Genomic DNA, 288,358 nt, shown 5'->3' with positions numbered 1-288,358 from the left:
AGCTGCTGGGTAAATGGATAAAACAACGTATATAAAATAGTACTGATTGGTGGCCCTCTATTGATAGTACAACCCTGCGCTTTAGGAGTAAGCTACAAAGTCTAGGCAATAAAAATTCTAATCACGATAAAACACAATAAATAAAATAATAGTAAAAGCAGCTGCTTAAAAATAAAAGTCACTTGTTAAAAGCAGAAAAATAAAAACAGCCCGCACAGAGCATGTAAATAGTCCTGCAGCAGCGCTGCAAACCCCTGGTTTGGAAAAAGATAAAAGCTGTGTGGGATGACTCGATCAGATGTAGTTTAGGTATGTGCTCCAATCACCAAAAGGCATTCACCACGTGGGGGGATATGGGGTCCCCTTCGGGGGAAACACTCACCAGATGGTTTCTTTATACTCGCATTTCCATATAAATCACCTCACGTATCACCTTCAGATGTTTGGAAACTGCATACCCCTCTCCTATCTTGATCACCGTTATTGTATTCACTTTCCGGGTGTAGTGTCCGCAGATGTATGAGGAAATGAAAAAACCATATGGTGCAATATCGTTTTTGAATATTTAATGTTACCCCAAAAACAGATATACAATGGTCCCCTCATAAAAACGTGCGTACCAAAAAATACATTAAATCAGGCATATAAAGGTTTCTTTAGCATTTCTCACTGTTAGGTGTAGACCCCTGAAGACCGCTCTATAGGCTTTCCTGTGGCTGTCACTTCCTGGTTTCTCCCACAGTGGAACGCATACGTCACTTCCGGTCGGGTGCTGGATAGCAACGCTCTGACGTTTCGTCCGTTCGGACTTTTTCCAAGAGCGTGCTATTCCTCTGCACCCGCCGGAGTTATATTGTGTGGTGCTACACGCCCACCTGTGACGATACTATAGATGGGAGTGGCCCTCCATCCATGCATCACTTAATCCTCACTCCGAGCGCCGCGCTAAGTCACGCCCCCCGGAGAGGAGGAGGTCACTCGGGCTTGTTTTGTTGTTGTACTCCGCTCGCTGACATACACTGTTGCCACCATAGGGCTGTCAGATGGGTTTACGTCCGCGTGCGGCCATACATGCACTATTTATTTCATAATTGGGCTCTGTACCTGTGAAAGCTGTGAAATATGTATATAGCCCAGCACCCGACCGGAAGTGACGTATGCGTTCCACTGTGGGAGAAACCAGGAAGTGACAGCCACAGGAAAGCCTATAGAGCGGTCTTCAGGGGTCTACACCTAACAGTGAGAAATGCTAAAGAAACCTTTATATGCCTGATTTAATGTATTTTTTGGTACGCACGTTTTTATGAGGGGACCATTGTATATCTGTTTTTGGGGTAACATTAAATATTCAAAAACGATATTGCACCATATGGTTTTTTCATTTCCTCATACATCTGCGGACACTACACCCGGAAAGTGAATACAATAACGGTGATCAAGATAGGAGAGGGGTATGCAGTTTCCAAACATCTGAAGGTGATACGTGAGGTGATTTATATGGAAATGCGAGTATAAAGAAACCATCTGGTGAGTGTTTCCCCCGAAGGGGACCCCATATCCCCCCACGTGGTGAATGCCTTTTGGTGATTGGAGCACATACCTAAACTACATCTGATCGAGTCATCCCACACAGCTTTTATCTTTTTCCAAACCAGGGGTTTGCAGCGCTGCTGCAGGACTATTTACATGCTCTGTGCGGGCTGTTTTTATTTTTCTGCTTTTAACAAGTGACTTTTATTTTTAAGCAGCTGCTTTTACTATTATTTTATTCATTGTGTTTTATCGTGATTAGAATTTTTATTGCCTAGACTTTGTAGCTTACTCCTAAAGCGCAGGGTTGTACTATCAATAGAGGGCCACCAATCAGTACTATTTTATATACGTTGTTTTATCCATTTACCCAGCAGCTATGGATGCCCTCAAATTTTTAAGCAATAGAAATCTAGATATGAACACTTTATTTACAGCTAGTGGACCAACCGCCAGTCAGGTGAACTATAATGGGGCAATGTCAGCACTAGGTAACACATTAGAGAGACAAGTGAGAACCTGGTGGGACATATGCACTCTGGAACAATATGTGAAGGACAAAATCACCATTAGAAGTCTGAGATGGGAAATTACCCCCCAAGATGGATTGGATGATGCCAATTCCATTCGTGAATGGTTTGATTTTTTTAATGGGGTATCCGCTAAGCTTCAGGATCTTATACTATTAAGGAAAAAACGCAAAATGAAAATGTTAGAGAATAAAATTAATGAATTACAGGCACAATTAGATCCAATCAAGGACACTCAACCCATCATTGACTTCAATACTAGAACCAATAAAAGATTGGAAAAAGTAGATAAGGACACACAAAAAAAGAAGATTAAGAAATATCACAGAGACATGAATGATTATACCACCAATAATTTATATGCATGGCAATCAACTTTACCAGACAAATTAAATTTAATTATTAAACTGGCAGATGACGAAACAGTAATCAATGTGGGTGACACCACACAGTCACAGCCAGAAAGAAGACAAGAGAACAAAAGTGAAGAAGAGATAGTGATTGATTCCCCAGCTCAATTCTCCACACCTATAAGAAGGGGCAGGGGAAAACCCAGAGGAACAAGAGGTAGAGGATCAAACCACAACCAACAACCAATACCTTATCCAACCCCTATTTATAATTATTATCAACCTCTAAATACGCAACAGAATAATGACGCGCCCCCACCACGTCCTTTTTTAGGGAGGGGAGGAGGGTCGCAGAGGAGAGGGAGAGGTTACCCACATCCCAGGGGGAGGCCTCAACAGTACCCACCACAACAATACAGAGAACAAGAATGGAGACCACAACAACCACAAACCTATTGGACCAGAGAACAAACCCAACACCCCCAACTAAGAAACCCAACACAAGAGGATGTAGGGCAGGAAGGAGGATCCAGGAAAAGAAGTCGACACCAGTAGCAGATGGGATCTTCAATCTGAGCAAAGTGGAATTGACGCGCAAAGAGTTAAATATTTTGAATATGGGGCTCAAATGTGGTAAGAAAAAACCGATAAATAAGTTTGACGTGTACATAGATGTACATAAATATATTAGGAAACTAAATATAAAAAAATATTTTGTGGGCTTAAACACACAGAGAGCACCCATTGATAACCATCAAGGAGTGATTAATAGTGGCTTAAAAAACAAATCTCTGTTTAACCCACCGAACAACCCCAACCATCAAATTGAGGTATTTAAAGGATTAGTTCTGCGAGATCTGAATCAATTGAAGCCCAAAAAGAATGTGAGTGCTCAACACATAAATGATGGTATTAAACTGTTAGAGAAAAGGAAAGATATAGTAGTGAGATCTGCTGACAAAGGAGGAGGAGTCGTGATACTATCCAAAGAGTATTATCAAAATCAGATTGAGGACATGCTATCAGACCAAAACACATACGGTTTGTTAGAACATGATCCAACACAATCATATAGAAACCAATTAGAAATATTAATACAAATTGGCTCATCTTCAGGAGTATTGTCGACGAAAGAAAAAATGTATCTATTACCAGCGAGTAGCAAAATACCGACGATCTACACCCTGCCAAAGATACATAAGGACCCGGTTAATCCACCAGCACGCCCAATTGTGAACAGCATAGACTCTATATCGTCCAGAATGGGCCAATATCTTGACAAATTTTTGCAGAAGAGTGTGAAATCGACAAGATCCTATTTGAAAGATACAAAGGATTTTCTAAATTGTTTGCACAACGTCACTTTAATTGAAAATCAGCAAGTGCTATTAGTAACAGCAGATGTGTCCTCACTATATTCCATAATTCAACATGATGATGCCACTTTAGCCCTCAATTGGGCTCTAAGTCAAAGGGATGATCTTCCACATAATCAAAAAGTCTTTATAGGCCACGCATTAAATTTTTGTTTATCACATAATTATTTTTGGTTTGGGAACAAATTCTACACTCAAAAACGCGGTGTCGCAATGGGAGCAAAGTTCGCCCCGAGCATTGCGAATTTGTTCATGGCCGAGTGGGAAGATAAATCCATTTTTAAAGAAAGAAAAGCCGAGTTAATTTTTTATAAACGTTTTATCGACGATCTGTTTTTTATTTGGGCGGGAACAGAAGAATCTTTAAATATGTTTTTAAGTATTTTAAATAATAATAACAACAACATCAGGCTTACATCGGAATGGCATCATGACACAATCAATTTTTTAGATGTAACTATTTATCGGAAAAATAACAAATTGGAAACTATGGTCTATTTTAAACAAACGGACAGAAACAGTTACCTGCCAACAACCAGTGGACACCACCCAAGATGGTTAAAAAACATCCCAAAGGGGCAGATAATGCGGGTCAGACGGAACTGCTCAGAAACCAACAACTTCCTCAACCAATCAAGAATCCTCACAGAAAGATTTAAAGCTAAGGGATATAACCCTCATTTTTTAGACACAATCGTGGAGGAGGTGGGAATGATACCGAGAAATAAATGTCTAGAAGAAAAGAATGTTGGAAATATACAGGAAGTTCAAGAGTCAAATCCCAATGAATGGGGATTTATTTCCCAATTCCACAGTCAATATAAAGAGGTGGAATCCATTTTCACAAAGCATTGGCACATTCTGTCGTTAGATAAGAAAATAGGACCTGTAATACCACAGAAACCCCAATTTATTTATAGAAAGGCATCTGCATATGGTGACACCATAGTGAAGAAAATCTTAGATCTCCCAGAAAAACCTCAAAGTTTTTGGAATAAGAACGTTTTTTTCTCGTGCAGAAAATGCAAGCCTTGCAAAGAGGTGAGAAAATTACAGAGGAATTTAGATCATTTCACATCACCGTCGAACCAGCAAGATTTTGAAATAAAACATTTTATCACCTGCAATAGTACTCATGTGGTATATGCATTAAGGTGCCCATGCGGTTTACTCTACATTGGTCGCACAAAAAGGAAACTAAAAATTAGGATAGGGGAACACATAAAGAACATCTACCTGGGAAATGTGGATCATAATGTATCCCTCCATTTCAAAATCAAACATAATCAAGACCCATCGGGCCTGGAATTCTGGGGCATTGAACAAGTGGAAGCACATTGGAGGGGCTCCCACAGAGTACGCGAGTTGTCCAAAAGAGAAACTCATTGGATTTTCCTGACTGACGTCTTGGTGCCTAAAGGACTCAATGTGGAACTCGATATCAATTGTTTCATCAGTGACACCTAACAATGACCATCTGAACCAGGGCCTGAATGCCAGCCTAAGTAATAGGATGAAAGTGGTTACACAATATAAATGCCATCAAGAAAAGATTAGTGTAAATATTATCCACACCCATCTAACAAATAACGAAATATGACCACTATTGTACAAGGGTGGGTGTTCAATCATCAACCAGAAATGGCCCCTGGGGGGTAAAGAAAACCAAGCCCATCATACTATTATGGGAGACAATACACGGTGGAGTGATACCAAACACATGGGATAATAGGTCTCTTCCCCCAGCAACGTATGTGATCAGGGTTGGGATGTGGTTTTTGATATTTGCACAACACACCTTATCTAATCTCCATAAATATATCTGTGTATAATGCATAGAATAATTTTAGCCATGTCTCTGTGATGACATAGGAATATGTATTTATATATTTATATTTCTATTTATTTTTTTCTACATTTCTATATAATCTGTGTTTTTTAATCTGTGCTGTATTAATGTTTATATATTTTTATAGTAAGATTTTTTTATATTCTTATTTTAATATGAATGGATTTTATAGTTATCCATAGGTGTGTAGTTAGGGTAGTTTTATACACGTGTGATGTGTACATATATTTATTTATGTATGTACACATAGTGTCTTAAATCTATTTATATTTAACACCCGATTCTTATACATTTTCTGTTTTTTCCTAATGGACTTTGGCTCTGCTGAGTATGTAAGAACCAATGTCTATGAATGAGCTAGTCAGCCACTCATGTATAGTCCCATTAAAATTGCAGCACATTGTGTTGTGACACAAAGGGTATATTGATCCTATTGTAGCACAATGTACGGGCTACAATGTGTGTTTATCAATATATACCAGTATAAGAAGTAACACTTCTGACCACTGGGCTATATACATATTTCACAGCTTTCACAGGTACAGAGCCCAATTATGAAATAAATAGTGCATGTATGGCCGCACGCGGACGTAAACCCATCTGACAGCCCTATGGTGGCAACAGTGTATGTCAGCGAGCGGAGTACAACAACAAAACAAGCCCGAGTGACCTCCTCCTCTCCGGGGGGCGTGACTTAGCGCGGCGCTCGGAGTGAGGATTAAGTGATGCATGGATGGAGGGCCACTCCCATCTATAGTATCGTCACAGGTGGGCGTGTAGCACCACACAATATAACTCCGGCGGGTGCAGAGGAATAGCACGCTCTTGGAAAAAGTCCGAACGGACGAAACGTCAGAGCGTTGCTATCCAGCACCCGACCGGAAGTGACGTATGCGTTCCACTGTGGGAGAAACCAGGAAGTGACAGCCACAGGAAAGCCTATAGAGCGGTCTTCAGGGGTCTACACCTAACAGTGAGAAATGCTAAAGAAACCTTTATATGCCTGATTTAATGTATTTTTTGGTACGCACGTTTTTTTGAGGGGACCATTGTATATCTGTTTTTGGGGTAACATTAAATATTCAAAAACGATATTGCACCATATGGTTTTTTCATTTCCTCATACATCTGCGGACACTACACCCGGAAAGTGAATACAATAACGGTGATCAAGATAGGAGAGGGGTATGCAGTTTCCAAACATCTGAAGGTGATACGTGAGGTGATTTATATGGAAATGCGAGTATAAAGAAACCATCTGGTGAGTGTTTCCCCCGAAGGGGACCCCATATCCCCCCACGTGGTGAATGCCTTTTGGTGATTGGAGCACATACCTAAACTACATCTGATCGAGTCATCCCACACAGCTTTTATCTTTTTCCAAACCAGGGGTTTGCAGCGCTGCTGCAGGACTATTTACATGCTCTGTGCGGGCTGTTTTTATTTTTCTGCTTTTAACAAGTGACTTTTATTTTTAAGCAGCTGCTTTTACTATTATTTTATTTATTGTGTTTTATCGTGATTAGAATTTTTATTGCCTAGACTTTGTAGCTTACTCCTAAAGCGCAGGGTTGTACTATCAATAGAGGGCCACCAATCAGTACTATTTTAAAAACCAAAACCTGCTGTGTTGGCTACCTCCTCCTCCTACTACATATGGACCTCGTCAGGGCTTTTTTTCAGGGGGAACTCAGTTCCACCACCTCTGGCTCAGACCCTTTGGTGCCTGCTCACCACAATCACTTGTAAACACAGAAGTCTGGTTTCTGTGTTTACAAGTGACAGCTCTGCACTCTGTATGTAACCCCCTGAATTCTGCACTGTATGAAATGCAATCCTGGTATTTAATGCCCCTTTAAGACCCTTCTACTGTTTGTGAAATATGAACGGGGTCGTGGTTGAGTTCCTGCACCTATTTTCTGAGAAAAAAAGCTCTGGACCTCGTCCTCCTAGGTCAAAATGATTTTATTTTTTATTTTTATTTTTTTTATGTTATTTTAAGTTATTTCCCTATCCACATTTATTTCCAGAGTACTTGCCATGCTCTTCCTGACATTTTGCTGCCATTTGCAGCCCTCCAGCCCTTTCCCTTAGTTTTTTAGAGACATTTTAGTAGTCAAAAGTCCGGGTCCCCATTGACTTCAATGGGGTTCGGGTTCGGGTCAAAGTTCAGGTCGGGTTCGGTCCCGAACCCGAACTTTTTTTTCAAAGTCTGGGTTCGGGTCCGAACCCGAACATCTAGGTATCCGCTCAACTCTAGTTAGCTGCTTTAATCGCAGCATTTTCACAGAGCAGTAGAAAGCAAGGTAGGTCCCCTTCTCCCGCTCCAAACCCTCAATCAGAGTATCGTCAATCTGATGATAAAGAATCACCACCTTCAGGGAACAGGAGCAATCCGATGAATCAGAGGAGTCAGAAGAGTTTTTTTCAGCCTCACGGACTCTGAAGTTGCAGGTGCAATCTTTTACAGAGGCCATTCGTGCCACGTATAAGTTGCCCTTAGCCGAGATGGTTGAAACTCCCACCTCCTCTTTGGGGTCTTTAAGGTCCCCGCAGGCTTTATATACTCTCCCAGTCCACCCATTACTGGAAAAACTTATTTATGCTGATTGGGAACACCCAGATAAGCTTTTTTCTCCTCCAAAGTAGTTTTCCTTGCTTTATCCCATGGAGGAGAAATTCTCCAAGAGATGGAGTGTACCAGCTGTAGACGCTGCTGTCTCTTGTGTGAATAAGAGTCTAACCTGTCCAGTAGACAATGTTCAGGTGTTTAGAAATCCAGCGGAGAAAAAGCTGGAATCCTTACTTATTACTTATTTTGATATGGCTGCCGCTGTAGCTCAGCCAGCGGTGGCAGCGATTGGCATGTGTCAGTCCCTAAAGGATAAAATGAAGCAGGTCATCAAAGTTGTTCCTGCTCAGCAGGCCAAAGTTTTAGCAGGCTATCCCAAGACCTTATGTTTTGCGGAGGATGCTATCAAAGATTCTATTCAGCAAGCATCTCGCCTTGCTCTCCTGCTAGTTCATATGTGTAGCTGAAGGCTGAAGCATTGGTCAGCTGAAGCATCATGCAAGAAGCTCCTGGCTGGTTTTCCTTTTCATGGAGAACGCCTATTTGGAGATGATTCGGACAAATACATCCAAAAAATTTCAAGTGGCAAAACGACTCTTTTACCAGTTAAAAGAAAGAATAAACATCCTTCTATTAAGTGTTCTCTTTCCCCAGTCCCGGGGGCAACAGCGACGAACTCCTCAGCCAGGTTCAAGAGGTAAATCCCAAGGCCAAGCTCAGGGGCAGAGAAAACCCTGGGGATAGAAGTCTGCAAAACAGAGCCTCAAGGCCTCCTTATGCAGAAGCACCCCCGCTCGATCGAGTGGGGGGAAGGCTTCTGCGATTCTCAAGGGCTTGGCAGGAAGAGATTCAGGACAGATGGGTCATCTCCACAGTATCTCAGTACAAGCTGGAATTTCGGGAACTTCCGCCATCTCGTTTTCTAAGATTGAGCATTACCAAGGACTCGGAAAAAAAAGGGCCTTATTCCTAGCATTAGACCACTTGTTATCCCAAGGGGTAATCATAGAGATTCCCTCAAAAGAGCAGGGCGTGGGGTTTTATTCAAACCTCTTTACGGGTTCCAAAACCAAACGGAGATGTCAGACCCATTCTAGATCTCAAGGATCTAAATTAATTTCTGAACATCTGCTCCTTTCGCATGGATTCAATGCGCTCAGTGGTTTCCACCCTATAAGGGGAAGAACTTATAGCTTCAATAGACATCAAAGATGTGTACCTGCATGTGCCTACGCTTTGCAGTAGAACAACAGCACTTTCAATCTGTGGCTCTACCCTTCGGTCTAGCCATCGCACCCCGGGTATTTACAAAAGTTCTGGCCCTGCTCCAGGCAATGTTAAGGTTCCAGGGCATAGCAGTAACGGCATATCTGGATGACTTACTACTGGTGGATCAGTCAGTGGCACGTTTGGACCAGAGTGTGCTTAGCACAGTCAAATATCTAGAACACCTGGGCTGGGTTCTCAACTTGGAAAAATCATCCTTACAGCCAGTGAAAAGTACCTGGGTTTGGTCATAGACACAGCCCAAAAAAAGAGTGTTTCTCCCCCCAGTCAAAAGTCAATTCTATAAGGGACCTGGTTCAGGGAGTCAAGGCAAGAAAAATCCTTCCGTTTGCCTTTGCATGAGGTTATTAGGGAAGATAGTAGCTTCATTCAAGGCTGTTCCTTATGCCCAGTTTCATTCAAGGCCATTGCAAAACGGCATCTTGTCTTCTTGGAACAAAAGGATCCAAGCTTTGGACTTACCAATATATCTGGCACCAGAGGTGCGCCGGAGCCTCAGTTGGTGGTTAGTAACCAAAAATTTGCAGAAGGGAAGATCCTTCATCCCAGTTGCCTGGAAGGTTGTGACAAAGGATGCCAGCCTTTTGGGCTGGGGAGCAGTCCCAGAAGAGGCTTCGGTGCAGGGGAAATGGTTCGAAGCCGAAAGAACCTTGACCATCAATATCCAAAAAACCTGGGCAGTAGGTGCCCTGAGGGCCTGGACGCACAGGTTACAAGATTGTCCTGTCAGAATACAATCCAACAATGCCACAGCAGTGGCTTATATCAATCACAAAGGAGGCACCAGAAGTCTTGCCGCCCAGAGGGAAGTGAGCCATATTCTGGTATGGACAGAGAGGCATGTACCCTGCCTATCGGCGGTCTTCATTCCAGGAGTGGAGAATAGGCAGGCGGACTATTTAAGCCGCCAGCAGCTGTTCCCAGGGGAATGGTCCCTCCATCCAGACATCTTTCTGGACATATGCCAAAAGTGGTGTACCCCGGACGTAGATCTATTGGTCTCTAGATTCAACAAGAAGTTGGACAGCTTTGTGTCAAGGACAAGGGACCCACTCGAATGCGGGACGGATGCGTTAGTAATCCCTTGGGATCAGTTTTCACTGATCTATGCATTCCCTCCGGTTCAGCTTCTACCACGACTTCTTCGCAGGATCAAGAAGGAGAGAAAGCTAGTGGTCCTCATAGCCCCAGCGTGGCCCAAACGACCCTGTAATACAGAAATCTTGAGAATCGCAGTTGGGGACCTATGGGTCCTCCTGCTGCATCCAGACCTGCTTTCGCAGGGTCCAGTATTCCATCCTTCCTTACAAAGTCTAAATTTGACAGTTTGGCTGTTAAAATCTACGTCTTAAAGAGTCGAGGGCTCTCAGGTTCAGTCCTCTCAACTTGTGTTAATTCTAGGAAGCCGGCCTCTAGGCTCATTTATTTACAGAATCTGGAAGACATATGTTTCCTGGTGTGAATCCAAGGGTTGGCACCCTTGAAAATATGTCATTGGTAGAATCCTTGCTTTTCTACAGTTTGGGTGGAAATGAAGCTGGCCTGAGTACCATCAAGGGGCAGGTTTCGGCCTTATCAATGTTTTTCCAAAGACATTAACTGATCCAGGCCTTTATTCAAGGGGTGATGCACTTGAATCCACCAGTTAAATCCCCCTTGTGCCCGTGGGATTTGAATTTAGTCAGCCTTTTGAACCAATACGTCACATTTCCCTGGTCCTTTTGACAAGGATATTGTTTTTTCTGGTTGCTATATCCTCTGCTAGAAGGGTATCAGAATTGGCAGCTTTTTCTTGTAAAGAGCCATATTTAATAATCCCCAGAGACAGAGTAGGGTTTTGTCCTCACTCAACCTTTCTGCCTAAAGTGGTGTCAGGGTTCCATCTGAACCAGGATGTAGCCCTGCCTTCTTTTTTTCCAGAAAAATTACACTCCTTTGATGTAGTGAGAGCAATCGATGTCTATCTGAAAGCAACGGCTCAGATACGGAAAACTGATGTTTTGTTTGTACTGCCAGAAGGTCCCAGGAAGGGCCAGGCAGCATCGAAATCTACTATATTTAAGTGAATTCGACAAGTTATTGTTCAGGCTTATGTTTTAAAGAGGAAGGTTCCTCCTTTTCATGTGAGAGCGTTCCTGTTCCTCCTACTAGAGCAGTAAGTGCTTCATGGGCGGTGCATCACCAGGTCTCCATGGCTCAGATCTGCAAGGCCGCAACTTGGTCCTCGGTCCATACATTCACTAGATCCTATCAGGTGGATGCGAGAGGACATGAGGATGCTGCCTTTGGGCGCAGTGTGCTGCAGGCAGCAGTATAGGTCCTCACGTCTGATGGCGGTCTGCCTTGATTTGTGTCTCCCTCCCCTCAAATTGGCCTTGCTCTGGGACATCACATTTAGTTATTATTATGGCTCTGTGTCCCGTGATGTACGAAAAAGAAAATCAGATTTTTATATGCATTCTTTGAAGTGGCAGGATGTAGCCAGTGCAATGCATGGGCACAAGGGGCACCTACTCCAGGAGCATGCTTAACCTTTATTGAGAAGGGCGCACTGGGAACAGTGTTCTCCTTCTAACTCAGGGATCCTCAAACTACGACACTGACATTCACAGACATGACTAGGCATGATGGGAATTGTAGTTCCTGAACAACTGGAGGGCCGTAGTTTGAAGACCCCTGTCCTAACTGAACGTGCAAACTGTGGTTCTTCTTCGGGCCTCACGTCACAATGTACTGATTCCCCAACTCCTCCATTCCAGCATCTCAAACTCTTCCTTAACTATTCTACCTGCTGCAACTATTAATCTCTCTGCCCTCAATTGCTCTCCTTCTGGTCACCTTACCTTCTTCTCTGTGAGTCACTCTAACTTCGTCCGGCTCATCTCACTTCCACTCTCCGTGTACACCTGTCTTCCCTGCAAAACCATGTAGTAAGTCAGCACCAATCCTCCTGTTTATTTTATCTCTTCAATCCCAGTTTACTTTTATCTCGTCTAGCACATTCTCTCCTCTCTCTCTACCCCCTCCTGTGACACTGCCCCTCCTGCCCCGCTGCCCTCCTCCTATGACACTGCCTCCCTCCTGTTTTGCTTCCCCCCCTTGTGACACTGCCCTCCTCCTGTGACTCTGCCCCCCTCCTGTCCCACTGCCCCCTCCTGTGACACTGCTCCACTCCTTTCGTGCTGCCCCCTTCCTGTGACACTGCCCCCCCTGTCCCACTGCCCACTCCAGTGACACTGCCCCCTCCTTTCCTGCTGCCCCCTCCTGTGACACTGCCCTCCTCTTGTGATACTGTCCCCATCCTGTCCTGCTGCCCCCTCCTGTGACACTGCCCTCCTCCTGTGCCACTGCCCTCCTCCTGTGACACTGTTCCCTCCTCTTCCACTGCTTCCTCCTGTCCTGCTGTCCCCTCCTGTGATACTGCCCCTCTCCCGTCTCGCTGCCCTCTCCTGTGACGCTGCCACCCTCCTTTCTTGCTGCCCCCTCCTGTAACACTGCCCCCCTTCTGTCTCAGTTCCTCCCTCCTGTGCTGCAGTCTCCCTCCTGTAACACTGCCCCCTACTGTCCCGCTGCCCCCCTCCTGTTCCTCTGCCCACCTCCTCTGACCCTGTACCTCTGCCTTGTGTTTCCACCCCGGTGATGGGGGAGGATCTGTCTCCATGAGGAGTCTGGGGATCCGGTGAGTCCAATCATGTGAAGGATCTGTCTGTCTGCACACATTATAATATATGCACAGGGTCACATGACTGCTCTGTCCATCACTCAGCCAGACGCAACTCACATTTTCCATGTGCCCAGACTGGCACTCACATTTACATACACACACATTCTCACAAACATGTACTCATGCATACATACACACATACGTGCATACACACGCACACACATGCTCATATATACAGGATGTCTCAATCCTGTCTTAGAGTGCCAGGATTGGGACACTCCTCTCCCAGCACATACTACCCACCGCCATACACTCTGCACTCCTCTCCTGTACATACCCCTACCACCATACACTCCACACCCTTCTCCTGTACATACTACCCACCACCATACACTCCACACTCCTCTCCTGTATATGATACCCACCACCATACACTCCACACCCCTCTCCTGTACATACCACCCACCGCCATACACTCCAAACCCCTCTCCTGTACATACTACCCACCACCATACACTCTGCTATATACATTCCCTATTTAACATCACCACATTCTGGACTGTAATGCATGTAAGTCCTCTCAGACTCTATTTAACCACACCCACTTTAAACCATACCCACTTTAAGCCATACCCGATATTTATTGCAATTTAAACCATGCCCACCATTTTCCACAGCGCTCTTCGCTTGCCGCATTTTAGTTTCCCTTAATGTTTAGGGCCCACTTTTGATCTTGCACACGGGTCCACTGATTTCATGATACGCCCCTGGTACAGCCGAGCAGAACAAGCAGTAGTGTGAACAGTGGGAACACCTAGCACAGCCAGGGATTGTCGGGCAAGCTGGCGGGGTGTGCAGCCACAATGAGAGAGAGTGCAGCTGTCAGATCCAGCCTGTGATGTCAGGGATGAGCGGGAGAGATATATGTGTCCCTTATTCAAACATCCCTTTCATAAGAAAACCGCTTGCATCTTATACAGTGCTGGTCAGGGAAGAAGGTGGCAAGGTGCAGGACCAATTGAAACTACTGCATATGCACAGTGGTACAAAAAAAACAACTGTCACTGCCCCTACCTATGACTGGTCTTCACAGCAAGGAGCATTGGAAGGGCGGATACATGTCAACAAACACACAGAATAACCAAGCTCAACTTACCAACCGATCAGCAACCAACCAAATTCAGCTGTCTAACAGTGCGTTAAAAACAGGGGTTTAGTTGCACGCATTTGCAAATACAAGCGTAAGCTGCAGGCCCCGTCAAGGCTCCCTGTGTACTGTAGTCCTAACTCTAAAATGTAAAGTCTCCTCAATGGAAGCACATGTATGCTGATGGATAGATGAAGGGCAGATTACTGGAGGGAGCCCAACCCTCCTTAAAGGAGCAGGAGCACCCTAAACACCCAGCACATAGAAGCAAAGGTGCTAGTGCGTTGCCTGACCACAATCACAACAATACAAAAAACAACTGTCACTGCCCCTACCTATGACTGGTCTTCACAGCAAGGAGCATTGGAAGGGCGGACACATGTCAACAAACACACAGAATAACCAAGCTCAACTTACCAACCAATCAGCAACCAACCGAATTCACCTGTCTAACAGTGCGTTCAAAACAGGGGTTTAGTTGCACGCATTTGCAAACACATGCGTAAGCTGCAGGCCCCCGTTAAGGCTTCCTGTGTACTGCAGTCCTAACTCTAAAATTTAAAGTCTCCTCAATGGAAGCACGTGTATGTTGATGGATAGATGAAGGGCAGTTAACTGGAGGGAGCCCAACCCTCCTTAAAGGAGCAGGAGCACACTAAACACCCAGCACATATAAGCAAGGTGCTAGTGCGTTGCCTGACCATATTGACAACAATACAAAAAACAACAATATGCACAGTGGTGTATAATAAACCTGAATGTTACACTGCTGTGGGTGCACATGCAGTAGTTCCAATTAGTCCTGCCTATTGTCACCTTTCCCCCGACCAGCACTGAAAAATTGGCAGCTGTTTCCCTATGAACAGGTTGTTTGAAAAAGGGGGTGGAGCCCCTAAAACACATTTGCCCCACCCATTACCAACATGTTGCGACTGCAACCTCTCATTGCGACTGCACACCCCACCGGCTTGCCCACCAATCCCTGCCTGTGCTAGATGTTCAAACTGCTGCACGTCCTGCTCAGCTGAAAGTTAGCTTAATATAATGAATAGATGGAGTAATGCGGGACAAAGCCCCTGTACACCGGGACTGTGGTACAAAGGTGAAAATGCAGGAAAGTCCTGCCCAATCTGGAACTGTTTGGAGGTATATATAAGTGTGGTTGTTGGTCAGGAAATATTGACAGCTTCCTGGTGGACTTGCTTAGGTGGGTTCAGACTAGGATCCAAACGTGCCTGAGATCATCAATAATTACAATCCAGGATGTGACTAACTATTTCTAGATATACCATGACCAGGATACAGTACATGGATAAAAGCTTGAATTTGAAAGTGCGCTTCTCATTTTTTAAGTAACTGTTTTCTGCCATCTTGTGGTATTACTTAGGTACTACAAGCCAAACCAATTAAAGGAGCTGGGGCAGTACAATGTTGGCCATTATCACAACTTAATGACACATTATTTTACAGTTACAGTGGGGCAAGAGAGGGGAATCAGTATCAGGCTTACAGGCTATCCAACCTCCATGTTTAAAAGATGGCTGTCACTAAAGAATAAGTGCAGTTTGTAAGAGAAAAGTGTTGCAGGTTGAAGTTGTCATTTTTCCAACCTTCAAGTACTTGGCACCAGTGGAAGCAAAACAATAACCACAATAATTAATACTGCACCACACTATTTCCTATCACAGAAGTCTGATGAGAGGGGGCGGGGGTGGTATATGTCTCTCCCTTTCTTGTTGGTTACTCAGACATTGCAGTATCCCCACGTTGACTTTTGGGTCCGTATGATCATCCTACCCTGACCCTTTGGGGGTGGGGGGTTGGCTGATACCAAGAGGACACGGGACGAGAGAAGTGGATCTGTGCCCACCCAGAGGGAGGTGATGAGATTGGGGGGGGGGGGTGGTTTGCCGAGCCATGCACAGGGGAACGGGGGTATCTGGTGGTAATTTGTGGGGGCCTGCTCCCTCTGTCTGGCCGTTCCCCCTCTCGGAGTGCCGTTAGGCACCGGGTTGGGTGGGGCGGGCGGTGGTGGTTTTTCTTTTTAGGGGGGGGATACGCTTGTATCTCTAGGTATTTGTTAACCTTTAAACTTTGCTCACACATTTAGTGAAGGCCGGTGGGGTCCGGGGAGGGCGGGGAGCCCCGCTCGGACTCTCGCTAGATACACTTCCACATAGGACAACGCTCGTTACCTGGAAATTTCTGGGGAGCGTAATAGCAATTAATTTGCGAACTTGTTAGTTTTCCAGCAAAGCTGGAGAGTGCTACTGGGGGGACGCCCTTGCATAAACGCACATCGCGCCTCTGCGGAACCGTGCACCCCCGGGGGTTTGTTCTCTACTACTATTGTTCTTTTCTGTTTCTTCTTCTGATTTCTCACCTCATCTTCTGCGGTCCTCCGCTTCCTCTCTCTCTACCATCCCCTTGCCCTCCTCCTGTCCCATTTCCCCTGATCTACCCATGACCATGGACAAACTTACTATTGTCACCTTGAACACGAAGGGACTGAATGTCCCAGAGAAGAGACGGATGCTCCTAAATGACATGAGACGCCTTTCCGCGGACATAGTCATGCTGCAAGAAACACACTTCCGAGACGATAAGCTCCCGATACTTAAGAATAGGTACTACCCGACAGTATACCATTCAACTAACCCGGAGGCCAAGTCTAGAGGAGTATCTGTGCTGATCTCAGCGCAGCTGCCGTGGGCCCTGACGGACGTACTCTCTGATGCGGGAGGTAGATTCCTGTTCTTGAAGGGACTGATTGGGGGGGTGAAAGTGACCATTGCCAACCTCTACGCCCCGAACAGCCAACAAGACACCTTTTTTAAAAAACACCTGACGCGCCTATGGAGGTTCACCGACGGACAACTGATAGTGGGTGGTGACTTTAATGTTTCACTGTCCCCAGAGGAAGATACGTCGACAGGGCCCTCCTTCACCACTCGGGGCATGCAAAGGGCCATACATTCTGCCCTACACACAACGCAGTTGATAGACGTCTGGCGACTTTTTCATCCCGGTGAGCGGGATTATACCTTTTTCTCCCACCCCCACCAAGCGTACTCGCGGATAGATTATCTGTTTGTTCCCCATGGCCAACTCCAGGCGGTCAGGAGTGTCTCCATCACCTGGTCTGACCATGCCCCGGTCATGATGCGATACGCGCTGACCGACTTTTATAGGAGCCAAAAACGGCCATGAAGGCTCAATGAGGGCCTGTTGCAGAATCCAGAGGTGCTGGCGGACGTGGCGAAGGTAATTACCCATTACTTTGACACCAATGCCACCACTGACGGAGATGTGGGCCTAGTTTGGGAAGCACATAAGGCGGTCATACGGGGAGTACCCATAAAGCACGGTGCACGACTCAAACGGCAAAGGATGGAACAATTGGATTCCCTCCTCGACAAACTACAGACGCTGCAAACCAACCATAAACAGACTCCGACAACCGACCTTGGAAGGGAAATAGACACGACACGATTGCAGATCACTGACCCTCTTCGATTTAGAGCAAAGGCGGCGCTACAAATCTCGCGAAAACGGGTCTACGAGTCGGGCAACAAATGCGGGAGGCTGCTAGCACAATCCTTACAAGCCCAAAGACTGGCGTCTTACATACCATGCATAAATACACAGACGGGACAGAAAGTGACCCTACCCCAACAGATCACAAAAGAATTCAAAGATTTTTATGAATCACTTTATAATTTATCCCCGACTTCGCCGCCCCTGGACCGACACATGGATTACATAACCTCTTCCGGTATGCCCACGTTACCAAGCGAGACGCAAGAGCTATTGGAGGCACCCATCACGATGATGGAACTCCAGGCAGCGATCGGGAACACCAAACCCAGGAGGGCTCCGGGGCCAGATGGCCTCACGGTCCAGTACTATAAGTCCCTATTCCCCACTTTTTACAACTGCTCAATGGAATTGCCAAGGGGGGAACTCTACACGACACCACGCTAAAAGCCCAGATTACGGTTATCCCAAAGGAGGGCAAAGACCCGACATGCTGCGGAAGCTACCACCCCATGTCCCTTCTCAATACGGACCTTAAACTGTTTACTAAGGTAATAGCCACCAGGTTGCAACCCCATCTGCCTTCTTTAGTGCACTTACATAGTTACATAGTTAGTCAGGTTGAAAAAAGACACAAGTCCATCCAGTTCAACCACAAAAAAATAAACAAACAAAATAAAAAACACAGTACAATCCCATACACCCAACTCCATACCCACAGTTGATCCAGAGGAAGGCAAAAAAAAAAAACAGCAGAGCATGAGATCCAATTTGCTACAGCAGGGAAAAAAATTCCTTCCTGATCCCCCGAGAGGCAATCGGATTTACCCTGGATCAACTTTACCTACAAATCTTAGTACTCAGTTATATTATGTACATTTAGGAAAGTATCCAGGCCTTTCTAAAAGCAATCTACTGAGCTGGCCAGAACCACGACTGGAGGGAGTCTGTTCCACATTTTCATAGCTCTTACTGTGAAAAAACCTTTCCGTATTTGGAGGTGAAATCTCTTTTCCTCTAGACGTACAGAGTGCCCCCTTGTCCTCAGTGTTGACCGTAAAGTGAATAACTCAACACCAAGTTCACTGTATGGACCTCTTATATATTTGTACATGTTGATCATATCCCCCCTAATTCTCCTCTTCTCAAGAGTGAATAGATTTAGTTCTTCTAATCTTTCCTCATAGCTGAGCTCCTCAATGCCTCTTATCAGTTTGGTTGCCCTTCTCTGCACTTTCTCCAGTTCCCTGATATCCTTTTTGAGAACTGGTGCCCAAAACTGAACTGCATATTCCAGATGAGGTCTTACTAATGATTTGTACAGGGGCAAAATTATATCTCTGTCTCTGGAGTCCATACCTCTCTTAATACAAGAAAGGACTTTGCTCGCTTTGGAAACCGCAGCTTGGCATTGCATGCATGCCATTATTGAGCTTATGATCAACTAAAACCCCCTTATCCACTACAGATCCCCCCAGTTGTACTCCCCCTAGCATGTATGATGCATGAATATTCTTAGTCCTTAAGTGCATAACTTTACATTTATCAACATTAAACCTCATCTGCCACTTAGTCACCCAATTAGACAGAGCATTGAGGTCGGCTTGTAAATTGGAGACATCCTGCAAGGACGTTATTCCACTGCATAGCTTGGAGTCATCTGCAAAGACAGAAATGTTACTTTTGATCTCAGACCCAATATCATTTATAAATATATTGAAAAGTCAGGGTCCCAGCACTGAACCTTTGTGTACACCACTGATAACCTTGGACCATTCAGAGTAAGAATCATTAACCACGACTCTCTGAATTCTGTCTTTCAGCCAGTTTTCTATCCATTTACAAACTGATATATCCAATCCTGTAGACCTTACCTTACACATGAGCCGTGTGTGCGGAACTGTATCGAATGCTTTTGCAAAATCCAAATATACCACGTCCACAGCCACGCCTCTGTCCAGGGTTTTACTTACCTCTTCATAAAAGGAAATCAGGTTTGTCTGACAACTTCTGTCTTTCACAAATCCATGCTGTCTGTTGCTTAAATTGTTTTTTTTCCAGCAAGAACTCATCCATGTGGTCTTTTATTAAATGTTCCAGTATCTTCCCAACTATAGAAGTTAAACTAACAGGTCTATAGTTACTTGGTAAAGACTTTGTTCCCTTTTTAAATATGGGCACCACATTGACCCTGTGCCAATCCAATGGTACTATTCCTGTCATTAATGAGTCCCTAAATATTAGATACAGTGGCTTTGAAATTACAGAGCTCAATTCTTTTAGGATCCGTGGGTGGATGCCATCTGGTCCAGGTGCTTTATCCACCTTTATTCTGTCTAAATATTTCTGGACCATATCACTTTTGAGCCATTGTGTATTTGGGGCTGTGTCACTCCCACCCCCATTTTGGACATGAGCTCCCCCATGCTCCATTGTATACACAGAGCTGAAGAAAGCATTTAATAAATTTGCCTTCTCTTTGTCCTCAGTCACCCACTCTAGATTATTTTGTAAGGGGCCTACATGCTCAGACTTCACCTTTTTACTATTAATATATTTAAAGAATTTTTTGGGGTTTGTCCTACTATCTTTTGCAATCTGTCGTTCATTTTGAATTTTTGCATCCTTGATTTCCTTTTTACATATCCTGTTATATTCTTTGTAACATTTAAACAACACTAGTGTTCCTTCATTTTTATATTTTTTAAAAGCTATTTTCTTATTGTTTATAGCTTTTTTAACTTTGACCGTGAGCCACATAGGTTTTATTTTTAGCCTTTTAAACTTATTGCCCATGGGAACATACTTTGCAGTGAGGTTCCACACAGTCTTAGATCAGGTAGGCTTTGTCCCGACACGTGAGGCAAGAGACAACACCACTAAAGTATTGAATCTACTATACTCGGTCACCAGCAATAAAACACAGAGCGTCTTTATTGGCACAGACGCTGAGAAGGCATTCGACCGGGTCAATTGGGACTTCATGTTCGCCACGTTGCGTCATGTGGGGCTGGGAAGCAACATGCTGCGCTGGATCATGATGACGTATACGAGGCCGACGGCTAGAGTTAGAGCCAACGGGGTGATCTCAGACTCATTCCCGATTACTAATGGCACTCGCCAGGGGTGCCTGTTATCCCCCCTGCTTTTCGTCCTTTCCCTGGAACCATTTCTTTGCCACGTATGTTTGAACCCCAATATTCTAGGCGTGACGGTCGACCGTGTCCAACACAAGGTATCAGCTTACGCAGACGACCTGATGTTCTCGCTCACCTTCCCCACCACTTCCCTACCAAATTTGTTACAGGAATTTACTAAATGGGGGGATACCGCAAGCACGACTCGCACATTTACAAGCTAGCTTTAGACTGCAGTGGTCGTCCACGGCCTTGACATACCTGGGCACGCGCATTCCCCGGGAGTTCTCGCGGGTTTTTGACCTTAATTCCCCACCCCTACTGAAGACAGTCAAAACATTACTGAACCAATGGCACTCGGGTTTGCATTCTTGGATGGGCCGATGTAACATCCTAAAAATGTCGATCCTGCCGAAATGTCTCTATCTTATGCAAGCGCTGCCCGTCCACATACCAACATCTTATTTCAAACAGGTTCAAGTGACACTAATGGACTTTGTCTGGGCTAGGAAAATACCTTGACTCTCTTACAAACTGTTAGTACTTCCCAAACACCGTGGGGGTCTTGCCCTCCCAGACATGAGGGCGTACTACCAGGCAGTTCACCTGGGAAGGCTCATAGATTGGTGCCGCCAACGGGAGACTAAGCTCTGGACGCGGTTGGAGCAGAGCCAATCCGTAGTGCCCCTCGCGAGGGCACCTTGGTGTCATGCCGGCTTGCCGGCAGAAGCCAAGCGGCACCCGCTGATTGGTAACACGTCATGCATATGCGCTCGCCTCTTCACACAGGCTTCGATATTTTCCCCTGACTCCCCTCTATACCCCATACTGGAAAACCCCCGGTTTGCACCGGGCCTACACGACGGGCCTTTTGGAGGCTAGCCGAGACAGGCGTACACCAGGCCTCCCACTTTGGCTCTGGGGGACAGTGGAAATAGATTGCAGATCTCTCGGATCAGTCGGGCATGTTCCGCTTGGATTTCTGGAGAGCGCTACAGCTGAGACACTTTCTCCACTCCCTACGTCCCCCGGACGCGCACGACCGACCTCTTACGACCCTTGAGGAATTATGCAATACCTCTGGAGCGATAACACATACACTATCACTAGCTTACAACCTCTTGAATACACCACAGCCTGACTTCACGCCCCCGGGGTTGCTTAAGTGGGAGGTGGAGCTGAACTGTCGCTTCAGTGAGTCCAAACAACAGCGTATTCTCAACTTTACACATAGGTCCTCCATCTGCGCTAAGACCCAAGAGACCAACTACAAATTTCTATCCAGATGGTATAGAACCCCGGCACTGCTGAATAAATTCTTTCCGGCGACGTTGGACCTTTGCTGCCACTGCCGGGCAGACAAGGGAACACTTGTGCACATCTTTTGGTCCTGCCCAAGCCTAACACAATTCTGGCGTGTGGTGAGAGACACTGCCCAGAGATTCACAGATCGTACTATACCAGACGACCCTGCGGTGTTTCTTCTACACACAGCTGACATCCCTGAGAAACTGTACAAAAAATCAGTGATTAGGCACCTACTGGATGCAGCTAAAGCCTACATCCCACTACTCTGCAAGAGCACTTCACCACCGCCCATTGCTCTATGGTTTCAGAAAGTAGAGGAACTAAAACACATGGAGGATCTGATCCTCACAGCACAAAACAGACAGGAGGCATTCTCCAACACGTGGCAGATGTGGAACATGTTTGTCTATTCAGAAGAGGGCCAGGCTCTCCAGGGAATCTCGGCGGAGGTATAAAACAAGCTTCCAGGGCGAGTTCGACTGACCTGTACGAGTTAAGACGCATTAACGAAACAGATGATATTGACACTCTATGCTCATGGGTACATCCTCCTCCCCCCGCTACTCTCGAACTATGCTATTCTCTACCTTTTCTTCTCTTTCCTTCTTTACCCCCACTCTGAGGGATTTCCTTGTGTAGAATTGAAAAAAAAATTGTTTCGGGATTGGACCCGTGGGGACCCGATGCTTCTCATCGACATCCACGGATGTCACACAGGTTCCTCCCAGGATGGAAAGAGGGATGTTGATTTTTTGACCCCTATTTGGTCTGATACATATGAGAACCTCGACCAGACAGCTGGCCGAGGACAGTCGCTTAAAGGAGGATAGTTGGTTGCCGTTGCTGCATTTATTACTACTGTTGTACGGTAATGACGGTATGTTAACTGTCCTATGAGTCTCCGGACCTATTTCCTTGTATGCTGTGTGACAGGAAGTCAGGTAAATCTGCAACCTGTGTCCCAACCCTACGGTTGAAAAAAGAGGGGGGTATGTGACAGGAAGTCAGGTAAATCTGTGGGTGTTGTCACAGACGGGAGATACATTTCTGCCTTGTTTAGACAATACACTGATTATTATCGGGTGTCGGCTGCAGAAGTAGCCAGAAAGGTTTAAGGGCGTTGGAAAAACTTCAGCTGTTCAGAGTGAGGCAATTAAGGCCTCTATAAGTAATCCTGAGGATTACTACTGATTGCTGTATCCAGAGGCTTTCTGAGTGAAGGAGAGCAGTGAACTGAAATACTTCTGAAGAGGTGAGGTGCTATTGATTTTTCTGTGTGATAAAAATCAAAAAGACTTTTGTTTTCTGCTGTATGATCAGCAGTGTCTACCCAGCAGTAGGCTGTGCTAGACTCCATAGATAGGTTCCTGTGTGGAAGGTAGACGCCCAAAGTGGCCAGGGTTTATTTTATGTTTTGTTTATGCTGTTTTGATGCTTGCACTTGTTTCCAGCAAGATGGAAGAATAAACCAAAATCTTTGTTTTCAACCATCTTCGACTGCCTTTCTGTATAAGTGTGTAGTGAACCCATCCAGAGGGTCACACACCCCCGCTACCGAGCTAACCCCTTACACATAGTGGAGTGCCGCGGGCAGTTAAAGTAAACTCAAAATGGAGGAGATACTGAAACAGCTGGCTTTAGCAAATGCAAATCAACAGCAGACAAATGCAGGTTTGCAGCGGAGCCTGGCAGCTCAACAAAAGGTTTACCAAGAGAGCATGGCAGCTCAACAACAGGCTCACGCAGCTCAACAACGGGCTCACCAAGAGAGCATGGCAGCTCAACAACAGGTTCACCAAGAGAGCCTTGCAGCTCACCGAGAGAGCATTACAGGCTTGGAACAGAGACACCAGCAGCAAATGGAGGCCATCGTGAAACAGCTTCAGAGACAGCAGACCGAGGCTGGGAGTCAGGCCAGTAACATACCGACTTTTCGGGTAAGACACTTATTGCCAAAGATGACTGCAGATGAAGACCCTGAGATGTTTCTGACCACGTTTGAGAGCGCAGCGGAAAGAGAGAGTTGGCCTAAAGAACAGTGGGCTGGACTAGTGGCCCCCCTATTATCTGGAGAAGCCCAAAAGGCATATTTTGATTTGGAGCTTGCAGATGCAAAAAACTATGATCGGCTAAAATTGGAAATATTGGCACGTTTCGGTGTAACCCTGGATGTCCGTGCTCAGCGGGTCCACAATTGGAGTTATCAGCAGAGGAAGCCACCTCGGTCGCAGATGTATGACCTCATTCATTTGGCTAAGAAATGGCTGCAGCCAGAAACTCTGTCCGGACCAAAAATTTTGGAGTGAGTAGTCATGGACAAGTTTCTTAGGTCTCTTCCTAACACTCTTCCTGCAGAAATGGGTGAACCATTGTGGTCTGGAAACCGCAGACAAACTTGTAGACTTGGTCGAAAGGTACCTAACAACAGAGAATTTGTCCTCTTCCACCAGAGACGCACAGACTTTTCACCCCAAGACCAGACCCTCCCCACCTATAGGTAAGACTGCATCAAGGGATGGGAGTGGAGAGAGGGACCAAGGAGCAACTAGAGGAATTATCGGGACTACTGCTAATGTTTGGCGAGAGTGGCCTGGAAGACCCATCCCACAGGAGAGGACCAGAAGGTTGATTTGTTACCGTTGCCGGGAAGAGGGACATGTAGCAGCGGTTTGCCCAGCGGGTGATGAACCCATGCAGTGTGACTTTCTGACAGAGAGACGACAGTCCCTTTTTGCAACCAGATGCACTGCAGTAAAGGGAAATGAGAAACCTTTATATAGAATGTGCTTAGATGGTAAAATTTTTGTGGTATTGTTGGATTCAGGTAGCCTGATCACCTTAGTGAAAAGTGATCTAGTGGTGGGAAAAACCTTACATCCTAGGAAAATGGCTGTAGTTTATGTACATGGGGACACTCGAGAATATCCGGTGACTACGGTTTGCTTTGAAACCTCCCTCGGTAACTTGTGTCACCAGGTGGGTTTAGTTCCCAAACTGCCACATAACGCCATTGTGGGAAGGGATTTCCCAAAATTCTGGGAACTCTGGGACTGCCCAGATTCCCCTGTAGGTGGTTCTTCTGAGTCTGAACCATCTACTCCAGAAACCTCTAGCTGTGAGGATTCTCCTGAGTTTCCATTCTCAGTCTTAGCAGGGGAAACACCAGTCCCTAGGGAAGAGCCTGCTACCTCAGAAGAGGAACAGCGGCCGATAGGGTTTGATGACCTTGATGTGCACAGAGAAAATGTTATCACTGAGCAATTGAGGGACCCCACATTGCTAAGAGCCTGGGAGAATGTAGTGAAGATAGATGGGTTGTTAGTTAACCCTGACGAGAGGGTTGCCCTCCCTTATTTCATTATTGAAAGAGACCTGTTATATCGAGTGTCACAGAGGATAGAGGACACCATTGAGCAACTGGTAGTGCCTAAACCGTACCGCAAGATGGTTTTGGAACTGGCTCATGGGCACATTCTTGGGGGACATTTGGGAGCAGAAAAAACCCGGGAGAGGATCACCCAGAGGTTTTATTGGCCTGGGATCACTAAGGAAGTGGAAGTGTACTGCTCTTCCTGTCCAGTGTGTCAGATTACTGCACCCATGCCACATTTCCGCAGTCCGTTGGTACCCCTGCCCATTATCGAGGTCCCTTTTGAGAGGATCGCCATGGACTTGGTTGGCCCCTTACTGAAGTCCACTAGAGGGCACCAGCACATCTTGGTAATAATGGACTATGCCACCCGTTACCCCGAAGCGATTCCTCTCCGAAACACCTCTGCTAAAACCATTGCCAAAGAGTTGTTTCAGGTTTTCAGCCGTGTGGGTCTTCCTAAGGAAGTCCTAACTGACCAGGGCACCCCGTTTATGTCTAGGGTGACCAAAGAACTTTGTAAACTCCTGAAAGTAACCCAATTAGGTACATCAGTATATCACCCTCAAACAGACGGGTTAGTGGAAAGGTTTAATAAAACCTTAAAACAAATGTTGAGGAAGGTGGTGGATAAAGACGGAAAGAATTGGGATTATCTGCTCCCTTATCTGATGTTTGCCATAAGAGAGGTTCCCCAATCGTCCACAGGGTTCTCTCCGTTTGAGCTACTGTATGGGAGGCACCCTCGGGGCCTACTGGACATTACATAGTTACATAGTTACATAGTTACATAGTTAGTCAGGTTGAAAAAAGACACAAGTCCATCCAGTTCAACCACAAAAAACAAAATAAAAAAACACAGTAAAATCCTATACACCCAACTTCATACCCACAGTTGATCCAGAGGAAGGCAAAAAACCCCAGCGGAGCATGATCCAATTTGCTACAGCAGGGGAAAAAATTCCTTCCTGATCCCCCGAGAGGCAATCGGATTTACCCTGGATCAACTTTACCTACAAATCTTAGTACTCAGTTATATTCTGTACATTTAGGAAAGAATCCAGACCTTTCTTAAAGCAATCTACTGATCTGGCCAGAACCACCTCTGGAGGGAGTCTGTTCCACATTTTCACAGCTCTTACTGTGAAAAAACCTTTCCGTATTTGGAGGTGAAATCTCTTTTCCTCTAGACGTAAAGAGTGCCCCCTTGTCCTCAGTGATGACCGTAAAGTGAATAACTCAACACCAAGTTCACTGTATGGACCTCTTATATATTTGTACATGTTGATCATATCCCCCCTAATTCTCCTCTTCTCAAGAGTGAATAGATTTAGTTCTTCTAATCTTTCCTCATAGCTGAGCTCCTCCATGCCTCTTATCAGTTTGGTTGCTCTTCTCTGCACTTTCTCCAGTTCTCCTATATCCTTTTTGAGAACTGGTGCCCAAAACTGAACTGCATATTCCAGATGAGGTCTTACTAATGATTTGTACAGGGGCAAAATTATATCTCTGTCTCTGGAGTCCATACCTCTCTTAATACAAGAAAGGACTTTGCCCGCTTTGGAAACCGCAGCTTGGCATTGCATGCCATTATTGAGCTTATGATCAACTAAAACCCCCAGATCTTTCTCCACTACAGACCCCCCCAGTTGTACTCCCCCTAGTATGTATGATGCATGCATATTCTTAGCCCCCAAGTGCATAACTTTACATTTATCTACATTAAACCTCATCTGCCACTTAGTCGCCCAATCAGACAGAGCATTGAGGTCGGCTTGTAAATTGGAGACATCCTGTAAGGACGTTATTCCACTGCATAGCTTGGTGTCATCTGCAAAGACTGAAATGTTACTTTTGATCTCAGACCCAATATCATTTATAAATATATTGAAAAGTAAGGGTCCCAGCACTGAACCTTGGGGTACACCACTGATAACATTGGACCATTCAGAGTAAGAATCATTAACCACGACTCTCTGAATTCTGGCTTTCAGCCAGTTTTCTATCCATTTACAAACTGATATATCCAATCCTGTAGACCTTACCTTACACATGAGCTGTGTGTGCGGAACTGTATCGAACGCTTTTGCAAAATCCAAATATATCACGTCCACAGCCACGCCTCTGTCCAGGGTTTTACTTACCTCTTCATAAAAGGAAATCAGGTTTGTCTGACAACTTCTGTCTTTCATGAATCCATGTTGACTGCTGCTTAAATAGTTTTTTTCCAGCAAGAACTCATCCATGTGGTCTTTTATTAAACGTTCCAGTATCTTCCCAACTATAGAAGTTAAACTAACAGGTCTATAGTTACTTGGTAAAGACTTTGTTCCCTTTTTAAATATGGGCACCACATTGGCCCTGCGCCAATCCAGTGGTACTATTCCTGTCTTTAATGAGTCCCTAAATATTAGATACAGTGGCTTTGAAATGACAGAGCTCAACTCACCTAGGATCCGTGGGTGGATGCCATCAGGTCCAGGTGCTTTATCCACCTTTATTCTGTCTAAATATTTCTGGACCATATCACTTTTCAGCCATTGTGGATTTGGGGCTGTGTCACTCCCACCCCCATTTTGGACATGAGCTCCCCCATGCTCCATTGTATACACAGAGCTGAAGAAAACATTTAATAAATTTGCCTTCTCTTTGTCCCCAGTCACCCACTCTAGATTATTTTGTAAGGGGCCTACATGCTCAGACTTCACCTTTTTACTATTAATATATTTAAAGAATTTTTTGGGGTTTGTCCTACTATCTTTTGCAATCTGTCGTTCGTTTTGAATTTTTGCATCCTTGATTTCCTTTTTGCATATCCTGTTATATTCTTTGTAACATTTAAACAACACTAGTGTTCCTTCATTTTTATATTTTTTAAAAGCTACTTTCTTATTGTTTATAGCTTTTTTAACTTTGACCGTGAGCCACATAGGTTTTATTTTTAGCCTTTTAAACTTATTGCCCATGGGAACATACTTTGCAGTGAGGTTCCACACAGTCTTTTGACTGCCAGGGAAACATGGGAGAGTGAGAGTTCCCCTCATCGAAGTGTGATTGAACGTGTGGCCCAAATGCAAGATAGAATTGCCCAAGTGATGCTGATTGTGAAGGAACATTTAGCCCAAGCCCAATTGGCTCAACAAAGGATTTACAATCTTGGGGCCCAGGTCCATTCCTTTGCACCTGGTGATAGGGTGTTGGTGCTGGTCCCCACGGTCGAAAGTAAATTCCTAGCCAAATGGCAAGGTCCCTATGAAGTGTTGGAGAAAATGGGGGTGGTGAATTATAAAATTAGCCAACCGGGAAGACGAAAACCTGAGCAGCTCTATGGCCCCATACACACGAGAGAATTTATCCGCGAATACGGTCCAGCGGACCGTTTCCGCGGATAAATCCTCTCAAGGATTTCGGCGGATTTTCATGCGATGGAGTGTACACACCATCGCATTGAAATCCGCGCTGAAATCCTCTGGCGATGACGTGTCGCGCCGTCACCGTGATTATGACGCGGCGACGGGCGTGACGCTGTCATATAAGGAATTCCACGCATGCGTCAAATCATTACGACGCGTGCGGGGAATCCCTTTGGACGGATGGATCCGGTGAGTCTGTACAGACGAGCGGATCCATCCGTGGGATCCGATTCCAGCGGATAGATATTCTGTGCATGTCGACAAATATTTATCTGCTGGAATTCGGAAATATCCGCGGATAAATATCCGCCTGAGTGTACACACCATAGAATCTATCCGCTGAAACCCATTCGATGGGATTTATCTGCGGATAGATTCTATGGTGTGTACGAGGGCCTATCACGTGAACTTGCTGAAACCATAGAAGAATAGAGAGCCCTTGGTTGCTAAAACTACCTGATTTTCTGCTCCATTTAACCTGGCTGTCCCTGAAGTTGGGATAGCGGAGACTCTATCCAAAACTCAGCAACAGGAGGTTAAAGAATTTGTGCTCCGTAATAAGGAGAAGTTTTCAGACCTGCCAGGTTGGGTCTCCGGAGTTAAACATGACATTATCACCACACCAGGGTATAAGGTCAAGTTGAAGCCTTATAGAATTCCAGAAGCCCGGCGAGAGGCAATTCGCCAGGAAGTAAAAAAAAATGCTTGAGTTGGGGGTGATAGAAGAGTCAAATAGTGATTGTTCCAGTCCCATTGTCTTAGTGCCCAAACCAGATGAAGGTTGGCGGTTTTGTAATGACTTTCGCCGCCTGGATAAAATCATTAAGTTTGACACCTATCCTATGCCCCGCATAGATGAACTAATTGATCGCCTAGGCCAGGGATATGCAAATAGCGGACCTCCAGCTATTGCAGAACTACAATTCCCATGAGGCAAAGCAAGACAGACATCCACAAGCATGAACCCAGAGTCAGAGACATGATGGGACTTGTAGTTTTGCAACAGCTGGAGGTCCGCTAATTGCATATCACTGGCCTAGGCACTGCCCGGTACATGATGACGTTAGACCTGACCAAGGGTTATTGGCAAATTCCTCTCTCGGATTTGGCCAGGGAAAAAACAGCATTTGTAACTCCAGACGGATCTTTCCAATATTGGAGGATGCCTTTTGGGTTACAGAATGCTCCCGCAACACTTCAACGCACCATGGATAAGACCCTTCGGCCTCATCGAGCCTATGCTGCTGCATACCTCGATGACGTTGTCATTCACAGTGAGGATTGGGACTCACACTTACCAAAAGTTCAGGCTGTGTTGGATTCCATCTGGAAAGCCGGGTTTACAGCCAATCCAAACAAATGTACCCTTGGGCTAGAAGAGGCAAAGTATCTGGGGTATACCTTTGGAAGAGGTCTAATCAAGCCCCAAATAAACAAAGTTGAGGCTATTCAGGATTGGCCACGTCCCACCAACAAGAAACAGGTTCGTGCATTTTTGGGGATCGCGGGGTATTATCGCTGCTTTATCCCCCATTTTGCCTCACAGGCTGCTCCCCTGACCAATTTGACCAAAGGGAAGGAGTCTGTCATGACCAAATGGACTCCTGAAACAGAAACAGCTTTTCAGGCATTAAAACAGGCCTTATGAAGTCAGCCAGTTTTAAATTCGCCTGATTTTTCACGGGACTTTGTGGTCCAGACAGATGCGTCAAATGTGGGTTTAGGAGCTGTACTGTCTCAGATTATCAAGGGGGAGGAACACCCTGTTATGTACCTCAGCTGAAAGTTGAAGGCCCATGAGACCACCATTGAGAAAGAATGTTTGGCGGTGAAATGGGCTTTGGATTCTCTCTGGTACTACCTCGTGGGTAGACAGTTTGAACTGGTGATGGATCATGCCCCATTGAAGTGGATGGCACAGAACAAAGAGACCAATAGGAGAATAAATAGGTGGTTCCTGGCCCTCCATGAATTTAGTTTTGTGGTAACGCATCGCCCCAGTGCTAAAATGGGGAATGCAGATGTGTTGTCCCGAGTGCATGCCTGCCTGGCAACCTGTGTCCCAACCCTACGGTTGAAAAAAGAGGGGGGGTATGTGACAGGAAGTCAGGTAAATCTGTGGGTGTTGTCACAGACGGGAGATACATTTCTGCCTTGTTTAGACAATACACTGATTATTATCGGGTGTCGGCTGCAGAAGTAGCCAGAAAGGTTTAAGGGCGTTGGAAAAACTTCAGCTGTTCAGAGTGAGGCAATTAAGGCCTCTATAAGTAATCCAAAGGATTACCACTGATTGCTGCATCCTGAGGCTTTCTGAGTGAATGAGTGCAGTAACAGAAATACTTCTGAAGAGATGAGGTGCTGTTGATTTTTCTGTGTGATAAAAATCAAAAAGACTTTTGCTTTCTGCTGTATGATCAGCAGTGTCTACCCAGCAGTAGGCTGTGCTAGACTCCATAGATAGGTTCCTGTGTGGAAGGTAGACGCCCAAAGTGGCCAGGGTTTATTTTATGTTAGATTTTGTTTATGCTGTTTTGATGCTTGCACTTGTTTCCAGCAAGATGGAAGAATAAACCCAAATCTTTGTTTTCAACCGTCTTCGACTGCCTTTCTGTATAAATTCCGTGTGTAGTGAACCCATCCAGAGGGTCACACACCCCCGCTACCGAGCTAACCCCTTGCAATGTATATAGAATGATACCCCCGACAGGCAATCTCCTCTAGTGCCCCCTTGTGGCTGAACCCTACCCTGGAGAACATCTACAAATTGCCCGAACCTCATGCCTCAAAACAGTGGCATAAGTTATCTCTAGACAATCTCTGGTTCCGCTTTCCAAATTGAATTCCGATTATAATGTCCCACAGTCCTACTTTTTTGTTTCCTTCAACTCTCTCATGCCTTCAGCCGCCAATTCTCAAGCTCCCCCCCCAGCTGGTCCAGTCTGCGTTAGAAGACATTCTTAGATCAGATTGTGTGAAGAAACCTACCTCTCAACTATACTCGCATCTGATAATCGCCTCCCTTCTATCTCTGGAGAAACTATGATCTAAATGATCACAAGACATCTCCAACTTTGATAACGATGACTGGGATGACATATGGGACTTCCCTTTTAGCTCCCTAGTCTCACTAGAGAGACCGCCTGATCCAATTCAAAATAGTCCACTGGCCATATTTCACCCCTCATAGATTACACAAAATGAATCCCCCCTGGGTGTTGGTGCTATGGTGGGACTCCCGGTGACTTCACCCATATTTTCTGGCCTTGTCCAGCAATTGTCGGGTATTGGAAATAAGTATTAGACTGTATAACACAAATTACCTCTATCTCGTTGCAACTATAATTGACAATCTGTATGCTAGGCTTGGTAGAACAACTGATTGCAACAGTGGCCGGACGCGCCCTGGTAGGGTTGCTCCTATTCTTCTGCCTGCAAATCTATAGCTCTCAGCTAGCGTAAATCTACCCCCCCATCTCTTTCCCTGTGGAAATTACTAATTATTGATGGACTACCCCTATACAAGGACACGTATGCCAACAGAGGCTGCCCACACAAATATGACAAGGTCTGGTCCAAATGGCTGGCGAATCCATCCACTGCCTCCGGAACCTCCTAATGATCTAGCTCACTAAATAGCTCCTTGTTATAAATCCATTGCTCCCTTGTCAGATTTCGCATTGGGAATGGCTTTTAAAACATTTTCAGAGAGCGCAAATGCATCATCTGCTACGAATACAAAGTTGAAATTTTCAAAATTCTCGTCACAGTTGGGCAAGTTTAGGGTTCCATTCACCAACCTTCTATGAAATTCCGTCTGATCGATTACGCCACCATCAGAATTACGGCCATCAGGATGATGCTGAACAAGCCCTTGTAGTTATAATAATAGGACTCTGATTTGGGAGGGGGTATATTCTTATGTGTTTCCCATCTATTGCTCCTCCACAATTAGGAAAATTCCAGTGTTTATAAAACTTTTGGGCAATTTCCTTTCACTCCTCAGCATTTTTTGGAAAATAATATAGAAAGAAGAATTTATGACATATCAATATAAATGTGTTTAGAATATGTTTCATTCTGTGCAAATGTCACTTCAACACTTATCAATTTTGGTTAAAATATATACACTGTACCTTGATGTAATCTTTCTGTAGGACTTGAATGATGGCTCGACAGGTTTCAGGTATGATAACACCAAGGGCTTGCTGTAGACTTTTGCCTGTGGCCAGGTAACGCAATGTAGCGATTGGTCTTTGTTCCGCAGTGATTGATTCTCGTAGGATGGTATTTTTCTTGATGATGTGTGGCTGCACTGCATTCAGTATTATAGTAAATATTTTGTCAGTCATTCTTAAATAATTCCTGAAGTCGTCAGGATTATTTTCCTGTAATTCCCTCAGAAGTGTCATATGTGAGAACTGGTCACGGTTCTGCAGACATTTCTTTCTCCACGTTCTAATTTTTTGCTTCTTTTTAAGCTGGCTGTGGATAGTCAACACTCCATGGCCGACTATGGTACTGTAAGTACCTCTGATGTTTCCATGTCCATCTTGAAAATCATACTGTCATGAAAAATACGACAAATAGACTTTAATCCATGGTGCAAAAATTTTTCGAAGGCGGAGAACACACGTCACTTCAGAAATAAGATGGAGTACAAAGGTGTGGCTACGGAAGTCACACATAGATTACATCACAGCGTATAATCTACGATATAACGTCTGAACTTCACAAAATTGAATGAGAAAATTTGTACAATATAGAGTGCTACCAAACCAAACGGTTATGACTGTTGAGCTATAAAGAGAAAAATTTACGATTTTTCGGCCGATTTTCGTACAGTGTGTACAGGGCTTAAGTTTGTCTTTTCACACCACCTCAATGAGAAGATTGTGATACCTTTGATAAGTCCAGCTACAGTTTATTCTAAAGAACTTTGCACTTAGATGTAGTTAAGGCCATTAGGGCAGGGTTTGACAAATTTGCTTGGAATCTAGGAGCCAGCTAAAAAAGTTAGGAGTCAGAAAACGCACCCCGTCCCGACGAGCTTGCGCGCAGAAGCGAACACATACGTGAGCAGCGCCCGCATATGTAAACAGTATTCAAACCACACATGTGAGGTATCGCCGCGATTGGTAGAGCGAGAGCAATAATTCTAGCCCTAGACCTCCTCTGTAACTCAAAACATGCAACCTGTAGATTTTTTTAAACGCCGCCTATGAAGATTTTAAAGGGTAAAAGTTTGTCGGCATTCCACAAGTGGACGCAATTTTGAAGCGTGACATGTTGGGTATGAATTTACTCGGCGTAACATTATCTTTCATAATATTAAAAAAAATGGGGATAACTTTACTGTTGTCTTATTTTTTAATTAAAAAAAGTGTAATTTTTTCCCAAAAAAGTGCGCTTGTAAGACCGCTGAGCAAATACGGCGTGACAGAAAATATTGCAACGATCGCCATTTTATTCTCTAGGGTTTTAGGCAGATATGACTAGTCTGATGATTCAGACTTGCATATCTAATCTGAAACCGCAGATGGGCTTAATGGTCAGGCAAATGATTTCTGAATGGCCAACAAGTACTTTGGATGTTTTTCAGAAAACATTAACAGAAAAAGATGCTGCAGGATGTTTTGATATAGCAAAGGAAAAAACAGTAACTGCCCATTACCAAGGAGGGGCACAGCAAATGCCTCCCCAGGGTAATGGTGGGCAGTGGATAAGAGGCAGAGGAGGCAGCAGAGGAAGAGGATTTTTTAGGGGTCCTCAGCAGTCCAGAACCAGTTGTTTGAACTGGGGACGGGAGGGACACTGGAAAATCAATGCCCTTATGAACCTTTCAGTCAACAACAAAATAGTCCAGCCCCTGCCCAGATACAGAATCCTCTACCATCAAATCAGGGAGGTGTGATTGCTCATTCTAAAAAGATCCCCATATGGCCCATAATGTTGAATACGGAGGTGCAGGAGACAGACATAGGACTCCCCAGTGATTCTGACAAAGTATGGTCAGAGATTACTGTAGATGTAGGGCTCATCTCCTGCACCCCATACAAGGCCACCCTCAAAGAATGGGCACAACCCATTTATCACAAACGGTACCCATTGTCAAAAGAAAAAGAGGAAGGCATTGTCCCTATGGTAGAACACTTAAAGAAAGGCATTCTAAAAGGAATTGTATCCCCCTACAACACACCCATCAACCCAGTCAAAAAGACGGGTGGCAGTTATAGATGTGTTTAAGATCTTCGAGCTGTAAATAACCTGATGTGTGCCTATAGAGCCTGATGTGCCATCACTCCTTTCCTCCATACCATCCGATGCAGAGTATTTTCTGTGATTGATTTAACAAATGCATTTTTTAGCGTCCTTGTGGATCAGGAGACACAGCCAATCCTTGCTTTCTGTTTTAAAAACAATTGCCAGATGAAATGGTGTAGAATGCCCCAGGGTTATGTGGACTCCCCTGTAGTCTACTCAGTTGTGCTCCAGGCCACATTGCAGTCCTGGACTCCCTGCCATTGTTCTGTCCTACTCCAATATGTTGATTGATATGTAACCCAAGCCAGGTAGCCTGCAAAGAGGATGGTTCAGATCTGCTACATTGGTTGGCAGATAATGGTCATAAAGTTTCCAAAAATAAACTTCAATGGTGTCAGGAAAATGTTGAATGCCTTGGTTTTGTACTCACAAAAGGTGAAAGGAAAGTCAGTCACAAGAGAGCTGCGGCTCTCGTGGGTCTAGCCACCCCACAGACCAAGAAGGATATGCTGTCTTTTCTTGGCATGATTGGTTACTGTCGCCAATGAATACCTGATTGTTCCTACTATGATAACATGTTGAGACAAACCACAGGTACTTACATACCAGATTGTATAAAATGGAATGATGAAATGTATAATGCTTTTGTATACCTCAAAACATCTATGATAACAGCTCCTGGTCTTGGCCTCTTTGAGTATAGCAAAGGGTTTCACCTATTTGCTAGGGACAACTGTAAAACCATGACGGGAGTCCTAGCACAAAACCATGGGGGCCAAACTGCACCCTATTTTTTTCCCCCAAGGGTTGTGCCTATGCCAGTATAGGGCATGCCGGCGTGTCTCAGAGCTCTGGCATCCTGTGCGATGGTGGTGGAAATGGCTACATCATTCACTCTAGGACACACCACTCACAATGTATCCATTATATTGCACTGTAAGACACATACAGGTCAGCAAGATAACATAGCCAAGGGAAATGCTTTAGCTGACAAAGCAGCAAGAGAAGCAGCATCCACACAGCCATCAGACATCCAAATGCCATTGCTCTCACCTGAAATCCCACTCCTAAATTAAACATTGCTTAATCTCCAAACATATGCTATAGACAAAGACATCCAACAATGGAATGCAGTAGGTGTGCAGAAAAGCCCAGAAATTGGCCTTGTCTGCCAAGAGGGGAGACCATGTATTCCTGTAGCAAGTGCTTCTTTGTTCATTTCACAATACCATGGTGTAGGACACAGAGGCTGGCAGGTCACATGTGAATTATTAGCCAATGATTTTTTCATTCCAGGTTTTCCCTCTCTTGTTAAGGCATATGTTTTCCAGATGTATCACATGCATTCAGAATAATCCCAGGAACCCTCACAAGGCAAAACGGCAAACCATGAAACCTAATATATCCATCCACACCATTCACCCATTTACAAATTGATTTCACACACATGCCTAAGTTAGGTAAGAAACAAGAATACCTACTTGTAATAGTGGACATGTTCTCAAGATGGATAGAAGTGTTTGTAACAACAAAGGAAGATGCACAAACAGTAGTGAGAATTCTCACACAGGAAATCATTCCCAGATGGAGATGCCCACTTCAGATCAACTCAGACAATGGCCATTTGTGGCCAAAGTCTGCAAAGATCTAGTAAAAACGCTCAAAATTTACTGGAAGTTTCACATACCTTATCACCCTCAAAGTTCAGGTATAGTGGAAAGGATGAACAGAATCATTAAGGATAAGATTAGGAAGGCCACTAGAGGTACGTATACCAAGTGGAAGAAGGTCCTCCCAGCAGTTCTAAGAATGGTAAGAATGACACCCTCTAAGAAAACGGGATACTATCCTTTTGAAGTCCTAATGGGTAGGCCATTCCCCACCCCATGGGCCAGACAGCCACTTATGTTAGAAAGAGGGGACCTTGATATAATTCAGGAAGAATATGTAAAACTTATTGAAACATTGGATAAAATGTTACTGATGAAGTTCAAATATGCATATGCACACAAAATCAGGTTATGGGAAATGTTAGATATGTAGTAAACTAGAGTCACCTAATTACAAAGATCTGGATCTACTATCTCATCTGAATGTCTTGATTGGAAACTCTAACCTGATTTAATAGAATTGTGCCTTTTGACTTGGATGTAGTCCAGTGGGCTCCCGGCCAGAGAGACACGAAACTCACGTTGAGCAGACAAGTGGCCACGGTAAGAAACTGTTATTCCTACTTTTTCTGCTCTCCGTGGCGAGTACCGTATTTATCGCGGTATAACGCGCTCCCGCGTATACCGCGCACCCCTAAAGTGGCCCCCAATCCTGTGGAAAAAAAGTTTTTTGTACTTACAGTTTTGGTGTCTTGCGCGGCGTCCATCGGCGGCCTCGTCGGGTCTGGCGTCCTTCTGCGGCTTCGGGTGTCCTCTTCGGCGGGTCCGGTGTCCGTCTTCGACGGGTCGGGTGTCCTCTTCGGCGGGTCAGGTGTCCTCTTCGGCGGGTCCGGCGTCCTTCTGCGGCGTCCTCGCGGCGTCCTCGCGTCCTCCCCGCTCGTTTCCCGCCACGAGTTTGAATACTGCGCCGGCATATACCGAGCGCAGTACACTCGTAAATCTTCGGGCAGGCTCGGCAACTGTCTCGCTGACGTCCTGTACGCTCAGGACGTCAGTGCGAGAGGCGCCGAGACTGCCCGAAGATTCACGAGTGTACTGCGCTCGGTATATGCCGGCGCAGTATTCAAACTCGTGGCGGGAAAGCGGGTATCGGCGTATATCGCGCACCACGATTTTTCCCTGATTTTCAGGGCAAAATAGTGCGTGGTATATGCCGATAAATACGGTAATTAGTCGGTGTCTGGAGTCCATTGGCTGAAAGAGTCTTATGCTGTTGATGAGATGATGAATAGGTAAAGGTAAAAGGTAAAGGTAAAATTATGTGTTTATAAAATTGAAAGAAATTTTGCTCGCACCTCTCCTCCTTCTTCACAGGAACCTACACACCCTTTCCAGGTGAATGATACCGTGGTGGTCCAGCAATTGAACCGCACCAAGAAGCAGGAGTATCCCTTCGGACCCCCAACCACAGTGATCGCAGTTACCAGCACAGCTATTCTGGTAGAGGGACAACAGGCCTGGATTCATGCCAGTCATGTGAAAAAGGTTAACCAAACACCTAAGAGGAAGATTAAAGACAAAGGAGGTGAAGTGAGCAGTGAAAATCCTCGAATAGTGAGTGAAGCAGGTGGTCAAGACTCTGAAAAAGATGACGTCGCTTATTTCACCACAGACTTCTGGGAAGGCCTTGTGCCTCCTATTCTTGATCACCCTGATTGTGTTCCTACCCACATGGCCATAACTAACTGTATATACCAATGGAAGGGGAATAAGGAAAAGTTGGGACTTTATATGAAACAGAACACTTGGGGCAGAACGAAACAATCAATCAAATAATAAATTGTTTATTGATAGCATAATTGGATAAGAAGCATAAATAGGTAAATATTGTAATCAATGAGGTGTTAAAATACATAATGAAACCATAATCGATCAGTCATAACAAATATCAATGTAACATGGTAGACAATGTAACATATAATGAACAGTATAGCCAGCGATATAGCATGGTAGGTATACATAGTAGATAGGTAATATGTTGACAGTAAATGATAAAATCATGACTGATCGATCCTGAACAGTTCCAATGATAACATAGTAAGCAATGTAACCCATGATGAGCACTATAATCAACAGTAGTCAATAATAATATTAAAGTACATAATAGAGACAAGATCGATCATTCATGACAAAGTCTAATAATAATAACATGGTAAACAATGTAACATATGATGAACAATGTAACCAGCAAAATTTGCATAGTAGGTATACAATGTAGATCAATAAGTAAGTTAGATTGCATGATAGAGTCATGAGAGATCGATCCTGAAGGGTTCTAATTATAACATGGTAAACAATGTAACATTGCGATCTGAGACATATCCAAGAATGGTGTAAAATCGTAATAAATGATACAGAAAGATACATGATTCGGATAATTCAAAAGCCCATGGTAGTAGCCATGATTCAGGTGACATGACCTCTATGGGGTAGGCTCGACGCGTTTCGTGGACAATTTCCACTCATCAGGAGCAGTTAGAGGCTAGGGGTACCTATGGTAAAAGATAAATAGTGGTATAATACTAGTTAGGGGTAATTAACTAGAAAGGGAAGAGGGGGAACACATAACAGTGGTCCGAACAATCTTACCTAGGGTAATAAATACGAGATAATGGATGGTAGACATATTATTATTAGTCAGAGGCATGGAGAGGTGGAAATGCCTCCCCCAGGAGCTGAAGTGGTGGCAGATTGGCGGCAATATGGGTCCAACCCCGAGATGTTGGGAAAGGTGAGTAGTGAGTGCCTTATCCACTGGTGTAGTGGTATGTATGAGCCCACAGGGGCTTCTGTAACAAAACATAAAAAGCCATGCATCAGGGTAATGAGCTTAGCTGGTGAAAAAACAGGAACCATAAGGAAGAAAATAGGACGTATATGGGATGACCCAGATGGGAGGGATAGAGAGGTGAGGAGGGTGTGAATCAAGGTAAAGGGGTGGCTGATAAACCACCAATATATACAGATGATGTTATACTAAATGATAATAAAAAATGTGTAAGTACCTGGAGTTGAAATAAAAACCAGATTGTGACGTGGTGAAAAGTGTCCAAGTGAGATGGAGAGGGATATGGGGTCAGTGATGGTAGTAGAAAGGAGGAACAGCGAGCCTGCCAAGGATTGCCCCACTAACGTCACGTCAGCGTGCTGGAGAGGAGTGACAGCCGCATACAAGCAAGGATTGCTTATATATAGGCGCCCAAATCCTCCCCAATGACGCACGCAGATGGAGAAATCCTGCACTGACACGTGGCATCAGAACTGACGTCAGACGTGTATGCGCGGGAGGCGTGACGTCGATGCGCATCGGGTGCGACCCCCCAGCCCCGTGACTGAAAGACCGGGGGGCGGGGGGACGCTGAAGTGGTGGCAGATTGGCGGCAACACTTTTTTTCTCTGACACTTTTTAAACAGCTTTTTTTTTTCCCCTTTCTGCTAATTAAGGGGAGTGTTTAATTGTTAACAGGGGAGTGTCTAATTGTTAACAGGTGAGTATATAAGTGTCTGTAAAAACTCCATAAGAGCTGGCTCCTTGCTGATATCTGGTGTGCAATTTCTGATCAGAAGTGGAATTTTTGAATACAAGTGGAAGAGTTAAAAACCAGGAGTTTAAAACAAGAGTTAAGACAGGAGTCTTCTAAAACTAAGTATCATCTTAATCTTCATACAAGTAATTATATTGTAACTGGGAAATGAGTGCTAGCAGGGTTGAAGGTTTTGCTCAGTGCACAGTGTGTCACATGTATGCAAAATTGGTGCAACAGCTCCAAGATGGATACCGCTGTGACAGATGTGAGCAGGTTGCCCTTCTGGAAGCTCGTATTAGAGATCTGGAGGAGCAAGTTGCAACACTGGGTAGAAATGACAACCTTGAAAGGGGTCCTCTGCTCGCTGAGCAAGTGGTCAGTAAGGTTGATGTGGAGGGTGGAGGGGCAAGTCAGGATTATCAGATAGGGAGATGGGTTAATGCAGTTAGAGGGAGTGGAAGGGGCGTGAAGAAAGGGAAGGCCAGTCCTGTATTTGTGCACCAAAACAAATTTGCCAAGTTGGGTGATGATGTGGAGGTGGCAGACACAGAGGTGGCAGCCCTAGATGTTACTGCTACCCCTAACAGCCGGGAGAGCAACCCATCTAGTAGAGGTGGGGAGGGGAATGCAGGTAGGCCTAGACAGTTGGTGGTAATAGGGGATTCTATAATCAGAAGGACTGATAGAATAATTTGTCGCCAGGATCGCTTCAACCGAATGGTTTGCTGTCTCCCTGGTGCCAGGGTTCAGCATGTGGTGGACCGGGTGGATAAATTACTGGGAGGGGCTGGGCATGACCCAGCTGTCTTGGTCCACGTTGGAACCAATGACAGTATACATGGAAGGTGGAGGCTCCTTAAGAATCAATTTAAAGAACTAGGCTGCAAGATGAAGGGAAGGACCTCCAAGGTGATATTCTCTGAAATATTGCCTGTGCCATGCGCAACACAGGAAAGGCAGGGGGAGATTAGAGAGCTAAATGCATGGCTAAAGACCTGGTGTAGGAAGGAGGGATTTGGGTTTCTAGAGCACTGGGCTGACTTTTCATTGGGGTGCAACCTATATGCTAAAGACGGTTTGCACAGGGAGCTGCGGTGGCTCAACGCGATTGGCACTGCGCTGACAAGCCATTCACCTCTGCAGCTAGGGGTTCGGATCCCGGTCTCGGCTTCATGTGAATTGAGTTTGGTGGTCTCAGCCCGGCTCCCGGTGGGTGTGCTATGCAAGGTAAGCCTGTGCTTAGTACGCCCACCCCCCTCTCACAAAAACCACCACACCTACACACGCACTCTAAATTGGGTTAACACACGCACATTGACCACGCGGTCTCTAAAGAGAGGCGAAGGACTAATGGGGCTGGTTGAGCGGGCTAATCCTCTCACTCCCTTATAGGGAGTCCCTCTGCCCCGTTGGGCTTCAAAGCGGAGCAGGTAGGGCGGGCTGTGTGGGAGGACCCCCTCACACACCCGCCATTGCCACCCGGGGCATGGAGAAAGGTGGCAGATTGCCTCTGGGGGAGGCCTGCCTACTCCCAACTCCTGCAGTCCGGCTCCTCTCTCGAGTACACGCACAAAATACACTTTAAAAAAAAAAAAAAAAAAAAAAAAAAAAAAAAAGACGGTTTGCACTTGAATGGAAGGGGGTCTGCTGTGCTGGGGGAGAGGTTTATGGGAATGCTGGAGGAGTATTTAAACTAGGATTGAGGAGGGAGGGTGAATTAGAATTACATCGAGCAGACAGGTCAGTTAGTGGTCAGACATTAATGGAGAGTGGAATGGGGATAGATGGGGGGAGGGTTATGGCAGGTGACAAGAAAGTTCCCATGTTGCAAACAGCCATTGGAAATAATAGTGCCATTTGTACTACTATAAATTATATGAAAAACACCAGAGAAAAATGTAACAATACATTTAAGTGTTTGTTCACCAATGCCAGAAGTCTGCCAAGCAAAACAGGTGAGCTGGAAGCTCTGGTGCATGAGGAGAGCTATGATGTAATCGGTATTGCTGAAACTTGGCTTCAATCCTCACATGACTGGGCTATTAATATTCCTGGCTATGCTCTCTTTCGGAAAGACAGGGTAAAAAGGAAAGGTGGAGGGGTCTGTCTCTATGTGAGAAGTGACCTCAAAGCAAGCGTGAAAGAGAACCTGGTTGATGGAGAGTGTGATGAGGCTGAAGCATTATGGGTGGAACTGCATACAGATGTGCGTAGTTCAAAATTAATCATTGGAGTTTGTTATAAACCACCCAATGTTAATGAGGAGGTGGAGACTCAGCTCCTTGCACAGATGGAAAGGGCTGCAAGGTCTGGGACGGTGATAATAATGGGGGATTTTAACTACCCAGAAATTGACTGGATTAATGGCACTTCTGGGACAGTTAAAGGACAAAAATTTAAAAACCTATTGCAGGACAATTTTATGGTGCAGTTTATTGAGGCCCCAACTAGGAATGATGCCCTGTTGGACCTGATCATCTCAAACCATGCAGAGCTTATTACTAATGTTCAGATAAAGGAACACCTGGGTAGCAGTGATCATAACATGATTTCATTTAATGTTAACTATAAGCAAGAAATACATACAGAAAATATTAAAACACTAAATTTTAAGAGAGCAAATTTTCCAAGGATGAGGGCTGCTCTCCAGGACTTGGACTAGGAGGGACTATTGGCACAGTTGAACACAGAACAGAAATGGGAATTCTTCAAAAAGACTGTGTGGAACCTCACTGCAAAGTATGTTCCCATGGGCAATAAGTTTAAAAGGCTAAAAATAAAACCTATGTGGCTCACGGTCAAAGTTAAAAAAGCTATAAACAATAAGAAAGTAGCTTTTAAAAAATATAAAAATGAAGGAACACTAGTGTTTAAATGTTACAAAGAATATAACAGGATATGCAAAAAGGAAATCAAGGATGCAAAAATTCAAAACGAACGACAGATTGCAAAAGATAGTAGGACAAACCCCAAAAAATTCTTTAAATATATTAATAGTAAAAAGGTGAAGTCTAAGCATGTAGGCCCCTTACAAAATAATCTAGAGTGGGTGACTGGGGACAAAGAGAAGGCAAATTTATTAAATGTTTTCTTCAGCTCTGTGTATACAATGGAGCATGGGGGAGCTCATGTCCAAAATGGGGGTGGGAGTGACACACCCCCAAATCCACAATGGCTCAAAAGTGATATGGTCCAGAAATATTTAGACAGAATAAAGGTGGATAAAGCACCTGGACCTGATGGCATCCATCCACGGATCCTAGGTGAGTTGAGCTCTGTCATTTCAAAGCCACTGTATCTAATATTTAGGGACTCATTAAAGACAGGAATAGTACCACTGGATTGGCGCAGGGCCAATGTGGTGCCCATATTTAAAAAGGGAACAAAGTCTTTACCAAGTAACTATAGACCTGTTAGTTTAACTTCTATAGTTGGGAACATACTGGAACGTTTAATAAAAGACCACATGGATGAGTTCTTGCTGGAAAAAAACTATTTAAGCAGCAGACAACATGGATTCATGAAAGACAGAAGTTGTCAGACAAACCTGATTTCCTTTTATGAAGAGGTAAGTAAAACCTTGGACAGAGGCGTGGCTGTGGACGTGATATATTTGGATTTTGCAAAAGCGCTCGATACAGTTCCGCACACACGGCTCATGTGTAAGGTAAGGTCTACAGGATTGGATATATCAGTTTGTAAATGGATAGAAAACTGGCTGAAAGACAGAATTCAGAGAGTCGTGGTTAATGATTCTTACTCTGAATGGTCCAATGTTATCAGTGGTGTACCCCAAGGTTCAGTGCTGGGACCCTTACTTTTCAATATATTTATAAATGATATTGGGTCTGAGATCAAAAGTAACATTTCTGTCTTTGCAGATGACACCAAGCTATGCAGTGGAATAACGTCCTTGCAGGATGTCGCCAATTTACAAGCCGACCTCAATGCTCTGTCTAATTGGGCGACTAAGTGGCAGATGAGGTTTAATGTAGATAAATGTAAAGTTATGCACTTGGGGGTAAGAATATGCATGCATCATACATACTAGGGGGAGTACAACTGGGGGGATCTGTAGTGGAGAAGGATCTGGGGGTTTTAGTTGATCATAAGCTCAATAATGGCATGCAATGCCAAGCTGCGGTTTCCAAAGCGAGCAAAGTCCTTTCTTGTATTAAGAGAGGTATGGACTCCAGAGACAGAGATATAATTTTGCCCCTGTACAAATCATTAGTAAGACCTCATCTGGAATATGCAGTTCAGTTTTGGGCAACAGTTCTCAAAAAGGACATCGGAGAACTGGAGAAAGTGCAGAGAAGAGCAACCAAACTGATAAGAGGCATGGAGGAGCTCAGCTATGAGGAAAGATTAGAGGAACTGAATTTATTCTCTCTTGAGAAGAGGAGAATAAGGGGGGATATGATCAACATGTACAAATATATAAGAGGTCCATACAGTGTACTTGGTGTTGAGTTATTCACTTTACGGTCAACACTGAGGACAAGGGGGCACTCTTTACGTCTAGAGGAAAAGAGATTTCACCTCCAAATACGGAAAGGTTTTTTCACAGTAAGAGCTGTGAAAATGTGGAACAGACTCCCTCCAGAGGTGGTTCTGGCCAGCTCAGTAGATTGCTTTAAGAAAGGTCTGGATTCTTTCCTAAATGTACAGAATATAACTGAGTACTAAGATTTGTAGGTAAAGTTGATCCAGGGTAAATCCGATTGCCTCTCGGGGGATCAGGAAGGAATTTTTTCCCCTGCTGTAGCAAATTGGATCATGCTCTGCTGGTTTTTTTTTGCCTTCCTCTGGATCAACTGTGGGTATGGAGTTGGGTGTATAGGATTTTACTGTGTTTTTTATTTTGTTTTTTTATTTTTTGTGGTTGAACTGGATGGACTTGTGTCTTTTTTCAACCTGACTAACTATGTAACTATGTAACTATGTAACACGGGTCCAACCCCGAGATGTTGGGAAAGGTGAGTAGTGAGTGCCTTATCCACTGGTGTAGTGATATGTATGAGCCCACAGGGGCTTCTGTAACAAAACATAAAAAGCCATGCATCAGGGTAATGAGCTTAGCTGGTGAAAAAACAGGAACCATAAGGAAGAAAATAGGACGTATATGGGATGACCCAGATGGGAGGGATAGAGAGGTGAGGAGGGTGTGAATCAAGGTAAAGGGGTGGCTGATAAACCACCAATATATACAGATGATGTTATACTAAATGATAATAAAAAATGTGTAAGTACCTGGAGTTGAAATAAAAACCAGATTGTGACGTGGTGAAAAGTGTCCAAGTGAGATGGAGAGGGATATGGGGTCAGTGATTGTAGTAGAAAGGAGGAACAGCGAAAGCGAAAGGAGGAACAGCGACTCTAAAACATAAAAAGCCATGCATCAGGGTAATGAGCTTAGCTGGTGATGACCCAGATGGGAGGGATAGAGAGGTGAGGAGGGTGAGGTGAGAGAGGTGAGGAGGGTGTGAATCAAGGTAAAGGGGTGGCTGATAAACCACCAATATATACAGATGATGTTATACTAAATGGTAATAAAAAATGTGTAAGTACCTGGAGTTGAAATAAAAAACAGATTGTGACGTGGTGAAAAGTGTCCAAGTGAGATGGAGAGGGATATGGGGTCAGTGATGGTAGTAGAAAGGAGGAACAGCGAGCCTGCCAAGGATTGCCCCACTAACGTCACGTCAGCGTGCTGGAGAGGAGTGACAGCCGCATACAAGCAAGGATTGCTTATATATAGGCGCCCAAATCCTCGGTGCGCATCGCACCTCCCGATGAGTGAAACAAGGGACCAACCCCCCCGAATAAAAAAGAGCCTTGAATAGAGTAATACCAGTGGTAATTAGTGGTAATTAGTGGTAATACCACTAAAGCATACAATCCCCGGCGACAAAAGAAGTGGGTCAACAATGAACCATGGGATATCAAAATAGGTAAGTGTAAATGTTTCCATCCCTAATTAATTGAAAATTTAAACTTTAAGGATTTAGCTGGTGGGACTTTAAATGAGACTGTGGCCGTCCGGCACACAAGGGGGAATAAGGACAAGTTGGGACTTTATATGAAACAGAACACTTGGGGCAGAACGAATCAATCAATCAAATAATAAATCTGTATATACCACCCTGAGGACTTGGATGCCATAAAAGGCATATGTGGAGCACAACCTATATATGACACACGTAACAGGCCAAAAAAAGAATAATAGGGAGAAAATTAGATAGGGGAAGGGTCAACCACATTCCATGTAAAATAATGTGTTTAATAACTAGAACCCCTAGACCCAGGTGCTACAAGTAAACTTACTTTAGTCTTTATTACAGGAGAAACTCTGTAGGAAAAAGTGATTTCATGACTTAAGAGGGGATTGTTATAATATATATGATTAACTGTAACTCAATTTTGTCTGTTGTCTTCTAATTCATATTTCTTGTTTGGAACGTGTTCATTTTAAGTGTTGAACTTTAGATGACCTCTGCTTCATAGCAAGTGTACACAGGTGATTCTCGAAAATGTATTAAGATAGTTCATTGTAAGTTCACTAATTAGACGGGGAACATTCTGACAGTGGTTGAAATATAAATCACAGAAGATAAGATAAGAGTTAGCAGTTTTGAGAAAGTTATGTACAGAACATTAATCAAGTTTGACATGGTCTATTTTGTGCCCTATTAAAACTTAAACTACATTGTATAAGATATAATAAATAATAATTAGTCAATATTGAATAAAGTAATTAGCATGTATGTATTTGTGTGTATATATGTATGTACACATATATATATATGTATGTATGTGTGTATATATATATATATATATATATATATATATATATATATATATATATATATATATATATATGAGTAATATAAATAATACAGTACCTTTTATGAAAACAATTTATATAAATACATACATATAGAATTAGTGAGACATAACAGATAAGGTGGGGTTATTGAAAGTTCATTCTCTGAAAGTTATAAATCTGTCATCCTTGAAGTTGTGGCTAACTCAGCTGGGTGCCAGACTGTCTCTACACAGATGTCTTTAATTGGACACAACCAGTTATAAATCATGTTTAATGAACATATAGGAATTCTAGGAATAATTAAGTTTGTCTGGTTGTAGGGCAGGTGTTATATTGACATAGATCTTAGCAATCAATCACATCTAGAAGAGATGGCTGAGATAAGACTTGTGAGGGTATATAAATGCCAGTTTTACAATTGTTAGTCAGACAAGTCAGATAGGAGCTCATAAGGCTGACCTCCATGTATGCTGCCCTATTGCACGGGCCATGGGGGTGAGAACCAATGGGCAATTATCTGTTCAGATAGGCGTCTATCAGGCTGACTGCTTGTTCATGCAGCCCTATGAAAATGAAATGAAAAAAAAATTTTATAGAGCGCAACACATGCGAACTGAATCGCTTCTGGGCGCTAGTTGTCTGTGACTCATGACCTCAAAAGAGCAGAGTTTTGATCCGTCTTCTGAAAATCAGGTGGTTTTCCTCCAACCGAATGCTGGTTGGTAAAGCGTTCCATAGTCTAGGACCCTGGAAAGCAAACCTTCTTTCTCCTTTGGATTTGTATTTAGTTTTTGGTATCCTGACCAGATTTTGGTCGGTGGATCGCAAAACGCGATTCGAATTGTGAGGTTCTATCTTGTCGCAAAGATATTGCGGAGCCTTCCCATGGATGCACTTATGTGTCAGGCAGAGTGCTTTAAATGCAATTCTGTCTTTTACTGGCAGCCAGTGAAGGGTTCTCAGCGAAGGTGAGATTGATTCCCATTTTTTTTTCCCAGTCACCAGTCTGGCGGCCGTATTCTGTACGACTTGCAGGCGGGAGATTTGGTACTTTGGGAGTCCGAGGTACAGTGCGTTGGCATAGTCCAGTCTGGAGTTTATGATTGTTCCCACCACGACTGCTACGTCTTCTTTAGGGATAAATGGAATAAGTCTGCGTAGTAGGCGCAACAGATAGTGCGCTCCGCTGACTACTGACCCTATTTGTGCGTCCATTGTCATGAAGGTGTCAAAGATGACCCCGAGACTTTTGACTTTGGAGCTAGGGTTGATGATTTGCCCCAGAATGGGCGGTGGAGTCCAAGTTGTTACCACTTGACTCTTTCGGCTGGCCTGAAACACAAGGAGTTCTGTTTTAGAACTGTTGAGTTTAAGATAGCTATTGGTCATCCAGTTGTCAATCAAAGCAAGACATTTCTCTAAACTTGGATGATGATTCTTTTTGTTGCCGATGCGCAAGTACAGTTGCGCATCGTCTGCATAAGAGTGATAAAGTAGTTCTTGGCTACTGATAATATCAAAAAGAGGGCGCAGATAGATGTTGAAAAGCACCGGTGACAGGGGGGATCCTTGGGGGACTCCACATGACACCGTGCGCTTTTCAGACGTGAAAGAACCCAATTTAACTGTTTGTGAACGGTTTTCAAGAAAGGAAGAAAACCATGGTAAATCACCTTCTGCAACTCCTGCTACCGAAGCTAGTCGCATCAGTAACAGTTTGTGATCTACCGTGTCAAAGGCTGCGCTTAGGTCCAGCAGAATTAGGAGACAAGATTCTCCTTCGTCTGCGGCCTCGAGGGCGTCGTCCCATATTTTAAGTAAGGCCGTTTCTGTCCCGTGTCCAGGACGGAAGCCTGATTGTAATGGATCCAGTAGGTTGTGGGTATCTAGATGCTGTTGCAGCTGTTGTACCACTATTTTCTCCATTATCTTAGAGAGAACGTTTAGGCCTGTTATGGGGCGGCGGTGAATTGGGTCCTTGGGATCCAGATTCGTTTTTTTCAGGATGGGCTGGATTATGCCCTCTTTCAGCATGGATGGCACTATGCCTTCCTTAAAAGATTGATTTATAAGCTGTGTGATGGGTGGTGCTAGAATGTCGGCACAATCCTTCAACAGCTTAGTAGGGATGATATCATTGGGCGATGTGCTGTTCCGCAAGGCCCCGATGATATTTTTTGTGGTGTCGCTGGAAATAGGCTCCAGCGTGAATTTCGTCGAGTGCAGAAAATTTCTGCGGGAATTTTGTGGCTGATTGATAGCCGGATTGAGGTGGGTATTGTTTATCAGAATACTTTCCCGGATTCTTTCAATTTTACTAATGAAGAAATCCGATAGTTCATTACAGAACTCTTGGGTGTCTGAGTTGGGGACTTCAAGACATCCCGGATTCATGGTCTGGGTGACCATTTTGAATAGTTCGCGGGGGCGATTTAGGGAACTGTTAATTGCCATAGAAAAATGGTGTTTCTTGGCTTTGAAAATTTCTTTGTGATATTGTGTTGTTATTGCTCTGTAGAAGATAAGATTATCCTCTGCAGGGTTTCTTTTCCAGGCGGCTTCCGCCCTCCTGCGCTCTTGTTTCAGAAGCGATAGCTGGTTGTTATACCAGCCAGACTTTTTCCTGCGGCTGCCGAATTTGCGTTTCGGTGCTACTAAGTCGGCTGAGTGTAGTAAGGCTGCGTTTATGGCGTCCAGTGTATCAGCGGCTGTTTGCTGAGGCTGGATTGTTTTGATTTTGTTTCTCAAGGTAGATTTGAAGAGTTCCGAGCGGAGCTTCTTCTGAGACCTAGCCCAGTGTATTGTCACCGGTTTTGGTGCTTTTGACACTGGGGGGATTTTGGAGATTGTGAACTTGATTGCATGGTGGTCTGTCCATGGCAATGGTTCATTTTCTAGAATGCTTATTTCCAGATTTTGTCTGAAAATTAGGTCAAGTGTGTGACCTGAAGCATGAGTGGGCCCGCATATAAGTTGCTGTAGCCCTAATCCCTCCAGGTGATCAATGCAGGCGTCCGCAATGGGATCCTGTGCGGAGTTAGCCCACAGGTTGAAATCCCCGAGTAGCAAAAGATGTTTGCTGTTGAGGGTATAAGTGGATATAAACTCCGTTAATGATGGCAAAAACTGCGATTTAGGCCCAGGTGGCCTATAGCAGAGGAGAATGTGAACAGTCTCCTGGGGGGAGGTTTGGAGCTGAAGAGTAAGGGTTTCCATGAATGGAAGAGGATTTTGCAGGGCTGGTTTAGTGATTGCGATGTGATTCTTATGGATCACCGCAAGGCCTCCTCCTCTTTGCCCTATTCTGTTTTCTGTTATTAGGTGATAGTTTTCTGGCACCAGTTCATCGAGAATGGTGTTACAGTCGTCTGAGAGCCAGCTTTCTGTAATAAAGAGGCAGTCTAGATCGTTTTGTAGTAAGAAATCGTGGATTTCTGATCGGTGTTTTACTGCCGATCTTGTATTAATCAAAACACATGATATGTGTTTTGGCTGTGTCAAGTGGTTAAAATTTTTGATGATCGATCGTCGATCGACTCTCCAGAGTTGGTCTATTTTTAAGGCCTTTTTGGTGACGGCTGGTAATGTAGTTGCGAATTGTCTCAGATCTCGAATGGAGTCCGCAGAGTAACGCAGATTACCCATTATTGCCTGTCACTGTGGGGGGGTTGATGATTTAAGTTATAATTGGAGGGAGGATTCATAGAGTCCTTACTCTTGATCTTGGTCCGGAGGAAGGCGAAAAAACCCCTGGCAGAGCTGAGCCAATATGCTGTCACGGGGAAAAATTCCTTCCTGATCCCTGAGGGGCGATCGGCTGCAAAGCCCTGGACCAAGTATCGTAGGGTAGATGGAGGAGAGGAGGGTGACAGGTGTCCCTGTTCTGAGGGGGTACCAAGCCTCAGATTTGTCTGGGTAGTGTTAGCTTTTTCTTTTATTAAAAAGCAAAAAACACTGCTGATTGCTAATCCCGGGAGGACGGGGTCCTCCAGGGATATGGGGGGGGGGGAGTTTCTTTCCAAGGACTAGCGCATTTGTTCCTGGCTGCGGTGCGCCGCTAGGCCGCGGCTGAAGCCGCGGTGTTTCCTGATTACGGCGGCCGCGATAGAGTCAGGCCTGGCGCGGATGCGGAGAAAAACGGCCGCCCGCGCAGTGCAAGAGACGTGCGAGATGCGGGGCGATCGTGGGTGGTTGTATGGGAACCAAAGCGGGTTGCAGTAAGCAGTGTCCACAGTGTCCACAGTTGGAATCGCTGGGGTGGCTGTCCTTACAAGGACGGTTCTCAGTGATTCCAGGGGGATAGACCTGAGAAGCAGGGATAGAGTCTTACCAGTCTTACCAGTGAGAGAGCTGGTCAGTCCAAAAGCTTGCAGGTGGGAAAACGGCAGCAAGGCAGCAAGGTGCTGGAAGCGAGCGGAGGCGACGGAGAGGAACCCCTGCCTGTCTGGGACCAGGAGCCACACGTCCTACTACTAGGGCCGTGCGCCGATTACTGCTGGCCCAGTTCTAGCCCTGGGGAGGAGTCAGAGTCAGAGTGCTTCTGCTGATTGCTCTGCTGATTGCTAGTGTGCTATAGCACGGATGGCTAATATCTGTCCTTTTGTTGTAACTTGTCTCCTCGTACAAGTCAATAAAGTATACTTCTTAACTTGTTCCTGTGTGTGTGGTCGCTGTGAATTTACCAGGATGAGAGGGTGGTCGGATGTCGAGTAATTTAATCTCTTTCAGCCAGCACCACCTATGCAGGGAGTCTATTCCACATTTTCACAGCTCTTACTGTGAAGAAACCTTTCCATATTTGGAGGTGAAGTCTCTTTTCCTCTAGACGTAAAGAGTGCCCCCTTGTCCTCAGTGTTGACCTTAAAGTGAATAACTCAACACCAAGTTCACTATATGGACCCCTTATATATTTGTACGTGTTGATTATATCCCCCCTTAATCTCCTCTTCTCAAGAGTGAATAAATTCAGTTCCTCTAATCTTTCCTCATAGCTGAGATCCTCCATGCCTCTTATCAGTTTGGTTGCCCTTCTCTGCACTTTTTCCAGTTCCCCAATATCCTTTTTGAGAACTGGGGCCCAAAACTGAACTGCATATTCCAGATGAGGTCTTACTAATGATTTGTACAGGGGCAAAATTATATCTCTCTCTCTCTCTGGAGTCCATACCTCTCTTAATACAAGAAAGGACTTTGCTAGCTTTGGAAACCACAGCTTGGCATTGCATACCATTATTGAGCTTATGATCTACCAAAACCCCCAGATCCTTCTCCATTACGGATCCCTCCAGTTGTACTCCCCCTAGTATGCATAACTTTACATTTATCAACATTAAACCTCATCTGCCACTTAGTCGCCCAATTAGACAGAGCATTGAGGTCGGCTTGTAAATTGGTGATATCCTGTAAAGACATTATTCCACTGCATAGCTTGGTGTCATCTGCAAAGACAGAAATGTTGGAAGCGGACCCAGCCTCCGTCGGTGGCCGGTTGGTTGAAAAGAGTGGCGGATATCCATGCAATGGAAGACTTGGTAGCCACGGAAAAAGGCCTGCATGATAAGTTTTCCACAACATGGTTTTTCTGGCACAAGTTCATTTACTCAGAGGAATACGGAAAGCTGATGGCCCGGTCCTTCTGAAGAGGTTTGACTCTACTAACTCCCCAGATGGGATGATTGCATCCGGATGGTACTCCTCGTCCCTCTTTTTCCAAATCCCCCCCTTTTTTTTCTTCTCTCTCCCCCTTCCTTCTCTCTTATCCCTCTTCATTTTGTCCCTTACTGTGCTTTTCTTGCTTCTTTTTCCTTTGCTTTTCACTTTTCTGTTACTATGTTAGCACGGGTGTGCTGTGCTTGTGGAGCTGGTTCTCACCAGGCTCGAACTCTATTTTTTTTTTATGTTATTTTTTCAAACAAAAAGGTTAAAAAACACGGCGGAGGCTGTACAAATGGCCATGTGGGATGCAGAGGAGTGCTGCTCCCTGGATAAGCTCTATGACTCCCCCCAGTACACAGAATATCTAGTATATGCAGTGTGATATGTATGTATGGAATTGTGTTACTGACTGTAATGTATTTCAGAGATGTCTCTGTATTCTCGCATGTTCTTCCTTCTTAAATAAAGAATTTATATGAAAAAAGACAAACATGTTACATTTGATCTCAGACCCAATATCATTTATAAAGATATTAGAGTAAGGGTCCCAACACGGAACCTTGGGTTACACAACTGATAACCTTAGACCATTCAGAGTAAGAATCATTAATCCTATGAATTCTGTCTTTTAGACAGTTTTCTATCAATTTACAAACTGATATTTCCAATCCTGTAGATTTTACCTTACACGAGGCGTGTGTTGCGGAACTGTATCGAACGCTTTTGCAAAATCCAAGTATACCACGTCCACCGCCACCCCTCTGTCCAGGGTTTTACTTACCTCTTCATAAAAATAAATCAGGTTTGTCTGACAACTTCTGTCTTTCATGAATCCAAGCTGTCTGTTGCTTAAATAATTTATTTCCAGCAAGAACTCCTCTATGTGGTCTTTTATTAAAGGAGTTCTCTGACCTAAAAGTTTTAACCCCCGCTGTGCCCGGGCTGTAAAAAAATAGAAAATAAACTGTCACTTACCTGCCTACGATCCCCCGTTGTTCCGATATCGCCGTCCCGTTCTCCGGTCCCGGTCTCTTCCGCTTCCTGTGTGTCGGTGACTCATAGTGCGCTCAGCCTATCAGTGGCCGCGACGGGACATTGCTGCGGCCGCTGATAGGCTGAGCGCACTATGAGTCACCGACACACAGGAAGCGGAAGGGGCCCGGGACCGGAGAACGGGACGGCGATATCGGAACAACGGGGGATCGTAGGCAGGTAAGTGACAGCTTATTTTCTATTTTTTTACAGCCCGGGCACAGCGGGGGTTAAAACTTTTAGGTCAGAGAACTCCTTTAATCTCTCCAGTATCTTCCCAGCTATAGAAGTTAAACTAACAGGTCTATAGTTACTTGGTAAAGACTTTGTTCCCTTTTTAAATATGGGCACCACATTGGCCGTGCGCCAATCCAGTGGTACTATTCCTGTCATTAATGAGTCCCTAAAAATTGGATACAGTGGCTTTGAAATTACAGAGCTCAATTATTTTAGGATCCGTGGGTGGATGCCATCAGGCCCATGTACTTTATCCACCTTTATTCTGTCTAAATATTTCTGGACCATATCACTTTTGAGCCATTGTGTATCATTTGGGGCTTTGTCACTACCACCCCCATTATGGACATAAGCTCCCCCATGCTCCTTTGCATACACAGAGCTGAAGAAAGTATTTAATAAATTAGCCTTCTCTTTGTCCCCAGTCACCCAATAGTGTTACAATGGAAAAATGTACCTATGTTTAGAGAATGGGCGTCACCTGTTATTTATGTTTTTGGTGTGTTTTGCCTGCCCCTCAGTTGGGCACTATAGATTTACAGTAACAATGAACTCCTGAACAACTGGACAATAAGGAACTCTTCTGATTGTTTTGGGCCTGTTGCCTCCTCCTTTGCTTTGCTCGTTATGGCCGTTATGAGGTTTGGCTACCAGATGGTGCTATCCCCTTAGTTCCTTAGTTGCTTTAACCCTATGGCACTGAGCTACAGATCTCTGGCTGTGTCCCTCACTGTACTCAGAGAAAATAATTTTACAGGGAATTTAAAAAATGATGGGCCAGATTCACAGAGAGAGTACGCCGGTGTATCTACTGATACGCCAGCGTACTTTCAAATTTCCCGCGTCGTATCTTTAGTTTGAATCCTCAAACCAAGATACGATGGCTTCGGGGTTCGATCCGACAGGCATACGGCTTCGTACGCCTTCGGATCGTAGGTGCAATACTTCGGCGCCCGCTGAGTGGAGTTTGCGTCGTTTTCCGCGTCGGGTATGCAAATTAGCGATTTACGACGATCCACGAACGTACGCGCGGCCGTCGCATTTTCTAACGTCGTCTGTAGTGGGCTTTTTCCGGCGTATAGTTAAAGCTGGTATTATGCGGCGTATACATAGACTTGCCATGTTAAGTATGGCCGTCGTTCCCGCGTCGAAATTTGAATTTTTTTTTTTTTGCGTAAGTCGTCCGTGAATAGGGATGGACGTAACTCACGTCTAATTTCCAAAATGACGTAGTTGCGACGTCATTTCGCGCAAAGCACGGCAGGAATTTTCCAAACGCAGCATGCGCAGTTCAATCGGCGCGAGGACGCGCTTCATTTAAATGAATCACGCCCCCTAATCGCCGATTTGAATTCCGCCGCCAGAAATACACTACGCCGCCGTAACTTTCGGCGCGGAATCTTTCAGAATTCGAACCAAAGCCTGAAAAGTTACGGCGGCGTAGCGTATCTCTGATACGCTGCGCCTATCCATTTCTAAGTGGATCTGGCCCTATATTTTTCATGCACACGTCTTATTTGCTTTTGGTAGTTGATTTTAAGGATGCTCGTTTCAATACTTTAAGTTACTGACCCAGAACAAGTATGGGGACAAGGACTTGTGACTTTCTTAATCTGCATACTTTTTCTAGGTCAGTAAATCAAAATACTGATGCCAGATAGTCTATATAATAGCCAGGCAACTCAAAATTTCAGAAGGAGCTCAGCAATGGCAGCCCCCTGGATTTTTCTCATCACAGGTTTTCTTTATTATAGTGTATCAAACAGGTAGGTTTACAAACCTAGTTTACCTTCATTAGATATATTTACAAAGACTTGTTTAATGTTTAGCAACTGGTTAAAGTATGAACAGCGTGATGAGATAATATCACTTAGTTATAGTGTTATCATTAGTGCATCGACTAATGATAACACTATAACTAAGTGATATTTTCCACCCCCAGATCTCCTTCTGTCTTTTTCTCTTCACAGTCTTCACAGCACCCTGCTTTCTCACATATTGCAGCTCTGCACTTCCAAGACTGCCTTAGGATGACATAATGCTTGCTATTTCCATGGGAACACCTCCTACAGTATTAATGTCCCTTAAAATATTCCAAAGTTCTGATGCATCATAGATGGTGACACATTTCATTGTTAACTGACCTCACTGTTCTATGTTGTTGAGCTATTCTCATCATAGCTAAAGTGGACCTTCACTTGAGCTTTACACTTGCCACTTACACTTTCATTTATTTTCCCCTAGCCCAGGGGTGTCAAACTCAATTTCATTGTGGGCCGCATCAGCATTATGATTACCCTCAAAAGGGCCGGTTGTATCTGTAAGATTAGATGTCCAGCGCATACCCTCCCCTTACATTAGATGTCAAGAGCCACCCCACCATCAGAAGTTGAGTGCACCCCCCTTTCCTTATGCTGCTGCTGGGAAGAAGCTGGATACATTACTTGAAAGCAGAAAGTAGGGGTCTGTAGTAGGACCAGAGGAAGGCTGGAGCTCTCCTGCTGCAGGAGAGGTGCGAGGGCCACATGAAATGGCCTGGAGGGCCCTAGCCACTTCAGAAATGGCCTATTTTTGGGCGAGCGAGTAACTTTTGTTTGGGTACCTTCTGCCACTTCCTTGTTGCTTGCCCCCCCCACCCCCCCCCGGCCTGTGCAGCCTCCTGGGATCATGTCACACAGGAGGCTGAGGGACCATTCCAACTGTAAGCTGTGCCTTATACATAAGGGCAGAGCCGTCTTTAATTTTGATTGGACTCTTGGCAAACATCTTCTTGGGCCCCACCCCCCATGCATTTTCTATACTGCACCCACCTCCTCTATGCTGCACCTACCTCCTCTGTACTGCATCCACCTTCATACTGCACCTACCTCCTCTGTACTGCACCCACCTCCTCTATACTGCACCTACCACCTCTATTTTGCACCCACCACCTCTATACTGCACCTACTGTACCTCCTCTATACTGCATCCACCTTCATACTGCACCTACCTCCTCCATCCTACACCTAGTACTTCAATATTGCACCCACCTCCTCCATAATGCACCTATCTCCTCCATAGTGCACCTAGTACCTATATACTGCACTGCCTCCTCCATACTGTACCTAGTACCTCTATACTGCACCCACCTCCTCCAAACTGCACCTACCTCCTCCATATTGCACCTAGTAACTCTATGCTGCACCCACCTTCTCCATCCTGCACCTAGTACCTCTGTACTGCACCTACCTCCTCCATACTGCCCCTAGCACCTATATACTGCACTCACCTCCTCCACATTGCACCTACCTCCACCGTATTGCACCTAAATTCTCTATACTGCACCTACAGTACATCCTTTATACTGCACCTAATGATTCAATACTAAACTGTCATGGATCTAACTTACCTCAGAGTCTGCAGCCTCACATGTGGACCAGCAACACCGAGACCCCCCTCCCCGAGTCTCGCCAATTAAAGTGCTTAAATAGCAGCTGCTGGGGGAAGAGGTAGAGAGAGGGATCTGCACCCGGCAATCAATTCTTCTGTCTCTTGTAGGCAGCACGTGTGAGCTCCTGTTATGCTTGCCCCAATGTGACAAAGTCAGATCTGTGTTCAGGCACCCACAGCACTGCCTGTGATCGGTTTGGACAAGGTCGTATCAGGACAGCTTTTTTTTAAATCTGTGACAGCGCGGGTTTAAGGGGCCCGACATAAAAATAGATCCTACATAAGGGAGCCACCTGTGAGACATCAGGAAGTCACAGCTGGCTCCCAAAACCAAGATGGAGGCACAGAGCAGCATAAGCCCTAGGGAGATTCAACTACATAGAACACAGAGTTGGATTCCAGGGGCTAGTAAGTATCTACAATATTTGCTGTTGACTTTTAATTTTGCCATTCATTACTAAAGTTTCTTTTAAAGTAACATGACAGTATGTATATCTGTAGTTTAATTATTCTTTATTTATTTTCTTGAATACAAAAGATCTGTTTGACTTATATCTTTATACATAAAATACAACATATACAAAATGTTCACTATATCCATTACCCCGCCCCCCCACCCCCTTCCCCCCCATCATCTTATAAGTACCTCTCACAAGCTTTATCTCTACTATTGTTTAAGCTTGTTCCTTATCTTGCTACAGGTGATTGTATCCATTTTACCTATAAGGTGCATCTCTCTTTCTCTATTTACTCTCTCTCCCTTACCAGGCTAATCTCTAATTACTAGTCCCACTTCTTCTCCCCTCTCTAAGGTGGGCACCCCGTTCTACTTAACCAGGGCTCCCACAGCGTTTTAAAATTATTAAAATTACCTTGCCTGGTTATAGCTACTTTTTCCTTCCACACAGTTGTGTTTATCACATTAACCCATTCCACTGACGTAGGCGCTTTCTCTGATTGCCAGTTTTGTGCTATCAATTTTCTGGCATGGAACAGGCACCTTATAACTGCTACTGTGATGCCCCTTTGCTCATACCTCTCCTCTGTACAACCCAGTAGGCATACCCTGGCCTCTGGTTCAAGGGCAGTCCCAAAGGTTGTATTTATGATATCTAATACCTCAACCCAGTACCTATATAGTTTTGGGCATTTCCACATCATGTGTATGAGGTCTCCTGTATTTTGGCACCTAGGGCATTTGTCATCTAATTTCCTTCCAAACATGTATAATCTCTTTGGAGTGTAATAAACTCTGTGGACTAAAAATAGATGGGATACTCTTTGTGACGGGGAAAGTGACACCAATGTCCCTTGCTTCGAAATCCGTTCCCATTGTTCCGTTGTTATAGGGCCTAAATCCTCCTCCCATCTATGTTTTTTTTTTCCCGTCTCTCACCCCCTATAGACCCATCGTTAATTTGCGCATATAGTTCTGAAATAAGGCCTTTAGAAATTCCTGACTTAATTAGCCGTTGAAGGTGAGGGATTTTTTGCCATCTCAACGGGTGTGCCTTGAATTGGGTTTGAAGGGCATGCCTAATCTGTAGGTATGTATAGAACAAAGAATTTAGAATTGTATATTCTCTACTTAATTCTGCAAAGGATTTCAGTGTATTACCTACATATAATTGTGCCAATCTAGTTATGCCTAACTTTCCCATTCTTTTAACTTCCCTATAACTAACATTTCTTGCAAGTATTTATTTTCCCAGAGTGGGGAGTATTCCGTTGGCCCCTTATACCCTAAAGCTAACTTTCCTGCCTGCCATATTCTTTTAACCATCCTTAATGTTGGATTCCTAGCCGGGAAAGAGTCAGCCTCTAAAGCTTCTATTATAGTGTTATGTGGAGCCCCCATTAACATAATTTTTTCACTGGCACTCCCTCCTCCTTCTATAATGCTCCCCCCCAGGTGCTGTAATTACGCCGCAAAAAATAGCTGCGAGGGTGTGGAACGGCCAAGCCTCCCTTATTTGTAGGCAATTGTAGTGTTTTTAAGACTGATCCTCGCCTTTCCCTTCTTCCAAATTAATTCCCTAAAAAGGGTCTCTATTTTTTTAAACCATAATCCACCTATCCACACTGGAGAGTTATGGAGCACGTAGAGCAGTTGTGGCATCCAGTTCATCTTAATAAGGTTACTACGGCCAGCTACCGATAAGGGGAGTCGTCCCCAGATATCCGCTTTACGTTTAAACTTAACTAAAAGTGGCTCTAAGTTATTTCTAATGTATTGTTCTGGGTCTCGTGTTACCACTATCCCCAAATAATCAATTTTCTCCACTATTTTTAGTTGAGGGATTTCTACACTAACAGCATTGCCTGTTGAATCCACTGGCAGAAGTACCGACTTTTCCCAGTTTATTACCAGGCCCGAACACATTTCACCACCCAATCACGCCCCGATCACCCCCCCTAGTTAACTCCCTCACCCTCTGTCCCTAATGTCACCCAGTGCAATTCTCAGATTTTTCACTGATCACTGTACTGGTGTCATTAGTGGTAGGCCCAGGTAGTTTTAGGGACCCCCCTAATAAAGGTTTAACCAGTGATCACTGTATAAGTGTCACGGGTGACGCTAGTTAATTTTTTTTGCGTCATGGTAACCGCCGTTTATTACCTAATAAAAGTTTAACCCCCTGATCACCCGGCGGGTGATATCAGTTAGGTTTTAGGGTCAGGTAGGATCTGCACTGGCCCAGGCAGCGTCAGATTAGTCCAAGTAGTGCTAACACCCACGTACACACCATACACCTCCCTTAGTAGTATAGTGTCTGAACGAATCAATATCTGATATGATCAGATCTATACTAGCATCCCCAGCAGTTTAGGGTTACCAAAAACACATTGTTAGTGGGATCAGCCCAGATACCTGCTAGCACCTACATCTGCCTAGCCCACCCAAGTGCAGTATCAATCGATCACTGTCACTTAAAAAACACTAAACACATAACTGCAGCATTCGCAGAGTCAGACCTGATTGCTAAAAAAAAAATTGGTAGCGTTTGAATCAGTCGCTGACAGTCAGGAGCTTTTTTTCCTGTGAATCTCACTAGTGTACCAGTAATCTTAGAGACCGACAATTTCAAATCGAAGGTACACTAGTGAAGAGGCCTACACATTTCAGAGCATGACAGATAGTGAAGAGGAAGTCACCCATCTATCAGATTCAGGCTCAGAGTACGAACCAGTAGACAGCAGCAGCACCCTGACAGACAGCTCTGATGACAGAGTAGTGGTCCCTGCCAAGGTCAGGTGTACCCAAGCCCGTTCTTCTGCTGTTGTTGAGATGCAAGAACCGCAGGGCTCTCGTATGGAGCAGAGAGTCAGTATTGGTGGCGCTCATCCTTCTGTTAAACTGGCAAGCACCAGCGGCCTAGTACATCCAGGTCGTACATCCAGCACTGCAGTATCACTTGGTGACGTGGCAAGTCCCTTAAGTGCATTTCAAGCTGGCGAGGTGGCTAGCATGAGTAGAGTCCCGAAACCACCAAGAAGACAAAGACAGGCCCGTCTAGGCCATAGTGTCCTTCCTGCTGCATTTGCCAATCTTAATTAGGAGCCCACCACTTCTGCAGCACCCGTACTTCCCCCATTCATTGGCCAACCCAGAAATCAAGTGGAAACATTTAATTTTACGTCACTTGATTTGTACGCGCTGTTTTTCATGGAAGATATCTATCGATCTATTGTGGACCAAAGCAATTTGTATTCTGGTCAATTCCTTGCCACTAATCCCCATTTGACCCTTGCCAGAGATTGGAAACCAATTACGGTTTCCGAATTTAAGACCTTCCTGGGCCAATCCCTCCTCATGGGCATAATTAAATAGAGTGATTTGTGATCATATTGGTCCACTGACCCAATTCACAATATGCCATGTTCTCTGCCTCCATGACCATGACATGATACAAGCAAATCTTGCGGTTCATGCATTTCAATAATAATGAACTCTGTCGTCCTCGGTGTGACCCTGGATTTAATCGGCTCTACAAAATTCGGCCCCTCGTAAAACCACTTCAACCAATGTTTTGCAGCCTTGTATACTCCCAATCAAGTTGTCTGCATTGATGAGTCCCTGATTACGTTTTCTGGCCTTTTATCATTTAAACAGTATCTTCCCAGCAAGCGTGCCAGATATGGGGTCAAGATGTATAAGCTCTGTGACAGGGCAACAGGCTACACATCTAGTTTTATGGTTTACGAGGGAATAGATAGTTACATAGAGCCGAAAAACTGTCCAGATTACAAAGGGAGCGCTGGTAAGATAGTGTGGGACTTGGTGTCACCCTCAGAAAGGGGTACCACTTGTATGTGGACAATTATTACATGAGCGTGCCACTTTTTAGTCACTTGTTTGATCATGGAATTGGCACATGTGGCACCTTCGATCTAATCAATGGGGCTTACCCCAGTGGCTTGTAGATTCCCGTCTGGGGGAGAGAGCCTGCTTAAAGTGTAATAATTTGCTCGCTGTGAAGTGGAGGGATAATAAGATTGTTTTAGTTCTGTCCTCCCTTCACGCAGACACGATGGTCCAAATTTCTACGGGGACTGGTGTTGTGGAGAAACCCCTCTGTGTCCACGAATATAATCTTAATTTGGAAGGGGTGGACCTCAACGACCAGTTGTTGGCGCCGTACCTTATTGTCCGTAAGGCCAGACGCTGGTACAAACAAGTGTCTGTATACTTATTCCAATTGGCTCTGCTGAACGCTTATGTGTTATACAGAGCTTCTGGACAGACTGTATCCTTCCTTAAATTCCAGGAAGAGATCATCACAGTCCTTCTGTTTCCAGACGGTGCTGTGGCTCAACTGCCCAATGTAAATGCAGTAAGCCAGCTGCATGGGAGGCATTTTCCGTATGTCTTCCCTGGTACCCCTACCAATCGAAGATGTCATGTCTGCAGCAAGCGCAGATTTAGGCGTGACACCAGCTATTTTTGTCCCTCCTGTCCTGACCAGCCTGGTCTTTGCATTGGTGAATGTTTCGAAAGCTACCATACACTAGTGGAATATTAGCGTAGGGTACATGACTAGTGTAGTTTAATGTGCCACTCTCTCCTACTCCCCCTCCCTCCCTTAAATAATTCCCTTGTTACCACCCCCCCATTTTCCCATAACCATTCCACCCAGTAATGAGACCGACACAGTAAGTTGGAATAAAATTGGCCACAACAGCCATTTTTTATTTTTTTTAAACAAATAAATCTTTAATCAAAATCGTAATGATAGGAATGTCCAACCATTCCAACTTTAACTATTAACACTTTTAATATTTAAACCAGTCCCAATTTTGGTCCTTGACAGTAACCCTCATTTAACCTTTTCACCACCACACTGCGGTACCAATTACCATACCCAGGCCTCCAGCCGACCCAGCTCTGAGACACCTTTTTAACCCGCAGTGTACCGTAACCGTATTGCAGCAGACACCGTTCCACTGCAATAACCACCATAGGGGGGCCATCCCATCGATGAGCCCCCCAACCATTTCAATTCCATCAGTTCACTGTCACCGTCAAAGACCAAGGACACTGCCTCCGCTGTCGTGACAACCCATCCTTTTCATCCCTGAAAGAAAAAAAACAAACGCACCACACACAACATAAAACAAAACAAGGGAGGGTGGGTGGGAAAATCCTGCCTCCCTCTCTGAACTCTGCCTGCGTGTGCCTGTTTTGGCGCCGCTCCCGCCCCCTATATATAACACTCCTCCCCCTAGGCTGCAGTGAACCTGCAGCCAATCCCCTGAGAGCTCTCCTGCAATAATCTTAACCCTCAGTTGCCCAGATTCCACCCTGGTCATGACAGCCCTGTGCTATCGTTCTTTGCTTGTCGCTCCGGGCTTTTCTTGACTAGTGTAGTTTAATGTGCCACTCTCTCCTACACCCCCTCCCTCCCTTAAATAATTCCCTTGTTACCACCCCCCCATTTTCCCATAACCATTCCACCCAGTAATGAGACCGACACAGTAAGTTGGAATAAAATTGGCCACAACAGCCATTTTTTATTTTTTTTAAACAAATAAATCTTTAACCAAAATCGTAATGATAGGAATGTCCAACCATTCCAACTTTAACTATTAACACTTTTAATATTTAAACCAGTCCCAATTTTGGTCCTTGACAGTAACCCTCATTTAACCTTTTCACCACCACACTGCGGTACCAATTACCATACCCAGGCCTCCAGCCGACCCAGCTCTGAGACACCTTTTTAACCCGCAGTGTACCGTAGCCGTATTGCAGCAGACACCGTTCCACTGCAATAACCACCATAGGGGGGCCATCCCATCGATGAGCCCCCCAACCATTTCAATTCCATCAGTTCACTGTCACCGTCAAAGTACAAGGACACCGCCACAGCCCGGAAGGGAAACCCCCCTTTTCCTTACGGGCCTCCCCACACCCGCAGGGCCCTCTGCACCCCTTCCTGAACCCCCATCATCCACAAGTCTGTACCCACATCCGTCAGGTGAACCCCATCCCTGAGCAGATACAAACCCACATCCACCTCCAACTCCCTGTGCCGCACCACTAACCCCCCGTGTTTAGCCACAAACCTCCCCAGTACCTTGTTCACCTTCACCCTCCCCTTATTGACCCAGTCCACCGACCTTGCAATGCGCCACATTGTTCGCGCGACAATGTCCGACCAGATAATCAACATCCTGGGGAAAGATGCCCGCAGCGTCAAGACGTCCGCCTTAACTGCCGTCATCAAATCCCCTATGGGCCGAATCCCTAGGTCGTTCCCCCCGACGTGTAACAGCAACACATCAGGAGGTCGGTCGAGCCGAGCATAGCGCTGTACTTCAGACAGCACCCTGCCCCAACCCATCCCAGGGATACCCAACCACCGAATCGCAGCCTCCTGCCTGGAAATTCCCAATTGTCTACCCCCCGGCCTAGCATCCGCTCTCCTGGCCCCCCTACAGACATAAGAATGCCCCATGATCCACACGAGGCGCGCCTTTTTTCCACCTGAAAAAACAAAACAATAACCATAACTATCACAAACACATATCCCACCAGTAACATCCCGGCCCCTCCAGCCGTCTTCCACCCCCTTAGTTTATGCATCCATCACCAAATGCGGGCGAACATACGAACGGAATCTTCTCGACTCCCATCTCCCAATCCGTTTTACTGCCGCCTCATCCAACCCACACCGGGCCGCCTCCGTCGCCGCCCCGATGCGGAAGGAGTGCGAGGCAAACAGCCGCTTGTCCAACCCCACAGTCCTCAAACATTTTTTAAAAATCGCAATAAATTGAAAACGCGATAAAAAAGACCCATCCCCGTGTACCCAAAACGGCCCACCAACATCAGGGCGTCCCTCTGCATAATCCCTTACCACCCTTACCGGACACATCTCTGAACCCGGCATAGAATACAAAATCACGTCCCTCCCTTTTCCCTTCTGATCCGTTTTTGACCGTCTCAGCCGCAAAACTACCCTGTCTACCTCCGACCGTACGTCACCCCCCGAAAACCCCCCGGCCAACCGTTTTGAAGGACTAACCAGCTCCCCTATTCGAAATGCCCCAAAAAATGCCACCGAAAAAAACGCCCGAAACAAACACACTTCATATTCCGAAGAACAAACGTCCCTTAGAACCCCAAAAATCCTGCCCAATATTGAAAACGACACTGGCCTCCGTGTATCTCTGCACTGGCGCCCTTTTTTGTAACCCTTAACTGTCTGTTTAACCCAAAATATCTTTGTGAGATCCGTCCTGCCCTCCAATTTAAACCAAAATGCCAAAGCTGCCAGTTTTTTCTCTAAAGAAGATACAGACCCTCCCTTCTCCATATGTCTAACCACAAAATACACCACCAACCAGCCCATTTCTCCTTCCCCCAGCTCGGCGTCCGCCAGCCGTATGAACTTGGCCCATTCCTCCCACACTTTCGAGTATGCGGCCCATGTCTGCCCACTCACCGACCTCTTGATCCAGTCTGCAGCGGCTCCAACGCAAGCCCCCACATCCAACCCGGGCAAGGAACCCCTTCCGCATCTGCCCCTGGAGCCAGCTCCCTGAACCTGTCCCACTGAAATCGAGACAAGGCATCAGCGAGTCTGTTATCCACCCCCGGGATGTGTACAGCATACAAGAATATGTTCCACTGTAAACAACGCTACACGAGATGGCGCAGTAATCTCACCACCGGTACCGATGAACCGGAAATTCGATTAATGACCTGCACCACCCCCATGTTATCGCAATTCAGCCGAATCTTCAAATTCCTTGCATTCCTCCCCCCATAACTCGATTGCCACTACCACCGGGAATAGTTCTAGCAGCACCAGGTTCTTCTCAAAACCCGCTGCTACCCAGGACTCAGGCCACGCCTCTGCACTCCACCGCCCTTTGAAAAAGGCTCCATAACCCGTGGACCCGGCCGCATCCGTGACCAAGTCCAGGTCAAAGTTGCTGACGGGGCCCTGACATCCAGATTGCCCTCCCATTGTATGTTTCCAGAAACGTGTCCCAGATTTTCAAATCTGCTTTTAGCTCACCAGTCAGGCGGATATAATGCTTAGGAGCCTTCACCTCCGCAGTTGCTGCCGACAGCCGTCGGCAAAATACCCTTCCCATAGGGATGATGCGGCAGGCGAAATTCAACTTGCCCAACAGCGACTGTAGGGACCGCAGCTGAACCTTGTCCCGCCCCAGCATCCCCCGAATCTCCATCCAAAGATTCTCCACCTTGTTCATTGGAAGCCTACACTCCATAGCCTCGGAATCAATCATGATTCCCAAAAAACTCAATGCTGTGGCTGGACCCTCCGTCTTGTCGGCTGCCAATGGCACCCTAAACTTTTCCGCCATGTGCTGCAACGTTGCCAACAATATTGCGCACACCTTGGACGACGGAGGGCCCATGCAAAGGAAGTCATCCAGGTAGTGGATTACTGAATCCGAGCCTGCCACGTCCCTGACCACCCATTCCAAGAAAGAGCTAAACGTTTCGAAAAACGCGCAAGAAATCGAGCAGCCCATCGGCAAACATCGATCCACGTACAACTCATCCCGCCACCGACAACCCAACAGCCGAAAGCTGTCCGGGTGAACTGGCAGCAAGCGGAACGCGGCCTCAATGTCCGACTTTGCCATCAGGGCCCCCCTTCCGTACCGCCGCACCCATCGTACCGCTGCGTCAAACGACGTATATGATACTGTGCATGCTTCGGGATCTATACCGTCATTCACCGACCCCCCCTTTGGAAAGGACAGGTGGTGAATGAGGCGAAACTTGTTCTGTTCTTTCTTGGGAACCACCCCCAGAGGCGACACCACCAAATCTGGCAGCGGCATCTCTGCGAATGGCCCCGCCATCCTACCCAGCTGAACTTCCTTCGCCAGTTTTTCTGACACTACCGCCGGGTGTTCCAAGGCAGACCGCAGGTTCCTAGCCAAGGGTGGCACCTTCGACAAGGAACAGGGAATGACAAATCCCTCGGAAAACCCGGCAGCAAGCAGCCGCGCCGCCACCCTGTCCGGGTACCTATCTAGAAAAGGCCCCATCTTTTCCACCCTCACTGGCGTTCTCCCCCTTTCCAGCAGCATCCCCCCCCCCCGCTTGCCCTTTCTGAAGCAAGGCGACAAGGGGTGTGCCCCCCCGCATCCGGAGCATTCGTGCTTAAAGCGACAAGCTCCTCCATATTTGCAGGAACCCTCGTTAAACTTCCAGCACCCCCCCCATTTTTTTCCGGCCGGTGATCCTGAGGAGGGAGTACCCCCGGCCCCGCCCTGAAAAAATTGAGTATTAGTCCGGGGCGCAGAAATCATCCGCATCCACAGGCTAATATCCTTGTGGTCCCAACGTATAGTAGGACGCACAGCCCGCCGCTGGCGAAACTGTTCGTCATACCTCAACCATCCTGTTCCTCCATAAATCCTATATGCTTCCCCTATCGCGTCCAGATAGCAGAACAGCGCGGAACAGTGTTCCGGGCTCTTCTCCCCTATGACGCTGGCCATGATTGCAAATGACTGCAACCAATTGCTGAACGTGCGAGGAATCAGCCTGTACCTTCGCTTCTCCTCGTCGTCCTTTTTGTAACTGTCGGGTTTCACCCTATCCAGGTTAAACTTCTCTAATGGCAGAAGGGAAAAAATCTCAACATACTCATCCCTCTGGATTTTTTCCCGAACCTCCTGTTTAAGATGAGACCCCAGTGGCCCTTCAAAGCAAACATATACTTCACCTTTGGACTCATCGGCCATCCGGACCACATCCGTCCTGACCCCCAACGTGCTGTCTGGCAACACCCCAGTATTCCCCCCCACCATGGAAGGTACCACCCCCACCACAGGAACCCCACCCGTTGCCCCCCCAATCCAGGGCGCAGCCTGAGGGGGCGTTTCCACACCCCCCCACCCCCAGAAAAACGCTGCAACAATGCACTCAAACCACCCAGCAATTCTTGCAGCCCCCCAGGGGAACCCAGGGGAGCAGGAGACAATCCCGCCACCCCTGGGGCCCCGGCCTGCATTAACATAGAACTCCCCCCATTACACCCCACATTTACAGGAGGACCCCCGCCCCCCCCCCAACAGAGTACATAATGCAGTAACAAAATCCCCAGTAACATTATTATTATTGGACTTACCAGGCTGGCTGGGCCCGTCCCTCACAGCCGACACCGGCAACTCCACCGCAGGCGAATGGTCCCTTTGCACCTCATCCTCCGATCCTGAAGCTTCCCCCTCCGATCGATCTTCCGTGGCCGGCGTCATCGGAGAAGTCTGCCTCCCAGGCATGGAAAGCCTGGAGGCCGTGGATCCCAGCCTCCCGGCGGATCGTCCTCTACCCATCGACCCGGCCGTGGATGTTTCTGCTCCGATACTCCCCCCACTGAATCTCCGATCGGCATCCCTCAAGGGCTCAGGTGATTTGGGCCTGCTCCTTGTCCTGGGACTGGTGGTAGTGTTCCTGGCAGTGTTCTTGGCAGCCCCCCCTGTTGAATCCTGCCTCCCTCTCTGAACTCTGCCTGCGTGGACGGATCTCACAAAGATATTTTGGGTTAAACAGACAGTTAAGGGTTACAAAAAAGGGCGCCAGTACAGAGATACACGGAGGCCAGTGTCGTTTTCAATATTGGGCAGGATTTTTGGGGTTCTAAGGGACGTTTGTTCTTCGGAATATGAAGTGCGTTTGTTTCGGGCGTTTTTTTCGGTGGCATTTTTTGGGGCATTTCGAATAGGGGAGCTGGTTAATCCTTCAAAACGGTTGGCCGGGGGGTTTTCGGGGGGTGACGTACGGTCGGAGGTAGACAGGGTAGTTTTGCGGCTGAGACGGTCAAAAACGAATCAGAAGGGAAAAGGGAGGGACGTGATTTTGTATTCTATGCCGGGTTCAGAGATGTGTCCGGTAAGGGTGGTAAGGGATTATGCAGAGGGACGCCCTGATGTTGGTGGGCCGTTTTGGGTACACGGGGATGGGTCTTTTTTATCGCGTTTTCAATTTATTGCAATTTTTAAAAAATGTTTGAGAACTGTGGGGTTGGACAAGCGGCTGTTTGCCTCGCACTCCTTCCGCATCGGGGCGGCGACGGAGGCGGCCCGGTGTGGGTTGGATGAGGCGGCAGTAAAACGGATTGGGTGATGGGAGTCGAGAAGATTCCGTTCGTATGTTTGCCCGCATTTGGTGATGGATGCATAAACTAAGGGGGTGGAAGACGGCTGGAGGGGCCGGGATTTTACTGGTGGGATATGTGTTTGTGATAGTTATGGTTATTGTTTTGTTTTTTCAGGTGGAAAAAAGGCGCGCCTCGTGTGGATCATGGGGCATTCTTATGTCTGTAGGGGGGCCAGGAGAGCGGATGCTAGGCCGGGGGGTAGACAATTGGGAATTTCCAGGCAGGAGGCTGCGATTCGGTGGTTGGGTATCCCTGGGATGGGTTGGGGCAGGGTGCTGTCTGAAGTACAGCGCTATGCTCGGCTCGACCGACCTCCTGATGTGTTGCTGTTACAAGTCGGGGGGAACGACCTAGGGATTCGGCCCATAGGGGATTTGATGACGGCAGTTAAGGCGGACGTCTTGACGCTGCGGGCATCTTTCCCCAGGATGTTGATCATCTGGTCGGACATTGTCGCGCGAACAACGTGGAGCATGGCAAGGTCGGTGGACCGGGTCAATAAGGGGAGGGTGAAGTTGAACAAGGTACTGGGGAGGTTTGTGGCTAAACACGGGGGATTAGTGGTGCGGCACAGGGAGTTGGAGGTGGATGTGGGTTTGTATCTGCTCAGGGATGGGGTTCACCTGACGGATGTGGGTACAGACTTGTGGATGATGGGGGTTCAGGAAGGGGTGCAGAGGGCCCTGCGGGTGTGGGGAGGCCTGTAAGGAAAAGGGGGGTTTCCCTTCCGGGCTGTGGCGGTGTCCTTGGTCTTTGACGGTGACAGTGAACTGATGGAATTGAAATGGTTGGGGGGCTCATCGATGGGATGGCCCCCCTATGGTGGTTATTGCAGTGGAACGGTGTCTGCTGCAATACGGTTACGGTACACTGCGGGTTAAAAAGGTGTCTCAGAGCTGGGTCGGCTGGAGGCCTGGGTATGGTAATTGGTACCCCAGTGTGGTGGTGAAAAGGTTAAATGAGGGGTTACTGTCAAGGACCAAAATTGGGACTGGTTTAAATATTAAAAGTGTTAATAGTTAAAGTTGGAATGGTTGGACATTCCTATCATTACGATTTTGGTTAAAGATTTATTTGTTTAAAAAAATAAAAAATGGCTGTTGCGGCCAATTTTATTCCAACTTACTGTGTCGGTCTCATTACTGGGTGGAATGGTTATGGGAAAATGGGGGGGTGGTAACAAGGGAATTATTTAAGGGAGGGAGGGGGTGTAGGAGAGAGTGGCACATTAAACTACACTAGTCAAGAAAAGCCCGGAGCGACAAGCAAAGAACGATAGCACAGGGCTGTCATGACCAGGGTGGAATCTGGGCAACTGAGGCCGGGTACACACGAACAAACATGTACGGTGAAAGCGGTCCGTCAGACCGTTTTCACCGTACATGTCTGCCAGAGGGCTTCTGTACGATGGTTGTACACACCATCGTACAGAAGTCCGCGCGTAAACAATACACGGGGCGTGTCCGCGTCGTCGCCGCGACGATGACGTGGCGATGACGCGGAGACGTGGGCGGGCCTGCCATTTAAAGGCTTCCACGCATGCGTCGAAGTCATTCGACGCATGCGAGGGACGGCGGGCGCCTGGACATGTACGGTAGGTCTGTACTGACGACCGTGCATGTCCGAGCGGGCAGGATTCCAGCGGACGGTTTTAAAACACGTCCAGGATTATTTGCCCGCTGGGAAAAGGCCCGGCGGGCAAATGTTTGCTGGAATTCGGCCCGCTCGACCAGTTTCAGCATACATGTTTGGTCGTGTGTACGGGGCCTGAGGGTTAAGATTATTGCAGGAGAGCTCTCAGGGGATTGGCTGCAGGTTCACTGCAGCCTAGGGGAGGAGCGTTATATATAGGGGGCGGGAGCGGCGCCAAAAACAGGCACACGCAGGCAGAGTTCAGAGAGGGAGGCAGGATTTTCCCACCCACCCTCCCTTGTTTTGTTTTATGTTGTGTGTGGTGCGTTTGTTTTCTTTCTTTCAGGGAGAAAAAGGATGGGTTGTCACGACAGCGGAGGCGGTGTCCTTGGTCTTTGACGGTGACAGTGAACTGATGGAATTGAAATGGTTGGGGGGCTCATCGATGGGATGGCCCCCCTATGGTGGTTATTGCAGTGGAACGGTGTCTGCTGCAATACGGTTACGGTACACTGCGGGTTAAAAAGGTGTCTCAGAGCTGGGTCGGCTGGAGGCCTGGGTATGGTAATTGGTACCGCAGTGTGGTGGTGAAAAGGTTAAATGAGGGGTTACTGTCAAGGACCAAAATTGGGACTGGTTTAAATATTAAAAGTGTTAATAGTTAAAGTTGGAATGGTTGGACATTCCTATCATTACGATTTGGAAAATCCTGCCTCCCTCTCTGAACTCTGCCTGCGTGTGCCTGTTTTGGTGCCGCTCCCGCCCCCTATATATAACGCTCCTCCCCCTAGGCTGCAGTGAACCTGCAGCCAATCCCCTGAGAGCTCTCCTGCAATAATCTTAACCCTCAGTTGCCCAGATTCCACCCTGGTCATGACAGCCCTGTGCTATCGTTCTTTGCTTGTCGCTCCGGGCTTTTCTGCACTACACAGAGTAGAACACTGTCACAGATCAGCTGCAGAGCTAATCTGTGTCTTACCTTTACTGCTGTAGGTCGGCTGGCACCTGTTGTTCCACAAGCTTGTGTTCAGCTTTGGCAGCACTCAGCAGCTTTGGGTGTCGCCGGCTTCACCTGTTGCTTAATATATCCTTCCTTCCTGCTACTTCCTTTCCAGCCCCCATGTGACTCGCTATTTAAATTCCACTCAGACCAGTTTCTGGTTGCTTGAGCAACACTTGTTTCTGAGCAACCTTCCTGTAATCTGCTTACCTGACTTCTTGTGAACTGATCTCTTGTGTCCTGAATCGGCTAGTTCTCCTGATTATGTTGTCTTCTGCCCGCCCCCGACCTTGGCTCGCTATCCGGCTCTCCTTTTGCTTCATCCATCCATCCGTGTCTGACTGTGTCTTCTTGTACTCTCCTCGCGAGCAGGGTGAACCTGGGGGTCGTGACCTGGGGTCAGCATGCAGCTAAGCCCAAACCCTTGTGATTGCACACCCTGGGGGATCCCATGTCACCTGCTCGCCTGTGGGCTCAAACCAGTACCATTGTGACAGTTTGCTCAAGCCATGAGCTCATCAGAGTCGGCCACTGACTGAGGACCAAATGCAATATCTAATTTAGCGTCTTAACTCCCAGCAAGCAAATCAAGAGCAAATAATGCTGTTTCTACAGCATCTTGCCTCCCGCCTGGATCGCCTGCAAGTCCGCTGAAACTTCAGCTCTTTCGGCTCCTGCTTCTGCCTCATCTGCTCCCGTGTTACCTACCTCACCTGGCAATCCCTGCTTGCATCTGCCTCCACCACCTCGTTTTTCTGGCGACCCTAAGACTTGTCGTGGCTTCATTAATCAGTGTTCCATCCACTTTGAACTTTCCAGCCACCATTTTCAAACTGATCGCACCAAAGTTGCATATATCATCTCTCTCCTTTCTGGTGATGCCCTAGCTTGGGCCTCCCCACTTTGGGAACAACATGATTCTATCACCTCCAACCTCCAGGCCTTTTTGGATGCTTTACGGAAAACTTTTGATGAGCCCGGCAGAGTGTCTTCTGCTGCTGGGGCCCACCTTCGTCTTCGTCAGCAAGGAATGACAGTCGGTCAATACGCAGTTCAAATCCATACACTGGCCACTGAACTCAAATGGAATAATGAGGCTCTTACCTTTGTCACAGACTATGGTGAACGAGAGTGAACCACAACTGCGGTTAGCAAGGATTTCAATGCACCTCTCTATGTTATGTGATATTTCAGTATTGGACCCCAGGCGTCACTCCAATCTGAGAACAGGAGTTTTTTTTTTTTTTAATCCAACAAAAGTTTTATTTAGTTTGCAGAGGTACAAGGCATACAGAATCCCCTCTACACGTCGGGGACATAAACATAAAATAGAGATAAAGATCAAGGCCATACTAACATGTACAGATATAGCAATCCCATTCTGGAGGTAAATCCCCCCCCCCGCCACCACTCCGGACATTGCTCTCGTGGCATCCGCTCCCATCCAGATCTCACCCAACATTAATACCCAGCAACCTATCCATCACCAAGTCCACTGGGGCTAGGCCCGGTACATCCAACCATTTTGCCCATAGCTTCTCAAACTTGTGGGCATTGCCCCTGTGTTGGTATACCAGTTTCTCCATCCTCATCGTTGTCCCAATGTTGGTGATCCACTCAGCACGGGTCGGGGGAGCCTCAGCTCTCCAATTAACCATGATGAGTTTCCTCGCCTGGAACAACACCCTGTGAATCACTTCCCTGTCCGCCTCTTCCCATTCGTACTCCTCCAGAGCCCCCAAGAGACATGCCCTCGGGTCCTGCGGAAGAGTCACGCCAAATGTTGAGTTAATGGTACTCACTACTCCTGCCCAATAAGTGTGGAGTTTGGGACATCTCCATAACATATGAATCAAATCTCCATGGTCTCTCTTACAACGTGTACAAGTAGGGTCAAGTTGCGGGTTCATCTTACTAAGTCTGTGTGGGGTGTAATAGGTACGTAACAGGATATACAACTGGGTAAGCTTTTGTGATACATTCAAGGAGCACTTGCCCACCGCCTGAAAAATCTCCTCCCACTGTTCCCCATCCAACTCTCCCGCATCCGCTTCCCACCTCTCTCTTATCCTCAGGGGATGCTGCTTCATCACATATTGCAACAAAATGGTATAGCACTGGGAGATAAAGCCTTTCGACGTCTCAGCATCCCTCAAAAGATCAAAAGCAGGAGTAGGCGACAGGCACCACTCAGAAGAGCGACCCTGCGCCACCACTGCATGCCTCAACTGTAGGTAGGAGAAGTACATTGACTGCGGCAAGCCAAACTCCTCTCGCAACGCAGGGAACGTACGTAGCACTCCATTACAAAATATGTGTGTGAGGTGTGTAACCCCATATCTTTTCCATCTGGTCCCCGATTGCAACTTGGCCAGTTCAGTGTAGGTGTCATTTTGCCATATTGGACTGTATTTCGTGTAGAGAACAGGAGTTTAGGGGTTCACCACATCATCTCTCTCACATATAGGAATGCGTTGAGCTACTAAGCGTGGACGTATTACAACATGCGTCCAACGCCTAGCGTGGAAAGATTATAATGCATGTGAAGATTCCAATGCACTCCTCTATGTTGGTGATTATCAGTATGGGACCCCAGGCGTCACTCCAATCTAAGAACAGGAGTTTGGGGGTTCTCTACATCATATCACCATACATGAAGGAATGCATTAGGCCACTAAGGGAGCAGGTATATTAAATAGCCTATACCCTTAGCATAAAAAGGTTAAGGAGAACATGTTCAAATATTTTAGGGCCTGAGCCCAATTTCATTAACAACGTATGACCAGCACGTAGCAAAAAAAAGAATAGTGTAGGCAAATAGTATTTGCGTAAGAGAGGCAAGTATAGCTCAGCTTAATTGAGTGTGTATGTCCCTTTAAGATATTTCACAGCGAGCATCTGAAGGTACATTAAGTAGTCCCAAGCAGTAAGTTAATAGAAAATAAACTAGATTTAAACACAGTTCTTAGTGAAGGCAATAAGTTATGCAAGTAATTCAAAAGGAGTAGTTGTTACTTATCAGTTTTGCAGAGGGTCTGTGTTGTAGTATTTTAGTAGCAAGGGTCTCTATAGTGTAACGTCTCCTGAGGGAAGATATCCTTAGGGTGTCAACAGCAATGGCAGCATGGCAGCGTTCTTCACCCCGAACTAGGATAGGGGGTGCGGGAGGAGGAATTCTACCAGAAAATCGGTTGGGTAGGTAGGGTTTGAGAAGAGAAACATGAAATGAGGGATGAATCCTCAGTTCCGGAGGGAGGGAAAGTTGCATGGTATTTTGATTAATGACCTTAGAAATTGGAAATGGACCAAAAAATTGCTTGGCCAGTTTCCTAGCGGTAAATGTAAACTTAATTTCTTTGTAGAGAACCATACTCGATCCCCAACTTTATAAGATGGTGAAGGTCTATGCCTAAGATCATAATAGTTTTTTTTGACGATCTTGTGCACGTTTAAGATTTTGTTTCAAAACGTGCAATACGGATGAAAGGGTAGACCAATAATCATTAGTTGAGGGTCCATTCGTAAGTAATGGAGACTCCGGTAATATATTGGGATTAAAATTTGCATAAAAAGAGGAGTAGTGAGTAGAAGAACTATTTGAATTATTGTAAGAAAATTCAGCGAGAGGAAGAAGGGTAAACCAGTTATCCTGAAGATGGGTACAATAACATCTGAGATATTGTTTAAGACAATGGTTCACACGTTCTGTCTGTCCATTTGTTTGTGGATGGTATGCACTGGAGTATCTATGATCTATTTGAAGAATATGACATAGAGCCTTCCATAATTTTGCGAACCTCTATCAGAAACCAGACGTGAAGGAACACCATGTAATTTGATAACATGATCAAGTAGAGTTTGTGCTGTTTCTTTAGAAGAAGGTAATTTCTTAAGCGGAACAAAGTGAGCCATTTTCTTAAGCATATCAACAGTTTCCATAATGGTGTTGTATCCATTGGAAGGAGGTAGTTCAACAATTAAATACAAGGACAATGATTCCTAAGGTTTTGTAGGGGTAGGTAACGACATCAGCAAACCATAAGGTGGTCTTCTCTCATGCTTGGATCTTATATAGACCTCACAGGTCGAAACGTAATCTTTTATGATGCTTGTCATATTGGGCCACCAGAAATAACATTGGATGAGATCCGTGTTTTTTTCTATTCCAGGATGGCCAGCTAGGGGAGCATCATGTAGAACTTTTAGTATGTGAATAACGATAGAAGGAGGAATATAGAGTTAAGTATGCTTGTAAAAAAAACCTTCTTCATCTTGGGTTAAGCCTTGAGCAGAGGCAGAATTATCAGGGTCGCAACAGTCGCACTTGCGACTGGGCCCTCTAGTTCCGCCACTTCAGGCGGGCCTGCCTGCCACCCACGTGAGGTGCCTGCCCGCCGCCCGTGTGAGGTGCTTGCCTGCCGCCTGTGTGAGGCACTTGCCTGACTGTGTGGTTTGTTCCGCCGCGGGGAGGGGGGCTTTTGCCCGCTGACTGAAGAGAGAGAGAGAAGGCAGAGGCAGCACAGCGTTGAGAGACTGTGTACCGCCCGTCCCCGCCTATCCAGAGACAGAGAGAATGAAGGGGGCGGACACTGAAAAACACCTATTGAGTGAAGGCGGGGGAGGAGCTCTACCCCCTGCGACTGCATCGACTACCTGTCCCGTCTACCCGAGGCAAGGCATTCCTGGAGGAGGCACAGTGACAGATTTCTGAGGGGGAATCAATTGATTGCTGGTAAGTCCTGTTAAGTGCCATTTTGCACTGCAATCAATCCCATCCCCCCACCACCGCAGTTCTCATCCCTATCCCTCCCATCATCACTACAACAGAGGTGATAAAGGGGGGATGAGATCAGTGGTGGTGGTGGGGGGATGGGATCAGTAAGAGGCAGAGGTGGTGGTGGTTTGAGGATGGCACTAACACTGCCACCGCTACCACCCCCCCTCGAGTACCACTGCTACCACCACCACTGCCCCCCACAACACTACTGCTTCCACCCCCAATACCACTGCTGCCACCCCCCCTCAACACCACCGCTGCCAACCCCCTCAACACCACCGCTGCCACCCCCCAACACCACCGCTGCCACTCCCCTCAACACTACTGCTGCCACCCCCCCCTCAACACCACTGCTGCCATCCCCTCAACACTACTGCTGCCACCCCCCCTCAACACCACCGCTGCCAACCCCCTCAACACCACCGCTACCACCCCCCACCACCACCACTGCCCCCCACAACACTACTGCTTCCACCCCCAATACCACTGCTGCCACCCCCCCTCAACACCACCGCTGCCAACCCCCTCAACACCACCGCTGCCACCCCCCAACACCACCGCTGCCACTCCCCTCAACACTACTGCTGCCACCCCCCCTCAACACCACTGCTGCCATCCCCTCAACACTACTGCTGCCACCCCCCCTCAACACCACCGCTGCCAACCCCCTCAACACCACCGCTGCCACCCCCCAACACCACCGCTGCCACCCCCCAACACCACCGCTGCCACCCCCCTCAACACTACTGCTGCCACCCCCCCTCAATACCCCCACTGCCACCCCTCCTCAACAACACCGCTGCCACCCCCACAACACTACCGCTGCCACCCCCTTCAACACCACCGCTGCCACCCCCCTCAATACCACCACTGCCACCCCCCACAACACTATTGCTGCCACCCCCCCAACACCACCACTGCCATCCCCCCCAACACTACCGCTGCCACCCCCCTCAATACCACTGCTGCCACCCCCCAACACTACCGCTGCCACCCCCCTTAACACCACCGCTTCTATCCCCTTCAACACCACCGCTGCCATCCCTTCAACACCATCGCTGCCACTGATGGGGGGCCCTTCATGATTTCTTGCACTGGGGCCCTGAAGTTTCTAGTTACGCCTCTGGCCTTGAGGAACGGTAGTATCTTGCGTATTCAAACTTTGTTTAAGTAACTGTTTTAGATTGAGATTAGCAAGCATAAACTATTGAGAAGGAATGAGAAGAGATGGAGAGGAAAGTTCTTCAATAGGTTCTGAAAGTCTAGAAAGAGAATCCACCTTACCATTTTTTGCACCTGGTCTGTAGGTGATCAAAAAATCTAATCTGTCAAAAAAGAGATTCCAGCGTACTTGTCTAGAGGAAAGGGTTTTGTTAGACTTGAGGTATTGTAGATTACGATGATCAGTATAAATCATTATGGGGTTTATTGATCCTTCTAGTAAGTGTCGCCAGTTCTCTAAGGCGCATTTAATTGCAAGCAATTCTTTTTCACCAATAGGGTAGTTACATTCAGCTGGATTTAAAGTCTTTGAAAAAAATGCAACAGGATGAAGTGGTCAATCAGAAGCAGAGCGCTGAGTAATTATTGCGACTAAGCGCTTTGTGAAGCATCAACTTCCAAAACGAAATGATAATCTGAATTAGGAAGTTGCAAAATTGGAGCAGTAGTAAAACAATGTTTTAATTGTTGAAAAGCCGACCAGGTAAATTTTACCAAGGAGCTGGTAAGTTGGGTAAGGGGCTTCACGAGTATGGAATTTTTTTTTTTATGAACTTTCTGTAGAAGTTAGCGAAGCCCAAACAACTCTGTATGGCCTTTCTGCAAGTAGGTGTAGGGAAATTCAAAATGCAAGTCACTTTGGACTGAATCATCTGTATGCCTTTTGGAGAAATAACAAAGACAAAGAAGGAGATAGTTTGTTCAAAGACACATTTCTCAAGTTTGGCGTATAATGCCGCGTACACACCATCACTTTATGTGATGAAAAAAAATGACGTTTTTAAAAACGTCACTTTAATTGACCGTGTGTGGGGGAAAACGTCGTTTTATGTCTTGTAAAAAACGACCAAAAAAAATTTAAGCATGCTTCAATTTTATGTGTCGTTTTTCAAAAGTGCACTTTTTACTTCACAGAAATTGACCGTGTGTAGCAAAAAACTTCGTTTTCTAAGACGTTTTTTCACCCGCGCATGCCCAGAAGCTAGTTATGAAGCAAGCTTCAATGGTAAAACGTGGTGGAACGTAACCTCACTTTGCAAGAACATTGTGAGAAAAACGATGGTGTGTAGGCAACTTCGTCTTTGAAAATTGAAGTTTCAAAAACGTCATTTTTTACTTCACAGAAAGTGTCATTTTTTTTCATCACATAAAGTGATGGTGTGTATGCGGCATAAGGAATGAGCTCTGAGTCTTGCAAGCACCCATCTGACATGTTTCCGATGTTGCATCAAGTCGTTTGAGTAAATAAGTATGTCATCCAGATACACAACAACGCATATGTCGAGAAGGTCTCTGAAAATATCAATCACAAAGCTTTGGAAAATTGCTGGAGCATTACGCAAGCCAAAGAGTATAACAGTATATTTGAAAAGTTCATAACGTGTGCGGAAGGCGGTCTTCCATTCATCACCTGACTTAATACGAATCAAATTGTAAGCACCTCTGAGATCGAGTTTAGTAAATATGGTAGAAGCCTGCAATCTTTCAATCAGTGGTAGAGGATAACGATTCTTCACTGTGACTTTATTCAAGGCACGATAGTGTATTATAGGTCTGAGACTACCATCTTTGTCCGTGACAAAAAACATTCTAGCACTAGCAGGAGAAGTGGAGGGTCTAATAAAACCCTTTTTTAGGTTATCCTGTAAATATGTTTTTAAATGTTGAAGTTCAGGTTTGGAAAGAGAGTAAATCCTACCTGTAGGTATAGGGCTACTAGGCAATAATTCAATAGGACAGTCATATATCCTATGAGGAGGCAATGTCTCTGCATTCTTCTCACTGAATACATCCGTAAATTCAAGGTACTGGCATGGTATCTCTTGCGGGGCCAGATGAAGCAGTGGAGCAACTTGATAACAAGTCTTTTTACAGTAAAGTGAATGCAGAAGTACAGTTTCTTGATCCCAAAGGAGACTAGGCATATGCAGCTTAAGCTATGGTAGACCCAATACAACAGGGAAGAGAGGAGATGGAATAACATCGTAAGACAGAAATTCACTGTGATTATCTCCACAAGTTGTCAATAGAGGTTGAGTTTGGTATAAGATAGGCCCAGATGCAGAAGTTGTTCCATCAATAAAACTCACAGAAAGGGGAGATGATTTCTTCAAGTGAGGAATTTTTTCTGAAGAAACAAGGCCTGAATCAATAAAGTTACCAGAAGCGCCTGTATCCAATATAGCTTTAACAGGAATTCTAACATGATTCCACTGCAAAATAAGAAGTAAAAAAATGTAAGGGGTATGCTTGGAGACAAAACGAGTCAATTTACAAAGGTGAATTGGCGTAAGTTCGTCCTTTTTCTTTTTTACAAGGGGACAGGAGAAGATTGCATGGTCCGATGAGGCACAATAAAGGCAAAGGTTCAGTGAGCGACGACGGGTCCTCTCGAATGAGGTAAGTGGGGCACGTACCGTCCCAATGTCCATTTTTTCATCAAAAGAGGTCAAACTCAGTTTTTGAGGTATAGGGACAGATGTTATAGGACTTGATTGACGTTCAGCTCGTCCCTCTCTTAACTTACGATCTATAGTAATAGAACGTTGTATAATGTCATTAAGGGTACGAGGGAGATCTGCTCTAGCCAACTCATCCTTGAGTGGTTCGGAAAGGCCGAGACGAAATTGGTTATGCAGTGTGACATCATTCGACTCAGTCTCAATGGCCCACCTCTGAAATTCCGCTATGAAGTCCTCAACTGGTTGTCTACCTTGTTTGAGATTCCTAAACGCATTTTCAGCAGTGTGTTGCTTATTGAAGTCATCATATAGTAATGACATAGTTGCCAAAAATTGTGGACAAGAATTTAGGATTGGATCCTCTTTTTCTAGGTAGGTATTTGCCCAAGCACGAGGTTCTTCATTTAAATAGGATATAAGTGTAAGTACCTTAATCCTATCATTGGGGAAGGTGCGAGGGCGAAGTTCAAACATTAAGTTACATGCATTAATGAATTCTCTATAAGTCTTTCCATCACCAGAAAAAGGAGTTGGTGGATTGACCTTAGGTTCAGGGGGAAACGAGGCACATTTGGATTCTGGGCAACTAATGCCCTGTACACACGATCGGTTCATCCGATGAAAACGGTCTGATGGATTTTTTCATCAGATATCTGATGAAGCTGACTTTCATCAGTCGTGCCTACACACCATCGGTTAAAAAAACGATCGTTTCAGAACGCGGTGACGTAAAACACAACAACGTGCTGAGAAAAATGAAGTTCAATGCTTCCGAGCATGCGTCGACTTGATTCTGAGCATGCATGGATTTTTAACCGATGGACGTACCCACAGATTATCGGTTAGTTAACCATCAGATAATTTTAAAACAAGTTCCTAGTTTTTTAACGATGGATAAATAACCGATGGGGCCCACACGCGATCGGTTAGTCTGATGAAAACTGTCCATCAGACCGTTTTCATCAGACAAACCGATCGTGTGTACGCGGCATATGTCTCGCAGAGCCTGATTTTCTGCTTGCAGATTTTGTACAGTTTGGGTAAGAGCGTCTACTTTTTGAGTAAGGGTGACAACATGGTTTGCAAGATCCGCTGGGTTCATGATAAGGTTCTATTATTCTGTCACAGACTATGGTGAACGGGAGTGAACCACAACTGCGGATTTCAATGCACCTCTCTATGTTATGTGAGATTTCAGTATTGGACCCCAGGCGTCACTCCAATCTGAGAACAGGAATTTGTTCAAATATTTCATTTTATTTTCAAAAAGATAGGCAGATACATGTTAATACCAATCACAATAATAACACTTTATTATACCGTTAACATATACGTCAGACCCCTAGGTCAAACAAGAAAAATAACAGAGAAGAAACCCATAGTATGTAATCTTCCATATTTAAAAATTAACTTAACAAAGATATTCCTTCCCTTCCTATACTCCTACAGTCAGGGGTTACCTTGGCACTGGTTACCCTTTAACAAGCATCGCCTACCTGGTATCTTAGTATCTTGACCCCCTAAATCCCCCCTCCCCCCCCCCCCAAAAAAAAGAAAGGACCCCCCCTAGTTCCCACACCCCAAAACCCCCCTCTTCCTCCAAACCGCCCAACGGGAGATCGACCCCACGCATATTTTATGCCCTTGCCCTGCTTATGTCTCCTGCATGTTAATTTCATCTTCGAGGAGAGTTACCCCCTCCTCAGAAGCCGCAAAGAGTTCCAGGGCGCCCAGATCTCTGAATACCTTTCCTGTTGTTGACGTGAGGAAAGAACCAGATCCTCCAGTCTACTTATCTCCTTCACTTTACGGGCCCACATTTGTATTGTTGGGGCTGTTGTTGACTTCCATTTGAGTGGTATGCAGGCCTTTGCCGCATCTAGTAAGTGGCAGATGAGAGAATCTTTATATCTTTTCTCTGGCATTTCATTCACATGTAGGAGGCAAAGTGCTGGGTCTTCCTTTATGTTTAAGTCTGTAAAACGTTGAATTATACGTATGATCTCTAACCAGAAGATTTTCAGCTCGGGACAGTCCCAGAAGATATGCAGCATTGTACCTTTGTCCTTCTGACATCTCCAACATATGTCTGGGACATCTGGGAACATTTTATTCAGTTTTTCTGGTGTTTTATACCATCTAGTAAAAATCTTGAAATTCGTTTCTTGCATTCTAGTACACCGTGTTGTCTCGTGTATCAACCTACACATCTTCTGTTGCTGTTCCTGACCGAAACTCCTCCCCATGTCTCTCTCCCATTCCCGGATACATTTCAATGAAAATCCTTCTGGCTGTGTTATTAATAGTCCATAACACACCGAGAGTGTATGGGCTATTACTCCTTTTCCGTTACAGAGCTTCTCAAAACTAGTGAGAGGTCTGATAAACCTATCTGGATCTGGAAGTACGCTGAAAAAGTGAGCAAGTTGGAGCGCATTCCAAAATTTAAGCCCAAATCTGCTCCCCTGTTCAGTCATCTCTATCACAGAACAGGAACAGGAATTTGGGGGTTCACCACATCATCTCTATCACATATAGGAATGTGTTGAGCTACTAAGCGTGGACGTATTACAACATGTGTCCAACGCCTAGCGTGGAAAGATTACAATGCACGTGAAGATTCCAATGCACTCCTCTATGTTGGTGATTATCAGTATGGGACTCCAGGTATCACGCCAATCTAAGAACAGGAGTTTGGGGGTTCTCTACATCATATCACCATACATGAAGGAATGCAATTAGGCCACTAAGGGAGCAGGTATATTAAATAGTCTCTACCCTTAGCATAAAAAGGTTAAGGAGAACATGTTCAAATATTTTAGGGCCTGAGCCCAATTTCTGGCTGCTCTAAAACCATTTTTGACATAAAGGGACACTTTTGGTTGCTATGGACAATCTACAGCTTGCAGGCAGAAAGAACAGTTTTTATTATATAAAAGAACATGTAGGGCACTGGGCAGACCACTAGGGACAAGGGGGGTGTGTATTTTTTACATACAGTACTGTAATCAATAAGATTACAGTATACTGTATGTAAGGTGTTTGTTTACCATTTTGAATTTGGCGCCGTTCTCCGCCACCATGCGTCGTAACGTCGCAGGGAACGGAGATCGGCGGCACACAGAGGCACTGTGTGAATCGAGCGAGCGCCCACTCGCTCACACAGCGCGGTGGCATCGCTGGATCCAGGGACAAGGTAAGTAAACACTGCCTGTGGATTCAGCGAGGCGAGCCCGAGTCTGACTCGGGGTTACCGATCGCAGCACAGAAATGTAACTCCGAGTCGGGAATACGGCCAGGGGGGTTAATGATGCTTAAAGTGAAAAAATAAAAGTGAAATATTCCTTTAAATATCGTACCTGGGGGGTGTCCATAGTATGCCTGTAAAGTGGCACATGTTTCCCGTGTTTAGAACAGTCCCTTCACAAAATTACATTTCTAAACTAAATAAAAGTAATTTAAAACTGCTTGCGGCTTTAATGTAATGTCGGGTCTCGCAATATGAATGAAAATCATTGAGAAAAACAGCATGGGTACCCCCCCCCCCCCCAGCCCATTACCAGGCCCTTTGGGTCTTGTATGGATATTAAGGGCAACCCAAATTAAAAAAAGAAAATGGGTGGGGCCCCCAGGCCATATATACTCTGAACAGCAGTATAGAGGTGGTGCAAACAACACAGGGGGCCAGATTCACATAGGTTAGCGGATCTTTAGATCCGCGTAACCTATGTTATTTAAGATCCGCCGCCGCAAGTTTTTGAGGCAAGTGGGTAATTCACAAAGCACTTACCTCAAAACTTGCGGCGTATCGTAAATCCCCCGGCAGAATTCAAATTCCGCGGCTAGGGGGAATGTAGTATTTAAATCAGGCGCGTCCCCGTGCCGATTTAACTGCGCATGCGCCATCCGCAAATTTTTCCGGCGTGCATTGCTCCCAATGACGTCGCTAGGACGTCATTGGTTTCGGCGTGAGCGTAACTTGCGTCCAGCGCTTTTGTGAATCGACTTACGCAAACGGAGTAAAATTTCAAAATTCGACGCGGGATCGACGGCCATACTTAACATTGGCTGTGCCTCATAGACCCAGGGGTAACTATACGCCGGAAAAAGCCGAACGCAAACGATGTAAAAAAAAAGCGCCGGGCGGTCGTTCTGAATCGGCGTATCTCCTCATTTGCATATTCGTCGCGTAAATAAACCGAAACGCCACCTAGCGGCCGGCCTGGAATTGCAGCCTAAGATCCGATGGTGTAACACAGTTACACCTGTCGGATCTTAGGCATATCTATGCGTAACTGATTCTATGAATCAGTCGCATAGATACGACCGCCGTAAATCAGAGATACGACGGTGTATCAGGAGATACACCGTCGTATCTCTTTGTGAATCTGGCCCAGGGACTGTAGATTTGTTCTTAAGTAGAATCTGTTTGTAATTTGGAACAGGTACATTTTGTAAGTGTAACTCCAGCCAAAAAATCTATTTTAAAGCTTTTTGGATAACATAGGGAAGGGTTATCACCCCTGTAACATTTATTTTGCTGTCTGTGCCCCTGTTCAGAAGATTTCACCTCACTTTTTGTCCCAATGACAATTGGATTTTGAAAATGTTTTTTTTTTTAGGGAAACAAGGATTGGTGATAAAGCATCAGTGGAGAGGAGACACCTTTTTCCCATTTTAACTCTTATGCCGCGTACACATGACCGTTTTTAATGGTCTAGAAAAAACAACGTTTTTTTTTCAACCCGATTATTGTTAAATCGGCCTTGCCTACACACGATCATGAAAAAAAAATGCTCTAGCAAAGCACGGTGACGTACAACGGCACTATAAAGGGGAAGTTCCATTCGGATGGTGCCACCCTTGGGGCTGCTTTTGCTGATTTCATGTTAGTAAAAGACGATTTGCGCTTTTGAGTATGTTACAGCGTGACGAATGTGCTATCTCCATTACGAACGCTAGTTTTACCAGAACGAGCGCTTCCATCTCATAACTTGCTTCTGAGAATGCACGTTTTTTTCACGTCGTTAAAGCCCACACACGACCATTTTTTACGACTAGTGTAAGCGTTCGTGTGTACTCGGCAGTACAGGAGAGAATTTCCCTTCCTAGAAGTAGATTTCCTCTGACTTTCTGTTGTCTCCCTCCGTTTGTAAGTAGGAGTCGTTTGTAAGTGGGATGTTTGAAAGTAGGGGCCTGCCCTTTATACTCTGCAGAAATTTGGGCCTTAGGTGTTGGTGGTACCAGAACACTGTAAGCCCTCACAGTTACTCTTGGTGGGCACTGGAACGGGCCCTGCTGTGAAATATTAGATAAAACATTGTAATTACATGCCACTGTTGAACAGGGGCAGAAAAATTGGACCTTAGGCACTGGTGCTGGTGCCAGAACACTGCAACCCCTCACAGATACTCTAGTTGAGTGCAGGAACAAGCCCTGCTGCAAAATATTACACCAAAAATTGTAATTACATGCGCCTGTTAAACAGGGGCAGAAAAATTGGGCCTTAGACACTCCTGCCACAACACTGCAACCCCTCACAGATACTCTAGTTGGAGCGCAGGAATAAGCCCTGCTGCAAAATATTACAGCAAACATTTTAATCACACACCCCTATTAAACAAGGGCAGAAAAATTGGGCCTTAGCCACTGGTGGTGGTGCCCAGAACCAAAAATGTTCTTACAAGCTATCAACATGATCATTGAGGAGGAATAGGATAGTCACTCAGCATAACAGGATAGTCACTCAGCATCAACATAGGCAGTCTTGAAGGGATCTCACATTCATAAAAAAAATATTTGGTTACATCAGCATCAGGTGCTTGGTAGCTGGTGATCCAAGACTGATTCCTTTTTATGAAGGTGAGCCGATCGACCGAGTCAGTGGAAAGGCGCACCCTGTGATCGGTTACAAAGCCTCCAGCAGCACTGAATGTGCGCTCCGAAAGAACGCTGGATACAGGACAGGCCAGTAGCTCAGCTGCATACTGTACAAGCTCTGGCCAGTGATCCATCCTTAAGACCCAGTAACCCAGAGGATTTTCGGTTGGAAAGGTCTCCAAGTCTGATCTTGCCCCTAGGTATTCCTGCACCATGTAAATCAGACGCTGGCGACGGTTGCTGTAATCGATTAGACCTTGGGGCTGTGGACTAAAAAATTGTCTGGACGCAACGGTCAGACGGCCACCTTCTCCACCGCTCCTTTTGTGACTGACCGAGGCCTCAGCAACACGTTGTCCAGGACCAGGAATTTGTAACCTCCCAGGCTCTGGAAACGCGTTGCACAAACCATTCAGCAAGGCTTCCCTAAGATGTTTCATCCTCTTCTCCCTCTGCGTCAGCTGGATGAGGTCCGCAACCTTACACTTGTAACGTGGATCAAGGAGGGTTGCCAGCCAGTAATGATCCCTCTCCTTGATACCACGAATCCAAGGATCCTTTTGCAGGCTTTGCAGGATCAGGGAGGCCATGCAGCGTAGGTTTGCTGAGGCATTCGGTCCGGAGTCCTCGGGGTCACTAAGGACGACATGATCCATAGCCACGTACAAGTCCATGGGTTTCTGGAGACTGTAAATGATCCCTTTAAGACTGCTGCTGATGCTGAGTGCTAGGCTCCACCTCCCTGCTGACACAATCCTCCTCTTCCTGTGTGATCGGCGGGCCCGCAGGAACACTGTCTGGATAAAGGGGTGTTGAGAGGTAAGGAAGTCCTCATCTTCGTCCCTCTGTTCTGCCTCAAGTGCCCTGTCCATTATTCCACACAGCGTGTGTTCCAACAGGTAGACAAGAGGGACAGTATCACTGATGTATGCACTGTCACTGCTCACCATCCTTGTGGCCTTCTTAAATGGTGATAAGACAGTGCATGCATCCCTGATCATGAGCCACTGGCGTGGCGAAAAAAAGCCAAGCTCCCCTGAAAAGTTTTTTTTATGTGTATTGTGTGACTATTTGTAGGAATGTAAAATGGTTTCTAAAGACACGTTGCTTTAATGTGTTTCTGTAATGGCTTCTAAGGACACGTTGCTTTAAACTAGCCTAATTCTATTGTTTGTGTTACTTCTTTAAATCAACCATTGCTAAGAATTGTAAAGAGGCACTGGATTGGCAAATAAAGCTGTTTGCGTCATGAGCCACCGGTGGTCTTTTAGCCAATAATATCCTTCCTGTTGACCCTATAAAGGTCGTTACACACCTTGGCCCAGATTCTCATACATTTACGTTGCTCCTGGGCAGCGTAACGTATGTGATTTACGTTACACCGCCGCAGGTTTACAGGTTTACAGCCTGATTCTCAGAACACTTACCTGTAAACTTGCGGCAGTGTATCGTTAAATCGCTCAGCGCAAGCCTGCCCAATTCAAATGGGGCAGGCACCATTTAAATTAGGCGCGCTCCCACGCCGAGCGTACTGCGCATGCTCCGTCGGGTAAATTACCCGACGTGCATTGCGCTAAATGACGTCGCCCCGACGTCATTTGCTTAGACGTTTATGTAAATGGCGTCCAGCGCCATTCACGGACGTCTTACGCAACAACGTAATTTTTTTTAAATTCGACGCGGGAACGACGGCCATACTTAACATTGGTTGCCCCTCCTAATAGCAGGGGCAACCGTACGCGTCGCGTACGCTACGGAAACAACGTAAATTCTCAGCGTCGACCGCGCGTATGTTCGGGAATCTCGCGTAATTACCTCATTTGCATAGACGACGGGGAAAACGACGATGCGACACCTAGCAGCGAAAAAAAAAATTGCTTTTAAGATCTGACAGCGTAAGAGCCTTACGCCTGTCAGATCTAATGGGTATCTATGCGTAACTGATTCTAAGAATCAGTCGCATAGATACCCGGGGCCAGATGAGGAGTTACGACGGCTCAAATGGTGTTGCGCCGTTGTAACGCCTTTGAGAATCTGGGCCCTTGTGTCTGCATGGGACTTCTGCCTTTTCTCTTAACATGTAAGCCCATCCACTTGTACTAGTGCATCTGAAAATAAAATTATCTTGCTTCTGGAACACTTGAAGTTTGACTGATCACAGGGGAAGAATTATCCTATCATTTTGGTCCTTCGAGCCGCAACCAATGCGTGAAGCCCGGGTCCAATGGTTCTGATCGATCAGAAATCGGTGAGTATTGGATCTCAAAACTCACTGAGAAAATAAGTCCCCCCACTTAACATTAGTGGTCAAATAGGGGCCGATTGCTACCGGGACCCGGGTCCAACCATCTGGTTCCGAACCTGCCGTGATCCAGTCCTTCTAATGTGTTTTGGAGGTAAGATACTTTAAGTTATTTTTACATTTTTTTTTTCTCTCCTCTTCTCTTTTTCCTTCCTACTTGATTCTGGTTATGTGTCATAGATGAGTTGTAATAACAGACATTGGGATTGATTGTATGATATCTTAATAGTCCGATGTCACAGGCATTTGGGGTGTTGCCTAAGGTAAAATAGACGTCACATGCTGTCCAGGGCAGATAAAAAAAAGATTTGAATGGTATACCGAATGTCGAAGGTTGAGGACCCGTCAATTTCAGCGCTAAAAGTAGCTGAGTTATCTAAATAGATTGCGAGGCCTACTGTTTTCTTGGTGATCACTTTTTCTCCTTTTATCTCATTCAAATGGTTAACCTTGCTAACTTTACCATTCTTTTTAACAACAGTACTGCTGCACACAGGTTTCAACAATTTTTTGTTTTTCCCCATAGTGTGGGGTGTTTTGGTATTTTTGATTTTCCTGTATTCTTATTGTTAAAATTATTGGAAACCCCAATTAATGCTAACGACAGGGACATTTTCTGTTATGGCTGTTATGTGTTTTACGTGTTTGCAATCTTGTGGTTAAACATTGATCTCACCCCCCCCTTTGGACATTTGTATTGTTAAGGACTTGTCCGCCTAGACTTGAGACCAGGTCATTTTTTTCTCTTCTTTTTTATTTGTTTTGTTTGTTTGTTTTTTGTCTGTGTTTGTTTTAAACAAACTGTGCTTCTAAAAAAAAAAAAAAGAGGGGAGGTTAAATGGTATATATGTGTGCATAGGTTTCCTGTTTGGGGAATTTAGACTTTGTTGTTTTATATAGATTTTGGTGGGATTTGTATTCTAAACTCAACACTGAAGCAAAAGAACAGAGCACCATGGGGAATAATTTCTGTAAAGGGATGTATTGTGTGTGTTGCTGTTGTGTTCCTAACGCACCATTAGAAGGTGATAAGAAATTTATGCATAGCAAAGACCCTAAATTTGTGAAATACTGTTCTAAATGGGAAAGAAAATTTGGATTTAACAACAAGTTAACTGTAAAAGGTTGCCAGGATTTGGTGGATAAGCTTAAATTGTTAGGACCCAAAGATCAGAGAAGGTGTGGGTTAGAAGTGGCAGAGTGTTGGCTTGAGCATGCTAAAAGAAGAACAAAAGAAAAATGCCAAGCCCAACTTCCCCTAGTGGATAAAGAGGATGATTTCATTTGTAACACCCAGAGACCACCTCCTTATAATGGTCCTCCCCCTCAGGTGCAAGCCACTGCCCAGAATACCACCCTCCCTGTGACATCCACCCCTGTCAGAGGAACCGCCTCTGAACAAGACCCTGACCCTACTTCCTTAATCTCTCCAGATAGCAGCATGATCTCGGAGCTGAACAGATCAATCCTTGAAACTTTAACTGACGCCATAACTTATGCACTAGGTGCCCCTGCAGGTGCCAAGAGATCAAGTAAACCTCCTATTAGGTATGGTGTAGGTATGGATGCTGGACTACTTTACACACCAATCTGCAAACACATAGGACTTCATCATAGTTATGATCCTAACTGTATTTCATTTTTTGTACTAGAGGTGGTCTCACCCCCAGAAAGAGGAGGTAATTTTGATAAAAAGATCCTACAGCAGGAGACCCGATGGATCTTTAATCAGAGGGCGACCTACGTACCAGGCTAAACACGGCTTTATCATTCAAACCGTTTCTATAGGAATATATAGGGAAATCTAACTATTTTCATCTTTCTATATTTATTCCTATTACTATTTTTACATAATTTTCCCGCTCCCCCTTCAGGGACTATCTTTCTTCTTTCCATATACAATTATCACAAGTACATATATACATCTTTTTAAGCATTTGTTTGCTATTTAATGGACCTGTCTTAGTTTGTTTTCTATGGTGAAATGTTTCATCATTGAGATTCAATGTTGTTCTCTCTTTTGTTTTTTATGTCTGTTCCTCCACTATTGAGGTATAGACATGAAACTGATATACATTGTTAATCTCACACTGCACAATATTGAATTATTCCCATGCTTATTGCTATGGATTACTAATGTTATTATTCCTACCTATGTCTAAAAGTATACTAAACTAACTGTGGATGTCAGCGCGGCACCAGAGGAGATTTTATGCACAGGAGCAGTACTGTTAGGGAACCACCGGGTGGCGCTGTCTGAGCCTTAACCTTCTAGCAAGTGATGCAGTTGATCTGGCGTCTCTGGATGGTTATCCATCCACAAAGATTGCGGCGCATGCGCAGTGTGGCCATTTCCGGGCCTATCTGCGCATGCGCGGCAAGTCAAGATCGAACGGATGTGATGTCAGGGGTCATTCGACCCTTCACATCCGGGTCACCCTGTTCTTTTAAACACCGGCGTGTGTGTTTGTCTCACACACGCCAGGAGCCCTGTAATAGAGGTCCAGCGCAAGAGAGCACGCCGATTCGATGCACCATAACAGGTATGTAAAACCCAGCAATCTCTCCCCCACTATCGCTCTTTGCTCCCCCTGTGATTTGAGGGCATTTTTTGGCCTATTATCCGTGGAGCAACAACATGGAACAGAGTCTCCTCCACCATGTGATTAATATTGAAACTTCTTTGCCCTATTCATCTGCCTATGGATATCATCCCTAATGGGATGACGTATTTAGAGGTATGGACATAGTCTCCTTCACTATGTGACCAATATAATATCTTTTTTGCCCTTTTTATTTATCCATGGATACCATCCTCATTATGATGATGACTTTAGAGGCATTTTGACAAAGATGCCTAATATTTAGACGGTGTAGGGACACTTTGGACCTTCTGTGACATCCCGGACGTGCCTAGCCACAACACAGGGAGAAGCGAATTGCTATTTTGGTCGTCTGTCTACATTATACCTGCAGTAATGCAAATTATGCAAATCTTGGTCGTTTGTCTGCATTATACCTGCAGTAATGCATATTACCATTTATCATTTAGGTGTGGGACTACCTCCTTTCCATACTAGATCTGGTACTACAGCGCCTCTTAACTGGTCACTTTACTTTAAACTCAATACTATGGCCCAATACGAATTCAAACGGTGTTAAATTACAAGAGTAGGTATGCTATATAATTCTCTATGTATTATTTATTTTCTATACATTGTTTAATTGTAGTACTGGTGGGGTAATTATATCCCATCAGTAACACCACAGCCCTATACATTTAGGTGACGGTGGTAACATATTTCATGTATATATACATGTCTATATACATGACCTATACTAGCTACTTTATTATTTTATAGATCCAACTACCCAACTTTATAAATATCTGCAATCTACCCAAGGGTACTGCATCACCCAGAACCCTGCGGATCTGACTCCTGCAGGGGGTATAGGTGCTGCTTAGGCGCGCCCTTGCCCGGTGGGCATCTTTCCAACCTCCCTCGGTCCTGCTTCTTGTGTCTCAGCTGGCGTTGCTCGACATTCCACAGTTGCTGGTGAGCATGTACATATATGATTTACGCTTGTTAGCTATGAGCTTACTATCAAATTACATGAATGTATTCTGTATACCCTGTACAAAAGTATATGTAACTAATTTATGTTTGTTTACATATTATCAGATAAGAGTGTGTCTTAGATGACTGCTGTGCCCAGAAGACGCTATGTGCGAAACATGTCGGCGATCAGCTGTTCCATTCATCTAATTCTTGTCGCATCTTATCTATCACAGGGCAATCAATGATTTTAATCATTGTATTTTTTATATATTTTGTTTTCATGTATTTATAATAAATTTTGATATTTTTCTATATATCCTTTTGTACCTTGTTTCATTGCTCACCTATTTACGACACGACACACCATTAAAAGTCCTAGATTACTGATACGGTTTTATTACCTATTCAGTTTGTTCTTCGCTCTTATATTTTAGGTATGGTGTAGATGATGGTGAAGTATACCCTTTGATAGAAGTCCCAAACCCCAGGGGAGGACAGGCTGACGGGTTGGGAGGACAGCATCCCCTGACAATGACTGTTATCAGGCCATGGACTGAGAAGGACATACAAAAGGCTACAGAACACATGAAACATCCAAAATTAGGTCCAGCGGAATTTATTGAAAACATAGATGGATTATGGAACCGTTACAAGTTGAACGGGGTGGAGGTAGAGAGAGCCCTGAGAAGAGTACTGGGATCAGATTGGGCTTCCGTAAAGGGGGATTGGGACCCTTGCGACCTAGAAGACGGACAGGGGCGAAGAGATCCATTACCTCCAGATAGCCCAGACTTAGGAAACAGGTTGACTGCATTACTGAATAGATGTCAGCTTAGATGGATTCAAAGGACTGATTGGCAGAAAATAAATCTGACAGTACAAGAAGACATGGAGAGTGTCAGTGACTACCTAAATAAACTACGAGAGGTTTTTAAAGTGTTCTCCGGGCTCCCCGAAGCTGAGGATGTGAATAGTGCATATCAGCAACAGCTAAAAATAACTTTTGTAAATGGATTAAAACAGGATCATAAGGATTACATTGTTAAAAATATGGTTACTTACCGAACTGCATCAGTTTTAGATGTTTTACAATATGCTAAACATTCAGAGAAGTATCTGAAAACGATGGCAAAAAAGAATGTCAAAGTAAAGGTTTTTGTGCAAAGTGTTGAAGGAGATGAGGAGTCTAATAGAGGGAGAGGGAGAGGCATAGGTGGTTTTAGAGGAAGGAACAGGTTGAGAGGAGGAGGAAGGGGTAGAGGACAATGGAAGAATAAAGAATGGGTAGAAAGAAGGCAATGTTGGATTTGTGGAGAACAGGGGCATTTGGCCAGGGACTGCCCTGAAGGGCCAGGCCCCCACAAATCGGATTGACTAGAAACGGTATGTGTGAGCCACCTGGAAAAGATAGGGTACGTTAAAAATTTACCACAGGTGGAGTTAATTGTGGAAAGAAAATGTGTACGTTTCCTGGTGGATTCTGGGGCAGCTCGAACCCTAATCCACCCTGCAGATGTGCCTCATGTTGATCACTCTACAAAATCTATCCTGGTGCAAGGTGTAAGTGGAAAATTGGTGAGGGAATCATTGTCTGAGTATGTCACCATTGAGGAACCAGAGACAGGGGTCAAGACCACAATCAGAGTGATCTTATCTACTGTCTGCCCTATAAATCTCTTGGGAAGAGACCTAATGTGAGCCATGCGCATGTCAGTTAGTGCACAAAATAATGGGTTTGTAGTCCAAGTAGGACAGGGACCTATTAACCCAATGGAAGAAACACATTATTATTATTCTTTAGATGTGTATATGAAAGACAACGAGACAGTTGACATTGTTGATAAAATGATTAATTATGCTGCAACCACAACAGAAGGTAGGACAGTGGATCTGCAGGCACCAAATAGGACTCACTGTACAATGTATTTTAAGAGAACACCAGGGCCAGATAGGTATTACGCCTCCAGATTTTTCTCAAAGAAGGAAGTTATCCTGCAATTAACTAATGTTTACTGGAGTGTTGAGGGATTTTGTGCATCAGCATGTTGTATATCCCCCGAGGAACAAGTTCTGTTTAGGGAAATTACCCCACACATATCTTTGGCTAAACCCAAAAATAAAGATTGGAGGGATGTGGGAGGGTTTGTGAAGGAATGCCAAGACTTAAGAGATTGGGCTCCTGTGGGCCTACCTGATTTATACAAAAGTAAGTCGATGGGTTATTTATGTCACAAACCCTTAGGACACAAAATCATTTCAACACCCTCAGCACACATGTGGGCTGCAGGAGCTGAATGATACTTGACACAAGAGGTTCACCTGTTAGATGGGCTCCCAGAGACACTGTGGTCTAAGGGCCCAGCGGATGTAGGACTCATGAAAGGAGTCCAACCAGTAACCATTACTCCAAAATCACACCACAGGCCCCATCAAAGACAATACCCCCTTAAGAAGGAAGCAGAGGAGGGTATAGCCCCTGTAATAGACAAACTTTTACAAACAGGGGTGGTTATTCTGTGTCCTGACAGCCCCTGTAACACCCCTCTTTTCCCTGTTAAGAAGGCTCCGCCTTCCACAGGCTGGAGAATGGTACAGGATTTACAAGCTGTTAACCCGGCAGTTATACCAAGAGCTCCTGTGGTACCAGATCCACACACACTATTGAATGATTTGGATCCAGGGAATGAATTTTTCTCTGTGATTGATATCAGTAATGCTTTTTTTAGCATTCCAGTGCACCCTGACCATCAATTTTGGTTTGCCTTCACCTACCGGGGGAAAAGGTATACCTTCACCAGGTTGCCCCAGGGCTATTGTGAGTCCCCTACCATTTTTTCACAGGCAATGTCCTCAAACTTGGCTCAATTTGTACCCCCGGGGGGAAGCCAACTTCTCCTCTATGTAGACGACATCCTAGTGGCGTCTCCCTCAGAGGAGGTTTGTAGGACTGACACAATGGCTCTGTTATATTTCCTTCATGACCAAGGGCATAAGGTAAATAAAAAGAAACTCCAGTTGTGGTAACAGCAGGTCAAATACTTGGGGTATAATATCTCAAAAGAAGGTCGGCACCTGGATGAGGAGAGAATTCGAGCCCTCCTCCAGATACCGAAACCACAAAGACAAAGACAAAGACAAAGACAAAGAAACAAATGATGTCCTTCCTGGGTATGGCAAATTTTTGTAGAGCCTGGATTCCTGGGTATTCCATACTAACGGCCCCGTTGGTTCAGGCAATACATCGGAACCCTATGGCTCCCCAGGATGTTATAAAATGGAGTGAGGAAACAGAGACAGCTTTCACTGACCTAAAACAAGTCCTTTCTAGTTCATCAGTGCTAGCCTTACCAAACTATGACAACCCTTTCGAACAAACAGTGGACTCAAGGGAGGGTCACATGACATCGGTACTTACACAGTCACATGGCGAGCGCCAGAGGCCAATTGCTTACTATTCTACAAAACTAGACAGTGTAACTAGAGCACTTCCACCCTGTGTACAGGCAGTGGTAGCTGCAGTCGAAGCAGTTAAGGCCTCAGCATCTATAGTGCTATATCACCCACTGACACTCAAAGTACCTCATGCAGTATCTGTTATTCTTTTAAAACAAAAGATATCACATTTGAGCCCAGCACGACACCTTTCCTGTATGACAATACTCTTGACACAACCTCACTTAACAATACAGAGGTGAACTACATTAAACCCATCCACACTACTACCACTCCCTACTGATGGCCATAAACATAACTATACTGCTGCCATCGCTGAAAAGGTACTGCCTCAAAGTGATTTGAAAGATGTACCTTTATCTAATCCTGACATGAAGCTTTTTGTTGATGGCTCCAGTAGGAAAAATCCAGATGGCACAAATGCAACTGGATATGCAGTAATGACACAGGATGAAATCTTGGAAGCTAGGCCTTTACCAAAACATTATCCAGCACAAGTAGCAGAACTTGTAGCACTGACAAGAGCATGCATAATTACAAAAGGAAAATCTGTAACCATATACACAGATAGGCAATATGCATTTTCAACTGTACATGTTTTTGCACAACAATGGAAAAACAGGGGGATGGTGACCTCTAGTGGTAAGCCAATTTCACACACAGACTTCATTCTAGAACTTCTAGATGCAATACAGTTACCAAAAGAGCTTGCAATATGCAAATGTCAAGCACACACAAAACATACAGACCCCATCTCGGAGGGAAATAAAAGAGCAGATGAAGCGCCTAAAATAGCGGCACAAGAAACACATCAAATAATGACAGAACTGGAAATCATAGAGATAGATCATACAGTCCTTACTGATATGCAGCAGAATGCTCCCCCCGTTGTTGGAAAACAAAAGGTTGCACATTGATAGAGAACATTTACACATCACCTGAAGCAAAACCGGTATTGCCAAAATCCCTATTTAGGTATGCAGCAGTGTTGACACATGGAGTAACCCATGTGTCAAACAGGGGGATGACTGAGATGTTAAATAAGGTATGTACGGCCTATGGCTTCACAAACTATTCAAAAACTTTTTGTTCTCAATACATTATATGTGCAAAACACAATGCTCAGGGAGGTATAAGACCACGAAAAGGAAAGTTCCCCACACCGCAATATCCATTCCAACACATTTGTATGGATTTTATTGAATTGGACAAATGTGAAATGAAAAAATATTGTCTGGTAATAATAGATGCTTTGACCAAATGGGTGTAGGTATTCCCGACAGGAAGTGCGGACGCACAGACTGTAGCCAAAGCATTACTAAGAGATATAATTCCTAGGTTTGGAACCCCTGAAAAGATCTACAGCGATAATGGATCCCATTTTGTAAATAAAACTATACAACATTTGACAGAAGTGATGGGTATCCAAGTAAAAAACCATTGCGCCTACCACCCCCAATCGGCTGGATTGGTGGAGAGACACAATGGAATCCTGAAAAATAAACTGAGAAAAGCTATGGAGGAAACAGGTAAAAATTGGATGTACTGCCTACCATTAGCTGTGACTAGCATGCATATTACACCCACACAGGAAGGTTTGAGTCCATTTGAAATGATACATGGGAGGCCATATAGAATACCCTTACTACTAAATGAAACACCAGTTGAAGAATCTGAACGTACCTTAGCAGAATATATGTCTAACTTGTTGAAACAGAAACAAATTAATGAGGTCTGTTCTATTCCAGAAGGTCCAATCCAAGGAGAAGAGAAAATCCATATCGAAGACTGGGTCCTAATAAAAGTAATAAAAAGGAAACATTGGCACTTGCCTAAGTGGGAGGGGCCATATCAGGTTCTTCTTACCACTCCCACTGCAATAAGGATTGCAGAGAGGTCTACCTGGACTCACCAGTCCCATTGCAAAAAGGTTTTACAGGCAGAACAGGGTCAGTTGGCGGCAGAGCTCTGGTAAAGTCCACCTACAAAGGGAGGTTCTGCACAAGGTGGGGCATATCTCAAACCGGTGAAGAACTCCATTACCTTACCCCCAGGACTCTGTAGCTGGTTAGGATGGAAGGGACAGTAATTATCTTGGGTCTACTGGTGACTCTAGGTGAGACGTCTATACGTGGAGGCAGAAACTGGAAAGAGAAGGAACCTCTAGAATGGGCAAGTACGGGGAAGGCCTTGAACTTAACCTTCATAGAAGGAGTAACTAGTACCATTTTAGTTGATTTTTGCCAAATGGTGGACTGTGGGGACTTAACTGAAGCAAGAAGGCTCCGATGGGCAGATAAATATGTTTGTTATATTCCAAGTGGAACTGACTGTTCAGTATGGAACCAGGTCCTGTGGACCACAGCACACCAAGATTGGGGGTACAACATTCTAGGCATAAATGGTTTAAAAGAAAGACTCACCATAACAAAGGCAGCCAATTCTCCCTGTACCCATGGCAGAGATTGCAATCAATTGCTGATAACATTAAAAGAACCTCAAAAAAAGGATCAACGGTTATATTCTATGGGAGCATGGGTGTCGGGAACAGATCCTTTAGGTACATTTTTCCTCGAGGTATTACCACCCAATAAAACCAAACAGGAAAAGGTAGACACAGAAGAGAAAGAAGAAGGCCATACTAAGATAGAAGTTCTGAGTAACACTGTAAGATTTACTAACCTAACAGTAGAAGATGCCATAGCTTTGGAGACGGGTTACCAAGAAAAAAATGAGTGGTTAGAATGGTTGAGGTACACGGTTAAAACTCTAAAAAAGGAAAACTGTTTAGTTTGTGCCGGAGCTAGACCACATTTAGCAAAGGTCCCTTTTCCTCTAGATTACAATACAGATCCAGAAGGTTTAAAATGTATGCTGCGGTTATATAATAAGAGTTATAAACCAGAAATAAATTCTACCTGTCACACATTGAGTTTGTTGTTTCCCCCAGTGCAGAGACCTCAGATACCTCCAGCGGTTGCTACGTATCCGGGCAATTTTACTTGTTTTGCACTCCCGGGCAACAGTAGCGCGATGGATCTTGGGTCACTACCTGATGACTGCTGTATGGAGAGGATTAACAAGGAACATGGTGACTGGGTGGAACATGACATTCAGAGAGCTGATGTCTGGTGGATGTGTGGGGATAAGAAACTGCGAGCTAGGGTCCCGGCCAATGCCCGAGGGGATTGTGCTATGGTCCAGCTAGTTATGCCCCTGAGAATCCTGTCAGAACACCCGTGGACTAAGAGTCACCAACGGTATCAAAGGGACACCTCTCCCAAAGGGTCATTTGACTCCCATATCTACATAGATGAGATTGGAGTTCCTCGAGGGGCGCCGAATGAGTTTAAGGCCAGGAATCAGGTAACGGCTGGGTTTGAGTCTCTTTTCTGGTGGGTGACTATAGATAAAAATGTTGACTGGATTAACTATATATACTATAACCAACAATGATTTGTAAACTATACCAGAGACGCTGTAAAAGGTCTAGCAGAACAGCTGGGCCCCACCTCTCTAAAATGGCATGGCAGAACCGAATGGCTTTAGATATGATCTTAGCTGAAAGAGGAGGGGTATGCAAAATGTTTGGTAGCATGTGTTGTACCTTTATCACAAACAATACAGCCCCTGGAGGGACTGTGACCAAAGCCCTGGAAGGACTGACTGCTCTATCGAATGAATTAGCAGAGAATTCAGGTATTAATGATCCATTCACAACCTGGCTTGAAGGATGGTTTGGTAAATGGACTGGACTTATCGCATCATGTTTGATCTCAATTGCTGTGGCTTTGGCCGTTCTGGTCACTTGCGGATGTTGCTGCATTCCCTGTGTTCGAGGACTTTCACAAAAAGTGATCGAAACTGCAATCTCAAGAACAATGTATCAAGCACTTCCTACCTCCGAGGAGACCTGTGTGGACGTTGAAGTTCAACTTAATGACATATAGTCCGAAAGTGTATAAAACACAGGGACTATCATCGGAATGTGTTGAGATAAAATAGCCACACAAGAGGAGGGAATGTTGGAAAAGTGTATTGTGTGACTATTTGTAGGAATGTAAAATGGCTTCTAAAGACACGTTGCTTTAACGTGTTTCTGTAATGGCTTCTAAGGACACGTTGCTTTAAACTAGCCTAATTCTATTGTTTGTGTTACTTCTTTAAATCAACCTTTGCTAAGGATTGTAAAGAGGCACTGGATTGGCAAATAAAGCTGTTTGCGTCATGAGCCACCGCTGGTCCTTTAGCCAATAATATCCTTCCTGTTGACCCTATAAAGGTCGTTACACACCTTGTGTCTGCATGGGACTTTTGCTTTTTCTCTTAACATGTAAGCCCATCCACTTGTACTAGTGCATCTGAAAATAAAATTTGGAGTGCTAGCAATTTAGCCAAGCTAGCATTCAATTGCTGGGCATGTGGATGGCTGGGAGCTAATTTTTTTTGCCGGTTTAGCAACTGGGGTAGGGAAATTTGCCTGCTACAATCGGATGTTGGTGTAGCGATAGGAGATTGTCTGCAAGTACTTGCCACACCTAATTCTACACCTTCATTCCTCTCAGTGCAGGTTTCTGAGAGAACTGAAGGCATACTGGGGTTGGAGATTCCAGCTGATGAGGAGCAAGGAGAGGTCTGCCTTTTTCTTTGGTGTGGGTCTTTTAAGTATGCTTGCCAACAGACTGCATAGAACTTTGACATATGTCTGGTCAAGCATGTGGTGCCCAAGCGGCTGCTGTTTTGGCCACGCTTGATACTTTAGACATATGTTACAAATAGCAACGGTGCGATCTGCTGCACACGTCTCCATAAAGTCCCACACCAAAGAACTTTTGGAAAAACGCACGGAGCCAGCAGCGCCCTGCACATGCGGAGCTCTGCAGTGTGATGCAGTCGGTTGGCTGCCCTTAAGTTGGCCCCTGAAGGGCATCCTGCCTCATTGGAGATGTGCCTCCTCTCTCCTATCAGGCACCCACGTAGAGTCAGTGACCTCATCATCCCCTCCCTCCTCGTCACTGGAGCAAACCTGGCAGTATGCTGCAGCTGGAGGAACATGACTGCCAGTTTGTTGTCCTTCTTGGGCACCCCCTCTCTCTGGGCTCACGTTACTGCCTTCCTCAAGCTGGGTACCATCATCTGAGCCTTCAAAACGCTGCGCATCCTCCTGCAGCATGTACCCAACACTGTGGTCGAACAGTTTGGGGGACTCCTCCGTACATGAAAGTTAAGGAGTAACTGATAACCTGGAGCCGATGGAATAAGCCACTTTGGCACTCTGAGGCTGGGTGACAGAGGATGAGGAGGATGAGGACGGCTTGGTCATCCACTCTACTAACTCTTCTGCATGTTGTGGCTTAAGACGCAGAGCCTGCTTGCCCTCTTTTATTGGCTGTGAGCGTCTGCATGTCCTTGTTGGCCTTCCAGACATACTGTATTTGATGTATTTGTAATGTATTTGAATAGGTACACCAGGAATGGCCTGCAGTGAGATGTAGCTGCACAAAGCTGGGATGTATATATATATATTGAATATACTGCAGCTAACTGAATCAACTGACTGCCTGTAGTATATTAGGAAGAGAACAACAGGAACCCTCTGCAGTGAGATCTAGCTGCACACTGTGCACAGGATACAGTATACTGACTGAATATACTGCTGCTAACTGAATCAACTGCCTGCCTGTAGTATATTAGGAAGAGAACAGCAGGAACGCTCTGCAGTGAGATCTAGCTAAACTGTATACAGTATATATATATTTTAGCTATATATACAGTATATATATATATATATACAAAGCCTGGAATGTATATATACTGTATACTAAATATACTGTATCTAACTGAATCAACTGCCTGCTCAATCTAGGTAACTGAAATTAAATGTCATACTCTCTCTCTCTCTCTCTAAATGGCAAAACACCCTACAGAAGGCCGACGCGCAGGCGGCCTTATTTAGTGTGGGGTGTGTACTTAATCCCCTGAGCTGTGATTTGCCAAAGGCACCCTGCCTTTGGCCAATCATGGCTCTCTGTGCTGACGGCGCAGTGATTGGCCAAATCATGCGGGTCATAGTGCATGCTTGGCCAATCATCAGCCAGCAATGCACTGCGATGACGCAGTGCATTATGGGCCGTGACGTGCCACTCGAATTTGGTGCGAACGGCCCATAATGTTCGATCTTCGTCGAACGATCGAACAGCCGATCCTCATCCCTATCTGCAACGTGTGCCAGGTGACGTGGCAAGTGACAATCCGCAACGTGTGGCAGGCGATGTGGCAAGTGACAATCCCTGACGTGGCAAGTGACAATCCACAATGTGTGGCAGGTGATGTGGCAAGAGACAATCCGCATTTGGTGGCAGGCGACGTGGCAAGTGATAATCCGCATTTAGTGGCAGGCGCTGTGACAAGTGACAATCTACATTTGGTGGCAGGCGAGGTGGCAAGTGACACACTCGGGGCTCCCACTGATTCTGTATTATGGTGAGTTGAACTATTTCATTTTATATTACAATGTAATAATAGAAATAATGCGCTCCAATCATCCTGAGACCATAATAACCATGGTGCCGTGATGATTGAAGTGCCAATACCAGCTATTTCCTCGATAAATTGCCCCCAAAAAAACGTAATTTCTGGCAGTGCCCCACCCGAGACTAGACTCTGGATCTTCCCCTGTGCGCAAACCAATAAATATACGCTTTTTTTTTTTTTTTTTTTTACCAACGAATGTGGCTGAATACATAAATTTAGTTTATTGTATTTTTTTTATAACAAAAAGTTGAAAATAAAAATGTTCTGTTTAGATCACAAAAAATTAAAATCGCAGAGGCAATCAAATACCATCAAAAGAAAGCTTCATTTGTGGGGGAAAAAAAGACGCAAATTTTTTGTTTAGGTACAACATTGCATGACCGCGCAATTACCAGTTAAAGGGGTGTTCCAGCCAATTTTTATGTTTATTAAAAGTCAGCAGCTACAAAAAGTGTAGCTGCTGGCTTTTAATAAACATACACTTACCTGCTCCAGCGTTCCAGCGACGCGCCGGCCGGGGCTCCGCTCCTCCCCCCCCCCCTCCCCGGCCGGCGTCTTCATTTCAACTGTGGGCTGTAGGCGATTAAGCTTAATCGCCTAACCAGCCTCTCGACAGAAGGAGGAAGTGGGACAGGAAGTCCCACTCCTCCTGAAGCCCCCACTCCACCCCCAAAAAAATTACATGCCAAATGTGGCATGTAAGGGGGTGAGGAGTGGGATAAGCGGAAGTTCCAATTTTGGGTGGAACTCCGCTTTAAAGCAGCGCAGTGCCAAATTGTAAAAAGTGCTCTGGTCATTCAGCAGCCTAATCCAGGCTCCGGGGCCGAAGTGGTTAAAGTTCTTGTGCATGTAAAGGCAGGCGTCTCAATATTTTTGGTAATATAGTGTATATATTGATTATATAAATATATATATATACAGGGCCAATCCTAGGGTCACAGACGCCTGGGTGCAGAAATATTTCTGGCGCCCCCCACATGGGCGTGGTCATCTTACTAACTCCTCCCCTTTACACGTGTTTCTATGGCTACGCAAACACAGAGATGCTCCCCTAAGAAGTCTTCATTAGTGTCCCTCATCAGAGTCCCCCCCCAGCAGGTGTCCCCCATCAGAGCCCCCCACAGCAGGGGTCCCCCATCAGAGCCCCCCACAGCAGGTTTCCCCCATCAGAGCAGGGATGTCTTAATAGCATCTTGGGCCCCTGGGCAAAGTAAGGCTCTGGGGCCCCTACAATGATGACAGTGCAGGTAAACAGACATCAAGTAGGTAGGAGGCAGACTGTGTATCTATCACTCTCAGTGCTATCATGGGGCCCCCAATTTCGGGGCAGGGTGGGCTCAAGGACCAGCTGCTTTGGGCAAAGTGCAGGGGCCCCCCATGCAGCTGGGGCCCCTGGGCAGTGCCCAGGTGTGCCCTCTCATTAAGACAGTCCTGCATCAGAGCCCCCCAGCAGTGCCCACCATCAGAGCCCCCCCACAGGAGTTGCCCCCATCAGTGCCGGAACGTGTTCCAGTAATAGGCTCCGCTGTGGTACCCAGCGCGGTTCATGGGGACAGCCGGTTGCCAGTGGAGAGAGCAAGCGGGATGGGGAACCGCTGCACCAGCTACATGCGCTCTGACTCTGGACACAGACAAGGAGGAGGGAGGGGAGCACTTGGAGCTAGGATCGGCCCTGTATATATATGTATATATATATATTTTCACTCACTCTCACCGTATTTCAGTAAGATCGGTACAGTTCTATAATTTTGCTGTGCCACCTAAACAAGCCACAAAATGACGGTTATTGCTTTCTTTCATGGGATTACAGGGGATTGCCGCTGGCTCTTGATTAAATCCACTTCATTTCCAAGCTTCTCAAAGCTCAACACTTTATCCATGGATGTTGTCAATCTCCTGTACTCAAACCAGATAAGGAAGCATATTTACTTATTTAAGTGTTTTAAAACAAAGAATGTGATCTCTCTCCTATGCAAAGTATGGGTCGGTCCGGGGTCTTCTTATGGATGAGCCCCTCACACACTGCACAGCGCCCTGCTTACAAGCCTCTACAGCACCACCTTCTGTGACAGCTCCTGCAACTCAACCAACCTTGGAAAAAATTACTCGAGCCCCTCCCTCGCTCCCTATTGGCTAGTAAGCGTCAAGTGCTTCCTTTCGATTCGCTAGACGCAGTGTCGGTCAGCAGCAAGGTAGGCTGAACGCTGGTCACCCCAGGCTCTTGTGGATGGAGTGCAGACGGTACAGCCGGGGCCCCGGGGGAAGCAGGAGTCGGACGGGCCACGGACAGGATGCATAGCGGAAGGGCCCCTCCTCAGCCTCTGTGGACATAGATTTCCTGACGTGAATGCGTTAATGTGGGGTTTATCTAGCTGTGCATTTTGTGGAGCCTGTTCTTTTTTTTTCTTCGTGTAGATATAACGGTGTCGTGTGTGTTCAGCACACTGGGTGTGAGCAGACAGAACTTGTGTCCATGCCGTCACATTGGAGAGCTTGTGGGCGCCTATGTGTGTCCCAGGTTCAGAGTGTAAATGATGGAAAGGCAGCCTCCTATGTAATGTGACCTTAGAAGCTGCCTTTGTCATACTTGAATCTTCTGCTGCAAGGGGCTTGCCGTTTTTCATGTTGTGTTGGCCATTTACTTGCCCCTTCAGCCCCCTCTACCCTTCCTCCTGTCTGGATACATGAAGCGTTGTAAGTCAGACGAATTGCACCCCGAGGAGGTGGCTGCTGCACAAGATGCACCTTTGCCACCCACTGTCATGGAAGTGCGAGGATCCGATTGCCCATCGCCTGGGGATGTGGGCTCAACAGGACCATCTGTCCCCCCGGTACCCCCTGTCTACACACGGAACAAACCGCCAGACCTCAAGGTAATTGCAAGATCCCTGTAATCGTAACTACTAAACATGCACACAGCTATTTTATAGGCTTGGCGTCGTTTTCCGGCGCTTTCCCACGTCTGGAGAGCCCCACGTGCCACGTCTTTCCTGCCATACAGGTGAATCATGCCCTTGTAAATGCTGAAACTTCTTTGCACGACTGATGTATTTTCCAAAAGTGGAAGTTTTGCAGTTGGATAATGCGTCAAGCGTGCATGTGTGGTGCAAAAGAAGCAACACCGTTTACAAGAGCCTGACCATGTAAAACCCATTCATTTATATGGCGGGCTGTATGCAGCACATGAAGCTACACCACTCACAGGTAAGTGCTGATAAAATTATGCTGGGAAAAAAAATGCCAGGGGTGCATGAATTACTGTCGTTTTACCATCATGCTTGAGGTAATTGGAGCCATATTAGTGCACTTGCAACAGAAACAATTGAGCACTGTCCGTAATACTTCTTTTTTTATTTGCAAACTTGCACTAACATCCAACAACTGAATGTTGGTGCAAGTAAAAAAAGTATCACGAACAGTACTTAAAGTGAAAGTCTATGCGAAAACTAAAATTCCTGCATCTATAGCCACCAGCATGCTAACACTAATCTACAGGGCTGGTGCAAGGATTTTTAACATCCCTGGCTCCACCCCTAATCCCACCCACTTAGCCCTGCCCATTATACACCACCTTATTAATGAGGCGCCCATAAAATGCAGCCTCACCAGTGCCCATAAAATGCAGCCTCACCAGCGCCCATCAAATGCAGCCTCACCAGCGCCCATCAAATGCAGCCTACCAGCGCCCATCAATGAATGTTTACTTGCTTCCATTCATTCAGGACACAGACACAGCCCTCTGCCGCCTCATAGTCTGAGGCCCCGTACACACGACAGAGGAACTCGACGTGCTTGGCACGTCGAGTTCCTCGTCGAGTTTTGGGATGAAGCTGCCGAGGAGCTCGGCGGGCCGCCTTCTCCCATAGAACAACGAGAAAATAGAGAACATGTTCTCTATTTTCTCGTCGAGCTCCTCGGCGGCTCCATCGATCCAAAACTGTACAGACGACAGAGTTTCTCGGCAGAATCCGGGTTTTGACCGAGTTTCTTGGTGAATTCTGCCGAGAAACTCTGTCGTGTGTACGGGGCCTGACACTGTGTGCAAATAGAGCGGCGGCTGCCTGCTGATGCTGAGACTTAGTTGCTTTCTGCAAAGAGAAGAGAGTAGGAACACCAATGGCCAGGCACCCTAGGCAGCAGTACACCTTAGGCGGCTGCCTAGTTTGCCTAGTGGTAGCACCGGCCCTGCTAACTTATCTAGCCCGTAAAGAAAAAAACGAGTGTACAGTGATACCTCGGTTTAACCTCGCGTAACGCAGTATACAAGCTATATATTTTTTTAAATCCTGACTTGATTTGCTAGCGCTGTCTCGTAAGACGAGCAGGACTCAAGCCGCTGGTGTATGTATTACCGTATGTGGCCAGAGATCCGAGGGCGCTTTAGAACTAGGAGACACTCCCAGCTGGGTGGGGCGGGCGCAACATGTGTCGGAGCACCCCGAAAGTGTCCCAAGTGTTCCCGAGTGTCTCTGAGCGTCACCAGCACCCCTGCACCTCTGGACACATACAGTACTGTGTACACCAGTAGTGGTTGTGGAACGAATCATCTGACTTTCCATTTTTTATGGAGAAACTTGCTTTGATATATACCAGTGCTTTGGATTATAAGCACGCTTCCTGGAATGAATAATACTCGGAATCCAAGGTATTACTATACAATAAAACCTTGGATTGCGAGCATAATTTGTTCCGGATGCATGCTTGTAATCCAAAGCACTTGTATATCAAAGCAAATTTTTCCATAAGAATTAATGGAAACTGAAATGATTCTTTCCACAACCATTTATTCAGAAATCCTTCAGTGTGTAACCATAATAAAATGTCCATCCACAAATGGAAGCCTTCACAAGGGGATTAGAAGCAAAATCCAGCAGGAGCTACAGAGTATAAAAGAGAAGCGAGGCGCCTCTAAGTGTAGCAATATGGTTATATTTAATAAAGGTACAACATTTAACAACTCACATGGTTGATGATTAAAAGAGGCACCTAAGTATGCAGGGATCTATGGTAAAGCGATCCACAGCTTTACCCCGGATGCCTGCATACTTAGATGTGTCTGTTTTAATCATCAACCATGTGAGTTTCTAAATGTTCTACCTTTATTAAATGTAACCATATTGCTACACCAAGGCCTCGTACACACGATCGGTTAAACAGAGGACAACAGTCTGATGGACCGTTTTCATCGGTCAAAACCGATCGTGTGTGGGCCCCATAGGTTATTTAACCATCGATTAAAAGAAAACCAACTTGCTTTAACTTTTAACCAATGGATTCCTAACCGATAGGTCAAAACCTAGTAGGCACGTCCATCGGTTAAAAATCCAGGCATGCTCAGAATCAAGTCGACGCATGCTTGGAAGCATTGAACTTCATTTTTCTCAGAACGTCGTTGTGTTTTACGTCACCGTGTTCTGACACGATCGCTTTTTTAACCGATGGTGTGTAGGCGTGACAGACCATCAGTCAGCTTCATCGGTTAACCGATGAAACCGGTCCATCAGACTGTTCTCATCGGCTGGACTGATCGTGTGTACGCGGCTTTATAGATGCCTCTCTTCTATTTTATACTCAGTTGTGACATGAGGCTACTCAAGTTACTCTCAAACCAAGGTTTTACTGTACATACCTTTTCTGCAGGCGATCCAACCCGATCCCACACTTCGATGAGGCTTTGCTGTGCATAGGACACTGCTGACAAAGGAAGCCCCATAGTAAGTCTACGGGGGACGTCACTTCCCATTCATTTTACAGCCATTGTCGGACGTGTCCTCTGCAGAGCTTCTGCCACTGGGGATCGAGTCGCATGACCTGCACAAAAGGTATGTATACAATTTTTTTCCTTGCTGGGCTAAATAGGTTAGTGTTACAATGTTGGTGGCTACAGATGCAAGTATTTTAGTTTTAGCATGGACTTCCACTTTAATTGTTTCTGTAGTTTTAACTTTCTAATGTATGTACCCAATTGCATATTGAAGTGACCCTAAGGCCTCGTACACACGACCGAACATGTCTGCTGAAACTGATCCGCGGACCAGTTTCCGCGGACATGTTCGGTCGTCTGTACGGCCGACCTGACCAGATTCACGGCCTAGCGGACAGGTTTCCAGTGGACAAATGTTTCATAGCATGCTATGAAACATGTCCGCTGGAAACCTGTCCGTCGGACATGTTCGGTCGTCTGTACGACTCACCGGACATGTCCGCTCGGCCGAAAGCCCTCGCATGCGTCGATATGATTCGACGCATGCGTGGAAGCATTCACCTTCCAGGGTCGCGCACGTCGCCGCGTCATCGTCGCGGCGACGGCGCGGCCACGTCACCGCGTTCGCTGTCCGCGGGAAATTCCAGCAGCGGACATGTCCGATGAAAACGGTCCGGTGGACCGTTTTCATCGGATTGTCCCGTCGTGTGTACAAGGCCTTAGGCTACATTCACACCGGTGAGAATTGTAGTGGCAGTTTCTGCTGTGTCTCTCAGTGGCTAGGCATGGTCGTCTGGCCCCAATCACTATGGTGACAGGTCGCCGGTGGTCGCAGCTATTCGTGGCTCTCTGCACAGCCAACGATTACCATTGGTGATCACTGCTGGACGCACACAAAGTGTGTTCAGGAGCTCTCTGTCACTGACTGAACAGAGAGCCATGAATTGGTGCAGCCGCCAATGACGTCATTATAGTAAATGGGGCCGGCGGCCGCACCTAGCCGCTGAGAGACGTTAATCTCTGATTCCTGCTGCTACTATTTGCACTGGCTCTAATCGCTAGTACAAATGTAGCCTAAATTTTATAAAGTTTACACTAAAGTGACACTAACTTACATTTTTTCCAAAAATAATCCATACACACTACTCTGGCCCTGTAATCTATTTTTCATAAAATTGTTTCTAACTTTGTTTCTCTTGTAATGTTCTCTGTGAGCTCCTGAACCTCTCCTTTCCATCCTACTTCCTATTTCTTTGGAACAAGCAGTGCATATTACTTTATATTACTTTACATTTTTACTTTACCCAGAGTTCTGCTTTAACGTGTATCTAAACCCAAGTCTGGTTGTATTGGTTTTATTTTTTATGCTTTTTCCCCTTTATTTTCATCTGGTTATCCAGCTAGTAACACACTTTTTTCACTGTATCTTCGGAGGAGCACTATATCCAATTTTGAACAGCAGCATTGTTACCTGCGGAGATGACTGTAGCCAGATGGAGATGTTAGATGTAAAAATTGATGTTATAAATTATTAACACATTAAAGTATGACACCAGGTAACACCTTTAGACCCCTTGCACACTGAGCCGCCCATAGCGTCAGCGGTAAAACCGCTATTTTTACCACCGACACTATGGACGAATTTGCTGCGCATTTCGGCCGCTAGCGGGGCGGTTTTACCCCCACTAGCGGCCGAGAAAGGGTTAAAACCGCCCGCAATACGCTGCTGCGTATTGCAGGTGGTAAAGCCCCGCTGTCCCATTAATTTCATTGGGAAGCAGCGGTGTAGGAGTGGTAAACACACCGCTCCAAAGATGCGGCTAGCAGGACTTTTTTACCGTCCTGCTAGCGCAACATACCAGTGTGAAAGCAGCTGTTTGGCGCAACTCTCCAGTGTGAAAGGGATCTTAAAGAGGAAGTAAACCGTGATAGGTGTTACTTCCTCTTTGTTTCCCTGCAAAGGTAAAGCATAATGGGCTACTATGCATCACATAGTAGCCCATTATGTGACACTTATCTGCAAGAGAAGCCCGCAATGTCTTCCTCGAGCATAGTGAGTGGCCATTCTTCACCCCTCTTCCTTCCAGGTCACGAACTCCGGCTCTGTGAGTGGCCAGAGTCGCGTGACGTCACTCCCGCGCATTCGCGCGGTAGCCTTCACTCACAGCATGACACGAGTTAGAAACGGCACAGCGTGCCCTTTCTAACTCTGGCGCATGCGCCGAACAAATCGCCATACAGCGATTTGCAAATATCTCCTAGACCGTGCAGGTCTGGGAGATATTTCAAGCACCTACAGGTAAGCCTTAATATAGGTTTACCTGTAGGTTAAAGTGTTTGTAAAGGGTTTACAACCACTTTAAGCTGCATCAGTTTTTTTTGGGATAAAGGTTTTACATACAGTGGTGGAAATAATTATTTGAGCCACTGCAGATTTTGTTAGTTTGTCCGTTTCCAAATAAATGGGACTATAACTGTTATCATATGTGTATTTTAAATGATAGAGACAGAATATCAACCAAAAATCCATTTGCAAATGGAAGAAATACGAAATAACCATCAATTACCCTGAGGGATTAACTCAGAACTACGAGGGAGGAGCTTGTGAATGATCTCAAGGCAATTGAGACCACAGTCACCAAACACACTATTGGTAACAATACGCCGCCATGAATTGAAATCCTGCAGCCCAAAATCTTCTGCCAATGAGGGCAGCAAGATTATCCCTACCTACACTAACGATCATTTCAAAATTAAACAGATTTTCAACACATTTTGGCATCTATTAACCTCTGATCCTATAATTGGACCTCTTCTACCCCCGACCCCTCAGTTGGGGACTTGCTGGTTAGAAGTGAGTTTCAGGGCTCAACTCGAGGTGACCCATGCAAACTTTTTGGCACGTTCCCCTGTGGATCTTGTACCTACTGTATATACATGGTCTCCAGAAAAAATATATGTTTGCCCAATGGTACATTATTCACCCCAAAACATTTTTCCAACTCTCAGACCACGGGAATGGTGTATCTTTTGCTATGTAGTTGCGGTAGCTACAACAGCCTGTTTAAACCCCCTGAGGAAGGAATTGAATGCCTACACCTCCAATCTCCAAAACATGTTGGGAATATCTGTGACCACACATCAACTTTGACCTCTATAGGAGGCTATAGTATGTTCCAGAATTCAGTTGCTGCTTATTTAACTGTGTCTGATTTCATTGCTTTTAGGTGTACCCACTTGTGCATTTTTCAATGTATGTGTATCTTCAATAAATGTACTTTTTTACGATAATACTCCTTCAAATTCAGATATATCTCCCTTGCCCATAATATCCATGGGGCACACCTTTTCTACAATTTCTCTTCTATTGGGATGTGACAGGGGATTCCAGTTATACACTCTTCAGTGGTTTCACTTCTTAGTGGGTCTCTCTTGGGGTTTTGGTGTGTCCCTCCTGCTGTTTTAGTGCTCCTGCTCCTATTGCAAGCAGTCTGTCAAAGTCTGTGGCAGACTGCGGCTGGATAGGGCTGAATGCTGTACCAAGTGGTACTCATGTTTAGGGCCCTATGCGGTCAGGAAGTTTCAAATTTAAAGTCAAAACCAGCTAAACAATTAAATACACAGTTCAACACATAAAAGCAAGCAGTTTTACCTGACAATATACTTTTTGTATCAGTACTTTGCATCCTCCTAGTCCTGCTGTTGTTGTGTGGAAGCATAATAAGGGATAATGATAACATTTTTGAAAGCCTACAATTTTTCCACTGGCTGGTATGACCTGCTCTTTATTATTTCCCTGCTGTAAACCCACCTCGATATCCCATTTAGCCCACAGAATCACCACTGCCAGTGTAAGCCAGATTTTAATATACAAATAAGTTGATTTACTGAAGGCAAATATATTGTTCACTTTTCAGGGAAATTTGCACTGTTTCCCCTGGCTTAGTGAATACGTTGGAAATTCCCAAAGAATACCTAATCACAACTTGCACATGATTGGATGATGAAAGTCACCTCATTCACTAGGTTAAACATGATTGTAGGGGGGCGTGGCCTGGCTGGCATGGTGTGAGGAGTGTTTCGTGGGAGCTCTGCTCGTCCAGCATGCGTAACTAATCATGCTGGGGCTGTTACTGCCTGCTAAACTGTTCGAATTAGGGTACTTTACACCCTTCATTGTGAGGAGCATGTCGCCACCGAAAAAATCCTCGGACGCGATCGCTAAGCTCGCTAAATTCCGACTACCAGACAAGGAGGCCGTGGAGAAAGATGGCGCCGGCCCCTCTGCTCACGCGGATTCGGCAACTGACAATACAGCGCGAGTCCTGGAGGCTATCTCGGACTGTAAGAGCTCCCTGACTTGCAGAATCGAGGAGGTGAAGGTGGATGTCTCCCTTATCAGACAAGACATGCAAAAACGTAGAGACCGGGTAACGGAGGCGGAGACCTGCGTCGGCCGCGTGGAGGACGAGATACCGCCATTACAGATCGTGACCGAACGCCTACAGCACCAACTTACCATGGTCCTGGCGAAACAGGACGACATGGAGAACCGCCTTAGGAGGTGTAACTTGCGGTTCGTTGGCTTACCTGAGGGTGCGGAGGGCCCTGACCCGCCAACATTTCTTGAGAACCTGCTGGCGTCCACGTTTGGCCGAGCCGAATTTTCCTCATCCTTCGTGGTGGAGAGGGCCCATAGATTGGCTGCTAAGCCCCCTCCTCCGGGCGCCCCGCCGCTCACGTTCATAGGTAAGCTACTAAATTTTCGGGACCGGGATGCTGTGCTCCGTCTTACCAGGCTGAAGGGAAACATCCCCTTCAGAAATGTTGAGCTCAAGGTCTTCCCGGATTTTTCTGCGGACGTGCAGAAGAAGAGGGCCCTCTTTACTGAGGCCAAGCGCCAGCTCAGGATCCGCCATTACACCTATGCCATGCTCTTTCCGGCTAGGCTCCGGGTCGTCGGTGAGGACTGCACACATTTTTTTGACTCTCCTGAGGCTGTCATCAACTGGCTGGACAACACGAGGCCGCCACCCAGACAACCCGTGCAGGCCTGAGGAACCCTCCACTCGGATTGCGGCTGATGACTGCAGGGGTACGGAACTCTCCTTTTGATGCCATGTCTGTCGAGCTTGTCCGAATTTCAGGTACTGTGTCCACCATCCTGCACCCGAAACTTTGCTGCCCATTGGGTGTCCCCGGGTGCGGTTCCCTGTGTCACCTTCCCCGCGGCCTCATCTCCACACTTACACCCCCATCCTCCCCGATCCGTCCATCCTTTGCCCTACCGGTGCTCCATCCTGATTGTACCATCCCTGACTTCCCCATCCTCTCTTTCTCCCCCGTGGACGCTATGCTGAGGAAGCTACATTGATGCCCTACCTATTCATCTCTAGTTGACGAGCTGCCCCCCCGTGTTGGCACCTGGGACGAGAACTCACACTTCCATATCCTTGCTTTCCCCCTTTGGACATTTACATGGAGTTCAAGGACTGGGGGCCTCACCTCTTGCACCATTGCTGGTTTTCCAGCGATTGTTCGTCCCCTTAGTCACAGATGCCCCTTTGGACTCTGCTGTTCTTATTATTGGGAGTCTAGGCTCCCTGACTCAAGCATGGTTTCCCTGGTCTGGCCGGGCCCGGCGGGTTGCGCCACACTGTTTTGTGGCGGGCCACGTGCCCGGACACCCCAGTGCTTTCAGCAGTTTTTATCACATGTTCTGTGATCAGTTCGTTGCTATGTTTTTTTTGTTCACTGTTGGTGTAATGCAGGATGACATGTATGTTGATGTGAGGAGACTGGCGGGTGATGTGTGGGATAATATGTCTTATGATACTGCTCATTGGTTTATGCTGAGGCCTCCTCGCCCGGATGCTCTGGGTCCTGTGCCCGGTTTTCACGGCTCTCCCCTTAATTTTGGGGTGGCTGTGGACGCCTGTGCGCAGGATCGTGGCGTCTGGACCATTGATGCTTGTCCTTGCCTGTCATGCCTGCTGTGAAATTTTTTACCTGGAATGTACGGGGCCTCAGGGCCCGCCCAAAGCGTAATGCAGTTCTCTCCTATTTGAAAGCTCAGCGTGCAGAGATTATGGTGTTGGTTGAGACTCACTTAACGGGCCAGCTCATGATGACTTTGAAAAAGCCATGGGTTGGCTGGGTGTACCAGGCTCCGCACACACCAAACTCTAGGGGCGTAGCTATACTGGTTGCCAAATCCACGCAATTTGTTTTACTTACACTCCAGTCTGACCCCCTTGGTAGATTTTTATTTTTACATGCTAAGGTGCACGGTCTGGAGCTCCTTATTCTTGCTATCTATATACCGCCCCCTTTTCAGTTCTCTGTACTGACGGAGGGGCTGGGGTTTATGTCTCAATATCCTAATGTGCCTGCAGTTTGGTTGGGGGACTTTAACAATGTTACCAACAGTGATTTGGATAGACTGTCCCTGACGCCCTCTGACCGCCCCTCTCCTGCTCAAACTAGGTTTGGTAGGCTCCTCCTCGACCTGGAGCTCGTGGACACACCGGTATTCGGTGGATAGGACCTATTCATGCTTCTCCTGGACACACGGCTCCATGTCGCGGATTGACCTAATACTAGTTTCCCGTACCCTCCTCCCCATCTTGGAAAACGTGGGGTTTAACCCCCGCATCCTCTCTGACCACGCCTCCTATTGGATAGAGCTCGGCAACAAGTCCCCCCCCCCTCCTCTTACAATTGGAGACTCAATCCTTTTTGGTTATCGGTCGTCCCTGATTTAGAGGAGGCTGGCGCCGAATGGGATCTTTTTTTTCAGACCAACAGGGGTACTGCACCCTTTGAAGTTGTCTGGGACTCCTTCAAATCCCATGCCTGTATGTTTCTATCCCAACGGATATCCCGATATCGGAAAACCTCGTCTCGGGTGGTCGAACAGGCGGAGAGGTCCTTGGCCGAGGCGGAGCGGACGTTTATTTCCGCTCCCTCCCCGTCCACGGCTGACGTGCTAAAATTACAATCCCGGGTGGTGAGTGGCCTTCTTTTTGAGAAGGCAGAAAGGAAGATATTCTATAGCAAACAGAGGGCATATGAGTGTGGAGAACGTGCGGGACGACTCTTGGCTTATTTGGCCCATCTGGATCATAGACCTCCTACGGTGGTCTCCCTCCGCAGCGCTGATGGAGTGCTACTCACTGATCCGGATGAGGTGGTTGGGGAGTTCCGCTCCTTCTTTGCATCGTTGTACTCATCTGGGGCTGCGGCTCCGGGGGGGGGAGTTGGCTGCGCTGCTGGCTGACATAGAGCTGCCCGTGCTTTCGAGCTCCCATGTAGAGACCCTGGAGGCCCCTATTACGACGGACGAAATAGCGCGGGCGATCTCCCTGCTTAGTTCCTTCAAGGCGCCGGGCTCGGACGGTCTCCCCCTTGAATTTTTTGCGACGTACAGTGAATCCCTAGTGCCTAGGCTCCACGAACTGTTCTCCCATATTTTTCAATCAGGCTCCCTACCTGCCTCTATGACTGAGGCTTATATAGTACTTATTCCCAAACCCGGCAAAAATCTAGAACTCCCTGAATCCTATCGCCCCATATCCCTTCTCCAGCTGGACATCAAAATCCTGACCAAGATCCTGGCACTACGCTTAAATGAAGTGATCCTTACGCTAATTCACCCTGACCAGGTTGGTTTTATGCCTGCTAAAAACGCGGCATACAATCTGCGTAGACTCTATATGAATTTGCAGGCTGAACATGACTAAATGGGTTCTAGAGTAGTGGTGTCACTAGACGCCGCAAAAGCATTCGACTCAGTAGAATGGAACTATTTATGGGAATGCCTGGCACGCTTTGGATTCGGGCCCAATTTTATCAAGTGGATCAACCTTCTGTATCAGAACCCGTGTGCCAGGGTCTTGGTCAATGGTCTGATTTCTGCCCCAGTCAGTCTCTACGCAGACGACATGCTTTTGTACCTGGCTGACTCGGGCCACTCCCTGCGAACTGCGCTTGCGGTTATTGAACACTTCGGTCACCACTCTGGCCTGAGGATCAACTGGGATAAATCCCAGATCCTCCCCATTGATGTGAGTGTACCCTCCGAGATCCAGGCATCTTCCCCTCTCCTTAGGCCTTGTACTCACGGCAGGACATGTCCGATGAAAACGGTCTGCAGACCGTTTCCATCGGACATGTCTGGCCGGGGACTGCCCGGGGACTTCTGTTCGATGGCTATACACACCATCGAACAGAAGACCGCGCGTAAACAATACGCGGGGCGTGTCCGCGGTGTCGACGCGTCGATGACGCGGTGTCGTCGCGACGACGCGCCGGCGTGGGCGGCCTGCCTTGAAAATGCTTCCACGCATGCGTCGAAGTCATTCGACGCATGCGAGGGATGGCGGGCGGCAGGACATGTACGGTAGGTCTGTACAGACGACCGTACATGTCCGGGCGGACAGGTTTCCAGCGGACTGTTTTAAAGCAAGTCCGGGAAACAGTTGTCTGCTCAGAAACGGTCTGTCAGACAATTGTTTGCTGGAATCCTGTCCGCGCGGCTGTACACACGAGGGAACATGTCTGCTGAAATTGGTCTGCCGACCAGTTTCAGCAGACATGTTTGGTCGTGAGTACGGGGCCTTAGAGTTAGTTCCCTGAAATATCTCGGGATCCAGATCTCTAGATCTCCTGAGGACTTTGTCCGCCTGAATATAGAGCCACTGATGACGTTCCTAAAGTTCAAGACACAGGTTTGGGCCAGGTTGCCCCTGGGTGTAATGGGCCGAGTGAACTTAATCAAGATGGTTCTCCTCCCCAAATTCCTGTACGTACTGTGGCATCTATCTCCCTCTTAAGATTTTTAAGGCCATTGACTCGATCCTCAATTCGTTCGTGTGGGGCTCCTCTAGACATTAGCTTTCCTGGCAGGTATTGAAAAACCCTACTGAACTGGGTGGAGCTGCGTTGCCCGACTTCAATTTTTATTATTTGGCGGCACAACTATCTCACTTCTTTTATTTTGACAAGCACGATCAGGATTGCTACCTCGCACTGCTATGCTCCCACCGCGCCCCCGGCCTCACTCACCCTTTCCAGGTCCTCTTCAGGGACCTGGGGGGTGCTTGGACGCTGGGTAGCCGCAAGGGCCTGCTCTACCATCACTGTAAGATTTGGGAGGTGGTGGGTCGAAAATTGAAGGCACCGGCCACTCACTCTTATACCCCCTTATGGGACAACACGGGCTTGAGTGAATTGCTCTCCATTCCAGACCGGGCTCCCTGGCTTGACCGGGGAGTGAAGTACCTATGCGACGTATACCACGGTTCTATTTTAAAATCGTTCCAACAGCTTAAAGACGACTTTGGTTTACCCAATTCCATGCATTTCCGCTACCTCCAGCTCCGACATGCCCCCGGGTGTTGAACAACTTGAAGTGCTTCGCACCCTAATGGGACGGGACTCTCGCAAGTTAATCTCGATCCTCTACAACTCCCTTCTTCGGCCCTACGCCATTGTTTCGGCCTATAAACTTAAAGACCGCTGGTCCGGGGATGTGGGGGAGCAGGAGGATGATGAATGGGAGGATGCTTTGGATGCCACTAAGAAGGTCTCGCCTAAATTGTCGGATCGTCTTACCCACCTTTATATTTTACACAGGTCGTACCTGACCCCCGCCCGCCTGGCCAAATACAAGCCGGGGTACAGCCCACTGTGCCCCAGATGTGACGGAGCCTCCAGCACCTTTTTTCACCTTATGTGGTCTTGCCCGGTCATACAGGGCTACTGGTCACAGATTGTGAAATTCATACATGACGAGATGGGGTCTCCCCTGACGCTGTGCCCCAAGCAATGTTTACTGGGGGTGTTCCCGGACCCAGACTCGGACAAATACCACAAAATATTCCTCCAGGAGTTGCTATTTACGGCAAGATTATTGATAGCTCGTAAGTGGCTTTGAGCCTCGCCCCCGTCTATCCAGGAGTGGATAGTTGCGGTTAATTCTGTGTTACCGTATAAGAAGGAAATCTATGCTCATAGGGGGTGCCCGGCCAAATACGCCAAGGTGTGGGATGACTGGGTGGAGAATGCTGCTACCTGCAATGCCCTGCCCGATTGAACTTGCTGACCCTCCCCTCTGGCCCACATGTGAACCATGATTGTGAGTCTGACTGGTCCCCTTGCTCTCCTTTGTCTCTGTGTTCTCATGACTGCCTGGCGATTTTGGGATGTTAACTGCACTGTACTTCCAATGTCCACTGTATGCATTGACTCCTGTATGTTCCCTACCTCGCCTGCACGTGATGTATTTTTATGCATTCTGTATGTCATTTATTCTTTCAAATAAAACACCAAGTTGTTTGTAAAAAAAAAAACATGATTGTAAACTTACATAACACTTAACCACTAGCCGACCAGCCACCGCAGTTAAACGGCGGCAGGTCGGCTCGGCTGCACGAAATCACGTAGCTATACGTCATTTTGCATTCCAGCCCTGCTCGCCCCTGGCGCGCGTGCCCGGCGGGCGCGATCACCGCCGGGCACCCGCGATCGCTTGTTACAGAGTGAGAACAGGGAGCTGTGTGTGTAAACATGTAAAAATGCCAATGGTCCCAAAAATGTGTCAAAAGTGTCCGAAGTGTCCGCCATAAGGTCGCAGTACCGATACAAATCACTGATCGCCGCCATTACTAGTAAAAAAAAAATATTAATAAAAATGCCATAAAACTATCCCCTATTTTGTAGACGCTATAATTATTGCGCAAACCAATCAATAAACGCTTATTGCGATTTTTTTAAACTAAAAATATGTAGAAGAATACATATCGGCCTAAACTGAGGATTTTTTTTTTATATATATATATTTGTGGGGGATATTATTTGTGGGGGATATTTATTACAGCAAAAAGTTAAAAATATTTTTTTTTTTTCAAAATTGTCGCTTTATTTTTGTTTATAGCGCAAAAAATAAAAACCGCAGAGGTGATCAAATAGCACCAAAAGAAAGCTCTATTTGTGGGAAAAAAAGGACGACAATTTTGTTTGGGAGCCACGTTGCACGACTGCGCAATTGTCAATTAAAGCGGCGCAGTGCCGAATCGCAAAAAGTGGCCCGGTCATTGACCAGCAAAATGGTCCGGGGCTGAAGTGGTTAAAATACATTTTTTATTAACCACTTCAATACAGGGCACTTCCCCCCTCCCTGCCCAAGCCAATTTTCAGCTTTCAGTGCTGTCGCTGTTTAAATAATAATTTTTTTATCATTTTGTTCCCACAAATAGAGCTTTCTTTTGGAGGTATTTGATCACCTCTGCGGTAAACAAATAAAAAAATACAGATTTTTCAATTTTCTATTTTTTTATTTTTTTTTGGTTTCTGTTGTAACATTTTGTAAACATTTTCTCCTTCAATGATGAATGAGGCTGCACTGATAAGGTGGCACTCATGAGCACGGATGAGGTGGCACCAATGAGGTGGCACTAATGATGGGCACTGATATGCGACACTGATGGGCACTGATAGGTGGCACTGATGGGCACTCATAGGCGGCACAGGTGGGCACTCATAGGCGACACTGGGCACTGAAAGGCTGCACTGATGGGTACTTATGGGTGGCACTGATGGGTACTGATAGATGACATGGATGGGCACTAATGAGTGGCACTGATTGGCACTGATGGACATCACTGATTAGGAGGCACTGGCAGGTATTGCTGGTGGGCACTGATTGGCATCATGTGTTGGCACACATTGGCATCATATATGGGCACACATTGCCACCCATGACCATCCCTGATGGTCCTGAGTGGGCATCCGCCGGGGGCTGTGCTGGTAAAACAATTAGCACAGATCCCCCCCCCCCCCCCGGCTCCCCTCAACTCGAGTGAGAAAAAGCCGATTGGACACAAAGACTCTACCTAGATCAGAGTTGCGGTGTGTCAGAGTGACACGCCGCGACAACGATCGCCGTGCTGCGTGCCTCCGGGGGCGCGCAGAGGCTTGTTATGCTGATCACGTCATATGACGTCTGATCAGGATAACACAACCACTTTTCCGCCGTCATTTTGTTATGTTGGGCGGCAAGTGGTTAAATAACAAACTTGTCATGCTTACCTGCTCTGTGCAATGATTTTGCACAAAGCCCCAATCGTCCTCTTCTTGGGTCCCCTGCCAGCATTCTTGTCTCCTGTCTCTGAGTGCCCACCATAGCAAGCTGTTTGCTTTGGGGACACTGGTGTGGGCTCACTCCCAAGCCGCACTGTGTCCATTGAGTCTTGCTCCCTCCTCACTGGCTGTGATTGACATCTCTGAACCTAAAAGAGGGAAAGAGTGGAGAGAACTGCTGCTCTCGTGCACAGCACTGGAGCACTGGGGTCTACATTTCGGCCTCATTCACACGGACGGACCGTTCAGGTCCGCCTGTCAGTTTTGACGGCGGACCTGAAAGGCTGCTCCATGCAGTCCTATGGAGCGTCGGATGTCAGCGGAGACATGTCCGCTGACATCCGATTCGATCCGATCCTCCAAAATCAGACGTATGGCTATACGTCCATATCCATCCATGGCGGATCGGATCGGGTGAGATCTGATGAAAACGGACATGTTGTCCGTTTTCATCAGATCGCTCCATAAGAATCAGCGGCGCTGCACAAGCCCCTCCACGCTCAGTGAGCAGAGAAGAGCTTGTCATCCGCCAGCTCAGCGGAGATCTGCGGACTGATCTCCCGCTGAGCTGGCGGGAGCAGGCGGACTCCGTAGCGACGAAGTCCACCTCGTGTGAATGAGGCCTTAGAAGGTTTCTTACCTTTATGCAGAGAATGTTGAAAAATCTTCAGCCTTTAGAACCACTTAAAAGTAAATTCCCTTGCAAAGTGAACAACCTGTTTGCCTTTAGTAAATCAACCCAAATGGTTTTATATAGGTGTGTGAAGTTATTCTTTCAGAAAGCAGGCAGAACAAACATTTAGAAGGTAAACGATCATCTCTCCACTGAAATATTTATTAACTGTAATTAGGCAAGATGCTTTCTTCTGCACCACAAGGTGGAGTGTGCTGGACTTATTTGGCCCTGTGGCTGTTTCCATAGAGATGCTGGAAGGAATAAAGTTTAGCCGGCTGTGTTTGATGTTTGGAGATGTAGAGTGGGCTGCTAGCAAGTAGCCTATTATGAAAATCAGGCTTATTAATATAAGCTTTCTTGCATTAATAAATTGGTAACCTAATCAAAAGATTTGTTTGTCTAAATCTTAATTCTGCTGTTGAACCGTAATTTAATACATCAAATATAGCTGTATGATAATTTTAAAATACCTATGTACACCAAAATGTCAGTATAATTAAAACAGGAATGTAAATGGTAAAATAAAATGTTTAACTCCATGTTTAGAAACTTGAATATTGGGGGCATTTATGTTGGTTTTTAGGGCTTTTGTTTATTCCTTTAGCAAGTGACCAGAACCTTCATCTTCACTGAAATGCAATCACTAATTACAGGCATACCCCACTTTTTTAAATGACAGTTTGTCTCTGTGTAACTTAACCACTTGCCGCCCGCCAATGACATATTGACGTTGGCAAAGTGGTTGTAGAATCCTGACTGGACATCATATGACGTCCTCAGGATTTTGAGCCGCTGCGCGCCCCCGGGGGCGCACATCGCGGCGATCGTTGTTGCAGGGTGTCAGTCTGACACCCCACAACACCGATCAAGGTAAAGAGTCTCTCACGGAGACTCTTTACCACGTGATCAGCCATGTCCAATCACGGCTGATCACGATGTAAACAGGAAAAGCCGGTAATTGGCTTTTCCTCACTGCCCATTTTCATCAGTGCCCATTCGTGCCGCCTATCCGTGCCCATCCGTGCTGCCTATCCGTGCCCATCCGTGCTCCCTCATCAACATGGGGGACAAGGTGCTTTGGGGTGGGGGGTGCAGGGCCCTCCTCCCCCAAAGCACCCACCCCCCCCCCCCCCATGTTGAGGGCATGCGGCCTGGTGCAGTTCAGGAAGGGGGGGCACTCGCTTGTCCCCACCCCCTTTCCTGACCTGCCAGACTGCGTGCTCGAATAAGGGTCTGGTATGGATTTTGGGGGAACCCCCACCCAGCTTTTTTGGCGTGGAGGTTCCCCTTCCCCTTAAAATCCATACCAGAGGGGGGAACTCATGCCGTTTTTTTTTTAATTGGCCTAAATTGGGGGATCAAATTGAGGGATCAAAGTCGCATCCCTGGTCATAGTTCAAGTCGCAGGGCAAAGTCGGATCCACAGTAGTTTGACTGTTTGGTCAAAATCGTGGCCGCGGAATCGCGACGAAATCGCACGACTTTTGAGTAGCACAAGTGTGAAAGGGGCCTTAGACAGATTTGTGAACAATATTTGAGAGAAATATGCCTTTTATGTACATAGAAAAGGTCGTAGATCTTTGAGTTTAGCTCATGATAAATAGGGGCAAACACAAAAGTGTGGCATTTATAATTTTGCTCAGTGTAGTTACATAGTCAGGTTGAAAAAAGACAGTCTAGTTCAACCAAACAATACATAAAAAATACAATCCCATATACCGGTACACAATCCTATACCTACAGTTGATCCAGAGGAAGGCGAAAAACCCCAGCAAAACGGAAAATTGTTATCAAATACTTACCGTAATTTTCCTTTCCTGGCCCATCCTCAAGTCAGCACACAATGGGTTAATATCTCCTCTGGAGCCCCACATTACAACCTGTACACCTGAATAAAAGACAGCCCAGCCACTAGGGAGGGAGTCCTGTGCTGACGTGAGGATGGGCCAGGAAAGGAAAATTAAGTATTTGATAACAATTTTCCGTTTTCCTGGCCCACCTTACGTCAGCACACAATGGGATATACCAAAGCCAATATAGGGTGGGAGAGAACAAATTAAGAGACACTAAGGCCCCGTACACACTGTCGGACAAAACCGATGAGAATGAACCGAAGTTCAGTTTCATCGGACCAAACCGACCGTGTGTATAGGCCATCGGTCTGTTTTCCTTCGGTCCAAAATTTTAAAACATGCTTCAAAACCGAACCGATGGACCGCTGCCCGATCGGACCAAACCAATGGTTAGTACAGAAAAGCATTGGTTCAAACCCCGCGCATGCTCAGAATCAAGTCGACGCATGCTTGGAAGCATTGAACTTCTTTTTTTTCAGCACGTCGTGTGTTTTACGTCACCGCGTTCTGACCCGATCGGATTTTGAACTGATGGTGTGTACACACATCAGACCATCAGGCCACTTCAGCGGTGAACCGATGAAAACGGTCCATCGGACCATTCTCATCGGTTTTGTCCGACCGTGTGTACGGGGTCTTACATCTAAAGAAAATCTGCTAAAGCCAGAAGGAATTGATCTCTCTGGTCCCAAACATGCTGGTCACATATTTAGTTTGTAAGGTTGAATGAAGGCCACACCAGACCTTCAAGCTAGCCCTTACCTATAATCTCCCAAGCAATCGTGGCATAACTGCTTGAAAAAAACAAAACAAAACAATCAAAAAACAAAACAAACAAATCTCCCGATTGGACTGCATTACCCCATAACAAAAACACCAGAGCGCAGGAGAATTTTTTGTATTGTTTTTTTGTATTATAACTGCTTCAAAGGCTGCCACCGCTCTAGCCAAATAGGCTTGCAATATTTCAGAACAGAAAAGCATACTTCCTGCATGCCAGTTTAATCACCCTGGAAACCCAAGTGTGGATGACTCCTAAGGGCCTGTTGGCTAAATGAAAGGATTTTCTACACTTTCCTCCTTTGACCAAGTTTCCCTACTTCCCAGTTTTCCTGGAAACTGGATACCACTTTAAAATTGAACTTTGGAGATAGACATGGTGGCCCGGATTCAGAAAGGACTTACGACAGCGTATCTCCAGGTAATGCAAGGTAATGCAAAGTATGGACGTCGGAACAAGCGTATATTTTTACGTCGTTTACGTAAGTCGTACGTGAATGGGGCTGAGCGTAGGTTACATTCACGTCACAGGCATTGAGCCGGCGTATGTTATGGAGTAAATTCTGCGTGATTGTGAGCATGCGTGCGCATGCACCGTTCGTTCGGTGCTTCATTCACATGCTTCATTATAATACAACACGCCCACCTTCCACCTACTTTGAATTAGGCGGGCTTACGCCGGCCAAAATACGTTTCGCCAGCGCAACGTTGTCTGCGAGTGCTTTGTGAAAACAGTACGAGTCTCTCCAGGTTACGTCGGCGTAGCGCATATGAGATGCGCTACGCCAAACTAAAGATTCGCCGATCTCTCTGAATCCCGGCCTGTATCCCTATCTCCGGTTAAAAAGAAAAAGACACCAAAGCACCCTTGCTGGAAAGTGTTGCAATCTTCAACATCCTTCTGTCTGAAGTAGTTGTTGTCAGGAGAACTAGTTTTACCATGTGGTACTTCAATGGAAATGAAACCTATTGGAGCAAAGGGTGCTCTCAGATCCAAGCCTAAGCCCCACAGAGGGAACAGGGTTTCCCTCAAGGTCATCTATAGATTGTTATCTGGAATAAACATCTGGTCACTAGCTTTGCACCCATCTGCAGCCTGTGAAAAAATGAAGTAGAGATCCGTTAAATGGCGTTGTATGTCAGACCTACCTCTAGTGCTGACTGTAAAATGTCAAGGATATTGGCTACAGCAGAGAGCGCAGGAGAGAAAGCTTTGCTGAGCAAACAAACCAAACTTCTTTCATATCCTCTTCTATGTAGCGTTCATGGATGATCTTCTGGTCACCAGGATATGAACAACATCAGATGAGAATCCCTGCACCTCTAGTGTAGCCTATTCCATAGCCAGGCTATTAAAGGGGTTGTAGAGACAAACATATTTTCCTCTTAGGCCTCGTCCGCTGCCAGATTTCTGTCTGATGGTTGTACACAGCATCAGACAGAAATCCGCACGGACAGACAGCGCGGTGACGTGGCCGCGCCGTCACCATAACGATGACGCGGCGACGTGCGCGACCCTGGAAGGTCAATGCTTCCACGCATGCGTCGAATCACTTTGACGCATGCGAGGGATGGCGGCCAATCGGACATGTCCGGTGAGTCTGTACAGACGACCGAACATGTCCGACGGACATGGTTCCAGCGGACATGTTTCTTAGCATGCTAAGAAACATTTGTCCGCTGGAAACCTGTCCGATCCGCTGGACATTTGTCCGGTCGGCCGTACAGACGACCGAACATGTCTGCTGAAACTGGTCAGCGGACCAGTTTCAGCAGACATGTTCGGTCGTGTGTACGAAGCCTAAAATTAAAGTCTGACAGTAGCTGATAAAGTAAAAAGTAATGTTTTGCATTATAACTAGTTTGATACCTGTTGAAATCGAGCCGTTTTATTCACCTCTGTCACTCCTGAATCATTATTCTCACTGACTTCCTGGTTTGCGGTGCGCATTCATTCTTGCTACATCACGGCCTAATGGGAACTACAGTTCCCATTAGGCTTAGCCTCAATGCCTGTGAGGGATAAGAGAGCATCTTCACGCAGGGCTGTTGTCATAGGGAGGGGGTGAGCACATTCTGTTTTCCACCATGCAAAACAGCTCAGATGCTGGTGGAAAGCAAGAAGAGGAGGGACAGGAAATGGCATTTTTAAACCTGGATTACTGTATTTTGGAGGTCAAAAGGAAAAACGAGGTAAGTGATATTTAAATGCTCTTGTTTACAGCAATCAATTGATCTAATAAAAAACAAACCTTTAGTGTTCCTTTAAGGCCCCATACTCACGACCAAACATGTCTGCTGAAACTGGTCCGCAGGCCAGTTTCAGCAGACATGTTTGGTCGTGTGTGGGCGCGAGCGGGCCGAATTCCAGCAAACATTTGCCCGCCGGGCCTTTTCCCAGCAGACAAATATTCCTGGACTTGTTTTAAAACAGTCCGCTGGAATTCTGCCCGCTCGGACATGTACGGTCGTCAGTACAGACCTACCGTACATGTCCAGGCGCCCGCCGTCCCTCGCATGCGTCGAATGACTTCGACGCATGCGTGGAAGCATTTTAAAGGCGGGCCGCCCCGTCGCCGCGTCATTGTCGCGGCGACACCGCGTCATCGACGCGGCGACACCGCGGACACGCCCCGCGTATTGTTTACGCGCGGACTTCTGTACGATGGTGTGTACAACCATCGTACAGAAGCCCTCTAGCAGACATGTATGGTGAAAACGGTCCGACGGACCGCTTTCACCATACATGTTTGGTCGTGAGTACCCGGCCTAAGAGTAGTCCAATTGGATTGGGGTGCCGTTACTGACCTTGCCATAGAAGAATTCATTTGATCAGAGACAAAAATCAAACAGAAAATTCCATGGCACCCGGCACCTTGTATGACGGAGTCTTTGAATTGGTATCCTGTGCAAATATCAGAAGCTGCATGTTCAGTGAAGTCTCCCCAAGAACTACTGCTGGAATGCCCCATAGGGCCAATATTGATATAACCGAACCAATAATTGATTCTGCTTCCCTGGCAAGAAGACCAATTTTAACTGACTACGTGGTTCGCTGCCCCACAAAAAGTTTCTTTGCAAGATGTAACAAGAAAAGACTTGGTGTCCCCTTGTCAGGCAATGTAGGTTACTACTGTCTTGTTGTCAACCTTACTCAGGCCCCCTCGAAGATCCTAAAAGGCTTGCAATGCTAGAAAAAGCTTCCTTCCATTCAAGATATTGGGGAGTCTGTCCTTCATCGCTCTTCAATGGCCTTGCACGTGTCTCTTCAGATCTTGGACTTCCCAGCCCCAGAGACTGACAGCAGAATCATCCTATCTCCTGGGCTGAGAGGCATGCCTCTAAAAAAAAAAAGAAGCACAGTGGCAATGTCCAAAATTCCAGTTCTTGTTGAATTTGTATAGGCACAAAGATTTTCTGATCCATAGACAGCCCAGCTCAAAGGCAAAATTAAAACACCCTCATGTGCCACCTGGCCCAAGGTACCACCACTGCCAACAAGATCTTTCAAAAAGATTCTTGGGACTGTGCCAATTCTGTAAAAGGCACCTGAACTGGAAGTGACATCTGGTCACTGAAAATCTCACATGCCTCTGGTGCTTGGCATTGATCAGTACATGGAAGTATGAGTCAGCCGGTCGATTGATACCAACTGGTCCTCCAGCTGAACTGTCCCTGTGACTATCTGCATGGGACATCTTGAACCAATTGGCGTATATGAACACATTTGATTCCTTCAAACTAAAACAGGCCAGAAGGCCTTAGGTACCAGAAAAACTGAGGAGAAAGGCCCCCAGATGATTCCATGTTTTCAGGAACACTGGCATGATGGCCTTGTAGCAGTTATAAAATCTTGTCAACATTTTCTCTTCTGAGATCTGCTAGACATAGATTAAATGGATTCAGTGGTTGATGATTGTTGTCCAAACCCTCCGGAAGGAGGCTACAATCATCAACTTCACTCAGGCCCCCTGGTCCCAACTGGAACAGACTGGTTGGACGCACCTTTAAAAATACCTTCCAACCATCTTAGTAGCTTGCTCTGGACTTGAGTTTAGACGTTTCACCTACTCTCCAGTGGTGTAACCACAATGCTCCCATAGCAGCGACTGGGTGCACCAGATGTGTTTCTGCATGAGTGTTTTTGATGCATTCTCAATGCGTTTTGCCACTTTCTAGATTGTTCCATACAGAAATCACTTGCTGCATCAGACACTAGAGGGCATTATCCACCCCTGGAAGTGCAGTGCATCAACATACAGCAGCCTTTATATATGGATAAAGTTTAGGGAACCTGTTACTGTGAATTGGTCTTCTGAGAAGGTATCGGTCATCCTTCATCAATGAGCGCTTTACGCTCTGCCATTATGGGAAAATTGAATCCTTCATCAATTAGCGCTTTATGCTCTGCCATCATGGGAAAATGTCATCCTTTATCAATAAGCACTTTATGCTCTGCCATTTTATGGGAAAATGTCATCCTTCATCAATGAGCTGTATCATGGGTTTTGCTTGTGATGGTGGTAGCATCCTTTCCGCAATAGCTGCCCTAGTAGGGCTTAGAATTTTGCACAAGCACAGCCTTGTGAGGCAACCTGTGCAATTTAACTTCTCTGCCACTGCAGACTGCATGCAGGCCTAAAATGCACCCTGAGCTGGGTGAGGCATTCTCTACCATGCTGACATAAACGCATTTGTGTCAGTTTCCTGAATCCTGTCCCTTCACAGGGTAAGTGGACACAACTCCTTTAGACTGTATAGACCACATGCTTAATGTATGTAACCCTAATTCATGAAATTTGAGCTGGGCACATATATCTTCAGTGTTCTGTAATCGATCTTCAAAGAGGTAAGTCCTTTAGCTCTCTCTTAACCTGTTCCTCTGTTATCAGCCAGATAACTCCTGACAAATTCTTGGACACATCAGAAAAAAGCAGCCTGCCATTTCTGTCAGGGGAGGCTGCTATAAATAGATTAACAGGGAGCTGGCCCTGTTACAAAACACCTCTGAGAGTCTCTGCCTATAATGAGATGGGTTGTGTGCCTTTCCTCCTATCAGCAATGTTATCTTGGCTGTATGTCCAAACACAGCGGGGAGACATCGCAGGATTCAGGGGACAAGGTAATTTAATTTCGGTAACCCCAAGTGTGGCTCGGGGTTACCACTCTTGGTATGAAAATTCACCCCGAGCCACACTTGGCAATACCACTAAGAAGGTTAAGCCATGTCAACATTCAGTGCAGTGTAGCCACGCCTCTTCTTTGGGAGGTGTGTTTAGTATTACTTGAAATTAGATCTTACAGTCCATACGGGCTCAATATAGCCCGGGATGTCAATTGATTTATTAACAATAGCCAGTTCCACTTTATTGCCATGTCTATTTTCATTGTATTTTTTATTTTATAATTTTTTGTGTCAGTTTATACATTTGTTGTAATTTAATAATTTTTTTGTTAACTTTTGTATATACTTAAAATTTATGTTTGTGTAATTGTGAATCTCAATAGTATTTCACCACTACAAGTGGTATTCATTAAGAATTGGATCACACTTGTCCGGGTGCAAGACGGCGTGTAAATTGCACCTGTTCCTGCACCCACAACTATCCGCAGCCAAACAACATTGCGTAAATCGCACCTGTTCCTGCACCCACAACTACCCGCAGCCAAACAACATTGCAAATGCACAGGTGTGCCATTCATTCTTAATAGCACCCCTATGCATTTGAAACCATTCTTATAGCTTGCATCTGAATTAGTTATTAATAGCACCCCTATGCATCTGAAACCATTGTTATAGCTTTCATCTAAATTCATTTTTTTTTTTCAAATAACAGTTTTTTATTTATATAAGGTAGTTCACAATTTGTAGTAAAACACAGACAGTACAAAACACAAATAAAAGGATCAATACATATATGTAGCCAGGGGTATAAACACAAGTCCCGCCTGCAGTAACCGCAGGACGGGAGGAACCATTAGCCAATGGGGCTAAACTAAAAAGACTGTCTCCCTTGGTGTCTATGGGCCATATTCTTGTACATCTAAGGCGGCGGAACGTATGTACTTTACGTTACTCCGCCGCAAGTTTAAGTGGCAAGTGCCTGATTCACAAACCACTTACCTGTAAACTTGCGGCGGCGTCGCGTAAAGTCCACCCGCGTAAGCCATCCTAATTCAAATGATCCTGGCAGGGGGCGTGGATCATTTAAATTAGGCGCGCTCCCGCGCCGATCGTAATGCGCATGCTCCGTCGGGTAAATTACTCACTCTCACGGACGTCATTTGTTTTGACTGTAACGTAAATGGCGTCCAGCGCCATTCACGGATGACTTACGCAAACAACGTTAAATTTTGAAATTTCGACGCGGGATCGACGGCCATACTTAACATTGAGTACGCCACCTAGGGGGCATCTTTATCTTTACGCCGCGTATCGCTTACGGAAACGACGTTAAAACACTACGGCGGGCAAGCGTACGTTAGAGAATCGGCGTGACTAGTCATTTGCATATTCTACGCTGACCGCCACCTAGCGGTCAGCGTAAATATTGCAGCCTAAGATACAACGGCGCAAGCCGTCGTATCTTAGGCATGTTTAAGTGTATCTCAGTTTGAGAATACACTTAAACATAGGAAACGGACTTACGTAGGCGTATCTGCTGATACGCCAACGTAACTTGTTTAAGAATATGGCCCTAAGTCAGTAAACATAGCGTAACCTGCTGCATTCTACAGTTTAGTATTGCATGTGACCACATAACAATAATCAACAAGAGAAAAAGAGAGGAGGAAACTGAGAAAGGGAGGGAAAGGAAGAAAGAAAGTATAGGGCAAAAATAGGGTTTAGGTTACCGTGTCTGCTCCCGGCGTGTCCTCCCGCCGATGCCACTCCTCCCAGACCTCATTATGGGCGTCTAGGCTGTCGCGTATCCTGGCAGTCATCCTCTCCATCAGCTCCACATCTTTGACCCTGGCGTATAAGGCTTCCTGAGTCGGTGGCGTGGATTTCTTCCCACCAGCTTACGCCCAGCACATAAATACGCCCAGCCATATGCCCGTTCATCGCAAAAGTACACCCGCTTTCTTCTCTTCCCCCTGGAGCAGAGTACTTTTGCGGAGCCATGTCTGATGCTGAGACTGACAGGGACAGGAGAAAAAAAAATTCTCTGCTGATGAGAGGGCTATCCTCACCTCAGCCATCTCTAAATTTGATGTCTTCCTCCATGGCGCACAGAGTGCCAAGACCAGCAGGGCCAGGAAGCAAGAGATCCCGGAGAAGATCACCCTGGAGGTCAATGCCCTTGGGCATGAATCCAGGACCTCTAAAGACATTGGCAAGAAAATTAACAACATGCGTCGGCGTTTCCGGGATAAACTGGCCAGCATCAGAAGGCACCTCAGGGGCACTGGGGGCGGACCAGCTTCTGCTGTGAAGTTGACACTGGAGGAGGAGGTCATTGCTATGTGCCTGGAGCAGGAGCAGGTGGAGGGCTTTGACTCCAGTGATCAGGACTTGTGGACAGGTAAGTGTGTTTTATCCCCCATCCGTTGTGTAGCATGTGAGGGGGTGGAAGGGAATATGTGACAAGTGTGTGGGTCCACCAACATGTGAATGCTTTGTGTCATCCACAGATGTGCTGGAGGGAGCTGGGCCGTCGTCTGCCGGTGTCCGACCAACGCCATCCCCGAAACATCTGCCTCAGCCTGACCCCCTGGGAAGCCATGATCCATCGGTGGAGGGGAGTGCCCACACCTCTGCTCTAGAGGTAGTTGAGGAGGAGACAGTGGATCTTGATCTTGAGGAATGTCTCTACTTTGAGGAGGCTTCCATTTTCCCCGGATCCTCAGAGACCTCCACCCCATCCAGGGCTACCCCCTCCAGGGCTTTTCCGTACAGACGGACTCAACTGGCTACTTCCCCTAGGAAGGCTCTGGCCAAGACTAGGGGTGTAGCCGGTTCCCTCCAAAAAGGGCTTGCGAGGGAGCAGGCAAGGCAGACGCGCCACATGGCCAATATTGCCGGCGACCTGCATAGAGTGGCTGACAGCCTGGCCTCTTTTGCTGGGTCCTCGGACATGCAGCAGTGCCTCAGCCAGCAGGCGGCCCATACCCAGGCCATAACAGACTGCCTGCATGACATCAATGCCAACTGTGCAGCCATGGCCACAAGTCTCTGTGACCAAAGTCAGACCCTGGATGCCATGCATCAGCATATGTCAGCAGGGGTTCCCTCGTCATCTGGGGACGTGCAGGCCACCCAGGAGCGGCCCAATGTGGCAATTGTGGAGCTGCAGGCCACATCATCTGGGATCCTGGCAGAGGTGAAGAGCCTGGGGGAGGCTGTGCAGGCCAACACTGCTGCCATCCAGGCAGAGGGTCGGCAGAACAGGCGCCTCCAGTTGCAGACCAACGCCCACCAGCTGCGGATGCAGGCGGAGACTAACACTGTTCTCACCCGCATTGCCGTTGCGTTGGAGGGCATGCAGGCTACATCTGCCATCAGAGTCAGGAGTGACAGACCAGGGGATGATCCTCCTCCTGATGCCCCACCCCCCCATCCGAGTCTCCCCCCAGACAATTGAGGAGCCGTACCCGTGGCACTAGGCCTGGCCCACTAGAGGGCAAATTACTGTTCTGTTTTTTTTTGCTCAGAGTATGAGCTTTATTTTTTGTTTTTGTTGGACATGCACAGAAGTATGTGCCGTCCTCCTGTAAGGGCATGGTCCCTATTTTATTTTTATTTTTTGTCACTGCACACGGTGAGGAGTGTAGAAGTGGTGCCCGGACACCCGTTTGCAGGGGCAGGGTTTGCCCGTTGCTGCTACAGTGTGACTGGTGTGTGAGTGTGTGTATGTGTGTGTGACATTCCTGCCAGCAAGGCCTGTCACCTTGGATCGTCAGGGAGAGGTTATCCCCACGACAGTGTGAATGTGGTATGAATGGACAGCAACATCATTGGGGCCTTGGTGTGGAGTTGCTGCTCCCAAGTCCTGCACGGTGGACTTGGGCTAAACCAATGTGAGGTGGATGTGGTGTGTGTGAGCTAGGGACCACAGTGGTGTGCATGCTTGCATTGTCCATGTGCCATGATGAATGTGTGTGTTTAACGTGCAAAGATGCATTCCACGAGGCAACTCCTGACTGCTGTTCCCTCAGCAGACGGGGTAGCCTCGGGCAGGGGGGGACTGTGTGGATCGGGGGTCAGGTCATCACATATGTCAATCTCCAGACCCTTTCTCATGGCGTAGTTGTGCAGCACCCAACATGCACCGAAGATCTGGCAAACAAAGTTTGGGGAATACAACAGGGTCCCCCCGGACTTATCCAGGCATCGGAAACGGGACTTCAGGATGCCAAATGTGCGCTCCACCACTGCACCGGTGCGTATGTGTGCAGCATTGTATCTTCTCTCTCCTCTTGTTTGGGGATTCCGGTATGGAGTCAGGAGATGGGTCCCAAGTGCATATACAGAGTCACCTGGAAGAGAAAAGAAAGGAGGATGTTAGTCGTGCATGTGCCCCTCGTGATGTCTGCATCATGGGGTCGGACAGTCATGCCTGACACCCATGTCACTCACCAACCAGCCAGCTGTCCCTGTACACGTTCTGTTCGAATTCCGTTGGGATGTTGCTTTGACGGTATATGTAGCTGTCGTGGTTGGCCCCGGGGTGTTTAGCACGGACGTGCCATATGAGGCATTGGGCATCGGCTATCACCTGTAAGTTGATGGAATGCCACTGCTTACGATTGCGGTATATGTGCTCTGTGGCACGGGGGGACTGTAGTGCCACATGTGTGCAATCAATGGCCCCGATGGTGCGTGGGAATCCGGCAATGCTTTAGAAATCCTGCATTGCCTTCTACCGCAGGTGCTCATGGGTGGGTTTGATGATGTGGTGGGACATGCGTGTGAGGATTGCGGGGACAACCTGGTGCACGCATCTGCTCATGGTGGATTGTGACATCCCAGACACGACTCCACTTTGGAAAGATTCACTGGCAAGGAAATAGAGTGTTGTCAGTACCTTGACTAGTGGCTGCACTGCATGTGAGCGTTCTGTCTGGCTGGTGATTTCATCATGCAGGGCTGTGGCTAATTCCAGGATGGCATCAGGGCTGAATCTGAAGAGGCGGTACACCTCCGATTCCCCCATGCCAAAAACGTTCATGCCCTCCTCTGTGCCTGTGGACGCAGTAGTGCTATGACCATGGCTGCCCCTGGCATGTTGGCATACAGATGTGTTGTCCTGCAAGTGTGGTTGCTCAGCTCGTCCGTAATGGTGATGCTGCAGCTGCTCTCTAGCTGACCTGTGCACGTCTGGTGCTGAGTTACACCTCCTTTATGGGGAATAACTTTGCGCCGGACGTACAACTTATGCACACCGTGGGTAGTGAATGTTCGTGAATCGTCATATTTCCCTCATTTGCATATTTGAATACAAAATCAATGGGAGCGCCACATGCGTCCAGCGTAAATATGCGCCCACGCTACGCCGGCGTAGACAAGTTACGTTGGTGGGATGAAGCCTGTTTTTAGGCGTATCTTAGTTTGTGGGTCAGGCGCATAGATACGACGGCGCATATTTGCACTTACGCGGCGTATCTGGAGATACGTTGGTGCAAGTGCTTTGTGAATCCGGGCCTTAGTATTTACATATTAAATAGCAGAATTTATGATTTTTTCATTTTGGGATTTTTTTTGGACACTCTTTATTGGTTCGTCTGCCCTTTATGGATTTACCATTTGGAAGCCATAGTTCAGTTTTATCGTATGGCGAAATCTGCCTGTGTATTACTGTATAGTGAATATCGCCTTCTGGTGGTGCTAGGGAATGTCTTAAATAGCCTGTGTAGCCGCTATCTCCATGCACCTTGCAGATGTCTGTGTGGACAAAACACACAGGGCGGAGCTATAGCGGTGACCTCATTATAGCCACTGGCTAATTGTAAGGCCTTGTACACACGACCAAACATGTGTGCTGAAACTGGTCCGCGGGCCAGTTTCAGCATACATGTTCGGTCGTGTGTAGGCACGAGCGGGCCGAATTCCAGCAAACATTTGCCCGCCGGGCCTTTTCCCAGCAGACAAATATTCCTGGACGTGTTTTAAAACCGTCCGCTTCAATCCTGCCCGCTCGGACATGTACGGTCGTCAGTACAGACCTACCGTACATGTCCGAGCGCCCGCCGTCCCTCGCATGCGTCGAATGACTTCAACGCATGCATGGAAGCCTTTAAATGGCAGGCCCGCCCACGTCGCCGCATCATCGCCGCGTCATCATCGCGGCGAGGACGCGGACACGCCCCGCGTAATGTTTACGCGCGGACTTCTGTACGATGGTTAGTACAACCATCGTACAGAAGCCCTCTGGCAGGCATGTACGGTGAAAACGGTCCGACGGACCGGTTTCATCGTACATGTTTGCTCGTTAGTACCCGGCCTTACATTTGTGAGTACCTTTCTCCTTTATCAGTTTAACAAGTTTTAAGATAGTACACAATGAATTTCTCTTCTCTTTCCTTTTTGTGTATATTCATGGCATTTTTTATAACTGGAGTACTTGCTCGTACTGATCTAATTCCTATAATCAGAGTACCCGTGCTCGAAGAGATTTTTCCACTACTACCAGCCTGTTTAGTGGGGAGCATAAAGTGCAAGCTGACCTCTATTAACTTGAGGTCTAATGCCGCGTACACACGATCTTTTTTTGGCATGAAGAAAAAGGTTTTCAAAAACTTAATTTAAAATGATCGTGTGTGGGCTACACATCATTTTTCAGGTTCTGAAAAATGACAAAAAAAAAATTCGAACATGCTGCATTTTTAAACGTCGTTTTAAACGTTGTCGTTTTTCGGGTTGTAAAAAATGATCGTGTGTGGGCTAAAACGACGTAAAATACCCGCGCATGTGAGAGCGCTCGTTCGGGTAAAACTACTGTTCATAATGGAGTAAGCACATTCCTCACGCTGTAACAGACAAAAAAGCGCGAATCGTCTTTTACTAACACGGAATCAGCTAAAGCAGCCCAAAGGCGAATGGAACTTCCCCTTTATAGTGCCGTCGTACGTGTTGTGCGTCACCGCGCTTTGCTAGATCATTTTTTAAAAACAATGGTGTGTAGACAACGTCGTTTTAATGATGAAGTTGGGAAAACTTTGTTTTTTGGACATGCTGAAAAACGAAGTTTTTTTTAATGCTGAAAAATTATAACTCTCTGGTAAGAGGCTTATTCACAAAAGATGGTGGAGCACCTCAGGCTGGAAGTTTTTTGGTTGGGACCTTTTTTTTTTATTGATTTGCCACAGGATGGATGTGTATATATATATATATATATATATATATTACTATTTGTATATTCCACTAACTTTATTTTTACACCATTTCACCGATAATGTTGGATGTATAACTTTGTAGGATGATATGATGAAACATTAAAGCACATTGGGCCAGATTCAGAAAGAATCGCGTAAGTTTGGGCAGGCGTAGCGTATCTCATATACACTACTCTGCCGTAACTTAGAGAGGCAGGTACCGTGTTCAGAAACAACTTGCGTCCTAAGTTACGGTGGCGTAGCGTATATGGGCCGGCGTAAGCCCGCCTAATTCAAACTAGGCTGGTAGGGGGCGTGTTGTATGGTAATGAATCGTGACCCCACGTAAATGACGCACCTAACGAACGGCGCATGCGCGCGCATGCTCAGTATCACGTCGAATTTTCTCCCTAAGTTACGCCGGCTCAATGTTTAGTCGACGTGAACGTAACCTACGCCCATCCCCATTCACGGACGACTTACGCAAACAACGTAAAATACGACGCTGTTCCGACGTTTCCGACGTCCATACCTAACATGACTTACCCCTGCTTTATGAGGGGTAAAGTTACGCCGGACCTAAGCCTTACGTAAACGGCGTAGCTAAATCCGACGGGCGCAAGTACGTTGCTGAATAGGCGTATCTACCTCATTTGCATATTCGACGCGGAAATATATGGAAGCGCCCCTAGCGGCCAGCGTAAATATGCACCCCAAAATACGACGGCGTAAGAGACTTACGCCGCTCGTATCTTGGCAACAGTGAGGCGTATCTGATTCTTTGAATCAGGCGCCAAGATACGACGCCTCACATTCAGACTTACGACGGCATATCTGGAGATACGCCGTCGTAAGTTGTTTCTGAATCTGGCCCCTGGTGTTTAAGATTTTTATTTTTATTTTATGTTTTGTTTTGAAGTAAAAGAGCAACACACGTTGTTGGCAAGTAAGATTTTTTTTTGTTTGTTTTAAAAATACAGTGCAAAACATTTCTTTTTTCACTTCAAATCGCTCGTTCAACTTTTTTTTATTAGGAAGTCACATGCTGTATGTAGTGCAGGTTTTGCACAGACTGTCATAAACGGCATTTGTCCAGCCTTTTGTGTAACACTGCTATGCTTGAACTAGAGAGACTGTACTAAGGAAGATATTTTTTTTTATATTTGATTTTTAGCCGATATGATCTAAACCAGGGCTCGACAAATCCCGGTCGCCAGGTCGCCATGGCGACTAGAAATAGTGTCCTGGCGACTTGGCTTGGAAGGTGAGCTGGCGCCATCTGGTGGTGAGCCGTTGGTATTACAAGTTATTACCGCCAGATGTGAGCTGGCGCCATCTGGTGGTGGCCGTTGGTATTTCAAGTTAAGCTTAACAAGTTAAACAGCAATTCTAATGTCATTTTTCACAATTTTTCACTGCCATCTTCTTCCCTCTAATTAGAACCCCCAAACATTATATAAATTTTGTATCCTAACACCCTAGAGCAGGGGTCTTGAATTAAAATTTAAGGAGGTCCGGTCACTAAAATTTTCTTTGGGCCGAGGTCCGAATCTCAAGTTCCCATTTGTCCCCATCGCAGCGCCCCTTTAAATCAGGTGTCCCCATCACAGCGCCCATTTACATCAGGTGTCCCCCATCACAGCGCCCCTTTACATCAGGTGTCCCCATCACAGAACCCTTTAAATCAGGGGTCCTCATCACAGTGCCCCTTTACATCAGGTTTCCCCATCACAGAACCCTTTACATCAAGTGTCCCCATCACAGAACCCTTTACATCAAGTGTCCCCATCACAGAACCCTTTACATCAGGTGTCCCCATCACAGCGCCCCTTTACATCAGGTTTCCCCATCACAGAACCCTTTACATCAAGTGTCCCCATCACAGAACCCTTTACATCAAGTGTCCCCATCACAGAACCCTTTACATCAGGTGTCCCCATCACAGAACCCTTTACATCAGGTGTCCCCATCACAGTGCCCCTTTACATCAGGTGTCCCCATCACAGTGCTCCTTTAAATCAGGGGTCCTCATCACAGTGCCCCTTTACATCAGTTGTTCCCATCACAGAACCCTTTACATCAGGTGTCCCCATCACAGCGCCCCTTTACATCAGGTTTCCCCATCACAGAACCCTTTACATCAAGTGTCCCCATCACAGAACCCTTTACATCAAGTGTCCCCATCACAGAACCCTTTACATCAGGTGTCCCCATCACAGAACCCTTTACATCAGGTGTCCCCATCACAGTGCCCCTTTACATCAGGTGTCCCCATCACAGTGCTCCTTTAAATCAGGGGTCCTCATCACAGTGCCCCTTTACATCAGTTGTTCCCATCACAGAACCCTTTACATCAGGTGTCCCCATCACAGTGCCCCTTTACATCTGGTGTCCCCATCACAGAACCCTTTACATCAGGTGTCCCCATCACAGTGCCCCTTTACATCAGTTGTCCCCATCACAGAACCCTTTACATCAGGTGTCCCCATCACAGTGCCCCTTTACATCTGGTGTCCCCATCACAGAACCCTTTACATCAGGTGTCCCCATCACAGTGCCCCTTTACATCTGGTGTCCCCATCACAGAACCCTTTACATCTGGTGTCCCCATCACAGAACCCTTTACATCTGGTGTCCCCATCACAGAACCCTTTACATCAGTTGTCCCCATCACAGAACCCTTTACATCAGGTGTCCCCATCACAGTGCCCCTTTACATCAGGTGTCCCCATCACAGAACCCTTTACATCAGGTGTCCCCATCACAGTGCCCCTTTACATCAGGTGTCCCCATCACAGCGCTCCTTTAAATCAGGGGTCCTCATCACAGTGCCCCTTTACATCAGGTGTCCCCATCACAGCGCTCCTTTAAATCAGGGGTCCTCATCACAGCACTAATTTACATCAGGTGTCCCCATCACAGCGCTCCTTTAAATCAGGGGTCCTCATCACAGCACTAATTTACATCAGGTGTCCCCATCACAGTGCCCCTTTATAGCAGATGTCTCCATCGCAGTGCCCCTTTACATCAGGTGTCCCCATCACAGTGCTCCTTTAAATCAGGGGTCCTCATCACAGTGCCCCTTTACATCAGGTGTCCCCATCACAGCGCTCCTTTAAATCAGGGGTCCTCATCACAGCACTAATTTACATCAGGTGTCCCCATCACAGTGCCCCTTTATAGCAGATGTCTCCATCGCAGTGCCCCTTTACATCAGGTGTCCCCATCACAGTGCCCCTTAACATAAAATGTGCTCATCATTGTTCCCCTTAACATAAAATAAGGGGCACCCTGATGGACACATTTTATATTAAGGGGCACTCTGATGGGCACAACAAAACGTAATCCTTAACATAAAATGTGTCCATCAGCGTGCCCCTTAACATAAAATGTGCCCATGGACACATTTTATATTAAGGGACACTCCGATGGGCGCATTTTATTTTAAGGGGCACACTCATGGGAATATTTTTAATGTGTACGCTGATGGGCATATTTTATGTTAAGGGGCACTCTGATGGGCACAACAAAATGTGTCCATCAGTGTGCCTCTTAACAAAATATGCCCATCAGCGTACACATTAAAAATATACCCATCAGAGTGCCCCTTAACATAAAAAAGTGCCCATCAGCGTGACCTTTAACATATGCTCAGTAGTGTTGACAATAAAAAAATATTCCCAATTAATAGTGATCGCAAACTATATGAACGTGTCACATACCTAGAATGCAGGAGGGGCAGATGCTGCAAGATAAGGAGCCGGGAACGAGTAGCAGGGGGTCACATGCGCGCCCCTCGCAAGGAGAGGACCCGGGAACCAGGAGCAGCAGGGGCGGGGCACGCAAATGACGTGAGAGCCAGGCGTGGCCCCTACTCGCAATGTGTGCAAGGAGTGGACTGCGAGCTGCAGGGGGCGGGGGAAGGAACGTGACGTCACGCCCCTACTCGCGGCCGTACGGCTTGTAAACTTTCAAGACCTGCAGCGCACACTGGCAGCGTCACTGGTTGCTGGGGAAACCCGCGGTCCCAGCATACCAGTGCTGCAACTTGTAATTATACTGGCGGTCCGGGCAGAAGTGTCTCTCGGGCCGCACTCGGACCGCGGGCCGCCATTTAGTGACGGCTGCCCTAGAGAATAAAATGGCGATCGTTGCAATACTTTCTGTCACGCCGTATTTGCGCAGCGGTCTTACAAGCGCACTTTTTTGGGAAAAAATTACACTTTTTTTAATAAAAAAATAAGACAACAGTAAAGTTATCCCCATATTTTTTTTATATTATAAAAAGATAATGTTACGCAGAGTAAATTCATACCCAACATGTCACGCTTCAAAATTGCGTCCGCTCGTGGAATGCCGACAAACGTTTACCCTTTAAAATCTTCATAGGCGACGTTTAAGAAAATCTACAGGTTGCATGTTTTGAGTTACAGAGGAGGTCTAGGGCTAGAATTATTGCTCTCGCTCTACCAATCGCGGCGATACCTCACATGTGTGGTTTGAACACCATTTACATATGCGGGCGCTGCTCACGTATGTGTTCGCTTCTGCGCTCAAGCTCGTCGGGACGGGTGCGTTTTCTGGCTCCTAACTTTTTTAGCTGGCTCCTAGATTCCAAGCAAATTTGTCAAACCCTGATCTAAACTATGGCCAGATCCCATCACTGGACTATCTCAGGGCCCACGCATTCCAAACAATATTCAGCATACTGTATTTCAGGGCTTTTCTAATCTGTTTATTCTGGGTGACCTTTAAACCTTACTGCTTGGGTTAATTTGTTGAACTGCTGGTTCATTGACCAAAGCCATCATGATTTATTAATTATTTACATCCTTTTGTTTGTTTGTCTTTTGTCACTGTCACACAATCCTATTTTTATTGTTTAGTGATACATCTCATAAAATCTGTTCTTTGTCACCATCATTTTTTTCCCCTTGAATACTTTTGTTATGCAGATCTTTCGATTGAAAAACGCTGTTCCTCACCACTGGTTTCTCTGAGCTACTTTATTTTTTAGAATGTCACTAAAGATCTGCTTCTCTTTTAATCACACCTTGGGTCTCTTTCCTCTACTCTTCTGTCAGTATTGTGGGTTAGGCTTCAGTGGAGACACTAGTCTTGGAACCTGATAGCCAATGTGAAAGCCTGTAAATTTTTCATGATTGTAATGTGACATTCTCTTGCTGGTTTTGCCCAGAGTCTCTGAGTCTACATACTACATGATTTCAGGCCTGACAGGCTGCAGTGCTTATGGAGATTAGTTAGGACTCCGGTTTGGTACATATATTTGTCTTTCTTAAATGCAGTATTTCTAAAACTGTTGATTTAAAAATTAAGAAAGAGTATATATATATACATTACAGTGCATCTGTATGCTTGCTATATGTGTGCATGCTAGTAATTGTAAATTAGTAAATGGATTAGAGATAGCTTTTTCATTATTAAATGTTCTGCTGTGGTTTTTCCTCATCGCATTGTGTACACAAGGTGCAGATCACATGAACATCGCACATATACAGTATTTCGTTGTTTTAATGCTATTTTCGCATTTCTGTGGCCTTAACATTATTTAAAGCTTTATCAAAAAGATGGCGGTCTATTGAGATGTCCAGCAGCAACTGAAGTCTTTATTCACTATTACAATACTTTATTTAGCCTGTTACATAACAGGACGGTCACTGCATGTATCACAGATGCCCTTCTTCTCTACAGAAAATCCAGCAGCTTTCTGAGGGATCAATGTTTGGACACGGACTGAAGCATCTCTTTCATAGCCGGCGGCGTTCAAAAGAGCGGGATCATCAGGCTTCCTCAGAACCCCAGGTTGCTTGCTCAACCCCAGGTCCTCAAACCCCACATGCATCCCAATCTGCCCCTTTATCATCTTCTGACCATGACTCTGCAGATGAAAAAGAGCGATCTCCAGAAATGCACCGAGTGTCTTATGCTGTCTCTTTGCATGATCTGCCAGCACGGCCAACTGCCTTCAACCGTGTTTTACAACAGATTCGCTCACGTCCTTCTGTAAAGAGAGGCTCTGGACAGCACGGAAGTGGCAGGCGGAGCAAGAGTGGACCTGGAGAAACTGCTCATCATCACCATCACTCACAGTTGCGTGGAGGGAGTCCTCACCTTCCCCGTCGTCCTCCACCAATGGATGGTGGTTTAGCTGCAGTATTACACCATCACCAAGGCAGACCACGTTCTTCCTCCACCACTGATGCTGCACTGTTAGCTGGAGGTGATACAGCTGGTGCTGGCAGTTTTGCACATGAGGACCAGGACAGAGCAATAGAAAAGGTATGAAAGACATTAATTCAAAAACTATAACCAATGCATGATGTGTAGCACATGTACAGATTAGACAAAAGTGAGTTGGCTTGACATTTTCTTTAAAAGAAAGACAAATCTTTAAAAGTTTTTTACACAAAGTGAGCAGTGAGGAAGCAAATTTAGACTGAGAATTTGGGTATAATTTGAGTAAACCAATTAAGCAGACCAGATATTATATAGCTGTTGATACATTTCATTGATTTAAAGGGAATGCATATTGGTTTTGTACATTTCTTTTTATTTGTTATTGTCAGGACTAAAAAATGTAGATTTTAAAATGTTTTATTCTTCTTGAAGTAAATATGAAATAGTTCTTCATAATAATTTGAAATAATTATTCATAGTTCTCATAGTTGACACTGTGGTCAGTTTACATGCCTCGTCATTGGCTCTCTCCTCCATCATCTCATCCCTCCCCTCCCTGCCTGTCAGCTCCATGTCCGGGCCTGCCCCCTCCGCTCCTGCTGCTCAAATTACTGTTATTTTTTTACACCATTCTCTCTGTTTATTCATGTAATCTGCCCTGTGTTTGTGCCTTATAAAAAAAATGCAGCTATATACCTAATTTCAGAGCACCCATTGGCACTCACTTGACCCCCCACCCCCCCGCCATGCCTGACGAAGGGGTCCTGCGTGACTCCGAAATGTTGCACTACACTTTTGATGTGATCATGCATTAAATAATTTGCTTGGATGCTTCCTTGTTGATCCATGATGTGCTGGCAAACATTTCCCTTGTAAAATGAAGACAGACACAGTTTTTGTTTTATTCAGCTGTATTTACTAGTGCAACGTACAACATCCAAGTGAAAAATAGAACACCAACATGTCAGAAAAAAAAATCAAAAACAGAATCACTGAGTTGGACAAAGGATCACCCCCTTATGTCAGTATTTTGTTGGACCACCTTTTGCTTTAATTACAGCCTTTAGTTTGTTGGAATATGTCTCTACTAACTTTGCACATCTACACTTTGCAATATTTGCCCACACTTCTTTGCAGAACTGATCAAGTTCAGTTAAATGGTGATGTTTGTGGATTGTAGTCTTCAACTCATTCCACAGATTTTTAATGGGGTTTAAGTCTGGACTCTGACTAAGCCATGTAAGGACATTCACATTTTTCTCTTTCAACCACTGTGTGGTAATTTTTGATGTGTGCTTTGGGTCGTTGTCATGTTGGAAGGTAAACCTTCATCTCGTTAACAACTTTCTGGCAGAAGGCAGGCAGCAGTTTTTGACTGTATTTTTCCCCATCCATTTTTCTTCTATCCTGACAAGTGTTCCAGTTCCTGCTGTAGAGAAACACCCTCATAACAGATATTAACACCTCCATTTTTTAACTGATGGAATGGTGTTTTTTGGATGGTGAGCTGTATTGGATTTCCTCCAAACATATTGTTCGGTGTTGAGGCCAAAAAGTTACATTTTAGTCTCATTTGCCCAACTTAAACGCATCTTGAAGATCCTGAGGCCACATGGAAAAAAGGTGTTATGGTCAGATGAGACTAAAATGTAGTTATTTTGCCTCAAGACCAATGCAGTGTTTATGCTTTGGGGGGGGTTTTCTGCTAAGAGAACAGGACAACTTAACCGCATCAAAGGGCAATGTAGCATCAAATCTTGGATGAGAATCTTCTTCCCTCAGCCAGGGCATTGAAAATGGGTCATGGATGGGTATTCCAGTATGATACTGACCCAAAACACACAGCCAAGGCAACAAAGGAGTGGCTCAAGAAGAAGCTCATTAAGGACCTTAAGTGACCTAGCCAGCCTTCAAGCCCTAATCCCATAGAAAATATGTGGAGGGAGCTGAAGATTCGAGTTACCAAACATCAGACTCGGAACCTTAAAGTGGAGGTTCACCCTATAAAAAATTTCTAACATTATATCCAGCCCAGTTCTGCAAATAAAATGACACTGACCTTTTTTTTTTTCTTCCCTGTAGATATCGTTTAGCCATAGAATTCACCGCGGCTTCCAGGTAGGGAATCCCGCGGGAGTGGGCGTTCCTATTGACATGCCAATCAATTGGCATGCTAAACGACGGCGCACACAGCGCGTCACGACTTCCCGAAGGAAGCTCGGGTAGGCTCAGCACAATTCGGTGCCTGCGCACCAGCGCCGAATAGAGCGGAGCCGACCCAAGCTTCTTTCGGGAAGTCGTGACGCGCTGTGTGCGCCGTCGTTTAGCATGCCAATTGATTGGCATGTCAATAGGAACGCCCACTCCCGCGGGATTCCCTACCCGGAAGCCGTGGTGAATTCTATGGCTAAACGATATCTACAGGGGAAAAAAAAAAAGGTCAGTGTCATTTTATTTGCAGAACTGGGCTGGATATAATGTTAGAAATGTTTTATAGGGTGAACCTCCACTTTAATGAATTGGAGAGGATCTGCAAAGAGGAGTGGGGCAAAATCCCTCCTGGGATCTGTACAAACCTGGTGGCCAGCTACAAGAAACATCTGACCTCTGTGATTGCTAAGAAGGGTTTTGCCACCAAGTACTAAGTCATGTATTGCAAAGGGGTCAAATGTTTATTCTGCTCATTAAAATGCAAATCAATTCATAACTTTTTTTAAATGCGTTTTTCTGGATATTTCTGGTATTCTGTCTCTCTGTTACAATAAACCTACCATTAAAATGATACACTGAACATTTCATTGTCAGTGGGTAAATGTACAAAATCAGCTGGGGATCAAATACTTTTTTCCCTCACTGTATAGCCGCTAGCAATAATCACGGTGTGTTCTTCCCCCGCTGAGTTTTTGTTCCCTCAGCGGGGGAAGAACACACCGTGATTCCCTACAGTCTTAGGGCCCTTTCACACGGGACAGATCCGTGATGATCCACCCCGTGAACCTCCGCTTGCTCAGCGGTGATCGCTCGGCTGATTCCCGCTGAGCCGGCAGATGACAGGGCGGTCCCTGCACACTGTGCAGGGACCGCCCTGTTAGATCTCCGCTCTCCCCTATGGGGGGATCGGATGAACATGGACCGTCTATCCGTGTTCACCCTATCCGATTTGCAGACGGATGAAAAAATAGGATTTTCCTCCTTCAGCAGAATCGGAGGATTGCAGACACTGATGAGATCGGGTGTCAGCGGATGTTCATCCGCTGACACCCGTTATCTCATAGGGATCAATGTATGTCCCTTTTTCATCCATGTGAAAGGGGCCTTACACAGTCAGTCTTGATGTGGGAATCAATAGATTGCTCCATCTATGGCTGGCCTAAATGTTTTAAGGTGTGGTGACCAACCACTGTTTCATTATTTCTCTGCTTGCCAGTGTAGCTTTACGAATATTTTGCAGGGGAGATCAATAGCCAAACAGGCATAACCTAGGATTTTTAGAGAGTGAGACCCAATTTTCTTTAAATCATTGATATATAATAATAATTTCATCATAGATGCCACATTTACCCCTAACATAGGTGGTTAGACACTATAGCTAGTAGGGTTGTCCTGATACCATCTTTTAAGACCGAGTACCGATACTCGCCGATACCGATTACCGATAATTTTCATTTTAACAGTGGCACTTTTATGCAGTACTGACGACGCGTGGACTGTGTCAGTTTTTTTTTTTACTTTTACAATTTTCTTTTAAAAAAAAAAATTACAATTTTTTTTGTTATTCTTTTTTACAGTTACTATGTTCAGTTATGAATGGACAGTCAGTGATCACTGACTGTTCATTTGGAAAAGGGCTCCTTTCCCCACTCTCCATCCTGACAGATCGAGGAGCGCGGTGGGGGACCAGAGCAGAGTACAACAGGGGGACAGGAGCGGAGCATGGCGGGAGACTGAAGCAGAGCACGGCAGGGGACCAGAGCAGTACACAGAGGGGACATGAGTGGAGCATGGCAGGGGACAGGAGCAGAGCACAGCAGGGGATCGGAGCAGTACATGGAGGGGGACAGGAGCGGAGCACGGCAGGAGACCAGAGCGGAGCACGGCAGGGGACCGGAGCAGTACATGGAGGGGGACAGGAGCAGAGAACCGTGGGAGACCGGAGCAGAGCACGGCAGAGGACAGGAGTGGAGCACGGCGGGGGACAGAAGCAGAGCACGGCAGGGGACTGGAGCAGTACATGAAGGGGGACAGGATCAGAGCATGGCAGGGGACTAGAGCGGTACATGGAGGGGGACAGGAACAGAGCACGGCGGGAGACCGGAGCAGAGCATGGCAGGGGACTGGAGCAGTACACAGAGGGGACAGGAGCGGAGCACAGCAGGGGACCGGAGTGGAGCACAGCGGGGGACAGGAGACGGAGCACGGCAGGGCACCGGAGCAGTACATGGAGGGGGACAGGAGCGGAGCATGGCGGGAGACCGTAGCAGAGCACGGCAGGGGACTGGAGCAGTACATGGAAGGGGACAGGAGCAGAGCACCGCGGGAGACCAGAGCAGAGCATGGCAGAGGACAGGAGTGGAGCATGGTGGGGGACAGAAGCAGTACATGGAGGGGGACAGGATTGGAGCACGGCAGGGGACCGGAGTGGTACATGGAGGGGGACAGGAACGGAGCACGGCGGGAGACCGGAGCAGAGTACGGCAGGGGGACGTAGCAGTACACAGAGGGGACAGGAGCGGAGCACGGCAGTGGCCCGGAGCAGTACAGAGAGGGGACAGGAGTGGAGCACAGTGGGGGGACAGGAGCGAAGCACGGCAGGGGACCAAAGCGGTACATGGAGGGGGGCAGGAGCGGAGAATGGCGGAAAAGCAGAGCATGGCAGGGGACCGGAGCAGTACACAGAGGGGACAAGAGCGGAGCACAGCAGGGGACCGGAGCAGTACATGAAGGGGGACAGGCACGCAGCATGGCAGGGGACCGGAGCAGTACATGGAGGGGGACAGGAGCGGAGCACGGCGGGGGACCGGGACGGTACATGGAGGGGGACATGAGCGGAGCACGGCAGGGGACCGGAGCGGTACATGGAGGGGGGCAGGAACGGTACATGGAAGGGGACAGGAGCAGAGTACGGCGGGGCACAGGAGCAGAGCATTTAGGGGGACAGGAGCACCACTGCCTGCCCAAGTATCGGATTAGGCATCGGAGCATTTGCCCGAGTACAAGTACTCGGGCAAATGCTCGGTAGCTGCACTGATACCGATACTAGTATCGGCACAACCCTAATAGCTAGCTTCTGTGTTCACCCATAGCAGCCCCCTTTCCCATAAGGCAAGCAGGCCTACTGGTACTCAGTTGTTCCCAGTTCTTATACACAATGCTGTAGTGCCTGGCCACAACATCGGGGAAGGCGCAAACTGAGCAAATTAAACAGGTACTTTGGGTAAACAGGCAGAAGAGTTCAATAACAGTCCAGGTACAAGGCAGGAAAGGTTCAGAGTAGTCAGGGTCCAATCCATAGTCAAAAGGCAGGCATAGTTCAGAGAATAGTCGATATCCGATCCGGGGGTCATAAACAGGGGGATCCAAACAGCAGGACAGGTAGGTAGAGCTTAAGCGCGTATTGCACATGCTATAACAAGCATGAGATTGCAGGCTTGTTATAGGCTGGCTTAAATCAGGTTTGGTCTCAAGCCAGAAACTGGCTGTATCAATCACCTTGTAGGTCAGTGGTTCTCAACCTTTCTAATGTCGTGACCCCTTGATAACATTTCACAAATTGTGGGGACCCCTAACAGTAAAATTATTTTCGTAGCGTGGAACCCATACTACAGTGGTATTTCGCAGCAGTGACACCTATGCTGAAATCAGGAGATAGGTTCTCCTTCAGCCCCTCCCACTTCACTTTCCTCACCAGTCAGCTGACTTCTAGTCTCTGCCCCCCAGCCATGCCGTGAACTGAATGGGCAGCTGCAAAGAGGCTAAGTGGGCGGCCGCGGGCTCTAGGAACAGCCCAGCTGGGCGGCCAAGAAAAGGCTGGGAGAGCGGTGTGAAACAGGCCAGGATTTGGTGACCCCTGGCAAATCATCATTCGACCCCCAAGGGGGTCCCGACCCCCAAGTTGAGAACCACTGTAGGTGGACAGACAGGAAGAATGCATCATAGCAAAAACCAGTATGCTGGAGCTAGCAGCTATGATGGAGCAGGAGAGCTTCAAACTCCTGACACCAGAATTCCAGAGACATGGAGGCATTCCTATAAGCAATTTATAAAGTTGGCCTGCGCAAGCTTGTACAGTATGTTGGGCCTTCCTTTAGGCAAGGACTTGGCGCTTTCATTTTGTGAAAAAAATGTAAGGCATAATAGGCTCTGTGCATAATAAGGAATTTGGTTTTCTTCCATTGAGTTGATTTACTAAAACTGGAAAGTGCAAAATCTGGTGCAGCTGTACACAGTAGTAGGGGTGCAACGGATCAAAAAACTCACGGATCGGATCGATCCTCGGATCAGTCACAGATCGGTTCATTTTTCGGATCAGCAAAAAAAAAAAAAGACTAATCTTGTTACACTCACAGAGTTTTAGATTTCACAGTTATTTTCAACACAAAATAACTGTGACTTATATGCTTAAATACAGTGGCCCGGATTCACGTAGCACTTACGCCGACGTATCTCGAGATACGCCGCGTAAGTGCACCTATGCACCGTCGTATCTATGCGACTGACTCTGAAAGCAAGATACGCCTGAAACTAGGCTTCATCCGACCGACGTAAGTTTCCTACACCGTCGTATCGTGGGCGCATATTTACGCTGGCCGCAAGGGGCGCTCCCATTGATCTACGATTCAAATATGCAAATGAGTGAGATGCGCTGATTCACGAACATACTTGCGCCCAGCGCATTAATATACGCGGTTTACGTAAGGCTTATGTCCGGCGTATAGTTATTCCCCATCTATGAGGCGCAACTCATGCAAAGGTATGGACCAGGGAACAGCCGTCGTATTTTACGTCGTTTACGTAGTAGTACGTGAATAGGGATGGGCGTAGGTTACGTTCAAGTCGTAGGCATTGATTCGCAGTATCTTAGGCGTTCGTTCCGACGTGATTCTGAGCATGCGCACTGGGATACGTCCATGAGCCGGCGCATGCGCCGTTCGTTATTCGTATCTTGATGGCGCTTGACCCATCATTTACTTGGGGTCACGCCTCATTGGCATGGCTCACGCCCACTGCCACTTACGACGAGTTACGCCGAGGGAACCCAGCGTAGATTTGGGAGCAAGTGCTTTGTGAATACTGTGCTCGCCGCTCTGCGCTACGTCGGCGTAGCGTATATTCGATACGCTACGCCGGCATAACTATGTGCCGCTTTATGTGAATCCAGTATATGTAAATCTGACGGACTGTTTAAATGTTAAATTTTAAAAGCCGCAGCAAACCTGCTGACCTTACATGGTTGCTAATGTGAAAGGACACCTCTGATTTTCACATTTAACTTAATGTGAAATGTGAAAATCAGAGGTGTTCTGTCACATTAGCAAGCATGTAAGGTTTGCTGCTGCTTTTAAATTTTAACATGTAAACAGTCCGTTGGATTTTCAAATACTGTATTTAACCACTTAAGCCCCGGACCAATACGCTGTCTAAAGACCCAAGGTGTTTTTACAATTTGGCAATGCGCTGCTTTAACTGGTAATTGCGCGGTCATGCAATGTTGTACCGAAACGAAACTTGCGTCCTTTTCTTCCCACAAATAGAGCTTTCTTTTGATGGTATTTGATCGCCTCTGCGATTTTTATTTTTTGCGATATAAATGCAAAAAGACCGTAAATTTTGAAAAAAAATGATTTTTCTTATAACAAAAAGTAAAAAATATCGAATAAACTAAATTTTAGTCAAATATTTAGGCCAAAATGTATTCAGCCACATGTCTTTAGTAAAAAAAAATCGCAATAAGCGTATATTTATTGGTTTTCGCAAAAGTTATAGCGTCTACAAACTAGGGTACATTTTCTGGAATTTACACAGCTTTTATTTTATGACTGCCTATCTCATTTCTTGAGGTGCTAAAATGGCAGGGCAGTACTAAACCCCCCAAAATGACCCCATTTTGTAAAGTAGACACCCCAAGGAAACTGCTGAGAGGCATGTTGAGTCTATTGAATATTTTTTTTTTTTGTAATTTGTTTTTTTTGTTTTGTTTTTTTTGTGATTGAATAATGACGAAAAAATTAAAATAAAAAAATGTTTACAAAAAGTTGTCACTAAATGATATATTGCTCACACATGCCATGGTTATATGTGGAATTGCACCCCAAAATACATTCTGCTGCTTCTCCTGAGTACGGGGATACCACATGTGTGGGACTTTTTGGGAGCCTAGCCGCATACGGGGCCCCAAAACCAAGCACCGCCTTCAGCATTTCTAAGGGCACAAATTTTTGATTTCACTCCTCACTACCTATCAAGGTTTCGAAGGCCATAAAATGCCAAAATAGCAAAAAAAAAAAACAAATGACCCCATTTTGGAAAGTAGACACCCTAAGCTATTTGCTGAGAGGCATGTCGAGTCCATGGAATATTTTATATTTTGACACAAGTTGCGGGAATATGACAAACTGATTTTTTTTTGCACAAAGTTGTCACTAAATGATATATTGCTCACACATACCATAGTTATATGTGGAATTGCACCCCAAAATACATTCTGCTGCTTCTCCCGAGTACGGGGATACCACATATGTGGGACTTTTTGTGAGCCTAGCCGCATACGGGGCCCCGAAAACAAAGCACCGCCTTTCAAGATTTCTAAGGGCTATAATTTTTGATTTCACTCCTCACTACCTATCACTACCTATCACAGTTTTGAAGGCCATAAAATGCCAAGATGTCACACAACCCCCCCAAATGACCCCATTTAGGAAAGAAGACACCCCAAGCTATTTGCTGAGAGGCATGTTGAGTCCATGGAATATTTAATTTTATGGCCCCAAGTGATTGAATAATGACCAAAAAAAATATATTTTACAAAACGTTGTCACTAAATGATATATTTCTCACATATGCCATGGGCATATGTGGAATTACACCCCAAAATACATTCTGCTGCTTCTCCTGAGTACAGGGATACCACATGTGTGGGACTTTTTGGGAGCCTAGCCGCGTACGGGACCCCGAAAACCAAGCACCGCCTTCAAGATTTCTAAGGGCATACATTTTTGATTTCACTCCTCACTACCTATCACAGTTTCGAAGGCCATAAAATGCCAAAACAGCACAAAACCCCCCCCCAAATGACCCCATTTTGGAAAGTAGACACCCCAAGCTATTTGCTGAGAGGGATGTTGAGTCCATGGAATATTTAATTTTTTTGCCCCAAGTCACTGAATAATGACCAAAAAAAAAAAATTACAAAACCTTGTCAATAAATGATATATTTCTCACACATGCCACGGTTATATGTGGAATTGCACCCCAAAATACATTCTGCTGCTTCTCCTGAGTACGGGGATACCACATGTGTGGGACTTTTTGGGAGCCTAGCCGCGTACAGGGCCCCGAAAACCAAGCACTGCCTTCAAGATTTGTGTGAGTGAAATCAAAAATTTATGTCCTTAGAAATCTTGAAGGCGGTGCTTGGTTTTCGGGGTCTCATACGCGGCTAGGCTCCCAAAAAGTCCCACACATGTGGTATCCCCGTACTCAGGAGAAGCAGCAGAATGTATTTTGGGGTGCAATTCCACATATAACCATGGCATGTGTGAGAAATATATCATTTAGTGACAATGTTTTGTACATTTTTTTATTTTTATTTTTTTTGGTCATGATTCAATCACTTGGGGCAAAAAAAAAAATATTCCATGGACTCAACATGCCTCTCAGCAAATAGCTTGGGGTGTCTACTTTCCAAAATGGGGTCATTTGGGGGGGTTTTGTGCTATTTTGGCATTTTATGGCCTTCGAAACTGTGATAGGTAGTGAGGAGTGAAATCAAAAATTTGCGCCCTTAGAAATGCTTTACAGAGGAGGTCTACTGCTAAAATTACTGCCCTCGATCTGCCCTTTGCGGTGATACCTCACATGCATGGTGCAATTGCTGTTTACATATGACTCCAGACCGACGCTTGGGTTCGCCTTTGCGCAAGAGCAGGGGGGGACAGGGATGCTTTTTTTTATATATATATATATTTATTTTGCTTTTTTTATTTTATTTGTTAACTGTTCCTTCCATTTTTTTTTTTTTTTTTACCATTTTTATTGTTATCTCAGGAAATGTAAATATCCCTTATGATAGCAATAGTTCTTTTTTTTTTAAATGGGGTCTATTAGACCCTAGATCTTTCCTCTGCCCTCAAAGCATCTGACCACACCAAGATCGGTGTGATAAAATGCTTTCCCATATTCTCAATGGCGCCGTTTATATCCGGGGGGGGGGGATATTCCCTCCCACTGAATGTAAAAGCAGTCTAGAGGCTAATTAGCCGCTAGGACTGCTTTTACATGAAAGCCGACCGCTGGCTGAAAAGAATGATACCAAGATGATGCCTAAACCCGCAGGCATCATTCTGGTATAACCATTCAAAGTCCAGCAACATACCAGCAAGATTGATCGGTGGGTATGCCCACCATTAGAATACCTCCCTTCATCCACCCACTTCTAATGATGGGCATACATGCACCATTTATATATGCCGAAGCATGGGGGCATCCTCCCGCAAAAAAGTTATGCCGCGTACGGTCGGACTTTTCTATGACGCGTACACACGGTCGGACTTTTCTATGCCGCGTACACATGGTCAGACTTTTCCACGGGAAAGCCTCCGTAGGAATGTCAACCGTATGTACGCGGCATTAGGAGCAAAATCGCTCCTCCGCCCCTAATGCCCCCATTCTTCGGCATATATGCTCTTTTTTGAACTGTGGTGGTGAAATCAGCTCCTACAGCATTGGAGTCGCAGCTTTATATATCGTGGGAGCAAACGCTGTTGCTGTTACGATAAATAAATCCGCACTGCAACTGAATGGCTTACCTGCTAAGCAAATGATGGTTAACATTAAAACAAAGTAACATTCCAGTATAACAGTAAGATCATACCATACCTGCAAAGCAAATACCTATAAAAAAAACATAGTAAAAAATAAAACATTTTTTAACGCAACCTGTGCCTAAAATATATATATGCCGAAGCATGGGGGCATCCTCCCGCAAAAAAGTTATGCCGCGTACGGTCGGACTTTTCTATGCCGCGTACACACAGTCGGACTTTTCTATGCCGTGTACACACAGTCGGACTTTTCTATGCCGTGTACACATGGTCAGACTTTTCCGCATGAAAGCCTCCGTAGGAATGTCAACCGTATGTACGCGGCATTAGGAGCAAAATCGCTCCTCCGCTCCTGCTGCCCCCATGCTTCGGCATATATGCTCTTTTTTTTAACTGTGGTGGTAAAATCACCTCCTACAGCACTGGAGTCGCGGCTTTATATATCGTGGGAGCAAACGCTGTTGCTGTCAAGATAAATAAGTCCGCGCAACAGCTGAATGGCATACCTGAAAACAGTAAAGTAAATTACATACCTGAAAAGCAAGCATGAAAAAACATAACAACAATAAAACTTTGCAGAATAGAATACAGTAAAAAAGAGAAGAACAATAGAGAGAGAATAGAGAGGGAGAGAACAATAAAACGACAACTATTTTTTTTTTTTTTCCTTTTTTAACACTTTTTTTTGTAACTGTTCAACTTTTCGGTTCCAGGTTTGGGTCTCTCAAAATGCGATGGCATCTTGGGAGACCCTCTGTAAGTGAGCCTAGCCTGTGTAATGTTTTGCCCTACGCTAATACTTCACTAGTGTGTGAAAGCGTTCAAAACATTCCCCAATATAAAGACCAGGATCGGCAGGACATTTGGGACAAAAATAACGGGTGTCACGCCTAAATCCGCGCTTGGTACAGACACGACATCTTCTTTGGGGGGTTCGTTGGGTAGGGGTACTCTCGATGGCATACAAAAAATGCCTCTCATGCAGTCGGCTTACTGCATTTGGTAGGGGATGGTGAGGTACAGTACCGCCTGGATACAGGAGTTCTGTGATGATATCCTTCTGGAATTGAAGGAAGGATCCATCCTGTCCTGAAGCTCTGAATACGACATGAGCATTCAGTAGAGCCAATTGGAATAAATGTAGAGACACTTTTTTGTACCAGCGTCTCGTCTTGCGGGCAATATGATACGGCGCCATCAACTGGTCGTTGAGGTCCACCCCTCCCATGTTTTGGTTATATTCGTGGACACAGAGGGGTTTCTCCACAACACCAGTCGCTGTACGAATTTGTACTTTCGTGTCTGCGTGAAGGGTGGTAAGAACGAAAACATTCCTATTGTCCCGCCACTTCACAGCGAGCAAATTTTTACATCTGAAGCAGGCTCTCGCCCCCAGGCTAAGACGGGCATCTACAAGCCTCTGGGGGAAGCCCCGGCGATTAGGTCGCACGGTGCCACATGCTCCAATCTGATGATCAAACAAGTGGCTAAAAAGTGGCACGCTGCTGTAAAAATTGTCCACATACAAGTGGTACCCCTTTCCGAATAAGGGTGACACCAAGTCCCAAACGATCTTGCCAGCGCTCCCCATGTAATCTGGGCATCCTTCCGGCTCTACCTCACTATCTTTGCCCTCGTAAACCCTAAAGCTCCATGTGTAGCCTGTGGCCCTGTCACAGAGCTTATAGAGCTTGACCCCGTATCTGGCACGCTTGCTGGGAAGGTACTGTTTGAAAGACAAGCGGCCAGCAAATTTAATGAGGGACTCATCAACGCATACAACCTGCTGGGGATTAAACAAGGCTGCAAAACGTTCGTTGAAATGGTTTACGAGGGGCCGAATTTTGTAGAGCCGGTCAAATTCAGGGTCTCCACGTGGACGACAAAGTGCATTGTCACTGAAATGCAGAAACCGCAGGATCGCCTCGTATCGTTTCCTGGCCATGTGAGCAGAGAACACGGGCATATGGTCAATGGGATGTGTGGACCAATACATCCGCAATGACGGAAATGGGTGTATGCCCATGTTGAGGGTAAGGCCCAGAAATGTCTTAAATTCGGAAACCTCAAGAGGTTTCCATTCTTTGGCAAGGCGAGACTGGGGATTAGCGGCGATGTAGGTACCAGCATATAAATTAGTCTGGTCCACAATAGATCCATAGAGATCTTCCGTGAAAAACAGCGAATAGAAATCAAGTGGCATAAAATTCGCTGTATCCACCTGAATACCGGGTTGGCCAGTGAATGGGGGAAGTACGGGTTCTGCAGAAGTGGTGGGGACCCAATCAGGATAGGCGAATTCTGCAGGAAGGGCACTATGGGCACGACGGGCCTGTCTCTGTCTTCTTCTTGGTGGCAGCGGGACACTACTTGTGCTTGCCACCTCGCCAGCTTGAACTGCACTTATGGGACTCGCCACGTCGCCAAGTGTTACTGCAGTGCTGGATAAACGACCAGGGTGTACTAGGCCGCTGGTGCTTGCCAATCCACCAGAAGGAATAGCGGCGCTAGTACTGGCTCTCTGCTCCATACAAGGGTCCTGCGGTTCTTGCTGCTCAACAACATCAGAACGGGATCGGGTACGCCTGGCCTTAGCAGGGACCACAACTCCGTCGTCCGAACTATCTGACATGGAGCCGCTGTCGTAAACGGGTTCGTATTCTGAGCCAGATTCTGTCAGACCTCCTCTTATTCACTATCTGACATGCACAGAATCCTGACGGCCTCTTCACCAGTGTACATTCGCTTTGTCATTTTGGACTCTAAATTTAGTCGTACACTGGTGATGATTCACAGGTAAAAAAAGCACCTGACTATAGAAAGGAAAATGTAGAAAACGCTTCGAAAAAAACTGTTAGCGATCGCAGGGATCAGGCCTGTCTCTGCGACCGCTGCAGTTATGTGTCTTGTGGTTTTGAAGTGACAGTGATCGATCGATACTGCACTTGGGTGGGTTGGGCTGGGCAGAGGGGGAAAACGCAGGTGCTAGCGGGTATCTGGGCTGATTCCGCTAACAATGCGTTTTTGGGTACCCTAAACTGCTGGGTACACTAGTATAGATCTGATCAGATCAGGTATCGATCCGTTCAGATACTATACCACTAAGGGGGGTGTATGCTTTGCGAGTGGGTGTAAGCGGTACTGGCACTAACCTAACGCTACCTGGGGCGACGCAGACCCTGACTGACGCTAAAATTTAATTTATATCACCCGCCGGGCGATCAGGGGGTTAAACCTTTATTGGGTTATATACGGCGGGTGCCCTGATGCTATAAACAGCAAACTAACCAACCAGCGTCAACCGTAACACTTATACGGTGATCACTGGTGAAAGGGTTAACTAGGGGGCAATCAGGGGTTAAAAACTTTATTTATGGGGGTTCCTAACGCTATAGAACCTGGCGGCGAACCTCAAAAAAAAACTAACTGCCTAGCGCCAACAGTGACACTAATACAGCGATCAGAAAGTCGATCGCTTAGTGACACTGGCAATAGGGGGTGAAAGGGTTAACTAGGGGGCAATCAGGGGTTAAAAACTTTATTTATGGGGGTTCCTAACGCTATAGAACCTGGCGGCGAACCTCAAAAAAAACGAACTGCCTGGCGGCAACAGTGACACTAATACAGCGATCAGAAAGTCGATCGCTTAGTGACACTGGCAATAGGGGGTGAAAGGGTTAACTAGGGCGGTGATCAAGGGGTTAAACTTTTATTAGGGGGGGGTAGGGGGCTACCCTGGACCTAAAGGGGGCTAAAACTAACTGCCCTAACACTTTTTTCTGTAACACTGACACTAAATGCAGTAATCAAAAAAAAATTACACTGCATTCAGTGACACTGTTACAGGAGACTGGGGGGGCGATCGGCGGTAACTGAAGGGGTTAAATGTGCCTATGTGTGCTGGTGTTAGAGTAGTGTTGGGGTGCAACTTACGTTTGTGATGTCTCCTCTCCTCAGCGGTGGTCGATATGACCACCACGAGGAGAGATCACACACTTCCTCCTTCCTGTTGTTTACACTAAACACAGGAAGGAGGAGTGCAGGGGAGCGCTGGCATTGGCTGAGAGCGATCGCAAGGGGATGGCTGAAAACGGACAGCCATCCCCTCATCCCGGATCGCTTCTGCAGCCGACGGAACCACCGCATGTACCGGGGGGGGGGTCCAATCGGACCCCCGACCCACGTCAAGCAGGGCACGTATATATACGTACATGTGCCTGCCTGTGCCATTCTGCTGACGTATATGTACATGCGGCGGTCCTTAAGTGGTTAAGCATATAAGCTCCGTTTTGTATTGAAAATAACTGTGAAATCTAAAACTCTGTTGGGTGTAACACGGTGTCTGCTTGCCCCCTTGCCCCCTTCTCACTATCATTACTGTGCAGGAGTGTGGGGTAGAGCAAGATGGCGGCGACGAAACGTCACTTCCTGACGAACCAGCCGCCACTGGGTGTACCAAGATGGCCGCCGCTCCGGAGCTAGGCCGAAGCCAGGGACTTTCCTATGGCCGAGGCTGCGGAGCGCTCCGCGGATCGCATGGTGTGCCGATCGGAACAGGGTGACCCATTCGGATCGCGGATCGGTGACGATCCGTTGCTCCACTACACAGTAGCCAATCGGCTTCTAAATTCAGCTTGTTCAATAAGCTTTGACAAAAAACCTGGAAGCTGAATGGTTTCTATGCACAGATATCCCAGATGTTGCACTACCCAGTTTTAGTAAAACAACCACCATGTAGAATTTGAGGTACATTTCCTTGTCTTTAGGTAACCCTGTAAAATTCTGTCACATGTGTCTCCAACTTGAAAGTCAGCATTCCATTCAATTACATTGGTCTTTTCTAACCATGCTATGAATTTGCAAAGTACTGAAGGCAGCACACTGATGACTTCTTTCTTATAAAAGCTTTATTTAGCCAAAGCCAGCACACTGCATGTTTCCATGTAAAAACTGCCATATCTGTGACCCATTCCTCAGGCAGAGACACACAGTATGCTAGCTTTAGCTGAATAAAGCTTTTACAAGGAAGTGATGGCATTGATGTGTGGCTTTCAGTTTCTTGCAGTTATGGCTTAGGTATGAGGACGGTCTCTTTTGGCTGGTCCCTGAAATATCCAAAAGTGAGGGAGATTGGAGCCTTGAGTGGTGCTGCTTCCCTGCAGTGCTCTAACTGTGGTATAAATTTATCTTTGAAATAATGGTGTAGTACTGTAATGGAATATGTTTGTTTTTGTTCTGGGGAATCCAATATATGTTTTTTTTTTTGTACCGCTCAGTCAATAACTTTCTTGGTGACTTTCTCATGGAAGATGGTCCCCCATCATCTCCGAAGAAGTTTTAGCATCATCTGCGGATATATGATTCCTTTTTATTTTGTTTTTTTCATGCTAATTCTTTTTTTTTTTTTTTTCCTTTAACCACTTCCCTACCGGCCCATAGTAAAATGACGTCCACAAAGAACCTCTGCCGTTCAGAGTGGACATCATATGACGTCCTGGGCTTTGTGGGGGGGATATCTGAATGATGCCTGCAGCTAGAGGCATCATTCAGATATCCTTCTCTTGTGCCGGCGATTCTGCACAACGTAAGAACGATCATAGCGGCGGTTCCGCCGCTAGATCGTTCTTACAGGCGGCGGGAGGGGACATCTCCGGGCTCTCCCGTGCCATCGGGGGCCCGGAGAACGAATCGTCCGGCGCTCGCAGGAAGCATAGAGATGACTGGTGACCAGATGGTCACCAGTCATCTCTATGACCGTCGGAGGACCCGGGCCTGATGTGATGACGTCACGCCCGGGTCCCTGTAAGTAAACAAAGCCGCGATTGCGGCTGCTAAGCAACAGTAAACATCAGATCGGTGAATTTTTTTTCACCGATTTCATGCTTTCAGGCCTGGAGGAGAGATGTGGGGTCTTATTGACCCCGCATCTCTCCATAAAGAGTACCTGTCACACACATTCCTATTACAAGGGATGTTTACATTCCTTGTAATAGGAATAAAAGTGATAATAAAAAAAAGAAAATAAAATAAAAAAGTGTAAAAAAAGAAATAAATATGTAAAAAAAAAAAAAAGAAATACATTTTTTTTTTTAACGCCCCTGTCCCCAGTAGCTTGCGCGCAGAAGCGAACGCACACGCAAGTCCCGCCGACATATGTAAACGCCGTTTAAACCACATATGTGAGGTATCGCCGCGTGCGCTAGACTGCCAGCAACAATTCTAGCACTAGATCTCCTCTATAAATCTAAACTGGTAACCTGTAAAAATTTTCAAAGCGTTGCCTATGGAGATTTTTAAGTACCGAAGTTTGGCGCCATTCCATGAGTGTGCGCAATTTTAAAGCGTGACATGTTAGGTATCTATTTACTCGGTGTAACATAATATTTCATCATATTTTACAAAAAAATTGGGCTAACTTTACTGTTTTGTTATTTTTTTAATTCATGAAACAATTTTTTCCCCAAAAAAAGGCGTTTGAAAAATGATTGCGCAAATACCGTGCAAAATAAAAGGTTTCAATGACCGTCGTTTTATTCCCTAGGGTGTCTGCTAAAAAAACATATATAATGTTTGGGGGTTCTGTGTAATTTTCTAGCAAAAAAATTATGATTTGTACATGTAGGAGAGAAGTGCCAGAATAGGCCTGGTATGGAGGTGTGTATAAAAGCCCTGTATGGAAGAGGTTAATACATATTATCTATTTTTATAAAAAATAAAGAAAAATAAATGAATTTTTTTTTTTTTTACACTTTCTCTTTTACATTTTTTTTTAATCATATTTTATTCATATTGCAAGTAATGTAAACATTCCTTGTACTAGGAATGGTGCGTGACAGGTCCTCTTTATAGAGAGATGCGGAGTCAATAAGACCCCACATCTCTCCTCCAGGCTGGAAAGCATGAGATAAAAAAAAAAATATTTATGATCTCACCAGCTGCGATCGTGGCTTTGTTTTCAATCCCGGCCCGGGCCTCTGATGGTCATAGAGTTCTGATCACCTGAAATCTCTATGCTCGTCATCTGACGGCGACCGATTCTTTCTCCGGGTCCCCGATGGCCCGGATGATGGTGGGAGGGGGATGTCTCCTACCATCACCTGTAAGAACGATCAAGCGGCAGAACTGCCGCTGTGATCATTCTTATGGTGCACAGAATCGCCGGCTTAAAAAAGAGGATATCTGAATGATGCCTGTAGCTGCAGGCATCATTCAGATATTCCCACTGAAAGTCCAGGACGTCATATGAAGTCCTTGGGCGGAAAGTAGTTTTTAAGTGTATGTAAACCCTAACAATGAACTTGTCTTATTTGCCATGTTTTGGCTGGTTGAATACGCCATTTATAAGCATTTTGCTATATCTTTTTGAAAAGTGCAAGCTAATACCTGTTGAGTCTGCCAGAAAATTAGTAAGCTTGTAACTCCATGTGCAGTCTGCCTCCTGCAATGAAATCTTAAGCAGTGTTATTGGCCCTGAACAGTTAGTTTATATGTGCTACAGAGCACCTTCCCCTATGAAATAGCTGTTAAAGAGGACTGCAGTCTGGTCACATAATTTGTAATAAAAACATCTTTGCCATTCTGAAGCTTCCCGCCAACCACTTTGCATATTATTTTATATATACTGTGATTCAGTGCTTTCCAATAATGCTGCAGAAATCTCCCTTCACTAAGTCTGGCTGCAGCCATTTTAACTGTGGGCAGCTGAAGCTGCTGCTTGTTCACTTCCTGAATTTGCACAGACACACAGAGGTATGCTCCAGCTCTGCAGCTCTCATTGTCAATCTTATGATTTATCCCCCTTCCTTCCTGGCAAACTCTCTCTCTTTCTCTCTCTCTCTCTCTCTCTCTCTCTCTCTCTCTCTCTCTCTGCAGCTACAGGAATCATTCAGATATCATTCTTTGCAGCCGGTTATTCTGTGCATGATAAGAATGATCATAGTGGTAGTTCTGCCACTTGATCATTCTTATAGGCGACGGTACGCCCCCGCCATCCAGTGCTTCTCCGGGTTCTCCCGTGCAAGAACGAATCGGCCGGCGCTGGATGATGACGATAGAGATTTCTATGACCGTAGGACAGGGTTTGACAAATTTGCTTGGAATCTAGGAGCCAGCTAAAAAAGTTAGGAGCCAGAAAACGCACCCCGTCCCGACGAGCTTGCACGCAGAAGCGAACACATACGTGAGCAGTGCCCGCATATGTAAACGGTGTTCAAACCACACATGTGAGGTATCGCCGCGATTGGTAGAGCGAGAGCAATAATTCTAGTCCTAGTCCTCTTCTGTAACTCAAAACATGCAACCTGTAGATTTTTTTAAACGTTGCCTATGAAGATTTTAAAGGGTAAAAGTTTGTCGGCATTCCATGAGCGGACGCAATTTTGAAGCATGACATGTTGGGTATGAATTTACTCGGCGTAACATTATCTTTCATAATATTAAAAAAAATGGGGATAACTTTACTGTTGTCTTATTTTTTAATTAAAAAAAGTGTAATTTTTTCCCAAAAAAGTGCGCTTGTAAGACCGCTGCGCAAATACGGCGTGACAGAAAGTATTGCAACTATCGCCATTTTTTTCTCTAGGGTGTTAGAATTGCTGTTTAACTTGTAATGCTTAACTTGTAATACCAACGGCCACCACCAGATGGCGCCAGCTCACACATCTGGTGGTAATAACTTGTAATACCAACGGCTCACCACCAGATGGCGCCAGCTCACAAAAACATTTTTTTTTTCCCACCTTCCAAGCCAAGTCGCCAGGACACCATTTCTAGTCGCCATGGCGACCTGGCGCCCGGGATTTGTCGAGCCCTGCCGTAGGAGGCGTTATGACATCACGCCCGGGATCCCGGATGTAAATAAAGCCACGATCGCGGCTGTCAGCATGAGATCGTTGAATTTCCAGCCTGGAAGAGAAATGTGAGGTCATATAGATTCCTACAGGGAGTGCAGAATTATTAGGCAAGTTGTATTTTTGAGGATTAATTTTATTATTGAACAACAACAACCATGTTTTCAATGAACCCAAACAACTCATTAATATCAAAGCTGAATATTTTTGGAAGTAGTTTTTAGTTTGTTTTTAGTTTTAGCTATTTTAGGGGGATATCTGTGTGTGCAGGTGACTATTACTGTGCATAATTATTAGGCAACTTAACAAAAAAAAAATATATACCCATTTCAATTATTTATTTTTACCAGTGAAACCAATATAACATCTCAACATTCACAAATATACATTTCTGGCATTCAAAAACAAAACAAAAACAATTCAGTGACCAATATAGCCACCTTTCTTTGCAAGGACACTCAAAAGCCTGCCATCCATTGATTCTGTCAGTGTTTTGATCTGTTCACCATCAACATTGCGTGCAGCAGCAACCACAGCCTCCCAGACACTGTTCAGAGAGGTGTACTGTTTTCCCTCCTTGTAAATCTCACATTTGATGATGGACCACAGGTTCTCAATGGGTTTCAGATCAGGTGAACAAGGAGGCCATGTCATTAGTTTTTCTTCTTTTATACCCTTTCTTGCCAGCCACGCTGTGGAGTACTTGGACACGTGTGATGGAGCATTGTCCTGCATGAAAATCATGTTTTTCTTGAAGGATGCAGACTTCTTCCTGTACCACTGCTTGAAGAAGGTGTCTTCCAGAAACTGGCAGTAGGACTGGGAGTTGAGCTTGACTCCATTCTCAACCCGAAAAGGCCCCACAAGCTCATCTTTGATGATACCAGCCCAAACCAGTACTCCACCTCCACCTTGCTGGCGTCTGAGTCGGACTGGAGCTCTCTGCCCTTTACCAATCCAGCCACGGGCCCATCCATCTGGCCCATCAAGACTCACTCTCATTTCATCAGTCCATAAAACCTTAGAAAAATCAGTCTTGAGATATTTCTTGGCCCAGTCTTGACGTTTCAGCTTGTGTGTCTTGTTCAGTGGTCGTTGTCTTTCAGCCTTTCTTACCTTGGCCATGTCTCTGAGTATTGCACACCTTGTGCTTTTGGGCACTCCAGTGATGTTGCAGCTCTGAAATATGGCCAAACTGGTGGCAAGTGGCATCTTGGCAGCTGCACGCTTGACTTTTCTCAGTTCATGGGCAGTTATTTTGCGCCTTGGTTTTTCCACACGCTTCTTGCGACCCTGTTGACTATTTTGAATGAAACGCTTGATTGTTCGATGATCACGCTTCAGAAGCTTTGCAATTTTAAGAGTGCTGCATCCCTCTGCAAGATATCTCACTATTTTTGACTTTTCTGAGCCTGTCAAGTCCTTCTTTTGACCCATTTTGCCAAAGGAAAGGAAGTTGACTAATAATTCTGCACACCTGATATAGGGTGTTGATGTCATTAGACCACACCCCTTCTAATTACAGAGATGCACATCACCTAATATGCTTAATTGGTAGTAGGCTTTCGAGCCTATACAGCTTGGAGTAAGACAACACGCATAAAGAGGATGATGTGGTCAAAATACTCATTTGCCTAATAATTCTGCACTCCCTGTATTACAAGGGATGTTTACATTCCTTGTAATAGGAATAAAAGTGATCAAAAATATATTTTTTCAAAAATATAAAAAATTTAGTAAAATAAATAAATAAACAATAATAATAATAAAAAAAAATGAAAACTCCCCTGTCTCGGTAGAATCTAGGAGCCAGCTAGCCCAGAAGCGAGCCCAGAAGCGAACCCAGAAGCGAACACACACGTAAGTCCCACCCACATATGTAAACGCTGTTCAAACCACACATATGAGGTATTGCCACGTGCGTTAGAGCGTGTGCAACAATTCTAGCACTAGACCTCCTCTGTAACTCTAAACTAGTAACCTGAAAATGAAAGCGTCGCCTATGGAGATTTTTAAGTACAGAAGTTTGGCGCTATTCCATGCGTGTGCGCAATTTTAAAGCGTAACATGTTAGTTATATATTTACTCAGCGTAATCATCTTTCGCATTATACAAAAAAAAAATTGGCTAACTTTACAGTTTTGTTATTTTTTTAATTCATGAAACCGTTTTTTTTCCCCACAAAAAGGCGCTTGAAAAATTATTGCGCAAATAACGTGCAAGATAAAAAGTTGCCTAGGGTGTCTGCTAAAATAAAACATATATAATGTTTGGGGGTTCTGAGTAATTTTCTAGCAAAAAAAAAGCCTGACAAAATCGGTGATGCGGGGTGTCAGTCTGACACCCTGCATCTCCGATCTCGGTAAAGAGCCTCCGGCGGAGACTCTTTACCAAGTGATCAGCCGTGTCCAATGACGGCTGATCACGATGTAAACAGGAAGAGCCGTTGACGGCTCTTCCTCACTCGCGTCTGACAGACGCGAGTAGAGGAGAGCCGATCGGCGGCTCTCCTGACAGGGGGGGTTCGCGCTGATTGTTTATCATCGCAGCCCCCCCTCGGATCGCCACACTGGACCACCAGGGATGCCCACCCTGGACCACCAGGGTGGGCAAAAAAAAATAAAAAGCCTGCAACAAAAAAAAAGTCTGAAAAATAAAAAAAATAAACATTCAAAAAAATAAAAAAGATGCCAGTCAGTGCCCACAAATGGGCACTGACTGGCAACCTGGGAAAATCAGTGCCACCCCAGTGTCCAACGTTGCCACCCCACAGTGTCCATCAGTGCCACCCCACAGTGCCCATCAGTGCCACCCCACAGTGCCCATCCATGCCCAGTGCCCACCTATCAGTGCCCATCTGTGCCACCCATAAGTATTCATCAGTGCCACCCATAAGTGCCGCCCATGAGTGCCCATCTGTGCCGCCTATGAGTGCCCAGTGCCGCCTATGTGTGCCCATCAGTGCCGCCTATGTGTGCCCATCAGTGCCGCCTATGTGTGCCCATCAGTGCCGCCTATGTGTGCCCATCAGTGCCGCATACCAGCGCCGCCAATCAGTGCCACCTCATCTGTGCCCGTTAGTACTACCTCATCGATGTCCATCGGTGCCATCTCATCGGTGCCCATCAGTGCCGCCATATCAGTGCCCGTAATTGAAAGAGAAAAACTTATTTACAAAAAAAATTAACAGAAAAAAATAAAAACGTAATTTTTTTTCAAAATTTTCAGTCTTTTTTTAGTTGTTGCGCAAAAAATAAAAATCGCAGAGGTGATCAAATACCACCAAAAGAAAGCTCTATTTGTGGGAAAAAAAGGACGCCAATTTTGTTTGGGTATAGTGTAGCATGCCCGCGCAATTGCCATTCAAAGTGCGACATGGCTGAAAGCTGAAAATTGGCTTGGGCGGGAAGGTGCGTAAGTGCCTGGTATGGAAGTGGTTAAAGGAGCTGACCCTGTGGTGGATTGATTACTTGCACTATGGGGCCCTGAGCTATTCATAGAGTCCCCACCAGTTTATTGTAATCATGCGCAAGGGTCGGGGTAGATAGCCATTTATGGTTTGCATCTGACATAAAGGATTTCTAAAGGATCTGGAACACAAGGGTTTACATTTTGAATTGGATCTCAAGCAATTACTCGTGATGGTGGCAGATCATACTATAGAAATTCTTCCAGCTAATATAATATATAATATGAATGAAAACTAGGAGTCTAGGGCCTTTGGTAACTGCCCTAACATCATCGGCCACTGGAAAGGCCACTTTATCAGCATTTATATTACGTGGAAACCTTACACGCTGTTAGTATTCACATCATGTAGAATTAGCTTGTTCCAGTAAGCAGTCATCTGGCACCCTCAGCTGGTAGGAAATAATGATTACATTGACCAGCCATACTGCATTCTTATGCTGTGGATGCTTTTCTTTCTGTACTAATCCCATTTTGGAGACCTGCCAGTCTATTCCCATGAATCTCCAGGAGGGATTACAGGTTTCCTCAGTTGGTTGAAAGTCTATGAGAAGAACGCAGGCTTGTGTTATGACTCTACTTAGGGAGGAGTCAGGGAGAAAAAATAAGAACCTCTTCACTATGCAACAGAATGGGAAGTCAGATGAGGATGTGTATCTTACCAGTTCCATGGTTACTAGACTCCTGTTCATTGGTTGTTTGAACATCGGCCTGGCAGGAAAGGGAATATGGTACACATACCGGTGAGTGTCTTGGCAAAAACAACATAATTTTTGTATACTGAAAATGCATTAATCCACTAGCACTAGCAGAAGTTAGTCATTTTAATTATCTACAGACACATTAGTTAATAAATCATTATTTTTATAGTATTAACATATTTCAGTATTTAGAACACTAGTAACACTGTAGCCCATGCACCACTTTTAAAGCAGTTGTATACTCCGCTTGGACATTTTTACCTACAGGTAAACCTATAATAAGGCTTACCTGTAGGTAAACCTATAATAAGGCTTACTTGTAGGTAAAATGATTATCTCCTAAACCCACACAGTTTAGGAAATATTCACCCTGCATACAGCCTCTGATGTCAGCGGTGCATGCGCAGTGAAGGTCCAGCGTATTGTCTTGGACCTTGCTGGAAAAAAATGACATCATTGTGGCTCCGGCCACTCACAGTGCCGGAGCCAGCGACCCCGGAAGAAACGGCGAGGCAACAGGTCAGCCCCCTCAGTGCTGACTGGGTTGGGCTGCGAGAGCTTCGTTCTAAGGTAAGTATTTCATAATGTGCTAGTATTTGATCTTGATCTTTCCCCATCCTTTTTTCTGTTCCAGTGTTCGGGTTCCCAGCCTGCTCCAGCAGGCAGCCCCGTTTCCATCCACAGCCAGAGACTATTTCTAATGCCGCGTACACATGATCATTTTTTGGGTTGTAAAAAATTACGTTTTTCAGCCTCTAGAAAAAAACAAAGTTTTTTCCAACTTCATCATTAAAACGATTGCCCACACACGATCGTTAAAAGAAAATGCTCTAGCAAAGCGCGGTGACATACAACACGTACGACGGCGCTATAAAGGGGAAGTTCCAACGCAGATGACGCCACCCTTGGGGCTGCTTTTGCTGATTTCGTGTTACCGCGTGTTAGTAAAAGTTTGGAGAGAGTCGATTCGCGCTTTTCAGTCTTCGTGCTTTAAAGATCGTTTTCTGTTGTTCAGTTTGTGCTTGTGGGTTCGTATATGTCTTTCAGTGCTTGTAGTCAGTTCGTATCTATTTTTGCAGTGCGTTCTTGTCCGCTCGTTACTGTTTTTCAGGTCGTTCTTCAGAGGCCTTGCTGTTCTTCAGTGCGTTCTTTTAGTTCGTTATGATTAGACTACCGTTTTTTAGCCATGTTGTGGGTACGTTCTCGTCGCAGAGATCGTGCTGTGCTTGGTGCTGGGATTTCAGCTTTATCCGGCTCCGGTCCATGAACAGGGTGAGGAGGAGTTTGCGGGCCAAGAATTGGTTGCTCCGTAGGAACCAGTTCTCTGCTGCGGAAGATCCAGGAAAATAACCCTGATGATTTCAGGAATTTTCTGAGGATGTCTGACCCTGTCTTCCAGCAGCTCTTGGCTTTGGTGTCTCCGTATATCACCAGGCAGGACACCGTTATGCAGGAAGCCATCACTGCTGAGAAGAGGCTAGTTGCCACGTTGCGATACCTGGCAACAGGGAGAAGCTTGCAGGACTTGAAGTTCTCGAAAGGCATCTCCCCCCAGGCTCTGGGGGGTCATAATCCCGGACACCTGTTCTGCTATTATACAAGTCCTGCAGGAGGACTATATTAAGGTAAGTTTTGTCCTTTAACCTCACAATATATGTATTTATTGCTTGCTAATGTAATTTTTTTTTAATTAGTCCCTAATTAACATGTTTGTAATATGCTGTGAATGTCCCCTTTGTCCCCATGCATGCTGTAAGCTTTTTATGCTCCTTTTTTGGCCTACATGCATATTTCCAATAGCCAACCTCTCCAACATTCTATCCTGGGCCCAAACACACCTAGCCTAGTCACTTCCCAAAGTATTTTGTCTGCTCCATTGTAGTGCTCCATTTGGTGTCTCCCTATATCACAAAGTATTTTGTCTGCTCCATTGTAGTGCTCCATTTGGTGTCTCCCTATATCACAAAGTATTTTGCCTGCTCCATTGTAGTGCTCCATTTGGTGTCTCCCTATATCACAAAGTATTTTGTCTGCTCCACTGTAGTCCTTGCCCAACCCCCCCCCCCCCCAAATGTGTGCATTTAACATTTTTGGGGGAATTCAGACAGAGTGCTAGATCCTTTATTTTTGAGGTCCCCAACTCATCTTGAACCCCCCTCCCCAAAAACATATTATTTTGGGCCATCAGAGGTGGTGATGAATCTGATTAGTGATCCATTATTTGTTTGGGTCTTAAAATACTCCTTCAAATTAATGATATCCTGTTGTTTTTGGCAAGAATGTTTTTTGATAATCTGATTGCAATGTTTGTTTGAATTATTATTATTTTTTTACTCCACAGTTCCCCACTACGCCACAGAAATGGCAGACTGTGGCATCGGACTTCGCACAGCGTTGGAACTTTCCAAACTGCGGAGGAGCCATTGATGGCAAGCACGTCTGCGTCGTGCCACCACCCAGTTCGGGATCCTATTACTTTAACTACAAAGGGTTCCACAGTGTTGTGATGATGGCAGTGGTGTCGGCCAATTACAAATTTGTATTCGTGGCTGTGGGGAAAAATGAGCGGATGTCGGACTGCAGGGCGTTTGCCCACACCAAGTTCGCCCAATGGCTTCAGTCGGATGACCTGGGATTGCCACCTGCAGAGGACAATGAAGAGGGAATACTGTTCGTCTTTGTTGCTGATGAGGCGTTTGCACTGGGTCCCCACCTGATGAGACCTTTTCCCCAACAAACCCTTACCCCTGAGAGGAGGGTTTTTGAACTATAGGCTGGCCAGAGCCAGAAGGGTGGTCGAAAATGCCTTTGGCATCATGGTCAGCCGGTTCCGATTATTTCTCACCACCATCAACCTGGCGGAATACAAATGGAACCACGTCATCATTTGTTGTTGCATTTTACATACTTATTTAACCACTTAACCCCCGAGCCTGTTTTTCAGATTCGGCTTTTACAAGACTAAAACAGTTTATTTTGCTAGAAAATTACTTAAAACCCCCAAACATTATATATATTTTTTTCTAACACCCTAGAGAATAAAATGGCGGTCATTGCAATACTTTTTGTCACACCGTATTTGCGCAGCGGTCTTACAAGCGCACTTTTTTTGGAAAAAATTCACTTTTTTTTTTTTTTTTTTTATAAATCTCTTTATTTAAATTTTCTCTTTTTTTTTCCATACAAAAAATAAAATCATCTTTTTTTAATTAAAAAATAAGACAACAATATATTTGGCCCAATTTTTTTATATATTGTGAAAGATAATGTTACGCAGAGTAAAATGATACCCAACATGTCGCGCTTAAAAATTCCGCCCGCTCGTGGTATGGCGTCAAACTTTTACCCTTAAAAATCTCGATAAGCGACGTTTAAAAAATTCTATAGGTTGCATTTTTTGAGCTACAGAGTAGGTCTAGGGCTAGAATTATTGCTCTCGCTCTAACAATCGCGGCGCTACCTCACTTGTGTGGTTTGAACACCGTTTTCATATGCAGGCACTACTCACGTATGCGTTCGCTTCTGCGCGCGAGCTCGTCGGGACGGGGCGCTTTAAAAATAAATTTTTTTGTTTTCTTATTTTTTTTAAAACATTTTTTTATTTTTTACACTAAAATAAAAAAAAATATATAACTTTATCACTTTTATTCCTATTACAAGGAATGTAAACATCCCTTGTAATAGAAAAAAGCATGACAGGTCCTCCTAAATATGAGATCTGGGGTAAAAAAAATGACAACAAAAAAATGTCTCTTTAAGACGCTGGGCGGGACTGACGTTTTGACGTCACTTCCGCCCAGCAATGCTATGAGAACGGGTGGGGGCCATCTTGCCCTCACTCGCATCCTCACACAGTAGGCAGAAGCACCTGATCGCCTCCGCTGTTACCGACGGCTCCGGTAAGCGGCAGAGGGCGCGGGAGAGCGGCGGAAGGGGGGGGCCCTTATCCCGCCATAATGGCGATGCCGTTACCGAGATATCCATCTTTAAAAACAGGACGTATATATACAGTGGGCGGTCGTTAACCGGTTAAAGAGACATTCATCAAATTAGCTAACCATTGTGCCTGATGAGGCGATTGAACAACTTCCATTGGCGGCCCATGAGGCTGGCCCTACAGGCTTGGCCCCCCAAAGCGCCCGTGCTGTGCGCCAAAGATATGTTGAATATTTTATAGGTAGGGGGGCCATTGCAATGTCTGATCTTTCTTGAAATAAAAATGTATTTTTGAATAAAAAAGTCTGTTATTTTTTTTAATTTTAGTATTTTCTAATTTGGATTTATTTTACCTTTCTCCTAGGGTATCCTAGTGCCATTGTACTGCCATGTGCATTTTCCTTTACTAAATACCCATCATTGTCAATGTAAACACCACAAATATGTATTTGTTCTTTTAGGCAGCATTAATATAAGAAGCCACACATTGTTGAGTATAAAACATTTTTTATTGTTTCACATTTTAAATGTGTGTTTTTTTTTATTTTTATATATACAGGCATACCCTGCTTTAAGTACACTCACTTTACATACACTCGCGAGTGTACACTCGCGAGTAAGGACATACCCGTGAGTGTATGTAAAGTGCCTTACAAGCACTGTACAGACATTTTGCAGCCGCAGTAGAAGGAGCTGAAGCTCAGAGAGCATAGCCCGCCCTGTTCCAGTGTGCCCCTGACACCCACACTACAGACCCTGAGACCTTAACTAAAGCTCCTAATACACCTACTACACCCCCTGACCCCCCACTATACCCTATAAGTGAAAAAAGGTATTGTTTAACTTTAAGTACATTTTCGTTTTACATACATGCTCTGGTCCCATTGTGTACTTAAAAGTGGGGTATGCCTGTATATTTTTTTGGAGAAAAAATGATTTTTTTTTTATTCCAAAAATATATATATTATTTTTAGATAATATTCCAGAAATGTTTGATTTGCAAACAAATATATATTTTTTTAGAATCAAAAATTTTGTTTTTTCTGGATAAAACACATGAACAATTTCACTTTTTTCGTTTGTCAATGTTCATGCGTTTTAGCACGTAAAACTAAAAATTCTGATTCCAAAAAAAAACATTATTTTTTAAAATACAATTAAAAACAAATACAACATTACCAACAAACAAACAAACTTAAAAGTATAAAATATTTTTAAACCCTCCCAAGAACATCAATCAAATATTTTATTCGTTGCTCCACCTTTTTTGTCTTTTCCCTTATCTGCCCCAAACTTGAGTTGATGTCCTCCAGGTCAGCAGAGCAGGCCATCACCTCGCCAATTAACAACTGGGCGATGTGTGTATCAAAGCCGTCCCCGTCCCCAGCCAGAAAAGCTCCTAAAATTTGGAAAAGCACCAAGTTTTATAAATATGCAGGCCTACATCTATTACCTGAAGCTGTGGTGTATGACACTGACCTGTTGTGGTGCCACATTCTCCCCCCTCCGCTTCTTCTTCCTCCACATCCCGCGGGGGTGGGGCTTGGGTAGGAGGTGTGGGGTTTCTCGGCTCCTGTCTGGAAGCTCGTTGTCGCACTATGAGATTATAACAAAAGGGATACTTGAGTCAAAAAGATTTGAGGCCTGAAAGAGGAATATGAATCATTATTTTTGTAAGTGTGGTACAATTGTCTGTTTTGTCAATTCTTCTAAGCTGAACAAATGATTGTATCCATTACCAAAGTTGCTACATTTATCTATTTTTGGTCAAGTTACCCACATGGAAACACACCAAGTATCCACTGGATCACCTGTGTGTGACACCCTAAATAGGTTGTTCTTGTGGCCAACACTTGTGCTACTGAGTCCACATGTGTAACCAACTGCTAAGTATACTCTCCTTACTGTATATTGAATTCAGTTTGATTAGTTAAATCTATTAAAGAACATATCTATACTAAAAAAACAAAACAAAAAAAGTTCTCCCATAAATAATTCAAGATGTCAAGTTTCATGTTTGTGGGCACAATAATTGGTCGTATGAGTCGTCGTTCATTTGCTCACTAATAATAAAATATGATCTTTTTGTCTGCTACAGTGTTAACTACATTTGTCCATGCCTAAATAGGCATGATGAAATTTCTTAAAAGACTGTATCAGACAAAAAGAATATATTTAATTATTAGTGAGCGAATGAATGACGACTCATACGACCAATTATTGTGTCCACAAACATGAAACTTGACATCTTGAACTGTACTACATAAAAGAAAAAGCACATGCAGCAACATGATATTAATGATACTAATCTGAGTACACAGGAAAATTACTTACTTTTTCTAATGACTCTTTTAATCTTCTGGTATTGCTCTGGCTCCCTCAATTTGATGTCAGACCATCTTTTGCGGAGCTGTTCCTTGGATCTGCGCACCCCAAATTTGTGGTACATACTTTTGACCACTTTGTCCATTATTTGGGCCTTCACCTTATTAGGGTATTTGTATGGGCCATGTTTAGCATCATAATCCTCCCTCCTTAATATTGCCACCATTTCCACCATCTCTTCAAACGCCATATTTGTGGCCTTGTATCTCCTGGATCTGGTGTGTGGTACCGCCTGGGTTCGCTCCTGGCTTGAGGTTGCCACTTGCCGAGTGTCCGTCATGTTGTCTTGCACTAGACGAACGAGAAGGGGCGGGGAAAGTACTAGAACGAACGTCAGGGGCTGGAAAAATGTGCGGAGCTTCACACATGCGCAGTGTATAAAGGGATAGCGTATGGGTCAAAACGACGTTCAGTTTGTTGAAGAAGGCGGGAGGAACGACTGTGTACAACGACGGTACGTAACATGATTTTTGACTTTATTGATCAGTGGATGAGTTTGTGGCCTATATATGGTGAGAAAGCTTATTAGTAGAGGCTTGACTGACATTAGCTTTTTTGTATTAATTTTGACTTGCAGAAAAAATGGAAGCTTTCAAAGAGCATGTTTTTTTAATGGAATTTGTGCAGTGATGAAGGGATCTCCCAATATTGTGGCAAACAAAAAGCAAACAAAGAGGCCAAGAATCAAGCACCGGAGAGCCTGTTTGAATTTGTACAGACAAAGATCCCCACAGCAACAGTCAAGACTGTGAAAAAATAAATTGCTCAATGAGGTCTGGATCTTCTGCTGATAACATCTATAGGCCAAACCTCTGGTACTACAGCCAACTCCATTTCCTGGATGACCACATGGAGTCCAGGGCATCCCTTTCCACCCTTCCCCCCAGAAGGAGCTCCAGCCTTCCCTGCAGTCAACCCTCCAGCCTTTCCTGCAGCCAAGAGCAGCCATCCGGAACAACCGGAGGTCCTGGAGGAGCCTGATTGTGACCCATGGAGCCAGGTATTGCCTTTTGCTAACGATTTTTTTGTAATAAAAGTATAATGATGTCAAATTGATGTTACTAGTGCTCAAAATGTAAAAGGATTGAACAAAAAGTGTTGGACATATTAATAGACAGTAGTGGCCAAACACGATGGGGACAAGAATGAAAAATGCAGGGGCAGAATGATTGTCTGTAATCTATATTAGCATTCAATTCGCATCCGTCATGAGTTAAAAAATGTGTGTGATTTATGAAGACAAAAAATTAACTATGTACCTTTTTTTATACATAGACAGAGCAAAGCCAGGAGGAGGCAGGGCCCACAGGGAGCCAGGAGGAGGCAGGGCCCACAGGGAGCCAGGAGGAGGCAGGGCCCACTGCAAGACAGAAGGAGGCAGAGCCCACTGGGAGCCAGGGGGAGGCAGGCCCCAGTGGGAGACAGGAGGCATGGCGGGACACTATCTCGCAGATTCCTCCTCTCCGCACTCCCGCGAAAAGGGCCAGGAGGCTTCTTCAAATGGAGGTGGAGACCCAGGCCCTCATTCGCAAAGCAACTGCGGCCCTCCGAGAGCCCCCCAGCGCAGAAGAGGGTTTTGCAGCGCTCATTGCCAGCCAGCTCCAGAATCTGGAGAGGGGCCAGCGTGTGCTCTGTGAAACCCTCATCTTCAAGGCAGTAAACCTGGCCATGTTGGGGAAGCTCGATGACGACACCGACATTGTGCGGATCACTCCTCCTGTTCTTGCTGCTCCTCCTGCTCCTAGTCCTGATCCTGCTCCTGCTCCTCTTCCTGAGCCTGCTCTGGGTCATGCTCCTGGCACAACCTCGCCTCCAGGAACCCAGCCTCCGAGGACTCGGTCTGCAGGGAAGACTGCAGGAAAGAGGACAACCAAATCCAGGAAATGAGGAGAGATGTGATGCCCCTAATGGTCGCAATTTTTTGGATCACATCCTTGGTTGTTTGCTGTGGGGATCTGCGTCTTTACAAATGCAAGCAGGCTCTCCAGTGCTGCCTTCCTGGCTTCTTTGTTTTTATTAACAGAGCTTTTTGTTTTACAGCCTTTATTTTATGTTACTTACACCAGAATAAATGGATTTTTTGTTTGCTGACAAAACTTGACCATGTGTTTTTATTAAAAATAGAGAGTTTGCTAGTGAGTAGGCAGGGACATTTAAAAAAATAACATTTTAGAATTAACAAGGGACACTAACCTCCTTGTGGGTGAATTATAGTAAATAAAAATGTTGTTGTGGTAACTTGACACACTCCAAAAAAAAAAAAAAAAAAGGAAAGCAGTCTAAAATATTATCCAATTAATAACCAAAAAAGAAAAGCTACATTAACCACTTAAAGGGTCACTTAAAGGGTCACTTTTTTAGCTAAATAGCTTCCTTTACCTCACTCTGCAGTCCTGGTTTCATGTCCTCATTGCTAGTTTTTGCTCTGATGTTGCTGTAAAACTGCTCTGTTCTGGACACTTCCTGGTTGTCTGGCTTCGTATGAAAAAAGTCATGGGAGAGTTTAGTTTCGTTTTCCTAGCCATGACTCTCTATGGCACTGTCCAGCACAGAGGCATAAAATAACATGCAAAGACTAAACTACTTTCAGTTTCGTTTTGGCATCTAAGAGGCACATTATATGATTGATTTTTATCTATTTTTAATCGTTTTTAAAAGGAATCAGTTAACTATTATGTCTCTATACCCTGTAAACAGTCATTTCAGCAAAACATTTTTTTTTCCTTTAGTGATCCTTTAAGGACCGCCTTCTGTAAATATATTTACAGAATGGCACGGCTGGGCAGATGTACGTACCGGTACGTCCTGTACATCTACCCAGCCGTTGGTCGCGCGCCCGCGACCCGGTCCGAAGATCCGGCTTCCCCGTGCTTCACTGTGGCGGCTGCATCGATCGTGTCATCCCCTTTATAGGGAGACACAATCGATGACGTCACTCCTACAGCTACACCCCCCTACAGTTGTAAACACACACTAGGTGAATCATAACTCCTTCAGCGCCCCCTGTGGTTAACTCCCAAACTGCAACTGTCATTTCCACAATAAACACTGCATTTTAAATGCATTTTTTGCTGTAAAAATGACAATGGTCCCAAAAATGTGTCAAAATTGTCCGAAGTGTCCGCCATAATGTCGCAGTCACGAAAAAAAATCGCTGATCGCCGACATTAGTAAAAAAAAAAAAATTAATAAAAATGCAATAAAACTATCACCTATTTTGTAAACGCTATAATTTTTGCGCAAACCAACCGATAAACGCTTATTGCGATTTTTTTTTTACCAAAAATATGTAGAAGAATACGTATCGGCCTAAACTGAGGAAAAAAAAGTTTTTATATATTTTTGGGGATATTTATTATAGCAAAAAGTAAAAAATATTGCATTTATTTCAAAATTGTCGCTCTATTTTTGTTTATAGCGCAAAAAATAAAAACCGCAGAGGTGATCAAATACCACCAAAAGAAAGCTCTATTTGTGGGAAAAAAAGGACGCCAATTTTGTTTGGGAGTCACGTCGCACGACCGCGCAATTGTCAGTTAAAGCGACGCAGTGCCGAATCGCAAAAAGGGGCCTGGTCCTTTACCTGCATTTTGGTCCGGGGCTTAAGTGGTTAAAAGATTTTAAATATGCAGAAAACTTTTTAGACGGACATCTGGCTTAAAAAAAAACAATAATATTTATGAGATAACAATAAATAATAAGTAACAAGCTTGTCATAACTATGTGACAATATCAGCAGCAAAAGATTTGGATTAGTGTAGCATTAGAAAAGAAGAAAAGCATGCGCTGCATTGCACGATGCAATAATTTACAACATAACAAATGTGCTATCTCTATTATGAACGCTAGTTTTACCAGAACGAGCACTCCTGTCTCATAACTTGCTTCTGAGCATGCGCGGGTTTTTCACGTCGTTAAAGCCCACACACGATCATTTTTTACAACCCGAAAAACATTGTTTAAAACGTCGTGAAAAAATAGAACATGTTCAAATGTTTTTTTCGCCGTTTTTCAGAACCCGAAAAATGCACTGAAGGCCACACATGATCGTTTTAAATGACATTTTTAAAAAACGTTGTTTTTTACAACCCGAAAAATGATCGTGTGTACACGGCATAATTAATTTTTACATATTATCTTAGTTTATTCCACTCCATCCTTTCATTACACTTGTGTGTGTAAATGTATGCATACTGATGCCAGAGGGTTTCGCACATACACTGGCAATTTAGGGTACATCTGCTTCACTACACTATTCAATTTTTTGCCTGCTATCGCTCCTTTGTCAGCAACAAGTGCAGCACTGAGGGATTTTTTATTTATTTTTTCTACAATACAATTTATCTATGTTTTCTACTGGGTGTTGAAGAGAAAATGTTGTCTTATTTTTTTTTTTTTTTAGCTATACATGAAAGTGGCCATCATGATAGAAATATTATTGGTGTGCAATAATTTTAATAATGTTACTATGTGTATATTGTAATAATACATTTATGCACATGGTGAAGCAACATTTGCTTATTACATATGCAGGCTCTGTTTCTTGCTTTGTTGTGTTAGACAACGCTACTGCTTCCCACTGTAACTCTAGCCATAGGTCTGCTTAGAAACAATGGGTGGGAAGACATCTATGAGTTGTCAGTAGCACTGGGTCTATTTAAGCTGGCCATAGATGGATCAAAACCAGGAAACCAGGCAAATTTAGATCCCTCTATGGCTGTCATGAACTGCGCTATTGGTCAATTTTTATTCAATCAGCACCTGCAGCCAATTGTCAGGATACAACGATCCATGTATAGCTTGCTTTACTATCGTGAGTTACCCAACATGCTGAATCTGCACATGCATTACACACACTTTTCTATCTTCTTTTAGAAAAGGGGGGCAATTGGCCAGATTGCATACTTCCAGAAAGTTTGAAAAGGATTCTAGCATTGGCAGTACTTATTTTTAGGGCTCCCCTAGGAGTTACATTGAGGTCAAGAGTTGCCTTGGGCCATCAGATCAAGGCAGCATTAACACCTTCACTTAAACAGGGACGTTGCGCTTGTTTGCATACCCACCTACTGTCACATTTGGGACTTTGACTGACAGGTACCCATTCTAACTTCTGGTCAGACTGCCGCAGTGATCTGAATGGAAATTTGGCCCCCTACTTCCCCCCACAGCCTTCTGGGACTCATCACAGGTTCCTGAAAACTATTCAAAAAGCAGTGCAGCTCTTACATGCGGAATAGTAGACCGGCTGTGAAGCCACAAGGCTTCACTGCCGGTTTCCCTTAGTTAAGATGCTGGTGCCTGGATCCAAAGCCAATTGAAATCTAACTAAGTATATATAGCAGTATAAATAACCAGCTATATAGTTAGAGAACAAAATATCTAATACACTCTGAGAATAACAGACACAGGAGATACACTGTATATATACTATGAGAGGTCAGATCAGAATTTCGGCACCAAAATTCCATTCAGTGCACCTCCAATTAAAATCTTTCTCCACTTTTGCCTTCAGTAATACAGTTAAAATAATTCTATGGTCACATCATAAACTACACTTTCTAATTTTATAACATTGTAATAGTAATACAAATGATAGTGTTTTTTTTTGACAATCCAATATAAACTTACCTGAAAAATTTCCTTTCATGTTGTGAGTTCTGCCTGTCTGACCATTTTTTTCGACAACTTTCTGGATTCTTTGCATGTTTTCCAGCTTCTCTTCTGCTGTTTACATTCAGTTTCTAAGGTCTACATATGCAAGCAGTAGTTCTTGGTCTGATTCCATCTTATGAAACTCCTCATCTCAGAACCTCTGTAGTTCAGATGGGAAGCTCTGTGAAATGTGTGACCTGGCAGGGCCTACTAACAGGTCATAGTGAATACTTATGTCAAGTCATTCAGATTATTAGGAGTAGGCTAGAACATTTTGAAATTCTTTGCGTACACTGTATATGGAATGTGGAAACCATATATGGTATATTATTTTACATTTTGACCATCGGTATAATTTAACCACTTCCTGACTGCCATATAACAGAATGATGTACGCAAAGTGGTTAGGTTATGCTGACTAGACATCATATGATGTCCAGCAGGATAAGCCATGATCAGGGGGGCATGCAGCACGGCGATCGTGGTGGGGTGTGTAATTTTGACACATCGCAACTCCGATTGTGGTAAAGAGCCTATGACGTAGGCTCTTTACCTCATAATCAGCTGTGACCGATCGGCGGCTCTCCTATCAGAGGGGGCAGGGGGGCCTGCACTGATTATCAGTGCATTGATTATCAGCTCAGCCCCGATCAGAGGTGCCCACCACATCTGCCCATCAGCTGCCAGTCAGTGCCCATCAAAGTGCCAATTAGTGCTCATCAGTAACGCCTGTCAGTGCCCCTAACAGATGCCAATCACTGCCCATCAGTAATGACTGTCAGTACCTCATCATCAGTGCCATCTATTAGTGCCCATCAGTGCTGACTGTCAGCGCCCATCAGTGCTGCATATCAGTGCCGCCTATCAGTGCCCATAAATTCTACATATATTAGTGCCTCCTCATCAGTGCCCATCAGTGCCACCTTATAAGTGCCAGTCATCAGTGCCTATCAGTACAGCCTCATCAGTGCCCATCAGTGAAGGCGAAAACTACATTTTATAACAGAAACAAAGAAAAACATATTTTTTTCAAAAAGTTTGGATTTTTTAGTTTGTTTAGCAAAAAATAAAAACCCCAGAGGTGATCAAATACCACCAAATAAAAGCTATATTTGTGGGAAGAAAATGATAAAAATGTAGTTTGAGTTCAGTGGTGTATGACAGTGCAATTGTCATTCAAAATGTGACAGAGCTTAAAGCTGAAAATTGTCTTGGGCAGGAAGGGGGGAACGTGCCCTGTATTAAAGTGGTTAAAGTGAAACATCTGCCAATTTATTTTTCAATTTTGTTTAGGCTGTGAAAGAGATAAAAGGTCTATGTCCCCTTTAAAATGTATTTTCATAAATGAAATCTCCTCATATTTTCCACAGAAACTATTTTCATTTTTATCCTTGAGCAGTAGAGCGAGTTCATTCTGTCCAATAAAGGCTTTATATTGGAGTTTGTTTCCACAGGAACAAAGACTTTGCTGCTGCACTTTTTTTTTATCTTATCAACCTCCTCTACAGTTTACATGGGTACATGTGTCTCTTCTGTAGGCTGCATTTTGGAAGCAATGAAGATGTAATGTTATACCATCTGTATTACTGAGTCAGCGCAATGCCAGTGCCGTATCACTCAGTGCTCCATGCGCCAAGTTTGAAGTAAGCAAGTTTTATTTAGAGACCTGTTCACTTTATTATTAAAGTTAGACAGCTTTCCCATATTTATAAAATAAAAAGCTGGGATCTGCTGTTAATATCATTTGTACAGACCACATGCTAATCTTTTCCCAAGATACCAGAGATTTAAATAATAAAGAAATATTTATTTGTGATAAGAGTATTTCTTAGATAGAAATTATACGATATCTTATCAAAGAAATGTGCTGAGAAAAATATGGATGCTACCATACCTATCCTTCCTCTGAAAATGCTAATTGGCTATAGTAATCTTCTGAATTTACTGAACCAGACCAGTCGCAAAGCTAAGGTAAAAGTAAAGTCAGAATCCTTTTTATGGTTGTTTTGTCTCAATGGCTCAAAAAGTATTAAACCCCAAGGATCAGCATGATAGCCAGGCAACTAGCATTTTCAAAAGACATGCCTTTTTAAAATTCATACATATTGAGGTAAAAGGTTGGATCATCTTTACACATATCATTTAGGAACAGAGTTACTGAAGTGTTGAGTGCAGTATATGAGGCAGTGAAAGTTCGGCATGTGGGAGAGGGGATTGAGTTACGAGTCCATATCACATTTGGCCAGCTGCTTTCTTCTTCCTTTTTTTATGGGCAAGGCTGGAGTCAGAGGACCAATTTTACTGTACATGTATAAAGACATATGGAGGATCTCTCACTGTATGTATAGTGGATCATGAGATTCTTAATCCATTCTTCTGTAGAGATTTAGTATTTTTGCTAAATTCCTTTTTGTATTTTGGTGATTCTGTGGTAAGCAAAGCAGTGGGGTTGCTACAGAATCACTGTCTCTAAACATCGAATGGACCGAAATTTGGAAAAGGGCTTGGACTTGTTATGTACCAACAAAGATGTGGTAATTCGGCCAGCAGATAAGGGTGGAGGGATAGTGGTTATGGATCGAGACATGTATCTTAACGAAATGAAGAAGTTAGTAGACGACCGGGAAACGTATGCCCCTTTATTGGGGAACCCCGTCATCCAATACATGAACATCTTGGAAGCAATTGTGAAAAAGGAGCAATTATTCTTGATCCCTAGGGCACCTAGGGTTCCGGTGCTGTACTGTCTGCCTAAGATCCATAAGAGCCTTAGGCCCCGTACACACGACCAAACATGTATGCTGAAACTGGTCCGCGGGCCAGTTTCAGCATACATGTTCGGTCGTGTGTAGGCGCGAGCGGGCCGAATTCCAGCAAACATTTGCCCGCCGGGCCTTTTCCCAGCGGGCAAATATTCCTGGACGTGTTTTAAAACCGTCCGCTGGAATCCTGCCCGCTCGGACATGTACGGTCGTCAGTACAGACCTACCGTACATGTCCGAGCGCCCGCCGTCCCTCGCATGCGTCGAATGACTTCGACGCATGCGTGGAAGCCTTTAAATGGCAGGCCCGCCCACGTCTCCGCGTCATCGCCGCGTCACCGTCGCGGTGACGACGCGGACACGCCCCGCGTATTGTTTACGCGTGGCCTTCTGTACGATGGTGTGTACAACCATCGTACAGAAGCCCTCTGGCAGGCATGTACGGTGAAAACGGTCCGACGGACCGGTTTCATCGTACATGTTTGCTCGTGTGTACCGGGCCTTACTTGCCCCCCTGGACGCCCGATAGTGAGTGGTATAGATTCGGTGACGTCCAGGGTGGGCAAGTATATTGACCATTTTCTTCAGCCACTTGTCCAACAAATGCCTTCCTATCTGAAGGATTCTAAACAGGTGATTAATCTTCTTTCACAGATTAAATCAGAGGATAGCATGTGGATGGTGACAGCTGTCAGTTCACTGTACACCATCATCCCACACCATCTGGGGATTGATGCTGTCAACTATTACCTTGACCTCTTTTCAGACTTGTCACAATTACAGAAGGATTTCATTATTAGGCTCCTCGAATATGCGGCAGGCCATAATTATTTTTGGTTTAACCATAATTATTACCGGCAAATACGCGGAGTTGCCATGGGTGCCAAATATGCACCAAGCTTGGCCAACTTGTTCATGGCCAAATGGGAGGAGGACGTCGTCTTTAGCTATCAGAGCCCTCACCTCGTCCTATGGGCAAGGTATATCGACGATGTCCTCCTCCTATGGAATGGTACCAAGTCTCAATTAGAACAATTCCTTGAATTTTTGAATTGTAATGATAGGGGAATTCGCTTAACATACGAAGCGAGCCAGGAATCCATCAACTTTTTGGATCTTTCCATCAGGAGTGAGGATGGTATTTTTAAAACTAAGACTCATTTCAAACAAACCGATCAAAACTCCTTTATCCCTATGGGTAGATGCCATCATAACAACTGGTTAAAATCCGTCCCTAAGAGCCAATTCATTAGAATCAGGAGAAATTGTACCTCTTTGGAGGATTACGAAATGCAAGCAGGAATCCTAAAAAATAGGTTTCTGGAGAAGGGGTATGACCTTGGATCATTGGAGAACACCTTAAAGGAAGTAGCTGATATTGACAGGTCGCTTCTGCTGGACAATGGCTCTAAGTCAAGTAGAGAAAGACCTATGATTCCATTCATCACTACGTACTCTACCCAACACTTTGCAATTAAGAAGCTGATTAAAAAGCATTGGCATTTGCTAAATAATGATAGGATTATAAAAACCTTCCTACCAATCAACCCACAGGTCATCTTTAGAGGTGTTCCCTCACTAAGGGATGAGATAGCTCCAAATGTGGTGGACCCTCCCACAAAAAAGATTTCCTTTTTCCAACGTGGCATCAAAGGTTACCATCAATGCCGTAGGTGCCAAATTTGTACGCTGAATATGAGTAGGTCCAAAAAGACATTAACTTTTCGCTCAACCAGCACTTCTCAAGAACATAAAATAGAGCCTTTCATCACTTGCAGTTCGACCGGCATTGTATATTTATTACAATGTCCGTGCAGGCTTCAATATATAGGTGGAACGAAAGGGTCTATGCAGGTGAGACTAGGCGAACATATTACTAACATCAAATCCGGCTTTCCTCAACATTCTGTGTCTAGCCACTATGACCAGCACCATGGTCGCAATCCGGCAGGTACGCTCTTCTTGGGGATCAATAAATACGATCCTCATTGGAGAGGTAGCTCTCTGATTAGGGAACTATCTAGGTTAGAAATGTCATGGATTTACCGGGTACGGACGTACATGCCACATGGGTTGAATGTGGACACGGACGTGAATGCATTCATTGATAACAGTTAGTTTACTACTGTTAATGTGCTCAGAATCTATTAGTAACGTTTGTGTGTGACATATATTGTAAACTAGCTTTGAGATCTGGGTAAATCTGGGCCTCTAATATATTTTTTTCTCCACATACCTTTTGCATTTAATTGCACTGGCACTTTTTTGCTTTTTTTGCCTTTTCTTGATTTTTTAATTTTAAATTTTTAAATTATATATTGTCCATTTATGTGAATGTCAATTCATAATGATCATGGGCAACTTATTCACCTTTTAATATATTTATTTATTAGCTTATTTCTATAAGTGGATTGTCTTACACAGATTCTGCCACTAGGGTGCTCCGCATGTTGCGTGCTCCCTTCTGTGTATAGCCATAGATTTATTTTAGACTTTATGGACGCAACTTCTAGTCTATTTGGACTTTGGCTACTGTCCAGGTTCATTATTAATTGCCTTCAGGTTGGTATTTTGGTAATATGGACCAACTACATTAATATTTTCCATATATATTTATTTGTAATAAAATATGTATACCCCTACAAGGTGCTGCTACGATGCCGCTGTAATTTTGACCTAGGACTTGCCATCTTGTCCGGTCATTTTTGCGATCGCATCACCAACGGCTTGTGCTTTTTGCGACAAGTCGTATCATTTCTTCTCAGTGCAGGTAGCGCCAGAATATGTTTTTCTAGTATGTTTTTTATCTAATAAGTAGTTTATCCTACTATTGGCAGAGATCCCCATTTTAAAATGGTGGTTCGGTGCACTTGATTCCCGGATTTCAAAACTGGGCGGTCTTAGGTGTTTCTTAACCACTTGGGATCCGCCTGCCGTCAATTGACGGCTACAGTGCGGATCCCAATTGCCAAACTGCCGTCAATTGACGGCCGCCCCTTTGGGCGTTCCCCGCGCGCGCTCCAGAGCGCGCTGCGGGGAAAATCTGTGTTGGCCGTGTCCCTCGGACACAGCCAATTACAGATCGCCGCGAACGGCCAATCAGAGTGGCCGTTCGCGAGGCGATCTGTGCGGCCAATGAGAGAGGATCTCATATGTAAACATATGAGATCATCTCTCATTGCCGTTTTACACAGAGACAGCGGTGCTGTCTCTGGAGAGGAGACGGATCTGTATCTCTTGTACATAGAGACATAGATCGGTCACCCCCCCAGTCACCCCCCCCCTCCACCTACAGTTAGAACACTAAGCAGGGATACATTTAACCCCTTCCTCACCCCCTAGTGTTAACCCCTTCAATGCCAGTCACATTTATACTGTAATTAGTGCATATTTATAGCACTGATCGCAGTATAAATGTGAATGGCGCCAAAAATGTGTCCGATGTGTCCGCCATAACGTCGCAGTCCATTAAAAATCGCAGATCGCCGCCATTTCTAGTAAAAAAAATAATTAAAAAAAAATAATTAAAAAAAAATAATTCTGTCCCCTATTTTGTAAGCGCTATAACTTTTGCGCAAACCAGTCGCTTATTGCGATTTTTTTTTTTTTTACCAAAAATATGTAGAAGAATACGTATCGGCCTAAACTGAGAAAAAAAAATGTTATTTTTTTTTTAAATTGGGATATTTATTATAGCAAGAAGTAAAAAATATTGTATTTTTTTCAAAATTGTCTCACTTTTTCGTTTATAGCGCAAAAAATAAAAACCGCACAGGCGATCAAATACCACCAAAAGAAAGCTCTACTTGTGGGGAAAAAAGGACGTCAATTTTGTTTGGGAGCCACGTCGCACGACCGCGCAATTGTTCGTTAAAGCGATGCAGTGCCGAAAGCTGAAATTTCACCTGGGCAGGAGGGGGGTATATGTGCCCAGTAAGCAAGTGGTTAATGAATAAGCCGCTCGTGCCCCTGGAAGAAGTCAGTTGTTTGACGAAACGGCATAGGGAGGAGCGGCTTGCTGACGTCACCACAGTTTACCTTGCTGCTACTCGGAAGGGCGAGCGGATAGTGAGAGCCGGCCGGCTTCAGCAAACTTTTACACGCTACTTTTAATCGATTGTCATGTGAGTGCAACCTTTGCTTTTACCTAAATAAACCTTTTTAGACGTTATTACGCTATGTCAGTACCTTCTTTTTTGGGGTCATCTCCAATGAGAAAGCCTTGATGTGAATCTAAAGGTGGAACATATAGGAGATCAATGAACAAGGGGTCCATGGAAATACACCAGGGCTGCTAGCCTTATATGTCTTTAATCTCTTTTGAGTCGGTAAGCAGAATAGAAATAAGAAGTGGAGGTCTCATCTATCCCACTTTCTAGCACTGGGCTCCTGGATTTGTTTTTTGCATGCATCTCACAAGATAGATAATATTTTTTTTGGACATCACTGGAATTTTGACAATTTTTTATGAACTTTCATAAGTTTAAACATCCATTTTATTCACTTTGCACAGGTTTTATACACATTTATATGGTGTTTAATTCATTTGTCTTTATATGATTTGTGCAGCGCAGCTTATTTAAATTTTATGGCATCCAATGTTTCTATCTGACATTTTTGCTGCTGCAGCACGTTTTTGTTTCGTTTTATAGCAGTGTTATTATTCAATTTCACACTGTGTTTGTGACCAGTGCAGTATTTTTTCCACTTTTGCTACAGAATTACTGTATTTTCTTTGTCACAAGCCGTCTGAACTTGCTCCAGCATGGTGTGCTCGAAAGGTCAGAAGCACCTGGTATCTCCTGCTCATGAGTTTGTGATAGCCCCATAAGGTACAGATGATACTTCACGTCACAGGGGTGATCACTTCAAGCCTTGCCGCCCTCTAGGACTGAGGTTGTTCTGAAACCTCCAATAAAAATAAAAAATCATAATAAATATTGTGCACAAACTTGAATGATTTTTATTCATATGTTTAAGAGTATTATTTATTATGATTTTTTTAACAAATGCTGTAGGATAGTGCACTAGGCTGGTGCGCCCTCTTGTGTGCTAGAAAGGTATAGAAAGAAGATGTTTCGCCAGCAGTTTAAAAGTGGGATGCAGAATGAAGGGGAGGAGTGACTTCAGTGCTTGCTGTATTGCCCCCCCCCCCCCTCACGGAATGCCCATATTTTGAGCTGCAACATATGGTGGAGTTTCAGCCAGCACTGACAGAAATACAAATTTGGTTTTATTTCTAAACCACTGGATGGGTCCCCTGTGGGATTTTAAAAGACTTATAAACGTCCTGTGAGTTCTACCTGAAGGATGTTTGATGGCCTATAATCAGTGCCAGTGATTAATTCACGGGCACCCGGCCTGCGGCCTGACCTCATTAAGAGCACCCCTCGGCGCTCAGATGACTTGTCAACTCTCTCCACCCACTTCTGACTGACGTCATTCTCGGCCCGCCCACTGCAATTGTCAGACGAGGACAGGAGAGAGGCAGCGAGTCATCTGAGCGCCGAGCAGCGCTCTTAATAAGGTATATAGCTGCAGTTTTATTATAAAACACAGACACTTTTGCAGATAACATTATTAAACACAGTGAATAATAGGAATATTCAGGGCCATCTTTAATATTGTTTAGACCCCGTCCACAACCACCTCTGTACCCCCCCCCCCTCAGTCCACAGCCACCACCACTGTACCTCCCAGTCTACAGCCACTACTGTACCTCCCAGTCCACAGCCACCTCTGTACCCCCCAGTCCACAGCCACGTCTGTACCCCCCAGTTCAGAGTCACCTCTGTATCCCCCCCCAGTCCAGAGCCACCTCTGTATCCCCCCCCCTGGCCACAGCCACCTCTGTATCCCCCCCCCCTGTCCACAGCCACCTCTATAACCCCTCAGTCCACAGCCACCACTATAACCCCTCAGTCCACAGCCACCACTATACCCCCTCAGTCCACAGCCACCTCTGTATCCCCCCTGTTCACAGCCACCTCTGTATCCCCCCCTGTCCACAGTCACCTCTGTATTCCCCCCCCCGTTCACAGTCACCTCTGTATCCCCCACCTGTCCACAGCCACCTCTGTATCCCCCCCCGTTCACAGCCACCTCTGTATCCCCCCCCCTGTCCACAGCCACCTCTGTATACCCCTCGGTCCACAGCCACATCTGTATCCCCCCTTCCACAGCCACCTCTGTATCCCCCAGTCCACAGCCACCACTATACCCCCCCTCCCGTTCACAGCCACCTCTGTATCTCCCCCTGTCCACAGCCACCTCTGTATCCCCCCCTGTCCACTGCCACCTTTGTATCCTTCCGTCCACAGCCACCTCTGTATCCCCCCCCTGTCCACAGAGGCCCCTGTACCCCCAACTTCCTTTATTAGCAGGTGAATATGGCCCTCCATGCATTCACATACATTAAATCCGGCCTTTACGTGGAAAAGGTTGCTGACCCCTGGCCTAGCCAATCAGCAGGCTGGGGGGGGGGGGGGGTGGCTGATGATGCACATTGGAAGAACTGTTAAATATCCATGACATTTCCTTTTCTGTTCTTCCTACCTTTGACCTGTGAGGATATTACCATCCAAGATTTGTCACTCACCCTTCTTCCCATATTGACATGTGCAATAAGCCAATTTTCTTTTTTAAAACTTACAAGAGTCCATTTTTGTCTACATCCTGAACAAAGAACTAAATGGGGGATTGATGTTCCAGGGATCTTATTGCCATGTAAGGGCACTTGGAACATTCCAAATGTAGTTACTTGTCAGCTATTAATCAAAATTGGCTACATCTATTAAGTTTCATTACCGTTTCATGGATTAGATCTTCATGCCGGTACTGTTTGTTCTCAGAAGACATCTAAAAAATCCTCAGTCCATCTGTTAACATTGGAAGTGAAAGACATTTACTGTATATCCTACTCATGTTCTCAGGCAAGTACACTCTAACCCTGTGCACTGCCAGTATTTATGTACCTGTCCTGGAACCATTTTTATACTGTAAAATGTTTATACTGTATATCCAGGGTTGAAACAATCTGTAGGCTATGGAATGTCTGAGGCACTATATATAGCAGCTGCTGCCACCAGGTAGTATACCCTAGAGCACCAGGATATATACAAATAGGGAATGTCTATGATCTAGCGCTACAATGCCCTTCCCCTAGTGTAATAACCATGCTTGATCTGTGAACAAAAATGAAAAAATAAATGAATAGAATAAAAGTATTTCTGAGGTATAATGCATCTCCCCCACAATACCTAAGTGTCTGATGACCTTTTTTGGTTGGGAAGTGTTTTATAGCTCAGAAATTACTTTTTTCTATTTTTTTTTTCACGTAAATCAAGCACGGTTATTACACTAGGGGAGGGGCATTGTAGCGCTACACCATATAAATTCCTTATTAATCCAGGGTGTTGCAGAAGAAGCTGTATTACTAACCCTTTCCTTGCTGCAGCAGAGATTTTCTGGTGCCTGCAGCCTCCACTCCAAGCTGCTCTCTGCTGTGGTTGCATACTTACCGCCACCATATACAGTACACGGTTAATAATCGTGGTTTATACATGATATTTCTGAGGAACCACCCACAGACTTGTAAAAGATGGGAAACATTGTTTGGTTTTCTAACTTTGCTGCATCTGTGATTGTCAGCTCTTGTAATGGGGAAGAGATTGGGTGCAGTTCTGTTTGGGGCGGTCCCTGTTTCCAGGATGAGGATTACTGTGATTGGCCACTACTAAAGCCAATTAAAGTCCTGCTAGCCCAGCCCATCATCTGGAGGGAGATGACTCGCTTGGTTGCCGCTACCAATCACTGAAAGGCTCCATGCGCACTAGGAGCAGAAAAAACGTCAACGTTTTTAGCTTAAAAACGTGGCATAAAACATGCAAAATGAAAGCATATTGTACAAAGTTTAGGCGAGTCTATGAGAGCTTAAGAGCATTTAGTTTATAGGGTTTTTTTGCACTACACGCCCCTCTGCAAAAGTTTTACTCCCAAAATAAGCAGAATGCAATTTACAGCCTTTTTTGCTGGGTGCCATTTTGGACAAAAAGAGCAAAGGATATTTTGAGCAGAGATTCCTGAGCCATCAAGAGCCACTCTACTCTTCAATGATGTACAGTGACAACACACCTTTTTTTTACTAAAAAAACTTTGAAACTTGACTTTCAGAAGAGATAAGTTTAGGAGAGACTGACGTTTTTACAGCTCCTAAACTTCTCCAGAAAACATGATAGAGAAGGTTTTTTTTCCTGCCTCTGAACGTCCCTGACAGAAAACCTGTAGTAGTCAATAATGTGCTTCTAGAAGTGCTTCTAGAGGCAGGAGAAAAAACGTCAAACGACTGTAGAATCAACGTTTTTTAAGTCCAGTGTGCATGGAACCAAAGAAGAGATTTCACTGTGAAAACCACAATCATGTGATGGTTTGTGGAATTACTGTTGACCTTCTGAAAACTTTGCTGAAAAATTATAAACTGCTCCAAAAAATTAAGGGAACACTTTGAAAACATATCGGATCTCAACGGACAAAAATCTCATGCTGTCAATCTATACTGATATGGACTGGGTAATGTGTTAGGAATAAAAGGATAACACATCATTTGATGGAAATGAAAATTATCCACCTACAGAGGGCTGAATTCAAAGACACCCCGAAAGTCAAAGTGAAAAAATTATGCAGCAAGCTAGTCCATTTTGCTGAAATTTCATTGCAACAACTCAAAATGCTCCTCAGTAGTTTGTATGGCCCCCAAGTGCTTGTATGCATGCCTGACAACATCAGGGCATGCTCCTAATGAGACGACGGATGGTGTCCTGGGGTATTTCCTCCCAGATCTGGGCCAGAGCATTACTGGGCTCCTGAACAGACTGAGGTGCAACCTGGCGGCACTGGATGGACCGAAACATAATGTCCCAGAGGTGTTCTTTTGGATTTAGGTCAGGTGAGCGTGGAGGCCATTCAATGGTATCAATTTGTTCATCCTCCAGGAACTGGCTGCACTCTCTCGCCACATGAGGCCGGGCATTCCCGTGCACCAGGAGGAACCCAGGACCCACTGCACCAGCATAGGGTCTGACAATGGGTCCAAGGATTTCATCCCGATACCTAATGGCAGTCAGGGTGCCATTGTGTAGCCTGTAGAGGTCTGTGCTTCCCTCCATGGATATGCCTCCCCAGACCATCACTGATCCACCACCAAACCGGTAATGCTGAACGATGTTACAGGCAGCATAAAGTTCTCTGCGGCTTCTCCAGACCCTTTCACATCTGTCACATATGCTCAGGGTGAACCTGCTCTCATCTGTGAAAAGCATGGGGCACCAGTGGCAGACCTGCCAATTCTGGTGTTCAATGGAAAATGCCAATCGATTTCCACAGTGTCCGGCAGTGAGCACAGATCGAACTAGAGGACGTTGGGCCCTCAGGCCACCCCCATGAAGTCTGCTTCTGATTGTTTGGTCAGAGACATTCACATTAGTGGCCTGCTGGAGGTAATTTTGTAGGGCTCTGGCAGTGCTCAGTCCTGTTCCTCCTTGCACAAAGGAGCAGATACCGGTCCTTCTGATGGGTTAAGGACCTTCTACAGCTCTGCCCAGCTCTCCTAGAGTAACTGCCTGTCTCCTTAAATCTCCTCCATGCTCTTGAGACTGTGCTGGGAGATACGGCAAACCTTCTGGCAATGACACGTATTGGTGTGCCATCCTGGAAGATTTTGACTGCCTGTGCAACCTTTATAGGTTCCAAGTATCGCCTCGTTCTACCAGTAGTGACACTGACCCTAGCCAAATGCAAAAGTAGTGAAAAACAGTCAGAAGTAGGGAAAAAAATGTCAGACACCTCCACCTGAAAAACATTCCTGTTTTGGAGGTTGTTTCATTGTTGCCCATCTAGTGCACCTGTTGTTAATCAGTTTCAACTGCTTTGCTGTTAATTGAAATTAGCAACCCCCTCTGTATACACCCCTCCCCCTCTGCTACTTAACTGACCAGATCAATATCCCAGGAGTTCTAATTCGAAAGTGTTCCTTTAATTTTGTTGAGCAGTATATATATTAGAGGTTGACCGATATGGGTTTTTCGATATTTAGAAATCGGCCGATGGCCGATATATGATGTTGATTTTTCCAGCCGATATTTTAGGCCGGTTTTTGGATGGGGATGCATTGTGGAGAGGGATGGATGGTGCTGGGGATGCATTATGGAGAGGGGTGGATGGTGCTGGGGATGCGCTGTGGAGAGGGGTGGATGGTGCTGGGGATGCACTGTGAAGAGGGGTGGATGGTGCTGGGAATGCGTTGTGGAGAGGGGTGGATGGTGCTGGGGATGCGTTGTGGAGAGGGGTGGATGGTGCTGGGGATGCATTTTGGAGAGGGGTGGATGGTGCTGGGGATGCGTTGTGGAGAGGGGTGGATGGTGCTGGGGATGCGTTGGAGAGGGATTGATGGTGCTGGAGATGCGTTAGAGAGAGATGGATGGTGCTGGGGATGCGTTGGAGAGGGGTGGATGGTGCTGGGGAAATGCGTTGGAGAGGGATTGATGGTGCTGGAGATGCGTTGAAGAGGAATGGATGGTGCTGGGGTCACATTGGAGAGTGATGGAGATACGTTAGAGAGGGGTAGATGGTGCTGGGGATTACATTGTGGAGAGGATCTCCACAATGTAACAATCATATCCACCCAGAGTCATCCTCATTCATATTCTCAATGCCAGCTTGTCACCCTTAGCCAGGTTTCCCTTTAAAAAGGGATTCAATAAAGTCTGCAGGGGGGGCACAGTAGCACACATTAAATCTTTGTGACTAACCCTCCATCCATGCTGGTATCTATCTGAATTCACCTAATAGGCTGATCAGCGTCTATCTGCATGCACCTAGCCCTATCACATAACAAGAAAAATAGAAGCAGCCAGCCGGCTCCTCCTTAACAGGGAAGGAAGAGCTAGCTAGTGCTGGCCACGATCACCTTCTAGTTACTAGTCGGCTTGTGACATGCTAATAAAGTATTATTGTTCCCCTGCTACAGCCTGCCGGGGGAGGGGGCAGCGTGCGGTGCCAGTGAAACTTTTCCCTTACGTTCTATATAGTGACGGGCAGTGTGCGGGTGAAGAATTAATTTCACATGCTGTAGCGGGAGTGGGGCCCTGGTCAGTCTTGGTCGCAGGATTGGGGAGTGGGCACTTGCCCATCTTACAGATACAAAGAGACACTGCATGCAGACAACGTTGCTTTCTCTTAGCCCGCACCTCTAGATTGCTGTGTTACACTTGCCCCTAGCTAGCTGAAGACTTCTGAAAAAAACTACAACATATTTCCTCACAAGGGATTAAAGCCAAGGGTGTCATAAGGGCCCATTCATACACCCAAGACTCCGGATCATTAAGTGAGTAGGTTTAAAGACCCAAGAGTTATGCCCTGTACACACGATCGGTTCATCTGATGAAAATGGACTGATGGATTTTTTCATCAGATATCTGATGAAGCTGACTTTGATCAGTCGTACCTACACACCATCAGTTAAAAAAAACGATTGTGTCAGAACGCAATGACGTAAAACACAACGACGTGCTGAGAAAAATTAAATTCAATGCTTCCAAGCATGCGTCGACGTGATTCTGACAATGCGTGGATTTTTAACCGATGGACGTGCCCACAGACGATCGTTTTTTCTATCGTTTTTCTATTTTTCTATCGTTTTTTTAACCATCAGGTAATTTTAAAACAAGTTGTACGTTTTTTCACCGATGGATAAAAAACTGATGGGGCCCACACACGATTGGTTCGTCTGATGAAAACGGTCCATCAAACCGATCGTGTCTATGCGGCATTAGAGTGTCGCAGTGAATTCCTTATTGTGCTCTTGTGGTTCATTGGAACTGTGGTGTCGGGAAATAAAATTGAGTGATCTGACACAAGCCTGGTCATTCCATTTCCCTCCTTCTGCCTGGACACGTAGAGCTCCATTTAGGTAGACTTGGTGGTTAATTTGGTGGTTAATTTGTCACGTTATTATATTGTTATAGGGGGTCCCCGACTTACGAACAAGTTAGGGACTTTAGGTTTGTTCTTAAGTCCCAAACGTTCGTAAGTCGGAAACTGCATGCACCAGAACGGCAATTACGTAATTTTCCGATGTTCCGTCGAATGCCTGCGCATGTGCAGAACGGGAGATATGTCATTTTCCAATGTTTTCTGATGTTACGTCGAATGGCCGCGCATGCTCAGCAGGGAGATACATAGTTTTCCGATGTTCTGTCGAATGTGCCCGCCGTTGAAAATGGCAGCGCATGCGCAGAACAACAGATACGTCCCGTTCATAAGTAAGAGTTGTTCGTAAGTCAGGGACCACCTGTATTGTTTTCCTATGCTAAAAGAGTCTTTCAGTAAAAATACTTTTTGTCTCAATACCACTTGTGTGTATTTACTACAATATTTTCCGGTGTATAAGGCGACCGGGCGTATAAGACGACCCCCTAATTTTACAATTGTTGAAAGAAATGTTTGGACAGCCGCACTCTGGAAAAACCTTCTCGGTTGCCTTTTATTGATAAAAGTTTTCAAACACCACACATTACAGCAAAAGTAACACTACAATCAGTGCTTACTATGAGTAAGCACTGATTGTAGTGCGAAAATTCAGCTGTATGCCCCTGTTTTTGCTGTAATGTGTGGTGTTTGAAAACTTTTATCACTAAAAGGCAACCGAGAAGGTTTTTCCAGAGTGCGGCTGTCCAAACATTTCTTTCAACAATTGCTTAGTGCATTGCCGGCACCTGGGTTTCTCTGAGAGGATACAGATTCATCCACATACCCTATTGGAGCGGTGACTATCTCCCGCCTAATTTTACAGTTTTTGCCTATACTCCTTATAAGACGACCCCCCCTTCCAAGGCTTCATATTTCTTCTTGTTGGAGCTGGAGCCATATCGCACTGAGCCAATCACGGCAAACAATGTATTCTATTAATGAATCTTCTTATAGCCTTCTCCAGCTTTGTGAGCGTCAACTATTTTCAGTTTCAGTTTTCTAGACAACTGCTTAGAAGAACCCATGGTGCTGATTGTTGGGGCAAGGTCAGATGAGTCTGGGCATTTAAAACCTTTGAGATTGACATCACCTGGTCTTCCCAGACGATGATTGAGAACAATCCATGACACTGGCAGTTCTCAGCTTTGCAAAGGGGGCAGTGCATGCTATAAATTCTGCAGGGTGCCCATACTTTTGCAGACGCCATTTTTTTGTTTTCTGTAATCTTGAAAGTGTAAATTATGGAAATAAAATCTAACTTTTTTTTACATATTATAAGAATGTCTAATCTGTAATTTGATGCCTTTTGGAGATTTTTCCATCTTTCCTTGGCTTCGTTATGCACATTAATACAAATTTTTACCTGGGGTGCCCAAACTTTCGATCCCCACTGTACTATATGTAGGCAAAGCTACGTACCGTATTACCGCACATCCAGCCAGTGCTGTGTTTTGGCCTAGGATGACAAGGCCCAGGCCTAGTTTGGCACTTTGCAGGGGGAGGCAAAAAATCCGCCGCCCCCCACGATAAAGGCACCCGTGCCCTCCTCCTGACTCCCGCATGCAGGGCCACCATCAGGGAAGTACAGCTGAAGAGAGCAGTGGCGTTGCAGGTGCGGAGGGGGCCAGGAAGCAGTTTTAGGAGGTGTTGTCAAGCCGCCGCCCCTCCTTAAAGCTGTGACTCTCTCTCTGATTGGCCCTCTGCTGTGGCCAATCAAGGGGAGGAAAACAGCAGGCAGGAAGCTGGGAACGGCAAACCCAATTAGAGCCGCTCTCTGTCTTCTCCCTTCGACTGACAGGAGAAAGAAGAAGGGGGCGATCAGGGGAGATACACAGACAACCTGCAGCTCTCGTCTCCCTGTCACAGCGCTGCTGCCAAGTCCTCTGGCAAATGGAGTTGTCTGTGTGAGTTGTCTGTGTATCTCCCCACTCGCCCCTCTTCCTTTCTCCTGTCAGCTGAAGGGAGAAGAGAGAGAGCGGCTCTAATTGGGTTTGCCGCGCCGCCATGATTGGCCACAGAAGAGAACCAATCAGAAAACACTGGGGGACATCATTGCAAATGTAGTCCCTGAAGATTGGCAGCCCCAGTGTGTCCACAGACACCATGCTACTGCCCCCAGCGTGCATGGACTTTGCTAAGGGGGGCGGGATAGCCTGGAACCCGGAAAAAAGCAAAGAAATTGAGTGGTACAGGAGGAGAAAAAGTACTGTGCAAGGGGAAGCCAGAGAGGGAGCCACACTGTACCCCTGTACCCGCACCACTAGAGAACCACACTGTACCCGCACCACCAGGAGAGAGCCACACTGTACCCGCACCACACGAGAGAGCCACACTGTACCTTCACCACCAGAGGGAGCCACGCTGTACCCGCACCACCAGAGAAGGAGCCACGCTGTACCCGCACCACCAGAGAGGGAGCCACGCTGTTATTATTAGGGTTGTCCCGATACCACTTTTTTAGGACTGAGTACAAGTACCAATACTTTTTTTCAAGTACTCGCCGATACCGAATACCGATACTTTTTTTAAATGTGTCCCCAAATGCAGCCATGTCCCCCCACAAATGCAGCCATGTCCCCCCACAAATGCAGCCATGTCCCCCCACAGATGCAGCCATGTCCCCCCCATATCCAGCCATGTCCCCCCCATATATGCAGCCATGTCCCCCTTACCGTACATGCTGCCGCGCCGCCGCTTGGTTAATACGGGCGGGGAACATTACAGCTTTCATTTGAATAGCTGTAGTCTTTCGCGCCGCGCTGCATATAGACAAGGGGATGCGGCGGGATGCGGCGTGGCGGGGGGGGTGCAAGTATTCTATTTCGGTATCGGGGGTATTTGCGGGAGTACAAGTACTCCCGCAAATACTCGGAATCGGTACCGATACTAGTATCGGTATCGGGACAACCCTAGTTATTATCCATTACTGTTTCCAGGGACTGAGCTATTAGTGCCTAACCTGATATCCTCTAGGCCTTATTGACCACCACAATGAGCTTTAACGCTGGGCCTCAGGTCCTAACATAGGGGGGAGGGGTGACACTGTCCACTTCCCTTGGCGTCCCTCTGTCCTCTTCCCATTGCGTCCCTCTGTCCTCTTCCCGTTGCGTCCCTCTGTCCTCTTCCCGTTGCGTCCCTCTGTCCTCTTCCCGCGGCATCCCTCTGTCCTCTTCCCGCGGCATCCCTCTGTCCTCTTCCCGCGGCATCCCTCTGTCCTCCTCCCATGAAGATGACAGGGTTGATCTAAAGAAAGGGGTGTGACCTTGACAGGAAGGGGGGGTCACATTTAAATTAAGGGGTGCGCGAGTTTAGTCATGCCTAGGGCAGCACAAAACCTAAATACACCACTGCATCCGGCGGGCTGACATCCAGCGGGTGGCATTTTATACCCGACGTATAAGACGACCCCCACTTTTTGGTGTTTTTTTTCATTGTAAAAGGTCATCTTATACACTGGAAAATACGGTACATTAGCAAATTAAATAACTGCTGCGCTTAATTTCACTCTAAAATAAAAATAAGTAGTAAATCATAAAAACAGCAGCTAGCACAGTATTGAAGAAATTGCAATAAAAAGTTATATAGATAGATAAGGTGCAGTGCCTATATAAAAAGTCCATAGAAAGTAAATCCAGGAAACAGTATTCAACTCAGTTCAAAAAATGGTGAGTAGAAGAAACCATCACTGGCACCCAATCACACAGCCGCTTACCCTCCTTAGTGGACCCTCATTACAAAGGCCACATAAGCATATGAATGAAGATAGAAAACCCATCAATCTCCATACATCATAATCCTAAATCAGTGAGCCGGAATGTAGGTGCAGCAACCCCAGGTAACAGCTTTCCTTTTTCAAAAATGCTCCATTAATATTCACCACACATGTCATTCCATGTAGATAAAAGGAGATAAGCCTCATTGCATTTTATTGTAGATAAAAACAATGGGCCAGATTCACAGAAGAGATACGACGGCGTATCTCCTGATACGCCGTCGTATCTCTGAGATACGCTTGTCGTATCTATGCGGCTGATTCATAGAATCAGTTCCGCATAGATAGCCCTAAGATCCGACAGGTGTAATTGACTTACACCGTCGGATCTTATGGGTAGATTCAGGTACGGGCGCGCTAATTTGCGGAAGCGTAGCCTAGCGTGTTTACACTATGCCGCCTTAAGTAAGAGAGGCAAGTACATGATTCACAAAGTACTTGCCTCCTTACTTAGGGTGGCGTAGTGTAAATGCGGCGGGCGTAAGGGCGCCTAATTCAAATGGGTTGGGGGGGCGTGTTTAATGGTAATGAGGCTTGACCTCACGTTTTTTACGTTTTTTTGTCACTGCGCATGCGCGGGGCGACTACATTTCCCAGTGTGCATTGCGGCTAAGTACGCCGTACGGGCCTATTGATTTTGACGTGGACGTAAACTACGTAAATCCCGATTCGCGGACGACTTACGCAAACGACGTAACGGCAGCCATACTTGACATTACTATTCCACTAGAGCCTAGCTCTAACTTTACGCGGCCTATCTCTTACGTAAACGGCGTAAAAGTACTGCGTCGGCCTGGCGTACGTTCGTGAATCGGCGTATCCCCTCATTTACATAATCTACGCCGGCCGCAATGGAAGCGCCACCTAGCGGCCATCAGAAAAATTGCAATCTAAGATAGGACGGCACAAGCGTATCTCTGTTTGAGCATACGCTTAAACATACGGCGGCGTAGATTCTGAGTTAGGCCGACTTATCTACTGATAAGCCGACCTAACTACCTAAATCTACCTATTAGGATGCAATTCTAGGCCGGCCGCTAGGTGGCGATTCCATTGCGGTCAGCGTAGATTATGCAAATGACTAGTTACGGCGATTCACGAACGTACGCTTTAACCGTCGCTCTAACTTTACATTGTTTCCGGCGTGATACGCCGCGTAAAACTAAGGCTGCCCTCTAGGTGGACTAGCCAATGTTAAGTATGGCCGTCGTTCCCGCGGCAAAATTTGAAAAATCACGTCGTTTGCGTAAGTCGTCCGTGAATGGCACTGGACACCATTTACGTTAACGTCGAAACCAATGACATCCTTGCGACGTCATTTAGCGCAATGCACATTGGGTAATTTGACGGACGGAGCATGCGCAGTACGTTTGGCGCGGGAACGCGCCTAATTTTAATGGTGCCCGCCCCATTTGAATTAGGCGGGCTTGCGCCGAGCGGATTTACGTTACACCGCCGCAAGTTTACAGGTAAGTGCTTTGTGAATCAGGCACTTACGCTGTAAACTTGCGGCGGTGTAACGTAAATGGGATACGTTACGCAGCCGCTGCGCAACGTAAATGTACCTGAATCTGGTCCAATGGAATGAACTCACATTTTTAGCATTAAAAACAGACTTGTGTTTGTGTATAAATCCAGCAGTCCCCACCAGCAAGATGGCGACATAACACTTGTGTATGCTGGGACACAGCTCTATCCTGCAGCCTATCCATCCGCCCTCTCCCTGTCTTGTTTGTTCCCTGTCCTCATATGCTGACTCCCTGTGTATGACCTTGGCCTGGCTACGTTTATGCTTCTGGAACACCCCTTATCCATCTCCTGATCTGCTGTGTATGACCCTGGCCTGGCATTCAACATTCTGGTACTGCCCTTTGCTGTATATACTATTTGTTGTTTGTGGGTTGTTTGGTTGGTTTTGCACTGTTTGTATTTACTTATATATCACCTATCTTAATAAAAATTGTATCCACTCTGTTGATAATGATAGATACACTGAACACCCCTCTGACTGGAGGATGGGATGGGCTCAGGATGATGGTTATTCACCAATAGGATCTTATAATAATAATAACTATGCAGAACCCAGAGCAAGGGTCAAGGTCAATTGTAGACTATCAGACTATTTTGAAATAAGGAATGGGACTAGGCAGGGGTGTCCACTGTCCCCATTATTATTTGCTATGGTACTGGAACCTTTTTTGTGTATGATTAGAGGGAATAGGGGGATTAAAGGGATAGTTATAGGATCAACGGAACATAAGATAACCGCATATGCGGACGATTTATTGTTATATCTTACCTCGCCTCAAGAGTCTCTGACGGAATTGATGAGAGAGATAGACAGGTTTGGTTGTATCTCCAATTTTAAAATAAATATAGAGAAATCAGTGTTGATGCCGAATCAGGTGCCCTTGGGGATGAGGAAAAAGCTGCAACGATCCTTTGCCTTTGTGTGGCGGTCAGATTCTATATTTTATCTGGGAACACACATAGCCCCAGATGTTAAACGTTTATATGAGTTGAATTATATACCCCTGCTCTCGTCAATACAAAGAGATCTACAGAAATGGAGAAGCCATACATTGACGTGGTTTGGGAGAGTGCCCTTAAAATGAGTGTAATTCCAAGGCTTATTTATATCTTGTATGCTATCCCTATAACTCTCCCACAAATATTTTTCAAACAAATAAAGAAAGCATTTAGGACTTTTGTGTGGGGGGATAAACATTGTAGGTTGGCATATGATATCCTGAAAATATCAAAGAAGGAAGGGGGGGTAGGTCTCCCAGATATGGCACTTTATTATAGAGCCATGGCCTTGGTCCATATTATGAATTGGCGACACGTAAGGGTAAAGTATGGGTATCCCTGGAGAAAACACTGGCAGGAAGGGACCTGGCGGGGGCACCCTGGGTCCCTACCGCATATAGGGGGTTATCGGAATATGTGTCACCATTAACTACAACAACGTTATCCATTTGGGACAGAATGAATAAGTCAGGAAAGTTTGCTCCTCCAATATCGCCTATAACTCCTTTGGAGGGATTTCCATGGTTCTCCCCTGGGGAAGAGAAGGGAAGCTTAGAGGGTTGGGGGGGAAATTGTGCAGGGGTGGCCCCATTTGGGGAATTGCTCTTATTAGGGGAGCTGGTGCAAAAGCAGGGGGAGGTATCAATGATGGATTGGAAATACTGGCAGTTGACAAACCTGTTTAACAAATGGAAACACCAAATTAGATCAGTAAACTCTTTGACTACTTTTGAGGAGTGGTGTGTTAACCTCTTGGAACCGGGCCATATGTTATCCCGGATGCACAGATTGGTTCTCAAGATAAGACAACTCCATATTACATGCGTGAATGGGAGAGGGAGTTGGGCCTCAAATTTACAGCGGAACAATCGAAGAGGTTGATGGAAACAACACACCAGTCCTCAATAAGTTCTTATATACAAGAGATGTCTTATAAGTTTCCGACTAGATGGTACCATACACCAACCCGTCTGGCCCAGATTTATCCATCGATGGATGCCAGTTGCTGGAGGGGGTGTAACCAAAGAGGTTCATTTCTCCATACATGGTGGCAGTGTCCCAAGATTATGAGATTTTGGGAGGAGATATCCCCGTGGATAAAAAAATTTACATTAAGACCTATTGAGCAATCCCCATTACATTTCCTGTTTCACAGGATGCCATCCTCTATAAAGTTTTATAAAAGAAGTGTCACACCACACCTGTTAAATGCAGCGAAGGCATTGATACCTAGATACTGGAAACAACCCAAAGTCCCCAATATAATGGAATGGAAAAGGGAGGTAGAGAGGATAATGGAAGCAGAGAGATGGGTATATACAGTCAAGGACCAACAGGACAAATTTAAGGAGGTATGGGCAGGGTGGATATATTACTCTCCTGAAATAGGGAAGGACTAGCCTGGGGCAGGGAGGTCCGGGGGTGGGCGGAGAGAGAAGGGTGAGACTATAAATTATTTATTTTTTTCCCTCCCCCCCATGGGGGCACCAGAGAGAGAGGATATAGTAAGAAAAGAGGCTTTTGCCCCCCTTTCCTTCTCTATCTTTTTTTTTTTTGGTACTTATCGTTTTATTATAAAAAATGTTTTATATATATATATATATATATATATATATATATATATATATATATATATATATATATATATATATATATAAAAAGAGGGGGAAAAAAGAAAAGAAAAAGGATTTTTTTTTCTTTTTCTCACAACACTAATTTGGATTATTTGCACAATAGAGAGGAGGAATTAACTAATTGAGTCAACACAGGATGAAGAGCACAGAGGATCGGGGGGAAGGGGAAGCTCCCCCCCCTCCCCCCCTTTGCTTTTTTGTGGTCCTTTTTTTTTTTTGTATTTTATTAAGGATTTTGGTGGGATTATCAGAACGGGAAGTGGGGTTTCTAAGAGATGTCACAGTCACGAAATAAAGAACTACTAAAGATTTTTTTTTCTCTCTTGTTTTTATAATAGGGTGTTATTAAATCCCTCCCTTTTGTGTGGTAGGGGGTCATAAGGTGATGGGTTTTAAAGAGTCACGAAATAGGGAATTCCCTTTTTTTTTCTTTCCTCCTTCTATCCTATTAAGGGTTTAGGTTGAACACAGTTGTCACAGTCACGAAATAAAGAACTATTAAGTTCTACATAATTTTTTTTTTTTAGGGTGTTATTGAGTCCCTCCTTCTTGTGTGGCATGGGGGTCATAAGGTGATGGGATTCAAAGAGTCACGAAATAAGGTGTTTTTTTTTCTCTCTCCCTCGTATCTTCCTCTACCTCTTGTAGGTGGAGATGGATTGGGGGGTAATGTATGTATTTTTTTTGTTCATGTTTCTTCTTTTTCTGTGTATGTCCTGTAATTTGTTACAATAAAGAAAAGATGCAATTATAAAAAAAATAATAATAATAACTATTATCAACAACGGAATAATCAATCAGAGATTGAAAACTCTGGTGTGGGGTTTGAGTAGCAATCAAAACAATCACGTGGGATTCCCAAAAATAAAAAGGTCAATAGATCAAAAAGAGGAACAATAGGGGGAGGCCGGTCCGCTCAAAAAAGAAGGATGGGTCTGATGGATTCTGGCCTCTTTATTTGAGCATGTCTATATTTCCAATGAAGAGATATATGTGTTGAATCATGGTCTCAAGTTCGTACCTTCACGCCCACTTAATAAGTTTGAGACTTTTATTGACCTTCAGAAATTTGTTAGGATCAGGTGTTAAATACCTCTCTGGCCAATGCTTCTATTTTTAATCATCCTGGCAGTTTGGCCCCCTCACTCTCAGTTTTTAGGGATGTGGTTGCCAAAGATTTGGAAAAATTTCAGCTTAAGAAAAATAGGAGAGATTCTATGTTTAAAAGGGGTCTTGATCACCTGAGAGGACGCAAGGACATAGTAGTACGTCCCGCAGACAAGGGGGGGGGGGGGTGGGATGGTGTTCTTGGACTTTGAGACTTATAAGTCAGAGATGTCCAGATTGATATCTGATCATGATACCTACGTTCCTCTGGCTGTTAATCTGACAAATAAATATAAAAAAGGAACTTGTATCCTTAGTGGAGGAAGGCTACCAGAATAAGATTCTGTCTAAAAAAGAGAAATCTTTCCTAGTTCCAGCTGCTCCTCGTGTACATGTGATTTATTACCTGCCTAAGGTACATAAGGATCCTGTAAAAGATAAGTGGTATTAATTTGGTTACTTCCCGGGTGGGTAAGTACATTAATCATATCTTGCAACCACTGGTCGCCAAAACTCCAGCATTTTTGCGAGACTCTATGCAGGCAATTAACATGCTTAAAACAGCGGATTGGAAGGATAGTTACATCCTGGCTACTGCCGATGTTTCATCCTTGTATACAAAAATATCACATCAGCATGGTCGAGAGGCGGTGAGACATTATCTTGAAACAGATAATTTGGTGTCATCCCAACAAGTTTGTCTTATTGCTTCTTGACTTTGCCATGGGACGAAACTACTTTTGGTTTGGTGGATCATATTATCTGCAGGATAGAGGTGTGGCCGTGGGCGCACAGTTTTCACCCAGTATGGCCAACCTATTTATGGCTAAGTGGGAGGAGGATGTCGTCTATGAGAGACCTAGACCTAGACCAGAGTTAATTCTCTGGAAAAGGTACATAGACAACATCCTCCTCATATGTGATGGTGAACAATGTGGTTTAGATGAGTTTAAAGCCTTCCTGAATTCTACTAATAGGGGTATTTTACTCCAACATGAATCTAGTAGGTCCGAGATTAATTTCTTGGTTTTAAAGATTAGAGTGTTGGATGGAGCCATTGTCACGTACACATTCTTTAAAGGGGATGGACAGAAATGGCTTCATTAGTACTAAAAGCTGTCACCATCCTCCCTGGCTAAGGTCTGTTTCCGGTTATAGACAATTTTTATGGCTTAGAAAGAACTGTACGAAATTTGAAGATTTTGTGCGAGAGGCCCCTGCTTTAAAATTTAAGTTTTTGGAGAAGGTTTATGATCGTGATGATCGTTTATGATTGGATCGTGCGTTTGATCGTGCAGTAACAGAAAGATAGGGAGGAGCTGTTGCTTCCGAGGGATGTTGTACCTGTCAATACCTGTAATTTAAACGTGGGCTTGAATATATAAGTCGTACTATCCATCAACTTCAGATGAGACTGAAGGAACATGTAACAAACATTAAAAATGGATACCCAAAGCATAGTCTCTCGCACCATTATGCTAACCACCACAATCGGAATTTCAAGGGGATTGTGTTTTTGGCTATAGATACATATACTGGTAATTGGAGGGGCAGCCAAATAACCAGAGGGGTCTCTAAATTAGAGAGCCAATGGATCTATAAGGCTAAAACTTACAGCCCCTACAGCATGAACATAGAGTGGGATGTGAATGCATTTATCAGCCAAGCATGAGTAATTGGTTTTATAGGTCCTTCTATTTGGAATAAGCTATGGTATTATTATGTTTGACTTTTATATGGTGTTTAGAGTTATGCAGAGGCTGATACATTTTTTTAAATGTTATTGCTGTAGATTATTTTGATGTAGTATCCACTTTTTCCACCAGATGGCACCAAGTCCGATTGTTATTTTCTGCAATGAGTTTTTATAATTTTTTTAATAAATGGCACCTTTTGGCGTTTGTCGAAGGGTCAATACTCTAATTATAGATCTTTTTGACGTTTAATTCTTGAATGAGATAATTTATTAAATGTATTTTTAAAGAGTAATGCTGCTGTCCTGATGGGCACGATAGTTTTTATTACATCCGGTGTTTGGAGTGCAGCCCACTTCCGCCTTTCAATCACTTTGTCCCGCATATATAAATCAGTAGAACGTCTATCTAGCCATGCCCCTGACGATGTCATTCTGTGACGTAACGACGTAGGTAGGAGATGGCGACGGGATGCTAGTGTATGCTGGGACGCGTCAGTCATCTTGCTGGTGGGAACTCCTGGCCTTGTACACAAACACAAGTCTGTTTTTAAAGCTGAAAGAGTGAGTTCAATTGCTTGTTTTTATCTACAATAAAAGGCTGGTTGATATACTGCACAATGAGGTTAATCTCCTTTTATCAACATGGGATGACATGTGTGGTGAATATTATCAGAGCGTTTTTGAAAAAGGGTTGCTGCATCCACATTCCAGCTCGCTGTCTTAAGATTACGATGTATGGAGATTGATGGGTTTCCTATCTTCATTCATATGCTTATGTGGCCTTTGTGATAAGGGTCCATTAACGAGGGTAAAAGGCTGTGTGATTGGGTGCCAGTGATGGTTGAATACCGTTTCCTGGATTTACTTTCTATGGACTTTTTATATAGGTACTGCACCTTATGAATATTTACTACATTGTTTGCTAGGTGTGCCAGAGGGGCTTGGACTGTTTTGGTGTTGAGAGGCAGAATACAGAACCAAATTTTCTCAGGAGGCTCCTTTTGGGGTGGTGCCACACGTAAGGGCTTACCCGGGATACCTTTACTCTGCTATTAACTCCTCAAGACTGTCCCCCTAAAAGCACCATGATGGACCCTGCTACTGCGATCAAGAAATGTGGAGAAGAAAGCGCCCTCCCAGAGTCAATCGTGGCAATCGAGCTCACTAGGGAGGCCTAGACTGAAGAGCAGATCAGCCAAGCGGTGAAGACATTGTCCCCAAACAGGAAGGTGTGGGTGATTGATGTTATACCTGACTGTGGGACCTCCCGCACCTATGCGCTGCTAGAGCGGAAGCAAGGAATCCTTTACAGTTTCTGAGAGACAAGTGTGCAACTGACTAACAAGACTAATAGCTTATATTGCTGGTTATACCATCCTATATGGATTGTTCACCACAGTGCTGGAGTTGATCTGTAACTTAAAGGATTGTCTTTTAAATATTTAATTCTTATAATAAATGGACCATGTTAATATATACTACTACCTAATATCCTTGTTTTTATGAACTTTAGAGTGCCATGAGCGCGTTTTTTGGAGTTTTTTTTATTGTGTTGGTACTTCCGGGTGCCTTTATCTTCGCAGCTCTGGCTCATCTTTCCTACACCTTATTGATGAACTAACCAAATAATTATTTTTATTTAGAACTTTGCTATCCCTGTTTTAGCGCCTGTGTATTTGTTGTGTTTTTATGACCAACGAGCCTCGTCTAATCCAGCCGAGCACACCAGACATGTTTCCAGCGAGTTCCAGTCAAGCATTCCCAGATATACAAAAAAGCACCTAACTATAGAAGAGAGGACTTTAACCACTTCAATACCAGACACTTATTTTCAGCTTTCAGCGATGTCGCTGTTTAAATGCCAATTGTGCGGTCATGCTACACTGTACCCAAACATGATTTTTATCATTTTATTCCCAAAAATAGAGCTTTTTTTCTTTTGGTGGTATTTGATCACCTTTGCAGGTTTTATTTTTTGCTAAACAAATAAGAAAAGTCTAAATCTTTAAGAAAAAAAAAAAAAGTTTTTCTTTTGTTTCTGTTATTACATTTTGTAAATAAGTACATTTTCTCCTTCACTGATGGGCACTGATAAGGCGGCACCGATGAGGTGGCACTGGTAGGCGGCACTGATGGGCATTGATAGGCGGCACTAATGGGCACTCATGGGCACTGATAGGCTGAACTGATGGGTCCTTTTGGGTGGCACTGCGGGGCAGTGATAGGTGGCACTTATGGGCACTGATACGTGGAACTGATGGGCATCCCTGGTGGCACTGGCAGGCATTGTGGATGGGCACAGATTGACAGCTGCCTGGGCAATGATTGTCATATCCCTGGTGGCCTAGGGTGGCATACCTGGTGGTCCAGTGTGGGTGTCAATCCCTGGTGGTCCTGGGCGGTCATCTGAGGGGGGGCTGCATTGATAAACAATCAGCACAGACCCCCCCCCCCTGTCAGGAGAGTAGCCGATCGGCTCTCCTCTACTCTGTCAGACGCGAGTGAGGAAAAGCCGATCAACGGCTCTTCCTGTTTACATCGTGATCAGCTATGATTGGACACGGCTGATCATGTGGTAAAGAGCCTCATTCAGAGACTCTTTACCGAGATCGGTGTAGCTGTGTGTCAGACTGACACGCCGCACCACCGATCACCGCAATGCACTCCCCCATGGGCGTGCATCGGCTGTTATCCTGCTGGACGTCATATGACGCCCAGTCAGGATAACTGAACCACCAGCGGCTGTCATTCTGCTATAGGCTGGGCGGGAAGTGGTTAAAGATACCTCATGTACAGTACAGACCAAAAGTTTGGACACACCTTCTCATTCAAAGAGTTTTCTTTATTTTCATGACTATGAAAATTGTAGATTCACACTGAAGGCATCAAAACTATGAATTAACACATGTGGAATTATACATAACAAAAAAGTGTGAAACAACTGAAAATATATTTCATATTCTAGGTTCTTCAAAGTAGCCACCTTTTGCTTTGATTACTGCTTGGCACACTCTTGGCATTCTCTTGATGAGCTTCAAGAGGTAGTCACCTGGCGCAGCACCCCATCACTCTCCTTCTTGGTCAAATAGCCCTTACACAGCCTGGAGGTGTGTTTGGGGTCATTGTCCTGACGGATGGAATAGCATGCCACTGCAAGATGCTGTGGTAGCCATGCTGGTTCAGTATGCCTTCAATTTTGAATAAATCCCCAACAGTGTCACCAGCAAAGCACCCCCACACCATCACACCTCCTCCTCCATGCTTCACGGTGGGAACCAGGCATGTAGAGTCCATCCGTTCACCTTTTCTGCGTCGCACAAAGACACGGAGGTTGGAACCAAAGATCTCAAGTTTGGACTCATCAGACCAAAGCACAGATTTCCACTGGTCTAATGTCCATTCCTTGTGTTCTTTAGCCCAAACAAGTCTCTTCTGCTTGTTGCCTTTCTTTAGCAGTGGTTTCCTAGCAGATATTCTACCATGAAGGCCTGATTCACACAGTCTCCTCTAACAGTTCTAGAGATGTGTCTGCTGCAAAAGGTGGCTACTTTGAAGAACCTAGAATATGAAATATATTTTCAGTTGTTTCACACTTTTTTGTTATGTATAATTCCACATGTGTTAGTTCATAGTTTTGATGCCTTCAGTGTGAATCTACAATTTTCATAGTCATGAAAATAAAGAAAAAACTCTTTGAATGAGAAGTTGTTTTGGTCTGTACTGTATGTATCAATGTTTATTCTACAAATATTGAAAAAACATATGACATTTAAAAAAAAAAAACAATATTGCATGTAAACATTGCAAGTACATAAGATACTATTACATAGCATCACTCTTCATCCCCGTCAAACTTGGGCGATGAAAATGCTTGCTGTAATTCTGCGCATTTTGCGGATCCTTGTTTGCTTCTTTAGATAGCAACAGTTAAGCTCTATACTCTGCATATAAAACAATCATGGACAGAATAATACACACAACTACTAATTTTAAACTTTCTGGAACAGGTAGGTCAGCTCCTCTAAGGATAGTCCACTTTGAGTCCAAGAAAGGAAGTAAGAAGAGCGAAAACCCTCAGTCAGGACTAATGTTTTGTTATGTGTAGGAATGTTTAAAGCGGTTGTAAACCACTGGACAATTTTTGCATCCCATACTAGCACATTATGATAAACTTACCTTAAAACAGAACTCTTCCAGCGCTGAAATGTCAGCGCTGCAGGCACAATCATCTTCACCCGACTTGCTTCTGGGCTCACGGACTCCGGCTCTGTGACTGGCTTGAGCCGCCATTTACGCCATGGTGCACTGAAGAAATGGCATGGGTGGCCGTTCCTTCAGAGCACATGCGTCAGTGATGTCACTGCTGCATGTACACTAAATATCTCCTAAATGGTGCACGTCTAGAAGATATTTACACTACCTATGGCCTTATCTCAGGCTTATCTATAGGTAAAAGCAAAAGATGGAAGTTTACTTCCACTTTAAGTGCCGTCCTGCAACTTGTATGCGCATTTTTTTACATTGTTTGCGTTAGGCTTTTTCCGGCGTAAAGTTACCCCTGCTATATGAGGGGTATATGCGGCGTATCCTATGTTAAGTATAGCCGTCGTTCCCGCGTCGTTCTCTGAATCAGGCGCATAGATACGACGGCCCGCACTCAGAGATACGACGGCGTATCAGGAGATACGCCGTTGTATCTCCTATCTGAATCCGGGCCAGGGAGTTTAGTATACTACTGCTTCTCTTACAGGGAGCTGACATTTTAAATTCAGGGTCTGGTATGAATTTTGAGGGGGACCTCTACACCATTTAAAAAAAAAATTTGACATGAAGGGCCTGGTATGGAATTTGGGGGGACCCCCATGCAATTTTTCTTTTTTTAATTTTGGTTCGGGGTGCCGATTTTTTTTCAATTAATTTTATCTGACCTGACAATTCATTACAGCCGCGAGCAGTTTTACATTTTTTTTCCTTTTAGAAATGTCATTTTTCTGCAGTAACTGTTCTAAACACGGGAAAAATGCGCCACTTTACAGGCATACTATAGACCACCCCTGGTACGAAATTTAAAGGAATATTTCACTTTTATTGTTTCACTTAAAATCACTGCTCCCGAAAAAACGCTAGTTTTTAAAACTTTTTGTTGCATTGATACATGTCCCCTGGAGCAGGACCCGAGTCCCCAAACACTTTTTATGACAATACCAAGCATATAAGCCTTTAAAATTGGCACTTTTGATTTTTCATGTTCGTGTCCCATAGACTTTAACGGTGTTCGAACAAATTTTTTGCTTGTTTGGCAAGTTCTGGTGCGAACCGAACCGGGGGGGGGGGGGAGGGTGTTCGGCCCATCCTTACTTCTCAGCATGTTAGAGCTGGTTGAACATATCCTTAATCTCTCCCGTAAAAGGTTATTATTATTATACAGGATTTATATAGAGGCAAAAGTTTGCACGGTATTTTTCTATACATTAAAAACAAGAGGGTTAGGAGAGCCCTGTTTGTGAGAGCTTAAAATTTAAAAGAGCTAAGTGATATAAATTGCTCAACAGCTCCACACGTGACAATGTACTTGAAGAAAATTATTAATAAATAATTGTTCTAATTACCAAGCCTGAAGTGTAAGTTGTAATCCTTGTTTTTTTTACATCACTCACATGTGTTGTCTTTTTTCCATCAGCAATCTGACAAAGGGGATTTGAGTACACTGAGTCTTCCCCCCAGTGCACTTCATGGAGGCTCCGAAGGAAACATTAGCCTGGAAGTCCCCGAAGGGGCACCAGATCCACAGCGCACTAAAGCAGCCATGGACCATCTACACCAAAAAATCCTTAAGATTACAGAACAGATAAAGATTGAACAAGAGGCCAGGGATGATAATGTGGCAGAGTATCTGAAATTGGCCAATAATGCAGACCGACAACAGGCCTCTCGCATCAAGCAGGTAATACTAACACTTGTGGTACTTAAAAATATTTTTTTTTCTCCAGCTTCTTCCAAGCAGCTTACAGTCATCTCTGTGTTGAATATAGTAGTTTATTTTTATGTCTTACATTTCAACAAGTATGTTGTTGCTACCATTGAATTACCAATACAAATAATTGTGTAGTGTGTTAAAGCCCAGAATTGGAAAAAAAAAAACAGTTGCAGTAGGGCCCCCAAACTGCAAGGGATAAATGTTTGTTTTGACCAGGGGTTACAGTATAGGCATCACTACATACCTCACACCCCCACTCCAGCACTATATTCCTGTATTGTATGTTAAGGAGACCGGAGAGTGCAGCTTTAAGGGAGAAAGCTGTGGGGGACCAGCCATAGCACTGGAGGAAGCCTCCAGAATAAGTTAAGTATTTACTCACTTTAGATGCAGTCGGTGATGTCACTGGTGCATGCGCTCTGAAGGAACGGCATACCCGTGCCTTTCCTTCAGAGCCCTGTCCTGTAAACAGAGACTCCCGCACGCATGCGTGGGAGTGACATCTGCACGGCTCGGCCATTTATACAGCCGATGCCCGCAAACCCGGAAGGAAGACCGGGTGAAGAGGGAAGCGCCCACAGCGGTGAGAGCGCACCACTAGAGGGCTTGGTTTTCAGGTAAGTCTGTCATAATACTAGTATGAGGTGCATACTAGCACATTATGACTTAAACTGCCCAGAGCCCTTTTTTTTTTTTTTTTTTACACAGTAACAGTGGAATTATTTGCTATAAATTCACTGCACCATTATTAAGCCCTACACACTGACTCTTTCATAACTTGCTCTTTTTTGGGTCCCTGTTCACTTGCCATAGTAAAGTGAATAGACAGAATAATCACTTTTTAAAGATCTTCCCCTTCCTTTAAAGATTTCCATCTTTATGCCTTGTTAAGTATTACTATGCTTTCTATTACCTTTCTATAAACCCATGGTTTCTACCTTCTTTCCATGTGCACTGTGAACTGAATTTGTTTTATAGAAATTGTCTAAAATATATGATGTATTACCTTATGGTTTCCATGTAAAGTTGGTTGTCTACAGGAATGTGTGGTGATTTTGTACATATTTTCTTCATTTATTATGGTTTATAATTTTGTGTTTGGTAGAGAAGACCATTCAGTTCACCATCCACCAAAAGAGTTTGTTAACCTAAAAAAAAAAACTAAGATCCTGATCCTTAAAAGTATGTTATACAGCACAGTGCTTGTGCGGTGTAATTTGGCCCCCTGTAACACCTGAAATACCTAGCTGATCCTGCCTGGCTATCCCCTCCCCCCTGTAAACTGACCATAGTGTAACATGGCTGCTGAGTCCTGACACCGTAGTCAGATTACGTGCCTCCGTCACCTGCTGTGTCCTCTGTGCTCTCTCCCCCTTCCCTCCCTGCCTGTCACCTCCATGTCTGTGTCCGCCCCCTCCGCTCTAATTACTACTAATTTCTGATTATGTATGTAATGTCCCCCTGTGACAGTGCTTTATAAAAATAATGCATTATAAACCTTGTTTACAGAGCGCTGATCTGACCGATCGCCTCTTATCTCTCACATGACAGATGTAGCAGGTGGGCCGCCTCTCTCCTCCCCTCCTGACTGACGTCTGGGGGGGGGGGGCACATGCTGCATCTCTCAGGCCGAGAGAGGAGAGAGCGGACCGGTCAGAGCAGCGCTTTGTAAACAAGGTATATACTGCATTATTTTTATAAAGCACAGTCACAGGGGGACATTATATACATAACCAGAGAATATAGTGTAAAGTTACATTGGTGGGTTAACAACCACTTTAAGGGCTTATGCTACCTTGGTTGGTTGGTACATCCTGAGCATCCTTTGCAAAAGTTCCAGCAGATGTCACATGTGGAGAAGCCATGGTTTTTACCCGATTCATATGTCATAAAGTTGATTTCTCTAACGTTCATTGACTGACACATCTCTTCTCATTCTTGCCCATAGGGTTTTATAGCACCACCCTAAAGACAGAAAAAGAACACAGTGCTGCCTATAGGTAGTCCTAGCTGGTATAAACCCCCTCTCTTCCATAGACAAGCCAGGTATTTCTGCCTAGTATTTCAGGAGTGGGGACCTAGTTTCCTACTGGGACCTGTGGTTCCATTGTTTTTTTTTTCCTCTTTCTTTGTTCCAGAGATTTTTCCTGTGGAGATCTTCAATCAACATCTGTACAAACCGACAGGCTGGATAATCTGGATCCAGTAGTCACCCCAGCCTGGTCAGCAAGTGCTCACGGACCTTTAGCTACTCACTGGGTCGGCTGCTACAGTCCCATCCTGAAACAGGCAGCGGGTTAACCGTATCACGAGGGCACATTTGACCGGGCACCTGCTGCTCATCATTTTTTTTGGTTGACATCACTTCCTCATGGCAGGTGTCGGAGCTGGAGGCCTTATCCTGTAATGCCCCGTACACACCATCACTTTATGTGATGAAAAAAAATGACGTTTTTAAAAACGTCACTTTAATTGACCGTGTGTGGGGGAAAACGTTGTTTTATGTCTTCTAAAAAACGACCAAAAAAAATTGAAGCATGCTTCAATTTTATGTGTCGTTTTTCAAAACGTCAACTTTTACTTCACAGAAATTGACCGTGTGTAGCAAAAAACGTTGTTTAAATGACGTTTTTTCACCCGCGCATGCCCAGAAGCTACTTATGCGAAGAAAGGGTATGTGAACCCATGGGTAAAGAATGCTGCACACCCCTGATATATCTTGAGAAAAGAGAAAATTACCCCTAGGGGCTTTGTGCTGCAGCAAGGAATAGAAACGTACCAAAAAATATAAAAAAGTATAAATTTATTTAAATATAATGTTCGAAAAAAGCCCCAAACAGTGGGGACTCAAGATACGAGCTTAGTGAAAAACATAAGTCATACATGGCAAATAAAAACACAAGGTGGAACAAGTACAAACATAGCATAACAGTACTGTAAGTATACAAATACTATGGGCGAAAAACACCCCTACGCGTTTCGACCTTTTAAAAGTAGCGGTCTTCTTCAGGGAGTATTAGTTAGACGCTGCCATAGGTTCTATAAGAAAGGAAATACATACAAAGAGATACATGCAGATAAGTGGAACATAATAACAGAAGAACATAAAGAGGGCCCGCCACCCACAGCCATATAGGTAGATGGCGGGATGTGGGTATCCCTCTTGCAAAAATGGACTAATGTAGAAAATCCCATTGCCACTCACCCAAGACGTCCACTCGAAGGCGTAGACCCGGACCAGATGAACCAATGCCGCACCATCAAACTTCCCGGAGGGGTATCAGAGGGGTGGAAAGAGGGGAGAGGAGCTCCCCTGGGTCAGTGTGGGGAAGGACTCCGAATTCCGGTGCACCAACAAGAGAGGTACCGCCCGGGCCTACGAGAGGTCACCAGATAGCGCGCCAAAAGGCTGCGCCCCGAGGCGGACTGGGGGGGGGAGGAGGGAAAGGGGAGCAGGCAGGAGGGGGGAGGGCAAGCCGAGGCGGGGAAGGGGCACAGGGGGGAGGGGGGGGGCCCCCAACGGAGCCGGGGATGGCGGATCAAGGCCAAGCGGGTGAGGACAAGCACACGTGCCCGGCTGGGTCACAGGGGGGCCCGGCACCACCGTGCAAACCTGGGATGGGTAGGTTGGGGTGCGGTGGAGCGTTCCCCTCCTTAGGTTGCGGTGAAGACCCTGTAAAATAAATACACATGTATGTAAATATGAGTACATGCCAGGCTGAACAAGAAGCCTGATGTATGAACATGGAAGTTACGTGAGCGAGAGAGATGCACAGGGAAGAAAAAGAAATGTGGGAATGAGGGGAAACGATAAAACAGTGATGAGACACAACGTGAAAACAAACCAGAAATAATCAGCGCAGTAAAAATACATAAAACAGAACAAAGGGGGTGTGTGAGTGACTGAGAGAATGACAATAATAGTGCAGTGTGTGGTCTAGTGAAAAAAGTGTGGAAGTGTATGTGAAGGAATGAGGTGGAGCAGCAGTGTGAGGTAGGAATGCAAAAGAAAAATAAAGAGCAACAAGGGGGGAAAAGGAAAAAGATGAGGGGGGAATAAGGGGAATGTTACGGTGAAAAAGAGAGAAATACAAAAACATGCTAATAATAGTAATAAATGTGACTATAAGTGTATAAGTGACCTGTGGTGTGTGTGCATGTGAATGAAACTATAAAACAGGTGAATAAAAGGAGGGTAGGAAGGAGACTGAGAAAAGGGCTAATGTTGAAACACATAAAAAGTGAAGAGATTCCTGTGCTAACTGTGAAGCTCACAGAGATAAGAAGGTCGGATGGTAAAATAGTTAGAGCTGTAGCCTTCCTGTTAAGGAGGAGTGTTGAGGCACCTTTGAAGGAGGTGCTAACGTCTGTTGAAAAGTAACAAAGTAAAAAAGTAAGAAGATACCAAGGTGGATGGCAAATTTGCAGGGAATTGAAAAGAGAGCCCAAGCTCCCACTTACCTTCCTGCAGCCAAAGTCTGTCGTGACCACCAAACACAGTCGCCGTGGGATCTGAGTTTGTCCCAATGAGGCTGGCTGTTTTTATATGGTATGTCTTAACAGGTGGGGGAGTGCACTCCCTCAACACCTGTGGCAACCCCACCCCATGATGCAGTGGGGGGCGGGCCCGGATGGACCCCAGCCGGCCCGGGAACCACACCCACCGCTGAGGCAGGTGTGAGCATCACCGGAAGATCCCCCCCACACACCCCCCCCCATAGGGAAACCCCCCCCCACCCACGAGAACGTCACAAGCAACCCCCCCCACACGGCCCGCCCCACCCACGCCCACCCGCCGCGTACGCAGCAACACAGCGCGCCTGAGCCGCCATGAGGCGGCAAAACGGTGGCCTCCCCGGCGTTCCAGAAGGGACCGTTGGGTCCCCGGTGTACCGACTCCATCCTCCCCGTCCGAGGACGGCATCGCGCAAGCACGCTGGTGGTGAGAGGCGCGCGGTCACGCGAGACGTCGGCGCCATGACGTCATTGCGACCCCGCGCGCACGGCTGGCTGCTAGGGACCTGGGACGCCGCCGGCAGGCGCAGGAGCTCCCCCCAGTGGCCAGCGGGAAGAAGGCCACCAGGGGAAAAGCACAAAAGCCGGGGCCAGCCCGAATATGTGCAGAGTCCCTGCCTGCCGTGAGGCCCAGGGAAGGAAAAAATCTTCTGCTGGCTACCGGACCATGTGCACCCATGAGGCCCCCAGGGGAAGGATGATGATGGAAGGATGCGGATATGGTAACGGTCCAGGCCCGGAATCCGAAAAATGGACGTCCTTGGGGGGTGGCAAAAATCTGAAAAAATACTATTAAAGTATATATTAGATGCAGATTGCTGTGTGATCATATTAAGTAAATGCTCCGCATCAAAAGCAGATGCAAAGTGCATTAGTATCGTATAAAGAATTAATATACCAAATAAACATATTAATATGAAACAAACAAAATAATATATATAAAAAAAAACAGCGGGACATACGAGGCTGATGGTGTCAGTGGGGAGCCTTGTGTGTCCCGCTGTGAACCCGGAATACAGGCTTCCCTGCTGCCTCCTCTCTCCAACACATATGAGAACTCTTTACAGCTGCTGGACGGCTCTACACTGCTCTCTACCACCATACTGAGGATGGACACATGCCACAGATGAGGACTCCTGATTTTATTATGTCTTTTAACACTCAACGATCTTGTAAGTGCTTTTAACCCTTTGTGCACTGTATTAAATTTTGCATACTGCACTCAGAGTTGCTTTTCCTCTAACCAAAGTGCTGCCAGAAGTGCCATCTTATCACTATCATCCCTCTGACCAGCTATCCACCTCCACCAGAGCGCCCTTATCTCCTCTCTGTTTTAGACAGCAAATAACCCTTTTTCATTCACTAAAGCCTTGTACACACGATTGGATTTTCATCGAACAAGTCCCTGGAATTTTGTGCGAAGGGCATTGGCCGTGAACTTAGTATTCATACAGACGGCAGAACTTACACAAAACTACGTGGTTTTTCAGCTCTTTAGCGCCACCCTTTGGGCAGCTTCTGCTAATGTTGTCTTATGGTAAGCATTGGTTTGTACTTTGGATTTTTTCCGATGGACTTGTGTACACACGAGCGGATAATCCGACAGTAACACATTTGTTGAAAAGGAGATCACCGCTCCAGATGAGTGCAATAAGCAATTAGTGTCCTCCTCAAAGACCGTGGGTGCTGGCAATGCATAAGGAAAAAATCAATGAAAGAATTTCATGGACAGCCGCACTCCAAAATAAACCTAAAAAAGGTAGCCTTTATTGTTGTAAAGGGATAAAAAGCACTACAAAGCACAGCACAGCAAGCAGTGGGATAAAAAGCTGACGCGTTTCACACAAAAGTTCAGTGCTTAGTCATAGCTAAAAACACATTTGTTATCGGAAAATCTGACAACAATTGTCCGATGGAGCATACTGTAATGTTGGGGTGTTTTAGCTCAGTGGTAGATGCGTTTTTCCAGAGAGTCCACAGCAGTCAGTTATCACGTCTGAGGGCGTGGCAGCCCATTTTTATTAGAAGGATCCAAATTAAAGTTTATACACAGGATTTCCCACACTGGGGTTCTTCTCCTGTAAACTCAAACAACAGAAAATGCCAAGCCTCCTGGCTCATATGGCTTACTTTGCCTTGCAGTTCCCTGCTAAACCGGCCTAATCCTGGTCTATGCAGGATTCTCCAGCCCTTGGGTTATCTGACTGGGCCGGATTCAGATACCTGAGCGTATCTTTCCTCCGGCGTAACGTATCCGATATTCAGAAAGAACTTGTGCCCTTATTTATTAGCGGCGTAAACGTATGTGTTGCGGCGTAAGGCCGCGTAATTCAAATGGGGATGTTGGGGGCGTGTACTATTTAAATTTGTCTTGACCCCGCGTTTTTTAAGTTTTTTTTTAACTGCATGCGCCCACTGTAAAATATCCCAGTGTGCATTGCGCCAAAGTACCCCGCAAGGACGTATTGGATTCGACGTGAACGTAAATGACATACAGCCGTATTCACGAACGACTTACGCAAACAACGTAAAAATGTCAAAACTCGGCCCGGGAACGATGGCCATACTTAACATTAGCTACGCCTCATATAGCAGGGGTAACTATACGCCGAAAAAAGCCGAACGTAAACGACGTTCTGAATTTGCGTATCTAGCTCATTTGCACATTCCTCGCTTAACTATACGGAAGCGCCACCTAGCGGCCAGCGTGATTATGCAGCCTAAGATACGACGGTGTAAGACACTTACACCAGTCGGATCTTAGGCCTCGTACAGACGAGAGGATTTCCGCTGGAAACGGTCCGACGGACCGTTTCCAGTGGATAAATCCTCTGGCGGATTTTGATCTGATGGCTGTACACACCATCAGATCAAAATCCCCGCGGAATACATCCGCGGTGACGATGACGCAGCGACGTGCGCGACCCTGGAAGGTAAATACTTCCACGCATGCGTCGAATCAATACGACGCATGCGAGGGATGGGATCGGACGGACTTATCCGGTGAGTCTGTACAGACGACCGGATAAGTCCGGCGGACAGGATTCCAGCGGATAGATTTCTTAGCATGCTAAGAAATTTTTATCCGCTGAAAATCCGTCGGCTGGATTTTTATCCGCTGGAAAATGTCCGCTAGGCCGTACACACGACCGGATCTATCTGCTGGAACTGATCCGCGGATAAATCGCAGTGGACAGATTCGGTCGTGTGTACGGGGCCTTAGAGATATCTATGCGTAACTGATTCTCTGAATCAGGCGCATAGATACGACCGACCACACTCAGAGATACGCCGTCATATCTCTTTTCTGAATCTGGCCCACTGTCTCCAGGACTCCCTCCCGCCCCTTTGGATTTGCTAGTCGCTTCGGCTCTCCCAGCCTCCCAGACCCTTCTCTGGTCTTACACAGGGCAGACAGCTTTCCAGACAAGCTGCACACACTCCACCTTCCTCCACTCACTGTTCTTACCAGTCCCTCGTTATATGGGCTGTGTGCACCTGGGCACACACCCCGCTGGCTGTCCACTAGACATGAACACAGAGTTGGAGATCCCATCCCACACAAGTCTCTGAGGGATCTCCAAACTACAGAGCCCCATCTGAAAACAGCAAAACCCGGAGAAAGCTGCCAGAGCAGCTTTCTTCTCTCAAAATAACTGCTCTGTAGCCTTGCAGTCATCTGACATGCAAACTCTGTGTCCTTATTCCATCCTTTTTTATAGTGACAGAGCCTTGTTCTGTCACAATACAAACGGTCGGATTTTCTAACAAAACCCTGCCATCACACATTTGTTGTCAGAAGATTCGATCGTGTGTACGAGGCTTTACACATCTTAAGCCTCATACACACGATCGGATTTTCAAATGTGTGATTGCAGGGTTTTGTCGGATAATCCGACCGTTTGTACGCTCCTTCGGACAATTGTTGTCGGATTATCCAATCATGTGTACACAAGTCCGTCGGAAAAAAATCCAAAGTACAAACACGCATGCTCCGAACCAATACCAACCATAGCACAACATTAGCAGAAGTTGCCCAAAGGGTGGCATTAAAGAGCTGAAAAAACACGTAATTTTGTGTATGTTGGCTAAAAAAGTTCTGCTGCCTGTATGCATACCAAGTTCACGGCCAACACCCTTCGCACAAAATTTGCGCGCACTGTGTGTTGACGTCACATTTTTTTTAGCCTACCTCCATGTTTGGTTAGTAGGCCACACTTCTCCCATACCATTCATTTTGCTTTCTACATCCCAACCTTAACTTTATGGTCCCGGTAGTCCACTTTTGTGCTTGTTCTTTAATTTTTTGCACACTTCTCTGCTTTTCCTTACCCTTTTCCTTTTTTGTGAAATTGTATGATCTTCACCTAATGGATTGGGGGATATTTTCTTGGCACATTTTGGGCCCTTAGTATCAATTGAGCATTGTTTAAATGCCACAGCCTAGCGGAGTATTGTTGCTGACCATGTCCTTCCCCTTATGACTACAGTGTACCCATCTTCTGATGGCTACTTCCAGCAGTTTAATGCACCATGTCACAAAGCTCAAACCACCTCAAACTGGTTTCTTGAACATGACAACGAGTTCACTGTACTTCAATGACCTTCACAGTCACCAGACCAATGGAGCACCTTTGGGATGTGGTGGAACAGGAGATTTGCATCATGGATGTGCAGCTGACAAATGTGCAGCAACTTGGTTATGCTATCATGTCAATATGGACCAAAATCTCTGAGGAATGCTTCGAACACCTTGTTGAATCTATGCCACAAAGAATTAAGGCAGTTCTGAAAGCAAAAGGGGGTTCAACCCGGTACTAGCAAAGTGTACCTAATAAAGTGGCCAGTGAGAGTATATCTTTACTTGGTCCCTACTAAGGATGAGCTCAGGCGTGTTCGCAACCCACACGTGCAGCGCCTGCCAGGAAGTTGGCACTGCACAGCGCTAATCACAGGCAGTGAGACATTTCTCGATCTCTGCACATGCGGGTTGCGAACATGCCTGAGCTCATCCTTAGTCCCTACTACAAGGACTGACTGACCAAGGACATTGCAAAAGTAAGAAAATAGTACTATAAACTGGGATACTAGTGTAAGGTCTTGTACACACGATCAGTCCAATCCGATGAAAACGGACTGAAGGACCGTTTCATCAGTCCAAACTGACCGTGTGTGGGCCCCATCAGTCCGTCATCCTTCGGTCGCAAAATTGAGAACTTGCTTTAAAATTGATCCGATGGACACCTAACCGATTGGTCCAAACCGACGGTTAGTATGCAAAAGCATCGGTTCCAAACCCGCGCATGCTCAGAATCAAGTCGACGCATGCTTGGAAGCATTGAAGTTTTTTTCAGCACATGGCTGTGTTTTACGTCACCGCGTTGGACTAGATCGGTTTTTGAACCAATGGTGTGTAGGCACATCAGACCATCAGCCTTCGGTCCGTTCTCATCGGATGGACTGATCGTGTGTACAGGGCCTAAGGGTCCAGGAGATCACAGCCTGTATGGTCTTTCTTTAAATCCAGCCTTGGCGTCAAACCCTCCTTTTTTCTTCTAATGTGCAATATATTTGAAGCTTTATTAAACCACAGTCAATTTGCAAAACAGAAAGTGCACATAAATAGGGTGGATACAAAATGTAAGCAATGCCTTTTTTTTTAAGTCAGGGATGGCAAACCAGTGAAGATAAGCCAGACTGCCCATACTAGAGGTCAGCAGGCACTTCCATTGGCAACAAAAGAAAAGGATACAAAAAAGAAAGGGGAGGGGAGAAACGATATTATGTTTCAGGGTTGTGTTTTGGTCACCTTGTTTTAAGGTACTTTGTGAGGGTATCATTTTATATTCCACTTCTAACGACCCCAAACACACCTCCAAGACAACCACTGCCTTGCTAAAGAAGCTGAGGGTAAAGGTGATGGACTGACCAAGCGTGTCTCCAGACATAAACCTGTAACAGGCGCCGTCGCGCCACCTCTCTTTTGTAAAACAAATTGCGTTGCATGTTGGAACGCATATGGCGCATGATATGATGTAGAGAACCCCCAAACTCCTGTTGCTAGGAGTGACGCCTGGGGTCCCTTACTGATAATCACCTGCATGTAGCGGTGTATTGGGATATTGACCTTGAACTATAATTTTAAATGCTAAGCTTTGGTCGCATGTTGTAATGCGTCCATGCTTAGTAGCTCAACGCCTTTCTTTATGTGACACAGAGATGATAGATAAATCCCCCAAACTCCTGTTGCGAGGAGTGACGCCTAGGGCCTAATATTGAGTTGTCGCATAGAGAATCGCATCAAATCCTTGCTAACCGCAGTTGTGGTTCACTCCGTTCACCACTGCTGTTACAAAACCCTATTAAGCATCTGTGGGGCATCCTCAAATGGAAGGTGGAGCGCAAGGTCTCTGACATCCACCAGCTCCGTGATGTCGTCATGGAGGAGTGGATGAAGACTCCAGTGACAACCTGTGAAGCTCTGGTGAACTGCATGCCCCAGATGGTTAAGGCAGTGCTGAAAAATAATGCTATAGTCCAGATAAATATAGAACTACCAATGTAGGAGCTTATACGTTTCCTATTTGGCCAGGGGGCAGGTGGTTGATAAAGGTGTCTACAGTCATCCACAGCTTTTATTAATTACCCAATTTTAATGTAAGTGTCTGTCAGCGTTACTTGTTTAGCAAATTGAGCTGTGACCCTACAGTTTCTACTTTGGGGCAGGACTTTGTTCTAAAGTTGAAAAGTTAAGCCCTTAGTGCAAAGTGAAACCTTTAAAAACACAGATATAGACTTAACTTCAAAAGCTTTATGCAGTATTCTGGTGGGATCTACAGATATCATATTTTGAGAATCAAACAATGCAATAAAAGTTACTGCGTAAGAGCAGACATTGCAAGGTACCCACTATTAGCTTTGGTAATAGCGGGTACCTTGATGACCACAACTGACCTAGATGACTGTGAAACGGGATCCAGATGGTAGCAAGTTAAAGGTTGTCCGATAAAATCTGGGTCTCAATTGAACAAGCTGAAGTTAGAAGCTGATTGGCTACCATGCACAGCTTTACCAGATGTTGCACTCTCCAGTTTTAGTAAAACAACCCCATTATTTTTAGAGACACTGCTTAACCACTTGCCGCCCGCCAATGACAAATTGACGTCGGCAAAGTGGTTGTAGAATCCTGACTGGACGTCCTCAGGATTCTGAGCCGCTGCGCCCCCGGGGGCGCGCATCGCGGCGATCGTTGTTGCAGGGTGTCAGTCTGACACCCCGCAACACCGATCAAGGTAAAGAGTCTCTCACGGAGACTCTTTACCACGTGATCAGCCGTGTCCAATCACGGCTAATCACGATGTAAATAGGAAAAGCCGGTAATCAGCTTTTCCTCACTCGCGTCTGTCAGACGCGAGTAGAGGAGAGCCGATCGGCTGCTCCTGTAACAGGGGGGGTTTGTGCTGATCGATTATCAGCACAGCCCCCCCAAGGATGCCCACTGGACCATCAGGGATGCCCACTGGACCACCAGGGATGACCATATAGACCAGGGATAAAAAAAAAAAAGGATGCCACCCTAGACCACCAGGGATGAGGAGGACACAAAAAATGGATGCCAATCAGTGCCGCAATGGATGCCAATCAGTGCCCACAATGGGCATCACTGATTGGCAGGCACTGATTGGCATCCATTAGTACAACACATACAATAGTGCCCATCTATGCCCATCCGTGCCACCTATCAGTGCCCATCCATGCCGCCTATCAGTGCCTGTCCGTGCCGCCTATCCGTGCCCGTCCGTGCCGCCTATCCGTGCCCAGCAATGCTGCCTATCTGTGCCGCCCAACCGTGCCGCCCATCCATGCCGCCTATCTGTGCCGCCTATCAGTGCCCATCCGTGCCGCCCATCAGTGACGCATATTAGTGCCCATCAAATTTTTCTAAATTTTCGGTCATTTTAAAAAAAAAATTGCAGAAAATAAATATCCCAGAGGTGATCAAATACCACCAAAAGAAAGCTCTATTTGTGGGTACAAAATGATAAAAATTTAGTTTGGGTACAGTGTAGCATAACCGCGCAATTGTCATTCAAAGTGAAACAGCGCTGAAAGCTAAAAACTGCCCTGTATGGAAGTGGTTAACCACTTAAGACCCAGACCATTATGCAGGTTAAGGACCTTGCCCCTTTTTACGATTCGACACTGCGTCGCTTTAACTGACAATTGTGCGGTCGTGCAACGTGGCTCCCAAACAAAATTGGCGTCCTTTTTTTCCCCACAAATAGAGCTTTCTTTTAGTGGTATTAGATCACCTCTGCGCTTATTATATTTTTTGCGCTATAAACCTAAATACCTTTTGCTATAATAAATATCCCCCAAAAATATATATAAAAAAAAATGTTTCCCTCAGTTTAGGCCGATACGTATTCTTCTACCTATTTTTGGTAAATCGCAATAAACGTTCATCGATTGGTTTGCGCAAAATGTATAGCGTTTACAAAATAGGGGATAGTTTTATTGCATTTTTATTAATATATATTTTTTTTACTACTAATGGTGGCGATCAGCGATTTTTTTCGTGACTGCGACATTATGGCGGACACATCGGACAATTTTGACACATTTTTGGGACCATTGTCATTTTCACAGCAAAAAGTGCTATAAAAATGCATTGTTTACTGTGAAAATGACAATTACAGTTTGGGAGTTAACCACTGTAGGGGTTAAGTGTGACCTCATATGTGTTTCTAACTGTAGGGGAGCGGGGCTGGACGTGTGACGTCATTGATCGTCTTTCCCTATATCAGGCAACAGACGATCAATGACACTGCCACAACGAAGAACAGGGAAGGTGTGTTTACACACACCTCTCCCCGTTCTTCAGCTCCGGTGACTGATCGCAGGACACCGGCGGCGATCGGGTCCGCAGGTCCCGCGGGCGCGGTCACGGAGCTTCGGAACGGGTCGCGAGCGTGCCACCGTCAGGGTGCTCGCGGCCCCGCGGCTGGGCTTAAAGAGACACGTACAGGTACGTGATTGTGCCCAGCCGTGCCATTCTGCCAACGTATATCGGCGTGAAGGGGTCCTTAAGTGGTTAAAGGTGGCTTTAACCACTTGGTTACTGGCCCATAGTCAAAAGACGTCCTGTTTTTAAAGATGGATATCTCAGTAACGGCAGCAGCTGCTGCCACAACTGAGGTATCCATCTTTAGTGCCGACGGTCCTGTACACGATAACGGCGGTCTCCGCGGCGAATTCGCCGCGAGATCGCCGTTATCGGTGGCGGGAGAGGGCCCCCCCCCCCCTCCCGCCGCTGTAACGCGCCCTCCGCCACTTACCGGAGCCGTCGGTAGCGACGGAGGGGATCGCGACCATCCGGCAGCTGAGCGGGGACGAGACTGAAGGAAAAAATCTCCTTCGCCCGTCCCCCATAGCTCTGCTGGGCGGAAGTGACGTCAAAACGTCAGTCCCGCCCAGCCTCTTAAAGAGACATTTTTTTTTTTGTCATTTGAAAAAATGACATTTCCAAAAAAAAATTTTGTTTTTGCATTTAAGCCCAAATATGAGATCTGAGGTCTTTTTGACCCCAGATCTCATATTTAAGAGGACCTGTCATGCTTTTTTCTATTACAAGGGATGTTTACATTCCTTGTAATAGGAATAAAAGTGATAATGTTTTTATTTTTTTTTATTTCAGTGTTAAAAATTGTAAAATAACTAAAAATAAATGCGAAAAGCAAAAAAAAATTTTTTTAAAGCGCCCCGTCCCGACGAGCTCGCGCGTAGAATCGAACGTATACGCGAGTAGCGCCGACATATGAAAACGGTATTCAAACCACACAAGTTAGGTATCGCCGCGATCGTTAGAGCGAGAGCAATAATTTTAGCCTTAGGCCTACTCTGTAACTCAAAAAATGCAACCTGTAGAATTTTTTAAACGTCGCCTATCAAGATTTTTAAGGGTAAAAGTTTGACGCCATGCCACGAGCGGGCGCAATTTTTAAGCGTGACATGTTGGGTATCATTTTACTCGGCGTAACATTATCTTTCACAATATATAAAAAAATTGGGCCAAATTTATTGTTGTGTTATTTTTTAATTTAAAAAAGTGAATTTTTTCCAAAAAAAGTGCGCTTGTAAGACCGCTGCGCAAATACGGTGTGACAAAAAGTATTGCAATGACTGCCATTTTATTCTCTAGGGTGTTAGAAAAAAAATATATATATAATGTTTGGGGGTTTTAAGTAATATTCTAGCAAAAAAAAACTGTTTTAGTCTCGTAAACACTGAATCTGAAAAACAGGCTCGGTAACGAAGTGGTTAAAAATGTCCAGGTTACAGGAACACAGGTTAGGAATATATAATAAAGTCAAATCTTGTTACAAAATCATTAGACACAGGGGTTTTTAAGAACACCTCTAGAGTACATTTGATCACAATTAAACCTATGAGTAGCATTTCAAATAATTTACTATAATTTATTTTATATTTGGTGCACATGCCCCTGCCAGAGCACTACGATCAGAGCTCTCTGCCATTGGCTGAGAGCGCTGATTGAGAGCCGGTCGGCTGATGGTTTTCCAGCATGCACGTCCGACAGAAATCTTTGTACAGATTTCTTTCTTTTTGAAAACGTAATAAAAATGATTGAAATAGAATAGTTTTTGAAAACAGTACCTTAGACAGATTCAATTTTTTTGCAAGCTATTTGAGTATAAATGATTAAGATGATTTTAATCAACTTATTTTACAAACCAATGCTGGTGGAAATAGTCCATGCCACACACTTCAGGTGTCATATAAATTACATTTACATTGCTATAGTGTGTGATAATACAAAGATAGAAAGAAGGTTCATGTGTGATAATGTGTGAAAATATTCACCAGTGTGTTAGTAGCACCTACAGGTTTTCCCTGATGTGATGTTAACACTAAATTCTTAACAAGTCTTCACTCTGAAAGTTAGATGTTAACACAGCTTTATCTTTTCTCACTATGAGAAGTGCCAGTATTGGTTAGGAGCTGCTGGATTTAAAGGAGAATTCCACCTTTTGCAAAAATGTATATACTTTCTTTGCATTTAAACCTGCAAAGCATTGCAATTGCTGTCGGCGAATCGCGGGTGTGATGCTATGGCTCCTGTAGATTCTTCTTCCGGTCCCTAGTGCGTACTTCAGCAATGGAGCTTGAGGACGTATTAGTGGACTTCAATTGTGGTGATGCCACTGCACCTGTACTCCAATGAGAACTACAGTGCCTCTGCTGCAGTAGAAGATGGGACTTGTAGCTTTTTTATTCACTGATTCCTGTTAATGAATGACGTCGCTGTTCACAACTGTGCCAATTTGAAATATCACAGGAGCCAGCAGGGAAAAGAACCTTGTCAGTTTGGGGGGCCGATTTAGGGGTGGTTGCTGTGCACTCTGACCATGATTCATATTACATTAAATGTAACATGAAACATTGTCTGAAAAGTAGAGTTAGCTTTTAAAAATATACTTTAAGAAAAAATCAATATGTGTAATATGTAAAAGTCAATAGCATCCTCAAATCCCTTTTAAGAGGAAGTAAACCCTCTGAAACTTTTCCCTAAAACAAAAACCCTGCAAGAGAAAGGCAGGCATAATGAGCTAGTATGCATAGCATACTAGTTCATTATGAATTACTTTCCTAAGATCAAAGCCCCCGCAGCGACCCTTGTTCCTCTTCTCTGCCACCACTATTAAACCCGGAGTGACTTCCAGGAATCGCTGCTCTGGCGCTGTGACTGGCCAGAGCAGCGAAGACATCACTCCTGCGCATGCACGTCGAAGCCGCCAGGGATGGCATGGTCCCATTTATTAACGGCACGCTCATTGCGCCTGCGCCGTTGTCTACAGCACACATGCGCGGTAGACATCGGTGCAGGCTTTTCTGCAAATACCTCCTTAACCGTGTAGGTTAAGGAGATATTTCTTGCACCTACAGGTAAGCCTTAATCTAGGCTTACCTGTAGGGCCAAGTGGTCTGTAATCTTGTTCTATTTGGGGCACATGTATGTAGAATGTAATATCCACATACTCCATATCCATTAATGGTTTTATATTTCAGAAGTGGATGAACATTGAAATGCAATATAAAAGATGGTGTTTTTCTTACATTTTGTATTTCTTTTTTTTCCAATTACAACAGGTGTTTGAGAAGAAGAACCAGAAATCTGCACAAACAATTGCCCAGTTACACAAAAAATTGGAACATTATCATAAGAAACTGAAGGAGATTGAACAAAATGGTATATCACGACAGCCAAAAGATGTCTTGAGGGACATGCAGCAAGGACTAAAAGATGTGGGAGCCAACGTGCGGGCAGGCATTAGTGGCTTTGGTGGAGGCGTAGTAGAAGGTGTTAAGGGGGGGCTTTCTGGCCTGTCACAAGTCACGCACACAGCAGTGGTGTCAAAGCCCAGAGAGTTTGCTAGCCTTATTCGCAACAAATTTGGCAGTGCTGACAACATTCCCCATCTAAAAGATGGCATAGAAGAAGACAGTGAGACACAAGGGGGTGCAAGAGCACTGAGTGGCAGTGCAACTTTGGCACCAAGTCCCAAGTATGGGAGTGATGATGAATGCTCTAGTGCTACCTCAGGCTCAGCTGGAGGAGGAAGTAATTCTGGGGCTGGACCTGCAGGACCTGGTAGCCCAAGATCTAACACTCTAGATGGACATCACCATGGGCACCATGGGGGCTTTGATGCCATTCTTGAGGAACTCTGTGAAATCAAGGATGGGCAGAGTCATCTTGAGGATTCAATAGATGACCTAAAATCACAACTGCAGCGAGACTACAGCTACATGACACAGTGTCTCCAAGAAGAGCGCTACAGGTTAGTATTGTAAATTAAGCATATATTTTAGTTGGCAATGTATGATGCAAATTTTACAACTACAGTAATATGCCAGCTCCCTGTAATGCATGAAAGCATTTAAATTGATAAGTGTACCAAACTGCTTTCACAAATTGTTTAAAACATCACAGCAAATAATCAGATTCTAGTAGATTTGTAGACCTTGCTCTATAGTTGAGCTACACACACACTCACTCATAACACTAAATCTGTGCAATAAGCATCTTATCTTTAGTTTTATCTCTGTCTTATATTACTGTCTGTAGCACCAACTATGTATGCAGATGGAATTGAAATTGAAATTAAACTGACAGCTTTTCACTCAGAGCTACAGCCATGTTCACACCCCTCCAGCCTGTCTATTGTTTGTATGTTAAGTATGTGTAGGGAGGTGAAGCCTCCATCAATCAACATGTAATATCCCCCCCCCCCCATTGTGTTTAGCTGTATAGTGGGCATGGAGGAGAAGCGAGGGAGTGGGCTGTCATTTATTCGTACTATATATGTCTACATGTGTGACTCTATCCCTGATGCCCAACATGCAGCCCGCCGGCCATATGTGTGCGACCCTCAGGCTATTGGACACAAGGAAGCGCAGCGGGGAGCCAGGTGCTGGAATGCGCTTTATGTGAGAAAGACTGTACAATTATTATTATACAGGATTTATATAGCGCCAACAGTTTGCGCAGCGCTTTACATCAGGGAAGACAGTACAGTCACAATACAAATCAATACAGGAGGGATCAGAGGGCCCTGCTCGTTAGAGCTTACAATCTAGAAGGGAACTATGGGCAGAGTTATCTTTGCCCACAGTACAAGTAAAATCCCAGCCTCGGGGGAGCGCCATGGGAGTGTGTGATGGGGGTTAACTTTCATTGCCAGTCCACAATACAGAGGAAGAAGGGGGGATTAACTTTCACTGCCAGTCCACAATTCAGGTGGAGGAGGGGGTTAACGTTCACTGCCAGTCCACAATACAGGGGGAGAAGATAGTTAAAGTGTTTGTTACCCCCCCCCCCCCCAAAAAAAAAGGAGTTACACTGCTACTGACCAACAATGTGGGGGGGTTTGATTGTACTGGCACCAGGGGCGATATTGTTGCACTCACTGACACCAGTGTTGGGTGTTATTATTGCACTCACTGACACCAATGTTGAGAGCTATTATTGCATCCACTGACACCAATGCTGGAAGTTTTTGTACTCCAACTTCAGTGTGCATTGTGATACACTTAAAAAAATGCAACAAAAGAGTTTTAAGCAACAGGCAGTATGTTGTAGGCGCAAGGGCAGAGTCTCTCAATGTGGGACAACTATTAAATGCAAATGCAAGTAAATAGTTAATAAAATTAACTAAATGTTCAAGAAGTCCAAACACTAGGCCAGGAGCTGTAACTGGCTCTTGAGGTCAGGAGAGATAAGAACAAAGAGGAGAGAAGCACCATACACACAGGAAGAATGTCAGGAGACATTTATTGGTACAAAAAATTATGGCTGACACTCTGGCCGTGTGGGAGTTCACCGCTCAAAGGTACTTACCTCTCCTACGATCAGATGTCTCCGCAGTTGAACAGGGTGCTGACTCTATTTGCAACAGAGATAATTAAAAAAAGAAAAAGCTGGATAGCTGCCCTCCAAATGTTCACCTTTTATTGTAAAGTAAAATCAAAGTATCAAAAATTGGTACAGACTAACTACACTGCCGCTGACATGTTTCGCACCAGACACGGTGCTTAGTCATAGCTGGAGTGCTGTATATACATACAGATATCTATATATACACCTGAGTAATGAAACAGATATACAACACATGTGTATCACAAACCATATAATAGAAAACATCTGTGAAAATTTAGAGTCAAAAATTAAACCATTAGGCAGATGAAGAACACCTCTTGCTGGAGATTCCACAAATCCTAAATTATAAAATAATAAAGAACATAAATAATCCCACAAGGAAAAGAAACACTGGTGCAACCTAAAAAGACATGACACATAAGAAATAATAATACCGTATGTGATAAAAACTTTCATGCATCAACAAATATACAATAGGGGAAAAAACCAAAACGCTCATCCCTGAGTATAGATGCTAGTGCATATGGCTCAAATTAATTTGATCCGCAGAAAGATGATATAGACCCTTCTCAATATTAATTCATAACCATATTATCATACAATAACAACATTTAGGAAAAGAAGGGCAGAAAAATAAAACATATATGAGCCAAGCAGAACTAGGATGGAATAAATTGGCGCACAGCGGACAACCATGGCCCCCCACCAAGAGGCATCATAAGAATAAAAATAGGGATAAACATAGGTGACCATACCAGGATGGTATGAGCATGGCTGAGCCATGACTAATCACTAACGTAGTGCGAAACATGTTGGCTGTCCCTTTCTGTGGCTGTGTCTTGCTGTGTATGCTCACTTTTATCGAATAAAGACAACTTTCCGAAGTTTATCTGGAGTGCGGCTGTCCATTTTCTCCCAAATCTTCTTCATACCAGGATGGTAAACTCCCATGTGTATCTCAAACAAAATGTACCATCAATGCTGACATGCTGAAATGCACAGACATCCAATAAAGACGGGGGGTGAAAGTATAAGAGTCACTGAAAAAAATATGAGATATCCCACTCAAAGTTGAGGCCGGAGCTGAGATGGAATATCCAATAAACTTCTCGCTTTCAGAGTAACCTGAACTTGTCTCCTCCCCTCTTTGGTGATATGACTTTTTCTACCCCCTGGATACGTAGGCTACTGACATCTCTGCCCGTGTGTATGTCGGTCTGTTCGACTGGTTTCTGTCGGACGTGCATGCTGGAAAACCAGCAGCCGAACGGCTCCCTAAGCACGCTCTCAGCATGGGGGGTGTCCCCCTGTCAGAACACAATAGCTCAGCGAGGGGGGTCGCTTGAGTAACCTTGCATAGTTAGGACAGCAGCTCCCGACCGGGAGCAACTGCAACTGTAGTGTGTACCAGGCTTAAGTGTAGTTGGACTGGTAATATTTAATTGAACCCCCCTAAGGTACTACTCACATTATAACAGTAAAAACAAGCTCATCATAGGTGGAGGTCCAGGGCGCCAGATGGAGGATAAGTCCACGCAGCTGCCGGGTGGATCACTGTGTGTACCCCCGGGATGAGGAGGAGGAAGTCGGCCGGTGTCCCTCTCAGCCTCGGTGGACAGCAGTGCGGACAACAGCACACGTGGAGGTGTGATGACATCAGCAGGACCAGGATGCAATGTTTTGGCCACTGAGATACGAGATACAAAAATGCGCTGCTATTGTGCGGTCCTCTTGAGGTGACATGGGATACACTTGAGGCCCTCTGTAATTTTCTGGTTGACCATCACTGCTCTATAGGCATTTGAGCTGCACAGATCAGATAAAAGAGGAAATGGACATGCAGTGGGGGCGCAGACAAGGAGGGAGGGACAGTGAACACCAGGATCAACCAGGTTTTTTGCAGAATACAGAAAACAAATCCCATAGTGACTCATAGTGCTCAAGGCCAGATGCTGATCTAGACTGGGGAAAGAACAGGATGTGGCCCACCGAGTAATTCACAGGATGACATTTCCTGGTCCTTGCACCACGTACATTAGTCTTTCTGGTGCAATGGTGACTTTGTGGGAAGTCTATCTCAGGAGGGTGGAGATGACGGAATCTGATGGTCATCAGAGACTGAAAAGCAGGGTGCTAGACTGGCCTTTGGGACAGAACATCTAAATGATGCAGAAGGGCCCACAGAGAGTCTGCCAGTAATATGAGTATGTCTTGAGTTCCACATCGTCCTGGACCAGATTGGTGCGATAAGAATTACTGGAGTAATAAAGAAAAAGTGATAAATTTGCACTTAGGTAAGCCAAAGGTCGCAGCCCCCCTAAAAACTCCCTAAGGAGAATAGGAATGTAGATTATCAAGGAGGGGTGATGGCGCTACCTCCCACTAAGTGCTAATAAAGCTGTGGAATATGAAGTCTAAACATAAATCGGTGTAAAATGTGACTCCTCATAGGTTTCCACTAGTGCAGTGAAGCCCGCTAATAAGGCCAATGAGTGCAAACAAGTGAGCTTCCCTAGTGGGTTTACCTATGTGACACCAAGATAAACCATTCACATAAATCCCAAATACATATGCAAATATACTGAGATGACTAAAGTGCATCAATATAATGGATAGTGCATCAACAAAAATGTGTTCATAAATTAATATAGTGTCCAGTGCAGCAGTGATATATATCACCAAATTAATAAGACTGACAGCTATATAGTATATAGTTTAGACTGTAATATAAGTCCAATAGGTAAACACAAGGCAAATAAGTTCTTCAGAGTGGTTCCAAGTGACAAAAGTGCTCTCAGCTGGCAAAATGGTGACTTCTATGAACCCCTCTTGTGTCCCCGCTTACCAGATCCTAGAGCCCCTACAGAGGTATCAGGCACATCGGGTATAGATCCGGCTTGTCCACACAGGGGGTCCTTATGTCCAAGCTGAGGCAGTCACTCGTACGCTCATACAATTATTCTGCAAACAGGTCCAATGGTAAAGGGAAATAACTCCTCTGCTGCCAGCAATGTTTTCTCTCTACTTCCTCCCGACTCACCTCTCACCTAGAATTACTGGAGTGTCTGCCAACTTGACCCTGCAGTGCTGACGAGGGAGAGGCAGAAAGCCGTAGATCAGGTGGTCCTGACTTATAGAATCACCAGATCATTAACTGTGAAGGCCCGAGGGGCCCTGGACTTTGTGACAAACCTGTTCAGACTGTTGTTAAATCTGGATGCCAGAAGATCCACTTCTAACCTCCCCCACCTGCTTAGAACACCTCTAGATGGAGAGCCCATTCCCCTGATCCAAATGCTGACAACTGAGAAAGGTCCACCACCTGCAATTCTTCTATGCCTGGGGTGTGGATGGCGGACAGGGTCAGAACATGCAGGTCTGTCCAAGGGAGAATCAAGTCTGTCTCCCTTTGAGCAGCACAACTTATGATGTCCTCTTGATAGTTGATGTAGACCATGGCCATAGCATTGTCCAACAGGATTCTTGTTGGGAGATCCCACAACTCAGGGGTTCAACATTGAAGAGACAACTAAATCGCCTCGAGTTCCAGGATGTTGATGGGCACTTACCTTTTCCTGCAGATCCTTTGACAATTCTTTTGCTTTCCCCATGAGTCAGAATCTAGAAACGTCAGTTTCTGGATTCTGACACAAGGGGAAAGCAAAAGAATTGTCAAAAGATCTGCAGGAAAAGGTAGTTGAACTGTATAAAACAGGAAAGGGATATCCAAGGAATTGAGAATGCCAATCAGCAGTCTTCAAACTCTAATCAAGGAATGGAAAATGAGGGGTTCTGTTGAAACCAAACCACAGTGGGGTAGACCGACTAAAATTTCAGCCTCAACTGCCAGGAAAATTGTTTGGGATGCAAAGAAAACCCCACAAACTTCAGGTGAAATACAGGACTCTCTGAAAACATGTGGTGTGGGTGTTTCAAGATACCCAATAAGGAGGCACTTGGAGAAAGATGGGCTGCATGGTCGAGTCGCCAGAAGAAAGCCATTACTACGCAAATGCCACAAAGTATTCTGCTTACAATACACCAAACAGCACAGAGACAAGCCTCAAACCTTCAGGCACAAAGTAATTTAGATGATGAGACCAAATGAGTCAACAAGGCCTATGATGAAAGGTACAGAGGTGGCTCGCTGATGTTTTGGGGATGTGTGACCAGGAAATGTGGTCAAAATTGTTGGCAAGATAAATGCAGTGTGTTATCAAAAAATACTGGTGGAACATTTGCATTCATCAGCCAGGAAGCTGCACATGGGATGTACTTGGACATTCCAACATGACAATGATCAAAAACACAAGGCCAAGTGGACCTGGCATTGGCTACAGCAGAATAGAGTAAAGGTTCTGGAGTGGCCATCTCAGTCTCCTGACCTGAATATCATTGAGCCACTCTGGGGAGATCTCAAATGTGCAGTTCATGCAAGACAGCCCAAGAATTTACAGGAACTAGAGGCTTTTTGGCAAGAGGAATGGGCAGCTTTACCATCTGAGAAGATAAAGAGCCTCATCCACAAACACCACAAAAGACTTCAAGCTGTCATTGATGTTAAAGGGGGCAATACACGGTATTAAGAACTTGGGTGTGTAAACTTTAGATCAGGGTCATGTGGGCCATACACTAACCATGAGTGAAAGAAAAGTTTTTGTGTTATCATTCATATTCTCTGAAAAATGGCCAAGAAATCATAAATTCTGCCAGGGTATGTAAACTTATGAGCACAACTGTGTGTGTGTGTGTGTGTGTGTGTGTGTGTGTGTATGTATGTATGTATGTATGTATGTGTGTATATATATATATATATATAATATATATATAATTTCACCAAAGTTTTCAGGAGCTCAACAGTACCCTATTGAATGCAACCTTTGCTCTCGCTGTTTCCTGCCTTATAACCAGCTATTGTGGATATGTTCATTTGTCAAACTGTTGCTGACTGGACTGGGCAAAAATAAGAGAACAGGATCCTGCCTTCGGGACCCTGTTCTGCTGGAACTGTTGCAGCTGTATGTGTTTCTTTTGGCTTTTCAGCAACAAGCATCCATTTTGCATGTTTTCAATGCCGCCACCTGGTCTTCTGTTACTCATTTTTCAGTGTTTTGCTGGGTTGATGTTAAGGCCTCTGCTGATGCAAGTTTCAGGAGCAAGATTCTTCAAGCTGTTTAGAGTCTGTTGATATTTCCTTTTATTGGTGTGTTTGCTGCCGTTTGACATGTTGTTACCCATCCCTCAGTGTACTGTATTATACAATTATGGTAGTGGAAATTTTGACTTACAAATAAACATCTTGGAGTACAGTACAGGGGAGAGGTTCCTTCCCCTTGGTCCTCTGTTTCACCATCTTGCTTGCTAATAAACTGGGGTCACAGGAGTGGGCAGGGTTTATATGAGGGTGCACTGCAAGTGTTCCCAGCAAAGCTTCTGCCAGTTTCCAATCACCTGAAGGTAGCAGCATATAACCCCATGGTCTACAACTTTGTCGTATATCCTGTGCTATACTGTAAGATATGTAATTTAATGTCAAGTCAAAATTCCCATTCCTAAAAAAAATTATTTTTGGTAAAAAATAAATGGTATTTGTAAATTTGTAATAGTAATTAGTATGTTTTTTATTTTTAAGTAAAATTAATATTTTATACACATGGTCATTTCTGAATATTACTATATTTGCAGGTATGAGCGTTTGGAAGAGCAGCTTAATGATTTAACAGAACTACATCAGAATGAGATGACTCTGCTTAAACAGGAGCTAGCCAGCATGGAGGAGAAAGTTGCTTATCAGTCGTATGAACGTGCCAGAGATATTCAGGTAAAAAAAAGGTCTAAGAATAGGAGATGTCTTTTGTGTTGCCCCTTTTTATCATGAGCTGAACTTAAAGATCTACAACTTTTTTTATGTACACAAAAGGCCTATTTCTCTCAAATGTTGTTCACAAATCTGTCTAAATCAGTGTTAGTGAGCACTTCTCCTTTGCTGAGATAATCCATCCTCCTCACAGGTGTGGCTTATCAAGATGCTGATTGTACAGCATGATTATTGCGCATGTGTCTTAGGCTGGCAAAAATAAAAAGGCCACTCTACAATGTGCAGTTTTACTGTTTTTTTTTGGGGGGGGGGGTCCAAAAAACAGTCAGTATCTGGTGAGACCACCATTTGCCTCATGCGGTGCAGCACATCTTCGAAAAGAGTTGATCAGGTTGATGATTGTCGGTGGAATGTTGGTCCATTCCTTCAATGGCTGTGCGAAGTCGCTGGATATTGGCAGGAATTGAAACATGCTATTGTATACGCTGATCCAGAGCATTCCAAAAATGCTTAATGGGTAACATGTTCGGTGAGTATGCTGGCAATGCAAGAACTGGGATTTTTTCAGCTTCCAGGAATTGTGTACAGATTCTTGCAACATGGGGGCATGCATTATCATGCTGGAACATGAGGTGATGGTTGTGGATGAATGGCACAACAATTGGCCTCAGGATCTTGTCACGGTATCTCTGTGCATTTAAATGCCTTCAATAAAATGCACTTGTGTTCATTGTCAATACAGTAGGGATCGAAAGTTTAGGCACCCCAGGTAAAAAAAATTATTAATGTGCATAACGAAGCCAAGGAAAGATGGAAAAATCTCCAAAAGGCATCAAATTACAGATTAGACATTCTTATAATATGTCAAAAAAAAGTTAGATTTTATTTCCATCATTTACACTTTAAAAATTACAGAAAACAAAAAAATGGCTTCTGCAAAAGTTTGGGCACCCTGCAGAATTTATAGCATGCACTGCCCCCTTTGCAAATCTGAGACATGCCAGTGTCATGGATTGTTCTCAATCATCGTCTGGGAAGAACAGGTGATGTCAATCTCAAAGGTTTTAAATGCCCAGACTCATCTGACCTTGCCCCAACAATCAGCACCATGGCTTCATCTAAGCAGTTGTCTAGAAAACTGAAACTGAAAATAGTTGACGCTCACAAAGCTGGAGAAGGCTATAAGAAGATAGCAAAGCGATTTCAGATGTCAATATCCTCTGTTCGGAATGTAATTAAGAAATGGCAGTCATCAGAAACAGTGGAAGTTAAAACAAGATCTGGAAGACCAAGAACAATATCAGACAGAACAGCTCGCAGGATTGTGAGAAAAGCAATTCAAAACCCACGTTTGACTGCACGATCCATCCAGAAAGAGCTGGCAGACACTGGAGTTGTGGTACACTATTCCACTATAAAGAGATACTTGTACAAATATGGTCTTCATGGAAGAGTCATCAGAAGAAAACCTCTTCTACGTCCTCACCACAAAAATCAGCGTTTGAACTTTGCAAATGAACATATAGACAAGCCGGATGCATTTTGGAAACAAGTTCTGTGGACCGATGAGGTTAAAATATAACTTTTTGGCCGGAATGAGCAAAGGTACGTTTGGAGAAGAAAGGGCACAGAATTTAATGAAAATAACCTCTGTCCAACTGTTAAGCATGGGTGTGGATCAATCATGCTTTGGGGTTGTATTGCAGCCAGTGCCACAGGGAACATTTCACGAGTAGAAGGAAAAATGGATTCAATAAAATTTCAGCAAATTTTGAATGGTAACTTGATGCCATCTGTGAAAAAGCTGAAGTTAAAGAGAGGATGGCTTCTACAAATGGATAATGATCCTAAACACACCTCAAAATCCACGGGGGATTACATCAAGAGGTGTAAACTGAAGGTTTTGCCATGGCCTTCACAATCTCCTGACTTCAACATAATTGAAAATCTATGGATAGACCTTAAAGAGCAGTGCGTGACAGACAGCCCAGAAATCTCAAAGAACTGGAAGACTTTTGTAAGGAAGAATGGGCAAAGATACCTCAAACAAAAATTGAAAGACTCTTGGCTGGCTACAAAAAGCGTTTACAAGCTGTGATACTTGCCCCTTTGGCAGTACAAGATATTAACTCTGCAGGGTGCCCAAACTTTTGAAGACGCCATTTTTTTGTTTTCTGTAATTTTGAAAGTGTAAATGATGGAAATAAAATCTAACTTTTTTTGACATATTATAAGAATGTCTAATCTGTAATTTGATGCCTTTTTGGAGATTTTTCCATCTTTCCTTGGCTTCGTTATGCACGTTAATACAAATTTTTACCTGGGGTGCCCAAACTTTCAATCCCCACTGTAGCATACACCTGCCCATACCATAACCCCACCGCCACCATGGGCCACTTTATCCACAACATTGACATCAACCCGCTCATCCACACAATGCCATATATGCTGTCTGCCATCTGCTCTGTACAGTGAAAACCAGGATTCATGCGTGAAGAGAACACCTCTCCAGACACCATTGAATGTGAGCATTTTCCCACTCAAGTAGGTTACAACGGACTGCAGTCAGGTCAAGACCCCGATGAGGACAATGAGCATGCAGATGAGCTTCCCTGAGACGGTTTCCGACAGTTTGTGCAGAAATTCTTTGGTTATGCAAACCGACTGTTGCAGCAGCTGTCCAGGTGACTGGTCTCAGACGATCTTGGAGGTGAAGATGCTGCATGTGGAGGTCCTGGGCTGGTGTGGTTACATGTGGTCTGTGGTTGTGAGGCTGGTTGGATATACTGCCAAATTCTCTGATAACACCTTTGGAGATGGCTTATGGTAGAGAAATGAACATTCAATTCAAGGGCAACAGCTCTGATGGACATTTCTGCAGTCAGCATGCCAATTGCACGCTCACTTAAAATTTGCAACATCTGTGGCATTGTGCTGTGTCATAAAACTGCACATTTTAGAGTAGCCTTTTATTGTGGCCAGCCTAAGGCAAACCTGTGCAATAATCATGTTGTCTAATCAGCATCTTGATATGCCACACCTGTGAGGTGGATGGATTATCTTGGCAAAGGAGAAGTGCTCACTAACACAGATTTAGACAGATTTGAGAACAATATTTGAGAGAAATAGGCCTTTTGTATACATGGAAGAAGTCGTAGATCTTTGAGTTCAGCTCATGATAAATAGTGGCAAACACAAAAGTGTTGCGTTTATAATTTTCGCTCAGTGTATTTTATGCATTTGTATTATTCACCTCTAACTTTTTTGGAATGCTTTTTAATCATTATTTTTCCAGGGGACACAGTCAGTCTTTTACAGTGTGAGTAAAACTTCTTCCTCTAGTAGGTTGTAGGCAAAACATGTAGCCCATATAGTGGCTCTACCACAGCATGTTCTAAACAATTTAAGTTTGGCTTAGTGACCTGAGGTGGTAGGATGTTTCTACCCATGTATGCTGGCTTAGTATTGTAAGACTGGGTTCTGTTTTTGTCTGTATCCCTGTTGGGTGGGCTTTGAGGACAGTACTCTGCATTTTTATAATCCAAGCACTGTTTTACCTTTTTTTTTACTTTATAGAAATGTTACATATTGACATTTCATTTGTTTCTGTGTACTGTAGCTCAGCTGCAGAGTGGTGCAGAAAAATGCAGACATGTTGCAGTTTGTTGCACTGCTCTACCCTGCAATTAACAGCTGTGTTGAAAAGTGAGTAGAGCACACAGAATTATTTTCTGTGTGCCTTTGCAGAGCGCTGCATTTTTCTTTTTTTGAGCTGCAAAAAATCCAGCTCTCTGCACAAGTGGACCTGCCCTAAAAGTCAAGATGTTAAAACTATTGATCTATTATTCACATCATGTGATTCTCTACACATCTTCCACTGATTGGAACACCAAGTAACAGCTCTCACAGAAGTTCACATTCTTGAAGTGGGAAAGTGTAACGCTTGTGGAAGGATTCAGGAGTGCATCACAAGCAGGGTTTAGAAGTGCATTACTCACAGGGTTCAGGAGTGTGTTATGCATAGAATGCAGGTTTCAGGTGTGCGCTGTCCAGGAGTGTGATATGCACAGACTGCAAGGTTCAGGAGTGCGCTACTCATGGAATGCAGGGTTAAGGATGCACTGCATCCCCGCCACTTGTTAGGACTAAGCCACAGATACCATCTAAGAGGTTAGGGAAACAGTCAAAAAGGCGTATGTCATAGGTTGATCAAAACTAATACCACTGTCCACATAATTGGCTGTAACAAGGTGTTAAGCAAACTCAAAGCTGAGCAGTCAATGGGTCTCAGTATATGTACCTACAGTGCTTTGGTTACAACCAAAAACTTCAATGTATTTTTATTGGGTAAATAGACCAACACTAAAAGGCACATAATTGTAAAGTGGAAGAAAAATAATAAACTAAAACCAATTGCCTTCCGAAGTTACCTAATTAGTAAATAGAGTCCACCTGTGTGTAATTTAATCTCAGTATAAATACAACTGTTCTGTGAAGCCCTCCAAGGTTTGTTAGAGAACCTTTGTGAACAAACAGCATCACAAAGGCCAAGTAAGACACCAGATAGATAGCATAAAGTTGTGAAGAAGCAGGGTTCGGTATAAAAAAAAATCTCAAGCTTTGAACATCTCACAGAGCACTGTTCAATCCATCACCTGAAAATGGAAAGAGTATGACACAACTGCAAACCTACCAAGACATGGTCGTCCACCTAAACGGACAGGCCGGGCAATAAGAGCATTAATCAGAGAAGCAGTCAAGAGACTCATAGTAAATCTGGAGGAGATGCAGAGATCCACAGCTCAGGTGGGAGAATCTATCCACAAGACAACTATTAGTTGTGCTCTCCACAAATCTGGCCTTTATGGAAGAGTGGCAAGAAGAAAGCCATTCTTGAAAGAAAGCCATAAGAAGTCCCAATGTGGGAAGCCATATAAGGCCCACAGCAAACATGTGGAAGATGGTGCTCTGGTCAGATGAGACCAAAATTTTACTTTTTGGCCTAAAAGCAAAACGCTATATGTGGCAGAAAACTAACACTGCACATCCCCCTGAACACACCATCCCCACCGTGAAACATGGTGGTGGCAGCATCATGTTGTGGGGGATGCTTTTCTTTAGCAGGGACAGGGAAGCTGGTCATAGTTGATGGGAAAATAGATTGAGACAAATACAGGGCAATCTTAGAAGAAAACCTGTTGGAGTCTGCAAAAGACTTGAGACTGAGATGGAGGTTCACCTTCCAGCAGGACAAAGACCCTAAACATACAGACAGGGCTACAATGGAATGGTTTAGATCAAATCATATTCAAGTGTTAGAATGGCTCGGTCAAAGTCTAGGCCTAAATCCAATTAAGAATCTGTGGCAAGACTTGAAAATTGCTGTTCATAGACACTCTCCATCCAGTCTGACAGAGCTTGAGTTATTTTGCAAAAATTTCACTCTCTAGATGTGCAAAGCTGATAGAGAAATACCCCAAAAGACTTGCAGCTGTATGTGCAGTGAAAGGTGGTTCTACAAAGTATTTATTTGTCATTGACTATTTATCGTTTTCCTTCTACTTCACAATTATGTGCCACTGTGTGTTGGTCTGTCACATAAAATCCCAGTAAAATACATTTGCCATTTTGGTTGTAGATGTGGAAAATTTCAAGGGGTATGAATACTTTTTCAAGGCACTGTAGGCTCAATAGCACTATCAATTTGACCAAATAATTAGATTGAGAGGTGCAAATGGCACTATACGGGTCTAGAAATATTTGCAGTCTAGAAAAAATTGGCAGAAGGCTGGCACCAACAGTATTATATACACATACTGGATACCAATCTGACAGAAATGCTGTTATAGATAACAACAATTGTCTACTGCATTTCTGTGCTGGAAAATGGGATTAAACAGCACACATGAAAGTGCTTAAATAATGATTTGCGTTATACACATGCAACCCCTCACATTTTACAGCATCGTGCTATATGGTACTGTTGTAAAACAACATCAGGTATAGCAATAAGTAATACAATTGAGATAGATCATACCAGATTCATATGAATAATGAAGCACCACTCCTTTTAAAGGCTATTACATGACAGAATCAATAAATCAAGACTGTATGCAGTTTAGATATGAATCTTTTTAGTATACATTCATTCACAAGCACAAAAGCACTTGTGAATCTCCATGGATGAATCGAAGCAGATCCACAAATGTCTTGATTCAAATAAATGTGAAGATTAAATACAAAAAAGTGCAGCGCTAAAAAACATTAATGTGAAAAAAATGTTATATAAACATAAACAATTGAGGAAACACTTGTGTAGTGAATGGTAAATGGGAAGTTAGCTCATAAGAGCCAAAGTATATGTGTCTAGCGATCAAGCTAGTGGAAAACACTGAATAAATGCAAAAAAGCAATCAAAGTTCAATGAGCTGTAGGGAGAGTTCATGAAACTGCTTCCAGCTGGAAAGGTGAATGCACTTCACAGATGATGTAAATTCAAAAAAACAGTGGTAATGGCTTGTCTGTAGCAATCTCCACGTTGGTATAGGAAATAAAAAGGGTACTCTTACCAGCTGTGGTGGACTTGCGTGCTAATACTAGCGCCAAGTCAGGTAAAGCGTGGTGGTCACAGCGGACCCTGGGTTTTGTGCAGATGGATGGCTCTGTTGGATGGTTCAGATGGTCGCTCCACTCAGGATATTGGAACCGATCTGGTCAGACGCTCTCTCCAAGGCAGAAACCCCAATGGGTGAGGCCAAATGATGGAAAAGGCCACACTCGTGGAACACAGCATATGTGAGAAATAAATGAAAAAATGCTCCAATGGTGCAGGTCAAACAAGTAAAAACCGTGAAGGCTTTATTTTGTTAAAAAATGTAGCAGTAAAATCACGTGAAATTAGGATCATAAAAAGCAGTATGGGGTACTCAGCATGTTACCCGACGCGTTTCGGCTCAAAGCCATCAACAGGGGCATGTGTCTGTACCCCCACACTGCTAAACTTATATAACAAATGCTCTGTAACTCCTTCCCAGGAAGGGGCGGGGACAGGAAATGGAAAACAATGACAGAAAACAAATGCATTTTAAAACATGATGTATCATATGAACATTCCCCATGATGGCTTCAAAATACTGTTTAACGTGGAAGTATAAACACAACTTTAAAAACCAATGACATATAAAAAGTAATCATAAACCTGTAATGAATGCATGTATGTATACATGCGCCCATATAGGCAACCATTGACCTTAACATGCTGTAGAGCATATCCGTGCAGATAAGAAATAAAAAAAGGAAGAAATGAAGAGGGGGGGGGGGTCTTGGGAGGGGGCAGGCCGCCAGCCATAGCGCAATACCACCTACTCCAAGACCTACCATGCCTGTCACATTGTCACCACCAAAAAGATTGCACTAATAGGCTGTAAAAGATGTACCACTTAATAAGCGTCACCCTGGGCTAAGATCTATATAAACCCTACATGGTGAGCATGTGACCGCAAACACTGCCAATCGGGACGGTCCAATTCCCAGAGGAACCGACCACTCAGATTGAGGACAGCAAAATGCGGTGACAAAAAAAATGAATAATAAAGAGTGACCTGTAAAAAAAGAATCAATAAAAAAGACTCAATCTCAGGGGGCACACGTGCGGGAAAAGAATAACCTTTCCCGCACACGTGCGGGAAAAGATTAACTTATAATGTAATGACAAAAAAATGCTTGTATAAACATTAATGTCATTACGATGGGGGTTCCCAATATAGACAGAGGAAACCCATTCAAGCTGATGTAAGCTGTGAAAGTGTATACAAATATAAATGACTAACTAAAAAATCACATAGCAGTCTGCATAAAGACAAATGAATTCCAAACGCCCAAAGAATAACTTTTCCCGCACACGTGCGGGAAAAGATTATCTTATAATGTAATGACAAAAAAATGCTTATATAAACATTAATGTCATTACGATGGGGGTTCCCAATATAGACAGAGGAAACCCATTCAAGCTGAGAAAGTGTATACCAATATAAATGACTCTAACAGAAAAATCACATAGCGGCCTGCATAAAGACAAATGAATTCCAAACGCCCAAAAATTGGACCAAATATCATATGAAGGTCTGCCATTAATGAATGGAGGAATTTAATATATTAAACCAATAAAGGAAGGGGTATTATAGACCCAATGGAAAAATCGGGTCAACTGTATACACAAAAGTAGGAGAACCACTCGCTGTATATAGAGATGATGGAAAAAAAAAAAATATATATATATATATATATATATATATATACACATACATATACACACATACACATATATATATATATATATATATATACATACATATACATACTTAAAAAAATGAACAATAAGAATATTGATCTCAAGAGCTCACGCCCGATTGATAAAACAATTGACGTCCCAGTCAACATTCATACCATGGGGCGTGTAGCTCTTGAGCTCGTGTATCCAGAAGGTCTCCAATCGGGAGACCCCCTAACACAGGAGTCGCCTCGCCAGTGTGGTACGAATTTGTCAATGACTTGAAAAGAGGTACCCCTGGGGTCTTTAGCATGACATTCCAAATAGTGCCTAGAAACGGTATGTTTGGGGCACCCCTTCCTAATTTTCCCCAGGTGTTCATTCACTCTGATAGCAAAATTGCGGATAGTGCGACCCACATACTGCAATTTGCATGGGCAGGTGATGAGATACACGATGTAACTGGAAAAGCACGTAGTAAACTGTTTCATCTGATACGTGCGATTGGTGACCGTAGAGACAAAGGAGTCAGTCCTCCATCGTCCTAGTACATTGATAATGCATGTGTTACACCTGCGGCAAGGGTGATAGCCCTTAGTTTCAGGAAAGAAAGCGACTCTTTTTGGTGGATCAATGACATTAGGCGCAATTTCATTCTGCACGGATCTTGCACCCCTGAAAATCAGACCAGCCCTTTCAGGTAGACAAGGTCCCAAGATCTTATCACTGAGGAGCACCTTCCAGTGTCTGTTCAGTATTTTTTTGATGTCATTATGTTGGACAGAATAATCCGTAAAAAAGGACCATTTAAACTTATCATCCCTGTCTTTTTTGGGTTTATCCACAAGCAAGGAGGACCTATCCATCTTGGACACAGTGTCAATAGCCCTATCCAAATCTCCAGTTCTATATCCTTTGTCCAAGAATCGCTCCTTCAAAGTCTGGCATTGAGAATCAAAGTCCTCCTTTTTGGTGCAATTCCTCTTCATACGAAGGAATTGACCCTGAGGAACCGATCTCAGCCATTGTTGGTGGTGACAGCTATCGACCGGAATGTAACCATTCCGGTCGGTTGGCTTGAAGAAGGTCTTGAACTCGAAATGGCCATTAGTTGCCTGAATCTCCAGATCCAAAAAATGGATCGAAGTGGAGCTGGCTTCATATGACAAAACGATACCACGATCGTTGTCATTCAGGAAGGACATGAAGGAGTCAAGAGACTCCCTCGTGCCCTTCCAGAGGAGGAGGATGTCATCGATGTAGCGTGCCCAGAGAACCAATTCAGGTCTCTGTGCAGCATCGACGACATCCTCCTCCCACTGGGCCATGAAAAGATTGGCGAGGCTGGGGGCATACTTAGCCCCCATCGCCACGCCTTTGACTTGAGAAAAAAACTGGTTTTGGAACCAAAAGTAATTGTGTTTGGTGGCAAATTCTAATAGTTCCATGATGAAATTCCTCTGAATAATAGAGAGGGATAGATTCCGTGTAAGGAACAGTTTCACAGCGGCCAAGCCCAGATGGTGTGAAATGCATGTATATAAGGCAGAAACATCTGCCGTCACCATGAGTATCTCTCCTTCAAACTGGACAGCCTCGAGTAACCGAATGGTGTCCTTAGTGTCCCTCAGGTAGGATGGGACTAATTTCACAAGGGGCTGGAGATAAAAATCGACGTATCTGCCGATACGGGAAGTCACAGAGTCAATCCCGCTGACGATTGGTCGTCCAGGGGGATTGACAATATCCTTATGGACCTTCGGCAGATAATAAATAACTGGAATGCGGGGCGCCAAAGGCACAAGATAGTCCGCTTCCTTTTTATTTAAAATATTAAGGGCAGAACCCTCTTTAATTAGAGCCGTGAGGGCTTTTTTGTATTTGGAGGTGGGATCCCCGGGGAGAATGACATAAGTGGTAGTATCACCTAAAAGTCTGTTCATCTCCCTGAGGTATGCCTCCTTATCCAGTATCACCATTCCTCCGCCTTTATCGGCCGGACGAATGATGATATTTTTCTTGGCACAAAGGGTCTGTAAACCAATTTGTATAGCAGGATCCTGGTGTACCCTTTTTTTGGGGAGTTTATCCAAATCATTCAAAATCAAATTACGGAACACATTGATAGAGTGGGCTGTGTTAGCCTCAGGGTTGAATAAAGAAGGATTGGACAAACCTGAATGTGTAGTCACTGTGGTGGAAATGGAATTGGAAGTGACACTGGGTATAGTCACTGTATTGGAAATGGGATTGGAGGAAACAGAATCTAAAACCTGCTGGCTGGCACTCGGTAAGGATAGGAAATGTCTCTGAATGTTTAATTTCCGGATAAATTTCTGTACATCAATGAAGGTAGAGAAACTATTTAGTTTCCTAGGAGGAACGAATTTGAGACCCTTGTCTAAAATCACCCGCTCCTCCTCGGAAAGGGTCACTGAACTGAGGTTAAATAGGCCTAGGCCTCTGATATCTTTCTTTTGTTGGCGCTGAACACGCCAGCCGCCTCTGGTACCTCGTTTGGTTTTTGGTGGCGGGGTAGATGGTACGTGGGTGGGTAGAAGCCCTGTGGTTTGGGAAAACCCGGTTCCTCGTACCACCCATCATAAGAAGATCCAGGGTAGTCCTCGCCCTCCTCAAAATAATGTGGATAGGGGCGGAAACCATATTGGGTCTCATATGACTCACCCAAACGTGGAGCATTTGGATGGGATACTCTTACTGGAGTATGGTGGGTGGATCCCCTTCTGATTGGACCACCCGCTTGTGTCCATCTAGAGGGCCCCCCATCATACCCTCCAGAGTATGTATAGCTATAATCTTGATGGTTGTAGCCTCTATTACCATGATTGTGGCCCCTCCCCCTATATGGGAGGCCTCTACCCTCTCAGCCCATATCCAGACCACCCTCTAAAAAAGATAGTACTACTAAGAGCCTCCCCAAACACCCTCTTCCACATTCTGAGGGTCGTGGCAGACCTCGATCTGTTTCTAATGGTAGAGGCCTCCCATATAGGGGGAGGGGCCACAATTGTGGTAATAGAGGCTACAACCATCAAGAATTTAGCTATACATACTCTGGAGGGTATGATGGGGGGCCCTCTAGATGGACACAAGCGGGTGGTCCAATCAGAAGGGGATCCACCCACCATACTCCAGTAAGAGTATCCCATCCAAATGCTCCACGTTTGGGTGAGTCATATGAGACCCAATATGGTTTCCGCCCCTATCCACATTATTTTGAGGAGGGCGAGGACTACCCTGGATCTTCTTATGATGGGTGGTACGAGGAAACGGGTTTTCCCAAACCACAGGGCTTCTACCCACCCACGTACCATCTACCCCGCCACCAAAAACCAAACGAGGTACCAGAGGCGGCTGGCGTGTTCAGCGCCAAAAAAAGAAAGATATCAGAGGCCTAGGCCTATTTAACCTCAGTTCAGTGACCCTTTCCGAGGAGGAGCGGGTGATTTTAGACAAGGGTCTCAAATTCGTTCCTCCTAGGAAACTAAATAGTTTCTCTACCTTCATTGATGTACAGAAATTTATCCGGAAATTAAACATTCAGAGACATTTCCTATCCTTACCGAGTGCCAGCCAGCAGGTTTTAGATCCTGTTTCCTCCAATCCCATTTCCAATACAGTGACTATACCCAGTGTCACTTCCAATTCCATTTCCACCACAGTGACTACACATTCAGGTTTGTCCAATCCTTCTTTATTCAACCCTGAGGCTAACACAGCCCACTCTATCAATGTGTTCCGTAATTTGATTTTGAATGATTTGGATAAACTCCCCAAAAAAAGGGTACACCAGGATCCTGCTATACAAATTGGTTTACAGACCCTTTGTGCCAAGAAAAATATCATCATTCGTCCGGCCGATAAAGGCGGAGGAATGGTGATACTGGATAAGGAGGCATACCTCAGGGAGATGAACAGACTTTTAGGTGATACTACCACTTATGTCATTCTCCCCGGGGATCCCACCTCCAAATACAAAAAAGCCCTCACGGCTCTAATTAAAGAGGGTTCTGCCCTTAATATTTTAAATAAAAAGGAAACGGACTATATTGTGCCTTTGGCGCCCCGCATTCCAGTTATTTATTATCTGCCGAAGGTCCATAAGGATATTGTCAATCCCCCTGGACGACCAATCGTCAGCGGGATTGACTCTGTGACTTCCTGTATCGGCAGATACGTCGATTTTTATCTCCAGCCCCTTGTGAAATTAGTCCCATCCTACCTGAGGGACACTAAGGACACCATTCGGTTACTCGAGGCTGTCCAGTTTGAAGGAGAGATACTCATGGTGACGGCAGATGTTTCTGCCTTATATACATGCATTTCACACCATCTGGGCTTGGCCGCTGTGAAACTGTTCCTTACACGGAATCTATCCCTCTCTATTATTCAGAGGAATTTCATCATGGAACTATTAGAATTTGCCACCAAACACAATTACTTTTGGTTCCAAAACCAGTTTTTTTTCTCAAGTCAAAGGCGTGGCGATGGGGGCTAAGTATGCCCCCAGCCTCGCCAATCTTTTCATGGCCCAGTGGGAGGAGGATGTCGTCGATGCTGCACAGAGACCTGAATTGGTTCTCTGGGCACGCTACATCGATGACATCCTCCTCCTCTGGAAGGGCACGAGGGAGTCTCTTGACTCCTTCATGTCCTTCCTGAATGACAACAATCGTGGTATCGTTTTGTCATATGAAGCCAGCTCCACTTCGATCCATTTTTTGGATCTGGAGATTCAGGCAACTAATGGCCATTTCGAGTTCAAGACCTTCTTCAAGCCAACCGACCAGAATGGTTACATTCCGGTCGATAGCTGTCACCACCAACAATGGCTGAGATCGGTTCCTCAGGGTCAATTCCTTCGTATGAAGAGGAATTGCACCAAAAAGGAGGACTTCGATTCTCAATGCCAGACTTTGAAGGAGCGATTCTTGGACAAAGGATATAGAACTGGAGATTTGGATAGGGCTATTGACACTGTGTCCAAGATGGATAGGTCCTCCTTGCTTGTGGATAAACCCAAAAAAGACAGGGATGATAAGTTTAAATGGTCCTTTTTTACGGATTATTCTGTCCAACATAATGACATCAAAAAAATACTGAACAGACACTGGAAGGTGCTCCTCAGTGATAAGATCTTGGGACCTTGTCTACCTGAAAGGGCTGGTCTGATTTTCAGGGGTGCAAGATCCGTGCAGAATGAAATTGCGCCTAATGTCATTGATCCACCAAAAAGAGTCGCTTTCTTTCCTGAAACTAAGGGCTATCACCCTTGCCGCAGGTGTAACACATGCATTATCAATGTACTAGGACGACGGAGGACTGACTCCTTTGTCTCTACGGTCACCAATCGCACGTATCAGATGAAACAGTTTACTACGTGCTTTTCCAGTTACATCGTGTATCTCATCACCTGCCCATGCAAATTGCAGTATGTGGGTCGCACTATCCGCAATTTTGCTATCAGAGTGAATGAACACCTGGGGAAAATTAGGAAGGGGTGCCCCAAACATACCGTTTCTAGGCACTATTTGGAATGTCATGCTAAAGACCCCAGGGGTACCTCTTTTCAAGTCATTGACAAATTCGTACCACACTGGCGAGGCGACTCCTGTGTTAGGGGGGTCTCCCGATTGGAGACCTTCTGGATACACGAGCTCAAGAGCTACACGCCCCATGGTATGAATGTTGACTGGGACGTCAATTGTTTTATCAATCGGGCGTGAGCTCTTGAGATCAATATTCTTATTGTTCATTTTTTTAAGTATGTATATGTATGTATATATATATATATATATATATATATATATATATATATATATATATGTATGTGTGTATATGTATGTGTATATGTATATATATATTTTTTTTTTCCATCATCTCTATATACAGTGAGTGGTTCTCCTACTTTTGTGTATACAGTTGACCCGATTTTTCCATTGGGTCTATAATACCCCTTCTTTTATTGGTTTAATATATTAAATTCCTCCATTCATTAATGGCGGACCTTCATATGATATTTGGTCCAATTTTTGGGCGTTTGGAATTCATTTGTCTTTATGCAGGCCGCTATGTGATTTTTCTGTTAGAGTCATTTATATTGGTATACACTTTCTCAGCTTGAATGGGTTTCCTCTGTCTATATTGGGAACCCCCATCGTAATGACATTAATGTTTATATAAGCATTTTTTTGTCATTACATTATAAGATAATCTTTTCCCGCACGTGTGCGGGAAAAGTTATTCTTTGGGCGTTTGGAATTCATTTGTCTTTATGCAGACTGCTATGTGATTTTTTAGTTAGTCATTTATATTTGTATACACTTTCACAGCTTACATCAGCTTGAATGGGTTTCCTCTGTCTATATTGGGAACCCCCCATCGTAATGACATTAATGTTTATATAAGCATTTTTTTGTCATTACATTATAAGTTAATCTTTTCCCGCATGTGTGCGGGAAAAGTTATTCTTTGGGCGTTTGAAATTCACTTGTCTTTATGCAGACCGCTATGTGATTTTTTGTTAGAGTCATTTATATTGGTATACACTTTCACAGCTTACATCAGCTTGAATGGGTTTCCTCTGTCTATATTGGGAACCCCCATCGTAATGACATTAATGTTTATACAAGCATTTTTTTGTCATTACATTATAAGTTAATCTTTTCCCGCACGTGTGCGGGAAAGGTTATTCTTTTCCCGCACGTGTGCCCCCTGAGATTGAGTCTTTTTTATTGATTCTTTTTTTACAGGTCACTCTTTATTATTCATTTTTTTTGTCACCGCATTTTGCTGTCCTCAATCTGAGTGGTCGGTTCCTCTGGGAATTGGACCGTCCCGATTGGCAGTGTTTGCGGTCACATGCTCACCATGTAGGGTTTATATAGATCTTAGCCCAGGGTGACGCTTATTAAGTGGTACATCTTTTACAGCCTATTAGTGCAATCTTTTTGGTGGTGACAATGTGACAGGCATGGTAGGTCTTGGAGTAGGTGGTATTGCGCTATGGCTGGCGGCCTGCCCCCTCCCAAGACCCCCCCCCCCTCTTCATTTCTTCCTTTTTTGATTTCTTATCTGCACGGATATGCTCCACAGCATGTTAAGGTCAATGGTTGCCTATATGGGCGCATGTATACATACATGCATTCATTATAGGTTTATGATTACTTTTTATATGTCATTGGTTTTTAAAGTTGTGTTTATACTTCCACGTTAAACAGTATTTTGAAGCCATCATGGGGAATGTTGATATGATACATCATGTTTTAAAATGCATTTGTTTTCTGTCATTGTTTTCCATTTCCTGTCCCCGCCCCTTCCTGGGAAGGAGTTACAGAGCATTTGTTATATAAGTTTAGCAGTGTGGGGGTACAGACACATGCCCCTGTTGATGGCTGTGAGCCGAAACGCGTCGGGTAACATGCTGAGTACCCCATACTGCTTTTTATGATCCTAATTTCACGTGATTTTACTGCTACATTTTTTAACAAAATAAAGCCTTCACGGTTTTTACTTGTTTGACCTGCACCATTGGAGCATTTTTTCATTTATTTCTCACATATGCTGTGTTCCACGAGTGTGGCCTTTTCCATCATTTGGCCTCACCCATTGGGGTTTCAGCCTTGGAGAGAGCGTCTGACCAGATCGGTTCCAATATCCTGAGTGGAGCGACCATCTGAACCATCCAACAGAGCCATCCATCTGCACAAAACCCAGGGTCCGCTGTGACCACCACGCTTTACCTGACTTGGCGCTAGTATTAGCACGCAAGTCCACCACAGCTGGTAAGAGTACCCTTTTTATTTCCTATACCAACGTGGAGATTGCTACAGACAAGCCATTACCACTGTTTGTTTGAATTTACATCAAATGTGAAGATTGGCATTCAAAACCCAAAATCTAAAAAAATGGAGACTCCTCATCTCCTGCCTCCGGGTAGCTATAAGTTTGGATACATACAGCATAAAAATATGTCCACCTGTATGGCTAAAGGAAAATAATCAATTTATGCACCTAAATAATGGAAGCTGGATCATGACCAAGCTATAGTTCATACTGTTATCTATCCAGTAATCAACTTCAAGTTGAAAAACGCCAATTAAAATATACATATGTTGAATAAATTCCTAAAGTCCTAAAGCTCCCAGGACCATACATTAGATCAGCTTCAGCTGCATAGATGGACACAGGAGGTGAGGCTACATTGATGTGCACAGGTGAGGTTGCCTTGATGGGCACTGGTCAGGCTGCATTGATGAGCACAGGTGAGGCTGCATTAATGCACACAGGTTAGGCTGCATTGATGGGCACAGGTGAGGCTGCATTGATGGGCACAGGTGAGGCTGCATTGATGGGCACAGGTGATGCTGCATTGATGAGCACAGGTGAGGCTGCACTGATGGGCACTGATAAAGTTGTTGTTAATATTTATTTTTGTAACTTGATTCTGCATAAAACATTTAAGTGACATTTCATGAGATAATTTATGAGGGCGTGTTTAGGGGCGGGCAGGGTAAGGCAACTGGCGGTGAGTATTTTTTTTTTTTTAAATTGACAATTTAAAAAAAAAATGCATTTTCAATACAAAGGTATAAGCCACAATTGATGGTAGAAAAGGAGAGGGGTAGTAGTAACCCAAATCTCCGGAGAGGGCATATATGGTCTTGATACAACAGATCAAACATAATGTCTGGTGGCATAGTTGGCTAGATCTATAGACAACTCTATAGAGCAGAGGGATACAATACTGGAAATATAGTAGTCATAGTTTTTCTGTCAGACATTCCATTAGCATGTTCAGTCATGTATAAATTGCCTGACCTGCTTTTCCAGAAAAAAAAAGGGGGGGGGGGGAAATAGAGAAAAAATGGGGGAGTAAAAAGAGGAAAAGAGAGGGAGAAAGATATAGAGAAAGCTCCAATCAGTTGGGCTTGCCACTCCTGGGCTCCAGGTGCACATGGTATACAGAGCGGGAGAGAGGGTCTCATGGAATCAGGGTGGATCCATGCGTCGATGCCAAGGATCTCAAGAGTGTCGGTCTACCTGGTCCATCAGTCTAGCCAACATGGACTCCATGACCTGCACATCCTTGATTCTGGCAGCAAGTAATTCTTAAGGCCTGGCTAGTAGTCAGCTCAGGACTTGACATTTTGAGCCCTGCATTAGATGTTGTACCAAACCTATAGCTCACAGTACGCGGGTATGAATGCATCTTGATGTCAAAATGGGCAAGGATGTTATATTCAAAGATACAATCCAAAGCAAGTGTTTAGTAAAGTGTTAAAGAAACAAAAACTTCTTTGATACTTCACCCAACCCAGTGAGCATCAGACAGCATGAGGGTCATCCAGGGAAAAGCCAACAAATAACAGTGTTAATAAAAAAACATGATCACATCTCATGTGGCTGTTCCAAAAAGTGGCTAGGCAAATGCACTGCAGAGCATGACGTGTTTCATTGCCAACATGAACGATTTACTCAAATGCCTTAATAGGTGTTCTAATCCCTATCCACACTCTCCAAAACATAAAAAAAAGTGTTATGGTATTAGGTTTAATTTATACGTATGATAGCGACACTGGCTGAAAATCTTCACCATCCAACACACTTCCAGGAATGTAAAATCTCAAGTCCCAATGTCTGTAAATCCATCAACCAGCCTCTGTGATTGGTGGATAAAACCACAGAGAACACCAAGGGAACAGGCATTTAATATTCGGAAGATTTTTTTGGCTTGCCTAGCTCTACAAGTGTGAAGATGGGTAGGCCAGATAAGTATGACCTCTTATAGAAGGATTTCTCTCTTTTTTTTATTTATTATTGTTAAGTTGAATAAAAGCAGAATTTCAAACACATACAACTTTATAAATTAGTAAGAGTAAAAAAATCACCTAGACAGGTGCGTTATCATTTAGAGCCGATTCACACTGGGGCGACTTGGGATCCGACTTGAAGTCGCCTCAAGTCGTCCCAAGTCGCGCTGTCGAGAAAAACAATGCAAGTGAATGGGAGCGGTGTTAATACACACTACTCGAGTCGCTCCGACTTCAAAAGAAGTTCCTGTACTACTTCAATCTGACTTGTAGGCGATTTGTACCCATTGATTTCAATGGAAGTCGCCTCCAAGTCTGATCACTGTCTTAACTGAAGCGACTTTCCAGGAAGATAACATACATTTCTCAAGTTTCTACTAAGCAGGAACACGGATCGCTGTCAGCATTCCTCCCACAGTTAGGAAGCACTCCTTAGGAGCACACTTAACCCTTTGATCGCCCCCGATGTTAACCGCTTCCCTGCTACTGTAATTTATACAGTGACAGTGCATATTTTTTAGCACTGATCACTGTATTGGTGTCACTGGTCCCCAAAAATTGTCACTTAGTGTCAGATTTGTCTGCTGCAATGTCGCAGTCCCGCTAAAAATCACTGATCGCCGTCATTGCTACTAAAAACAAAAAAAATAAAAAGATCCATAAAAATATCCCATAGTTTGTAGACGCTATAACTTTTGCGCAAACCAATCAATATACGCTTATTGGGATTTTTTACCAAAAATATGTAGTAGAATGCATATTGACCTAAATTGATGAAGAAATTAGGGCCAGATCCACAGCCAGCGGGCTTAACTTAAATGTTCCTATTTAAGTACACCGCCGCAAAATTTCTACCTAAGTGCCCGATCCACAAAGCACTTACCTAGAAATTTGCAGCTGTGTAACTTAAATCCGTCCGGCGCAAGGCATGCCCAATCTAATGGGGAGAGTCCATTTAAATTAGGCGCCGCTCCCGCGCCGGACGTACTGCGCATGCTCCCGACGCGATTTTCCCGACGTGCTTTGCGCGGATTTACGTTGCCGCCGAGTTTTGAGAATCGCGGCGGGTGTAAAAAGAGAAAAAAAGAGTTGCGGCGGGAAAAAAAAAAAAAATTGACAGCGACGCGGGAAAGACGGTATACTTTACATGGTGTACTAAGTTTACACTTTGTAAAAGCAGCCCTAATTTTGCGACGGCAAACTAACACTTACGGAAAAAAAACGAAGGCAAAAAGCTTTGTGGATCTCCGTAAGTGCTAATTTGCATACCTGACGCGGAATTTCGACGAGAAATGCCCCCAGCGGCGGCTGAGGTACTGCATCCTAAGATCCGACAGTGTAAACTATTACACCTGCCGGATCTTAGGAATATCTATGCGTAACTGATTCTATGAAATCAGCCGCATAGATAGAAACAGGGATACAACGGGCGTATCAGTAGATACGCCTGCGTATCCCTTTTGTGATCTGGCCCTTAGATTTTTTTTTTTTGTGTTTTATAGCTGAAAGTAAAAAAAAAATGTTTTTTTGTTTTTTTCAAATTGTTGAAATTTTTTTGTTTATAGCACAAATCTAAACTGCAGAGGTGATCAAATACCACAAAAGAAAGCTCTATTTGGTGGGAAGAAAAGGACATCAATTTTGTTTGGGTACAACATCGCACGACCGCGCAATTGTCAGTTAACCTCCTCCTGCCCACACTATAGCCGAAAGACGGCTGCAGCACGGGCCTTAATTGTCATGAAGTCGTCAATGTACGTCCTCCCGAGCATGCGTTGTCTGGGTGCCCCTTGCGGGTCGCATGCAGCGCACTCTGTGATCACCGAGTCAATGAGACTCCCGACCCCTTACCACATATACACAGCCACAGACGGCTCATGTGTAAGGTAAATTTCGACAGGCTTGGAAATATCAGTTTGTAAATGGATTGAAAACTGGCTAAAAAGACAGAATTCAGAGAGTTTTTCACCACACTATTGCTCACAGTTGTCGAGAACTGCACCTTTAAAATATTTTTTTTGGATGCGAGACTTTCACTTGTATTTGACTCCACTGGACTCATAGGGCCAGATTCACAGTCCGGCGGCGCAACGTAACCCGTTTACGTTACACCACCGCAAATTTCACGAGTTAGTGCCCGATCCACAAAGCACTTACCTGGAAATTTGCGGCGGTGTATCGTAAACAGGTCCGGCGCAAGCGGCCCAATTCAAATGGGGCGGGTACCATTTAAATTAGGCTCACTCCCGCGCCGGACGTACTGCGCATGCTCCCGTCGCAAATTTCCCGACGTGCTTTGCGCGAAATTACGACGCGCCGACGCTTTGTGAATCGCAACGTGTAAAAAAGACTTGCGCCGGGAAAAATAATTTTTTTTAAAAAAATTTAAAAGCGATGCGGGAAAGACGGGCATACTTTCACATGGTGGAGTACTTTTACACAATGTTAAAGGTGCCCTATCTTTGCGACGGAAATCTAACACTCGCGACGACGTAACGACGGGAACAATCTTTGTGGATCGCCGTAACTCCTAATTTGCATACCCGACGCTGTATTACGACGCAAACTCCCCCCAGCGGCGGCCGCGGTATTGCATCCTAAGATCCGACAGTGTAAAACAATTACACCTGTCGGATCTTCTGGCTTTCTATGCGTAACTGATTCTATGAATCAGTCGCATAGATAGAACAACAGATACGACGGCGTATCAGGAGATACGCCGTCGTATCTGCTCTGTGAATCTGGCCCTTACACTTTATTATTTGTTGGGATCACTAACCTTTTGGTCTTACAGTACCAACCTTGGACATTTATTTTGAATATTGTGTGTACCCTATTTTATTTTTGTGTTTATCTATTTTTCATGTATGGACTTTGTTGCACATTGTTACACCTTTCTCAGATCACCCACCCCCACAGTTCAGATTGGACACTGCTCGTAGGGATCACCCCACCTCACTTGGTGGGATTCATTGATTACTGTTTTGTGTTTTATCCCTCCACACCCACACAGCGCAGTCACTACTACTTATTTAATTTGCTTTCACCTTTGGCCAGGACCAATTTCAGGTAACTGCAGCAGTGCCCCCTAGGTTTAGAATATCTATAGCGCGAGAGCCCTTCCATTTCAGAATTCAGAGTAGTGGTTAATGATTCATACTCTGAATGGTCTAAAGTTATCAGTGGTGTACCCCAAGGTTCAGTGATGGGACCCTTACTTTTTAATATCATTATAAATGATATTGGGTCTGGGATTTTAAGTCCCATTTCAGTCTTTGCAGATGACACCAAGCTATGCAGTGGAATAACATCCTTACAAGATGTCTCCAACCTTCAAGACGACATCAATGCTCTGTTTAAATTGGGCAACTATGTGGCAAATGAGGTTTAATGTTGATAAATGTAAAGTTATGCACTTGGGGGCCAAGAATATGCATGTATCACACATACTACTGTTGGAATTAATGGCGGAGAAGAATCTGGGGGTTTTGGTAGATCGTAAGCTCAATAATGGCATGCAATGCCAAGCTGCGGTTTCCAAAGCGAGCAAAGTCCTTTCTTGTATTAAGAGAGGTATGGACTCCAGAGACAGAGATATAATTTTGCCCCTGTACAAATCATTAGTAAGACCTCATCTGGAATATGCAGTTCAGTTTTGGGCCCCAGTTCTCAAGAAGGATATTGGGGAACTGGAGAAAGTGCAGAGAAGGGCAACCAAACTGATAAGAGACACGAAGAAGCTCAGATATGAGGAGTGATTTTTGAGAAACTGAATTTATTCACTCTTGAAAAGAGCAGATTAAGGGGAGATACGATCAACATGTTCAAATACATAAGGGATCCATATAGTGAACTTGGTCTTGAGTTATTCACTTTAAGGTCATCACAGAGGATGAGGGGGCACTCTTTACATCTAGTGGAAAAGAGATTTAATCTCCAAATACAGAAAGGATTCTTCACAGTAAGAGCTGTGGAATAGACTCCCTCCAGAAGTGGTTCTGACCAACTCAGTAGATTGCTTTAAAAATGGCATGGATTCTTTCATAAATGTAAATAGTATAGCTGGGTAATAACATTTATAGGTAAAGTTGATCCAGGGAATATCCGATTTGCCTTTTCCGGGGATCAGAAAGGAATTTTTTTTTTTCTCTGCTCTAAGCAAATTGGATCATGCTTTGCTGGGGTTTATCGCCTTCCTCGGTATCAACTGTGCGTATAGGATTGTGTATATGGGATTGTATGATTTTTTTTTTTTTTTTTAATTGGTTGAACTAGATGGACTTTTGTATTTTTTTAACCTGACTAACTATGTAACTACAGTATCTCACAAAAGTGAGTACACCCCTCACATTTTTGTAAATATTCTATTATATCTTTTCATGTGACAACACTTTGCTACAATGTAAAGTAGTGAGTGTACAGCTTGTATAACAGTGTAAATTTGCTGTCCCCGCAAAATAACTCAACAAATAGCCATTGATGTCTAAACCACTGGCAACAAAAGTAAGTACACCCCTAGGTGAAAATTTCCAAAGTGTCAATACCATTATTTTCCAACACTGCCTTAACCCCCATGGCCATGGAGTTCACCAGCGCTTCACAGGTTGCCACTGGAGTCCTCTTCCACTCCTCTATGACAATATCACGGAGTTGGTGGATGTTGGAGACCTTGCGCTGCTCCACCTTCCTTTGAGGATGCCCCACAGATGCTGAATACGGTTTAGGTCTGGAGATATGCTTGGTCAATCATCACCTTTACCCCTCAGCTTCTTTAGCAAGGCAGTGGTCATCTTGGAGGTGTGTTTGGGGTCGTTATCATGTTGGAATACTGCCCTGTGGCACAGTCTCTGAAGGGAGGGGATCATGTTCTGCTTTAGTATGTCACAGTACATGTTGAATTCATGATTCCCTCAATGAACCAGTGCTGGCTGCACTCATGCAGCCCCAGACCAGGACACTCCCACCACCATGCTTGACTGTAGGCAACACACACTTGACTTTGTACCCCTCACCTGTTTGCCGCCACACACGCTTGACACCATCTGAACCAAATAAGTTTATCTTGGTCTAATCAGACCACAGAACATGGTTCCAGTAATCCATGTTCTTAGTTTGTTTGTTTTTTCAGAAAAGTGTATCATCTTTAGAAGAGGCTTCCTTCTTTGATGACAGCCATGCAGACCAATTTGATACAGTGTGCAGCATATGATCTGAGCACTAACAGACTGACCTACCACCCCTTCAACCACTGCAGCAATACTGGCAGCACTCATACGTCCATTTCCCAAAGACAACCTCTGGATATGACGCTGAGCATGTGCACTCAACTTCTTTGGTCGACCATGGCCGGCCTGTACTGAGTGGAACCTGTCCTGTTAAACCACAGTACGGTCTTGGCCACCGTGCTGCAGCTCAGTTTCAAGGTCTTGGCAATATTCTTATAGCCTATGCCATTTTTATGTAGAGCAACAATTATTTTTTTCAGATCCTCAGAGAGTTCTTTGCCATGAGGTGCCATGTTTAACTTCCAGTGACCAGTATGAGAGAGTGAGAGAGATAACACCAAATTTAACATACCTCCCCATTTACACCTGAAACCTTAACACTAACTAACACTAACGAGTCACACCGGGGAGGGAAAATGGCTAATTGGGCCCAATTTGGACATTGTCACTTAGGGGTGTACTTAAGTTTGTTGCCAGCGGTTTAAACATTAATGGCTGTGTGTTGATTTATTTTGAGGGGACAGAAATTTACACTGTTATACAAGCTGTACACTCACTACTTTACATTGTAGAAAAGTGTAATTTCTTCAGTGTTGTCACATGAAAAGATATAATAAAATATAATATATTTACAATAATGTGAGGGGTGTAGTCACTTTTGTGAGATACTGTGTCCATGGTGACCATTACAAACTAATGCTAAGCAACCTATCTTATTACTGCTGTTTATAATATTTTTCACTTTTTGTTTTTTAGGAAGCTGTGGAGTCTTGTCTCACCCGTATCACTAAACTAGAGTTACAGCAACAACAGCAACAGGTTGTCCAGTTAGAAGGGGTGGAAAATGCCAATGCTCGTGCTCTACTAGGCAAGTTCATCAACGTGCTGTTAGCTCTCATGGCTGTCCTTCTAGTTTTTGTATCCACGGCTGCAAGTTTCATCACACCATTGATGAAAACACGCCTACGCCTTTTGTCATCTCTGCTCTTCCTCCTCTCACTGCTCACCCTCTGGAGGCACTGGGACTGCATTACTTATGGTCTAGAACATGTTCTCTTGCCAAGCTGATCCCTCATCCTTGATATTTGTAACTCACACCAATGTTCCCTCTCGCTGCTTCTGAAAAGAAGAATCAGCTTATTGGAAGATGCTGGCCAATTACTTCTTTACATATATAACTGAATGAAACTGTATATGCATATGTTAACATACCTATGTAGAGCTTTTTATTTAATGGCAGCTATTTGGCACAACCATGTGAAATGTGAAGGCTATTTATAGGTTCCTCTATTGTAGATCTTCAAATAACAATGAAAGTATGTAAAGGAACACTTTGTTTACAAAATATGTAAAGCAGATTGAATGCTTTTATGGAATGCCTGTGGAATGGCACATTTGGTAAAAGGTCCCTGCATTATTTTATATTATGTTTTGCAAAGCTTTGATTGAGTGAAGCAGTAATCGGTAATGCAATCAAGGTTGAATTCTTTGAATTCTGAGTTTGAGAAGTAATAATAAGGTGTACAATGAATGGATTGTGAGTTTCTGCAATACCTCTCATGAAACTCACCTTTTATTTTAAATACTTATAAGGACATGTCTGTATAGTAATGTGACTCCCTCCCTCTCTGACTTATGTAATTTAACCAGGCATCAAGTATTGATTTTTCCTAACCTACCTTCCTTAATGACTTTGCAAGAGGGTGACTGCTGTATGAATGCTGCATAGTCAGCATTACAAACATCCAAAAATGTAAAACTTTATACATAGCAAAAGAGCATTTGTTTAAATGTTTTCATTTACTTTAATGAAAATGCAATAACTATAACAGATTTTTAATGTTGGTTAGTGCTTTACTGCACTAGCTTATTGGAAATACATCAGTGGTTCTCTTTTATATCCAGCAGATTGGCCTGGTATCATAACATACAGTATTTAGAATGCAGTTTAAAATTGCATTGTATTCAATTTATCTGTTTCTGTTGAGACAGGCTTGCCTGTTGTACACACGAGGAGTGCATATTTATTTATTTATGTATTTATTTATTTGTCTGTTTAATCATTTAAATAGGATTTCAGATTAATGTGCATCTGTGGCCTATTCACACACATCTACAGGTTTAATATTTGGGAGAGCCCAAAAAAAAAAAACACAAGACAACAGACACTCAACACCACCTGTGTTAAACAACTTTATTTCACTATTTTAGATTATATTTTTACATTTTAAACAGATGTACGGTATGTATACATAATTTGAGGGTGGAAGGTCTTCCTTTAAAATGTATGTGTACATATCTCAAGTTTGTCTATTTTAAGTGGAAGACTTTTTATCATTGTATTTCAATAATGTTTGGGAAGGCCATTTAACAGCCTTTACCTTGTCCCTCACTTATTTCATGTAACAGAAAGTGTCACAAGGCAAGGTCTGTGTGTTATATTCTTTTGCTTCTCAAAGAAAATAAAATGTGCACACTGCATAAACATTTCTTGATCAAATAATAGGGTAATTTTTCAACATTTTAATTGTATTTTTTTCTTATATGTGATATAATTGCTGAAAAATGAATCTGTTTATAATGATGCTAAAGGATATCTTATTCCTGATATTATTTCATAATATATTTGGATCAGAAATATTAAATAAGAAATATCACTACAAGTATAGAATACTTGGTAAAGCCTAAAGTGGTTCTAAAGGTTGAAGGTTTGTATGCGTGAAAATAAAAAACCTTCATTGTGCAGTTCCCCCCTCATACTCATCTAAGCCCAATCCAGCAATGTGCATGAGAGCAGAAGCTCTCCCAGGTCTCTCCTTCCTCATTGGCTAAAAAAACAGCAGTGGGCGACATTGCACAGAGCAAGCAAGTATGACATGTTGTTTTAAAAAAATAAAATAAAAATTGGAAACCGTTGCAAATGCTTTAATTTCAGTGGAACTTTACACATAACTTGATAACAAATTATGTTCTTTAGCAAGAAACATTCCACATTTATAATTATGCTACCAAAATTAGTATGTTATGTAAATTGCCTCCAGCATTGTTCCTGTTTCTTCTTGCCTGAGGCTACCATTTTGCTGAAAGCCAGAGTCCCTGAACAGCAGTCAGGGCCGGCCTTAGGTGTTCAGGCGCCCTGTGCGAGCTAATCCTGTGGCGCCCCCCCCCCAGACCGCTACACACTGACCGCTACACAATAAACTACCCACAGACCGCTACGCAATACACACACTGACCGCTACACAATACACACACTGACCGCTACACAATACACTACCCACAGACCGCTACACACTGCCCGCTACACAATAAACTACCCACAGACCGCTACGCAATACACACACTGACCGCTACACAATACACACACTGACCGCTACACAATACACTACCCACAGACCGCTACACAATACACTACCCACAGACCGCTACACAATACACACACTGACCGCTACACAATACACTACCCACAGACCGCTACACAATACACTACCCACAGACCGCTACACAATCTGACCGCTACACAATACACACACTGACTGCTACACAATACACACACTGACCGCTACACAATACACACACTGACCGCTACACAATACACTACCCACAGACCGCTACACAATACACTACCCCACAGACCGCTACACAATACACTACCCACAGACCGCTACACAATACACACACTGACCGCTACACAATACACACACTGACCGCTACACAATACACACACTGACCGCTACACAATACACTACCCACAGACCGCTACACAATACACTACCCACAGACCGCTACACAATACACACGCTGACCGCTACACAATACACTACCCACAGACCGCTACACAATACACTACCCACAGACCGCTACACAATACACTACCCACAGACCGCTACACAATACACTACCCACAGACCGCTACGCAATACACACACTGACCGCTACACAATACACACACTGACCGCTACACAATAAACTACCCACAGACCATTACACAATAAACAACCCACAGACCGCTATACAATACACACAGACCACTACACAATAAACTACCCACAGACCACTACCACAATACACACAGACACTACAGCATTGGTGCATTTTACTATAGAGGCATTGGTGGACTACAAGGCCCAGCATTTTACTATAGGGGGCCTTTGGTGGACTACAAGGCCCAGCATTATACTATAGGAGGCATTGGTGGACTACAAGGCCCAGCATTTTACTATAGGGGCTCTGGTGGACTACAAGGCCCAGTATTTTACTATAGGGGCATTGGTGGACTACAAGGCCCAGCATTTTACTATAGGGGGCTTTGGTGGACTACAAGGCCCAGCATTTTACTATAGGGGGCTCTGGTGGACTACAAGGCCCAGTATTTTACTATAGGGGCATTGGTGGACTACAATGACCAGCATGTTACTATAGGGGGCTCTGGTGGACTACAAGGCCCAGCATTTTACTATAAGGGGGCTCTGGTGGACTACAAGGCCAGCATTTTACTATAGGGGGCTCTGGTTGACTACCAGGCCCAGCATTTTAGTCCCACCAATGCCTCCTATAGTAAAATGCTGGGCCTTGTAGTCCATTAGAGCCCCCTATAGTAAAATGCTGGGCCTTGTAGTCCACCAGAGCCCCTATAGTAAAAGGCCCAGCATTTTACTATGGAGGCATCACACATGACGTTACACACCGACTTTCTGGCTGCTCCCTCCCTCCCTCTCCCCAGACCAATACCTACTCCCTCGAGGGGGTGACACAGAGGAGGGGGGGGGGGTAAACTGACCTGGCAGATGAGCCCTCAGGGAGACATCGGGAGGCAGGACTTCGGGAGCAAGCAGGCACGATCATTGAATCCACAGTGCAGCTCCGCCCCCGCCTCCACACATGATCAGCACCAGCTCAGCATGGCCATCACAGACCCCCATGTCTGCTTCCTGGCATGCCCCCGCCCATCGCACATGGCCGTTCGGGCCAATCACAGAGCACCCACTGGCTCAAAGCACATCGCATATTGTGACAGCGATAGCGAGTGGAGAAATCCGGTTGCTACTGGCCACAGGACTCAACAGGCACGGCGCCCTGTTTGCTGATGGCGCCTTGTGCGGGCGCACGACTCGCACAACGCTAAGGCCGGCCCTGACAGCAGTACATTTTTAGGCTGTTAGCAGATCGGCCTCTACAAATTCGGCACAATGCATAAAAAAGAGAGCAACTGAGCATGTGCAGAGCAGGGTGAAACAGTGTATTAACGCATTTAAAATGTTTTACATAGCTACAGTATACCTGCAAAAGGGGCCTAACGTTCCACTTTAAATAGTTTGTTTGATCCAAGGTGGCCCATACAGTATACGTCGCTATGTTCCCACAGTTGTATGGGGACTTCCTACCTACTTTCAGAACACAGTAAAGTCAGACTGAGGGCTGCTCAGCCATTTACAGAAAGCCTTGCATTTTATTAATGAATACAAAGCTTTCTCCTAATGACTGAAGTGGGCATCATGATGTTATCCACTGGCATCTCCACCTCAGCCATTCAGAGCAAACTTTTTCACTGATAAAAAATACAAGGCTTTCTTTAAAGGGCTAAGCAGCACTCAGGCCGACTCAATTTTTTTTCAAGAGAAGATGGGAAGTTCCTATACCCTACCAGAACACAGCATATTCTGATTAGGAGGACTAGAAAACCCTTTAGGCCAGGTTCACACTAGTGCGTTGCGTTATTGGAGCTCTGTTGTCTTTGCGAATTCCTCTATAAGGTGTTCTGCAGATCAACTGCATTTTAGTTGCAGATCAGGTTGCGAATTTGGAGACCGGGAGGGGGAAGTGTATTGAACTGAATGAGACAAATACTGAAGAGAACTGAACACATCTGCGAATTCAGCTGCGTACCCATAGAAGATAACGGGACTGAATTCGCACCTGAACCGCACCGCAAGACATAAAAACCACACGCGGTTTGGAGGCAATACGCAGTGCGGATGCATCGCACATATGTGAAACCAGCCTCATTGAAAACAATGTATTTTGAAATGTCCTGCGAATTAGATGCGGTTTAAGCCGCACTCAATTCGCATAGGTGTGAAACCTGGCTTAAACACTCATGCTCACAAGATGGCCAATCTCTTCAAAAACAAGATTGATGCAATTCATTGGGACTTCTCCATGCACAGACATCTAACCTACTTAAACAAACCCAGTAAAATCTGCTCTCAACACTCTCCTCTTTTTTGATTTTGCTACTACGAAAAGGGCTCTAAGTTTTTTCATTTTTTCAGAAGCCACTTTACCACCTGTCCCCCTGGATCCTGTTCCTTCATATCTACTATGGTCACCCTCTTCTTCTATCTCATGCTCCTAAACATACAATTAGTAGCGCGCTAGATAGTGATATGAAATATCTATAGCAAATAAATCCAATAACGGATGTGTGAACAGAAAAAAGGAAGAAAAGGACAATATAAATAAAGTCCAAATATTGAAAGGTGAAAAAACTTGATGGATGTGTAAGACTGGATGAATGATTCCAGATCAATAGTGATACACTCTTCAACGCGATACACACCTGTAAAATACCCGCCACCAATAATGCAGAGGCTTACCAAATAGATTGAACCCTAATGAGCCTACGCCCAGAGGGTCAATATAGCTGAAGGTATATAAGGGCTGTGATGATACAGAACCAAATCTTCATACGACCAATCAACCAAACGAAAGAGAGATGTCTAGTGCTTGAAGATGATAGCTCCCAAACGGTCAAACCATGAGGCCGATGTATAAAGGAAGGGTAAAACAGAAGAAGCACATAGCATAATACCGAAGGCACTGAGCTTTTAATAATGGTTAGAAACACTTACATGGAAGTGGAACAAATGAACATATCGATCAATATGTGCGTGGCAGCAGTGGAGTCACTCTACGCGTTTCACAAAAACTTGCTTCGTCTGGGGCATGCCTCCACTGATGCCGCTTTCTCTTAAATGTAGAATCTAACCCCGAACACAGGAACTCCCCTGGGAGCTCGTCCAATCAGAAACAAGTTCCGGGTTTACAGTCCAAATGGACCAAAACTATATATATCCCTGATAAAAAATAACCCACCTAGTATAAGCAAAAAAAGGGGGGTAAATAGAGGTGTTAATTATATTGTAAAAAATACCTTCCGCTTGCCGTGGAGCGCAAACAGTGCTTGCCACATGGCACGCAAGTTATGTTCCAACAGCCGGACATGAGGGACCCACCCCCAGGACATGTGCGGCTGCGCCGCATGACCCACGCACGCTGACGCGCACGCCGCGTGACACGCACGCTGCGCTCCAAGGGGCCGCTAGACCAATCATCACAGCCCCACATGACATGTTTGGAAGAGAAGTTCCCTGTGCTTTTTATAGGCATATGCGCGTATTAATCTTTTGGTTCCAACATGGGGATGTTTCCTCCATCCCGGTATTGAATGCAAGGGGGGCCTTTAGATTTCCTCATTCATTTGTATTGGAACATATTTTTTAACTTCACTTCCCAAACATGTCATGTGGGGCTGTGATGATTGGTCTAGCGGCCCCTGGAGCACGGCCGGTGCGTATCACGCGGCGTGTGCGTCAGTGTGCGGGTCACGCGGCGCACCCGCAGCCGCACATGTCCTGGGGGTGGGTCCTCATGTCCGGCTGTTGGAATGCGACTTGCGTGCCATGTGGCACGCACTGTTTGCACTCCACGCCAAGCGTAAGGTCACAGCTCATGTGATGAGCCATGTGACACCCGCTATGGCACACCGCGGTGCGCGATTGTCACAGCGGAGATTGAATCTTATCGTGATTGGTCACGTGTTACCACTGTCACGCATCGCAGTGCGCAATTGGTTGTTGGTCAGTGATGTGCAGTTATTGGCTCTTATGATTTTACCACTGCTGGATCCCATCTATTACCATGGCTATTTTTTACAATATAATTAACACCTCTATTTATCCCCCCCTTTTTTGCTTATACTAGGTGGGTTATTTTTATCAGGGATATATATAGTTTTGGTCCATTTGGACTGTTAACCCAAAAGTTGTTTCTGATTGGATGAGCTCCCGGGGGTGTTCCTGTGTTCAGGGTCAGATTGTACATTTAAGAGAGAGTGGCATCAGTGGAGGCATGCCCCAGACGAAGCAAGTTTTTGTGAAACGCGTCGAGTGACTCCACTGCTGCCACGCACATATTGATCAATATGTTCATTTCTTCCACTTCCATGTAAGTGTTTCTAACCATTATTAAAAGCTCAGTGACTTCGGTATTATGCCATGTGCTTCTTCTGTTTTACCCTTCCTTTATACAACGGCCTCATGGTTTGACAGTTTGGTTCTGTATCATCACAGCCCTTATATACCTTCAGCTATATATTGACCCTCTGGGCGTAGGCTCATTAGGGTTCAATTTATTTGGTAAGCCTCTGCTTATTGTGGCGGGTATGTTACCGGTGTGTATCACGTTGAGAGATGTATCACTATTGATCTGGAATCATTCATCCAGTCTAATGCCCTGTACACACGATAGGTTAGTCTGATGAAAACGGTCTGATGGATTTTTCCATCAGTTATCCGATGAAGCTGACTGATGATCAGTCGTGCCTACACACCATCAGTTAAAAAAACAATCGTGTCAGAACGCGGTAACGTAAAACAACGACGTGCTGAAAAAAATTAAGTTCAATGCTTCCAAGCATGCGTCGACTTGATTCTGAGCATGCGTGGATTTTTAACCGATGGACGTACCTACAGACGATCGTTTCTTTCTATAGGTTTTTTATCCATCAGATAATTTTAAAACAAGTTCCTATTTTTTTTACCTATGGATAAATAGCCGATGGGGCCCACACACGATCGGTTTGGTCTGATGAAAACGGTCCATCAGTTTTTTCACCATTCAATATTTGGACTTTATTTATATTTGTCCTTTTTCTTCCTTTTTTCTGTTCACACATCCGTTATTGGATTTATTTGATATAGATATTTCCTATGACTATCTAGCGCTACTAATTGTATGTTTTGTCTGTTATTTTCCATTGTTCACTGGTTTTTGTAGCTGCTCACTTATCAGATAGCGCAGATTTACTCACTCACATCTTCAATCTCTCTCTCTCTCTCTACTGGCACCTTCCCCTCTAAAACATACCCTGATCACCTCAATACTTAAAAGGCTTTACTGGACCCCACTAGCCTAAACAACTTAAGACCCATCTCCTTACTCCCGTTTGCATCAAAACTTTTAGAACGCTTAGTCTACAACCGTCTTAGCTCCTACCTCACTGACAACAACCTTCTTGACCCCTTACAGTCTGGACTTCGCTGACTACACTCCACTGAAACTGCCCTACTGAAACTCACTAATAACCTACTAACTGCTAAAACCAATATCCACTAATCAATACTCATACTACTCGACCTCTCTGCAGCTTTTGATACTGTTGACCATCCCCTCCTCGTTAAAAAACTCCACTCTCTTGGCCATTTAAGACTCTGCTTTCTCCTGGTTCTCCTCCTACCTATCGCAGCACTCCTTCAGTGTAACCTATAACTCTGTTTCCTCTCCCCTCCTTTCTCTTTCTGTAGGTTGTACCTCAAGGTTTGTCCTCAGACCCCTTCTCTTCTCCATTTACACCTCCTCCCCTGGCTTCCAGTACCACCTATATCCTGATGACACACACAAATCTATCTCTCTACTCCTCACCTCAATTCTTCAGTCTTCTCTCGCATTACTAACTGACATATCAACACGGATGTTACACCACTTCCTCAAACTCAATCTTTCTAAAACTGAGCTCATACTTTTCCTCCTGCCCATGTCCCAACCTTCTGACAATAATACAACCAGTCGATCCCCTCATGCTAAGGTGCTAGGTGTAATATTGGACTCTGACCTGTCTTTTCAGCCCCAAATCCAATCACTGTCCAAATCTTGCAGACTTTACCTCTGAAAAATCTTCAAAATATGCCCCTTTCTAACCATTGACACCACTAAGAAACGTATTCACTCCCTTGTTATCTTTCACCTTGACTATTGTAACTCCCTCCTCATTGGCCTACCTGTCCGCAAACGATCCCCTCTTCAGTCTACCATGAATGCCGCTGCCAGAATCATCCACCTTACCAACCGTTCAGTGTCCGCCACTCCTCTCTGCCAATCCCTCCACTGGCTTCTCATTGCCCAACAAATAAAATTCAAAACACTAACAATAAAAAATTCAAAACACTAACAATAACATACAAAGCCATTTACAATTCTGCCCTGAGCTACATCACCAATCGTATCTCCAAATATCACCCAAACTGTTCTCTCCACTCCTCCCAAGACCTTCTGCTGTCTAGCTCCATTATGTCCTCCTCCCATGCTCGTCTCCAGGATTTCTCATGAGCTTCTCCCATCCTCTGGAACTCACTACCCCAATCTGTCTGGTTATCTCCTACTCTGTCCACTTTTAGGCAATCCCTAAAAACTTAACTCTTCAGGGTGGCCTATCCTGCCTTCAGCTAAAAAAACAAATCTTCTACTTCCCTCATCAGTTCATCCCTCACAGTCACTACCTTTTGTTTCACCAGCCCCTCCCTCTTAGATTGTAAGCTCTCAGAAGCAGGGCCCTTCTAACCCTTTTGTATTGAACTGTGCTGTTGGTGTATTGTCTCCCTTTATATTGTAAAGCGCTGCGCAAGCTGTTGGCGCTATATCAATTCTGTATAATAATAATAAACAGCAATGACCAATCTAGCTAAGACAGAAGGTCAATACTATCTTGTCTGAAAAAAGTGTCAGAGCTACACCATGAGGCGGCTCTAAGACTAGCGCAAAGATGGCATTAATTTACCAGGCCTTATGCCGCGTACACACGATGATTTTTCGGCATGAAAAAAAACGTTGTTTTCAGCATGTCCAAAAAACAACGTTTTTCCAACTTCATCGTTAAAAACTACGTTACCCACACACCATCGTTTTTAAAAAATTATGACCAAAGCACGGTGACGTACAACATGTACAACGGCACTCTAAAGGGGAAGTTCTATTCGCCTTTGTTCTGCTTTAGCTGATTCCGTGATAGTAAAAGACGATTCACGCTTTTCTGTCTGTTACAGCGTGATGAATGTGCTTACTCCATTATGAACGGTAGTTTTACCAGAACGAGCGCTCCCATCTCATACTTGCTTCTGAGCATGCGCAGGTTTAAAACGTTGTTTTAGCCCACACACGATAATTTTTTACAACCCAAAAACGAAATTTTTTAAAACGACTTTAAAAAATGCAGCATGTTCGAATTTTTATTTTGTCGTTTTTCAGAAGCCGAAAAATGATGTGTAGCCCACACACGATCATTTTAAATTACGTTTTTAAAAACTTCGTTTTTTTTCATGCCGAAAATGATCGTGTGTACGCGGCATTAGAGGTTGGAAAAGGGTTTAATGGAGTGTGCTGAAATCCTAACTGGACACATTACATCTTGCAAGCTGTAGGTTATTGTAATCATAGACTAGACCAATCTTGCGAGTGAAGTCTTAACCTGTTGGAACCCCAAATTGCACATTGTAGTAGATTCTATGTACTGCTAGATACACTACTCTTGTCTCTTAAGCAACCTCATGCTAGGTTGCAGAAAAGAAATGGCAAAAAAGCCTCCTGAGAATTGAAAAGAAAAATAAGGCAGAAAACTGACCAATCAGAATCCATCCAAACCTAATGGAAATAGCAACAACAAGCATGTAAAGGGATGACAGGACCTACAACCTGACAAGGCCCTCCCCCTGGAGTGGGGCCAAGCTCCCAGTAGGAATTTTAAATAAAATAAGCCAGAGGGAATAAAGCTGGACTTGACAAAGAGGACTGGGAAAGCCCTAAGCCTGCACCCTTGACCACTTAGGATCGAGAGACAAAAACCTTGTCTACTAGTCTTGGCTGGTTGGTTCTTATAAAGGTAGCCCTGGCATAGTGAAAAAAAACTCCTGAGTAGGGTTGAGCGAACCCGAACTGTAAATTTCCTGTAAGTTCGGGTTCGGTGTTCGGCAATGTAATGGCGCGCTGCAGGGCAGCCAATCACCATTTGTTTTACTCGTGTGACCTAGAAGCCATCACAACCATGCCTACTAATGGCATGGCTGTGATTGGCCAGTGCAGCATGTGACCCAGCATGTGACCCAACCTCTATATAGGCTAGAGGCACATAGCACAGCACGGCACTCTGCTTTAGTTAGGGTAGGGAAAGGCTGCTGCTGCTTGTAGGGAGAGAAATATATAGGAGTCAGACTGTCCTGCTTCAGAAATCAAATTACGCCAGCACTGCATATGTTCCTGTGAGATACTCTGCATTAGATACTTTAGGGCAGGGGTCTCAAACTCAAATTACCTGAGGGCCACAAGACAAGTTTTCATATGCCATGGGGGGCCGCATGCAAACTTTCAAACTTCAAAAACAACAGTACTGGTGTCAGCGAACACATTATTATCCCCCAACACTGGTGTCAGGGAACACATTATTACCACCAGCACTGGTGTAAGTCAGGGTTTGACAAATTTGCTTGGAATCTAGGAGCCAGCTAAAAAAGTTAGGAGCCAGAAAACGCACCCCGTCCCGACGAGCTTGCGCGCAGAAGCGAACACATACGTGAGTAGCGCCCGCATATGTAAACGGTGTTCAAACCACACATGTGAGGTATCGCCGCGATTGGTAGAGAGAGAGCAATAATTCTAGCACTAGACCCACTCTGTAACTTAAAACATGCAACCTGTAGATTTTTTTAAACGTCGCCTATGAAGATTTTAAAGGGTAAAAAAGTTTGTCGGCATTCCACGAGCGGACGCAATTTTGAAGCGTGACATGTTGGGTATGAATTTACTCGGCGTAACATTATCTTTCATAATATTAAAAAAAATGGGGATAACTTTACTGTTGTCTTATTTTTTAATTAAAAAAAGTGAAATTTTTTCCCAAAAAAGTGCGCTTGTAAGACCGCTGCGCAAATACGGCGTAACAGAAAGTATTGCAACGATCGCATGTTGGGATAAAAAATATATATAATGTTTGGGTGTTCTAATTAGAGGGAAGAAGATGGCAGTGAAAATAGTGTAAAATGAATTGCCGTTTAACTTGTAATGCTTAACTTGTAATACCAACGGCCACCACCAGATGGCGCCAGCTCACATCTGGTGGTAATAACTTGTTATACCAACGGCTCACCACCAGATGGCGCCAGCTCACTCCTCTTTGCTCCCCCCACTTCCGCCCTGCCTGCGGGCCGCAAATGGCCCACGGGCCAGTACTTTGAGACCACTGCTTTAGGGAAAGGTTCCTGATTTTGCTTATAGGGAGAGAAATATATAGGAGTCAGTCCTGCTTCAGAAATCATATTACACCAGCACTGCATATGTTATTGTGAGATACACCCTTTATATACTTTTCTTCTATTGTGCTATTCAAAAAACAGCCATTTAGGGAAATGGCAGTGTTTCCTCCTGTGTTTGCAGTGTTTCCTCCATATCTATATGTGTGAGATAAACACTTTAGCTAGAGTTCTTCCATTGTTCTATTAAAAAAAAAAAACATTTAGGTAAAAAAAATATATTTTGTAGTGTTTCCTCCATATCTGTACGTGTGAGATTAATGCTTTAGCTAGTGTTCTTCTATAGTTCTATTCAAAAAACACCCATTTAGGGCAAAGATATATATTTTGCTGTGTTTCCTGCATATCTGTACGTGTGAGATAAACACTTTAGCTAGTGTTCTTCTATTGTGCTATTCAAAAAACACCCATTTAGGGCAAAAAAATATATTTTGCAGTTTTTCCTCCAGTGTTTGCAGTGTTTTCTGCATATCTGTACGTGTGAGATACACACTTTAGATACTGTTTTTCTAGTGTGCTATTCAAAAAAAAATTATTTAGGGCAAATATTGTTTTTTTTTTTGGTGCGTTTCCTGCATATCTGTACGTGTGAGATAAACACTTTAGCTAGTGTTTTTTTATTGTTCTATTCACAAAACACCCATTTAGGGCAAAAATATATATATTTTGCAGTGTTTCCTCCAGGGTTTGCAGTGTTTACTCCATATCTGTACGTGTGAGATAAACACTTTAGCTAGTGTTCTTCTATTGTTCTATTAAAAAAAATACCCATTTAGGGCAAAAAAACACTTTAGGTAGTGTTCTTCTATTGTGCTATTCAAAAAACACCCATTTAGGGCAAAAAAAAAAAATATTTTGCAGTTTTTCCTCCAGTGTTTGCAGTATTTCCTCCATATCTGTACGTGTGAGATAAACACTTTAGCTAGTGTTCTTCCATTGTTCTATTAAAAAAAAAAAACATTTAGGTCAAAAAAATATATTTTGCAGTGTTTCCTCCATATCTGTACGTGTGAGATTAACGCTTTAGCTAGTGTTCTTCTATAGTTCTATTCAAAAAACACCCATTTAGGGCAAAGATATATATTTTGCTGTGTTTCCTCCATATCTGTACGTGTGAGATAAACACTTTAGCTAGTGTTCTTCTATTGTGCTATTCAAAAAACACCCATTTAGGGCAAAAAAATAAATATTTTTCAGTTTTTCCTCCAGTGTTTGCAGTATTTCCTCCATATCTGTACGTGTGAGATAAACACTTTAGCTAGTGTTCTTCTATAGTTCTATTAAAAAAACATCCATTTAGGACAAAAAAATATATTTTGCAGCGTTTCCTCCAGTGTTTGCAGTGTTTCCTCCATATCTGTACATGTGAGATACAAACTTTAGATACTGTTTTTCTAGTGTGCTATTAAAAAAAAAAAAATTATGGCAAATAATTTATTTTTTTTGGTGCGTTTCCTGCATATCTGTACGTGTGAGATAAACACTTTAGCTAGTGTTCTTCCATTGTTCTATTCAAAAAACACCCATTTAGGGCAAAAATATATATTTTGCAGTGTTTCCTCCATATCTGTACGTGTGAGATAAACACTTTAGCTAGTGTTCTTCTATTGTGCTATTCAAAAAACACCCATTTAGGGCAAAATATATATTTTGCAGCGTTTCCTCCAGGGTTTGCAGTGTTTCCTTCATATCTGTACGTGTGAGATACACACTTTAGATACTGTTTTTCTAGTGTGCTATTCCAAAAAAATTATTTAGGGCAAATCATTTTTTTTTTGGTGTGTTTCCTGCATATCTGTACATGTGAGATACACACTTTAGATACTGTTCTTCTATTGTGCTATTCAAAAAACACCCATTTAGGGCAAGATCCTACATTTGAGAAATATGAGGAGAACGTCAAATAAGGGACGTGGCCCCGGTCGTGGTGCTGCTGGTGGAGCTCCTGTTGCAAGGAGAGGATGTGGTCGATCTGTGCCAGCTACACGCACAAGTGAAACACCTTCCTCAGGTGCGAGTAGGCGACAGAGACTGCAGCGGTATTTGGTCGGGCCTAATCGGGCTCTACGAATGTTGAGGCCAGGAGCAGAACAGGGGGTTGCAGATTGGGTTGCCGACAGTGCCTCCAGTTCCTTCACATTGTCTCCCAACCAGTCTTGTGCTGAAAGGTCAAAGTTGGCACCTGGAGCCGATGTCCATCAGTCTTTCACCTCACCCCCTTGCAAATCAGCCAAGCAGTCTGAGCCCCAAAGCATGCAGCAGTCTCTTCTGCTTTTTGATGACTCTGTTAGCATGTGTTCCCAGGGCCATCCACCTAGCCTAGCCCCAGAAGTGGAAGAGATTGAGTGCACCGATGCCCAACCACTTATGTTTCAAGATGAGTACATGGGGGGACTATCACAGCACGTCTCGGATGATGAAAAAACACAGTTGCCAACTGCTGCTGCTTTCGCAATTGTGCAGACCGACAAGGAGGGCAGTGGTGAAGACTGGGTGGAAGATGATGTGGAGGACGATGAGGTCCTCAACCCCACATGGAATCAACGTCATGCAGGTGACCTGTGTAGTTCGGAGGAAGAGGCGGTGGTCGCACAGAGCCACCAGCACAGCAGAAGAGGGAGCAGGGTGCAAAAGGGGAGCGTCCGTCCCCTAGACAGTACACCTCCTACTGCCCAACGCAGCAATGGACCGAGCACACCAAAGCCAGGTCCAAGGAGTTCCCTAGCGTGGCAGTTCTTCACACAATGTGCTGATGACAAGACACAAGTGGTTTGCACGCTGTGCAATCAGAGCCTGAAGCGAGGCATAAACTTTCTCAACCTGAGCACAACCTGCATGACCAGGCATCTAAGTGCAAAGCACGAGCTGCAGTGGAGTAGACACCTCAAAAACCAAGAAAGGTCTCTGGCTCCTCCTGCTTCCTCTTTTGCTTCAGTCTCGGCCTCTTCATCCACCTCTGTAGTGACAGTGCCACCTGCCACCCCGCAATCAGAGGACCAGCAAGCAACACTACCACCTGGGTCACCAAACATCTCCACAATGTCCCATGGAAGCGTTCAGCTCTCTATCTCCCAAACACTGAAGCGGAAGAGGAAGTACCCCTCTACCCACCCGCGATCCCTGGCCCTGAATGCCAGCATTTCAAAATTCCTGGCCTTTGAAATGCGGTCATTCCGTCTGGTGGAGTCGCAGAGTTTTAAAAGCCTGATGGCATTGGCTGTCCCACAGTACGTCGTGCCCAGCCGCCACTACTTTTCCAGGCGAGCCATCCCTTCCCTGCACAACCAAGTGGGGGACAAAATCAGGTGTGCATCTGTGGCAAGGTCCACCTAACTACGGATACGTGGACCAGTAAGCACAGTCAGGGACGTTATATCTCCCTAACAGCACACTGGTTAAATGCAGTGGTGGCTGGGCCTGAGGCGGATAGCAGTTTGGCGCATGTCCTTCCACCACCGAGGATTGCAGGTCGCTTCAGTTTGCCTCCTGTTGCTAACTCCTCCTACTCCGCTTCCTCATCCTCTACCGCCTCCTCATCCGGTCAGCGTAACACTTTCACCACCAACTTCAGCACAGCCATGGGTAAACGACAGCAGGCAGTTTTAAAACTTTCCTGTTTGGGGGAAAAAACCCACACCGCGCAGGAGTTGTGGAGGGACATGGAACAACAGACCGATGAGTGGTTGGCGGCAGTGAGCCTCAAGCCGGGCCTGGTGGTGTGCGATAATGGGCGAAATCTCGTAGTAGTTCTGGGCCTAGCTGGTTTGACGCACATCGCTTGCCTGGCGCATGTGCTGAATTTGGTGGTGCAGAGTTTCCTGAAAACTTACCCCGATACGCCACAGCTGCTGCAGAAGTGCGGGCCGTCTGTGCGCACTTTCGGCATTCTCACCCTGCTGCTGCTCGCCTGGCAGCGCTACTTCGGCCTTCCCGCTCACCGCCTCATATGTGACATGCCCACAAGGTGGAACTCCACCTTGCACATGCTGGCCAGACTGTGCGAGCAGCAGCAGGCGATAGTGGAGTCTCAGCTGCAGCACGCACGCGTGAGTCGCTCTGCGGAACAGAACCACTTCACCAGCAATACCTGGGCCTCCATGCGAGACCTGTGTGCCTTGTTGCGCTGTTTTGAGTACTCCACCAACATGGCCAGTGCCGATGATGCCGTTCTCAGCGTTACTATCCCAGTTCTATGCCTCCTTGAAAAAACACTTTGGGCGATGATGGAAGAGGATGTGGCACAGGAGGAGGAGGAGGAATCGGGATAATTTCCAAGGCTTTCAGGGCAGTCATTCACAAGTGGCTCAGAGGGTGGGTTCCTGCACCAACAAACGCCAGGTGCACAATTGTCCAGCAAGGGCACAGTTCTGGAGGATGACGAGATGGAGGAGGAGGAACCATGTTCACAGCAGGGTGGCACCCAGACCAGCTCATGGCCATCACTGGTGCATGGCTGGGGGGATACAGAGGACACAGATGATACACCTCCCACAGAGAACAGCTTTTCGTTGCCGTTTTTCGACCGCCGTGTTTCCCACATTTTAACAGGTGCTGATTACTGGGTGGCCACGCTGCTTGATCCCCGTTACAAGGACAATGTACCATCCTTAACCACTTAAGGACCGCCTCCTGCACATATATGCGGCAGAATGGCACGGCTGGGCACAAGCACGTACAGGTACGTCCTCCCTAAGTGCCCAGCCGTGGGTCGCGGGCGCTCCCACGACCCGGTCCGAAGCTCCGTGACCGCGGACCTGATCGCCGCTGGAGTCCCGCGATGGGTCCCCGGAGCTGAAGAACGGGGAGAGCTGTGTGTAAACACAGCTTCCCCATTCTTCACTGTTGCGCCGTCATCGATCGTGTGTTCCCTTATATAGGAAACCACAATCAATGACGTCACATCTACAGCCACACCCCCCTACAGTTAGAAACACAGATGAGGTCATACATAACCCCTTCAGCGCCCCCTTGTGGTTAACTTCCAAACTGCAATTGTCATTTTCACAGTAAACAATGCATTTTAAATGCATTTTTTGCTGTGAAAATGACAATGGTCCCAAAAATGTGTCAAAAGTGTCCGCCATAATGTCGCAGTCACGAAAAAAAATCGCTGATCGCCGCCATTAGTAGTAAAAAAAAAAAAATGAATAAAAATGCAATAAAACTATCCCCTATTTTGTAAACACTATACATTTTGCGCAAACCAACCGATAAACGCTTATTGCGATTTTTTTTACCAAAAATAGGTAGAAGAATACGTATCGGCCTAAACTGAGGAAAAATACTTTTTTTTTATATATATTTTTGGGGGATATTTAATATAGAAAAAGTAAAAAAAATAGCATTTTTTTCAAAATTGTCCCTCTTTTTTTGTTTATAGCGCAAAAAATAAAAACCGCAGAGGTGATCAAATACCACCAAAAGAAAGCTCTATTTGTGGGAAACACCCTGCTCCTATACCGCTCCAAAGATGCGGCTAGCAGGACTTTTGGAGCGGTCCTGCTAGCGCACCGTTTCAGTGTGAAAGCCTTCGGGCTTCTCTCAAGTGTCTTTTCTCCAGGGAGAATATGTTTAATGTGTATAGTCCTTCCTCATAACTGAGGTCCTCCAGACCCCTTATTAGTTTTGTCACCCTTCTCTGGACTTTTTCCAGCTCCAGCACATCCTTTCTGAGGACTGATGACCAGAATTGCATAACATACCTAAATATATACATATATTCAGGGTATGACAGGGAGCAGGGGATTTTCTCCTCTGCTCTTTATCACTGTCTGCAAAGAACGTGACTGCATGGGGCTCCGCACACCCAGCCGCGTCATTCATTCAGAGTTCTGTGAATGGAAAACTACAGGGTCTAGCTGCCTTTGCGGCTGTCGGCTTGTAGATCTCAATGAACTATGACAGCCTTGTTGAGCACAGTGTAGCATCACCTATAGCAGTCTCAGTTCCTATAAGCCAAGCAAGCCTAGCCTACCAGTATATGGCTAACCCCAGGACTGTCATGTTCACTGACCAGGAAGTACAGGAGGCTTAAAGCGGGGGTTCACCCGTACATAAAACTTTTCCCCCTTAGATGGATGCTCGTTTTGTCTAGGGGAATCGGCTAGTTTTAAAATATATGAGCCGTACTTACGGTTTACGAGATGCATCTTCTCCGCCGCTTCCGGGTATGGGCTGCAGGACTGGGTGTTCCTATTTTGATTGACAGTCTTCCGAGAGGCTTCCGACGGTCGCATCCATCGCGTCACGATTTTCCGAAAGAAGCTGAATGTCGGTGCGCAGGCGCAGTATAGAGCCGCACCGACGTTCGGCTTCTTTCGGCTACTAGTGACGCAATGGATGCGACCGTCGGAAGCCTCTCCGAAGACTGTCAATCAAGAAGGAACGCCCGCTCCCGAAGACCCATACCCGGAAGCGACGGAGAAGATGCATCTCGAAAACGGTAAGTACGGCTCATATTTTAAAACAACTAGCCGATTCCCCTAGACAAAACAAGCATCCATCTAAGGGGAAAAGAGAAAAAAAAAAGATCATTGGGTGAACTCCCGCTTTAAGAAAGGAAAAACAAAAGAGTTCCTGTGGTTCCACAAGTGCTGTTGTCCACAGGGGATGGCTGGGACTGGTGTCTCACATGAACATAGCCAGTCAGACATGCAGATGGGTCAGTTCAGACCACAGGCAGAGATATGGTAAGCAAACAGGCAAAGAGTCACTTTATGCAACAGGCAGAAATATGGTCAATTAACAAACCAGGGTCAGTGAGGCAGCAAGCATAGCCAACACTGCTTTGTGGCGGTGATCAGGGCTATTGTTGCTGGCTGCACTGGTCTGGTGACACAGAGGGATAGTGTGGCAGCAATAAGGAACACTGCTGCTGACTTATACTGGTCAAGTGACACTGGGACTGGTGTGGCGAGAATCAGGGACACTGTTGCTGGCTTACGCTGGTGTAGTTACACTGCAAATGGTGTGGCAGTGATCATGGATAATATGTCTGATGTGATGATGATCAGGGACACATAATGGTGTGGTGGTGATTGAGTAAAAGACTGGTGTGACAGTGATTAGGGACACTAACTAGCAGCCCTGGTCTGGTGACATTTTACTGCTGTGGCGGTAATCAGAGATAATGTCTGGCAGCACTGACAAACAGCGATATCAAAGCAGCCAGCCATTGTACATTATCATTGCCACAGCAGAACAATGTCACCTATTCTGCTGATAGCAATTTCACCAGACAGGAAGTGAGAGTAAATCTGCAATTTATGTCTGTCTATTTTGCTGTTGAAGAATTCTCTTCACTTCCCATCTGGTAAAACATTGTCAGCATGACAGTAAAGGAAAATCTCACTAATGGAGCCACAGATAACCCTGTACTGAATTTCTTCAGGACCTACAATAAGAACCTATAGTAAAGATGGTTACACATGGATCAAAATTCAGCGAGTTCAGCCAAATTTCCATCTGTGTGTGGCCCTACCTGTCCAACAGAAGTTGATCTGTAGATCAATTTCTGCCGAATGGGACTGATGGAAAACTTTAATTCAATCAGCTGCTGCAGCCTATTGATTGCAGTGCTGATCTGTGTATTCTGACAGCGGAGTCGTCGGTCTGTCAGAATACAATAGCACAGTGAGGATGATTCCTCTATCCACTGTGCTTCTGTGGATGGGGGATACCATTAGCCAGCCAGCTGAATGAAAAAATACAAGCGTGTATACGAAGCTTTAGAAAATGTCAACCTGTTTCATCTTTCCTGAATTGCCATGCTGATTTAGCATTATAACCTTGCAAATAGGCTCTTTAAAAAGGACTTTTCGTGTGCAGGGAGTACCAGAATAATTTTGCAAAGAAGTTAATGGGACATCCTTTTACACCTGTAGAACTGATCTTGCATATCCTAACCACCAGTAAATTGTTTATTTACTAGCCTGGTGCCCCTCCCATTGTATTTAGTGCTAGAAAATATTTGCCAGTTTTCTTGTTTCTACATGTGACAGGTGCATTTTCAACACTTACTGTTCCTGTCTGTCATTACACCAAACATTGCCTGAACCTGTCACACTCTGGTAGCACTGTTGACAGTATACCTCATCAGTGACACCGCTCTTGGCCACCACACCTGCCCAAAGGAATGAAGATCCACACCTATGTTGCCAGCTGACATATTCCAGTCCTATAAGATATGCATTGTGGTACTGCAGAACCGTATATCACTGCAAATGTATTTTATATAAAAAATAATTAAAAATAAACGTAATTAACAGGGTACACAGATTGCGATTTTAAAGTGCATCTCCATCCTAAGTAGATTTCTCTATTTTTGGTGGAGTAGGATAAGATTCAGTGCTCATTAGGTGTTTCCTGCTGTTTAGGAGACCTCCTTCCACCTCTCCATTGTTGTGACATGAATAGCTGCAATGTAAAGGGTAGCATTATTAATAATGTGTGTGCAAAATATGTAATTATAGTAGGGCAAGACTCTAGTTCCTGAGTTTACACTCTAAATACATTTTCGTTTTCACCTGGCTAACCCATCTGTGTTTTTAGAAGGCTGGAAGCTAAAAATGGGAGAGGTGTGGTGCTGACTCACTCTATAGACAATACAGCTCATCACCTGTCTTCTTAGATCAGACACATGACCTTGTCACTACTAGAAAAGCATGTACAGCATAGCACATCCTCTTCTATATTGTTGTATGTGTAGGAATATGTAAATGATTTGTTATGATAATGGTGATTTTTCTATGTGAAAAACTGAAACAAGAACAAGTACAACATGTATAACAGTACGTCTGCTATCGGAAAAAATACTCTACACATTTTACCCCAATTAAAATCATACTGGCTCAACAGATCATTGCTCCATATGAATAATAAAAAAAAAAAAGAATATTGTTAGCAGCAAAATCAATCATTTTCATTTCAAAGGTTTTAAAGTATATGTAAACTCTCACCTTGTGAAACAACCTATTCCGTTTACAATAAGAAATGAAAGGCAAACCCTTTGTGTAAAAAACATATAAATAATAAACATTAAGGCCCCTTTCACACGGACGGATAGAATGGTGCTTTTAGCTGCGGATTCTACCGCAGCTAGAAGCACACAATGCTTTCCTATGGCCCCTTCACACACTGGGGCAGATCCACGTACATCGGCACATATATAGACCGGCGTAGCGCATCTCATTTACGTTACGCCGGCTCAACTTAGAGAGGCAAGTACCGTATCCTCATAGTATTTGCGTCCAACTTTGCGCCGGCGCAACGTAAATTTCGAGGCGTAAGCCGGCTTAATTGAAATTGCAGGAAATGGGAGTGTTCCATTGAAATGAGCCGTGACCTCATGCAAATGAAGGGCCGAACGGACGGCGCATGCGCAATGACGCTGACTATGTTCAGCACCTCTCTGCGCATGCTCAGAACTCGGCCCGGCGTAATCAGTGAGATAGGAACTAGGCCCGGCGTAATTAGTGAGATACGCCCAGGGCATAAATACGCCCAAACATGCGCCCGTCCAGTGCAAAAGTACATCCTCTTGTTTCCCCCCCTGAAGCAAGGTACTTTTGTTCTGTTGTTTGTTGGTGTTTGTCGGTGTGTTTTTTGGAGAGATGTCTGCAGCTCGTAAAAAGAGGAAGCTGAATTACTCCCCACAGGAGAGTGCTATTATTGTCAGGGCCATGACCCAATATGATAGGTACCTCCATGGGCCAGAGAGTGCCAACACCACCGCGGCCAGGAGGAGGGAGATCCTGCAACTGATAGCAGACGATGCCAATGCATTGGGGAGTGAGGCCAGGACCCCAATGAGATCTTAAAGAAGATCAATGATCTCAGGCGCGTCGTCCGAGGTAAGCTGGCTAAGATGACCACTCATTCCAGGGGCACTGGAGGGGGACCATCAGCCACTCTCAGGCTCAGTGCTGAGGAGCAGGTGGTTGCCCAGTGCTTCCACCGGCATCAAGTGGAGGGAGTTCCAGGCTTTGACTCCGTTGAGGAGGCCTTGAGGACAGGTAAGTAAGTTGTATTTCCTATCTGGTGTGTAGCATGTGTGGGGGGGGGGGGGGGAACATGTGACAAGTGTGTGGATCCTCCAACATGTGAATGTTTTGTGTCATCCACAGATGTGCAGGAGGGTGCTGGGCCATCTGGCCAGTCCACAGCCTCCCCCGGACATGAGTCTGAGGCAGACCCCCAGGCAAGTCAGGAGTCATCTGTGGAGGGGAGTGGCCACAGCTCTCCTCAGGAGGAGGTGGAGGAGGAGGTGCTGAGTGCCAATGAGGTCCTTCTCCATTTGGAGGAGACTTTCCCTATGCTTGGCACCAGTCAGGCCTCCATCAGGGGTAGCCCCTCCCGCTCCTCCCCCAACAGGGCTTCCCCCCCAAGGGTCTCCCCTACTCCTAGGCCCCAAGCCACATCAGGAGCCAGGAAGACAAGGGGGGTGGCAGAAGTTATGCCTGAAAACCTGCGGAGGGACCAGGCCCGCCAGACCCGCCATCTGGGTCAGGTTGCCCAGTGTATGGAGCGCATGTCAGACAGCATGACCTCCATAAAGGAGTCTGTGCAGGACGTGGCATGCAACTCCTTGGCTGTGATAACCTGCAGACCACCACAGCAGGCGTGGGTCAGGATGTGCGCGCCCTGACCGAGGCTGTCCGGGCCAACACGGCAGGCATCCAGGCGGGGGTGAGGCTGCAGGAGGACACCAATGTGGTCCTCACCCGCATCGCCCTGGCATTGGAGGGCAGGCCGCCAGGTGGGCAGAGACCAGGGGATGCTCCTCCTTCTCCTGATTTCCCCCCCCCCCATGAGTCTCCCCTGAGGAGCAGCGCCGGTAGTTTTTTTTTTGTTTTTTTATTTTTACTCAGGTTTTGAGTGTTTTATGTTTCTTTGTTATTTTACTCATGTTATGAGTTCTTATAATTTTTTGTAGCCCAGGCAGGCTACAGTGTGACTGATGTATGAATGTGGGGGTGACATTCCTGCCGGAAAAGGGGTGTCACCCTCGGTTGTGGTGGAGAAGGGATCCCCAGGACCAGGGAGAAGTGATCCCCAGGTCCCTGTGAATGGTGTATGAATGTACAGCAACATAATTGGAGCCTTGGCGTGGCGTTGCTGCTCACAAGTCCTGAATGGTGGACTTGGGCTAATCCAATTTGATGAGGATGTGGGGTGTGTGTGCTAGGGACCACAGTGGTGTGCATGCATGCATTCTCCTTGTGCCATGATTAATGTGTGTGTTTAATGTGCAAAGATGCCTACTGCGAGGCATCTCCTGACTGCTGTTCCCTCAGAAGACGGGGTAGCCTCGGTTAGGGGGGGATTGTCTGGTTCGGGGGTCAGGTCATCACGTATGTCAATCTCCAGGCCCCTTCTCACGGCAAAGTTGTGCAGCATGCAACATGCAGCGATGATCTGGCACACAAAGTTTGGGGAATACAACAGGGTACCCCCAGACTTAGCCAGGCATCGGAAACGGGACTTCAGGAGGCCAAAGGTGCGTTCCACCACTCCACGGGTACGTGCGTGTGCTTTATTGTATCTTTGCTCTCCTGGGGTTTGGGGATCCTGGAATGGAGTCATGAGATGGGGTCCAAGTGCATATGCCGAGTCACCTGGAAGGGAAAGACAGGAGGATGTTAGTCATGCATGTGCCCCTCGTGATGTCTGCATCATGGGGGGGACAGACATGCCTGACACCCATGTCACTCACCAACCAGCCAGCTGTCCCCATACACGTTCTGTTCAAATTCTGTTGGGATGGGGCTTTGACGGTATATGTAGTTGTCGTGGCTGGACCCTGGGTGTTTGGCACGGACGTGCCATATGAGGCATTGGGCATCGGCTATCACCTGTACGTTGATGGAATGCCAGTGCTTCCGATTGCGGTATATGTGCTCTGTGTCATGGGGGGGCCGTAGTGCCACATGTGTGCAATCAATGGCCCCCACAGTGCGTGGGAATCCTGCAATTCTGTAGAAATCACGCATTGCCTTCACCCGCAGGTGCTCCTGGGTGGGTCTGATGATTTGGTTGGCCATGCGTCTGAGGATTGCGGGGACAACCTGGTACACACATCTGCTAATGGAGGATTGTGCTATCCCAGCCACAACTCCACTAGTACACTGAAACGAGCCACTGGCAAGGAAATGCAGTGTTGCCAGGACCTTGACCAGTGGTTCCACTGCATGTGAGCGGTGTGTCTGGCTGGTGATGTCATGTTTCAGGCTTGAGGTTAATTCCAGGATGGTAGTAGGGCTGAATCTGAAGATGCGATACACCTCAGAGTCACCCATGCCAAAGACGTTTATGCGCGGTCGGTAGATCCTCTCCCGTGCCCTCCTCCTTCTGCGTGCATCTAAAGCCAGTAGTATAGCTATGACCATGGATGCCCCTGGCATGTTGGCATACAGATTGTTGTCCTGCAAGTGTGGCTGCTCAGCTCGTCCCTAACGGTGCTGCTGAAGCTGACCTGCACACGTCTGGTGCAAAGTTAAAGCTGCTTTTATGAGGGGTAACTTTAGACCGGACGTACATCTTACGCGCATAGCGCGTAGCCTGTGCCGGACAAACGTAATTTCGTGGATCGCCGTATCTCCCTCATTTGCATATTTGCATAGCAAAACAATGGTGCGTCCAGCGTATTTTTGCACCCACGATGCGCCGGTGTAGAAAAATTACGTCGGTCATAAAAACCTGTTTTTCCCGCGTATCTCGTTTTGGGGATACTGCGCATAGATACGACGGCGCATATTTACAATTACGCCGCGCATCTCGAGATACGCCGGCGTAAGTGCTTTGTGGATCTGCCCCACTGTGTTTAGCTGCGGTTTCGTTACCTGCGGTTTGGTGCAGATAGAAAAAATAGAATTGACTGCGTCCAGGAGTGATTTGGCGCAGCTATCTGTACATAACCGCAGGTAATCGCAGTGCACTGTGTCAGCTGCGTTTGGTATGAATCTTGAGGGGGAACTCCACGCCAAATTTTAAATAAAAAACCGGCATGGGTTCCCCTCCAAGAGCATACCAGGCCCTTAGGTCTGCTATGGATTTTAAGGGGAACCCTGTACGCCGAAAAAACAGCATGGGGGTCCCCCCAAAATCCTAACCAGACCCTTATCCGAGCACGCAGCCCGGTCGGTCAGGAAAGGGTGGGGACAAGCAAGCGCCCCCCTCCTGAATCGAGCCAGGCCGCATGCCCTCAAAATGGGGGGTGGGTGCTTTGGGGCACCAAAGCAGCGTGTCCCCATGTTGATGGGGACAAGGGCCTCTTTCCAACAACCCTGGCTGTTGGTTGTCTGGGTTTGCGGGCAGGGAGCTTATCGGAATCCGGGAGCCCCCTTTAATAAGGGGGCCCCCAGATTCCGGTCCCCCCCAGCCTAGGTGAATGAGTATGGGGTACATCGTACCCCTACCCAATTACCTGGAGGAAAAAAAAATGTAAAAAAAACACACTACACTGGTTTTAAAAGTCATTTATTAGGCAGCTCCGGGGGGTCTTCTTCCGACTTTGGGGGTCTGTTCTTCTGCTCTTTTACTAGCGGGGGCCCGGTCTTTCCCGCAAAGTCTTCTTCCCTCTTCTCTTCTTCGATGTTGACACAACGCTTCCTCCCGCTGTAATGCCGGGCGCAATGATTTATATAGGCCTCTTATGACGTCACAGTCCCATCATGCCGGGTGGCGATGACATAAGGGGGCGGATATCACCCGATGACCCCACCCACTTATGTCATCACCACCCGGAGCACGTAGTGTAGTGTGTTTTTTTGACATTTTTTCCTCCAGGTGAATGGGTAGGGGTACGATGTACCCCATACTCATTCACCTAGGCTGGGGGGGTCGGGATTCCGATAAGCTCCCCGTCCACAAACCCCGACAACCAACGGCCAGGTTTGTCGGGAAGAGGCCCTTGTCCCCATCAACATGGGGACACTGTGCTTTGGGGTGGGGGGGCAGTAGGGCGCCCCCTGCCCCAAAGCACCCACCCCCCATGTTGAGGGCATGCGGCCTGGTACGGTTCAGGAGGGGGGGGGGGGCGCTCGCTCGTCCCCACCTCCTTTCCTGACTGACCTGACTAACCGGGTGTATTAATTGCTGTTCGCGATACTGTGGACTTCATACTTTTAAACAAATATGCTGACCCTGAAGGCAGATATATTATTTTGGTGTGCTCGTTGGACAATGTCCTGTATACACTGGTAAATATATATGCGCCCAATTTCAGACAAATGAAATTTCATAAAGCTACAATGAACAAAATAAAAGAAATGCAAAAGGGACATCTTTTAATTTGCGGAGATTTCAACTTAGTACCTGATGTTCTCGTTGATTCCTCCTCCAGTGCTAAGAGGTTTACTTCCCCCCTTTCTGCTTTTTTGTCAGATAATGGGTTGTATGACATTTGGAGATGTTGCCACGCGTCTGAGAGGGACCACACGTTCCACTCCCCGCGCCACAACACATACACCCGTATTGACTTATTCGTTTCCGACAAGTGGTTGTTACAGAATGTTTTAGACTCTCGCATTCATACTGCTACTTGGTCGGATCATGCCCCTATTAGTATCAGGTTGAAGAATGTGAACTCCAATAATAAATCTTATTTGTGGCGTGTTAATAACTATTTATTACAACAACCTGATAATATAAAATTCATTTCTCAAAAATTGATTGACTTCTTTTCAGAAAATAGAGGTTCGGTGACCGATCCAACTGTGGTAAGGAATGCCCATAAGGCTTTTATACGGGGACTTTTTATACAGCTTGGTTCGAGAGCAAAAAAGATGAGGGGTTCTAAGATAGAGGAAATAACCAAAGAGTTGAGTGATGTTGACTCCAAAAATAAAACTGACCCCTCCCCCTCTCTTAAATCTCAAATCTATAAGCTGAGACATGAATTGAGGTCTATACTAATGGAATCCTACGATGTCAAAATTAGGAAACTAAAAGCACACTCATATGTCGCAAACAATAAAGCAAATAAGCTTATGGCTAACCGTATTAAGGGACATAGACAGAAAACTAAAATTTCTTATCTCTATGACCCTGTTTCGCAAAAAAAAGTTATTAATCCCCAACTCATTGCGGACTCGTTCAGTTCTTACTACAGTGGATTATATAATCTCTCGAGCGACGCTAATACTCACCAACCTTCCACTGATGAGATTCAAGCCTTCCTATCGCACATTAAGTTGCCCAGTTTAACATGTGACCAGCTTACACAATTAAATAGCCCCTTCAATAATACTGAGATCCTCTTAACTATCGACTCTTTGCCCAAAGCTAAAGCGCCTGGTCCGGATGGATATTCTAATGAATATTTTAAAATGTTTAAACAACTGCTTGTACCCCACATGCAGGAATTATACAACCATTCTGCTTCTTTATCTTCATTCCCTGAGGAAATGCTGTCTGCACTCGTTGTTACTCTACCTAAGCCAGGCAGAGACCCAACATGCCCCCAGAACTTTCGCCCCATCTCTCTACTAAACGTCGATTTAAAAATTTACGCTAAAATACTTGCTAATAGAATTGTTGACTTACTCCCTAACCTTATTAATATAGATCAAACAGGTTTCACCAAGGGTCGTCAGACATCGGACGTGACTAGAAGATTAATAGACATTATCCACTATGTAAATACAACCGGAACGCCTTCTCTGCTCCTATCACTGGACGCAGAGAAGGCGTTCGACAGGATCAATTGGACATATCTATCACTAACTCTACAGAAATTTGGCTTTAATGGCTTTATTCTCAAAGCAATTCTAGCCCTATACTCAAACCCCACGGCGCAAGTTTTCAATTCTAACATGCTATCTAAACCGTTCCATATCACCAATGGCACCAGACAGGGATGCCCATTGTCCCCCTTGGTATTTAACCTATTGATTGAACCTTTGGCAGAACATATCAGATCTAGTTCGGTTGTTTCGGGTATAAATATTGGTGACCGTACCCACAAGATTAGCCTGTTTGCGGACGATATAATCTTAATACTGTCATCCCCATTTTCTTCTCTTCTAGAAGTTCAAAAGATTTTGGCCTGGTTTGGTAGAGTATCATTTTATAAAGTCAACGATAACAAATCCTATGCCATGGATGTGGGTATTGATGCTGTGGCAAACAATCTGCTTCAGCACCGGTTCCCATATTCTTGGGCGGAAGACAGCATTCCATATCTTGGTATCCATCTATCCAGAACCACTAGATCTCTATTTACGCATAATTATATTCCCCTTAAAAAAAAATTACAATCTGACCTGACAAACCTGGGCAAACATGAGTTCTCTTGGTGGGGCAGGATGTCTGCATTCAAAATGATGCACTTACCTCAAGTACTGTACCTGTTTAGGCGTTTGCCTATACCTATCCCCATCCACTTCTTCAATTCTCTACAATCAATCCTCTCTAAATACATTTGGAAAGGGAAGAAGTCAAGATGTGCCCACCATAAATTGATCAAACATAAGATTTGGGGGGGAGTGGGATACGTAGACTTCCGTGATTATTTCCGTGCATCTATATTATCCCAATTGAAAGAATGGTTTCAACCCTCTCCGACTACGACATGGGGACAGATTGAATCCTCCTATTGTTGTCACGGCCCTACCAATTTGTGGCTGTTTGGTGCACACATGGGGATTAAAATCCCCACACATCTACCTCCCACGATGAAGTTATCCATTGCTACGTGGCTTACCGTTTTAAAATCAGTAGAATCTTCCGACTCTAATCGTATAGCTCATACACCCTTAAATGTATTAAGACTAGTTCTGAAACATATCCCACTAGATCTTTGGGGCAATCACGGTATTGTGTACATCCGTGATCTATATGATGATAATGGTATGCTTAAGTCATTCCAAAACATTTAATCAGAATTCGATCTACCACAATGCTTCCATAATCATTATTCTCTCATAACGAAATGTTTACAAAAATTGACCGTAGAAACTATACAAGTACACTCTTCAATGTGGTCTTATCTTTCTTCGCTTGAACTTAGGAAAAAGGGTATCACCGTTTTTTATAATTTGCTCCAAGAAAAGCAGAAATTTTCAAAAACCTCCTCACATTTACAGTGGGAAAAAGATCTAGATCAGTCATATACAGATGACCAATGGCGTGCCGCATGCAGACTCAATCAATCAACTACTAAATCTACTTCCCTGTGGGAACTAGCAATTAAAATCACCTTACGATGGTATTATACGCCGGATATCGTATCTAAATTTAGTAACAAACAATCTGATAAGTGTTGGAGGCTGTGCGGATTCAAGGGTGACTTGCTCCATACTTTGTGGGGCTGCCCCTTGCTTACGAAATATTGGACGAAGGGGTTTGCAATTATTTCTGTTTTGTCGGGCACTCGAATTACCCCTAACCCCGCCTTAGCATTGCCCCTAACCCCGCCTTAGCATTGCCCCTAACCCCGCCTTAGCATTCACAGCAGGGCCCAATCCTGCGCCCACCAAGAGTAACTGTGAGGGCTTA

At 45.0% G+C, this 288,358-nt stretch overlaps 1 protein-coding gene and 1 pseudogene across 3 annotated transcripts; both read left to right on the top strand.

The window, feature by feature from the left end:
* Positions 1-97,675: 97,675 nt before the first annotated feature.
* On the top strand, positions 97,676-99,789 carry LOC120927116 (annotated as a pseudogene).
* Positions 99,790-104,374: 4,585 nt separating this feature from the next.
* TMCC2 (transmembrane and coiled-coil domain family 2) lies at positions 104,375-260,007 on the top strand. Of its 3 annotated transcripts, XM_040337556.1 has the most exons (6): positions 104,375-105,061; positions 141,370-141,957; positions 209,090-209,353; positions 226,073-226,764; positions 234,048-234,183; positions 258,264-260,007. In XM_040337556.1, exons 1-6 carry the CDS (start codon positions 104,873-104,875, stop codon positions 258,573-258,575), a joined length of 2,181 nt encoding a protein of 726 aa, XP_040193490.1. In that variant the 5' UTR covers positions 104,375-104,872; the 3' UTR covers positions 258,576-260,007. The 3 variants fall into 3 exon arrangements, with proteins under 3 accessions (XP_040193490.1, XP_040193491.1, XP_040193492.1); XM_040337557.1 differs by lacking the exon at positions 141,370-141,957; XM_040337558.1 differs by lacking the exons at positions 104,375-105,061; positions 141,370-141,957 and adding an exon at positions 165,741-165,954.
* The last annotated feature ends 28,351 nt before the right edge of the window (positions 260,008-288,358 follow it).

This window comes from Rana temporaria, chromosome 2, assembly GCF_905171775.1.
Source record: "Rana temporaria chromosome 2, aRanTem1.1, whole genome shotgun sequence".
NCBI lineage: Eukaryota > Metazoa > Chordata > Amphibia > Anura > Ranidae > Rana > Rana temporaria.
This window is presented reverse-complemented; position numbering and strand designations above follow the sequence as displayed.

What these genes read in the sequence shown, in the direction of transcription:
- TMCC2 (XM_040337556.1), top strand. Translation starts at nt 104,873, where the DNA reads ATGAAGCGTTGTAAGTCAGACGAATTGCACCCCGAGGAGGTGGCTGCT. An exon ending in ACAAACCGCCAGACCTCAAG is followed by an intron (nt 105,062 to 141,369) that starts GTAATTGCAAGA and finishes TCTTCTCTACAG; the next exon opens with AAAATCCAGCAGCTTTCTGA. An exon ending in AGGCCTCTCGCATCAAGCAG is followed by an intron (nt 209,354 to 226,072) that starts GTAATACTAACA and finishes CAATTACAACAG; the next exon opens with GTGTTTGAGAAGAAGAACCA.